General features: G+C 43.3%; 2 protein-coding genes, 1 long non-coding RNA gene and 2 other non-coding genes across 9 annotated transcripts; 2 read left to right on the top strand and 3 right to left on the bottom strand.

Moving 5' to 3' along the window:
• Positions 1–17,957: 17,957 nt before the first annotated feature.
• On the top strand, positions 17,958–18,148 carry LOC120369566. Its single transcript, XR_005583242.1, has one exon. It is a non-coding gene; the product is annotated as a U2 spliceosomal RNA (small nuclear RNA).
• A 2,878-nt stretch (positions 18,149–21,026) lies between these two features.
• On the bottom strand, positions 21,027–21,217 carry LOC120369565. Its single transcript, XR_005583241.1, has one exon. It is a non-coding gene; the product is annotated as a U2 spliceosomal RNA (small nuclear RNA).
• Positions 21,218–97,478: 76,261 nt separating this feature from the next.
• FAM120A (family with sequence similarity 120A) lies at positions 97,479–278,950 on the top strand. Of its 4 annotated transcripts, none has more exons than XM_039547166.1 (18): positions 97,479–97,617; positions 160,254–160,500; positions 172,607–172,689; positions 191,144–191,272; positions 191,819–191,915; positions 193,730–193,827; positions 194,117–194,400; positions 197,543–197,630; positions 205,031–205,255; positions 220,720–220,894; positions 236,356–236,605; positions 250,862–250,976; positions 260,803–261,012; positions 262,073–262,256; positions 263,343–263,480; positions 265,002–265,143; positions 272,542–272,638; positions 277,441–278,950. In XM_039547166.1, the coding sequence occupies exons 2-18, from the start codon at positions 160,434–160,436 to the stop codon at positions 277,750–277,752; spliced, it is 2,694 nt and encodes an 897-aa protein (XP_039403100.1). In that variant the 5' UTR covers positions 97,479–97,617; positions 160,254–160,433; the 3' UTR covers positions 277,753–278,950. The 4 variants fall into 4 exon arrangements, with proteins under 4 accessions (XP_039403100.1, XP_039403098.1, XP_039403099.1 ...); XM_039547163.1 differs by lacking the exon at positions 97,479–97,617 and adding an exon at positions 151,255–152,261; XM_039547164.1 differs by lacking the exons at positions 97,479–97,617; positions 263,343–263,480 and adding an exon at positions 151,253–152,261.
• Positions 170,875–171,232, bottom strand: LOC120409316 (small nuclear ribonucleoprotein G-like). The gene has a single exon (XM_039547167.1). The coding sequence runs from the start codon at positions 171,207–171,209 to the stop codon at positions 170,979–170,981; it is 231 nt and encodes a 76-aa protein (XP_039403101.1). The 5' UTR covers positions 171,210–171,232; the 3' UTR covers positions 170,875–170,978.
• On the bottom strand, positions 208,578–263,654 carry LOC120409317. 2 transcript variants are annotated; one of them, XR_005601249.1, is made up of 6 exons: positions 263,396–263,654; positions 258,535–258,665; positions 256,963–257,139; positions 218,426–218,513; positions 212,995–213,190; positions 208,578–208,650 (listed from the first exon to the last, which is right to left on the bottom strand). It is a non-coding gene; the product is annotated as an uncharacterized LOC120409317 (long non-coding RNA). The 2 variants fall into 2 exon arrangements; XR_005601250.1 differs by having other exon boundaries at positions 212,995–213,119.
• Positions 278,951–285,866: the final 6,916 nt, after the last annotated feature.

The raw sequence follows: 285,866 nt of genomic DNA, 5'->3' as shown, positions 1-285,866 counted from the left end.
ACCATCTATTGGTGAACTAGAGGAAGAGAGAGTGAGTAGAGACCTCATTTGCATAGGTGATTCCCAGCTGGCCAATGTGATAATTTTTGGCCATTTTGGATTAAAATGAATGCAAATCGTGGCTGTAGGGGTGATGAAATGTTATTTGCCTAATTGCATGACTAAAGGGAAGAAGAATTGTAGTGAATATGCCCTAAATAAGGGGTTGCCCTTTCCTATACCCCAGTCTCCAATCACTGGGTAGTGAACTGCAAGCCCAATGAAAAAAAATCTGGGTTTTGTTAGGGGGGTTATAGGAGTTGCTTGAGTCTTTCTCTGCCAAGGCTGGATAGTATAATAATATAGCTGAGTGTACTCCATAGTGAGTCATCTTCTACCTGACAGCTACTGGACCTGGAATCACTGAGAGCTGGGTTATGTAATAGAGCCTCAGAACTCAACCTTTATATTGTGACTGAAAACAGTAGTGGCTGTGAGAGATGCGTCCTGGAAACAGTACCAACTTCTGACTGTAAACCATGAGTGGAGGACAGCAGGAGGGAAAGGAGGGAAGTGCTGTGCAAAAGGAATATCATTGGACTGCCAGATCTGCAGGTGGGGAAACCGAGGCAAAGGACATTGCCAACGTACTGTGGAAGCCGGGGTTTTGCTTAGTATTCATTCACCATGCAGCTGATTTATTGTTTCCCATATTAATGCTGTTCCTTTTTCTCTTATAAGTTTTCTTTGTTTCATACACAGTTACTGAGGTCTTCTGAGAGAAAATTTGCCTGTTAAGGGTGCCTAAGGAGGAGGATTTAGTTTTCCCCAGGCTTCTTGGTGGGAACTTGAGCCAGTGTGTTTGTTAATTTCAAGAGGAACCTCTAGATATTTCAACCAGGTCCTTGCTGCTACTGACAACACCTGGCAGAAGGGGTCCCTTAGTAATTGGTCTCTATGGAGCAATCACAGTGAAGGACTTCAAGGAAGTATGTATGATTGTTTTCTATCGTTTAATTAAAACTAGAGCTTTCATTTGGGCCTAATTCTGTTAAATAGATTGAATAATTATATAGTTAACTTTCTGTCTGCCACCAACACTCTCATTAAAGCCCTGGGGAGTCTGAAGTGCAAAAGTATCATGGGCCTGAATGCCCCATGACTTCAAAGGTAGTTTTATGCTGAGGGGTTCTCGCAGGCGAAAACGCAAAATTGCTGTCAAGTAGAATTATTTGTCTGGTTTTGTGTTTCTAAACAGAACTGTAAAAAATGGTGACTATTTACAGGACCAAATTAATTTGATTTATTTTTAAATTGCTACTTTGGCTTTTTTACAGAAATAGGAGCAAACTGCTCTTCTACTAACTCTTGTGAAAGGTTCTAGTTTTGCTTGATCAGGTTAGTTCAGTTCAGTGGTGACTGTGCGGTTTTGTCCTGGTGTAACTCCAGTGTCCAATGTAATGAATTTGTCCAGTTGATTCTTTCCTGGAGTGTACATTGTCCCAGACTCTTAAACAAGAAGTTAAATACTGAAATGCAGCCTGGAAATAATGTCCAGATACACCTTGAATGGAGTCGCTTGTAAAACCGGCTGGCTTGGAACCTTCGAGCTTGCAGTCACTTGATGATACCAACTGAAGTGATGAACAGTGTGGAAGGAGAGAGCTCAGGAAATGTGCCTGTCTCCCCAAACGTCAGTGCCACTATCTTATTACTTCACCAAATCAGCACCTATTCTTGAAAGACATACTGGTATGTTTTAGTTTGGAAGTCTCAGTCTACATAGAATAGGTCAATCTGAAAAGATTGGTTCAAGTGGGGAATTAAGGACAAAAAGCAAGTGTCAATGTGTGTATTGGAGATTTGTGCCTGATGAGGTATCTGGTTTCAGCTCTTTTTTATTTAAAGAATATCAGCGATGTTGTAATGTCTGAGGCCTTTTTTTGCAGCCATAGTAGGAGAGCAGCAGCCATGAGCCAAGAAGCAGAAAGTCACATCCTCACATACCATCTAAATTATATCAAAACATGTAATATCAGGCTGTTAAAGTTCCCTTCCCAATAGTATTCACCATCACTAGATAAGCAAGGAATCTCTTAAGATGTTTAAAGAAAACTTTCTTTGATGGCATTCTGTCTGGCAAGGAATCACTTAACCGTTGTGGGTGTGAAATCAATTTTATTATTTTACCTTTATGGTCCCTAACTTCTCTATTGTTTATTTGTATGGTTCCTTTTTGGTTCTTTGATTAATTATGCAACAGACAGAAACAATTTTACAAGATTTAAATCAATTAAGGTGGGGGGTATGATTAAACAATTGTTTCATAATGGGCTAAGATTGGTGAAGAATACAGGTTTGAGTACTTTAATTTAAAATGATTGGTTAAGGTACAGCTAAGCAGGATTCAAGTTTCACTATGTAAATAAACTGGGGTCCAAAAGGAAGTTCTTTGGAACCAACTCCAGGACACAGCCCCAAGATCAGAACTGCCAGACCTCAACACGTGCCAATCATTCCATGCAGAAGCTGAAGTCCCCAGATGATCAGATCCTGACAGACCATCAGGAAAAATGCATCTACTTTATTGGGAGTGGTGAGCATTGTATGCTTAGAGTGTTGATTTGGTTTTGGTAACTGTTAATAAATAGAGGTTAAGGATATTACTATGTAAGGCTTTTTCACTGATAAAAGATCCTGAAAACTGCAGAAGAGGATGTCTTGAGCCTAAGATGGGTAAGGATGGATACTTAAATTGACCAGGTTTTGCCCTGAGCCCACAAAAGGGTAAAGGTGGGGTGTCCTACAGTGTGCAGATAACAAAGTCACAGGACTCTCTGCTTTTGGGAATGGTTCCTTTGGCTCTCAAAACAAAACATTAATTTGTAAACAGTATATCAATATATAGGATCTCATTATGGTGGGTTTTAAAAGCAGTGATGCAGAAAAAGTGCCACTAAAAAAATATCATGAATCAGGTGTGACGGGTTTGGTCACAGGGACTCCCTTGGGACTGTCACCTGATGTGCTAAGATTACCTCTAAGCCCATTTTCCCTGCCAGCTTGGGACTCCAGAGCCCTGCCTTGGTGAGCCAGATACACTAGCCTGCTGCAACACAGACCCAGGTCTGGTCCACGCCCCCAAAGCTGCAGACTTTAACTAAAAACTGCTCAGCAGGTTTCCTATCTCCAGCACTCAGACACCCAGCTCCCAGTGGGATCCAAACCCCAAATAAATCCATTTTACTCTGTATAAAGTTTATACAGGGTAAACTCATAAATTATCCTCCCTCTATAACACTGATAGAGAGATATGCACAGTTGTTTGCTCCCCCAGGTATTAATCACTTACTCTGGGTTCATTAATAAAAGTGATTTTATTAAGTATAAAAAGTAGGATGTAAGTTGTTTCAAGTAATAACAGACAGAACAAAGTAAGTCACCAAGCAAAATAAAGCAAAAACACATAAGTCTAAGCTAGGGCCAAGACTAGGAAGGAGTCTAGTCTGTGAAAGAAGCTTATTGGAACATTTCTGAGGCTGAGATTTTACCTGTAAACAGTTTCTTAATGTACACCTCTACCCCGATATAACGTGACCTGATATAACATGAATTCAGATATAATGCGGTAAAGCAGCACTCCGGGAGGTGGGGGTGGGCTGTGCACTCCGGCGGATCAAAGCAAGTTCGAAATAATGCAGTTTCACCTATGATGCAGTAAGATTTTTTGGCTCCTGAGGACAGCGTTATATTGAGGTAGAGGCACATTGGCGCCTACGGAAACGGAGTGGAAAGGAGGGACATAAGGCCTAAAAGGGGCGTGGACACCTGTCAAAAATGCATGGTGATGAATACTATCGAGAGGTATACTACTCATGGCACATGCAGCATAAAACATACTCCAGTTATGTTTCCCAAAAAGCATTATCGGATACATCGTCACAGTCACATCCTCACATTCCATCAAATTATATCAAAACAATGTAATATTGGGCTGTTAAGGTTCCCCCCCAATAGTATTCACCATCACTAGATAAGCAAGGAATCTCTTAAGATGTTTAAAGAAAACTTTCTTTGATGGCATTCTGTCTGGCAAGGAATCACTTAACGATTGTGGGTGTGAAATCTATTTTATTGTTTTACCTTTATGGTCCCTAACTTCTCTATTGTTTATTTGTATGGTTCCTTTTTGGTTCTTTGATTAATTATGCAACACACAGAAACAATTTTACAAGATTTAAATCAATTAAGGTGGGGGTATGATTAAAGAATTGTTTCATAATGGGCTAAGATTGGTGAAGAATACAGGTTTGAGTACTTTAATTTAAAATGATTGGTTAAGGTACAGCTAAGCAGGACTCAAGTTTCACTATGTAAATAAACTGGGGTCCAAAAGGAAGTTCTTTGGAACCAAATCTAGGGCACAGCCCCAGGATCAGAACTGCCAGACCTCAACACCTTGCCAATCATTCCATGCAGAAGTTCAAGTCCTCAGATGACCAGATCCTGACAGACCATCAGGAAAAGTTAATCTGCCTTATTGGGAGTGGTGAGCACTGTATGCTTAGAGTGTGCATTCTGTTTTGATAACTGCTAATAAATAGAGATTAAGGATATTACTATGTAAGGCTCTTTCACTGGTAAAAGATCCTGCAAACTGCAGAAGAGTATGCCCTGAGTCCAGGATGGGTAAGGATGGATACTTAAATTGACCAGGTTTTGCCCTGAGCCCAAGATGAGTAAAGGTGGGTGCCTTTTTCCCAGAGCCCATGGTAGGGAAAGGATGGAGGAGCCTAAATCAACCAGGTTATGCCTTGAGCCCACAAAAGGGTAAAGGTGGGGTGTCCTACAGTGTGTGAATAACAAAAATCACAGGGACTCTCTGCTTTGGGGAATGGATCCTTTGGCTCTCAAAACAAAACATTAATTTTTAAACAGTATCTCAATATATAGGATCTCAGTATGGTGGGTTTTAAAAGCAGTGATGCAGAAAAGTGCCACTAAAAAAATAGCATGAATCAGGTGTGACGGGTTCGGTCACAGAGATCCCCTTGGGACTGTCACCTGATGTGGTAAGATTACCTCTAAGCCCGTTTTCCCTGCCATCTTGGGACTCCAGAACTCTGCCGTGTTGAGCCAGATACACTAGCCTGCTGCAACACAGACCCAGGTCTGGTCCATGCCCCCAAAGCTGCAGACTTTAACTAAAAACTGCTCAGCAGGTTTCCCATCTCCAGCACTCAGACACCCAGCTCCTAGTGGGATCCAAACTCCAAATAAACCCATTTCACTCCGTATAAAGTTTATAGAGGGTAAACTCATAAATTGTCCTCCCTCTATAACACCAATAGAGAGATACACACAGATGTTTGCTCCCCCAGGTATTAATAACTTACTCTGGGTTCATTAATAAACAAAAGTGATTTTATTAAATATAAAAAGTAGAATTAAAGTTGTTTCAAGTAATAACAGACAGAACAAAGTAAATCACCAAGCAAAATAAAGCAAAACCACGCAAGTCTATGCTTAATACATTAAGAAACTGTTTACAGGTAAAATCTCAGCCTCAGAGATGTTCCAATAAGTTTCTTTCATAGACTAGACTCCTTCCTAGTCTGGGCCCAATCCTTTCTCCTGGTATAGTCCTTGTTAGCAGACATCTTCGGTGGAAACTAGGGGTTTTCTCATGACTGTCAGCCCCCTCTGTCCTGCTCCACCACTTTTTATAGCTTTGGCACAAGGCGGGAAACTTTTGTCTCTCTGGGTCCTCACTCCTCCTTCTAAATGGAAAAGTACCAGATTTAAGATGGATTCCAGTAGTAGGTGACATGATCACATGTCCTGTGAGACCCCAGCCTCCATTCTTCCTGGGCTGGCCCACACCTACACAGGAAGGTTTGCAAATAAACAGAGCCATTTACAATCAATTGTCCTAGTCAATAGGAGCCATCAAGATGCTAAACCACCATTAATGGCCTGCACTTTGCATAATTACAATAGGACCTCAGACTTATACTTCATATTTCTAGCTTCTGATACAAGAATGATACATGCATACAAATAGGATGAACACACTCGGTAGATTATAATCTTTGTACTGATACCTTACAAGAGACCTTTTGCATAAAGCATATTCCAGTTACATCATATTTTTGATGGGTTGGATCACAGAAACCCGCTTGGGGCTGCCAACTGATGTTCCAAGACTACTTCTGCCCCTGCTTTCCCTGCCAGCTGGGGACTCCAGCACCCTGTCTTGTTGAGCCAGACATGCCAGTCTGCTCCAACACAGACTGAGGGTCTGAACCATGTGCCCCAAAGCTGCAGACTTAACTGAAAGCAACTTAAGAAGTGTTCCTGTCTTTAATGCTCAGATGCCCAACTTCCAATGGGGTCCAAACCCCAAATAAATCCGTTTTGCCCTTATAAAGCTTATACAGGGTAAACTCATAAATTGTTCACCCTCTATAACATTGACAGAGAGATATGCATAGCTGTTTGCCCCCCAGGTATTAATACATACTCCGGGTTAATTAATAAGTAAAAAGTGATTTTATTAAATACAGAAAGTAGGATTTAAGTGGTTCCAAGTAGTGACAAACAGAACAAAGTGAATTACCAAGTAAAATAAAATAAAACACGCAAGGCTGAGACTAATACAATAAGAAAACTGAATACAGACAAAATCTCACCCTCAGTGGTGTTCCAGTAAGCTTCCTTTTACAGACTAGTCTTCTGCTAGTCTGGGTCCAGTAATCACTCACACCTCCATTAGTTACTGTCCTTGGTTCCAGTTTCTTTCAGGTATCCTTGGGGCTGGAGAGGCTATCTCTTGAGCCAGCTGAAGACAAAAGGGAGGGTCTCCCAAGGGTTTAAATAGACTTTCTCTTGTGGGTGGAGACCCCCTCCTCTCTCCTATGCAAGCTCCAAGAGGGAGTTTTGGAGTCACCTGGGCAAGTCATATATCCATGCATGACTCCGTTTTTACAGGCAGCAGCCATTGTTTACATGCTACCCTGAACGTCCTGAGGTAGATTTCTTATGTGGATTGGAGCCTTTCAAGATTCATTGTCCTTTAAGTGCTTCTTGATTGAGCACTTAATTTGTGCATTCCTTTCTCAAGAAGCTGACCAAATGCTTTACTAAGGCTACTTAGAAATCAAGCAAGTACACAAACAACATTCATAACTTCAAATACAACAATGAAACATGCATACAAATAGGATGAATAGATTCAGTAGATCATAACCTTTACAGAGATATGTCACATGGCATATGTAGCATGAAACATATTCCAATTATGTCATATACACTTTCATAAGCATATTTCCATAAAGCCTTATGGGGTGCACTGCCACAATATTACAATAGGACCTCAGAGTTATACTTCATATTTCTAGCTTCAGATGCAAGAACGATACATGCATACAAATAGGATGAACACACTCCATAGATTATAAGCTTTGTATTGTACCTTACAAGAGACCTTTTGCAAAAAGCATATTCCAGTTACATCATATTCAGAAGCATATTTCCATACAGCATATGGAATGCAACATCATACTAGGATTCTTTCAACTTTTTTTACACAGATATTTTTGCCCAAATGATTAATGTCTTTTATAGCAAAGAGACTAATGTAAACTGAAAAGCAAAAACAACAAACAATAATAATAATCACATGAACAAAGGACATGTGTCTAAAACAGGATAAATTTTCAAAACTGTTATTTAAGCTCATATTTTAAGATTCTCAAAGTGGTGTTTTCAAGGAAATTACTCTCTTCTAAGTAACTGACAACTGATGTACTGTTTACATACTTCACTCCAATCTACAGTTTATGGTACTGCCACAACAAGCAATAGACTACATAACACTACTGGAAGTCACTAGATGACACTATTGCAAAGTCTTTCTAGCTCTTATCTGAACATAGATGAATTAGAATCTGGAGAAATGCTTATTGTCAGCTGTGACCCAGCTATTTAGATGCTGAGAAAATCACTGGTGAAGTCAGATTCTACCTTGGTGTGTCTCTCTATTAAATCACTTTTAGGCATAGCTGTTTCTTACCGGTTATACCCATGCAGCTGGACATATTATCTGGTGCCCCAAAAATACACACACATACAGCCTCTATCTTATAAAAGTCACAACAGATCCATGTTAACATTTTGGGATTTCTCTACCGTCTTTGTTGTGCAGCCTAAAACAAAATGACAAAATTAATATGCTACGAAGTATGGCTGCCTTCCAGCTACTGCATCTTTTTCTTTGAAGAGAAGGTTAACTGTAAACTACTTTTCAATTACCTTTGTGTGACTTTCCAACCATACTGAATGAAGATTAAAGATATTTACTAAAATCATGTCTTTTAAAGACAATCTCAGAAGTTTTCAGCAGATTATTAGAACTGCTGCCTCATCATCCGAGTGTGGTATCACAGCCTGGGCCTTCAAAACAGTACAAGTGACGCTGGATTTACTAATTTCAGTAAAACTGAATTTTAAGTCTCTCCACCCACTTAGTTCATAAAATTCAGCCTGATCTGAAATTCTTGTCCAAACAAAGATCAGTTGGAATAGCTATATTGGGATCAACGTTAGGGCTGTAATCAAGATCAGCTGGCTATTTCATTCAGCCTGAGGATCAGATGGGTATTTAACTAGGTCTTTCTGATGTTCAGGTAGGTATTTCAATTGAAGCACACTTGAAGAATTGTGCCAGACTCAAGACATAGCAAAGCACTGCTGGAATTTTATCAGATAAGCCCCGCCCTTCTTTCTCTGCCTCCCCCCTCCCCTTCCCAGTAAACTGTAAAAATACACCAAATAGTTCCAAATAAGAATTGAAGCATCCTGTAATTTACAGTCCAGCTGTTGATTTCAGGAATAAATTCACAGCTGAGGCTGAATTATGTCACTATTTCACTTTCACCTCAATTCCCTGCTGACAGAATGAGTTGTTTTTGATCATTAGACGCTTGCTAGACCAGATGTCCTAGTCTGTTGGTTAACTTCTTGTCAGCTTTTCTGACAGCCATGTCCATTAGGGAAAATTCCTCATTTGGAATGAAGTTCTGGCACAGGCTCACTTTACCATATCCCAATAACTTCTGGATATGGAGCACTCACCAATTATGAGTGTGATACACAGTTCCTTTTGTTTTAGCAATAATGGGGACTCTGTTTCAACTCCAATAGCTTTTCCTGATATCAGAATATGCAACACACATCTTTAAAGTATTCTCCACATACATGTCAAGGGTGGCCCTGACATCCACTCCCACCAGCTGGGGAACAGGAAAGACCCACAAAGTCCTCACCGGGACCCATTGTTCAGGTGAGGCGCCCCTTCCCCAACACCTACACAGGCATCCAGGCAGCCCCGCCCCCAAACCATACAAACACATGCACACACCCCTCCGTAGGCATGCAGCTCTACTGGAGGAATCAGGCTGTCGTACTGCTGGTCTTGAAGGCCAAATGGTACAACACCAGAACCCTGACTCTATCTGTTAATGTTTGTGTGTAGAAACCACAACAGTCTTTATTGAACAATGTGGAGACATGCCTTCCAGCCCCTTAATAATGCTTCTGAAAAAGCTATGTTCTCTGGGAGGATAAAGGAGGAAGCAGAACTGTCTTTACTTGCCAGTTGATCTTATACACTGTAACAACACTACAAGTGATGAGTGGTATGGAATCACATGGCTTATCCAATTCTGAATTACTTTACATGATTCAAAGTGTTTGCATATTAGCTTCCTTTTATGTTTCTGCTATTTCTTCTAAACATTTTATTTATGAAGGTAGCCAGGGCATACATATTCTGGATAAACACACAGGCCTCACAATGAATGGTTGTGTTGCACAATGGCACCTAAAGTCACATGGTGTACAAAGAACTTGCCTGTTAGAGAACTTTCATGAAGTTTTAGACATGCTAAAACTATTTTATGAATAAAATATTGAGAGGGAAGGAGGTGCTCAAGTTATTGTCCTTCCTTCCTTCTCTTCCCATTAATAATCATTCCTCATCACACACACTATACTTCTCATTTTAAGCACATTCCTAACCACACAAACAACACATAATTACATATTAGGAGAGGCCTTTTAGTGGAGTCAACATCAATTACATTTATATACAGTATATAAAGCTACCTCATCTACAGGAGCTGAAGTAAATGTGGAACAAACCTTATTGCCATGACCAATGCAACCAAATTACAGAGAACAGAGTTGGCTGTGGGGGGCCCTACATTAAGGCTCACCTTCAAATTTAACCCATTCTGCCAGAACATTTCCTGCTATGGTGCTCTCTTATATGGAGTAATGGAAGCTCCTCCTCTCCTGCTTCCCCGCCGCTCAATTGTAATCCATTCAAAATGCTACAGCTAAACTGATCTTCCTTCCCCAGTATGCTGACAACACCATCACCCCCTACTCTAATTGCTTAAATCACTTCCTGTCTAGCTACACCTCAAGGCTATGTACAGCTCCACCCCTGCCCACATCTCAACCCTTCTTTGCACACACCCTCCCTTTGTGACCTGTGCTTTGCAAATTCCTTTTACCTTAGTAAACCGCTGGTCTCTCCCATGGCTCTTCACACTACCCCTTACACCGGGAACAACCTTCACCCTCCTGCACACCAGATCATCTCCCTCCCCTTCAGATCCTTCCTTATAACTGCTGGTTTGGCTAGCTTTTTACTGCCAACCTCTTCCTTCTCCACTGCCTTCTCCTCTGCCTGGGATACTCTTACATGTTAACTGAACACATAAATTCATACAAATAAAACAAGCAAAATGGGGACGAGCTACTGTAAGTATGAAGCACCAGGTGTCTGTTCGGTAGAATCCTCTCTCCACCTCATTTGCCTTTTCTTTCAGTGCTAGCTCTAAAGTACCAGTCACACCTACGGTTCTGTAGAAATATGTAGATACTGCCTCTGAAAGATGGATGGCTAGAAACAATTTAAATCTCTTTTGTGTTAGCATTAATTGATATTGTCGGTTCAAACATTTTAGGCTCTCGATCATTTTTTCTTCAATCAAATCTTGGAGGCGCAAGGGTCATCTTTGTCTAGTATAACCACCATCAAAACCCCCCATCTCCTGAATAACACAATATGGTTGGTGCTGGCTGCTAACTGAGTAGAACTAGGACATTACTTCACACAATCATGCATTACCTCTTTCCTCCTGCTGTTGGACAAGCGGTGTCTCCTAACACTGCGTGGTGTTATATGACCAAGAGCCTGCATCATATGGTCCCACCAATGCCCACCTACTTAGCATCTATACAAGCCAGTTGTAGGGAAAACAAGACTGACAGGCAGACCAGGGAAGATAATGAATAGTGGATTCTCTTGATGCACAAATCTCTTCACAGTTTCATTATTCCTTCAAGCCAATGGACACAGACGCCACTTCTAACAGCACTTTGGAGAGCTCCCATCCAAGGACTGACCAAGAACAAGTTTGCCCAGCTTGTGATAACTGACAGGATCAACAGGCAGATATGGTATTATATTGTGAAAAAATGTCTTCACCTATTATGTATTTGTACAACAGAACTGCACCCATTGGTCACATGAGTGCTATACAGAGGGATTATTATACCCTCTGTATATGTTAGACTATGAGCACTGAATTGAAAATAATCATTTAGCTGCTTAACAGTATTGTAGGTATCTTTTCCCTATTAAGTCAGCTTTCATGCTGTAGTGTTACACATTTTCATGTAAGGAAGTCAGCAGGTTCTGTACATCTTTGTTCACTGCCTAGCTCCGTGGCTCTGAACTTGTTTGGCTTCTAGATACTACTGCAATGCATTTTTTTTTAAACAAGGTGTTTTAAAAGGGGCAATGTTATCCCACCATGGTCTAGTTATTTCTGTTAAACGGTACAGTTTCCACAGTTTTTTTCCTCTTTCATCTTCCTTGCTCTCTAGTTTCTTTCTCCTAGACTCAATTTTTAATTTTTTAAAAAGCGACCAAGGGGAACTAGCAAACAGGAGCGTTTGAGAGGGAGAGACGGAGGTCCCCCTGCTGAACGAACAAGGTGTGAGTACTAATCTTGGGGTGAGTGAATTTGTTTGGCTGTTTGTGCTTTTCTTTCCCCTTCAGGTTTTTTAAAGTTACAGGGTGTCATAGAGAAATGAGTAGCATAAAATCCCTCCTTGGCAGCTGTACTGAATCGTTTTATCTGTAAGGGGTTAAGAAGCTCAAATAACCTAGTTGGCACCTGACCAGAAGGACCAATGAAGAAAGAATATACTTTCAAATCTGCGGGGGAGCGGAGGAGAGGAGGTTTTGTTTGTGCTCTCTCTTTGTTGTTCTCTCTCCGGAGGGAGGGAGAGACCAAGCAGGTAAAACATCTCCTGAAAATATCCCTGGAATTATCCAGCTAAAATTACCAAAAAATGTAAGTAGGGCAAGGAAATGCATTAGGTTATCTTTGGGTTTTGCTTGTGAATTTTCCTATGCTACAAAGGTAGTTTTATTCCTGTTTTTGTAACTGTGAAGCTGAGCCCAGGGGTGGAATCCTCTGTGTTTTAAATATTTTTATTACCCTGTAAAGTTACCCTCCATCCTGATTTTGCAGGTGTGATTCTTTTACTTTTTTTCTTTATAATAAAGTTCTTCTTTTAAGAATCTGATAGATTTTCAGTGTCCTGAGACAAAGGGTCTGGTCTGTGCTCACATTGCTAACCAATTGGGTATATTATTCTCAAGCTTCCCCAGGAAAGGGGGTGAAGGAGCTTGGGGGGATATTTTGGGGACAGGGAGTCCAAGTGACCTTTCCCTGAATTTTTGTGTAAATCACTTGGTGGTGGTAGCAATACTGTCCAAGGAGAAGGAAAGGAATTTGTGCCTTGGGGAAGTTTTAACCTAAGCTGGTAGAATATAAGTTTAGCGGGTCTTTCATGTGGGTCCCCACATCTGTACCCCAGAGTTCAGAGTAGGGAGGGAACCTGGACACAGGGTCAGTTGGATTTGTGTGTTTGGGGACTGTTTGAGCCTTTGTTTCCTGGATCATCCTTGATCATCTTTGATCTGCCTCAATCGATCAGGCTTGTTATCACCCTCTCCCTGTGCGATCAATGAGGGGGTAGTTTTCACCTATGTAGCGTCAAATTTAAGCGTCAGCCTCAATTGACTTAGAGGTGAGGCATTCTGGCATAAAGGACTGGCAATTTATGTATGGACTTACCAGGATCCCATGAGGCTGATGGGTAATACCTGGTAACGCTAGCACGTGTGCACTGTTTATTGTTTTATGGAATGTTTTCTCTGTAATGTTTTTGTCCTAAATGCTCTGTGTTTTCTGAAAGATGGCTGTGTGATGGATTCGGTCACAGAGATCCCCTTGGGACTTTCACCCGGTGGTCTGAAATTACCTCTGAGCCCATTTTCCCTGCCAGCTTGGGACTCCAGAACCCTGCCTTGTTGAGCCAGACACGCTAGCCTGCTGCAACACAGACTCAGGGTCTGGTCCACGTCCCAAAGCTGCAGACTTAACTGAAAACAGCTCAGCAGGTTACCTGGCTCCAGCACCCAATGGGATCCAATTGGATCCAATCAGTTCCCAAAGGGATCCAAACACCAAATAAATCGGTTTTACTCCATATAAAGCTTATACAGGGTAAATCCATAAACCGTCTGCCCTCTATAACACTGATAGAGATATGCACAGCTGTTTGCTCCCCCGGGTATTAATCACTTACTCTGAGTTTATTAATAAACAAAAGTGATTTTATTAAGTACAAAAAGTAGGATTTAAGTGGTTTCAAGTAATAACAGCCAGAACAAAGTAAGTCACAAAGCAAAATAAAACTATAAGTCTAAGCCTAATACATTAAGAAACTGATTACAGGTAATATCTCACCCTCAGAGATGTTCCGATAAACTTCTTTCACAGACTAGACGCCTTCCTAGTCTGGGCCCAATCCTTTCCCCTGGTACAGTCCTTGTTAGTTCCAGCAGACATTTCAGGTGGTAAGCAGGGGTTTTCTCATGACTGGCAGTCCCCTTTGTCCTGCTCCACCCCTTTCTGTAGCTTTGGCACAAGGCGGGAATCTTTTGTCTCTCTGGGTTCCCACCCTTCCTTCTAAATGGAAAAGTACCAGATTTAAGATGGATTCTATTATCAGGTGACATGGTCACATGTCACTGTAAGACACTCCCCCCACCCTCAGTCTCCATTCCCCATGGGCTGGCCCACACCTACACAGGAAGACTTTCAAGTAACTAAGGCCATTTACAACTGATTGTTTCTGGAGCACCCTTAATGGCCTCCACTTAATATGTTTACATCAGTGATACAAGTTTATATCTTATTCTCCTATCTCCAGATATAGAAATAATGCATGCAAACGAATAGGATGAACAGACTTAGTAGATTACAAGCTTTCTAATGACACCATACAAGGGGTATTTAGCATAAGCATATTCCAGTTATGTCATATTCATAAGCATACTTCCATAAAGCATATGGAGTGCAACGTCACAGGCTGGTCCTGGGTAAACCCTGTCATAGCCCCTGGGAGACAGCAGAACTGCAGGTGCTGGACTGCGGGTGCACAGTTGTGCCCAACAGAAGAAGAGCAACCCGGTAGAGATGGAGCAGCTCTTGGTGCAGCATGGCTGAGTATCTAGTGATGATCTTAATGCTCTTGACCTTACCTTTTGCAGAGAGAGGCTCCAGTTTTATGTGGAAGGAGCTAGGTCTTGGAAAGAAGGCTCCAGCTCATGGTTCGGGGTGGGGAAGCCCTCAAATTAGGATGCTAGCAGAGCTGGGGAGGAAGACAGTGTTCCCAGGCAGAGGAACTGACTGCATGGAGGGATGTTCCATTTCTGAGCTTTCTTTCCAACTGCCTCTTCAAGCATTAGTGAGACAAGGTGCGGGAGGTAATATCTTTTACTGGACCAACCTCGGTCGGTGAGAGAGACAAGCTTTTGAGCGTGCGTACACAGGCCCCTCCCAGAGCCCAAACACACACTCCCTCTCCCTAGCAGAGCCTGGTTGCAGGCTCCCCTCCCGCAGCCCAAACACCCTCCCCAGCAGAGCCCAGCTGCAGGCCCGCCCCAGCCAAGAGACCCGCACCCCCGTCCCCACCGGAGCCCAGCCACGCCCCCAGCCCAGACACTCACACCCCCTTGTCACGGAATCCCCGGGAGATGCTCTGGAACTGCTCCCTACGAAGCCGGTCAGGACTCTGGTGAAGTCTCCTCTCTGTGAGCAGACTGCCTCCAGGGCAAGAAGTTCACATAGCTTTCACCTTCCTGCGTCTGACCTTGGAGCATTCAGCATCCTCTGCCCCTCCGTGCGCTTCCCACGGCGAATCCGCCCCGGCGGGGTCCTGAGGAAGCCAGAGGGTCCTGCACCCTCACTTTGCAGTCAGATGTGACTCTTCGCCAGCCAGTAAAACAGAAGGTTTATTTAGACGACAGGAACACAGTCCAAGACAGGTCTTGACAACAAGACCCCCTCAGTTAGGTCCATCTGGGGTGGGAGAGGTGGCAGGGAGGCCAGAGCCCCGTCTGGGCTCCCCTCCATTTTCCCAACCTGCTGCAAGTTGGGGTCTGCACCATTTCTTGGGGGAGGAAAGGGAAAGAAATTCTGCACGTAATATTAATTTCTGAGCAAATTCTGCGTCGCACCGTGGTGCAGAATTCCCCTAGGAGTAAAAGTTAACAGACCAAAATGCAGTCTGGGAAGGACACCGAGGATGTGTTCAAGCTTTGTGGGTCATCCAAAAATGAAGGTATTCAAAAATAAGTGGACACTTGGCAGAAGGGCCCAGCTGCCCTGAAATATTATTGGCGAACAGTTGAACTCAAATTGCAGGGTCAAGGCCAATTAGAATTTAACTCCTCATCCTTTGAATTCAACGGTTGGCAATTCTGCCAAGAGTCCACTTATTTTTGGGTGCCTTCATTTTTTTGGATCCCCAACTTCTGAGAATTTTGTCGAGATTTCCCTTTTTTTGAGGTTTTGCTTTTATATATAAAGTGCCTGGATTGAAGTTCAACAGCTGTAGACATTACCTGAAGGCATTTTTAAAAACAAAATCTGATGACTGATTGTCAGTGCTCTGCTCCAGGCACGATCTCAATCAAGATTTGCGGTCCTATAATTCTATGAACCTTATAATTCTATGAATGTTTCCCATCTTCCAAGCAATATTCTGTTAAAAACAAACAAAAAAACCAAAACAAACAACAAAACAAACAAACCAACCAACCCAGGGCATATTTTTGGTGGTTCACTTTTCTAATGTTGGTGTTTAAATATCCCTTTTTCTTGTAGATACTTAGGCATGTGAGTAAATTTAAAACTCAATGGCCTAGATACTCATGTGTCTAAGTTGTTTATTGTGCTGTCGCCCTAAAGCTGACATGGTCCACAAGCTTGCGTCTTTGTTTAAGGTGTTAAAAAAAAAACAACAACTGGTGCATCTGTGCATGTGCAGTAATCAGCTGCTGACTTTATTTTTTTCCCCACACAATAAAACAAAAGTTCTCTTTAGTGTACACATCAGCTGACATCAGCTAATTTGACACAGTGTCAAGCACTACTGTTTTTGCAAAGTGCTGGAGCAAGTTAATATAATGACAACCTGATTAGAGTACCACTGAGACGTTTCCAACGAGGGCTGTGCAGTTGGGAAAGGGTGGGGTAAAACATGTCAGGGGGGTTTGAGAGCCAAAGGGAGAAAGTCAGGCTACATCTACACGACAGACCTTACAGCGGCAGAGCCGTGCCGCAGCGTAGCTTTCTCCCGTTGGCATAATTAAACCGCCCCCAATGAGTGGCGGGAGCTATGACGGCGGGAGAGCGTCTCCCACCAACACAGCGCTGTCCACACGGTGTTTCCGTCAGTGAAACAAACGTATGTCCGTCGGGGTGGGGGGATGTTATTTTTTTCACACTCCTGACCAACAAAAGTTTTACTCACCAAAGTGCTAGCGTAGACATATCCTCATTAAAATGCAACCCAAACTCTGTTTCAACACAGAACAAAAAGACAGTCCCTGCTAGGGTGACCAGATGTCCTGATTTTCTACGGACGGTCCTGATATTTGGGGTTTTGTCTTATATAAGTGCCTATTACCCCCCACCTCCGTCCTGATTTTCACACTTGCTGTCTGGCCACCCTAGTCCCTGCACAGAGGGCTTACATACAAATCAGGTTTGACAACTCCTCAGTAATATCCTGCTAATTATCTGCAGAATGAACATCATCCCTCAGGTGTGTGTAGAGCGAAGCAAAATAATCGTTCAGAGACTCCCATCCTCCCTTGTGCCGCTTACACCAAAACACAAACATTTCTTCCGCTTTCCTCTTTCTCTAACTTGTCTGTCTTCTGTGTTCAGCCTACAGACTTGTTTGGGTGAGGTGTACAAGTTCAGGCACTTGAGTAGGGTAAATATCAGTGCTTAATTTGTGCCAGGGCTTGCCAGGGCTTGGCAGTTCATAGTTCTGGCACTTCTGGGATTGCTGCATCAGTTATGAGAGTAAAAAAAATTGCTTGAGCCCCGGCACCTCGTTCGTTACAAATTAAGTACTGTTTAAGATCTTCCTTCCTTGATAAAGGGAAGACAATCATGTGTGCCGTAGGGGGAGCGAGCAGGGCACCAAGTCTAAAGTTGCAAGGATAGGGTTAGCAACCCTATGTCGTCAGCACGTTGCAGCGAAGGGGCTGGCTTCATGCAAATAGAAAGTATCTTTCAGGCAGAGAAACGAGCGATGAGGCGACAGCTAACAAGCTTGAGGAATTTATTAGTTTTGAAGCTGAATTTTCAGGCAGGAGGCAGTTTGTTTTGAATGGTGGTGAAGGAAGTATGATTAGATTAGCAGTTGTCAAAGAATTGCTATGGCGGTAGTGGCACTCACTGGCATGTGTCACTGTCACATAGAGAGCTGTAGGAATGGGAGGGCTGCATACTATTTCAACGTACAGCATCGCTTCTCGGCCTTTTGGCTAAGATCAAGTGTAGTATCTGTTCTTATCAGTTTAATATCTGATATGTTCTCTATCTGAGAACTATATATTAAATGGATTTTTGGAACAGGGAGATGGAATAGGAGCTTGCTCTATCCACTTCATGCATCAACCTGGTATTGCAGTACTTCCAGGAATGGTGCCCCTCCTCTCGGGGAGACTATTGTGGTTCAAAAATAGAATCAGTTGAACTCTTTTTCTTTTTAAAGTGATCCTTATTACAGTTTTATTCTCAAATATTCAGTATTTTGGTTTTATTTATTAAGAAGTATTGCTTTAAATTTCTGTTGTAATCGGGTGAGTCTATAGATGGGAGCTTTTTGTGTTACTAGAGAATTATTTAAAAAAGCTGGGATTCTACTTTCTGCAGTGAGTATTTTTAACAGGAGGAGGTCTATCAGGGATACTTATTTTTTATATACTATTGACGCTCATGTGTATATAAATAACTGCATTAATTTTATAGACAGGTTGTATTCTTCTCCCCACCCAACAGATGGTCTATGTATTTTGGTTTGCAAGCTCAGGCGAAGCCACTAAGTGTCGTACTGCATCCAGCACGAAAGGGGCCCCCATCCTCTGTAATACAAGTTCAAAACACTAATATTTAACCTCTGGTTCTTACAATGTGGCTTGGGACAGGAGGCTTCAGGTCGCTGCCCATTTCAAATTGCTCTGCAGAGTGAAGATTAAGCTATTTACCTCCTCTCCAAGGAGCTTTGTGAGGAGTGTACATTATGCAGCGAGTTGCTTCCCCCTCCCTTGCAGTTATTTGTTTTTCCACCAAGCTTTGAAATCACAACCAGCAGGTGGCGCCAGAGCTCCACAGCCCCAACGGTAGAGAGCAGAAGCTGCCAAAATAAAGTGAGCTCTAGAGACTGAGCGGCTCAGAGCTGGCTGCTGGGACCCACAAAACCTGCAGTCTAAGGGCTTGTCTACATGGGGGAATTGACTGGCCTCCTATAAGCAGCGTAACCGCTGAGCTTAGCTATTTCAGTATAACCACCCCCACCCCCCACATGGACACTCTATTCCAAATAAAAGCAACTTTATGCCCAAAAATTACTACTCTGCTTCCAAAGCCATGCCACTATAGCCATGGCAGGAGCTATTCCCATGTAGACAAGCACCTAAATCTGCAGGGATCCCACTTGACATAGCCCTTTAAATCCCCAGTTTGATATTTTAAGTATTGAAAAGGTGCAGAGGTGAAAGTAAGTCTTGAGGGGGGCGTGGCCACAACAGGAAGAGGCGTGGCCTCGAGCTTTAAAGGCCGTGGGGCACCCGCTGTGGCAAGTAAGCCGCAGCCGGTGCCCCACAGCCTCAGGACTTTAAATCCCCAGTTTGATATTTTAAGTATTGAAAAGGTGCAGAGGTGAAAGTAAGTCCTGAGGGGGGCGTGGCCACAACAGGAAGAGGCGTGGCCTCGAGCTTTATGTAAGAAGCGCGCCAGTGCCCCACAGCCTCAGGACTTTAAATCCCCAGTTTGATATTTTAAGTATTGAAAAGGTGCAGAGGTGAAAGTAAGTCCTGAGGGGGGCGTGGCCACAACAGGAAGAGGCGTGGCCTCGAGCTTTAAATATTTATATTTATATTGTGCCCCCCTCAGGACTTACTTACCTTACCTTAAAAGGTGCAGAGGTGTAAGTAAGTCCTGAGGGGGGCACAATATAAATATAAATATTTAAAGCTCGAGGCCACGCCTCTTCCTGTTGTGGCCACGCCCCCCTCAGGACTTACTTTCACCTCTGCACCTTTTCAATACTTAAAATATCAAACTGGGGATTTAAAGTCCTGAGGCTGCACCTCTGCACCTTTTCAATACTTAAAATATCAAACTGGGGATTTAAAGTCCTGAGGCTGTGGGGCACCGGCTGCGGCTTACTTGCCACAGCGGGTGCCCCACGGCCTTTAAAGCTCGAGGCCACGCCTCTTCCTGTTGTGGCCACGCCCCCCTCAGGACTTACTTTCACCTCTGCACCTTTTCAATACTTAAAATATCAAACTGGGGATTTAAAGGGCTATGTCAAGTGGGATCCCTGCAGATTTAGGTGCTTGTCTACATGGGAATAGCTCCTGCCATGGCTATAGTGGCATGGCTTTGGAAGCAGAGTAGTAATTTTTGGGCATAAAGTTGCTTTTATTTGGAATAGAGTGTCCATGTGGGGGGTGGGGGAGGTTATACTGAAATAGCTAAGCTCAGCGGTTACGCTGCTTATAGGAGGCCAGTCAATTCCCCCATGTAGACAAGCCCTTAGACTGCAGGTTTTGTGGGTCCCAGCAGCCAGCTCTGAGCCGCTCAGTCTCTAGAGCTCACTTTATTTTGGCAGCTTCTGCTCTCTACCGTTGGGGCTGTGGAGCTCTGGCGCCATCTGCTGGTTGTGATTTCAAAGCTTGGTGGAAAAACAAATAACTGCAAGGGAGGGGGAAGCAACTCGCTGCATAATGTACACTCCTCACAAAGCTCCTTGGAGAGGAGGTAAATAGCTTAATCTTCACTCTGCAGAGCAATTTGAAATGGGCAGCGACCTGAAGCCTCCTGTCCCAAGCCACATTGTAAGAACCAGAGGTTAAATATTAGTGTTTTGAACTTGTATTACAGAGGATGGGGGCCCCTTTCGTGCTGGATGCAGTACGACACTTAGTGGCTTCGCCTGAGCTTGCAAACCAAAATACATAGACCATCTGTTGGGTGGGGAGAAGAATACAACCTGTCTATAAAATTAATGCAGTTATTTATATACACATGAGCGTCAATAGTATATAAAAAATAAGTATCCCTGATAGACCTCCTGTTAAAAATACTCACTGCAGAAAGTAGAATCGCAGCTTTTTTAAATAATTCTCTAGTAACACAAAAAGCTCCCATCTATAGACTCACCTGATTACAACAGAAATTTAAAGCAATACTTCTTAATAAATAAAACTAAAATACTGAATATTTGAGAATAAAACTGTTATAAGGATCACTTTAAAAAGAAAAAGAGTTCCACTGATTCTATTTTTGAACCACAATAGTCTCCCCAAGGGGAAGGGCACCATTCCTGGAAGTACTGCAATACCAGGTTGATGCATGGAGTGGATAGAGCAAGCTCCTATTCCATCTCCCTGTTCCAAAAATCCATTTAATATATAGTTCTCAGATAGAGAACATATCAGATATTAAACTGATAAGAACAGATACTACACTTGATCTTAGCCAAAAGGCCGAGAAGCGATGCTGTACGTTGAAATAGTATGCAGCCCTCCCATTCCTACAGCTCTCTATGTGACAGTGACACATGCCAGTGAGTGCCACTACCGCCATAGCAATTCTTTGACAACTGCTAATCTAATCATACTTCCTTCACCACCATTCAAAACAAACTGCCTCCTGCCTGAAAATTCAGCTTCAAAACTAATAAATTCCTCAAGCTTGTTAGCTGTCGCCTCGTCGCTCGTTTCTCTGCCTGAAAGATACTTTCTATTTGCATGAAGCCAGCCCCTTCGCTGCAACGTGCTGACGACATCGGGTTGCTAACCCTATCCTTGCAACTTTAGACTTGGTGCCCTGCTCGCTCCCCCTACGGCACACATGATTGTCTTCCCTTTATCAAGGAAGGAAGATCTTAAACAGTACTTAATTTGTAACGAACGAGGTGCCGGGGCTCAAGCAATTTTTTTTACTCTCATAACTGATGCAGCAATCCCAGAAGTGCCAGAACTATGAACTGCCAAGCCCTGGCAAGCCCTGGCACAAATTAAGCACTGATATTTACCCTACTCAAGTGCCTGAACTTGTACACCTCACCCAAACAAGTCTGTAGGCTGAACACAGAAGACAGACAAGTTAGAGAAAGAGGAAAGCGGAAGAAATGTTTGTGTTTTGGTGTAAGCGGCACAAGGGAGGATGGGAGTCTCTGAACGATTATTTTGCTTCGCTCTACACACACCTGAGGGATGATGTTCATTCTGCAGATAATTAGCAGGATATTACTGAGGAGTTGTCAAACCTGATTTGTATGTAAGCCCTCTGTGCAGGGACTAGGGTGGCCAGACAGCAAGTGTGAAAAATCAGGACGGAGGTGGGGGGTAATAGGCACTTATATAAGACAAAACCCCAAATATCAGGACCGTCCGTAGAAAATCAGGACATCTGGTCACCCTAGCAGGGACTGTCTTTTTGTTCTGTGTTGAAACAGAGTTTGGGTTGCATTTTAATGAGGATATGTCTACGCTAGCACTTTGGTGAGTAAAACTTTTGTTGGTCAGGAGTGTGAAAAAAATAACATCCCCCCACCCCGACGGACATACGTTTGTTTCACTGACGGAAACACCGGTGTGGACAGCGCTGTGTTGGTGGGAGACGCTCTCCCGCCGTCATAGCTCCCGCCACTCATTGGGGGCGGTTTAATTATGCCAACGGGAGAAAGCTACGCTGCGGCACGGCTCTGCCGCTGTAAGGTCTGTCGTGTAGATGTAGCCTGACTTTCTCCCTTTGGCTCTCAAACCCCCCTGACATGCTTTACCCCACCCTTTCCCAACTGCACAGCCCTCGTTGGAAACGTCTCAGTGGTACTCTAATCAGGTTGTCATTATATTAACTTGCTCCAGCACTTTGCAAAAACAGTAGTGCTTGACACTGTGTCAAATTAGCTGATGTCAGCTGATGTGTACACTAAAGAGAACTTTTGTTTTATTGTGTGGGGAAAAAAATAAAGTCAGCAGCTGATTACTGCACATGCACAGATGCACCAGTTGTTGTTTTTTTTTTAACACCTTAAACAAAGACGCAAGCTTGTGGACCATGTCAGCTTTAGGGCGACAGCACAATAAACAACTTAGACACATGAGTATCTAGGCCATTGAGTTTTAAATTTACTCACATGCCTAAGTATCTACAAGAAAAAGGGATATTTAAACACCAACATTAGAAAAGTGAACCACCAAAAATATGCCCTGGGTTGGTTGGTTTGTTTGTTTTGTTGTTTGTTTTGGTTTTTTTGTTTGTTTTTAACAGAATATTGCTTGGAAGATGGGAAACATTCATAGAATTATAAGGTTCATAGAATTATAGGACCGCAAATCTTGATTGAGATCGTGCCTGGAGCAGAGCACTGACAATCAGTCATCAGATTTTGTTTTTAAAAATGCCTTCAGGTAATGTCTACAGCTGTTGAACTTCAATCCAGGCACTTTATATATAAAAGCAAAACCTCAAAAAAAGGGAAATCTGGACAAAATTCTCAGAAGTTGGGGATCCAAAAAAATGAAGGCACCCAAAAATAAGTGGACTCTTGGCAGAATTGCCAACCGTTGAATTCAAAGGATGAGGAGTTAAATTCTAATTGGCCTTGACCCTGCAATTTGAGTTCAACTGTTCGCCAATAATATTTCAGGGCAGCTGGGCCCTTCTGCCAAGTGTCCACTTATTTTTGAATACCTTCATTTTTGGATGACCCACAAAGCTTGAACACATCCTCGGTGTCCTTCCCAGACTGCATTTTGGTCTGTTAACTTTTACTCCTAGGGGAATTCTGCACCACGGTGCGACGCAGAATTTGCTCAGAAATTAATATTACGTGCAGAATTTCTTTCCCTTTCCTCCCCCAAGAAATGGTGCAGACCCCAACTTGCAGCAGGTTGGGAAAATGGAGGGGAGCCCAGACGGGGCTCTGGCCTCCCTGCCACCTCTCCCACCCCAGATGGACCTAACTGAGGGGGGTCTTGTTGTCAAGACCTGTCTTGGACTGTGTTCCTGTCGTCTAAATAAACCTTCTGTTTTACTGGCTGGCGAAGAGTCACATCTGACTGCAAAGTGAGGGTGCAGGACCCTCTGGCTTCCTCAGGACCCCGCCGGGGCGGATTCGCCGTGGGAAGCGCACGGAGGGGCAGAGGATGCTGAATGCTCCAAGGTCAGACGCAGGAAGGTGAAAGCTATGTGAACTTCTTGCCCTGGAGGCAGTCTGCTCACAGAGAGGAGACTTCACCAGAGTCCTGACCGGCTTCGTAGGGAGCAGTTCCAGAGCATCTCCCGGGGACTCCGTGACAAGGGGGTGTGAGTGTCTGGGCTGGGGGCGCGGCTGGGCTCCGGTGGGGAGGGGGGTGCGGGTCTCTTGGCTGGGGCGGGCCTGCAGCTGGGCTCTGCTGGGGAGGGTGTTTGGGCTGCGGGAGGGGAGCCTGCAACCAGGCTCTGCTAGGGAGGGAGTGTGTTTGGGCTCTGGGAGGGGCCTGTGTACGCACGCTCAAAAGCTTGTCTCTCTCACCGACCGAGGTTGGTCCAGTAAAAGATATTACCTCCCGCACCTTGTCTCACTAATGCTTGAAGAGGCAGTTGGAAAGAAAGCTCAGAAATGGAACATCCCTCCATGCAGTCAGTTCCTCTGCCTGGGAACACTGTCTTCCTCCCCAGCTCTGCTAGCATCCTAATTTGAGGGCTTCCCCACCCCGAACCATGAGCTGGAGCCTTCTTTCCAAGACCTAGCTCCTTCCACATAAAACTGGAGCCTCTCTCTGCAAAAGGTAAGGTCAAGAGCATTAAGATCATCACTAGATACTCAGCCATGCTGCACCAAGAGCTGCTCCATCTCTACCGGGTTGCTCTTCTTCTGTTGGGCACAACTGTGCACCCGCAGTCCAGCACCTGCAGTTCTGCTGTCTCCCAGGGGCTATGACAGGGTTTACCCAGGACCAGCCTGTGACGTTGCACTCCATATGCTTTATGGAAGTATGGTTATGAATATGACATAACTGGAATATGCTTATGCTAAATACCCCTTGTATGGTGTCATTAGAAAGCTTGTAATCTACTAAGTCTGTTCATCCTATTCGTTTGCATGCATTATTTCTATATCTGGAGATAGGAGAATAAGATATAAACTTGTATCACTGATGTAAACATATTAAGTGGAGGCCATTAAGGGTGCTCCAGAAACAATCAGTTGTAAATGGCCTTAGTTACTTGAAAGTCTTCCTGTGTAGGTGTGGGCCAGCCTATGGGGAATGGAGACTGAGGGTGGGGGGAGTGTCTTACAGTGACATGTGACCATGTCACCTGATAATAGAATCCATCTTAAATCTGGTACTTTTCCATTTAGAAGGAAGGGTGGGAACCCAGAGAGACAAAAGATTCCCGCCTTGTGCCAAAGCTACAGAAAGGGGTGGAGCAGGACAAAGGGGACTGCCAGTCATGAGAAAACCCCTGCTTACCACCTGAAATGTCTGCTGGAACTAACAAGGACTGTACCAGGGGAAAGGATTGGGCCCAGACTAGGAAGGCGTCTAGTCTGTGAAAGAAGTTTATCGGAACATCTCTGAGGGTGAGATATTACCTGTAATCAGTTTCTTAATGTATTAGGCTTAGACTTGCGAGTTTTATTTTGCTTTGTGACTTACTTTGTTCTGGCTGTTATTACTTGAAACCACTTAAATCCTACTTTTTGTACTTAATAAAATCACTTTTGTTTATTAATAAACTCAGAGTAAGTGATTAATACCCGGGGGAGCAAACAGCTGTGCATATCTCTCTATCAGTGTTATAGAGGGCAGACGGTTTATGGATTTACCCTGTATAAGCTTTATATGGAGTAAAACCGATTTATTTGGTGTTTGGATCCCTTTGGGAACTGATTGGATCCAATTGGATCCCATTGGGTGCTGGAGCCAGGTAACCTGCTGAGCTGTTTTCAGTTAAGTCTGCAGCTTTGGGACGTGGACCAGACCCTGAGTCTGTGTTGCAGCAGGCTAGCGTGTCTGGCTCAACAAGGCAGGGTTCTGGAGTCCCAAGCTGGCAGGGAAAATGGGCTCAGAGGTAATTTCAGACCACCGGGTGAAAGTCCCAAGGGGATCTCTGTGACCGAATCCATCACACAGCCATCTTTCAGAAAACACAGAGCATTTAGGACAAAAACATTACAGAGAAAACATTCCATAAAACAATAAACAGTGCACACGTGCTAGCGTTACCAGGTATTACCCATCAGCCTCATGGGATCCTGGTAAGTCCATACATAAATTGCCAGTCCTTTATGCCAGAATGCCTCACCTCTAAGTCAATTGAGGCTGACGCTTAAATTTGACGCTACATAGGTGAAAACTACCCCCTCATTGATCGCACAGGGAGAGGGTGATAACAAGCCTGATCGATTGAGGCAGATCAAAGATGATCAAGGATGATCCAGGAAACAAAGGCTCAAACAGTCCCCAAACACACAAATCCAACTGACCCTGAGTCCAGGTTCCCTCCCTACTCTGAACTCTGGGGTACAGATGTGGGGACCCACATGAAAGACCCGCTAAGCTTATATTCTACCAGCTTAGGTTAAAACTTCCCCAAGGCACAAATTCCTTTCCTTCTCCTTGGACAGTATTGCTACCACCACCAAGTGATTTACACAAAAATTCAGGGAAAGGTCACTTGGAATCCCTGTCCCCCCCCAAAAAATATCCCCCCAAGCTCCTTCACCCCCTTTCCTGGGGAAGCTTGAGAATAATATACCCAATTGGTTAGCAATGTGAGCACAGACCAGACCCTTTGTCTCAGGACACTGAAAATCTATCAGATTCTTAAAAGAAGAACTTTATTATAAAGAAAAAAAGTAAAAGAATCACACCTGCAAAATCAGGATGGAGGGTAACTTTACAGGGTAATAAAAAGATTTAAAACACAGAGGATTCCACCCCTGGGCTCAGCTTCACAGTTACAAAAACAGGAATAAAACTACCTTTGTAGCATAGGAAAATTCACAAGCAAAACCCAAAGATAACCTAATGCATTTCCTTGCCCTACTTACATTTTTTGGTAATTTTAGCTGGATAATTCCAGGGATATTTTCAGGAGATGTTTTACCTGCTTGGTCTCTGCCTCCCTCCGGAGAGAGAACAACAAAGAGAGAGCACAAACAAAACCTCCTCTCCTCCCCTCCCCCGCAGATTTGAAAGTATATTCTTTCTTCATTGGTCCTTCTGGTCAGGTGCCAACTAGGTTATTTGAGCTTCTTAACCCCTTACAGATAAAACGATTCAGTACAGCTGCCAAGGAGGGATTTTATGCTACTCATTTCTCTATGACACCCTGTAACTTTAAAAAACCTGAAGGGGAAAGAAAAGCACAAACAGCCAAACAAATTCACTCACCCCAAGATTAGTACTCACACCGTGTTCGTTCAGCAGGGGGACCTCCGTCTCTCCCTCTCAAACGCCCCTGTTTGCTAGTTCCCCTTGGTCGCTTTTTAAAAAATTAAAAATTGAGTCTAGGAGAAAGAAACTAGAGAGCAAGGAAGATGAAAGAGGAAAAAAAAACTGTGGAAACTGTACCGTTTAACAGAAATAACTAGACCATGGTGGGATAACATTGCCCCTTTTAAAACAAAACACCTTGTTTAAAAAAATGCATTGCAGTAGTATCTAGAAGCCAAACAAGTTCAGAGCCACGGAGCTAGGCAGTGAACAAAGATGTACAGAACCTGCTGACTTCCTTACATGAAAATGTGTAACACTACAGCATGAAAGCTGACTTAATAGGGAAAAGATACCTACAATACTGTTAAGCAGCTAAATGATTATTTTCAATTCAGTGCTCATAGTCTAACATATACAGAGGGTATAATAATCCCTCTGTATAGCACTCATGTGACCAATGGGTGCAGTTCTGTTGTACAAATACATAATAGGTGAAGACATTTTTTCACAATATAATACCATATCTGCCTGTTGATCCTGTCAGTTATCACAAGCTGGGCAAACTTGTTCTTGGTCAGTCCTTGGATGGGAGCTCTCCAAAGTGCTGTTAGAAGTGGCGTCTGTGTCCATTGGCTTGAAGGAATAATGAAACTGTGAAGAGATTTGTGCATCAAGAGAATCCACTATTCATTATCTTCCCCGGTCTGCCTGTCAGTCTTGTTTTCCCTACAACTGGCTTGTATAGATGCTAAGTAGGTGGGCATTGGTGGGACCATATGATGCAGGCTCTTGGTCATATAACACCACGCAATGTTAGGAGACACCGCTTGTCCAACAGCAGGAGGAAAGAGGTAATGCATGATTGTGTGAAGTAATGTCCTAGTTCTACTCAGTTAGCAGCCAGCACCAACCATATTGTGTTATTCAGGAGATGGGGGGTTTTGATGGTGGTTATACTAGACAAAGATGACCCTTGCGCCTCCAAGATTTGATTGAAGAAAAAATGATCGAGAGCCTAAAATGTTTGAACCGACAATATCAATTAATGCTAACACAAAAGAGACTTAAATTGTTTCTAGCCATCCATCTTTCAGAGGCAGTATCTACATATTTCTACAGAACCGTAGGTGTGACTGGTACTTTAGAGCTAGCACTGAAAGAAAAGGCAAATGAGGTGGAGAGAGGATTCTACCGAACAGACACCTGGTGCTTCATACTTACAGTAGCTCGTCCCCATTTTGCTTGTTTTATTTGTATGAATTTATGTGTTCAGTTAACATGTAAGAGTATCCCAGGCAGAGGAGAAGGCAGTGGAGAAGGAAGAGGTTGGCAGTAAAAAGCTAGCCAAACCAGCAGTTATAAGGAAGGATCTGAAGGGGAGGGAGATGATCTGGTGTGCAGGAGGGTGAAGGTTGTTCCCGGTGTAAGGGGTAGTGTGAAGAGCCATGGGAGAGACCAGAGGTTTACTAAGGTAAAAGGAATTTGCAAAGCACAGGTCACAAAGGGAGGGTGTGTGCAAAGAAGGGTTGAGATGTGGGCAGGGGTGGAGCTGTACATAGCCTTGAGGTGTAGCTAGACAGGAAGTGATTTAAGCAATTAGAGTAGGGGGTGATGGTGTTGTCAGCATACTGGGGAAGGAAGATCAGTTTAGCTGTAGCATTTTGAATGGATTACAATTGAGCGGCGGGGAAGCAGGAGAGGAGGAGCTTCCATTACTCCATATAAGAGAGCACCATAGCAGGAAATGTTCTGGCAGAATGGGTTAAATTTGAAGGTGAGCCTTAATGTAGGGCCCCCCACAGCCAACTCTGTTCTCTGTAATTTGGTTGCATTGGTCATGGCAATAAGGTTTGTTCCACATTTACTTCAGCTCCTGTAGATGAGGTAGCTTTATATACTGTATATAAATGTAATTGATGTTGACTCCACTAAAAGGCCTCTCCTAATATGTAATTATGTGTTGTTTGTGTGGTTAGGAATGTGCTTAAAATGAGAAGTATAGTGTGTGTGATGAGGAATGATTATTAATGGGGAAGAGAAGGAAGGAAGGACAATAACTTGAGCACCTCCTTCCCTCTCAATATTTTATTCATAAAATAGTTTTAGCATGTCTAAAACTTCATGAAAGTTCTCTAACAGGCAAGTTCTTTGTACACCATGTGACTTTAGGTGCCATTGTGCAACACAACCATTCATTGTGAGGCCTGTGTGTTTATCCAGAATATGTATGCCCTGGCTACCTTCATAAATAAAATGTTTAGAAGAAATAGCCGAAACATAAAAGGAAGCTAATATGCAAACACTTTGAATCATGTAAAGTAATTCAGAATTGGATAAGCCATGTGATTCCATACCACTCATCACTTGTAGTGTTGTTACAGTGTATAAGATCAACTGGCAAGTAAAGACAGTTCTGCTTCCTCCTTTATCCTCCCAGAGAACATAGCTTTTTCAGAAGCATTATTAAGGGGCTGGAAGGCATGTCTCCACATTGTTCAATAAAGACTGTTGTGGTTTCTACACACAAACATTAACAGATAGAGTCAGGGTTCTGGTGTTGTACCATTTGGCCTTCAAGACCAGCAGTACGACAGCCTGATTCCTCCAGTAGAGCTGCATGCCTACGGAGGGGTGTGTGCATGTGTTTGTATGGTTTGGGGGCGGGGCTGCCTGGATGCCTGTGTAGGTGTTGGGGGGAAGGGGCGCCTCACCTGAACAATGGGTCCCGGTGAGGACTTTGTGGGTCTTTCCTGTTCCCCAGCTGGTGGGAGTGGATGTCAGGGCCACCCTTGACATGTATGTGGAGAATACTTTAAAGATGTGTGTTGCATATTCTGATATCAGGAAAAGCTATTGGAGTTGAAACAGAGTCCCCATTATTGCTAAAACAAAAGGAACTGTGTATCACACTCATAATTGGTGAGTGCTCCATATCCAGAAGTTATTGGGATATGGTAAAGTGAGCCTGTGCCAGAACTTCATTCCAAATGAGGAATTTTCCCTAATGGACATGGCTGTCAGCAAAGCTGACAAGAAGTTAGCCAACAGACTAGGACATCTGGTCTAGCAAGCGTCTAATGATCAAAAACAACTCATTCTGTCAGCAGGGAATTGAGGTGAAAGTGAAATAGTGACATAATTCAGCCTCAGCTGTGAATTTATTCCTGAAATCAACAGCTGGACTGTAAATTACAGGATGCTTCAATTCTTATTTGGAACTATTTGGTGTATTTTTACAGTTTACTGGGAAGGGGAGGGGAGGGAAGAGAAAGAAGGGCGGGGCTTATCTGATAAAATTCCAGCAGTGCTTTGCTATGTCTTGAGTCTGGCACAATTCTTCAAGTGTGCTTCAATTGAAATACCTACCTGAACATCAGAAAGACCTAGTTAAATACCCATCTGATCCTCAGGCTGAATGAAATAGCCAGCTGATCTTGATTACAGCCCTAACTTTGATCCCAATATAGCTATTCCAACTGATCTTTGTTTGGACAAGAATTTCAGATCAGGCTGAATTTTATGAACTAAGTGGGTGGAGAGACTTAAAATTCAGTTTTACTGAAATTAGTAAATCCAGCGTCACTTGTACTGTTTTGAAGGCCCAGGCTGTGATACCACACTCGGATGATGAGGCAGCAGTTCTAATAATCTGCTGAAAACTTCTGAGATTGTCTTTAAAAGACATGATTTTAGTAAATATCTTTAATCTTCATTCAGTATGGTTGGAAAGTCACACAAAGGTAATTGAAAAGTAGTTTACAGTTAACCTTCTCTTCAAAGAAAAAGATGCAGTAGCTGGAAGGCAGCCATACTTCGTAGCATATTAATTTTGTCATTTTGTTTTAGGCTGCACAACAAAGACGGTAGAGAAATCCCAAAATGTTAACATGGATCTGTTGTGACTTTTATAAGATAGAGGCTGTATGTGTGTGTATCTTTGGGGCACCAGATAATATGTCCAGCTGCATGGGTATAACCGGTAAGAAACAGCTATGCCTAAAAGTGATTTAATAGAGAGACACACCAAGGTAGAATCTGACTTCACCAGTGATTTTCTCAGCATCTAAATAGCTGGGTCACAGCTGACAATAAGCATTTCTCCAGATTCTAATTCATCTATGTTCAGATAAGAGCTAGAAAGACTTTGCAATAGTGTCATCTAGTGACTTCCAGTAGTGTTATGTAGTCTATTGCTTGTTGTGGCAGTACCATAAACTGTAGATTGGAGTGAAGTATGTAAACAGTACATCAGTTGTCAGTTACTTAGAAGTTTGTAATTTATTTGAAAACACCACTTTGAGAATCTTAAAATATGAGCTTAAATAACAGTTTTGAAAATTTATCCTGTTTTAGACACATGTCCTTTGTTCATGTGATTATTATTATTGTTTGTTGTTTTTGCTTTTCAGTTTACATTAGTCTCTTTGCTATAAAAGACATTAATCATTTGGGCAAAAATATCTGTGTAAAAAAAGTTGAAAGAATCCTAGTATGATGTTGCATTCCATATGCTGTATGGAAATATGCTTATGAATATGATGTAACTGGAATATGCTTTTTGCAAAAGGTCTCTTGTAAGGTACAATACAAAGCTTATAATCTATGGAGTGTGTTCATCCTATTTGTATGCATGTATCGTTCTTGCATCTGAAGCTAGAAATATGAAGTATAACTCTGAGGTCCTATTGTAATATTGTGGCAGTGCACCCCATAAGGCTTTATGGAAATATGCTTATGAAAGTGTATATGACATAATTGGAATATGTTTCATGCTACATATGCCATGTGACATATCTCTGTAAAGGTTATGATCTACTGAATCTATTCATCCTATTTGTGTGCATGTTTCATTGTTGTATTTGAAGTTATGAATGTTGTTTGTGTACTTGCTTGATTTCTAAGTAGCCTTAGTAAAGCATTTGGTCAGCTTCTTGAGAAAGGAATGCACAAATTAAGTGCTCAATCAAGAAGCACTTAAAGGACAATGAATCTTGAAAGGCTCCAATCCACATAAGAAATCTACCTCAGGACGTTCAGGGTAGCATGTAAACAATGGCTGCTGCCTGTAAAAACGGAGTCATGCATGGATATATGACTTGCCCAGGTGACTCCAAAACTCCCTCTTGGAGCTTGCATAGGAGAGAGGAGGGGGTCTCCACCCACAAGAGAAAGTCTATTTAAACCCTTGGGAGACCCTCCCTTTTGTCTTCAGCTGGCTCAAGAGATAGCCTCTCCAGCCCCAAGGATACCTGAAAGAAACTGGAACCAAAGACAGTAACTAATGGAGGTGTGAGTGATTACTGGACCCAGACTAGCAGGAGACTAGTCTGTAAAAGGAAGCTTACTGGAACACCACTGAGGGTGAGATTTTGTCTGTATTCAGTTTTCTTATTGTATTAGTCTCAGACTTGCGTGTTTTATTTTGTTTTACTTGGTAATTCACTTTGTTCTGTCTGTCACTACTTGGAACCACTTAAATCCTACTTTCTGTATTTAATAAAATCACTTTTTACTTATTAATTAACCCGGAGTATGTATTAATACCTGGGGGGCAAACAGCTATGCATATCTCTCTGTCAATGCTATAGAGGGTGAACAATTTATGAGTTTACCCTGTATAAGCTTTATAAGGGCAAAACGGATTTATTTGGGGTTTGGACCCCATTGGAAGTTGGGCATCTGAGCATTAAAGACAGGAACACTTCTTAAGTTGCTTTCAGTTAAGTCTGCAGCTTTGGGGCACAGACCCTCAGTCTGTGTTGGAGCAGACTGGCATGTCTGGCTCAACAAGACAGGGTGCTGGAGTCCCAAGCTGGCAGGGAAAGCAGGGGCAGAAGTAGTCTTGGAACATCAGTTGGCAGCCCCAAGGGGGTTTCTGTGATCCAACCCATCAAAAATATGATGTAACTGGAATATGCTTTATGCAAAAGGTCTCTTGTAAGGTATCAGTACAAAGATTATAATCTACCGAGTGTGTTCATCCTATTTGTATGCATGTATCATTCTTGTATCAGAAGCTAGAAATATGAAGTATAAGTCTGAGGTCCTATTGTAATTATGCAAAGTGCAGGACATTAATGGTGGTTTAGCATCTTGATGGCTCCTATTGACTCGGACAATTGGTTGTAAATGGCTCTGTTTATTTGCAAACCTTCCTGTGTAGGTGTGGGCCAGCCCGGGAAGAATGGAGGCTGGGATCTCACAGGACATGTGATCATGTCACCTACTACTGGAATCCATCTTAAATCTGGTACTTTTCCATTTAGAAGGAGGAGTGAGGACCCAGAGAGACAAAAGATTCCCGCCTTGTGCCAAAGCTATAAAAAGTGGTGGAGCAGGACAGAGGGGGCTGACAGTCATGAGAAAACCCCTAGTTTCCACCTAAGATGTCTGCTAACAAGGACTATACCAGGAGAAAGGATTGGGCCCAGACTAGGAAGGAGTCTAGTCTGTGAAAGAAACTTACTGGAATATCTCTGAGGCTGAGATTTTACCTGTAAACAGTTTCTTAATGTATTAAGCATAGACTTGCGTGGTTTTGCTTTATTTTGCTTGGTGATTTACTTTGTTCTGTCTGTTATTACTTGAAACAACTTTAATTCTACTTTTTATATTTAATAAAATCACTTTTGTTTATTAATGAACCCAGAGTAAGTTATTAATACCTGGGGGAGCAAACATCTGTGTGTATCTCTCTATTGGTGTTATAGAGGGAGGACAATTTATGAGTTTACCCTCTATAAACTTTATACGGAGTGAAACGGATTTATTTGGAGTTTGGATCCCACTAGGAGCTGGGTGTCTGAGTGCTGGAGATGGGAAACCTGCTGAGCAGTTTTTAGTTAAAGTCTGCAGCTTTGGGGGCGTGGACCAGACCTGGGTCTGTGTTGCAGCAGGCTAGTGTATCTGGCTCAACACGGCAGGGTTCTGGAGTCCCAAGCTGGCAGGGAAAACGGGCTTAGAGGTAAGTACATCAGGTGACAGTCCAAAGGGGATCTCTGTGATCGAACCCGTCACACCTGATTCATGCTATTTTTTTAGTGGCACTTTTCTGCATCACTGCTTTTAAAACCCACCATACTGAGATCCTATATATTGAGATACTGTTTAAAAATTAATGTTTTGTTTTGAGAGCCAAAGGATCCATTCCCCAAAGCAGAGAGTCCCTGTGATTTTTGTTATTCACACACTGTAGGACACCCCACCTTTACCCTTTTGTGGGCTCAAGGCATAACCTGGTTGATTTAGGCTCCTCCATCCTTTCCCTACCATGGGCTCTGGGAAAAAGGCACCCACCTTTACTCATCTTGGGCTCAGGGCAAAACCTGGTCAATTTAAGTATCCATCCTTACCCATCCTGGACTCAGGGCATACTCTTCTGCAGTTTGCAGGATCTTTTACCAGTGAAAGAGCCTTACATAGTAATATCCTTAATCTCTATTTATTAACAGTTATCAAAACAGAATGCACACTCTAAGCATACAGTGCTCACCACTCCCAATAAGGCAGATTAACTTTTCCTGATGGTCTGTCAGGATCTGGTCATCTGAGGACTTCAACTTCTGCATGGAATGATTGGCAAGGTGTTGAGGTCTGGCAGTTCTGATCCTGGGGCTGTGCCCTAGATTTGCTTCCAAAGAACTTCCTTTTGGACCCCAGTTTATTTACATAGTGAAACTTGAGTCCTGCTTAGCTGTACCTTAACCAATCATTTTAAATTAAAGTACTCAAACCTGTATTCTTTGCCAATCTTAGCCCATTATGAAACAATTCTTTAATCATACCCCCACCTTAATTGATTTAAATCTTGTAAAATTGTTTCTGTCTGTTGCATAATTAATCAAAGAACCAAAAAGGAACCATACAAATAAACAATAGAGAAGTTAGGGACCATAAAGGTAAAACAATAAAATAGATTTCACACCCACAACCGTTAAGTGATTCCTTGCCAGACAGAATGCTATCAAAGAAAGTTTTCTTTAAACATCTTAAGAGATTCCTTGCTTATCTAGTGATGGTGAATACTATTGGGGGGGAACCTTAACAGCCCAATATTACATTGTTTTGATATAATTTGATGGAATGTGAGGATGTGACTGTGACGATGTATCCGATAATGCTTTTTGGGAAACATAACTGGAGTATGTTTTATGCTGCATGTGCCATGAGTAGTATACCTCTCGATAGTATTCATCACCATGCATTTTTTGACAGGTGTCCACGCCCCTTTTAGGGCTTATGTCCCACCTTCCCACCCCGTTTCCATAGGCGCCAAAGTGCCTCTACCTCAATATAACGCTGTCCTCAGGAGCCAAAAAATCTTACTGCATCATAGGTGAAACTGCATTATTTCGAACTTGCTTTGATCCGCCGGAGTGCACAGCCCACCCCCACCTCCCGGAGTGCCGCTTTACCGCGTTATATCTGAATTCATGTTATATCAGGTCACGTTATATCGGGGTAGAGGTGTACATTAAGAAACTGTTTACAGGTAAAATCTCAGCCTCAGAAATGTTCCAATAAGCTTCTTTCACAGACTAGACTCCTTCCTAGTCTTGGCCCTAGCTTAGACTTATGTGTTTTTGCTTTATTTTGCTTGGTGACTTACTTTGTTCTGTCTGTTATTACTTGAAACAACTTACATCCTACTTTTTATACTTAATAAAATCACTTTTATTAATGAACCCAGAGTAAGTGATTAATACCTGGGGGAGCAAACAGCTGTGCATATCTCTCTATCAGTGTTATAGAGGGAGGATAATTTATGAGTTTACCCTGTATAAACTTTATACAGAGTAAAATGGATTTATTTGGGGTTTGGATCCCACTGGGAGCTGGGTGTCTGAGTGCTGGAGATAGGAAACCTGCTGAGCAGTTTTTAGTTAAAGTCTGCAGCTTTGGGGGCGTGGACCAGACCAGGGTCTGTGTTGCAGCAGGCTAGTGTATCTGGCTCACCAAGGCAGGGCTCTGGAGTCCCAAGCTGGCAGGGAAAATGGGCTTAGAGGTAATCTTAGCACATCAGGTGACAGTCCCAAGGGAGTCCCTGTGACCAAACCCGACACACCTGATTCATGATATTTTTTTAGTGGCACTTTTTCTGCATCACTGCTTTTAAAACCCACCATAATGAGATCCTATATATTGATATACTGTTTAAAAATTAATGTTTTGTTTTGAGAGCCAAAGAAACCATTCCCAAAAGCAGAGAGTCCTGTGACTTTGTTATCTGCACACTGTAGGACACCCCACCTTTACCCTTTTGTGGGCTCAGGGCAAAACCTGGTCAATTTAAGTATCCATCCTTACCCATCCTGGGCTCAAGGCAGCCTCTTCTGCAGTTTTCAGGATCTTTTATCAGTGAAAAAGCCTTACATAGTAATATCCTTAACCTCTATTTATTAACAGTTACCAAAACCGAATCAACACTCTAAGCATACAATGGTCACCACTCCCAATAAAGTAGATGAATTTTTCCTGATGGTCTGTCAGGATCTGATCATCTGGGGACTTCAGCTTCTGCATGGAATGATTGGCACGTGTTGAGGTCTGGCAGTTCTGATCTTGGGGCTGTGTCCTAGAGTTGGTTCCAAAGAACTTCCTTTTGGACCCCAGTTTATTTACATAGTGAAACTTGAGTCCTGCTTAGCTGTACCTTAACCAATCATTTTAAATTAAAGTACTCAAACCTGTGTTATTCACCAATCTTAGCCCATTATGAAACAATTCCTTAATCATACCCCCACCTTAATTGATTTAAATCTTGTAAAATTGTTTCTGTCTGTTGCATAATTAATCAAAGAACCAAAAAGGAACCATACAAATAAACAATAGAGAAGTTAGGGACCATAAAGATAAAACAATAAAATTGATTTCACACCCACAACGGTTAAGTGATTCCTTGCCAGACAGAATGCCATCAAAGAAAGTTTTCTTTAAACATCTTAAGAGATTCCTTGCTTATCTAGTGATGGTGAATACTATTGGGAAGGGAACTTTAACAGCCCGATATTACATGTTTTGATATAATTTAGATGGAATGTGAGGATGTGACTTTCTGCTTCTTGGCTCATGGCTGCTGCTCTCCTACTATGGCTGCAAAAAAAGGCCTCAGACATTACAACATCGCTGATATTCTTTAAATAAAAAAGAGCTGAAATCAGATACCTCATCAGGCACAAATCTCCAATACACACATTGACACTTGCTTTTTGTCTTTAATTCCCCACTTGAACCAATCTTTTCAGATTGACCTATTCTATGTAGACTGAGACTTCCAAACTAAAACATACCAGTATGTCTTTCAAGAATAGGTGCTGATTTGGTGAAGTAATAAGATAGTGGCACTGATGTTTGGGGAGACAGGCACATTTCCTGAGCTCTCTCCTTCCACACTGTTCATCACTTCAGTTGGTATCATCAAGTGACTGCAAGCTCGAAGGTTCCAAGCCAGCAGGTATTACAAGCGACTCCATTCAAGGTGTATCTGGACATTATTTCCAGGCTGCATTTCAGTATTTAACTTCTTGTTTAAGCGTCTGGGACAATGTACACTCCAGGAAAGAATCAACTGGACAAATTCATTACATTGGACACTGGAGTTACACCAGGACAAAACCGCACAGTCACCACTGAACTGAACTAACCTGATCAAGCAAAACTAGAACCTTTCACAAGAGTTAGTAGAAGAGCAGTTTGCTCCTATTTCTGTAAAAAAGCCAAAGTAGCAATTTAAAAATAAATCAAATCAATTTGGTCCTGTAAATAGTCACCATTTTTTACAGTTCTGGTTAGAAACACAAAACCAGACAAATAATTCTACTTGACAGCAATTTTGCGTTTTCGCCTGCGAGAACCCCTCAGCATAAAACTACCTTTGAAGTCATGGGGCATTCAGGCCCATGATACTTTTGCACTTCAGACTCCCCAGGGCTTTAATGAGAGCGTTGGTGGCAGACAGAAAGTTAACTATATAATTATTCAATCTATTTAACAGAATTAGGCCCAAATGAAAGCTCTAGTTTTAATTAAACGATAGAAAACAATCATACATACTTCCTTGAAGTCCTTCACTGTGATTGCTCCATAGAGACCAATTACTAAGGGACCCCTTCTGCCAGGTGTTGTCAGTAGCAGCAAGGACCTGGTTGAAATATCTAGAGGTTCCTCTTGAAATTAACAAACACACTGGCTCAAGTTCCCACCAAGAAGCCTGGGGAAAACTAAATCCTCCTCCTTAGGCACCCTTAACAGGCAAATTTTCTCTCAGAAGACCTCAGTAACTGTGTATGAAACAAAGAAAACTTATAAGAGAAAAAGGAACAGCATTAATATGGGAAACAATAAATCAGCTGCATGGTGAATGAATACTAAGCAAAACCCCGGCTTCCACAGTACGTTGGCAATGTCCTTTGCCTCGGTTTCCCCACCTGCAGATCTAGCAGTCCAATGATATTCCTTTTGCACAGCACTTCCCTCCTTTCCCTCCTGCTGTCCTCCACTCATGGTTTACAGTCAGAAGTTGGTACTGTTTCCAGGACGCATCTCTCACAGCCACTACTGTTTTCAGTCACAATATAAAGGTTGAGTTCTGAGGCTCTATTACATAACCCAACTCTCAGTGATTCCAGGTCCAGTAGCTGTCAGGTAGAAGATGACTCACTATGGAGTACACTCAGCTATATTATTATACTGTCCAGCCTTGGCAGAGAAAGACTCAAGCAACTCCTATAACCCCCCTAACAAAACCCAGATTTTTTTTCATTGGGCTTGCAGTTCACTACCCAGGGATTGGAGACTGGGGTATAGGAAAGGGCAACCCCTTATTTAGGGCATATTCACTACAATTCTTCTTCCCTTTAGTCATGCAATTAGGCAAATAACATTTCATCACCCCTACAGCCACGATTTGCATTCATTTTAATCCAAAATGGCCAAAAATTATCACATTGGCCAGCTGGGAATCACCTATGCAAATGAGGTCTCTACTCACTCTCTCTTCCTCTAGTTCACCAATAGATGGTGAAGAGGGCTCCTTTTCTCTAAAGCCCTATCCAGATTTACATATGTCCATGGAGAGCCTAGAACTGGGCTAGCAGAGAGGCTGAGGGTCACGATTGAGGAGCATCGGCAGAGGCGTTTGGGGGTGGTGAGGAGCCCAGGGCTAGGGTAGCGGGGGGGGGAGGGGCGCTGTGGGTTGAGATAGAGGGGCATTGGCAGAGTTGTCGGGGGGGAGCCCAGGGCTGGGCTAGTGAAGGGGGTGTGGGTCGCTATTGAGGGCCATAAGCTAAGTTGTGTCTTGGGGGAGCCCAGGGCTGGGATAGCCAGGGAAAATGCAGATCAGTATTGAGGGGCATCAGCAGAGGTCGCTCTATGTGGCAAGCAGCTGAGTCCAGGGCTGGGTGAGCAAGTAAAAGACGGTTACTCACCTGTAGTAACTGTTGTTCTTCGAGATGTGTTGCTCCTATCCATTCCAGTTAGGTGTGCGCGCCGCGCGTGCACGGCATCTCGGAACTTTTTTACCCTAGCAACACCGGCGGGCCGGCTGGCGCCCCCTGGAGTGGCGCCGCCATGGCGCGAGTTATATACCCCAGCCGGCCCGTCCGCTCCTCAGTTCCTTCTTGCCGGCTACTCCGACAGTGGGGAAGGAGGGCGGGTCTGGAATGGATAGGAGCAACACATCTCGAAGAACAACAGTTACTACAGGTGAGTAACCGTCTTTTCTTCTTCGAGTGATTGCTCCTATGCATTCCAGTTAGGTGATTCCCAAGCCTTACCTAGGCGGTGGGGTCGGAGTGAGACGTGGCGGAGTATAATACCGCGGAGCCGAAGGCTGCGTCGTCTCGAGACTGCTGCACCAACGTGTAGTGGGAGGCGAAGGTGTGGACCGAAGACCAGGTGGCCGCTTGACAGATGTCCTGGATCGGAACGTTGGCCAGGAAGGCAACAGATGAGGCGTGTGCCCTCGTCGAATGTGCAGTGACGCGGCCTGGAGGTACGCGAGCCAGCTCGTAGGAGGTCCGGATACATGCAGTGACCCAGGAGGAAATCCACTGGGAGGATATCGGCTCTCCCTTCATGCGGTCAGCAACCGCTACGAACAGCTGGGGCGAACGCCGGAAGGGCTTAGTCCGCTCGATGTAGAAAGCGAGCGCTCTGCGGACGTCAAGGGTATGCAGCTGCTGTTCCCGAGGCGAGGCATGCGGCTTTGGGAAGAACACCGGGAGGAAGATCTCCTGGTTGAGATGGAAAGCTGACACTACCTTCGGGAGGAAGGCCGGATGAGGGCGAAGCTGCACCTTGTCCCCATGGAAGACCGTGTATGGCGGATTAACCGTTAGAGCGCGAAGCTCAGAAACTCGCCTCGCTGATGTAATGGCAACGAGGAAGGCCGTCTTCCAAGAGAGGTAGAGCAGGGAGCACGTGGCTAAGGGCTCGAACGGAGGACCCATCAGCTTGGCCAACACGAGGTTCAAATCCCAGGACGGGGCAGGGCGCCGCACCGGCGGGTACAAGCGGTCCAGGCCCTTGAGGAAGCGGGAAACCATCTGGTTCGAGAAGATGGACCGACCTTCCACGGAGGGACGAAAGGCGGATACCGCTGCCAGGTGAACTCTCAAGGAGGAGACCGCCAGACCTTGCTCCTTAAGGTGCCAGAGGTAGTCCAGGATGGTAGGGACCGGGACCAGGAATGGATTAAGACCTCGATGATCACACCAGAGTGCAAACCTCTTCCACTTCGCTAGGTAAGTGGAGCGAGTGGAAGGCTTTCTGCTCTCGAGCAGGACTTGTTGAACCGCTGCAGAACAGCCCCTCTCCGCGTGGGTCAGCCACTCAGGTACCAAGCTGTAAGATGGAGGGACTGCAGGTTCGGATGGCGGAGTCTGCCGAAGTTCTGAGTGATGAGGTCCGGCCACAACGGAAGGGGGATGGGTTCCCGAACGGAGAGCTCGAGCAGCAGGGTGTACCAGTGCTGCCTCGGCCAGGCCGGCGCTACGAGTATGACGTGGGCTCTGTCCCCCCGAAGCTTCAGGAGCACTCGGTGCATGAGCGGGAATGGAGGGAAGGCGTAGAGGAGGCGATCTGTCCAGGGGTAAAGGAAAGCGTCCGACAGGGAGCCTGGCGAGCGACCCTGGTATGAACAAAACAGGTGGCACTTCCTGTTCTCTCTGGAGGCGAATAGGTCTACTTGGGGAAACCCCCACCTCCGGAAGATTGTGAGGATGACATCTGGACGGAGGGACCACTCGTGGGAGAGGAACGACCTGCTGAGATGGTCGGCCAGCGTGTTCTGCACTCCCGGAAGAAAGGATGCTTCCAGGTGAATTGAGTGGGTCACGCAGAAGTCCCACAGGAGTATCGCTTCCTCGCAGAGGGGGGAGGAGCGGGCTCCGCCCTGCTTGTTCACGTAGAACATCGCGGTGGTGTTGTCCATGAATACTGTCACACAACGGCGTTGCAGGTGGGCGCAGAAGGTGCGACAGGCCAGGCGGATGGCGCGCAGCTCACGGACATTGATGTGCAGGGCGAGCTCCTGGGGCGACCACAGGCCCTGCGTGTGGAGATCGCCCAGGTGGGCCCCCCAACCGAGTGCTGAGGCATCCGTGGTCAGAGTGACGGACGGGCGAGGAGGGTGGAACGGGACTCCGGCACACACGACCTCCGGGTTGAGCCACCAGTTGAGGGACTTGAGGGTCGTCCTGGCGACCGTGACCACCATGTCGATGGGGTCTCGATGTGGCCGGTACACCGACGCGAACCACGACTGGAACGGACGAAGGTGAAGCCGCGCGTACGCGGTGACATACGTGCACGACGCCATGTGGCCCAGGAAGCGGAGGCAGGAGCGCACCGTTGTGGTGGGGAAGGCGACGAGGTCCCGGATGATGGAGACCATCGTCTGGTGCCGAGCGCGAGGGAGACAGGCTCTGGCCACCGTGGAGTCGAGGACCGCTCCGATGAACTCCACCCGCTGTGTCGGAATCAAAGTGGACTTCTCGGTGTTGATGAGAAGACCGAGCCGCTGAAAGAGAGACAGGATTTCTGCCATCCGGTCCATCACAAGTTGCCGGGACTGACCTCGAACCAGCCAGTCGTCGAGATACGGGTAAACGTGCATCTGACGACGTCGGAGGGCTGCGGCGACTACCGCCATGCATTTGGTAAACACCCTCGGGGCGGTGGAAAGACCGAACGGCAACACGGAGAACTGGTAGTGGGTGTCGCTGACCACAAACCGAAGGTAACGACGATGGGGAGGATAGATTGCGACATGGAAGTACGCGTCCTTCATGTCGAGGGCGGCAAACCAGTCTCCCAGATCCAGAGAGGGAATGATGGTCCCCAGGGTGACCATGCGAAACTTGGGCTTGAGCAGGTACTTGTTCAGCTCGCGAAGGTCCAGGATAGGACGCAGCCCCCCTTTCGCTTTGGGGATGAGAAAATAACGGGAGTAGAATCCCCTGCCCCGCCTGTCTTGAGGCACTGCTTCTATGGCACCCACGCTCAACAGAGTCTGGACCTCTTGTAAGAGGACTTGCTCGTGAGAGGGGTCCCTGAAGAGGGACAGGGAGGGTGGGTGGGAAGGAGGGGGCGAAACAAATTGCAGGCGGTATCCCGACTGGACTGTTTGAAGTACCCAGTTGTCTGTTGTTAATTGGGACCACGCCGAAAAGAAATGGGAAAGGCGGTTGTAAAATAACGGGGAAGGATCCGGTAGGGAGAGTGATGGGCCGTCCTCGAGTGTCCCATCAAAAGGCCTGCTTGGCCCCCTGAGGGGCCTTGGAAGCGGCCTGGCCCTGGTTGCGGCGGTTGCCGGACGGACGACGGCGATTTTGGGCCGGTCGTCGGCTATTGTAAGGTCGATACCGAAACTGATAGGCTGGTCGGGAGGGCTGTGGACGGAAGGGCCTGCGCTGCGTCGCCGGCGTATGCATGCCTAGAGTACGTATCGCAATACAGCCGTCCTTCAAAGTCTGGATTCGAGAATCCGTCTTTTCCGAGAAAAGCCCCTTTGTGTCGAAGGGCAGGTCCTGTCGTGTATATTGGACCTCCGGCGGCAGGGTGGAAGACTGCAGCCAGGCGATACGCCGCATCGTTACACCGGAGGCCAAGGTCCTAGCACCTGAGTCCGCAGCGTCGAGGGCGGCTGTGATGGAGGATCTAGACGACCGCCTCCCCTCCTCCAACATCGCCGCGAACTCCTGGCGGGAGGCTGTCGGCAGGAGCTCAGTAAATTTCGCCAGGGACGTCAAGATATCAAAGACGTACCTGGCGAGGAGGACCATCTGATTGGCTATCCTCATTTGTAGGCCTCCAGCGGAATAGACCTTTCGGCCTAGCAGGTCCATACGCCGTGCGTCCTTTGATTTGGGCGCAGGGGCCGGTTGTCCGTGCCGTTCCCTATCATCAACCGACTGGACTACCAGGGAGTCTGGGGTCGGATGCGTGTACAAATATGCATAGCCCGTGGGAGGGACAGAGTACTTTCGTTCAACGCCACGGGCTGTAGGAGGCACGGACGCAGGCGTCTGCCAGATAGTGGTGGCATTCTTTTGCACTGTACGTACAAAAGGCAGCGCAACTCGCACCAGCATGTCTGCCCCAACAACATTTGTAATGGGGTCCTCGTCTTCCTGTACCGCCTCTATCGGCAGGGCCATAGCCGTCGCCACGCGGCAAAGGAGGTCTTGGTGAGCCTTTACATCGATGGGTGGAGGCTCCTTTGTCGCCGCGCCGGCCACCGCTTCATCAGGCGAGGACGAGGAGGACAAGCCCTGGATGACCACCTCCGAAGAGGGGTCCGCTGCGTGCTCGTCGTGGGGGGGCGGGCTGCGCGTGGCCCTGGGACTCCGACGGTATAGCATCTGCAGCCGGTGGCGAAGGGGCCGGTCGGGTTATTGTCGCCTCTGGAACCCTGCGCTCGGACGCGGGAGGCCTTGGTGGAAAGGGCACCCCCTGAGCCTCATACTGGGCCCATGGAACCCAGAAGCCCCACGGCTGTGCCCCTTGAGGATGGCCTTGTGGGGTAGGTGGCAGGAGTCCGTATCCTTCCGTGCCAGAAGCGACCGACGCGGGCCGAGATGGCCATGGAGGAGCCGAGGCGCTCACAGAGTGCGCTGCAGAATGAGGCAGTCCGTCCCTGGATGGCAGGGAAGAGGATGTTGTTCTGTTCGGTACCGGGAAGGCGACCGGGAGTGACGTCCGTCACGGTGCCGGGAGCTCGACCGGTGCCGGGAGCTCGACCGGTGCCGGGAGCTCGACTGGGACTGAGACCTCCGGTGCCGTGAACGCTCGCGCGAGTCGCGGTGCCGGGAGCGGTGCCGGGACGGCGATCTCTGACGGTGCCGACGCGATGGCGACCTGGACCTCGTGCGGTGTCGGGAGTACGACCAGTACCGCGATGACGAGCGGTACCGGGACTGCGACCGACGTTTCGACGGCGATCGGTACCGCGATGGCGAGCGGTGCCGAGATCGTGAGCGACGGGACGGAGACCTGCCGTAGGACCGGGAACGAGACCGGGACCGGGTGCGTCGTCCATGTCGCCTGTCCAGGGACGGTGGCCGGGTCATTCTGGCCGGCTTTCCCGCCGACACGACAGCCCGCACCGGCGGTGCTGGGGGCCGGAGGCCTGGTGCCTCTATGAGCTGAATCAGCTCTCGCGCGGAGGCGAATGTCTCCGGTGTTGATGGCAGCCGGGGCTCAACCACGGACGGCACCGGGGAGTGTGGCGGCGCCGGACTCGACGGGCCTTGCGGCGCCGGAGTCAAAGGTCCGGTGCACGGCTTGTGCACGGGCACCGTGGGGGCCGCAGGCTGCGCAACCGCTTTCGCAGAGTCCTCAGTGCGAACCTGAGCCAGTGCCTTCGCCAGCCTCTGCTTCTTCGAGGGTGAAAGCGAGCGGTGCCGAGACTTCGTAACCGCTTTCTGAATCGGCGGTGCCGCGGAGCTGGAGCGACTCGGTGCCGCCGGTGCGCTCTGCACCGAGGCAGTTCGCGGTGCCGGCGCGGACGGTGCCGGTGGCTGAAGCGACGCCTCCATCAAGACCTGCTTCAAGCGGATATCCCGCTCTTTCCGGGTCCGCGGTTTAAAAGTAGAACAGATCGAACACTTGTCTGTTCTGTGCCCTTCGCCCAGGCAACGGAGACAGGCGTCGTGCGGGTCTCCGATGGGCATAGGCCTCTGGCACGCCGCGCAGGGCTTAAAGCCCGGTGCTTTGGGCATGAGCCCGCACCGGGTGAGGCAAAAGGGGACCCCCCCCGCCTTTTACCTTATCTATTTACACTAACTATCTAACTAAGTAACTGTTAAACTAACCACTAAACTAACTATATACAAATAAGAAGCGAGAGCTAGGGTCGTGGAGAACGAAGAGCACTCCACAGTTCCAACTGGCCGTCACGGGCGGTAAGAAGGAACTGAGGAGCGGACGGGCCGGCTGGGGTATATAACTCGCGCCATGGCGGCGCCACTCCAGGGGGCGCCAGCCGGCCCGCCGGTGTTGCTAGGGTAAAAAAGTTCCGAGATGCCGTGCACGCGCGGCGCGCACACCTAACTGGAATGCATAGGAGCAATCACTCGAAGAAGAACAGTGGGTCAGGATTCAGGGGCATCGGTAAATCTGTGTGGTTGATGAGCCCAGGCTTGGTGAAGAGGGTTCCTTTTCTCTAAAGCCCTATCCAGATTTACATATGTCCATGGAGAGCCTAGAACTGGGCTAGCAGAGAGGCTGAGGGTCAGGATTGAGGAGCATCGGCAGAGGCGTTTGGGGGTGGTGAGGAGCCCAGGGCTAGGGGAGCAGGGGGGGCGCTGTGGGTTGAGATAGAGAGGCATTGGCAGAGTTGTCGGGGGGGAGCCCAGGGCTGGGCTAGTGAAGGGGGTGCGGGTCGCTATTGAGGGCCATAAGCTAAGTTGTGTCTTGGGGGAGCCCAGGGCTGGGATAGCCAGGGAAAATGCAGATCAGTGTTGAGGGGCATCAGCAGAGGTCGCTCTATGTGGCAAGCAGCTGAGTCCAGGGCTGGGTGAGCAAGTAACAGTGGGTCAGGATTCAGGGGCATCGGTAAATCTGTGTGGTTGATGAGCCCAGGCTTGGGATGTCTGGGGGATTGTAGGACATGACTGAGATGCATTGAGGTTGGAACAGGGGGTGCTGGTTGGTCTCTTCAGGTTTAAATTGGGAGGCCGATAATCTGTCCTATCAAGAATTGAGAGGGGGAGGGTCTCTCTAGGATGTAATTAGGGGAGATGAACCTCATAAATTAGGAATGTGCACCCCACCACCTAAAAAAACCCCATGTGTAGTTCCTTCCCTGTGCCTTCATTAGGGGCTTTAGCCCATGTTCTCCCCTCAGCAGATAGGGGAGGGATTCACTGGGATTTTCACCCTCCCCTTGTACTCCCTATCCAGAGAATTTGCTTTGGGTCTCCTGCCACCTGACCCTTCCAGTGTCTGATGTGGATTTGCTGGAGGATTTGCCCATCCTTGGTTGGGAGCAGTCACTGGGTGTTGTTATCCTCTCCTCCCTGTGTAGGAGGAGTGATTCCAGTTGTGTCCAGGAGGCTGAGGACCAGAAGGGAAGGGAGCATGGCATCAGGCCCTGTTCCACTTGTGTCTGCAGGATGGGACAGCTATAGTGGCTGTGTCTGGCAGAGGGGTAAAGGGGCTATAGGAGCAAAAGGGGGCAAAAGCAGGGGAGCCAGGTGCATCAGCTAGAGCACCTGTGTCTAAAGGAGGTGAGGCAGAGGAGGGAAAGGAGTCCAGTTAGGGTCAGTTCCAGCTGCATCCAGGGGATGGGAACAGAGAGCTGGGCATTGGGAAGCTTTTGCACCTGTCCTGGGGGGATAGGGGAGAGGCACAGCTGGAGCATTTTAACCCCCACCCCCTACAACAGCAAAGTGACAGAGGAGCAAGGTTAATAAACAGTTTATTTGCATTTTACAAGATCAATCTTCTTACATTCTCAATTCATTTGCCATTAAAGTGCTGAAAGATTTTTTTTAAATCAAGATACATTTGGGGAATTCCTTGCTTATCTAGTGATGGTGAATACTATTGGGGGGGAACCTTAACAGCCCAATATTACATTGTTTTGATATAATTTGATGGAATGTGAGGATGTGACTGTGACGATGTATCCGATAATGCTTTTTGGGAAACATAACTGGAGTATGTTTTATGCTGCATGTGCCATGAGTAGTATACCTCTCGATAGTATTCATCACCATAGGCGCCAAAGTGTGCGCCATCAGCCATTTTGAAAAAATGCATGTGTGTATATGTTTGACTAGGGGAAGTGTTGTGTATGTTTGTGCTTGGGTACATGGAGAGAAAAAGGTTAAAAGAAGAGAGTGAGAGAGTGTAAAGATGAAAAAAGAGAGTTTGAGTAAGGTTTAGAGAAAAAAGGAAATTTGAAAGAAGAGAGGTAAGTTATTGAAGAAAAGAGGATGGTAAAGCAGGCTATGAAAGAATAGAAAGATAGAACTTAAAGAAAAAAGGAAATATTTGTTTTTAAAGGGCTAGTTTAAGAAAAAAAAGAGTTAAATAAACTATTCAATACCAGTGTAGGTTAAAAAAAATGTTAAAAGAAGGAACAGGGCAAGAAAAGGGAAAAGAGAGCCCCTTTGCAAAGGGCAAAGATAGACAGCACATGGTGGAATCAGAATGAGAGAGAGAAGCAGGCAGAGTCTGTTTAGTAAGCATGTGGTGAAAAAGTGAATAGAAAAGCATTCAGTATCAGGGTAGGTTCAGAAAAAAAGAGAGGCTAAAAGAAAGAACAGGGCAAGAAAAGGGAAAAGAGAGCCCCTTTGCAAAGGGCAAAGATAGACAGCACATGGTGGAATCAAAAAGAGACAGAGAGAGAGAAAATGACGTTGGCACCAAAGTTTGGTGCCATTGGCCATTTTGAAAATTTGTGTGTGTGTGTGTTTGAATAGGGGATGTGTTGTGTGTGCTTGTGCTTGCTTACATGAAGAGAAAAAGGTTGAAAGAAGAGAGTGAGACAGTTTAAAGATGAAAAAGAAATTTTGAGTAAGGTTTAGAGAAAAAAGGAAATAAAGGTTATTGGATGTGATTGAGCAAGGAGAGAGGCTGGTAAAGGCAGGTTATTCAAGAATAGAAAGATAGAACTTAAAGAAAAAAGGAAATATTTGTTTTTAAAGGGCTAGTTTAAGAAAAGAGTTAAATAATATTGAAAACTAGGTTTAAAGAGGGAAAGGCAAAACCTGATTGGTAAGCACATGGTAAAAAAGTGAATAAAAAAGCATTTAAAAACTAGGTTTAAAAAGGGAATATACAAAAGCAGAGCCTGTTTGGTAGCATGGGGTAATAAGGTGAATAAAAAAGCATTCAAACTATTCAATATCAATGTAGGTTAAAAAAAAAGAGGTTAAAAGAAAGAACAGGACAAGAAAAAATAAAAGAGAGCCCCTTTTGCAAAGAGCAAAGATAGACAGCACATGGTGGAATCAGAATGAGAGAGAGAAGCAGGCAGTCTGTTTAGTAAGCATGTGGTAAAAAAGTGAATAGAAAAGCATTCAGTATCAGGGTAGGTTCAGAAAAAAAGAGAGGCTAACAGAAAGAACAGGGCAAGAAAAGGGAAAAGAGAGCCCCTTTGCAAAGGGCAAAGATAGACAGCACATGGTTGAGTCAGAGAGAGAGAATTCTCATCTTTTAAGTCTTTCTGTCTCTGGTTCAGACCCTCTCAGACTTGTTATCACCGCCTTTGGATCGACCCAATTAGAGATTGTTTTACAGCAGCATCATAGAATTCATTTTCCTGAACCAATCCTAGAGTCCCAAGATTTTAAACAAGAGACAACTCCCTCCTTTCCCCCTCCCCTCCGCTCCCCTCCTCTCTCCCCCTCCCCTTTAACTGTTTTATTCTTATCTAAAGAAACCAACCTCCAACATTTTTTTCTGACATGTAGCCCTTTTACAGAGGGGTTTTTACAAAAGTTAAAACCAGAAGCTTGTAGTAACACACCATTTTTAAAAGTTTTCCTCTAGGTTTTAGACTAACAGGTGTTATTTTTTAGTAAGCACAATGTAAAACAGGCTTTTGCAGCAAAGGTTCTGTTAGCAAAGCAGCCTCTGTGAGTCAGTGGATCATAGAGGAGTTGTTTGGTTCTTTACCTGCTTTTTAACAAACACATGTTAAAGTTACATTAAGTTTTGCAAAGGGATAATGACTTAAAAAGACAAACCTAAGACACATCCCTTTTGTATGTGTTGTAATAAAAAAAAGGAGCAGGCAGAAGCACCCCAGGTTTTTAGTAACAGACAGTTTATAAACCCCTTATTTTGTAAACCATTGAATTGGAAAGAAGAAGAAGTTTGCTTCTTCCCTCACTTTTTAACAAATAGATGTGAAAGTTATATTAAGGCTTTTAAGGGAATAAACACTTGAAAAGACATGCCTAGATGAAGACACATTTCTTTATTTAACCCCCTTGGCATAAGTGATTCAATGAAAAAGAACAGGCAGAGGGATTTTTATAAAAGTTAAAACCATAAGCTATTAGTAACAAACAATTTTAAAAGTTTTCCCCTAGGTTTTAAACTAACAGGGGTTATTTTTTTTAGTAAAAACAATGTGAAGCTGCAGCAAAGCGCCTGTTAGCAAAGCAGCCTCTGTGAGTCAGTGGATCAGAGATAAGAAGACTGCTTCTTTCCCAAACTTTTTAACAAACACAAGTTAAAGTTACATTAAGTTTTGCAAAGGAATAAAGCTTTGCTTTATAATGACTTGAAAAGACAAACCTAAGACACATCCCTTTTGTATGTGTTGTAATAAAAAATTATGCAGAAGCACCCTAGGTTTAAAACCACAGGTTTTTAGTGACAGTTTATATTTCCCTTATTTTGTAAACCAGTGGATTAGAGAGAAGAAGATTGCTTCTTCTCCCACTTTTTAACAAATAGAAGTGAAAGTTATATTAAGGCTTTTAAGGGAATAAACATTTGAAAAGACATGCCTAAATGAAGACACAGTCCTTTATTTACAGGAATGTTTCAATAAAAAAGAGCAGGCAGAAACACCCCAGGGTTACTGTTTGCATAAAAGTGTTTTATAAAAACAAAACAAAATATATTCTCTAGGGGCTTAGACAAGGTAATAATAAACAATATTGTAACTATAGCATTGCAGTCCTTGCTACAATGTATCTTTTAGCTTGTTTTTGTTAATATTTCTGATAGGCCGTAAGATGGGGGGAGATTATACCTCATAAAGTGGAAAAGTGCTTTCAAATAATAAACGCTTGCCCATGCTAAAGCATAACAACTTACACAGACAGGCTGCCTACAAAACCGTTTCACTAAAAGAGTTATGAACATGCCCCCTAAAACTCAGGACAGCTTTCTTACCCCCATGGCCTGATCTCTGTGGCTCTGGCTTTTTAAAAAAAAATGTTTGTCCTTGGTTTAGATTTAAAAAAAACATTAAAAAAAGAAGGAAAAAAAAGGGGAAGGGTGAGGGGAGAAAAGTGTGTGTGTGTAGAGCAGGGGTGAAGAAGGCTCCATATCTCTGGTAAAAAACAGCTAATTTTTTTTCCATAAGCTATTTTTTCTTGTGTTTTTTTTTGTATAAATCCAAACTTTAAAAAGCAATCTTGTTTTTTTGTATTAAAACACATATGTAAACTCCCCTCAATTACCAGTTTTCATATTCTTACCCAGTTGTTGTTTTGGTACTTTAAAAACACTATTTTTAAAAGAACAGGCTAGTATCTTAAGCCTTTTTACTTCACTAAACTTCTACAAAATATCCCTAAGAGGGGACTTGTTTTGTTACAGCTCAGGCAATACTGCTTTTTCATAATAAACATTAAAATAACATAATGCTTCAATTATATGGGGAGGAAAATAAACTTCTCTCTAATCCACTGGATTACAAAATAAGAGGGATATAAACTAGCTGTTACTAAGATTCTGTGGTTTTCACTCTGGCGTGTTTTCTGCATGCTCTCTTTTTTAAATTAAAACATGCATGTAAAAATGTTAAATAAAGGGCTCTGTCTTCATATAGGCTTGTCTTTTAAAGTGTTTATTCCTCTACAAAACTTAATATAACTTTCACTTGTGTGTGTTAAAAAGCAGGCAAAGAAGCAGCCTTCTCCGATCTACTGGCTTACAGAGACTGTTTTTGCTGACAGCTGCTTTGCTGCAAAAGCCTGCTGTCTTTACTAAAAAAATGACCAGTGCTAGCCTAAACCTAGGGAAAAACTTATAAACAGGCTTTCTGTGTTTTTAAGCCTGGGTTGTTTCTGCGGACTTGCATGTTATTGAAACACCTATGCCTAAGGGGCTAAATGAAGGTTATGGGTCTTCAGGTAGGCTTGTCTTTTCAAGTGTTTATTCCTTTCCAAGCCTTTCACCTCTCTTTGTTAAAAAGTGGGAAAAGAAACAAACTTCTTCTCTCTAATCCAATGGTTAACAAAATAAGGGGAATATAAACCATCTGTTACTAAAAACCTGGGGTGCTTCTGCCTGCTCTTTTACATTTGAATGAAACACTTATGCCAAGGGGGCTAAATAAAAAAAAGTGTCTTCAGGTAGCCTGTTTTTCAAAGGGGTCTTCTTTTCTAATCCACTACCTTCAAAAGGCTGTTTCAAGTGGTTCTCACTAAAAACCTTGGGGGAAAACTTTTTCTTAGGCTACGTCTACACTACCCGCCGATACGGCGGGTAGCGATCGATTTTTCAGGGATCGATATATCGCGTCTCATCTAGACGCGATATATCGATCCCCGAACGCGCTTCTATCGATTCCGGAACTCCACCGCCGCGAACGGCGGTGGCGACATGGAGAGCCCCGGACATCGATCCCGCGCCGTGAGGACGGGTAAGTTATCGATATAAGATACTTCGACTTCAGCTACGTTATTCACGTAGCTGAAGTTGCGTATCTTATATCGATTTTTCCACTTAGTGTAGACCAGCCCTTAGTAAGGGTTTTGTGTGTTTAGGTCTGGGGTGCTTCTGCATGCTCTTTTTTTTTATTGAAACACCCCTACAAATAAAGGAATGCGTCTTCAGGTAGGTTTGTTATTTCATGTGTTTATTTAATATGTTAAAAAGAGGGGGGTTTAGACATTACTTCAAAAAACACATTTTAAAATGGTTTATAGTATGTGTTGTTCAGCTTTTGTTACAGGGTCCTGGTTGTTTAGATAAGAGCAGAACAGGCCTTTGCTGCAGCTTCACAGTTTTTACTAAAAAATAACCAGTGCTAGTCTAAAACCTAGGGGGAAAAACTTTTTTTGTCACTGTACATTACGTTTATAACCCTAGACTGTTTCTGCATGCTCTTTTTTTTATTAAAACACCTATACCAAAGGACTGTGTCTTCATTTAGGCATGTCTTTTCAAGAGTTTATTTCTTTTCAAGACTTTTACCTCTCTTTGTTAAAAAGCGAGGGAAGAAGCAATCTTCTTCTTCTTTCCAATTCAATGGTTTACAAAATAAGGGGTTTATAAACTGTCTGTTACTAAAAACCTGGGGTTTTAAACCTGGGGTGCTTCTGCCTGCTCCTTTTTGTATTACAACACATACAAAAGGGATATGTCTTAGGTTTGTCTTTTCAAGTCATTATAAAGCAAAGCTTTATTCCTTTGCAAAACTTAATGTAACTTTAACTTGTGTTTGTTAAAAAGTTTGGGAAAGAAGCAGCCTTCTTATCTCTGATCCACTGACTCACAGAGGCTGCTTTGCTAACAAGCGCTTTGCTGCAGCTTCACATTGTTTTGTCTTAGGTTTGTCTTTTTAAGTCATTATACCTTTGCAAAACTTAATGTAACTTTAACATGTGTTTGTTAAAAAGCAGGTAAAGAAGCAAACAACTCCTCTATGATCCACTGACTCACAGAGGCTGCTTTGCTAACAGAACCTTTGCTGCAAAAGCCTGTTTTACATTGTGCTTACTAAAAAATAACACCTGTTAGTCTAAAACCTAGAGGAAAACTTTTAAAAATGGTGTGTTACTACAAGCTTATTCTGATTCCACCATGTGCTGTCTATCTTTGCCCTTTGCAAAAGGGCTCTCTTTTCCCTTTTCTTGCCCTGTTCCTTCTTTTAACATCTTTTTTTTAACCTACACTGGTATTGAATAGTTTATTTAACTCTCTTTTTTCTTAAATTAGCCCTTTAAAAACAAATATTTCCTTTTTCTTTAAGCTCTATCTTTCTATTCTTTCATAACCTGCCTTTACCATCCTCTTTTCTTCAATAACTTATCTCTCTTCTTTCAAATTTCCTTTTTTCTCTAAACCTTACTCAAACTCTCTTTTTTCATCTTTACACTCTCTCACTCTCTTCTTTTAACCTTTTTCTCTCCATGTACCCAAGCACAAACATACTCAACACTTCCCCTAGTCAAACAAATACACACACGCATTTTTTCAAAATGTTTGACAGCGCCACATTTTGGCGCCTACGGAAATGGGGTGCGAAGGCGGGACATAAGCCCTAAAAGGAGCGTGGAAACCTGTCAAAAATGCATGGTGATGAATACTATCGAGAGGTATACTACTGCCATGTAATGTATCTCTGTAAAGGTTATGGTTTACTGAATCTATTCATCCTATTTGTACACATATATCATTTTTGTACTTGAAGTTATGAATATTGGCTATATACGTGCTTGATTTCTAAGTAAGCTTTGTGAGGCATTTGGTCAGCTTCTTTAGAAAGGAATCTGCAAAGTTAAGTGCCCAATCAAGAAGCACTTAAGGAACAATGCATCTTGGAATGCTCCAATCCACATAAGAAGTCTTCCTGGAGACATAAAAGATACCATGTGGGCAATGGCTTCTGCCTGTAAAAACTGTGGGTCATGCATGGACATGTGACTTGCCCAGGTGACTCCAGAACTCCATCTTGGAGTTGGACTTTGCATAGGAGAGAGGAGGGGGTCTCCACCCACAAGAGAAAGTCTATTTAAGCCTGTGGGAGACCCCTCCATTTTGTCTTCATCTGGCTAAAAAGAGAGCCTCTTCATCCCCAAAGATACCTGAAAGAAACTGGAACAAAGGACAGTACCTACAGGGCGTGTGAGTGATTGCTGGACCCAGACTAGCAGGAGACTAGTCTGTAAAAGGAAGCTTACTGGAACTGGTGAGGTGTTATTTGCATTAAGTTTCTTACACGTAGACTTGCGTGTTCTATTTTATTTTACTTGGTAATTCACTTTGTTCTGTCTGTTACTACTTGAAACCACTTAAATCCTACTTTCTGTATTTAATAAAATCACTTTTTACTTATTAATTAATTCAGAGTATGTGTTAATACCTGGAGGGGGCAAACAGCTGTGCATATCTCTCTATCAGTGTTAGAGAGAGTGAACTATTTATGATTTATTTGGGTTTAGACCCACTCGGAGTTGGGCATCTGAGTGTTAAAGATAAGAACACTTCTGTGAGCTCCTTTCAATCAAGCCTACAGGTGTGTTAGGGGACATGCTCCAGACCTGGGTCTGGGTTTGCCGCAGGCTAGCGATTCTGGCTCAAACCAGGCAGGGCACTGAAGTCCTAAGCTGACAGGGCAGGAAAGTAGGGTCAGAAGTAGTCTTGGCACATCAGTGGGCAACTCCCAAGAGGGTTTCTGTGATCCAACCCATCACAGAAACTTTCTGCTTCTTGGCTCATGGCTGCTTCTCTTCTACTATGGCTGCAAAAAAAGGCCTCAGACATTACAGCATCACTAATATTCTTTAAATAAAAAAGAGCTGAAACCAGATATCCCACCAGACACAAATCTCCAATACACACATTCACACTTGCTTTTGTCCTTAATTCCACACTTGAACCAATCTCTTCAGATTGACCTATTCCAGTGGCTCTCAAACTTTTTTATTGTTTTATTATTTTATTTTCACATAGCAAGCCTCTGAGTCTGACTCCCCTTATAAATTAAAAACATTTTTTTTATATATTTAACACTATTATAAATGCTGGAGCAAAGTGGGGCTTGGGGTGGAGGTTGACAGCTCATGATCCCCTCCGTAATAACCTCGTGACCCCCTGAGGGGTCCCAACCCCCAGTTTGAGAACCCCTGACCTGTTCTATATAGACTGAGACTTCCAAATTAAAACACACCAGTATCTGTCTTTCAGGAATAGGTGATGATCTACTGAAATCACATCAGGAAGTTGTAAATTTTGTGTGTGTGTGGAAATAAAAATCCTTCCTACCCAGGAGTGATGGGTGTATCAGGCCCTTTGAGGTCCCCTGCTAGAGGCCTTGTGGCCCTTCCATATTCTGCCCTAGAAGATTATCAGTAAAGGTGGGTCCTCCAGGCCTTCCTAGAAAGGTTGCAGTGACGCAGCCACTCAGAGTTCAGCAGGCTCAGTTAAAAGGAGCTGCAGTGTCCCTGAGCAATACAGTTGCTGTCTGGGACCAGAAGAGTAATTAAGAGTGGAAGGCTGTGAAACTCTCCAGGCAAGGAGGCCTGAAGAGACCCTGCTCAAACAGGGAACAGACAGAGAACCCAAGAATAGGAATGGGCTATGTGTGAAATGGCCCAGAGAAGAAGAACAGTAGCAACTGTTGTAGGAAGCAGCATGTGACCGCTATTTATAGGGTCCCTGGGTTGGGACCTGCAGTAGTGGCCAGGCCCAGGCCCCCCACCAGTCACTGGCAGTGTGGCCTAAGCCCTGAGAAACGGATAAAGCTTGTTTAGAAGCCCAAGTAAAAGGCAGGACTTAGAGTCTCCAGGGAGGAAGCCCTGGGGGCACTGCTCTTAGGGTTACCAACCCTCCAGGAAAATAACGAGGGTTCTGGTGGCACCTTAAAGACTAACAGATTTATTTGGGCATAAGCTTTCGTGGGTAAAAAAACCCACTTCTTCAGATGCATGGAGTCCCTCCAGGATTGTCCTGGAGTCTCCAGGAATTAAAGATGGATCTTTAATTAAAGATTGTCATTTGATGAAACCTACAGGAATACGTCCAACTAAAACTGGCAACCTTAACTGCTCTATACCAGGGCAGACATGGACTTAAAGCTAGCCCAGAAGGGGCTGAGGGCTGAGCCCAGAGACAAGGCTAAAGACATTACTGAGGGCCCAGGGACAAGCCCTGTTGGATCTTTTTAGGTTTGTTTGTTCATTTGTGCATTTAACTGTGATACGTAGCTGGATGGCTGAGTCACTGAAGGCCTGTCAATTTTAATTGCTGAAACCGGACCCCGCCCCTGCTCTGCCTCTTCCCTTGAGGCCCTGCCCCCCCTCGCTTCTCTCCCTCCCTCCCCATTGCTTACTGCTTTCCCTTCTCCCCCTTCCTTGTTGCTCGATCCTCTCCATCCTTCTTCCCCCACCTCCTAGCTGGACTCTCTCTGCTTTGGGGCTGGGATAGGAGCTGCAGCTTGACATGGATGTGCAGGTAGGAGGTGGCCCCAACTGAGCAGGAGCTGATGCAGGTTGATGATCTGGCACCTCTTTCCCCCTTTCCCCACCCAGATAACCAGACTTCTGATGTCTGATCAGAACATCTAACTGGACACTGCCAGGTCTGCTTTTTGACCGGATTTTCGGGTCAAAAACTGGACACCTGGCAACCCTATACGTGATGAGGGCAACAGCCAACAGGGGGCAACATGAACAGAGGAAGTGGAGGTTCACACCCAACTGACAGGAGGCACTCACAGGAGGTGAATGGGCCCTGTCATACCAGTCCACAGGGAAACTAGACAGTGTCTTGTACTATAATTGTTCTGTGGTATTTGTGCTACTATTGAGCTCACAATTCTCAGGAAGCCAGCTGTCTTGTGTTTAGAAAAGCAAGACTTTTCTCTCACCCCACTGTGCAAACTCCAGATATTGTCAGTGAGCAACCAGGTTGAACTACTTTGTGCAAACCCTTTTTTTTTTTTAAAGTTGTGCTGAAACTTTAAAAAAACTTCTTTTGGAGGAGTGAAGGAAGTTTAAAACGGGATTGGGAGAAAGTTTTGTTTGTGTTAGTCAGGCACAAGTGCCAGCAGAAGTAGGGGATCTTGCAGATCACTTTTTACAAGAAACTGCTTTGGTGGCATTAATGTGTTAATTTCTTTCATCTGTTCAGTGATATATCCTGGACTGCCTGGCCCTTTACAGTAGGTAGAAAACTAACTATTATGTGTGGCATCCACATTTCTATGTCAAAATGTTTTCAATTTCCCAAACTTATCCTGACCTTAGGGAAAAAAAAAGTCTGAGGGTGAATTAGTATGTACCCCATTCTGGCATGTCCAGTGAGAGTAATTTTAAATGGTTTGGAGTCTACCAGAAGGTTCCAGTATTAGCTATTTAATAGTGGAGAGGCCAAGGACTTTGGTGTGAGTTTATTCTTTACACTCATTTCCCATCTATGCCTCACCTAGAAGGGTTTAGACTAGTCAGTGCCGAAAGGATGAGGTGGTGTTCACCCTGTCATTCAAAGCCTTAGCCACTGGAGGGAGTGAGACTAACATAAGAGCTGAATCATTTGCCACTATTGGATTGAAAATGACCAGTTCTGCAATGCATTCATAGGTTAACAAAATAAATACACTCACTGATCAGTTAGGAGAACGTAATTTTGAAAGCTATTGCTTTTTTCCCTCTTTTTTGTAGGTTAACTCACCAAGACCAGAAGTTGATAAAGTACATTGTTCCCGTGTCTTGTTCTATGTCCACTGCATTTAACTCCTGGAGTTTCACCATCCATGCCAGGTACTTCTCTTTCTGGCATAGCAACACCTTGTGTGATGCCTCTTGGTCAGTACAGAGGAGTTTCCCCTCCACCACTTTTTGGAATACAGTGGGATTGGTGTGGGTGTCAAAGCAACACACACTTCCCAGCTCTTGGCAATCCGGTTTCACGAGGGCAACCTGCTGCCAATCCACCTGACCTGAACATAAGAATAACACATAACACATCTCTGTTGCCTTTGGATGGATTTGCTTACATTTCATTGCTAATGACACTTCATTCTGTTTTATACTTGCAGTCTTTAAAGTTAATGTACTTGAACTGATGACTAGAAAATCTTATTAACCCTGGCAGGAGTACAGTGCCTTGAATTTAAGCTTTACAATTCCAGCTGGAAAGAGATGTAAAAATATTTTGATAGGTGTATTTTATTTTCAATCTGCTTGTGAGTTTAAATTTTTAGTTTGAAAAATACCCAAAGCTTACAATTGAAACACTTGGTCAGTTTTGTTCCATTTTCTTCTGCAAATGCTTTTATTTTAATTGGTTAGTTGTACTTAAATTTTTAAAAAGCACCTTAGTACTCCTGTTCTTTTTGCGAATACAGACTAACACGGCTGCTACGCTGAAATCTTAAATTTGTAAGACTTTTGTTTGAGACACTGATCTAAATAGTGAAATATATATGTTTATAATTTTAAAAACAGGAGCAATGAAAGTAAGTGGTGTATACATACAGGTAATAGTTTCAGGAAGTGCAATTCATTCTGTTCTGCAATTTCTGGTAAAGTTGTTGTCAATGACAACTTATTTTTGTAACAGGGAGCTGGCAGGCAAATACTGCTTTCTTTTAGTTCAGATTGATTAGACTTGCTTTTAGTGGGCTTGTGTAATTCAGTTAAATTACACATGAATGCATGTTTCGTTAAGTGACAAATCTAACTGAAATCTTGACTATAGGAGAACCCTCCTCTGGGTTTCTATAAGAACTATGTAAGTACAATACTTGCATGTACTCTGCCTCCAGTTCTGTAGCAATATTGGTTAAGACTGGTATCTTATCTCTGAAGTGCTAATGGAATTTACACTGCAAGGGAATTAAATGTAAAGCTCTTATGTGACCAATGAGTCATTCAGTTTTACTATTTGTCCACATCTTGTTTGTGGGTTTTTTCCTTAAATTTGTACTGTAAGTGGCATGATCGCCTCTTATCCTGTTTTGAAAGTTGATTTTTGTCCATTTTACTATATATAGCTACATTGTCAGCTCTCAGTCTAAATGCACAAGGTAACCACTCAAACTGACTTGCTGATGATAAGATTAACTTAAAAAGACAGTAGTAAAGGAAATCATTATGGCACAAGTAACAAAACATTACATGGTCAAACTTGAAAACACATTGCTTAATATCTCTTTACTGCAACGAACGGTGGAGATGTCTTGGGCTGCCAAGCTGTGAATTGGAGTATAGTTCTATTGTATTTTCACTATTATAACTGTCTAAAATATTGTTTGAACCCTTTAAATATATTCCATCAGTTCAGCTAGAATTTAATTTTATTGCAATTATTCAGAGTCTTCTGGCTGGGCAAAATACTTAGTGTAGTAAGAGATTTCTGTTCTGAAACATGTACCTTTTCATTTGTTTGGGGTTTTTTAGATTAATGCCTGTAAGCTTCATAAGCAAACACAGAAAAACGAATCAGTGAATCTCACAGTTTCTCTATTGCCTATTGTATAAACCATCTCTTGTACACTGACAAAGTCAGTGGCACTAAACCCTCAGAGATTGTGTATATTAAAAAAGGAACAATACATGCTTGAAAACTGTGGAAAAACCTGCTATTTTCCTGATTCTTTGAAATGTGTTGGTCTCTAATTGCACTAGACAACTCTCCTCCGCCCTCCCAGTCCTCCGTTCCTTTTGTTGCTTTTTAAGGAGCAGATGCTGCCTTCCCTAGTTCTCAGCTACTTTCTGTAGCTGCCACTGTCCCAGGGTATGTAGTAGTGGAAGAGAGACTGGGTGCAAGGAGTCTGCACAGTGCCCATCTCTTCAGTCATACTTGTCTCAGTGTTTCTCATGCTATATTACACATAGACTGTGAAACAGACTCCACTGGAACTTCCAGTTGGTTGTCTTAAGTGAATTGTACCATTAGCAACACTACTGAGACCTGATAGGCTAACAAAACTAGTTAGGTGGTGGGAAGACACTTGCATTTGAGTGACTCTCCTGTGATGAAGTATCAAAGCTCCCCTTGTAACTCAACGTTGCAATTATTTAAATGTGACAAATGTACAGATGAAACTCAGCCCTGATGTTAGGATAGTAACTGTGTGCACCATGGACGCTCTTGAAAGACACTCTGACTCTCACAGATGGTATTGTAGAGATGGAAGGACAGTAATTGTAGGGCTGACATTAAGTGTTTTTCTTTAAAAATTTCAACTTCCCTAAGTATCCAAGGATGGAGCCTTTAGGGCCTACATGCTCCTGAATTAAATTATTTTTAAAGTTTTAAAATACAAATCACAATTCTCTAGCTAGCCTCAGTCTCTTGTTTCCAGAAACCACAACACACTTGAAAGAATGAGCAGTTGCTGCATTACTGTTGTCTATTGTGCATCCAAGAAGAGTCAGTAATACTGTATTTATAAATAGTATTTGACTCAAATAAATGAATGTGGATAATACATGAAATAATTGAGCTGTAGGCTGTTTCACTTTGAGATTTTTTTGGAATGATAGTCACTGATTCTTTTAAAATTGAGAGTTTAAAGTCCTGGTGTCATCAAGCTAAAGATTCTCCAGTGCAGTATTCTGAATTTGAAAAACAATCATATGTATTAAACCTACAAAACAAGTCCCATGGACTTACAATGAACCCCCCAAATACAGCTTTAATACCGTTAGTGACCATCCTTCCAAATTCTTTGAAAGTGGCCCATGGAACTCTTTAATCAGATGTCTTCACTTTGAAGCTTTTTGAGTCCAGTGTGACATTTTCTTTTCAAAATAAGCAGAGATTCAGGTCTTGTCAAGCAGGGTTCAGAAGCCATTTGCATACTAAGAAATATGGCAAAAATCTGCTCAGTGCCAGGGTCATTGGTAGCTGGTCACCACCTGAGGTCAGTTAGATACTACTTATTCAAATGATTAGCTTTGAGAGAGGGGTTACAAACTAAGTAGTTCAATGCAGGGTCCCAAATAATAACTTGTAAGGTTTCTTGCATCCTCAGTTTGACTCCTTTTCTTCCCTCTTGAGTCCTAGATTTATTGATATATTTGCTGAAGATGATGCTAGGTGCTGGAACAGTGTATTCCCTGACTGGAGATGGATTGTGTATAGGATGACCAGACAGCAAATGTGAAAAATTGGGACAGGGAGTGGGGAGTAATAGGAGCCTATATAAGGAAAAGACCCCAAAATCAGGACTGTCCCTATAAAATCGGGACATCTGGTCACCCTAATTGTGTAGTAATGAATGTAAACACAGCGACAAATGAGGACAAACACAGGGAGGGGGTTTAAGTGGCAGGCCACAACTTTATTAAACTTAACACAGGGGAGGGGTCTGCCCAACTTGTCACCCATACTCTCACCAATCAGGTAAGTGGCTCCAGTGCAGGGGTTACAAGGGTCCTACCATATAACCCTTAATTTGGGGTAGCCTCTCGTCAGCCTACCACTAGGACTCAGCTCTCTTTTCTGAGTCCTACCATCCACCCTACCCCTGTGAGGGAGCAATGGATACTAAAAGTGGGGACGTTGGTCTGCAAAGGTCACAAGGTCTTTCCCTGTCCCTTGGGCACAAGGCCCATCAGGAAAATCCCAGGAACTGTTCCTTTTAATTGCACTGGAAACTGGCTGTGAGTTGCAATGAATTAACATTCTTACAAAGTGCTATTGCTCATTATTAAATCCTATTCCTGTTTAACTTAACTGTGCCTCCAGGATGCTCTGAGGAAGGTGAAGAACTCCCTAGGTCTCTGCCAATTTGGGAATGGGAAGAAAAATTCCTTTCCAACCCCAAAACAAGCGACCAGTCAGACCTCCAGCAACTGCAAATAACTCTCTGAGGCTACCACTACAGGATGGGGAGGGTGGGGTTGCTGGAACTACTGAGCAAAAAGAAGCTACACATGGCCTGGGCTATGGTTTAAATTAGTGAAAGGGAAGGGTGAGGGACCAATCAGCTCCCTGCCTCCCCAAGATAGCCAATAGGTGGCTAGAAACTTTGAAGGGGAGGGGCACCTTTGCATCCCCTCAGCATGTGTTCTATACAGTTCAACTGTGGCTGTCCCAATCACAGTTGGGCCCATCAAGTTTCCCATCCATTGAGGTGGGTGGGTGTCAGTGTCTCTGCACAGGAGGGAACAGTATACAGACAAAAATGTTTTCATTGTCATCAGTGGATGTGTACCTGGCTATGTGATTGGTGAGATAATTAAAAGGCAAAGGGGTTTGTTTGATACTAGTATTTGTATTCAATATTTTTTTCAATCTTAGATTTTTTTAAATATATTTTTAACCCAGACTCTGGCCTGCAGCTGTGAAGCCAGGGCAGCATGCATCTCCCTAGACTGGGCTCTGTCGGAGCACTGGTCCTTGGCAGTTCTGGGTCTTGTGGCATTGCTCCTGAATGGATCTGAGGTAGCTAACATGACTTTCCAACCTAGACTCCTGATTACCTCAGATGTAAAATTTTGGGGGGGATTTCTAGATGAGCAGTTACGTCTGGCCTACTTCTTAATTACTTCTTTGTGTCAACCTCTTCATGTGCAGAGACCAATAAAAATCTCTTCTGTTCAAGGAGATCAGGTTCTAAGCCTGGATCTTGTTCTTTCTCTTACTGCAAATAAGTTAAAGATTAAAGTAAAAGGTTGGCGTCAAGGTTTACGAATTTACTTGTAATCAAAGAACTTGATGCTTGAAGGGATTTGGAGGTGCTCCAAAACTGCTTCAGATGCTGTTGGTAATAAATCTAGGGCTTAATCTTAGATAGTCCCAACAGATCTGGCATGTACAACATTAGAGACCTGGCTGGATAATAACTTGGTTTCATTTTATGAATTAACTGGTCCCTCTTGGTTTTTTTCAAAGTGCCAGTTGTAACGTAAGAGAGGTTCAGTGGCTATTTATTTCTAGAACCAGTGCTGAGTGTAGAACTTCCCGCCTGGAATGATTTCCAGACTCGGAGTCTGGAGGCCTGAGTATTTTAAGCGTTTGGGTCTTCTACACGCAAAGCATCAGTATGTTTTAGGCTTTTTCTTGATGAATATGCAAACACTGTGCATGCCAGGGAAACTTCTAGCAGAATTTGGTTAATCTCTGCTGTAACAATGGAATTTCTGAGAGTCCTTCTTGATGACTTCAATGCCTAGAAAGTGAGGGGAACTTGGATTCATTTATTCTGATCAGGGCCGGCTCCAGGCACCAGCAAAACAAGCAGGTGCTTGGGGTGGCACATTTCTAGGGGCAGCATTCTGGTGTGGGCCATCTTAGGTGCCAACTCTGGGGCATGGGGAAAAAGTGCCCCCGCCGCCCCAGCTCATCGCCCCAGCTCGCCTCCGCTCTGCCTCTGCCTGCTCCCCTGAGCGCACTGCCGCCGCTCCGCTTCTCCCCCCTCCCTCCTAGGTTTGCCATACGCGAAACAGCTGTTTTGCGCAGCAAGGCTGGGAGGGAGGGAGGGAGGAGAAGCCGAGTGGCAGGCTCTCGGGGGAGGCGGTGGTGAGCTGGAGCGGGGAGCTGTTCCTCTACCCCCCGTTACTTCCTGTGTCCCACCACCCTAGCTCACCTCCGCTCCACCTGCTCCCCTGAATGCGCCGCTGCTCTGCTTCTCCGCCCTCCCTCACCTGAAAGGGAGGGGGAAGAAGCGGAGCGGCGGCGGCGCACACAGGGGAGGAGGCGGAGCAGAGCTGAGCTAGGGCGGGAGGTTGCGGAGGGCCCCCAGGAAGCAATGGGGGGGGGGAATGCGGCACGCTTGGGGGAGGAGGTGGGGCTGGAGATTTGGGGAAGGGGTTTGGAAGGGGTGGAGTTGGGGCGGGGCTGGCAGCAGGAGGGCACAAAAAAAGGGGGGGGTGGGCAAAAATTTTTTTGATTGGGGCAGCAAAAATCCTAGAGCTGGCCCTGATTCTGATACACTGACCGCTGACGGCTTTTCTGCATGTTAGTGAAGTCGCAGATTAGAACGGGCCATATGCTGGATTGATCTCATGGGATTTAATCTCCAGGGTAGATTCTCGCCCTGTGAGAAGAGCGAATCATCATGGTCTGCTCTCCAGCAGCATTAGGGTCTTACTTCCAGCCCCAGGATCAGACCTGTAATATTGACTGTTAGCAAAACAGCTCCTTCAGCCTATGAATGTAGGGTCATACTGAGGACTTTTGACTACTGCACATCATCCACTGGGGTTGTTGATAGACATAAAGAAACGTACAACACAGGCATCGTGCCTTTAGCACATCAGCGCTGGGCCTTTGTGGTTCTGTCTTGTTACTCAGAGCACTGAGGCTGGGATCAGCTATTGGTGACTTTTGAACCTTAATGGCTCAACAAATTTAACTGCTGAATGGCATTTTTTGCTAGAGAATGATTTGCAACTCTCCCTGCAAATACAAAAATGGTAAAGCAGTCTGTATTTGGTGAGTAACTTGCATAGTATTTTCTGCTACAGAACTAAATGAGTCTGATAAACTTTATGGTGTCAAGTATCAGAGGTGTAGCCATGTTAGTCTGTATCCACAAAAACAATGAGGAGTCCGGTGGCACCTTAAAGACTAACATCTATTTGGGCATTAGCTTTCGTGGGTAAAAAACCCACTTCTTCAGCTGCATGGAATGAAAATCACAGATGAAAGCATTATTATACTGACACATGAAGAGAAGGGAGTTACCTTACAAGTGGAGAACCAGCACTGACAAGGCCAATTCAATCAGGGTGGATGTGGTCCACTCCCAATAATTGATGAGGTGGTCACGCCAATACCAAGAGAGGGAAAACTGCTTTTGTAGTGAGCCAGCCACTCCCAGTCCCTATTCAAGCCCAAATTGATGGTGTTAAATCTGTAAATTAATTGTAGCTCTGCAATTTCTCTTTGTAGTCTGTTTTTGAAGTTTTTTTTTGTTGAAGGATGGCTACTTTTAAATCTGTTATAGAATGTCCAGGGAGATTGAAGTGTTCTCCTACTGGCTTTTGTATGTTACCATTCCTGATGTCTGATTTGTGTCCATTTATTCTTTTACATAGAGACTGTCCTGTTTGGCCAATGTACATGGCAGAGGGCATTGCTGGCACATGATGGCATATATCACATTAGTAGATGTGCAGGTGAATGAGCCCCTGATGGTGTGGCTCATGTGGTTGGGTCCTGTGATGGTGTTGCTAGAGTAGATATGGGGACAGAGTAGGTAATGGGGTTTGTTATAGGGATTGGTTCCTGGGTTAGTGTTTCTGTGATGTGGTGTGTAGTTGCTGGTAAGTATTTGCTTCAGGTTGGGGAGCTGTCTGTAAGCAAGGACTGGCCTGCCTCCCAAGGCCTGTGAGAGTAAGGGATCATTTTCCAGGATAGGTTGTAGATCGTTGATGATATGCTGGAGAGGTTTTAGCTGGGAGCTGTACGTGATGGTCTGTGGTGTTCTGTTATTGTGTGTGAGTATATTTATGCCTGCATGTGTAATTTTCACTCCATGCATCTGAAAAAGTAGGTTTTTTACCCACGAAAGCTTATGCCCAAATCTGTTAGTCTTTAAGGTGCCACTGGACTCCGTGTTGTTTTTGATAAACTTTAGTAAGTATTGCAGTTTACTTTATCTTATATGTATTCCCAGGAGGCCTGTTTGTCTCACATGTTGGCCATTCATGCTGTGGGAAATTGGCTGTTGATTTATAATGTACCCAACTGCAACACATCTAACCCCAGGTCTGCACTACGGGGACTAGGCCAGCATAGCTATGGCGCCATAGCTATACCAGCATAACTCCCTAGCATAGACACAGCCTACACCAGGGGTCCCCAATGCGGTGCCCGTGGACGCCATCTAAATGCGCTCACGTCCTGGCCGGCAGTCAAGCATCCGCCGAAATGCCGCCAAAATTTGGCGGCATTTCGGTGGCAACGCCTCTCGATGACACCACTTGCTGCTGACAAGCGACGTCATTGAGAGGCATCGCCGCCGAAATGCCGCTGACATTCAGCGGCATTTCGGCGGATGCTTGACCGCCGCCATGGTCCTTCATCTGGCGCCCGCCAGACAAAAAGGTTGGGGACCACTGGCCTACACCAATGGAAGGGGTTTTTCCATTGCTGTAGGAGCACTACCTCCTTGAACAACAGTAACTAGGTCAACTGAAGCATTCTTCCATCAAACAACTAGCGTCTACACTGGGGGTTAGGTTGGCATAGCTATGCCTCTGACAGGTGTGGATTTTCACACCCCCAAGTGACATAGCTCTATCCACCTATATTTTAAGTGCAGACCAGACCTTAGTGCAGTTCATAAGGGCTGTAACAGAATACTGGCATAATCCAGGTTGCCAACCAACTAAACACATGGGAAATGTGGAAAAGGCCACTCTGCAATAAGATATCCAGACAGGAAGTTAAGATGTTAGTAAAGATGAATATATGTTGAGCAGGACAAATATGTTGTAAAAATCATTTAGCTTGCTATTGGCATTTCTTTTATTTTTCAGGTCTGACAGCTTTTTAAAGAAACTGTCTAATATCCCTTTTCACTCTCTTTTTCATCCAGACTGTCAGTGGCAACTGGCTATTGTGTGAAATAAAATCAGTTTCTTTTGATTTTCCCCCCTCTCTGCACTAAGGACAAGGTTTTGTGTTTAATGATTTTTCCTGTATTCCTTTATGCAGTTAACAGGGACATAGTCAGATGCTGAGGTCTCAGTCTCTGTACTGTAGAGATTTCAGGCTGGCTTCAGAATTTTAGAGGTATTCTTGGGGATGTGGAATAGTTAGTACAGGAATCTGTAGACATGCATTCTATATTTGATTTTTGTTGCTGACCCATTGGAAGAGGAAGATGTGAAATGACATCTTGTATGAGAAATTCTGATCCACGCTACACAATTTTGTAATTTCTTTCGAAGCATTTTTATTTATAGTTGAAAACTCAAAAATGTTATGCAAAATTAAAGACAAAATATTTTTTTTGGGGGGAGGAGAGATTTTGTTAAAAAAAAACATGATTCCCTTCTGCTATGGACTTAAGACCTGAGCTCCTATGAGCAGCTTGCAGAGGAGAGGGGATGGGAGACTGTCTTGTGTTTACCTTAACCAGTGAAGTATTTTGTAAATAAAATCCCTGTCATTTTACAGCAGTCAAATGGCTGCTCAACTCAAGGTGGCCACCCAGGCTTTCTGTTCCATGCTGTAAACAAAAACAGCCTTTTGCTGACTCACTCAAAAGGTGCAGCCTGGATTAGGCCTCTACTGAGGCCAGGCTTTTAAGTTTTAAGACAGGGACATCCTTCCTCTGCGTCCCAGTTTTACCCAGAACTGCCCTGTTGGAAGAAACAACAAGCCTTTTTTTTACTATGTCTGTTGGTCCCTGTTTAGCTTCTGTCCACTCCCAGCCCTGCTAGCTACTGGAGGACTAATTCTTGTTGTTCTGCCTGCAGCTGAGGGTGGCCTCCCTAGGCAGCTCCTGAATGTCTAAACTTGCTGCTCTTTTCCCCCCAAAAGAACACCTTTGGGTGGGGTGCACCAAAGTGGTGGTGCCTCCTGCAGGGGGCAGCAAATGCCTGGTACATCCTGTCACAGATGTAGCTTGACCTAACTTCAAGTTCTTTCATACAATCATCATTTAAGTAGCTTTCAAAAAAGCAAAACTAGGGCTATATAGTCAAATGTTAGTAGAATGACAAAAAGTTCCAATTCCATTAAATTATCTCCCAGTCAAAGAAAATCATTAAGGGTAATATTCCTTTAAAAATCTGCTTAAATCCAGGAAACCTACAGAGAGCTTCACAGGATAGTAAGCTTGTTGCTTGGCATTTGCTTTTATAGACTAGCCACCACGTTTTCTTGCCAGAGTTAAATACTGTTGTCAGGTCTTTTCCACTTTTAAATCTAAAAATATTCTGTGGGAGAGTTAGTAATTGGAGCAATTCTTTTAAAACATTTTAAAAGTGTCTTCAATAGTGGACAAGTTAAAATTACGTGGTGGGTGATTTTTCTTGATTCACTGAAGACTACTTTTGACTGTCTCCTGGATTGAGATGATGTAGAAATGAGTTTGTAGCAGTAATCTTGTGAGTGATCATTCACTGCAGGTAACCATTTGAGTGCTTGGGAGTGGGCAGCTTTTTTAGTGCTGTCATTGATGAAGGGGGAAAGAGTGGCCACTATTCCTGTGTCTCAAACTCTTCCAGTCTCCAGCTATTGTGCAGCCAAAGATTCAGTTGCATTCCTTCTATCCAGGTTCTAACTAGAGACCCAGGACCTTTCACCTCTGCTTCTATGGCTACATCTACACTGCACACCACTTGCAGCAGCGTGTAGGCTATGTGTAGCTACCCGCCTCAGTAAAAACAGGCTGCATCCACACTGTGGTGTGGAGCTACATGTGTCAGTGAAAGGCTTTGCCAGTGGGGAGCCTGCCAGAGCCTGTCCCTGCTGCTGGAGTCAGTGACTGTGGCAGGGAAAACAACAGTGTAGATTGGAAAGGCACAGCTTCGGCTGCAGAGAGTTGTGTAGGGTCTATACTCAGGTACATACCTCCAGGGTTCAGGTGTGGGGTCTATACTCAGGTACATACCTCCAGGGTTCAGGTGTGGGGTCTATACTCAGGTACATACCTCCAGGGTTCAGGTGTGGGGTCTATACTCAGGTACATACCTCCAGGGTTCAGGTGTGTCTTTACTCACCTGAGCAGTGCCTCATCATCTACACTGTAATTTATATTCATGCTATGGAGGCATGCAGTGTAGGTATGCTACTTGTTACCAACAGGTGTCTGCAGTGTAGAGGTACCTTATGATACCATGGCAGTAGGAAGTCCTGATTCCCCACAAACCTCGCACTCTCATTATCTCGTCCTCCCAAGGCTGGAACATGGCATCATGTTTTGTGAAGCATTGTTTGCCTGCCATGTCTGTCTCTTCCAAACCTCTGTTCTAAACAATAACATCTTGTGTAGATGCAATTGTTCACCAAGTCATTACTTCCCTACACTCAAAGCTATAATAAATTAGACTCTTTTGCCTCCTGCACACGTGTATATGGAATAGGGATAGTGTAGGGATACAGAAAACATAAGCCAGACATTTTAATCAACCTGCACTGAATACCCTGACTCAATAAATCATGGCAGCCAAACGCCATGCCGTACAAGCAGTAAAAGTCTACACAGAAGGAGGGTCACAAATAACCACTTTGTAGACTAAGCTGGAATTGAAAAATAGATACACGATGGACTGTGTGCTCCTAATATTTGCTATTGTGCCACCCATTCTACCCAGGTGTAAAGGAATTGAAGCTGGTCTAACACACATCAAGGAGCTGTGAGAGGCTGGGGGCTACTTCTGCATCAGTGGTTCTCAACCTTTCCAGATTACTGTACCCCTTACAGGAGTCTGATTTCTCTTGTTTACCCCAAGTTTCACCTCACTTAACTACTTGCTTACAAAAATCAAACATAAAAATATCACAGCACTATTACTGAAAAATTGCTACTTTCTCATTTTTACCATATAACAAAATTAATCACGTGGAATATAAATATTGTACTTACATTTCAGTGTATGGTGTATAGAGCAGTTTAAATAAGTCATTGTATTAAATTTTAGTTTGTACTGACTCAGCTAGTGCTTTTTATGTAGCTTGTTGTAAAACTAGGCAAATATCTAGATGAGTGATGTACCCCCTTGAAGACCTCTGTGCACCCTCAGGGGTACACGTACCTCTGGCTCAGAACCACTGTTCTAAATGACACATATTTTATTTGCTTCTGGCTTGTCTGCATGTAAGGTATACAAGCTTTGATTCCCTTACATATGGATGGCAGATGTAAATAAGTGTCTCACTGAAGAGTAAAGGGGGTCTAACTTATACATTCTATACCTCACTTCTGATTTTGGCCCCTTGCTTCTTTCTCTTCGCTTCCATCAAGCACAGTGAATAAGAAATTCCCTGCACTGCGGTTCTGTCAAGTATCTGTGGGAGTAACCAGCACCCTCCACACCAAGGATGAGTGTATGTCATATCACTGACACACTCTTCCAGCGGTGACTCAGCTTGCCAGTGAGAGTGGCAACAAATCACTGCACAGCAGCCTGGCTGGGTATGTTTACTCTGTTGTAGTTTTAATAGGCCTTCTCCCTAATGGCTTCACCACCAGGAATGGGGCTTCCCCACAGTAGGACAGACCTTGTTGTTCTTCCACCTGTGCTTCTACTGCAGCACATTCCCTGAAGTATGACCCTCTTTCGTCCCTCACTAGCCTCTTTAGGCACACTTTCGTGGCCCCACTGAGCTAAGCAGGGCTTCTCTGTAACAAGGTAGGGGGAGCCCCTGGGCCACTACAGCCTAGCTGGGAGAGTAGAAGCATTCCTAGAGATAGGTCATTAATATGCCTATAGCTTTTCAGTGTAGATCACAAACATGCTGTTTTTATTAGGGTATGAAATGAGATGTTTTAAAAAGTGCCAAATGGAGACGAATAGCTGAGTTCATGCCATCTGATTTATTGCATGGGATTCACTGAGATGGAAGAACTTTTTTTTTTCCTGTGTGATCCCTTCCTATAGGACCCAGTGTCCTAGGTTTCTCTGTCCTGTGCAGACCATCTGACTGTTCTCCCATAGGTTAGATGTGGAAAGGACATATTTGGTTTAGAGTTTCATCTGAAATATTTCCTGTTGCCCACAGTGGACTCCAGTAAACTTTGGCTACTCAGCTCCTGGGCTGCTAAGGACCCAACTCCAGCAGTTAAAATGCTCTGCATCAATAACTGGATTCAGAAGCAGGGCCCTTTGAGCAGCCCTGTCACATTCCACCAGCTTCATGAGGTGTATTAACAAATAGGTGTTTGATGTAGCAACCCATTCCCAGGCTTTTCTGGTGAGGTCCAAATGGAATGTGTGGGGTTTGTTTTGTTTTGTTTCGCTGACACCAGTACTGGTGTTAATTTCCCAGAGCTCGATGTCTTTTCCTGTATGTAGCCGTGTATTAGGATGAATGTGCTTTTCCATACGTTTCTCCTGAGCAGAGCTCACTGAGTTACACAAATATAAGCAAAACTTATGTACCTGAGTATAGACATTACAGGGTTTAACATAACAAGCAGATGCATGAAAGAGAAACAGTCAGAGGCACTGAATACAAAATCAGCACTAAAATGCACAGTTTAGTCCCTGCCCGGGTAAAGTCAGTCAAAGAGTGTTTTCTTCCAGATTACACAGAAGTGAGGTTGAAATGAGTATCCTCCTGTTCATGCAAATCACAGGGGCAGTATGGAGTAGTGATTAGTGCATTGGGCTGGAAGTGCAATGGGTTCTAGTCCCAACTATACCTTTGACTTGTGGTATGACACTGAGCAAGTCAATTAGGATATGTCTGCAATGGAGCTAGCTGCTGTAATTCCCAGTTTGAGGAGACATACTATGCTAACTCTGATGCTAATGCACTGAAAATAGAAAGATGGTGCAAATGGTGGGAGGGGCTAGTCACCCCGAGTATGAACCTAGCGTATTGGATGGGCTTATACTCAGGGCTGCTAGCCACTTGTGCCCAGAAGCGGCACCAGAGTTTCTGGCACCCTAGGCAGAATTTGGGGGGGCGGCATTTTGTGCACTCCCCACGGAGCGCATGGGAGCTTCCGGTTCCACTCCCATCGCGCTGCCGAAGAAGGACCCTCCGCCGAAATGCTGCAGGCGACAGCGGCAGTCATTGAGCTGCTCAATTGCCTGACGCTTTTTCCACGGCACGTTGGCAGAAGGTGCTCCTTTGGCAGCGTGATGGGAGCAGAACCGGAAGCTCCCGTGCACCCTGAGGGGAGCGCACAAAATGCCACCCCCCGAATCCTGACGCCCTAGGCGACTGCCTAGGGTCGCCTAATGGAAGCGGTGGCCCTGCTTGTGCCACTGTGGCTATACTTCTATGTTTAGCAGGCTAGTCTGATCACGGCTAGTGCATGTATGTCTCCTAGAGCTGGAAATTCTACCTTCCAGCTCCTGTGTAGACATACTCTTGACATGCCTCCTTTCATAACATGGGGCTAATGACTACTTAGCTTAGTTAAGTACTTAGATCATTGCATAAATAGCTCTATGCTTGTGTCACGGAGTGTGGGGGAGTCAGAGCCCTGCACCCCCCACTTCCTGCGATTCAGTGTGACTCTCAGCCAGCCAGCCAGTAAAACAGGTGGTTTATTAGATGACAGGAACACAGTCTAAAACAGAGCTTGTAGGTACAGAGAACAGGACCTCTCAGTCAGGTACATCTTGGGGGGTAGGGAGCCCAGACCCCAGTTCTGGGCCTTCCTCCATTTCCTCAGCCAGCTCCAAACTGAAAACCCCATCCAGCTGTCTCACCCAGCCACACACCCCGGCCCCTCTTCCAGCCTTTGTCCAGTTTCCTGTGCAGAAGGTGTAACCTGGCCCCAACCCCCTCCTGGGCTCAGGTTATGTGCTCAAGTATCATCCCTCAAGTGAAGTCACTTCCTTAAATCCCACCACCATCTAGTACTGATGCAGACAGTAAGCTAGTGAAACGTCCATGCAGCATTACCAGGTTAATACTCCCTACTCCATCACAGCTTGTGTCAAGTATTAATAAACACTTGCAAAGAACACATGCCTAGTGTGCTTTGTTATGACCCTGTTCCCCTGAGGGGCAAATGTTTTCAACTTGACTTGGAAGAGGCAGGAGAGGGAGAACCACATCTGGCAGTCATCGACAAAACCTGCTAATTTCCTTACTGTAGACATCTTAGAAATTAACCTTCTTCTACCAGCTCACTGTCTGCTAGAGTCTTCAGATACAAGTCCATTACTCAACGAATGGACACTTAAAGGAGGTCTCTTCCAGGGTCTGTTGCACCAGGGGGACTCTTTAGAAATTAGGTTATCTCGCCAGCTCCACTCTGGAGTCTGCTCTGAGCTGCAGGCAGGCTCACCAACCTCCTGTGGCTGAAGAACTACCTCTTCATTCCTGAACATGCCCCCATTCTAGAATTCATAGACCTAAATTGAAGCTATCATGGTGTATTATGTTGCTTTGGAGTCCATTGTTTTTAATAATCCGCATAATCGATTCAGAAATGCTCAGTCTGGGTGCACTCATTTCACAACTGACAGCTGCTTATCAGACAAAGGCACCTCCTTTACTTGTAAGCAGCAAAAACAATCTGTCTGGAGGGCTAAGGCTTGTGAGGGCATATTTGGAATATTACATACAGGTGGGCTCAACAAAGGAAGACACAAGGGCAATGGGACTTACCTGAGGGGATTAGTCTGGACTGTCTGAGGAGGAGACTGACAAAACACAGCCATGTTCCACCTTGAGAGGGAGGGGCAAGGGACCAAGAGGAAACTACTCACAGTATATACAGTAAGTACCTAAATACTTGTGAGAGGTACCATGGGAGAGAGCTGCTTGGACTTCTGAGACAGACTCCACTGTGTCTCCATCCTGATAGGTTTATACCAAATGTAACAGTAGAACTAGGTAATATTAGTGACTTTAAGGCAAGAATTAATGTCTATTTGGAGCCTGGAAAGATGCCTATTGGCTTCAATGGGCACTGAAACAGGCCTTTAATGTGTTGCCCTGAAAAGCACGTAAGAAGCCGAGGGATGGAATGGACCTATGGTTAAATCTTTGCCCCCAGCTGCTTCGGCAACTCATCATATGACCAAAAACTTTAAGGGTTTGGCTTTCATAACTGCATGTCTAATTTGCAAACACAAATTCTGTGGACATGCAAGCTGGTATAGGAAGCTCAAACATGCTGTCTCATTGCTTGTGTGCTTATGAAAATCAGGCCCTAAAGGCTCCATAGCTATGGGTAATTGTGTGGTGGAGGGGGCTGCTTGATATATAAAAGGGCCAAATGGCCTGTTACTGATGCCTGATCTACTGCTTCTCAGGAGCACCCAGTCTCTTTTGGCCTTGGTTTATTGTGCCCATTGGTTTAAGAATATTGCAGCTGTTCTTGGTTGAGGAGCAAAGATATGTTTGCTGATGAAAGATATGTTTTCCCTATGTTTTCATGGGGAGCTCTCAAATGGAAGGATGAACGTTGGATTTCAATGGGGGTTACAGGTTAAAAATGGGAATGCACAAAGCTCTATTGGGCAAAGACTATTACCAAAAGAACCATAGTTACCATTTTGAAAATGATGCATTGTTATTTAAGAGGAGTTTCTTGCCTGTCTTTTTAGAATGATGTGGTTCTTTTCATTGCTGAAACAGCGACTGAGAGCATTGTAATTTCAGAGCAGCAAAGGAGCACTGTATGGGGAAGACCCACCACATGAATTTGAGAGCAAACTTATTTTTGTGACAGTTAAGAGGCTAAATTATTTTAAGATCTTAATAAACACAGGCTCTCTTCCTGCTGCAAGGCCCTGATTCAGCAAAACACTTAAGCACATGATTAAATCCCATTGATATAAGAAAATAATTACTCAAAACCAGGAAAATAAAGGCTTCAAACCTCCTTTGGATTTAAATGGTACCTGTGAGATTTAGCTGTGTGTTTAAGTGTTTTGCTGAATCAGGGCTGTCCTGCCAAAATGGAACATCCATATGCTGTTTATCAGCTCTGTTCTTTCCAGGTCTGTTTACACGTACTCCAGCACGTTCAGCAGAAGACATTTCCTAGGAAAGGGGGTAAATTTGCTGTGGCATGAGTTGGAATCTGGGGAAGAATATGAAGATACAGCCATGGAAAGGTAGATGTTTAACAATTACTGCACAGGTTGTTGGCGCGCGCATGTGCACACAAACACACACACACAAAATTAAATTGGACTGTCAAAATAATCCTCATGTTTGTACCAATTGTCTGTAAGTGTCTATAACGAAGAGTCCTTGTGGCATCTTAGAGACTAACAAATTTATTTGGGCACAAGTTTTTGTGGCTAAAACCCACTTCATCAGATGCATGGAGTGAAAAATAAAGTAAGAAAAATATATATTATAGCACATGAAAAGATGGGAGTTGCCTTACCAAGTGTGGCGGGGTCAGTGCTAACGAGCTAATTCATTTAAGGTGGAAGTGGCCTATTCTCAACAGTTGACAAGGGGTGAATACCAAGAGAGGGAAAATTATAATAAAAATAATAAAAAGTAATTTTCCCTCTCTTGGTATTCACCCCTTCTTGTCAACTGTTGAGAATAGGCCACTTCCACTCCTTGTTATTTTTGCTGATACAGACTAACACGGCTACCACTCTGAAACCTGTAAGTGTGTAGACTACCAAGATAATTTTATATTTGCAGTGTTGTAGTTGTCTTGGTCCCTGGATATTAAAGAGACAAGGTAGGGAAGGTAATATCTTTTATTGGACCAACTTCTGTTGGTGAAAGAGACGAGCTTTTGAGCTAACACAGAGCTTTTCTTCACATTACCTAAATGCAGTATGGGAGATGTAGTCCAGCCAGGAAGCCTGGCTCATAGCAGGAAATGGGGCATCATGGTATAGAACTACAACTCCCATAAGGCAATGTGCTGCTTTGGTAAAATTCAATTTAATTTTGAAGTGATTTGAAACTAAGAATTTTGGATTAGTTTGATAAACTGAAACTAAACCTTGTAGTTTTAGTAAAGTTGAATGTTTCATTTTGATGAAAAATATTGAAACAAAATAGTTGGGCATTTCTGAAAAGAATTTTTTGGGATTTCTGTGCCACATTTTTTTTGAAATTTCCACTTTTTGTCCCAATTTGAGACAAAACAAATGTTGAAATGTCAGAAATTCTCACTTTTGTTTGTCTGAAGTGCTAAGCAAATGAACTTGTGTAGGTGCAGGGACAGGCTGGGGAAGAGACTGAGGGGAGACTGGGCCACAGACACATGACTGTGGAGGAGTGGGGTATATAAAGATCACTCTTGATCTGCCTCTTTGTATGGAGTCCCTTCCCATTCCGGACCAACCTGCACCTACAGGTTCTGCAGCCTGTCAAACCCAGCCCTGCTGATAGTTAAAATCAGCTCTAGCATCCTTATATAACTTTAACCCACCTGAACATTAGGCCTGAAAGGTCAATTGACATCCATGTTGTGAAAGAGGGAGCTGAGATGCAATGGAAAGGAAATTCCAAGCATAAATACTGTCTGTGCCACCAAATATTTGTGCTAGCTTTGCTTGTTGGGCTGGGACTTCCTCCTTGGTGTGGTAGACACCAGGTATACTCATGGTATTCCATGGTATCTCAGTATTCACTGTAGCTAGGAAATAGTTTTAAAACATTTAATTGTACTAGGAAGAAACATGAGTGTTCGAGTTCACACTTGTAGTGGCAGGGAGATAGACTGCCTAACCTCATAGGTCTGTTTTATTTCTAAGCAAGGTGGATAAAATCAATGATTTTTTTCAAATGGATTTTTTTAATTTAAACTGGATTTTTTTGATAAAATGCTATTTGAAGAAAAAAACCTGTCTAAAGATAGTTTTAATTAAGATACATTATAGCTCAGAGATATCTCATCATGGAATAGGGATTGTAAATTCTAATTCTATAGTATGAGACAATATATTCATGTAATGTTTAAGAAAAGTTTTGTAAATGAGTTCCAATAGTTCATGGATTAGGGACCCAATTATATGGGGATCCAGGGGCTTCTGTATAGATTATTTAGGTTAATCTTTCTATCTACTCAATGGGACTCAGTGCTTAGTCTAGACGATACCATCAGAGATGCTTAGTTTTGCAGTTCTCAAACTGTGGATTTGTGTCTCCAGAGATAACATGCTTAACACAAAAATGTTTTTAAATAAATAAATAAATAATATATAGAGGTGAGAAATAACAGACCTCAACTCTATTGTCACTCTGCAAATTTGTGTACACAGAGTCAATCCCTTACCTCTCTCTAAAAGTGCAAAGTCTCAAAAAGTTCAATGAATAGAAGATTGTTGTGGGTGGAATAGATCTGGACAAGGAGAAGAAGTCTGGAGATAAATGTGAGAAAGGAGGGACAGGCAGTAGAAACAAAAGTGAAACTGTTTGAGCAGCATATTCCAGAAGTCTTGAGGTCTTTCTGAGTGTAGCCTTCATTGATTTGAGATCTACCATACCATTCCCTCACTAGAAAGGAAAACCTATAATGGCAGCAGGCCGTAAAAGAGACCCAGTTTGGGAATATTTTAATGAAGTTCCTCTACCTGTGGGTAAGACAGGCATGCGTGCAAAATGCAAACAGTGCAACAAAGAAATGCAAGGCCTGGTTGCCCAAATGAAACAACATCATGAGAAGTGTTCCTTTTCAGGAGGAAGCTGCATTGAAGACGATGAAAGGAACATGGCTGAACATGCAGGATCTTCAGGTTGGTAAAGTTTTTTTTTCAAACTTCTTTTTTAAGAACTGCCTGTCTTCCTTCTGGACTATTCTTGAATTCTCATGTTTGGGCAAAAAATATAGTTGTTACTTTATGGCAGGGTCTCAAACACACGGCCCGCGGGCCGCATGCGGCCCATGCTCACCCCCCCCGGCCTACCTCCAGGCAAGGGGTGGGAAAACGATAGCTGTAGGATTGCCCTCCTCGAGCCCCGCGCCACTCCCTGAAGCGGCTGGCATCACATCCCTGCAGCTGCGGGCGGGAGGGAAGAAGCAGAGGGTTCCGTCTATGTGTTGCCCTGGCTTCCAGGCACCGCCCCCCTGCAGATCCTATTGGCTGGGAACCGTGCCCAATGGGAGCTTCAGGGGAGGTACCTGGAGGCATGGCAAGCAGCGTGTGGAGCCCTGTGTCCCCCTCCCCCAGGGGCCACAGGGACATGGTTCCAGCTACTTCCTGCAGCGGAGCGGGGCTGGGGCCTGGGCCAGCAGCCTGCCACCCTGGAGCCCGAAGCCCTCCTGCACCCCGCCCCCCAACACGCTGCCCTGAGCCCCCTGCCTGCACCTCAACCTCCTGCCCTGAGCCCCTTGCTGCACCCCACACCCCTTCTGCACACCAACCCCCTGCCCTGAGCCCCCTGCCTGCACCCCAACCCCCTGCTGCACCCCAACCCCCTGCCCTGAGCCCCCTGCTTGAACCTCAACCCCCTGCCCTGAGCCCCCTGCCACATCCCACACCCCTCCTTCACCCCAACTCCCTGCCCTGAGCCCCTGCCACACCCCTCATGCACCCTCTGGGGGGCAGGGAGGGGGTTAGAATGGGGGCAGAGAAGGAGTGGGAAGAGGCAGGGCCTCATGGAAGGGGTGGAGTGGGGTCAGGGCTGGGGACAGCGAGGGGTGTGTGTCAGTGATGCAGCCCTCAGGCCAATGAACTAGCCCTCATGTGGCCCTCATGGTCATTTGCATTTGAGACCCCTGCTCTATGGTACTATCATTTTAGATGCAGTTGTGATAAAAAATAAATAGCTGAAATAGGCAGATCTTCCTTTTACAATTTCACCTTTAAAGTAGTACTGAGTGTCAGTGAATGCAATGAATAGTACTAAATGAGCAGTCTGGTAATAATAATTAAATAACTGCATTGACTTATTTTGTTTAGGAGAATCCATCCTCAACATACAGGATTCTGAAGGCTATCTACCTTCAAGATCACCATCATTTTCTACAGTTTCAGAGTTATCTGCCAATGATAGTGTTTCAGTCACATCATGTATATCACATATCCACAGTATATCACCTGTAGCAAAAAGAAAAAAAAACCCTCCATCATGCAGAAACAACCATAGATAAGTTTGTGATAAGAACCAGCAGATTACAAAAAGAGGTAATGGATGAAAAAATTGGCTGATTTGTTTATGCAACAAACTCTCCTTTCCGTATGATTGAGAACCCACACTTCATTAACATGGTTCAGTCATCAAGACCAGGATACAGCCTACCCAACAGAGCAGATGTTTTGGGCAAATTGCTGAATAAAGTGTATGAAAGAGAAATTGAGCAGTGTGAAATTGTTAACCTGAGTCTTGATGGATGGAGCAATCTCCACAATGATCCTGTTGTATATGCTTCCGTGACAACAGAAGAAGGGAATGTCTTCCTTACAGAAACAATTGATACATCAGGAAATGCACACAGAGTAAAATACTTACAAGAAGTATCAGTAAAAACTATAACAAACTATGAAAAAAAATTCAAATGTCTAGTATGCAGCTTGGTCACAGACAATGCTGCAAAGATGAGAAGAAATTATTTAGAAGAGAGTGAAGAGTCCTGAGCTAATAACATACGGTTGCAGTTGCTCATTTGATGCACCTCCTAGCCAAAGACTTCAGTGTTCCAGAAATAAAGGCTAATGTTGTTGAAATTGCAAAATACTTCTGTAACAACCACTGTGCAGCAGCTGCTCTGAAAAAAGTGGGAGGAACCAGCTAACTCTCCCACAAGACGTGCGATGGAACTCAGTAGTGGACTGTTTTGAGCACTATATCAAGAACTGGCCTAATCTGATGACAGTTTGTGAACAAAATCGTGAAAAAATAGATGACATTGTCACAGCGAAAGTTCTCAACATTGGGCTTAAGAGAAATGTTGAACACATGCTGAGTACCCTGAAGCCTATTTCTGTAGCCTTGAACAAAATGCAGGGAAATAGCTGTTTTGTTGCTGATGCTGTTGAAATTTGGAAGGAACTGAGTGAGATCTTAAAAAGAGAAATAGGCAATGGCAGAGTTAAATTACAAGTATTAAAAAAATGAATGGGACAAGCACTGTCTCCAGCTCATTTTCTTGAAAATATTCTCAGTACTCGGTACCAGGGTCAAACCTTAACTGCTGAAGAAGAGGAGTTGGCTATGACATGGACATCCAGCAATCATCCCTCCATAATGCCAACTATAATAAATTTCAGAGCTAAGGGTGAACCATTCAAGAAATATATGTTTGCTGCTGATGTTTTAAAGAAAGTCACACCAGTGAAGCACTTGGATTCAGAGACTGTTGAAGTGACAATCTCACTTTTAACAGCAGTAGCTTCTTCTGCCGGTGTAGAAAGAATATTTTCTTCCTTTGGACTAATTCATTCCAAACTGAGAAATCATTTGGGACCTGAAAAAGCAGGAAAGCTTGTTTTTCTTTTCCATATTTTGAACAAACAGGAAAATGAAGGTGAAGATGACTGAATTAGCTGCAGAAGCTAATATTTTAAGTTTCTCATGTTGACCTGGCTGACATAGTCGATTTAATTTTTTAAAAAATATTTCATTTAACTATTTTAGTTAAAAACAATTTTAATAAAAACAAACCTGGTTTTAAAAAACTTGAATGTTTGGCTGAATTCAAAAATTCATATGCTTGTTTTGTTAAAATATTATATGTTTGCTGTTGAAGAAAAAAAAATCCAGAATACATAACATTGTTTTAGTTAAATAAAACAATTTAAATGTCTGTCTGGTGATGTTCTCCTCCTAATACAGCATGGCAAGAAAATCCTCCAAATATTAATGATTAACCTGTTGAATCCACCTCCCAATTACTTCATAAATTGCTGCTTCAATTACCTTTGGTAAATGAAATAACCAAACAATAATTAATTTTCTGATATAGCTGTAATACTAATCTGAAAAGTTTTCAAAATAAATCACTTTAAAAATGTAGTGTGTACCTTCTAAAAATGAAACCTACATCTATCTCTGAGTTGTGAAGAATATGTATTAAGGTTATAACAACCAACAAGAATGCCCTTTTATGTAGAAATATATGATTAAAATTGAGTCTTCCTGACCAGTGATTTAAATCATGATTTAAATCAATTTCATTTAAATCAAATCCAACTTGTTTCTAAGTTCTTTGGTTCAGGGATTTGTGAACTCCAAATAACTCTGTGAATCCAAATAATACCTTGGAACATTTACACGTCCCTAGCGATGTTGATGTCTTTGTAAAATATCTTATTGTACCAATTGGAACTGGTCCACTTTCTAGCAATCTAAGGACAGTGTTCCCTGAAACTTTAAGGTCAAAGTAACATAAAACAGCTTATTCATAGAAATACACAGTATTTTTTAAAAGGTCTCTTGTCCAATCAACTATTAAAGATCAGATGAACCCACTCTGGAAAAAAAGATGTCATTCAAATATTTCCTATGTATTGTCCAACTCAACCAGGAACAATTCACAGGAAGTAATCCTTGATTTCTAATGCATTTGGAAACATGGGAAGAGAGTTGGGATGGGGGAAATGTAGAACAACTGCAGTGCTTGACTGCAGTGTCCCACGGGACCGTCCAAATTCGTTTCTGTCGCATCACTTCATAATAGTACTGTAATTTGTCATGTATTTACCCAGGAAAATTGTTCACAGCATCTGTTTTTCAGTGAGGCTCTGTTTTTAGTCTATTATTTTGAACTAAGATAAGTAAAGCATGTGGAAGTTAACTGCCCAAGGTCACAAACATGTCAGATTCTCACCAAAAAACTGAGGAACATCCTGGCTCTCAGTTCATTACTTACTCACTCAGGCATTCTGCCTTCCTAAAAACGGCTTTCTGTTTCCACAAAGTAAAACCCTAGTCTAGCTATTCACACCTAAGCACCAGAGAACCTTGCAACATGCTTTGGCAATTAGTCAAGCTTCATAATCCTCCAGTTTAGACCTTTACAGACATTGTCAGAGAGTGGGAGCAAGGGAAGGCGTGCATGTGTGTGTGTGTGTGTGTGTGTGGGTCGGTGGGGGGGGACAGTTTACACTCCAGTGAATTACAGATAGTACAATAATCTTTGCTGCTTTTTTTCCAAGACAAGACCATCTCAGATCCAAGGACTTCATTTTCCATAGTTTCTTTAAAACAGTGTCACTTCTGGGAGATCACTATAGTGTTACCCCTTTTGGCCCAGTGGTTAGCCAATATTCAGGGTCTTGTGGGTTGTTCCTGTTAGGAGGAGAAATTGATGGTAGACAGATATTTATTTGATACAATCCTGTTTCTTTACAAAGAATTTACCCAAAGTCCTTTTTTCCTGAACACAGTAGGAAGCAAGCAATTGGAGACAGTTTCCTTGTTTAGTATTCCAAGCCTCTTTCCAGCCAGCACTCTGCCCAAACAGCTCCCTGCAATATCTTTGGAAGACTATGTTATGTGAAGTATATGAATGGTTTGTGTCATTGTAAAACAGGAATTATATGCACTCCATGGAGGGAGGGTTACCACAGCTGCTCCAAGAACTAAAAACAGTAGGGGATAATTATAGCAAATAACTCAGGTTATAACACCTCCAGAGAGGTAGCATCTCTTGGGGAGGTTCGCGTATTCTGGATTCTGTGGAGACTAACAAATTTAAAAGGGACTTTGGGATAAATAGCTGGGACTTAAACTGATTCGGGGCTTTCTTCCTTATCCAGCAAACAGATAGGACCTCCTTGTGGAAGGGTTGGAAAGGTTTTGGCCCACTGGCGCCCCATAAGACTGATGGTGACCTCTGGTAAGATGTGAGCATGCGTATAGGTACTTTTATTGTTTTTGATATATTTTCTCTATAATACTTGTACCTGAAGAATACATGTGCTTGCTTAGAAAGATCTGTGTGGTAACTTGTAACTGTTGGCAAGTGCAGTGGTCATAGCCCTCAGAGAGAAAGCAAAGCACAGGGGCTGGCCTTCTTATGCAGACTGGTTTGTTGGGAATATTGCAGTATAACCCAGGGAACTGTGTAGCCTTAAAACCATTGGTCAAGAGGGAGCCAGATGAGGGTCTCTGCCCAAGAGAGGTGTCAGCTGGGAGTTGAAACCCTTTAAGTGGGTGCCTTCGATGGACCATGGAGTGGGAAATACAGGTTACCCTGAAACTGTTACAGCCCTCTCTCAGCTTTTTCTCCTTACAAGTGCGCCTCTGACTGTTCGTAGCTTTCTGCTGCCTTCTCCATCTGCTTTTGTAGTGTTTCTGGCTGCTTCTGCTCTCGCAGAGACAGACACCCACACCCCACCATCAAAATACTACCAAGCCTTCTGTGTTTGCATTCAACCTGCAGTGATGCTCCTCCGTCCACATAGCTCAACCAGTCTTGCACGTAGCCCATGTGTTGGGTGATGATACCTATTGTTTCAGCTATTTTATTCCAAAAGGTGCTGAAATGCTTCTTACATTTATCCTGAATGAAGGGTAGTTATTACTCCCACCAGCTTTTCTGAGGTTTCACCCAACTCCCAGCATAACAATATACATGTCATATAACACACGACAGCTGACTTGTTATGACTGTTTCCTTGCTGATGTGGAGAGACAACAACAATTATTTGTGAGTAAACTTCTCCTTTGCTTTCTGAAGATAAATATCAGAGGCGCTCGCCATAAAAGAACGAGTGAAATACCAACAGGATGGAGAGACCCTTATGACTGGAAAAAGAACAAGCTTGTTTTCTGTTTAAAATAGTACTCATAATGCACCCTGAGAACATGTCTGACTAAGGTACACAGTATACTGTGATGCTGATGATCTCAGTCTCGGGCATATCCATGTCATTTATGTTGTTTTCTTTGTATTAATGCACTGTGGTCAGGCCCATGGAGGCCTAGATGTTGTGAGAATATGAAAGTGCTGTAACAGATTGAAATCCTATACTAGTGTCTATGCTATACCAGGTCTGGCATGAACTCTTACTGTAGTTAGATTTAGTCAAAGTGAAAATCCGAGGGCTGAATCTTCAGCTAAGCCCACTATACACTGGGTGCAGCTTGGGAAGGGGTCTTTTGTGGCACTCTAGTCCTGGAGCTGGTAGTACTGGCTGGGACCATGATATACTAACTGTGAATTGCTGGAGCACTGCAGCACTCTGGCCATACCCTGGCGGCATTAGGAGGGATGGGTGGTACCAAGATGCTATGCCAGCTCTGCACCGCTAAGGGTGTAATCCTTGGCTGGCTCCCATTTGGATTTACTGGTAACTGCAGTTTGATGTTATGGAGAGAAATGGCATCAGAAGAATGAGCTGTGGAGTGCAGAGCCCTAACAGGTGAATCACCCAAGTGACACCAAAATTCTTATCTGTTAACATGAAAACTTTCTTTCTGTGCAGATGTCCTGAAGCTAGGATTGAAAAGTATTGCTGTTATACAGGCCACAAATCGCTGTCTGTCATTATTACACAGTAACGAAGCCTCCTGCAGATTCTGTGCTAGTCACACCAGGAGTTGCCTTCATTGCTCTGTCCATTTTCAGGTTCCTTTCTTTCTTTCTTTCTTTCTTTCTTTCTTTGAGATAAATGGTCATGTAATTATCCTGTCATTACAAGATTTTGTTCTTGTCATGCAATTATGGTTAATAGCGATCAAAGAAAAATGACACGGTCATGAGAGCTCTGCACAACAATGCAATACAAAAATATTTAATGCCCAATTTTTAGTGTTGCATAAAAATAAAGTAAAACAACAATTGTAGTGGTCCCCTCGATCCCCATTTGTGCACAATTTTTGATTGGCTTAAGCTGGCTTTTATGTAGCAGCAGCAATTGTCTCTGGTTCCTTGTCATGGTGATTCAGTAATACTTTACTGTTGTCATGGTTGCAGGCTTACAACTAAAGCCATCGCAGTTGCAGCGCTGTTTTTATTCATAGTTTGTGTGTATAAACTAATTAAGTAAACTAACAGCAGCAGTCTATTTTCTGGGCCTTGTTTTTGTAACACTCAATTTCAGAATCACACTATTTTTTACCATCATCCTAAAAATCAAAATCCTGCAATGCCTGCGCCTCCTTGGGTAATTCTAGTGTCGTAAGACTGCACAAAGTTCACTGATTATTTGATTTCCTGAGAAATGTCCTCTTGGAATCGCAAAGGCTTCTGGAGAATCTTTTGAAGAGCTAAAATAAAGCTGTTAGTCCATGCATTTCAACTGAGTTGCATTCCTTATTGCTGCTCTGCTCATGGCAGGCACCCAATCAAAATGTTTGGTTTCTGAGTTCATGCTTTTTTTGTAAAAATAGTGGCAAAGTGCTATAGAGAGAGCCTTATCCCAGGCATGCCACTCCCCCAGCAAGCAAAAAGGTCTGGGAGAAAGAAGTGATCAGGATTGTAATAAACAGCCAAAAATACCAGCTTGAAAGTAGTGCACAAAATGTTTTCCTAAATCTGGACAGGGTCAACTGATTCCACGCTATGATGTGCAAATTTATTTTCTATTTAAAAATTAGCATTAAAATAAACCACACCAAATGGAGACCCTGATAACATTGGGAGGGACCAGCAGTTGGGGTGTGTGATTAGAGTGATATTTATGGCATGCAACAGAATTTTGATGCAAGCATGAATTTTGTCTTTGCAAATACTGAACGCTACAGCTTTATACAGGTCAGTAAGGGGCAATATTGAAACAGTACTTTTTGCTTAACTGAATGGTCAGGAAATGTATGCCTTTGGTGTGGAGTTCAGTCAGCAACAATGATTTAAAAAAAAACAGTCAATTCATAAGTATCTTACGGGCTGACCCCCCTTTCCAAATGCATATGGCTGTTAGCATTATTGGCAATACGTAAAGTAAAGAGAGGACAAAGACAGATAAATGCATATTTCCTGCTGAAATAAGATTAACATCTTAATGTGTTTCTACTAATATCACCCTAAGGCCTGGTCTACACTATGAGTTTAGGTTGAATTTAGCAGCGTTAAATCGAATTAACCCTGCACCTGTCCACACAACAAAGCCATTTACTTCGAAATAAAGGGCTCTTAAAATCAATTTCTGTACTCCTCCCCAATGAGGGGAGAAGTGCTGAAATCGACATTGTTGGTTCGAATTAGGGTTAGTATGGATGCAATTCGACGGTATTGGCCTCCAGGAGCTATCCCACAGTGCACCATTGCGACTGCTCTGGACAGCAATCTGAACTCGGATGCACTGGCCAGATATACAGGAAAAGCCACGCAAACTTTTGAATTTCATTTCCTGTTTGCCCAGCGTGGAGAGCTGATCAGCACAGGTAACCATGCAGTCCGAGAATCGAAAAAGAGATCCAGCATGGACTGTACGGGAGGTACTGGATCTGATCGCTGTATGGGGAGACGATTCCGTGCTAGCAGAACTACGTTCCAAAAGACGAAATGCCAAAACATTTGAAAAAATCTCCAAGGGCATGATGGGGAGAGGCCACAATAGGGACTCACTACAGTGCCACGTGAAAGTTAAGGAGCTCAGACAAGTGTACCAGAAAGCCAAAGAAGCAAACGGATGCTCTGGGGCAGAGTCACAGACATGCCACTTCTATTCTGAGCTGCAGCAATTCTGGGGGGGCGGGGCACCACCACTACCCCACCCCTGACTGTGGATTCCGAGGAGGGGGTACTCTCAGCCATGCCTGAGGAATTTGCGGACGGGGACGATGAGGAGGACGAGCTTGCAGAGAGCACACAGCACACCGTTCTCCCCAACAGCCAGGATCTTTTCTTCAGCCTGACTGAAATAGCCTCCCAACCTTTCCAAGGCGGTATCCTGGACCATGAAGTCAGAGAAGAGACCTTCTAGTGATTGTACCTTTTGTAAATATAAAACATGGTTTAAAAGCAAGCATTTTTTAATGATTAATTTGCCCTGAGGACTTGGGATGCATTCGCGGCCAGTACAGCTACTGGAAAAGTCTGTTAACATGTCTGGGGATGGAGTGGAAATCCTCCAGGGACATCTCCATGAAGTTCTCCTGGAGGTACTCTAAAAGCCTTTGCAGAAGGTTTCTGGGCAGTGCAGCCTTATTCCGTCCTCCATGGTAGGACACTTTACCACGCCATGCTAGTAGCAAGTAATCTGGTATCATTGCATGACAAAGCCTGGCAGTGTATGGTCCCGGTGTTTGCTGGCATTCAAGCAACATCTGTTCTTTATCTCCCTGTGTTATCCTCAGGAGAGTGATATAATTCATCGTAACCTGGTTGAAATGCGGTAATTTAATTAAGGGGACATTCAGAGGTGGCTGTTCCTACTGGGCTGTTTGCCTGTAGCTGAAAAGAAATCCTCCCTGCAGTTAACCAAGCGGTGGGGGGTGAGGGGGGGAGGCATTGGAGCTGAGCTGTTCATGTTTGGCTAGCAGGGATCTTTCCTGATACCAGCCACGAGGTGGGGGAAGGGGTAAAGTGATCATCCCAAAGAATTGGATGCGGGGGGGGGGGGGGTTAGCTTAGTTTCTGCTGCTGCACATTAACACGAAAACCACAGCACTCAACGGGCTTTGCTTGGTATGGGAAAGGAGGGTGCTGCTTTTATGAAGGTTGCAGAAGCCGAAAGACAATGGCTTACCATGACCGCATGCAAGCCGAATTCTGTTGCCCGGCCCTGTGTCTGTGATCTCTAACACCAAAGCCGCAGGCACTCAATATTAAGATGCAAAATGCAACCTTGTACCAAAATCACATGTACTATGTAATGTGAATAGTGTTGTAAGATAGAACCCAGCAGTGATTGGGTGGTGTTCAAATTATTCCTCCAATGTTTGCTACCTTGCATTTGTCAGCGTTTAATTTAAGTTTTGACAGGTCTTTCTGGAGTCCCTTGCCCAATCTTGACTAACCTAAATATTTCTGCATTCTTGGCAAATTTTGCCACCTCACTGTTCTGTCCGTTGTCCAGGTCACTGATAAATCTATTAAGCGCAGGACCTAGCATAGGTTCTTGGAATACCTCAGTGTTACCTTTTTGTTATATTGAGAACTGACTATTCATTTGTACTTTTGTTTTTATCCGGTTTCTAACCCGTGACAGCACTTTGTCACACCCTAGGACTGCTCAGCAGATTTTACTCAATTATCTCTTGTGAGTGACTTTGTCAAAAGTTTCATGAAAGTTTAACTACTTTTGTCTACTGGGGTTCCTTTATCCCCTACCCTGTTGACATGCTCAGAATTCTAGTAGATTAGAGAAGTATCTTTTTCCTTTGAAGAAGCTGTGCTTTTATCCTCCCAAATTGATCTAGGTGTTTTAGAACTCTATTAAATTGTCTGAATTGCTAATTAATCTAGTAATGAAATAATAAAAATAATCCTATTTCTTATATAGCACTTTTCATCAGTAGAGCTCAAAGCATTTTACAAAGGAGGTCATTATCATTATCTCTATTGCACAGGTGGGGAAACAGAGGGACAGAGCAGGGAAGTGACTTGGTTACTTAGCAAGCCAGTGGCCAAGCTAGGGATGGAATACAGGTCTCCCCAGTCCCAGTTGAGTGCTCTACCCATTTGGCTGTACTCCCTAAAGTTTACCAGTCTATAATTCCTAAGATCACTTCTACATAGTCTGCTTTGGAAATTGGTGACCTGTTGCATTTGTTACTTAGGGCAGGTCTACACTAAGGGCGGGGGTCGAACTAGGGTACGCAAGTTCAGCTACGTGAATAGCGTAGCTGAATTCGAAGTACCCTAGTTCGAACTACTCACCCGTCTAGACGCCGCGGAATCGAAGTCCGCGGCTCCAAGGTCGACTCCGCCACCGCCGTTTGCAGTGGCGGAGTACCGGAGTCGACCGCGGCGCTTCCGGAGTTCGAACTATCGCGTCCAGATTAGACGCGATAATTCGAACTCCGAGAAGTCGAACTCACCGCGTCGACCCGGCTGGTAAGTGTAGACTAGCCCTTAGAGTGAATTTCTTGGTTTTCCTTTTGTGGTGTCCTTCACAATGATGTGCATCTACGGTTGTGGTTTCCAAGAGTTGCTGGAGTCCTTAACTATGGTGACTGAGGCTTGATATTTGCCATGGTGAGTTTTCTTTAGTTCAGCCACCTTCTGGAAAGATATAAAGAGGAAGCATGCCTAGGAGCTCTGATCCTGTATAAAGCACACCGATCTGGAATTGTGGAGAGGAGAGATGAGAAAAGATCAGAGTCTGGACAGTTGAAGAAGGATTTTGACTTTAGCCTGGTCTACACTAGAAAATCAGGTCGGTCTAACTAGGTTGGTCAGGGGTGTGAAAAATCCATACCTCTGAGTGGTGTAGTTAAGTCAATCTAAGTCCCCGGGTAGACAGCGCTAGGTTGACCCAAATAATTCTTCTGTTGACCATGCTACCACCTCTTGGGGAGCTGGATTACTTACACCAAGAGAATCCTTTCTGTCATTCTTAGGGAGTGTCTACACTTAAAACGCCACAGTACCACAGCTGTCACTGTAGCATTTTAAGTGTAGACATGCCCCTTTTAAACTTACTCTGAGAAATGGCATACATCTGCACTTTGTCCCACTGCGAGAGAGAGGGGGAACTGTACTCTTTTCAAGTGGAAGTGTGATTAGCATAGCTGCTGCTGCTGCTGGCATTCGCTGGGTTGTAACTGTGGCAAACCCTTAGCTTTCTGCTGTTCTGCTGATGCCTCCTTTAACTGGCTTTCAATATTCTGCATCCTTACCTGGTTTGACTAATATAGAGATTTTACCTTTTTATCACTGTCCAGCATGTAAAGGGAATTTGGGTTATATATATATATATAATATAAAATTGCCCTGCAGTTGTAGAAATTTAGTGGGGTTCTAGGTTGAATTTCCAATGGGACTTCTGTGCTCCTAAAAATCAATTAGCTGCCCTTGAAAATCAAGCCCCTAATGTCACTGCTGAACAGCCCATGTTTGGGGCACTCTTAGGTGATGATTTTGGAAGCTGAGGTGCCCCCCTTCACACACTTAGGCCCTGGGTCATTTTAATTCATCTGGCTTTGAAGAGACTGTGATATATTATTATCTGCCAAATAAATAATGTTGTGAGCTGGGTTAAACCTTGTTATAGGTTGAGTTAAAACCCCGTTAAAACTGACATGTGAACATGTTCTTCAGTTCAGATAGTTGTGAGACAATTAAGAGGCCACACCTAAAACAAGGCCTACTAATCTGCCCAGAAACTAGAACCATGAAAGCAGAGGATTTGGCTGGGGAGTCCTTTGCCTAGGTGGGCTTGTGTGCTGTGTGTGAAAAAAGTCAAGCTGGGATGAAAGACACAGAAGGTCAGAGAGTCAGAGGCAAAAAATTTAAAAGCCGAGCAATAGCCTATGAGCACAGAGTATGGGCTTGTCTACACATACAGCACTGCAGTGACACCACTGCAATAGTGAAGATGCTACTACGCCAATGGGAGAGCTTCTCCCGTCTGTATAGTGTCTGAATTAGCTGGGGGTTCGTTCAAGCTTGGTATTGAGTGAGGAAAAGACAGGCAGGACCAGGTAACACTGAAAAGCCAAGTGGCTGCGTTTATTTAGGGGATAATTACAACTTGGGCTGGGGGAGTAGGCAACTTAGGCTGGGATGGTATCAAAAGTACAAACACACCGCAAAACACTTTATACTGCTCACCACACCACACCAAATAGGCAGACACACCAATCACACAAGGTGGGAATCGGGTTCGTCAGAGCGATGCCCGGTGCAACACAGAGAAAGAGACCCACAGGCCACTGCCTCAGCCACCCTTGCTTTCACACAGAGGGTAAACCCAGAGTGTGGTGCAGCTGCAGCTGGGCAGATTCCACTCACTCAGACTGCAGGGACAGGGACCCCTTGGTCAGCTAATCTCCAGGTGGAGACAGCTCCCAGATTCATTCACTCCGGACGAAGACAGAGCAGTGATTCAAACACATAAAACAGTTTGCAATTAACAATTCAATAACAAGTAGAACAATTATACAAGCTAGCTAAGCAATTGTGCAATTCTGAGTTCACTAATACAATCCTGATATCCTGAGTAGATATTTGGTACCAAGTTAGGGAGGGGAACAAATAAGAGGCTAGATAAGCTAACTGTCATATATCAAAAAGCAAATACCGCACTCCAGGCGCAGCTGACCAGCAGAACAGACACCAGAAGCATGACGAGCTGACAGGGATCGGGTCCAAACGGCAACGAATCCAAACGATACGACACGAGTGCACTTTACCGGGAGGAGACCCTGGCCGAACGAGTGATCAGGTCCTTCAGCTAACACGCGGATGCTCCACACAAATTTTGGGGGGGAACCTAGTTTTATAGACAGGTCTCACTCCCTCGTGTCAGTATCTGATTGGCTCCCTGGTCCCTCCTCCCTTCAGGTTTCGAGCTGTTGCCACCCCACGTCGGAAGGCTTTGCACACGGCACACTGGAGTTGACGAGTAAACAAACCTGACCCTTAGATGACTGGGTCCAAAAAGAGCGGGAAAGTGAGTCGCTGGGCAGAATTAAGTCTCTGTATACAGTACTCTGGAGTTGCTGGGCAGAACTAGCCTGACCTCCAGACGACCGACCCAAAAAAAACAGGTTGCCGGGCAGAATCAGGCCTTCATACACAGAACTAGCCTGACCTTTAGATGGCCCAGCAACAGAAAAAGAAAAAAACAAAAACACAGGAGAGCACATCTGCCTTGGTTGTGGATTCCACCTACTACAGCAGTTTTTACCAGAGTTTTTTGCCCTCTCATATACAACAAGAACCTGGTCCAAAATGGAGGCTGCCTTGTCCTTTTAGCAGGACAAGATGGCCGTGGACCGACAATTGGCCATACAGAGCCATAACTATGAATCAGATTGCGACATATAGTTAGTCCACCTCCGTGGGAGGTGGTAGCATTGTCAACAAGGGAAGCTCTCCCACTGACGTAGTGCTCTCTACACCAGGGTTTTAGTCGGTATAGTTATGTCACTCAGGGTGTGGATTTTTCACACCCCTGAGCAATGTAGTTCTACCAATGTAAGTTTGTAGGGTAGACCTGGCCTATGGCTCTCTGGAAAAAGTTTGTGAGAGCGAGCGAGCGAGTGAGCTTTTGGGTCTTATATTGGCTAAAAAAGCTTGGGGCTGTAAGCTAAGCAACTATACCTTTGTTTCTGGTTCCTCCTGCATTCAGAGAAGCAAGACCTTATATATTCCCTGCAAATAAACAAGACTGCATTGAAGAAAATACCAGACTCTATCATCAATTTCTGCTCTCAATGGTACCTCTCTGGGGCCCTAAACTTTGACTAGCCACTGGGGGTGACAGTAAGGGAGCTGAGAGTCCTGACAACTGAGTGGCCTTGTAAACAGATTAAGTCATTAAATATCATAGGCCTTGGACGCTAATGGGAAGAGTCTTTGCTTATTAATACTGGGTTGTCACTTTTGAGGGGGAATGAATTGATAGTTGCCTACTTCTCTTTTTAATCTCCCTAGCAACATTTGAATGCAATGAAGTGATCTGTGAAGCCCTATTAAATGCTTGCTGTGACTGCTCTCCAGGGATTCTTGGTGCCATGAATTAAAAAATAAACTACTTCTGCTTCTTTCCTTCCCCCCTCATAGGTGAAGGTAAGAGTGTTTGGCAGGTTCTTCTGCAGTGCTGGAGTGAGAACCAGGTCACTGAGGAGACTGCCAAAACTTTGATGCAACTACTAAGAATAACACTGTAAATATGGGCCTTTCTCTCTCCTGCGCCATGGTACTGCAGCAGGACACGAGGCTGAGAATGGAAATCTGGGACTGCCCCACTGGGAACGAGACATTAAATGTCTTTGTTGTGCTGATGGTGGTGATCTGAATGCATGATGTGGCAGGGCCTGAATGCCTGTGTGATGCCAAATTCTAATCAATGCTGACATCAGATGCTTGAGCAACAGGATGTCCAAGAAAGATGCTGTGCCCTGCTTTTTAAAATTCTGTCTCATTCAGTAATGTACAGCAAACCAGCTCCATTTAGATGTTCTGCAGCAAGTAATAAACACCAGAGTATCTCAGCCAAATAGTAGGCCCTACTTCTAGAATTGGAACAGTTTTCATAAATCGCACTATCTGTTACTAAATCAATACTAATAGGCCAACAACAAAGAACCACCTGGATTAAAAGGAGTAGCCAGATATATTTTTCTAAGTCTGGATGATTTGCCAAGTCATATTACCATAGCATTTCTTGTTCAGCCATGGTATATGGCATTAACCAAAAATCAAGACAAAACTGACACCTTCCATTGCCCTGGCCCATGAAGTTGCTGGATCAGAGGCAGGTTTCCCATCTGAAGAGAATCTACTTTTTTAAAGAAATGATGGCTATTCTAGAAGAAGGTAGTTATACGGAGTCAAAAGTTCCTGGTAAATTGTTGTAATTTTGAGGAATGGCATTCTTAAACTAAGAAAAATCCAATCTAAGCTTAATTAGATTTAATTGAGTAAAAAAAGCAATCAGTGTTTTCCACCTTAATGCTGTTTTTTTTTACACCCAAATTTGGCAGAAAGCTATTTCAGTCTCTTAATTATATTTATTTGTGTAGCTCTGCATGTATGCTGGGAGCATCAACTTATTCTGCACAATGGAACAGTTTCTCTTTGACAATCAGTGTGATCAATTTCCTCTACTTGGACAGGAATTGGGCTGCCAACACCAGCTGCAGATCTGACTACAACAGAGGGTGTGGGGTCGCTTACCTTTAGAGGTAGATGCTGTTGCATATTTGCTACTAAGGCATACTTGAAATGACATTTCATATCCTGTTATCACCAACTGAGTTTGTTTTGCAAGCAAACACAACATATTAGAAATGTCTCTCTAGGTTGTAGTGATATTTTCAGTGCCGTCATCTAACTGAGTTAATTTTCAAAGCTAGAACAGCATAACTTACTATAACCTCACGTATTTAAAGCAGATTTCCAGATAGCATTTAGCACCAAGTGTTTGAAAAGTGCTGAATACCCCCAATTTAAATACTGTAATTATATGGAGACATACTTGTAGAAAGCTTTCTCTTCCCACCCCCCAATTAGGGTTACATACAGTTTTTGTTACCTCTACTTGACAGCAGGCTGGTCTCAGAAAAGATTCCATAAACTCTAAAAGCAATTATCTTTTGCAGAAATGTTCTAAATTATAGAAATACTTAGACTTACCTCACTCCCTGACACAATGTTCAATAGTTGGTTTTTTTTAGGAGGAGTCTATTTACATTCTACTTTATAACTGCACGTTTGCAAGAAAAATTACTCAATGAAATATAGGGCCTAACTTGAGAAATGCAGCCTCCAGTTTTTCAGACAGTTTTACGCCTGCAATTAATTGTGAATGTAAAAATGCCAGCTTAGAACCATTTTAAAAATCAGGCTTATTATCTTGTGTCACTAGACAGGGAAAGAAGAGATTCAGAAGAATAACCTCAGTATCAAAGGGGCATTACAGTCTCAGGGTATGTGAGTTTTTGTACTGGTATAAAATAGTTAAATATTAGTGCTTTACATGGTAACAGTGTAGCAATGCTTATCTGAGAACTGTAAAACACATTACAAATATTAATTTCCTCCAAGTATCTCTGGGGTGGTAGGTAAATAGAGGAGGGTGAAAAATTCACAACAAATGTCACCTCTGTCTGTTCAAGAATAGACAGCAATGTTCTCTAATTGTGTTTATTTGAAATAATTTTTGGAGATGTCCAGTTGCAAGTATTCATAACCGAAAAAGGAGGGACACACAGGGCCGTTGCTAAGTTTCTGTTCCCTAAGTTGAGCATTGTAACTCCTAGAATCCTAGAATCAGATTCCTGGAGCAAATATTTGCAATTACATTTCTGAAATTTGCTTTCCATAAATATTCTGGAATGTTGCTTTGTTCGCTTTTTCAGCAAGTGTTCTTGCCACTAAGCTCATTTTGCTCGAATTTGTTTGAAAAATAAACACAAAAAGGGACACATATGGGCATTGGGATTACATTTATGTTACGCATCCCTGGTATACAATTGGGGATCAATTACAGCTGCCAATTACAGCACTTAATCCTTTAGCTCAAGCTGCAGAGCTCTTGAGGGCTTGGTTCAGTCCCTGTTACCTCCAGGAGATGGGGTTCATCTCATGAAAGGGAGGTTCGTGTGGGATTCAAACTGCTGTGCCCTCGGACACTCAGACAGTCTTCTTCTGTTTAGACGTTTGTAAGATGTGGGCTAGCCACTTAGGAATCTATTACCCCCACGTACACAGTGTGTTTTGCTAAGTATGCACTTAAGGAATTTTTTGATCAGAAATTTCCCACTGCTATAGTGACCTGTTGGTATGAAATGTCCATTTGCAAAAATGTAAGTTGTGGTCTAACTCTGACTTAATTTTTATTTTTTTGTCCACAGTACAAGCATGGTTTTATGTTTGAATATTTGTATGGAGAGGATTGTGTGTACTGAAAAAAGAACCCTCTTTGGAAACAGCACTAATAGAAGCAGCATTGTTGTTCTATGCTTCTCTATACAGTTTGTAGGGACTCATGCTGCAAGAGCCTCTCAGATAAAGCACAGCGAAGGCCTATGCACAGCAATAACCACAATGAGAGACTGTGTCCTGCTAACGTAACTCATTTGTCAGGGCGAAATATCTGGGAATACAAAGTGATCATTAAAAACGAGTGCATAGGAAAACTGTTTCCTTGCTTGTGGTGTTTATGAATACTTTGGCTATGCAGTGGATAACTAATGTTTAATATTCTTGTACTGTCAGCATAACGAGACAAACTAAGAGCCTTGTAGTTATATGTGAAATAACTTCATTATTTAAACTTTGACCACAAATCAATTTGCCAACTAATTTACATTCTTATTTCAATGACCCACCACCCGCTCCAGGGCAGCCATACAAATTAACTGTATAGGTCCCCAGTTGTCAAATGAAAGTGCCACAAGTTAGGTGAAAACAAAAATGAACAAAAAAACCTGCAAAGATCTTGACCATTTGTGGTTTTCTTTGACTTCTGTGGGAGTTATGGGTGCACAGCATTTATGAAAACAAGGTAATTTCATTTTAGACACCTACATCTGAAAACTTTAGCCATCTTTTCCAAATGCAACCACATCTGGGTTTAATAGTGCAATCCCTTAACAGCACAGAACACTGTTACATCAGTTTAGGGAGGGAAAAATGGGTGGATAGAAAGCTGGCTAGATCATCGGGCTCAGCGGGGTAGTGATCAATGGCACCATGTCTAGTTGGCAGCCGGTATCAAGCGTAGTGCCCCAAGGGTCGGTCCTGGGGCTGGTTTTGTTGAATATCTTCATTAGTGATCTGGAGGATGGTGTGGATTGCACCCTCAGCAAGTTTGCAGATGACACTAAACTGGGAGGAATGGTAGATATGCTGGAAGATAGGGATGGGATACAGAGGGACCTAGACAAATTAGAGGATTGGGTCAAAAGAAATCTGATGAGGTTCAACAAGGACAAGTGCAGAGTCCTGCACTTAGGAAGGAAGAATCCCATGCACTGCTACAGATTAGAGACCGAGCGGCTAGGCAGCAGTTCTGCAGAAAAGGACCTAGGGGTTACAGTGGACAAGAAGCTGCATATGAGTCAACAGTGTGCCCTTGTTGCCAAGAAGGCTAATGGCATTTTGGGCTGTATAAGTAGGAGCATTGCCAGCAGATCGAAGGATGTGATCATTCCCCTCTATTCGGCATTGGTGAGGCCTCATCTGGAGTACTGTGTTCAGTTTTGGGTCCCACACTACAAGAAGGATGTGGAAAAATTGGAAAGAGTCCAGCGAAGGCAACAAAAATTATTAGGGAGCTGGAGCACATGATTTATGAGGAGAGGCTGAGGGAACTGGGATTATTTAGTCTGCAAAAGAGAAGAACGAGGGGGGATTTGATAGCTGCTTTCAACTACCTGAACGGGGGTTCCAAAGAGGATGGATCTAGACTGTTCTCAGTGGTACCAGATGACAGAACGAGGAGTAATGGTCTCAAGTTGCAGTGGGGGAGGTTTAGGTTGGATATTAGGAAAAACTTTTTCACTAGGAGGGTAGTGAAGCACTGGAATGGGTTAACTAGGGAGGTGGTGGAATCTCCTTCCTTAGAGGTTTTTAAGGTCAGGCTTGACAAAGCCCTGGCTGGGATGATTTAGTTGGGGATTGGTCCTGCTTTGAGCAGTGGGTTCGACTAGATGACCTCCTGAGGTCCCTCCCAACCCTGATATTCTATGATTCTACCTATCTGAAAATTCAGGGGGAACTCTTGTAGGCAGAATGTAGTTACATTGGTATTTGGAGAGAAGCCTGGGGCCAATAGGCCTGCCTTTAGCTCTTGTATTTTTCATTTGAAAGACAACCTCCAAAAACAGGGTACCCCCTAACGCTATGCAGTGGAGTCAGCACTGACTCTGAGGGGAAGAGTGCCACCTACTGAATCACTCAAACTACTTTTTAAAGAACACTGGGTTTTAGCCATCCAAGTACAGATAAACCCTGCTTTTGAGAGCCGCCAAGCTCACTCACAGCCTAAGGTGGTATTATATCTAATTATAACTTTACATGGATGTTCCCTCCTATAATCAAGGAGATCATCCTCTTAGACAGTGAGGCTGTTCCATTTTCTAATAGATGCCTCTGCATAGAGCCACAGTGTTTTAGGTACTTCCTTATCTCTGTTGTGTATATAGTAGAACCCACTACTGGTGACCTTGATTATAATATGTTGAAAAGGAGTGAAAGTCCAGAATTTCTTCAGTTCACGGCTGTGGACTTTGAATTCTCTAATAGTGAAAATCCATTTCACTTGCAGTGAAGTTTAACACCTCTCTTCCCTTGCAATGAAGTATACAGTGCTGCATTCCATCTACCAGATATGCATTAAGTGATTTTCTTCTTCTGTGCTGTTAACAGAGGTGAGATGGGAAGAGGAGAAAAATTGCCATAGCTCAGTGGGAATGAGGAATCCCTGCTTTTGATTTGCTGCAGCTGCTCCAATCAGGAATAGGGACAGAAGAAGGGTCCGTCTTGCTCCAGCTGCTCCCTATTATGAGTAAGAATACAACTTTATTATTATTATTTAATCATGTTTATTATGGCAGTGCCTGAGGGCAAACCAAAAGTGGGGCCCCACTGTGGTAGGCACCGTGCAAACATGGACTAACAGTCCCTGCCCTGAAGATCTTACAATCTAAATAGACAGGTCAGACACAGCGCAGGGAGCAGGGGTAAAACACATACTGAGTGAACAATGGGGTGCCAGGAAATGCCATGTATGTTAGTTCCATGATTTTTAAGGTGGGTTTAGTGAGGAAGGGATAAGCAAATTGTGTGTGTGGTGGGGGCGGGGCAGGGGGGAAGTGAAGGGAGAGGAGACATTGAAGGGATGGTTCATGAGGGGGACAAGGTAGAGGGTAAGAGGGGAAGGTGTGGAGTGATGCTGAGATGGAGACTGGGTATGTGAGATGTGATTGCTCCTGGTGTAGGTGTATCAGAGGCAGCTCTGATCTAGCTCAAATAACAATAGCAGTGTAGTCACAGCAGCAGGAGTGGTGGCACAGGCTACCTCCCTGCCCAGAACCCCATGTGAATACTGGAGTGGCTAGCCAGAGCCACTGTCCAGGCTACTGTGGCTTCACTGCTGTTGTTACTTTCAAGTAGCTTTGATTTAGCTAGATAAAAACTAGCTGGTGTATGTCTCCATGTGCTATAATTACACCTCCTGAGGGCAATGTAGACACACCTGGGAGAGAGGGAGAGGGCTGGAGCAAACAGCCGATCAGCACAGGGCAGAGAAAGTCCAGATAAAACTGTAGAAAGTCCTCTGAATGTCCAGCAGTCCCTGTTTTGGATGCTTTGGTGCTGGTCCTACTGGCTGGTTTCTCTCTGCAGTTTTCCCCCAAGGCCATATGGCAGGGCAAAGGCCCCATGCCCTGGTTTCAGAGTGTACTACAACTGTAGGAGGTGAAGCAAGACCATGCCATCACTCCCAGGTTAAAAAAGATGGAGATACATTGCTCCCTTGTTTGTCATCGAATTCTGCCAAAAGGAACTTTTTTGTGCTAGGGGGAATTGATTATGAAAGGTCCACTCTACTATTCAAATGTCACCTTTCAGACTGTGTTCTTTCTAGGGCATTAAATAAGTGTCCACAGTGTCAGTGGCATTTTGTATGACATTGTGCATGTGTAGCGAAGAATCAAAGGCAGTTTTATGTTTTGAGACACGTATGCAATGACCTTTGCAAAGCTGTAATGGTTTTTAGTGGGGAAAAAGTTTGGAGAGACTAGAGATTGTGGGAGAAGAGTTCAGATGACTTGTAAGAAATATTTCCAGTACTCGTTTTGGTCAAGGATTATTCAAGAAGAAATAATCTACCAGGTGGATCATCTATTGGTCAGTATTTATTCTAAAGCAGCAGCAGTAACAAGCCTGTAGAATGTCACCACATTAGAGCATGACATCTCCTCCATCATCCTAATTAATCACATTGTGCAGATCGTTATTGTGGTCCTCAGGCTCAGCAGGCCCGGAGAGCCTAGCAATTAAAAGAATTATAGCAACTTACAAGGCAGGCCCACTGTTATTGCCTTGTAACTGCATTTAAAGGTAATTGAATGGATTTTTTTTGGCTTCCTAGGCCCCACAAAAATAGTCTGCAGGAAGGAATGCTGCATAATGCCTGGAAAAGCTAGACTCTAATTGATAAGTAACTGCACAATAAACAATGTAGTCTTGTTTAAATAAATATAATTTGTCAGTTGCAGGTGAGCGTTGCTTTCTTTGCTTACAGCTAAAACTTTCAAGCCATTATCTGCAATATTGTATTTCCATTAAAATATGAGTCCGCAGGATAAGGAGCATATTTAGCTATCAATGTGCATGGAACATCCGTGCCTCCCATTAATAATAAATATGAGCTTATGAGCTTCACATGCATGTATACTCCCATTGCATTACATCACCAGCCCTCAAGGATCTGTGGACCCTGGCCCAGCTTGTCAGAGGTATTTAGGTGCTTATCTCCCTGTGATGGAGTGTCCACCCCACTCTGGACTGAGCGGGGTTAAGGTGGCTGCGTAGGCTGAGTAACTGCCTATGGTGCACCTGAAGGAGGAGCCAGGGAGCAGAGAACTGAGTGACTGCAAGCAGGCCCACCTGTGCATCAACAGACAGGGCCTATAAAGCCAAGTGGCTGGCTACAGGGAAGTAGGCTACAGTCACTCCCTGAATGGAGGAAGTTGGTAGGCTGGCAAACCCAGAGATGGGGAGGAAGCCAGATGGGTAGGAAGAAGCCCAGGGAAACAGCAGCAAGAGGTAGGATGACAGAGACCATGGCTGCTTGTTATAGGGTACCTGGGCTGGAATCCCCTACCAACCACTGGGAAGGGGCAAGGATGTTCAAGATGCCAGCCAGCCAGTGGGTCTGGAAAGACTGAATTCCCTGGAAGGGGAGGACTTTAGTGACCTGGCCAGATGGCCAAGCCACGAAGAGGAGACTGCAGTTGCTGGAGTGAGAGGGGCTGCACAGTAAGACAAGATGGGGGAAGACACCACTGAAGGGGGAGTACAAGCCTGACAGAGCTAATTCCCAGGATGGCCAGCAGGAGGTGCCACTGCAGTGAGAGGACCGTGTGATACTCCCATTGAAGTCAATGGGAGTTAGGTGCTTAAATACCTTTAATGATCTTGGTACCTGTGACAGGTGACCCCAACTTTCAGCGATCCCTCAATGGAACGTTGGTTCATAGTAGGTATGCTTTCTAATAACTTGGGGGCAGAGGTGCAAGGAAACCCGGTCTTAATGTTCACTGGGGCCTCATGTGTCCTCGTGTCTGATCTATAAGTATAGCTTAGTATCCTGGTCACTGGCTTGATGAGCTTTGCTGCAGATTTGTATGGGGATGCCAGAGCACACACTGTGTTAATGAATAAATTGAAACCTTCCAAGGGTAGGTTGTACACGGGCATGTGGAAAATATTTGGAGGAGCCAAATAAATTTTAAAAATTCAAATGAAGGTTTGGACAAATTTTTCTTTTTGCCATGTGGATGTCTGAACCCCACAGCTCATTGTTGTCACTCACTTAGATGTGTATATTTCCCCAGAAAAGAAAAGTCCCATGTGACAACTAGCTGAGACATCATAAACCTTCCAGCTTCATCTCATTGATGAACCAAGTTCTCTAGCATTCCTTAGGCACTGGTTAAAATCTTTCCTGTCATGATGATGTAATGGATAGAGTCTTTGGTGGACTCTCTCAGGTAGCCATTTTGTCTTTTCAAACTGTGTTGCTTCCTTGGTATGTTATGACTTCTCCCACAGCATATTTACTGCATTACTTCAAATGATCCTAGACAGTATCATTTGCAGGCTAGAAAGTTGTCAAGGAGGTCAACTTTATCCTCATGCCCCCTGCCCCCCACCAAAAAGAGCAGTAAGATATGGGCCAGATCCTCAATTTTGTAAATTGGTGTCATTCCATTGTCTTCAATGGAGCTATGCCAGTTTACACTAGCTGAGGATCTGGCCCACTTTGAACTGGAGAGGAATGTGGTAGAGAATCTTGTTCATAGTACTGAGTATGAGGTTGTCTAATAAATTTAAAGACTCCTGGGGAGGCTGAGATTGGTGGTGCTCTCAGAATATCCAAGTTAATACTGTTAATTATTGAAACAGAAGATGCAGTTTTTCTTAGAGCACTTAACACCATTCTGTGAGTTAGTGATGAGAAATGATAGTTAACTTCAAGGGTCAAATGGCAGGAGATAAACATACATGATGTGGATGGTAAGCTGTTCGGGCCAGGGACGGTCTAGTACTCTGTTTGTACAATGCATGGGGCCCCGCTCTTCAGTTAAGAAGAAGTATCATAGAAGGGGATTGAAGGATGAAATTTCCCTATAGTTGAGTAATTGCTACCTTAGCCCCAGATAACTCAACATGACACTCATGAACAGTAAATCTCTTATTTGGCTTGATGATCAGGGTATTTTGATTCCTGTTCTGGAAAAGAATTTAGATTTGTAGTGAATTCTATTTAGTAATAGGCTCAGGGGACAGTAGCCATTTAAACTAAATCAAATATCCTACAAACTGACTATGCTACAAACACTGGCATCTGACAGTTAGGTTCCTAAATCCATATTTGGACACCTGCCTGATTTTGAGCTTAGCAGTGGAGGGAATCCTGTTGGGTGTCTGGAGGCTGATGGTTATTAGTAGTGGGGAACTTATAGTAAATGTGCTTATAATAATACCACAGAGATGGACAGTACAGACACGCACAACAATAACTTCAGCTTAAATTTTCAAAAGTGAGTAGTGATTTTGGGGGGAGCCACAACTTTAAGGTATTCAACTGAGACACCTAGGAGTCAGATTTTCAGAACTGCTGGGTACCTGCCCTTAGAAAATCAGTCTTCTTTAAAGTGTCTGAAGTTGGGCACTCAAAATCATTAGTCACTTGTGAGACCTACATTCTTGATCGTAGAACATAAATTTAATTAATCACTTTGTTAAACAGCATAGATCAAAAAAATTCTTGCTGCTCAGACATGGGGAAGATATAACATCTTGGTAAAAGCTAAAGGAATTTAAGGGAAGTCACAAAGACTATCTAATTTCATCCTCCAACAGCAAGGACATAGCTGTTTAGTTTGGAGGAAATCTCTGTTTTGAGGGTGTTTCTATGTTGGCTGAGACAATCATATCCTAGGAAGATCATGTGTTTAAAAGCCAGTGGCAAACTACACTGTTTCCCCTTACAATCCTTCCTATGCAAACATTTTTGTGTAATGCTAAATTCCTTTGTTGGAGTATTTTTCATGAGGACAAAGGTTCTCTGAAAGGCAGGAGCCTGCTGCAGTTAGGATGTTTCGGAAATTACATACCCATTTTCAATTTGCAAACTCATAAATGGCATCAGATATTCGAAAAGCGTGAGGAAGTGAGAAACCTTGTTAATGGCTAGATTTCTTTTTCTACATTTTGTGGTAATTAATACTCTACACAGCTCATTAGAATTTCACAATTTTGCACACGATCTGTTTTCTAAATTCTGTTTTGCTTTCCTTTTTATCTTGGATCAATTTGTCCAGCAAAAACAAATTTTTCATATCTATGGAAATGCTTTTTGCCCTAACAAATGCTCCACTTTCAGTTTTCACCCTCTCCTTCTGTTGGATTTGCCAACTCTTTATAAATTCACCCTACTTTAAGAGCAGCACTTTGACCCTTCTGTAAAGTCCTGTAATTTGCCTTTCTAGCTCTTCTTTTCAGGGGTGATTAAAAACCCACTGATGGAACTTCCATCCCATTTAAATATTGTGGGTTTGAGTTTTAAGTGAAAGAACATTCCCTTTCAGGCTGATTGGTGTGGAGAAGTATTCGGCTGTTTGCTGAGTGTCTCATCAGCCACATAATCAGATTATGGTGTTTGGCTCAGCAGCCGTGAAGGAAAGGAAGTAACAGACAGACTGTAGTAGCAATATCTGTCTTGTTCAGCATGCTGTGGTTTAACAATATAGGGAAAAATCAAGGAGCAGGATGTCTAAATGGAGGGGAGAGATGAAACAATTGCAGCAGTGGAAATGAGGGCCTGGCAGATGGAAGGCTACAATTATTTGGATCCCAGCAACTGAGTATCCCTGGAACCCAAGAAGAATGATTTTATTTTACTGCTTGTCCCCAATGTGTTAGGTGCTGTACAAGCACAAAGGAAAGAACAGTCTGCCCTGAATTGCTCACCCTCTAGTAAGACTATCCGACTTCTTTGCAGAAAGGGGTACAACATACAAATAAAGTGGGTCTGCTGATGGTTGGCCATGTTGTAATGCATAGTTTTTAGAAAGGTATATAGGCTACCCACAGCTGTCCCACAACTTCAGAGAAAGTGTCAGAAGAGAGGTTTAAAAGGGTGAATAAGGGAGACAGAGTGTGGTTGAGGGATGAGTAGGTAGGAAGGGATGAGGTTACAGGAACAGGTGGATGGGTTAGCAAATTGCAGGCAAGAAACCTCAGCATTAGTTACCAAACTGAGATTATAATGATGAGAGTAAGAGGGAAGGCCTGGGTCAAAATCCAAGAACAAGGTGGATAGGGGAGTAGATAACAGCTGCATGGAGCGCTGTCTTGAAGGAGGAAGGGGATGGAAGCAGCAGGGATCCAAACATGCTAGTCTTTTGGTGATGACTGGGGAAATGGAGTAAGAGGAAAGGAGGCTGCTAGCAGAAAAAGTACCTGCAGAGGTAGTGTTACGAGGGATAATTCTGCTAGTGGGATGTGCAAGGAGATGAAGAGAGTGAATGGACCTTAGGAAGTAAAGTAGGGCACAGAGAGAGTAACAAGGCCAAGACTTTCTACTCCTGGGAGACCTAGATGGCTCAGGGAGGTGTGATCTTTTCTGGGGCGGAGATTCATTTTCTATGTCTAAAAAAAACAAGCTCTAACAGGTCTAACAATGATTTGAACAAGAACAGAATCAAGCCTTAGAGGCAAAAGAATAATCTTTTGGATTTCTGGTAATTTGGAAGGTTCTTCCAGTAAAGAAAAACAGGAACTGATTAGTGCTTGTCAGATTAAAGTACTGTGCAAACACTGATCATCATAATGTCACTCTGATACAGGTATCGCCAGTTTTACAGCATGAGATTAGTGACCTGAGTCACTGAGGGAATCAATAGTAGAGAGCATATTAGAAGCTGGGCGTCTCTGGTTCTCAGTTCTGTGCTTAAACCCACAGATAAGGAAGCAAAGTTAGAAGTGATCTGAGAGAGTCTGCAAAACTGAGGAAAGATTGGATACAGCAAACACGCTGGCCGGAATAATAGAGAAAGTGCAGGCAGCTGAGAAACACATGTTGAGACAAACTGAACTGAACTTGGTACATTTAATTATGAAGTTATTTCACGTTTTTGGCAGCAAAGCATCACTTAGAAAATCATATAAATTAGATTATTCTGGCCTGATGCTGATCTCACATTCATTTTTACATCAGTAACTACATTGACATCAGTGGAGTTACTCCTCTTTCACACTGGTGTGAGACTCATACCAGCAACACCCAAACTACATGTGAAAGGCATGTCTAGCACAGAGCAGATTTTTAGAATTCCCATGAGAAAGGGCATCCGAGAGTGAGAAACTGAAGACGCTGTTCTGAGTTCTGTATTATACTCTTAAGATGGGGTCTGTGTGCTGAGAGCAACCCACTCCTTGGAAAATATTGACTATTAGGGATAGAATACTACTTTTGCTTTCATCAGTGATGCAAGGTATAAGGAAATGGCCCTTCTACAGAACATTTTTGGGCATAGTTCCCCCAAAGAGTGAGCTCAATGAGACTACTTGTGTGTCAAGCTAAATACACAAAAGTTTAAGCAGGATCGGGGCCTGTGTTACCTTTTGTCCATTTTTTTTACGTCCCACATAATGGATCAAGCTTTGTTCCTGGATTAGACAATCCTTGCATGTATCTACACTAGATTAAAAAGTAAAACATAAATGAGGCAGAACAAGGAATCTGATATTAATTTGTGAGCTAAGAGTGTCTATGGCTAAAGCTGGCCTTGCTATGCTAAAGGTGCCCCAGCAACTACTGGCCTACCACTTTCACAGCAGATAAGTGACTGAAGGAAAAGCATGGGAGCCTTTTGAAAACAACTCTTGGCAGGTGATGAACTGGTAGTGTGTGTCCCACGCATATGTAGCTGACAGTGTTTTGAAAGCAGCAGAAATTAACTACCTCAGAATTTATATCTGAGTAGGCACTCCAGTAATGTACCCATTACTGCAGTTTCCAAGAAAAGACTGTGTCGAGGTGATTCTTGCATGACACCAATGAAATTAAGTCTTTTCTGAAAATGACAAGCTGTTTCTTTCTCTGTTGATGACTAGGACATGTTAGGAAGTGGTCTCTGTTTATACTTTCTAAAGAAAGATGGCACTGGAGGTTAGAGCTGCTTGGAAAAATTAGATGAAAAGAAAAATTCAACACTAAATGGAAACACATTTTAAAAAAAAGCATTTTGTCTTTTGTATTCCCTTTCAGCCAGCTCTACTGGAGAAATATATAGAACAGGGAGTCTTTTCAGAGGGTATCTTTCTAATTGCAGCTGGCCTTTGATCCATTTACAGTTTGTAAATAGAGTTGTCAACAGCAAGAAGTGAACTATGTTGGGAGGGATCTGTGCCAGAACCAGCACAGCCCAAAGCTTAGGTCCTGGGCCTTGACATAGCCCCTTTGTGCTGCTCCAGAGGTGCAAATGGTCTGGGAAGGGCAGCTGAGGACTGTGTGGACATATCTCAGGTTGCAGAGGTCCAGTGTATCCAGCTCTATGCAACCCCTGACAGCTGCTGGTGCTAGGGTGACCACATAGCAAGTGTGAAAAATCAGGACTGGGGGTAATAGGTGCCAATATAAGAAAAAGCCCCCAAAATTGGGACTGTTCCTATAAAATCAGGACATCTGGTCACCCTAGCTGGTGTAGGTGTTTTGGGGACATGGCTGGAGAAACAGTACGGCTAGAGAGTTTCTGTGCTTACCAGATGGTGTATTGGCCCCTGGGCAGGGGCCACTACCAGCTGGCACAAGTCAGGAGCAGTGGAGCTATCCCAAAAGTGTGGGGGGGGCAAGGGCCCCTCCTCTTCTCTGGCCCCATCCATGCCCCTCCTCTTTGCCCTTAGGCCTGGCCAAGCCAGAGCAGGGCTGGGGAGCCCAGGCCCCTCCACTTGCTTGGAGTGCAAGGAGCACGAGAGCAGTCTCTGGCCCACATCCCTACTCCCTCCCCCCCCCCAACCTCATGTCCAGGGCAGGTGAAGGGTCTGCAGCTCCCCACAGCTGCTCGCGTGGCTCTTACCCCAACCTGACTCCGTCTGGGAGGGGTGAGGCCTCAGATCCACAACCCAGCCATGGTAAGAGTTGCCCAGGCAGCTGTGGGGAGCCACAAACCCTCCACCTGCCCAGGGCAGAGGTCTGAGGGGTGGGGACATAGGCCGGTGGCTGCTTTCGGGGGGCCCTCCCACCTTGGGCAGGTGGAGGGGCCTGAGCTATCCACAGCTTCCAGCCTGGCTGGGTGGGCGAGGAGGAGCGGCAGGGACAGGGCCCATGGTGACAAGTGGAGGGGCCAGGCCTGTCCACTTTCAAATAGTGGGAGGGCCCGGCCCCCCCGTTTTGGCACCCATTCCCGTTCTGAGGTTGCTTGAAATTGCACCAGGAGGTGAACCAGTGCCTGGCTAGCCCCAGGGATGGGTGTTGTGGGGTGATTCAGCAGTGTCAGTATAACCCACACACCTTCTGGGTGTGGTGTTCTGTCCCATCTAGTGCCACCAAGAGGTAAAATGAGTCTGCTCTACAGCCTCAGGGCTTGTCTACACTGTCAATTAACAGCGCTGCAACTTTCTTGCTCAGGGGGTTGAAAAAACACCCCCCTGAGCATAGCAAATTGCAGACTGTAAAGTGCCAGTGTAAACAGTGCTCCAGTGCTGGGAGCCGCGCCCCTCGTTGAGGTGGTTTTTTAGAGTGCACTGTGCCATGACCACACAAGCTATGTTAAAGCGCTGCCAGTGTAGACTAGCCCTTAGCTAAGAGCCAGTTGGCTTTTAGCTCATGCACTAAGCTCCAGAGGCCCCAGGTTCGATCCCACCTGTCACCGACTGGGATCTGTCAGCTTTACATCAGCACTACTCAGCTGGACCCAGCTCATGGCCCTGTAACCTCCAAGGACCTGTTAAATGGCCTGTGAGGGTGATGAGAAGGGATGATGTTAATTGGAAATTGTATGTTATCAGCTGTTGTTATAAGTGTCAGGTGGAATTGTCATCTGGGGTATATTATGGGATGAAGACCAAGATACAGAGGCTTTGATTCCACTCAGCCTGCTCCTTTGAAACTGCAGGGGGTTAATTTAAATAGCTGTTGGCTGGCCCCTGAGGTGAGAGAGAGAGAGAAGGATCACAGAGGGTGTGGGGTGCTCCAGTGTGGTCAGAAAGGGAACCTCTGCTGGGCTCTTATCAGTTTAGGCTTTCGCTCTGGGAGTGAAAAGTAGAAGGGTTACTGAATGCCTTTGTTATGTTTAATCTGGCTAAATACCTTTTTAGTGGCTTTTCAAACCCTGAGGTAAGGTATTGTAGAGATCTGCAGAGCCCTCCTAATACATTTAGGAAAGCAGCCAGGATCACCTGATCTGTACGGGCAAGTGTCCCCCTAAGACAAAGCTTACAGCACAGGAAAGAGCTGTACTAGTGACCCAGAGACACTGGTGGTGAACAAGGTTTGTGCCCAAAAAGGGGCAGATCCTGACTTCTGGCCAGTGTTTCTCAAAAGCAGCCAACAGAGGCTTTTCTTGTGGCCAAGGCCTCCTGGGCAGTGATTTGTGCGGGGGAGCAGTGGCCCCTATCCCGGAGCTGCCAGCAGGGGTTGGACTCTGCCCACATCTGCAGCCACACATGCCAGAGGAGCAGGCAGCTGGTGTGAGTTCCCCACCTTCCCAGGGTGGTGGGATTGGGCTTCCGGCTTCAGCCCTGGGGTGACAGGTGCCAGGCTCTGGCTGCAGGGCTTCATGCTCCATCCCCCAGCCTGGGGGCTTTGGGCTCCAGCCTGGGCTTACCTTCCCCTATCCCCATCGACCCTGCCCCCACTGCCTCCCTATCCACCTCTCCATCCACGGCTTAATTTGTCTCCTGGCTTGCCAGGGCTGCGTAAGTCTGCTGTGAAAAGCGATATTTGTATAAGCAGCAAAGAATCCTGTGGCACCTTATAGACTAACAGACGTTTTGCAGCATGAGCTTTCATGGGTGAATACCCACTTCTTTGGATGCAAGTGGTGGAAATTTCCTGGGGCAGGTATATATAAGCAAGCAAGAAGCAAGCTAGAGATAACGAGGTTAGATCAATCAGGGAGGATGAGGCCCTGTTCTAGCAGTTGAAGTGTGAAAACCAAGGGAGGAGAAACTGGTTCTGTAATTGGCAAGCCATTCACAGTCTTTGTTTAATCCTGAGCTGATGGTGTCAAATTTGCAGATGAACTGGAGCTCAGCAGTTTCTCTTTGAAGTCTGGTCCTAACGTTTTTTTGCTGTAGGATGGCCACCTTAAGATCTGTTATTGTGTGGCCAGGGAGGTTGAAGTGTTCTCCTACAGGTTTTTGTATATTGCCATTCCTAATGTCTGATTTGTGTCCATTTATCCTTTTCCTTAGAGACTGTCCAGTTTGGCCGATGTACATAGCAGAGGGGCATTGCTGGCATATGATGGCATATATTACATTGGTGGAAGTGCAGGTGAATGAACCGGTGATGTTGTGGCTGATCTGGTTTGGTCCTGTGATGGTGTTGCTGGTGTAGATATGTGGGCAGAGTTGGCATCGAGGTTTGTTGCATGGATTGGTTCCTGAGCTAGAGTTACTATGGTGCGGTGTGCAGTTGCTGGTGAGAATATGCTTCAGGTTGGCAGGTTGTCTGTGGGCGAGGACTGGTCTGCCACCCAAGGCCTGTGAAAGTGTGGGATCATTGTCCAGGATGGGTTGTAGATCCCTGATGATACGTTGTAGGGGTTTTAGCTGGGGACTGTATGTGATGGCCAGTGGAGTCCTGTTGGTTTCTTTCTTGGGTTTGTCTTCCAGTAGGAGGCTTCTGGGTACACGTCTGGCTCTGTTGATCTGTTTCCTTATTTCCTCGTGTGGGTACTGTAGTCTTGAGAATGCTTGGTGGAGATTTTCTAGGTGTTGGTCTCTGTCTGTCTCTATTTGTATGTTTGTTACTACCACTCTTCACTGCCTCCCAGCTAGCTGGTAAGTCCGCTGTGAAAAGTGATACATACAAATATGCATATATCAGTTTTCACAGCAGCAGCCTTACTAGCTAGCATGTCATAAAAAAAAAGGCAGACAAAAAATGCAAAAGAAACAACAATAAAATAGAGAAGACTGTGCAAAGCACCTTATTTTGTTTCTATTCTGTTTAGGTCCAGTAAAGAATAGAGACAACTATACATTATTTTTATTATTGAGTCTGCAAAAGAACCTACATAAATTACAGTGATTTGGACATGTATCTGTGCATTTATTTTTTTCCCCTTAAAGTTAATTAAGTATTTTAGGAAAAATTGTCAGAGGCCCGAGCAAGAGTTGGTGGCTGCACTCTCAGGCCACCAAAAATTTTCTTGTGGGAATCCCTGCTTTAGGCAACTATCTTCTCTTGCCAAAAGTTTTCTTCTTCATTTTCAAGGTCAGAAGTGTCTTTCCTTTCTTGACATGATTACCTAAAATAGTCTCATGATAGAGATCTAGGCATCTCTCCTCTTCCCTTTCGGAGTCCAGGGAAAAATATTGGCCACAGTAATGCTATACTAACATGGTAATCACTAATTCATTTGTATTCACTGTTGTAGTGTTAGTCATAATGAACTCATTTGAAGCAATATCAAGCCAAGAAGGGATAAAAGATTTGTGGCAATCAGCATTAATGGGGATTCACACATCTTTCATTTCAAATGGTTATATTTCTTAGTTAGCATCAGAGCAATTTATAGAGTCTCTCTTGTTTTAATATGAATAAAAGATTTAACAGGGTTGGACATAACTTGTCCTAGTGATTTCTGGGGGTGCTTATTTACATCATTAGGATTGTAAGTCACTTGAGCTGTACAGTGGTAGCACTGAAAGGGGAGTTTACATCTGGCCAATCAGGCTTTGGCCGTTATTAAGTCTTGCTCTGGGCTGGTGGAGGGATGACAGGCTCAGGACATCTCTGTTCATTCTTCATAATAACCCAAGCATTGCATTAATAACAGACGTATCTGAAGCAAGTTAAGAAATTTGAGTAACACCTTTGTCATAATGGAGTATCCTCCTTGAGAACTGGGCACAGAGGGGACCATCCACAGGTGGAGCTCTCCATTTTGAGTAGAAGGGGATGTGGTACCAGCCCGTGTGCCTCCCCCACAGACAAGGAGAAGGCCATTTCTTGGGGTCTGGGCAGTAGGAAGAGGGTGGAGACTGGACAGGCCTAGGAAGTGGCATGGGGTGGCCAAGCCAGGGTGTGTTTTGTCTACCTCCCAGCTCCATACAGAATCCTGGAGGAGAGACTCTCCACGCAGAGGTCCAGAAAGCAGGTTTGGCTAGGGGGAGTCCTTTTGTTTATCATTTTTACAGTGAAAATATTTATAATAAATATACACTTTGATTTCAGTTACAATGCAGAATATATGAAAATGTATAAAAACAGCCAATATATTTTATAAATTTCAATTGGTGTTCTATTGTTTAACAGTGTAATCACAGTTTTAATTGATCACGATTAATTTTTTTATTGCAATTAATTTTCATGTGAGTTAACTGTGATTAATCAACAGCCCTACTAAACACTAAATACACTGTTATAACTCTAATATCTAGTTTGCTAATGTTAACACACACACAAGCCAGACTGGTTTCCAGCTATGCATTTGTAAGTGTTCAGTTATACCTAGGGACCTGGCATGAGCTGGCACCTGGCCTGCCAGTGTCACAGTAACTCTTCGAAGTCTGCTTTGGATTTAACTAACTTGAGTAATTTTGTATCATTTGCAAATTTTGCCACCTCACTGTTTATCCCTTTTTCCAGATCATTTATGATTATGTTGAACAGCACTGGTCAGTGCAGATCCTTGGGGGACACTGCTATTTACCTCTCTCCACTGTGAAAACTGACCATTTATTCTTACTCTTTGTTTTAACCAGTTACTGATCCATTAGAGGCAGGGGCGGCTCTAGAAATCGGGCTGCCCCAAGCAGCGCGGAGCGCTGCGCCGCCCTTCCCCGGTCCCGCGGCGGGTCCCCTCTTCCCGCAGCTCCGGTTGAGCTCCTGCCGGCATGCCTGCGGCAGGTCCACCGGAGCCCGGGACGAGCGGACCTGCCGCAGTCATGCCTGCGGGAGCTCAACCGGAGCCGCGGGAAGACGGGACCCGCCGCAGTCATGCCTGCGGCAGGTCCGGTCGTCCCGGGCTCCGGTGGACCTGCCGCAGGCATGCTGGCGAGAGCTCAACCGGAGCCAAATGCCGCCCCCCGGGAAACGGCCGCCCCAAGCGCCTGCTTGGCGCGCTGGTGTCTAGAGCCGCCCCTGATTAGAGGACCTTCACTCTTATCCCATGACTGCTTAGTTTGCTTCAGAGCCTTTGGTGTGGGACCTTGTCATTGCAATCTCATTCAGTCTTCCTTACTGGGTCAAAGCAAGAAGGCAGCGTTTAAATTAGATGTTGAATTAGAGTGCAGTATTGCAATATAGGGTACTGAGTCAATCATTTTTTGTGCAGTTCCCTCCTACTCTACAGGCTTCCACTACCACAAAAATTGGTTGTTGCCAGCAGAGCTGAGTGAATAATGTGCAGTTTCATATTTGTTTGAGATATTTCCCTTCTTCCTCTGTTCATTATTTGTCCATGAACAGATTGATTTTCTTGAATTTATGTTTGAAAATATGTGCAGAATAATTTCAGCAAGTTATTCTGTCTGTAGCTCATGTGGAGTAATTTGTTGTCAGAATTCAGTATTTGAAATTTGTGCTGCATGTGTTAGTTTGGACTGGACTTTTGTCTTGTGGTATGTTCCTGCTTCCTAGTTGTGTGAGCAGAACTCTATAGAATTCAGAACTCACTTAAGCAGATGTTTCTGAGAACACTTCCACACGTAAACTCATTTTGCTAAAATATTTATGGAAAGCTAATACAAAAAGGGTTTGAACACATTTTAAGTTGCTTAAAAACCTCAAATAATCACTGAAACTTTTGCAGTCTTCACCCAGCTATAGTTACCAGCCCCCCCCATATATATACACACACACTGTGTATATGTATATGTGTGTGTGTGTGTGTGTGTGTGTGTATATATACACACACACCTCTTCCCACCTCTAAAGAGATTATCTAGATAATTCACATCTTGAATCTATTTGCAATCATAGCTTCTTCTGTCTCATCCCAATTAACTATAATTTCAGAGTCTCACGAGTTGATGTGACTTGCAGGAAATATGAGAGACAAGGTGGTCAGGTTCCAAATGATGACCAAAGCTATGTACACTTTCAGCAAAGGGGGATATTTAGTCTCCAGAAATATTTCCAGGACCGCACTGACTATTGCTAAATCTTAATGAAAAGTTTCGTAGTTTTAATTTGATGTAATTTCTTGGGGGCTAGATCCAGTTCCCATTGAAGTCAATGGAAAGATTCCCCATTGTATTCAGCAGCAGCTCAGTCAGGCTCTAACTGCAGAAATGGATTATCCTGAAGTTCTTTCCCTCTAAAGATAAAGTATTTACCTCTTTGAGAGCAGTTTAAAACAGTGATTGTAACATCTACAGGGGTTTGCATGCTTCACCATGAGACCTCTTTGAAAGAGGGTATTGGAATGGGTATACAATGTGGAAATGTAATTAAGAAGCCATCCCAAATGCACAATGCAACCATAACCAATATTCAGATCGTGGAGAGGATTTCAGATATAAGGATTTGCCTTTATTAAACCATCTAAGGCACAAATTCCCAAACTGAGGTCCATGGATAACTGTTGTTGTGCAGAGAACTGACTGATCATATGGAGCTGGTTCCCCGTTCTTGTTTCTGGCTGCTAATCTGCATTTGAAAATTAAAAATTCATTACACATCTTACTTTTCAATATAAGAAATTGCTGTAGCTGCCACAGAGATCTTCTGTAATTCTGAAGGGTTGAGGCAGTGGTTCAAATGCTCATACATTGGTGAGGAGATGTTTTTTGTGATCGTGAGTGGGAGGGAAAGTGTGAAAGACCATCTCTCTATTTACATGGTGTCCACTCTATAAAACCCCTGATCTCAGGGAACCTGGGCAAATCTCAGCAATGAATCAGATATTTGTGAAACAGACACATTTCATAATATAGGTATTTGTGCAAACATCTCATGTATGTTCAGTCTCTTTGGGTTTTGCAAATTGATTTTCACTTTGAGATATTGGGGTCAAATATCTAAATCTAAACAGTTAAAATTACTGAGTTTAGAACTGGTCAAAATTTTCCAAACCTTGGTTTGACACCCTCCCCCCCAAAAAAATGTTTTTTGTTTTTTACATACAGCTTCAGGGCTGATATAAAAATCCAAGATTTTGACAAAACAGAGATAAGATTTTTGAAAGAAATTCAAGAAAAGTTCTGGTGATCAATCAGCTGTAACTGAGAGTTGCCTGGTTTTGCATCTTTGCATCATAACCATGCAAAACCTCTAATTTCAACAAGGTATCTATGCAAAACTAGAAGTTACTTCAACTTCAATCAAAAGATTTGTGAAACTTTTAGCAAGACAATTTAATTAATCTGTTCTGAATGTTACATGAATCAGTGCAGGAGAACAGACTTAATGCACTTCACTCATGTGCCCCAGGCTGTCACCTTTCTAGTAACTTCTGCTACTACTCCAGTAAACTCTTCTGAGATGAACTGAAAAGTGAAATCTATCTCTCTCTCTCTCGCTCATACGCACACAGAGCAAGTCTATTATATAAAGGAAATATTGGTGCTAATGATCACTAGACATTACCAGTTATTTTTGATGGTAGCTCCTATTTCTTAAAGGCACATAAACAGCCAGGAGTTCAGAACAGTATCTTCTATTGCGCTCCTGTTCTGGGAAAGGGAGCACACTTTAAGGGAACTCAAATTTTAAGAGAGATGGAATTTGTCTTGTTCTACAATAATTTTTTTTCCAGCAAATGTGACCATTGTCAATGCTATACAAGGTATGCCAGAGGCTAAAGAAAAGCTTCACGTATGAGGAATTACTATTTTATATACATGTGATTTTACACCCTTCACCCCAAACTGAAAATTCCTCCATAGCCTGCAAAGGTGAGTGCTTGTTTGAATGATCTGTCACAATAGACATTTGCTCAGGGGCAATTTAATTTCTTCTTTCAGACCTTTCCTAAGTTTTTATTAATGTATTTTCTCGTTTTGTTTAGGTCACCAGCCATTGTTTACTCCACTTGGTTCTCAACTGTTCACTGAAGCCAATTTCCAAATACCCATTTTAGGCATCTGTATGCCAATTTGAGCACCTACATTTAGTGCTCGAATTTTAAAAAACAGTCTCAGTGTGCACTGGATGTGTGTGCCACTGCACAGCCAGAAAGTCTGAATATTAATTTAACTTAAATTGGTGAGCCACATTTTTCTACTTTCCCAGCTAAGATATGTTTCTAAGTGATCTCCAGCCAGAACAGGCTCTCAACCTATAAGAAAAAGTTATAAAACAGGCAACCCCAAATGAGTTATCAGGTAGCAACACTGAGCCATAACAGACAGTTTACAAACACCATCCATTTCATGGCTTAGATTGTAAGTTCACCATTTAACAGTAATAATTTCATATTCAGTGACTGCGTGGAAGCAGAATTGCTGGGGGCTCAAAATTTGAGTCTCATCAATTAGCATAAGGCCAGCAGGTGAAGCCAAATGATCTGATTGGCTCATAAGAATTCTCTGTGTTGGCTGGGATACAGCACAGTTAGGCCTGAAAATCCCTGAGTAATTTGTAATATGTGTAAAATCACAATAAGGCATTGTAATGTGAGAACTATATTGTATTTGCATCTAATTTTGGTGGGGTAGCACTTGGCCAACACGTTAAGTAGGAATTAATACAATATAATTCATACCCTATCATGTCATATTGCTGGTCTTTCTGAGTGAGCTTGTTTATTACTTTGCTCATAAATCTAGTCCCTCTAGACAGGAAAATTATTATGAAGTGGAATAATAATAGCTAACATTTCAGAGGGCTGCCCACCTTTTCCTCCACATTAAGCAGATCAAGCTGCCCTAGGACTATTCTCCTCTATTCTGGTATTAAAATGTATGTTTGGCAGTGGCAAATGAAATCAACACTTCAATTATTTAGTTTCCCAAAGCAATGTTGTATCCATCTTCTAAGAACCATTAGTACTACGCATAAAGGGCTGAACTCCAACAGTAAGGACAAATATTTATACCTACATTGAGCAGGTTTCATTTACAAATACCTAAACGTCAAATTTAGTCATTCCACATAGCTAAAAGAAAGTGTTGTCTATGGGCCTGATCCAAAGCCCGCTGAAAGCAGTGTGGGGTCTTTCCATTAACTTCATTGGGCTTTGGTTCCTGCCCTGTCCACTTTAAGATGTCTTTAGGAGTATCTCCTCTCTATGCTCCAGATCAACAGGTTTGAAATTGGTGGGAGCTAGGCACCTAAATACTCTTGAGAATCTGGGTCTACATACTTACCATATTTAGTATGTGTTCCCCATGTTACTTTTTATCCACATTTTCACTGGTGCTGATAATGCATACTTTAAGATATTAGAGAATGCTATAGCCCATACCGAATATACACACACCAAAGTAAAGGTACCAGATAGCATATTCCTACTTAGGATGAGGGTGGGGTTAGTTTTATAAACCAAGTCCCTATTTAAATAAAAAATAAAGAAAGAACTTTAAAGTATGAATAACCAATTATTTTTTTAAATAATAGTATACATGGGTTTCAGGGTCAAGATTTCAAAAGCGGCATCTCTGAATTTATACCCTCAATGCTGCAATGTCCAGGTTTTGTAATCTTTTTGGCATGGGTAATTCTGCCTGCACAAAGTAAAAGGCTGAGAAATGGCCACTTTTGAAAATTGGCCCAGAAGCTAATTTAGAAAAAAAAATCCGTCTTTCCACTAGAAGTGGACTTCAAACATAATAGCATGTTATAGTTGGGCTTTCCTCATAGTTTTAACACCTAATTAAATAAAAGGGCAATTAATTCACAGAAGCAAAGCAATAGATTTCTCTAGTACTTCCCATGTTTAGCTGGATATTCCACCCCCTCCCCAAATTATTAAATTACACATCTTATTTGACTTTCTGATACTTATGAACTTACAGATGGCAGACATTGTGATATGGTGGTATGTACAGTATTTTAAGAATTGGCTAGAGAATTGCTTCTCTCCTCCCCCCCACGCCACCCGCTTGCCTCTGTTATATAAATATATAAATATATATATATATATATATATATATATTTTAAGTGTTTAATCTAACTGTTAAAGAATAGCATATGTGAAGAGTAGTAATATAGCAATGCAAAACATACCATGAGTCCAGGGGAATAAAATATAAGTAGCCTATTTTCTTTCACAGACAAGAGAGGAAAAGCACTTGGATTGAAAAAAGAAATTAAATCTACTGTACATGAATCTGTCTTAGTGTTCATACTTAGAAACTGCATATCTGATTGCATTTATACTTCTCTGAGGGCTGCAATCCAAAATAGAAACAGCATAGGCTCAAAAAGCAGTGTTTCCAGCTTGATTAGCCAGAATCCATGGATATAATTTAAATAACAGCATTGTCTGTAGATTCATATGCAGTTTCCTACATGTGGCTCACATCTACCTATCGCAAAAAGGAGCTCTTTGTTAAATTGCATTGCACTATGCTGTGCTTCACTGGATCAAGTGATGTGACGTAGTACAAAATGAAGTACACTGTACACCATGTACCCTTATTCTATGGGGCAGATATAATCTCTGTAATTATACTATAACCACATGGCAAATAACACGTAAATACATAGTAACTGCATGTTTCTGCAGCTTACTCGTTAATTATACATTGTTACCAGTAGTTCAAAGATAAATTACCATGGAACTTGCAGCTTTTAGCTGTTTGAGGGGTCCTAACTTTAGAAACCTGTATAATAAAGTAGTTCATACAGCTACAATGTTTTTTATCCATTATCCATTGGAATGGGGAAGGGACATAGTCCCCTTATTTCCCTCCAAAATACCAGAGATTCAGTGCAGCTACCTTATTGGGTATCTCTAGTCATGTCTCTGTAGTATGCTTGAGATGCAAAGCTACTTGGAGGTCTGGAGAAGTTCAGCAAACTCCTTCTAACAAATGTACCTCTCAGTTTGAAAACTCTATTAGTCATCTTACAAAAATATCTTATTGGAAATCATTCACCCCTATGCAGTGAAACTAGCTATGTTTTTCTGACACAAGATTAAATTATGCAGGCTAACAGGAAGAAATCATGGTCCCGTTGACTTCAGCGATGCTAGCATTTCACCCATGGAGTTGACTATCAAGCAGTTCTTTAAACAGCCTATATTCAGTTACACAGAAATAGATAAAGAGGCACAAGAACATTACATAGCCCACCTCAGCTCTACTCTGTGGCCAGAGTTATGTTTATTCCTCCATTTGTAGACTATGCTTTACAATTGAGTGTTTTAATGATATTTGTCTAACATAGAGAAATTTGCTCTCCCCAAGGTGAATCTTCCTTCTGAGCTATGGTTTTGTAATGGTTTGGTAGGCTGGCTTCTCCTCTGTTATCGGGCTAATGCTTGATCTCCATGACTGTTTCTCTTTTCCTATTTCATTACATTCATGTGTCCACATTGAACCTGCAAAGGGCTGCTGATGGGTAAAACTGCTGCTTTAAATTTGAGAGATTATTCAGAATTAATCTCCTCCTTGGCAACAGATCCTGAAGTTTTGGGTTATTTATGCTGCAGAATTTAAGCTTTAAACCATCCACCAGCTGACTTAACAGTAACACACATTTTAAAGACCTATTTTATATTAACCTATTGCAAGGAAGAAATTTCCTTTTCACTGAAAATTTTAGTGTCTCAATATATAAAATTTAATATGGATAGGAATGGTGGGCTGCTTACAGTTTGAGGTTTTAAATAATGCATTTCTTCTTATTTATTATTTGTTTTATCATAGTGCCTAGGAGCTATAGTCATGGTTGAGGACTCCATTATGCTACATGCTGTACAAACACAGAGCAAAGAGATGGTGCGTGCCCCAAAGAGCTTGCAATCTAAGTATAAGACCAATGGGAGCATACCAGGAAACAATGAGACATTCTGGGTCAGCATGATAGGCTGCGGTATCAGTGCCCCAGCGGGTGAACAATAGTCTAGTTTTTTGTAGGCATCATGGAAAAGGAGAGATTTGAAGAAGGATATTGAGGTATCTTTGCAGATGTTTGGGGGAGCACTCACAAGTGCAAGAGGCAGCATGGGAGAAAGAGTGAAGGCATGTGTTTGAAAACTTAACAAGTGAATGATGGAGGCTGGCATCATGGGCTGATTGGAGACAGGTGTTGACAACTTCATAGTGAATGACAGATGATGGAATGGGGAGAGGGTCTTCAAAGTGAGGACGAGTAGGTTATGTTTGATGTGATAACAAAGAGGAAGCCAGTGAAGCGATGGAAAGAGAGGGGTGGCTTAGCAAAGTGACAGGTTAGGAAAATGTATTCTGAATGGGTATGAGCAGGGCAAGATGGCATTTGTCAAGGGCAGAGAGAAGAAGGTTGCAGTAATTGAGATGTGAGATGGTAAGAGCCTGGATGAGAGTTTTAGCAGTGTGGTTGGATAGGAAAGGCCACATCTTAGATGTTATGCAGAAAGAATCAGCAAGTTTTGGACCTAGCCTGGATGTGAGGTCCTAAAGAGAGGTCTGAGTTGAAGATGAACAGCCAGATTACAGGCCTGAGTGACAGGCAGGAGGTGGTGTTGTCCACAGTCATTAAGAAAGGTGTTAACGGGGACGGTTTTGGAGGGAGGATTAAGAGTTCTGTTTTAGTCATGTTGAGCTTGAGCTGATGGCTAGACATCCACAAGGAGATATCAGAGACACAGGCTGAGATTTTAGTTCAGACAGAAGGAGACAGGTCTGGAGTAAAGAGACTTGTGAGCCATCAGCATAGAGATTTAAACTTGTTGATGAGATTACCCAGAGATAAGATTTAGAAGGAGAAGAGAAGCAGACCAAGGACAGAACCCCATGGAACCCCCACAGGAAGTTGGAGGGGGGATGAGGGCACACTGAAGGAGTGATCGAGAATGATGAAGATGGAATACTGGTTCTAAGATTTGGTTAGGAAGAGGTCATTAGAGGTTTTGGCAAGAGCAGTTTCAGTGGAGTGCAAGGGGCAGAATCCAGACAGAAGAGGTCTTGGGATAGAATTGGAGGAGAACTCCAGACAGTGATTGTAAATAGTGTTCAGTGATCTTAGAGATGAAAGGGAGAAGGGTGATGGGATGGTAATTGGACAGGCAAGTGGGCTAAAGAGGATTCTTTTAAGATAGGAGAATCTAAAGAATGGTTGTATTATGAGGGGAAGGAACCAGAGGATAGTGAGCAGTTAAGAAGAATAGTAAGGGAGTAGATGAGAGGGCTGTAGAGGTGATTAGGAAATGGGATGGGAAGATCACTGGGGTATGTTGGAGGGGCTAAAGCAGGGATAGGCAACCTATGGCACGGGTGCCGAAGGCGGCACATGAGCTGATTTTCCGTGGCACTCACGCTGCCCGGATCCTGGCCACCAGTCTGGGGGGCTCTGCATTTTAATTTAATTTTAAATGAAGCTTCTTAAACATTTTAAAAACCTTATTTACTTTACATACAACAATAGTTTAGTTATATATTATAGACTTATAGAAAGAGACCTTCTAAAACGTTAAAATGTATTACTGGCACGCGAAACCTTAAATTAGAGTGAATAAATGAAGACTCAACACACCACTTCTGAAAGGTTGCCGACCCCTGGGCTAGAGGAAGAGAGCAGATGAGAAACTTCGGCATCTGTGACACATGAGAAAGAGGAGAAAATTGTAGGAGTGGAAAGGGGGAGAGGGAAGTTCACATTGTTCATTGACAATTTTCTCTTGGAAGTAGAGCTGGGGGACATTTTCTCAGTGAATAGTTTATTTGTCACAAAATTCAGTTTTAGGCTGACCAAAACTGTTTGTGAATTCAGGTCAAATTCTGTGAATAGTTTTGACCCCCAAAAAAAGTGATGGGGGGATTGCAAAAAGTACAAATATTTTGACTTTTGGTTTTAAAATATTTTGTTTAGAAATTTAGATAGATTTAACCAAAACACCCCCCAAAAGAGTAACCCTCCTTTGACAACTAAACAAAATTTTGAATTTCAGGTTGATCTGAAATTAATTTTGGTTTGGGTTTTTATTTTAGCAAGAAAAAAATTAATTTTTTTTGTTTCATGTCAACCCAAATAATTTTTTTTTGTTTTGGCCACTGAACTGAAAAAATCAATGAGATGCTGTGCAGAGAGAAAAGTGGAAGTTGGAAGAGGGAAAGGGTTTGAGGAGTGAGTCAAAAGTGCTAACCCTGGAACCAATCCCTGTAACAAACCCCATTACCTACTCTGTCCCCATATCTACTCTAGTGACACCATCACAGGACCCAACCATATCAGCCACACCATCAGGGGCTCATTTACCTGCACATCTACTAATGTGATATATGTCATCATGTGCCAGCAATGCCCTCTGCCATGTACATTGGCCAAACAGGACAGTCTCTACATATAAGAATAAATGGACACAAATCAGACATCAGGAATGGTAACATACAAAAGCCAGTAGGAGAACACTTCAATCTCCCTGGACATTCTATAACCGATTTAAAAGTAGCCATCCTTCAACAAAAAAACTTCAAAAACAGACTTCAAAGAGAAACTGCAGAGCTACAATTCATTTGCAAACTTAACACCATCAATTTGGGCTTGAGTAGGGACTGGGAGTGGCTGGCTCACTACAAAAGCAATTTTCCCTCTCTTAGTATTGACACCTCCTCATCAATTATTGGGAGTGGATCACATCCTCCCTGATTGAATTGGCCTTGTCAACACTGGTTCTCCACTTGTAAGGTAATTCCCTTCTCTTCATGTACCAGTATATTTATGCCTGTGTCTGTAATTCTCACTCCATGCATCTGAAGAAGTGGGGGTTTTAACCCACAAAAGCTTATGCCCAACTAAATCTGTTAGTCTTTAAGGTGCCACCGGACTTCTCGTTGTTTTTATGAATACAGGCTAACACGGCTACTCCTTTAAAGAGAAGGTGAATGGGATTCAATTAAATTGAAGTAGATTTGTTTAACTAGGAAGGAAGAGAGAACAAATTTGTAGTGGAGAAAGTAAAGTTAATGTTAAGTTCTTCATGCCATATAATCTTCTAATACACCTCTACCCCAATAGAAAGCGACCCAATATAACATGAATTCAGATATAACGCATTAAAGCAGTGCTCCGGGGGGCTGCTCACTCCAGCAGATCAAAGCAAGTGCGATATAACGCAGTTTCACCTATAACACGGTAAGATTTTTTGGCTCCCGAGGACAGCGTTATATCGGGGTAGAGGTGTATTTATGACCCAATGTGTATTAGCTGTCCTTGAACAGTGAACACATTAGAGGTGATAATTGCTGAGATCCATGTGTTTTTTCCCCCCAGAGGCTACTCAGCTCTTCAGTGAGAAAACTTCATAATACACAGAATCTAACAATATGCTTGTCATTTTTAATAGCAAAATTGTTTTTCAAGTAACCATTATATGGGTTTAGAATGAAGAGAGGCTATACATTTTCAACTCCTCACTTGGTGGGATGAATAATGCAAATTGAGGCAGATTAATCCAGTATTTAGGGTTGCTACTGATTTGTCTTCGGAGATATCCAGGTTTGGATGGGGATACACTGTTCCCGATTTACCCAGTTTTTAAAGTGTTTTTATTTCCTCATTAATCCCAGTAAAGCACCAGAGAAATACAGGAAACTGACAGAAATTCTTAGAACTTTTATAATTGCACAGAGAAAAATCGTCTTAGTAATACAAAGTGAAATGCAAATTCTTTCTTCACACTTGGGAACCTGATCTTGCTTCTATAGAAGTCCATGGCAAGATTCCCACTGACTTCAATAGTAGAAGAATCTGGCTCTAATAACAGTGATGCAAGCTTATAATTCCTGTAATGCAAATGCAGGCTAAACCTAGTGAATGGAGAACATACACATTAATAACTGTTTTAGAGGGACATGGTTCCTCTGAAACTCATGTTGTTTTGAGAGTTGCCTTTGCCAAAAAAAAATAAAAATAAAGTAAGAGATGGGAGAATTAATTAAAATAAAATGAGGACTCTCTCATAGAAATAGACAGCAGAACACTGCATTCAAGATCAGGACAGCTGCCAATTAAAAGAAATGTCAACAACTCAGTGGCAGCGATTTCAAAGGGGAACCTTTATTCCTCACTCTCACATGCATTGTTCATGAGCAACATCAAGAAGTGTAACATGCTAATAGCTAATAACACAGAGAATATGATTCACTAATTTACTGACTGAATAATTCAATGCATATCAAAGGAATAATTTTCTCACTTCTTTCTTTTTTTAGATCTAATACTAAGCTGGGTAGTATCAAGAGGTTGGAAGTGCACAGACTACGAGTCATCTTTGAATTTGTCCTTCCTGGAACATAGTTTTGTTGTTCATATGGGATGCTTGTTCATGGTTTAATGAACCAAGTATGCTCCACCTTCATTATAATGCTTGCAGTAACTGCTCTCTGATAAGATTACTGTACTCTGGCTATAATCTCCATTAAGCTGTATTCCAGTTACCCTCACTGTAATATTATTACCACTTTAGAACACTCAGATTTTTGACTCTCCTAGAATCTCTTGCTGTCTATTTCTTTAGAGATACTACTGTCTCTGGTTAACATTCTATAGTGTCTTGGTGCAGCTGTCTGCTATTTTCATTCCAAATATGGAGTTCAGACCTCTAGAGTTGCCTGATCATGTCCATTCTGATCCCGTCTTCAGGTGCTCAGACTTTCTGAAACATTAATCTTTTCAGGCAGAGTGCTTTTTTTTTTAAAGTGCTCCCCCTCTGAAGATTTGTATTTGTGTAACAGCTGCCCCAACCAGTGCGGCCCCATTTGTGCTAGGAGCTGTACACACAGGCCTGGTCTACACTACGCGTTTAAACCGAATTTAGCAGCGTTAAACCGATTTAACCCTGCACCCATCCACACAACGAAGCCCTTTATATCGATATAAAGGGCTCTTTAAACCAATTTCTGTACTCCTCCCTGACGAGGCGAGTAGCGCTGAAATCGGTATTGCCATGTCGGATTAGGGTTAGTGTGGCCGCAAATCGACGGTATTGGCCCCCGGGCGGTATCCCACAGTGCACCATTGTGACCACTCTGGAAAGCAATCTGAAGTCAGATGCACTGGCCAGGTAGACAGGAAAAGCCCCACGAACTTTTGAATTTCATTTCCTGTTTGCCCAGCGTGGAGCTCTGATCAGCATGGGTGGCAATGCAGTCCCAAATCCAAAAAGAGCTCCAGCATGGACCGTACAGGAGATACTGGATCTGACTGCTGTATGGGGAGACAAATCTGTTCTATCAGAGCTCTGTTACAGAAGACGAAATGCCAAAGCATTTGAAAAAATCTCCAGGCTATGATAGACAGAGGCCACAGCACAGTGCTGTGTGACAAGCGTAACGGAAAGCCAAAGAATGAAATGGATGCCCATGGAGGGAGGGAGGGATGGGGTACTGAGGACTCCAGCTATCTCACAGTTCCCGCAGTCTCCAAAAAGCAGTTGCATTCTTGGCTGAGCTCCCAATGCCTGAAGGGTCAAAACCATTTTCCCGGGTGTTTCAGGGTATATGTCGTCAATTTACACCCTTCCCCCCCCGAAAGAAAAGGGAAAAAATAGTTTCTCACCTTTTTTCAATGTCACCCTATGTCTACTGCATGCTGCTGGTAGATGGGGTGCTGCAGTGCTGAACACCAGCATCCCCTTCCTGGTGGCAGATGGTGCAATATGACTGATATCCGTCTTCATTATCAGCCCGTGAGTGCTCCTGGCTGGCCTCGGTAAAAATGGGAATGACTCCCGGTCATTCCCTGCAGATGGTACAAAACGGCTAGTAACCGTCCTCATCATAGCAACTGGAGGCTGAGCTCCATCAGCCCCCCCCTTTCATGTCTAAAGAAAAGATTCTGTACTGCCTGGACTATCATAGCAGCGAGAAGCTGCGCTCCTCTCCCCCCCCCCCCTTTAATGTCCTGCCTGGACTATCATAGCAGATGGAGGCTTCCTCCCTCTCATTTTATCTCACTAAAAAGTCAGTGTTTCTTATTCCTGCATTCTTTATTACTTCATCACACAAATGGGGGGACACTGCCACGGTAGCCCAGGAGGGTTGGGGGAGGAGGGAAGCAACGGGTGGAGTTGTTGCAGGGGCACCCCCTACAATGGCATGCAGCTCATCATTTCTGCGGGATCTCTGGGGCTCTGACACGGAGCGGCTGTGCTCTCTGGTTCTCTAGTACACTTGCCCCATATTCAGGACTGACTCTATTTTTAGACAAAACATAAAGAAGGGAATGACCCGGGAAGTCATTCCCATTTCTGTCCATGCGCCCCCGGCCGACGTCAGCGAGGCCAGCCAGGAGCACCCATGACAGCAGCAGACGGTACAAAATGACTGATAACCGTCATCTCATCGCCAATTTACAATGGCAGACGGTGCAATAGGGATGGTAACCGTCTCTGCTACCTTGCAAAGGCAAATGAATGCTGCTGTGTAGCACTGCAGTACCGCGTCTGTCAGCAGCATCCAGTACACATATGGTGACAGTGACAAGGCAAAATGGGCTCCATGGTTGCCATGCTATGGTGTCTGCCAGGGCAATCCAGGGAAAAAGGGCGCAAAATGATTGTCTGCCGTTGCTTTCACGGAGGAAGGATTGAGTGATGACATTTACCCAGAATCACCCGTGACACTGTTTTTGCATTGGGATCTCAACCCAGAATTCCAATGGGCGGGGGAGACTGCGGGAACTATGGGATAGCTATGGGATAGCTACCCACAGTGCAACGCTCTGGAAATCGACGCTAGCCTCGGTACATGAACGCACACCGCCGAATTAATGTGCTTAGTGTGGCCATGTGCACTCGACTTTATACAATCTGTTTTACAAAACTGGTTTATGTAAAATTGGAATAATCCCGTAGTGTAGACATACCCACAATGTACTAAGAGACAGTAACCACCCAAAAGAATTTACAGTCTAACTAGACAAGGCTGGGGAACTGAGGCACAGGCAGATTGAGTGATCTGTCCAATTTGAAACATGAATTCTGTGAACGAGCTGGGCAGTGAATCCAGATAATCTGAGACCCAATCCTGCACTTTAAGAACAAAACCAGCCTTCCTTTCAGATAACTTTAAGCCATGTATTTTCAGCCTTTTGGGGGAGTGAGAGAACTTGGAAAAATACTTTCCTTATTCATGTACATGTGTGCTGAGTATAAGTATTTAGAAAGCTGCTAGATCTGCTAACAACAAAGTGACTAGATGTAGAAAGTTGGACTATTTGAGAAATACCTTTGAAGGCTCTAGTGAAAACTGGATTTGAGTTGACTGAATCATGACCCACTGAAAATAATGTTTTATGTATGCTCCGTAAATGTTGAATGGCAATGCCCAGCTCTTGAAGTGCCCAACGTGGTGCATGGCTAACTTTGCTGTGTATTGAATGATATACTAAAGGTATGCACTGAGAAACCCTTCTCACTGTGCATTTTAAGGAATGATTTTGAGTGGTGCACATTTGAGGAGCTCTTCTGATTTCAAAGAATGCTCTACTTCACCTACAGCCTATTAATATCTCAAATACAATGTGCAACCAGCTAAAACTATCTCAAGAACAATCAACTATCAATAGGGCTTTTTGCTTCAATTTTTCACATTGTGTGTCAATATCAATGAAGCCTCATCTCAAGGACTCAGATTAGAGCCAATGACAGTATCAAAGATTAGCCTAAAATATGTCAAACACAATTAAATTAAAACTTCCGTCATTATCTGGAGGGAGAGGGAAATTTCCTCAGTTTTCTGTGGGTTCTTCTGGATAACAAATCAAATCTTAAACAGGGCATGCTACTGTAATGGGCTACACGTTGACTGATATTGCTTTCCTCTACTGATATTCAAACAGCAAGCATAATGTTTTGGGTGATGTCCCTTTAACAGGAGCTAGGACAGAATGTTGGAACCCAAGGTTCTGTGGCAGATGGAGCGACATTTGCAACTGGGAAGAAACAAGGATAGGCTGCCAAAATGTTAAGCAGAGGCTTCCTCAGAAATGTTCTGCCTCAGTCAAAGATACATGTGAATTCCTCAAGTAAAATACGGTACTATTCCCTCCAAAAGAAATGCCATCATTCCAATACTCTTTCCCTCCACATACATAAATAAATCCATTAATTCTACAGTCTCCTCCCCATCTAACACCCACTCCAATTAATAAATTAATTCTCCCTTTCACTCAGCATGTCTCCAACACCACAGTACCTCCTGGAGGCTCCTCTGGCAGGTGTTTCTCACAGCAGTGGAGGTGGTGATAAGGGGCCGGCTATCTGGCAATCTTTGGCTCTGGGGTGGTTGGTCAGGTGGCAGACTTCTGGCTGTGGACTTAAGTCAAATGGGGAATGGACTCCCTTTGGTTCTTGAAGCAGGTAGGTCTCCCTTGACTGTTGCTGAGAATGCCCCCTTGTCCTTGTATTGCAAGAAGTGTCTAGAAATTCCTGATCTACCTTCTATATCCCATTTATTTTGTATGCTTTTGTCTGGTCCCCTCTTGTATGTTTCCGCTCTAAGGTAAACAGACCCCATCTTTTCAAACTTAGAACATTGCTTTAGAGCACTTCAGTGAACTTTCATCCCTACATGTGTAGGATGTGCCAGATTTTGGGCACACAATTCCCTACTAGTAATGTTCTGCTAGTGGTTAAGATGCCTGATCCCTGTCTTTTTGCTACAGCTTTCACTGATACAGCTTGAGACCACTAGTGGAGCTGCATCCATGGTGAGTTATCTGTTTTTCCTACTGAGGACAGGGTCTTGGATATCAGAAGAACCTTCTGCTAGCATTTCCACTGTGGTGATAGGACAAAGGCAGGTTGGTCCTGCGTACACCTCAGAGGTAAAGATAAAAGTTCTTTCTGGTTATAACAAATCTCCACTTACTATGGAAAGGTTTTGGAGGATGGTGAGGGATGGGCAGCATAAGCAGTTTTATCTTTAATTTCAGTTCAAACTTTTCAAGGCAGTAGTGAAGGAGGCTGACTACTCTTCCATTTATTTAAGATAAGCTTATAATAGAGAAGGAGTCTCATGTACTTAGAATAGATTAGAGACTCTACCTCAACAACACAATCTGCTATGGAGTAAGGTTATCCTTATAACTAATGCCAGAGGACATGGACAACACTCTTCCTCTGGGGATGACCCTGATATTGACACTAGCTGCTGGCTCTCCAGCAAATAAATACTCAAGCACTGGTGTGCCAAACAGAGAACTAGATGGCATGAAGGATGCTTTGAACCATTAGATTAGCATCCTTATATCAGTTGTTGAATTAGGGCAGGGAGATATTAGGAAAGTCCACATCACAGCCAAGTGTGTTTATGGTAAACCTAGCTCTCAGGTGAGTGGTGCTTCTGATGCTTCTGTATTTTCATTTTCCATCTTCAAATCTATCTCTAGGCAGTGATTTTCTGGTAAGAAGTTTGGGTACTTGACACCTGCTCCACATTTTTTTTCCAGGTATCTTCCTAGGTAACTTGATTACCACTTTCATCCAAGTACCATATCATAATATCCTCCAACCTATTTTAGTATACTCCAGCACAGACAGAACAATGTAAATCTCACTTGATCCTGCTATATTTGAAACTCTGTCAGCCTTGCACAATTCTCTTTGGCTGCTTGAACAGACCAGGATATTTTAACTTGCTTTTCTTCAATGGGAGTAAAGTACCTTTATTTTTTTAATGACAAGCATCATTAAGGTTATGATAATCATCTCAGTTCCACAGATATCATTTGATCTAACAAGCAAAAGTCACTACATATGTAAAAAGTATTGTAAATGCAGGCAAAGGGAAGACTTCTTTTCTACATGGCTGTGTTGCTAGACTCATTTTTGCTCTAGATCAGCAGTCAGCAAAACTGCTTATTTGGTATTAAATGCTTCAGTAAAGAACAGTTGATGGTATTGTATCTTTGAGAGCTAACATATACTAGAGTCAATAGAGTGTGTTTCAACTAGCAACACTTCAAACAAGTCCTGTGCTTCTATCTGCATCATAAAATCCATCTCATTTAAAAGATGCTAAATAAATAAATAAATAAAAATTTGAGTAACAAAGTTTACACAGTCTTAATCCATAACAATTTTTATTGTAATAATCACTATTGGGTTAGTTGTGGACCTATCAGATTTGCTTGGATATTTTTATCTACCTTTTCTTTGTAATTTGAAAGTTTCTTTGGTATACCATCCAAACCAAAGTTAAATGAGAGGGGGGAAAAAGTTATAAAACAGTATCTAGTTATGACAATAGTACAACAGTCTCTTCCTTCTGATCTGCTGATGGAAGTAAAATCTTTCCATTGCTTTATTGAATTAAGGACTCTCAATGCTGTAAAATGGGTACTGGTTCTGTTTTCTCCTTTCTATAACTTAGGTTTCATGCCCATAAACCTGAATCATGAAATAGGATGATTAGAACCACTGAAATGATTTGCCTCTGAGAATTTAGGCTCAGCCCTCTAATTTTGATGTGTGTGTTTACAAACTTAGAACACTTAACACTATACAAGTGTGACATGTATTACATTTGAATTAAATATCCCTAAAATATCATATTACATGTCATAAAGCCATTGAAAATATGGAAAACAGTCAAAGACCAGGGGTGAAATCCAAGCCCCATTGACTTAAGTGGGGCTAGATTTCACTCCATATCTTTTCCATGATGAGAAATCCTTCTCGTATCCAAGTATTAGGCATTGTCTACACTAGCACTTTTGTCAGCAAAACTTTTGTCAGTCAGGGGTGTGATAAAAACCACACCCCTGACAAACATAAGTTTCACCGACAAAAGCACCCATGTGGCCAGTAATATGTTGGCAGGAGAGTGTCTCCTGCCAACATAGCTACCACTGCTCATTGGGGATGGTTTAATTATGCCAGTGAGTGAGCTTACAGCAGCGCAGCTGCAGAGGCACAGCAGTACCACTGTAAGGTCGGTAGTGTAGACATAGCTTTAGTCCTGGTCTACACGGGGGGGAGGGGAAATCGATCTAAGTTAAGTAACTTCAGCTACGTGAATAATGTAGCTGAAGTTGACGTACTTAGATCGACTTACCATGGTAAGTCGACTGCTGCCGCTCCCTTGTCGACTCTGCCTGCGCCTCTCATGGTGCTGGAGTACAGGAGTCGACAGGAGAGGGCTCGGCGGGGGGGGTGTGTCGATTTTATTGCGTCTAGAAAAGACGTGATAAATTGATCCCCGCTGAATCGATTGCTGCCCGCCGATCCGGCGGGTAGTGTAGACATACCCTGAGTCATTAGTGTTCATACAATATTCCTGAAGTGCAGTGTCCCAAGAAACTTGGCTTTTAATAAGGTTTCACAGTGACAATTCTTATTTCTGTTACTGTACAAACATAAATGAGCACTCCTTTCAAAGGATAGTCTTCCAGTTTTTAATAATAGGCTAATGTTAGTAATAATTGGAACACAGAGAGGAAATGGGATAGGCAACGAATTATTGAAAGTAGAGGTGATTCTTTAACTTGTGCTTATAAGGTATTTAAATGCTCTAATCAGTTGCTGCATTCCACCCCAGAATGAGCTGTAAAGCAGTGCCGGGTGAAATATGGATAATTTATAAAGCAGTTAAGGATCCTTCTGAATGATATGTTGAGTCCTAAATCACAGACAAATAAGACATTAAAGAAACAGATATTAAGAAATGTCAACATAATCTTAAGATCAATAGTACAAAATACACAGAACATAGGAAATCACATTTTCCATCATTAGCAAGACATTATGATTAAATGATCTGTACTTAGGCCATTTCTAGCTCTCATCCTCCCCATATACAATTTTTACAGCAGTTTCCTTCTTTAAGGATTTAGCCCTATACTTAGGTACAGTGTAGATCAGGGGTCAGCAACCTTTCAGAAGTGGTGTGCCGAGTCTTCATTTATTCACTCTAATTTAAGGTTTCGCATTCCAGTAATACATTTTAATGTTGTTAGGTCTCTTTCTATAAGTCTATAATATATAATTAAACTATTGTTGTATGTAAAGTAAATAAGGTTTTTAAAATGTCTAAGAAGCTTCATTTAAAATTAAATTAAAATGCAGAGCCCCCCCAGACCGGTGGCCAGGATCCGGGCAGTGTGAGTGCCACTGATAATCAGCTTGCATGCCGCCTTTGGCACATGTGCTGTAGGTTGCCTACCCCTGCTGTAGATGGTCTGCTCTGCCCTGCTGGCATAACTTGGTGTAAACCAGGCTTAGCAGGCCCTGTGAGGATCACCCTCGTAAGAGGATGATTGTGCAGTGGCGTAGAGCCCATATAGGAACTCGTATACCTCACACCCTCCTCACTGATCGCATAAGAGGAGCACATGGGTGTGGCTACAGAAAAGGCGGCATGGTCAATATGCCCCTCAGCCATTGCCAGTCTTGGGCTGTGATTTTAGTGTCCTTTAGTCATTAAACGCCAATGTAAGCTAGAGCAGTTGTAAGGCTGTTCCAACAAAATACAGGGACCGTGGTGTGTGCAAAGCAGCACCAGGATCAGAGCAATCCATGTGAGAGCATCAAGTCACTTTTGCATTCCACCTACTGACTGTCCAGTTTGATTATACCGGAGGATCTGGATCCTCATAATCAGGAAATATTGGCCAATGTTCAATGTTTGTCTTAGACTCTATTTTCATTACCCTCTTGTCCCTTGCACGTGCAACATAATGCCCCTGGATAGGGGCAGCAGTGGCAACTACTGAACCCAAGACTTCTAGATCTAAAAGCACCAGCCTCAAATATTGTAGCAGATTCAAACCTCTGAGGACTAGCCACTAAAGGGGGACAGACAGACACACTGTTAGCACAGATTACATGTGGCATAGTTAGATTGATTATGGAGATATTAGTAACTCTAAGTTAATACTTTTCCTAATTCATATCTTTACTCATGTTACCAATGATGTTTTGCATCTAAACATATAGACATCAGTTAGAAAATCTGGGTTCTATTGAAAACTCTGCCCTGACTCTCTATCCAACTTTGGGTAAGTCATTTAACTGCCCTGTACTTCAGTTTCGCAGTCTGTAAAATGGCTGTAATTCTTTTTCTCTTTGAAGTTATTTGAGATCTGTGGATGAAAAGTGCAATGTGAATCAAGTTAATTATGATTAGATTAGTCTTGACTACATTTGCCCAGTTTAAAAATAAAACGACGGGTCCCCTTCTAGTGCAAACCTGTACTGAAGCCACTTCAACATGCTTTGTCTATCCCAGGTTTTTCCCCCCTAATTTTAAATTCTTTGTCAGTGGAAAGTGAGATTGTGTAATCCTCTAAACCCTTCCATTTATCTGTTTTTTCCAGATAAGTTTTCTAGAGCTTTATTTTTTTTCATACATTGCTGCTTCTCTCTCCCTTTTGTAATTTTGGACCATTCATCCCTTTTGCCTCCTCCCCCCCCTTCCCTGATTTCCACAAGTTCCATTCTGCTGCACACTGTTGCCTAGCAACATGTTCTTCTCTTCTGAAATTTCTTCTCTACCAGAGAGGAGCAGATCAAAGACACCCACAGTTCTGACTTATTTTATAAATTAATTTAAAGAGACACTCTCCAATGTTGTATTACTTTTGGGGAGATCAAAAGTTGGCTTATCTGGTGGAAGTGTCAGGAAAATTAAGTTGTGCTCTTAAAAAAGTGCTTTGATTATTAAACGTAATATTTACATCTTTGAGTCTTTTTTCAGAAAGTCTCATTGATGTTATGCTAGTTACTTTCATGCTATGAAATTAAATGCAGGCCTATATGGGAAGCTAATGTACATTTATACTGCCTGTCAAAGGCAACCGCAGCGTTATTCCATCATCCAATAACAATTTTTTAAACGCCTTCCACCTGTTGCAAAAAACAAAACAAAACAAAAACCCACCACCACCATTTGGAAAGACTTTATTTCCTAAACTATAACTACCCTCTTATACGGACTAAGAGGAAAGCAAATAAATCACAAGGTAATCACCATGTGACACCGGGGAGGCTGGGGGTGCAGCAGTACATCTTGGCTTGAAGTAGTTTCCATCATAAACAGGGTTTACAGTTTGGTTCAATGGCTTTCAGCGCCCCCACTATAAAAATTGTTCCAACACCAGAGTGTGTGACATGTCGTCTTTCTCACCTTCATTTTATTAGTATAAAAAAGTCCATATTAATCTATATCTGATTTTAGCAGCCCTCAGTTGAAAAAGAGAAATTAATACCCCTGTGAAAGGACTGAAAAATGTAAAACTTAAAAAAGTCATAAGGGAATATTTGAGCTTAAAAAGAAGGGTTCTCTCACTTTTCAGTACAAATTGAGATTTTTCAAGAGTGTGCTGGCAGGAAAAGTCAGCACTTCATGAAAGGCGCGAATTATTTGCTTTCTCAAATTTACTCAGTTCGCAACACCATCAGTTAAAAAGAGACAATGATAGTAAAGAATCAGATTTTCACGGGTGGAAGATGTTGGAGATTATCATCTTTGCAAATCCCTGAAGAAAAAAAGAAGGGGACATGAAGCACATAGCTAAAGCAGTAGCCGGACAACAGAAAACAGGCCTTTTAAGTGGAACACAAATCTCACTGGCCAACTGGCTGCTGAACCTGCACCTGTGAAGTTGCATATGCAGATCTAACGGTTGTGTGATCAACTACTGAATTTTCTTGTGAGCAGATTCTGGTTTGGTTCGTGAGAACCAGTGCTTTTGCAATCCTACAGGCACAAATTCAAAGGTCTCTTTAGAAAAATTGGCCCCAAGTGTGAAGTTTACATTTTTGATCACATACCATGTTCTTTTTTTCAGTGCCCAGTGGTTGCTTTTAACATTCCTTTCAGTGAAGTGATTCTGCATTCAAAACGGAGGGCAGACTGCAAATTACAATACTATTTTTGAGATTAACTCCTAATATACTCTAAGATTTTAAAGGTTTTATTCCTACATACATAAATCTACACAAAATGCAACACGAACAAAAGGATGGTATTTAATAATGTTCATCCCTTCTTTCAGTGAGAAAGCAAGTGCACATCTTTAATTACACCTAACAGATCAGTAAACATACAACGAAAGCAACTCTTCAAAGTTTTATTATTTATGTTCTGCATTTGGGTTGAGCTATTGTCCTACAGTTAGTGTATTCTTGAACTGAAATAAAATACTGCAAGTATGTATTGAAAGAAGCAGCAGTTTAGGTATCTTTACCATCATTTACTAAGTATACGCTATATTGCTGTATGGTGTATGAATGCAGCTGAATAGTGTATTTCATACACTACGTGGACGCGTGGTGTGTGTTTATGTATATAATCTGGACTGCAACTGAGTTGTCAGTGGTTAAAAGCTCTGGTCTTTGGCTGAATTTGTGAGGGTGAAGATCTGTGACTTGTATTCCAAGTTTTTTTTTTTCCTGGAGAACAGATTCCACAATCGTCTATGGGCATCCCTTACCAAAAAAAAAAAAAAAAAAAAAAAAAAAAATACAAGGCAACCTTCTAAAAGGAAATTTAATGCTTCTGTAAAGTATTGACTTGCCAGTCCTGGAGACTGAAGTATTTTAGTGATCCACATAACTAGCACACCACAGGCTGTCCTGCAATTCTCTGCCTCCTTCCTACCTGCCACAACAATTGTCCCTTCAATAAGAATCCATGGACCAGTTAGAAAAAGAATGATCACTCACGCTTTCCCTCTTACCTGCTGGGGAAGCTGATCTTGAAGAGAGAGGCCAGTGTGTGATGTTGCACTCTATAGGTTCATGGACATATGCACTCTATATGTTTACGGAAATATGCTTATAAGTGTAAATATGAGCAAACTGGAATATGCTTTGTGCTAGATATGCCGTATAACATATCTTTGCAAAGGTTATGATCTACTGATTATATTCGTCGTATTCATATGTATATATCATTTTTATATCTGAAGTTATGAGCATTGGCTCTATGCTTGGATTTGAAGTGTTCGCTGTAGGAAATACAAAAGGGAGGTTTGGCCAATATATTGTGAAGGGGCCATTCAAGTAATTGGGAGTACTTAACTAACAATGAACTTTGGGAGACGCCAGTCCACATCTGAGCTTTCCTGGGAACGTTCAAACTAACATGCAAACAAGGGCATCAGCCTGTAAAAAGCTGAATCATTCATGGTCATGTGACTTGCCCAGGTGGCTACAAACTCCATCTTGTTGCTGTGATTTTGCACAGAAGAACAAAGGGGTTTCTGCCCACAAGAGAGAGAATATAAAAGGCCCTGGAAGCCTCTCCATTTTGTCTTCAGCTGGTTTAAGAGATGGCCTCTCCACCCCAAAGAGATGCATGAAAAAAACTGGAACAAAGGACAGTAACTACAGGGGTGTGAGTGATTGCTGGACCCAGACTAGGAAGGAGTCCAGTCTGTGAAAGACATTTATTGGAACATCTCTGGGGGTGAGATTTCATCCATAAACAGTTTCTTAATATATTAGGCTTAGACTTGCGCTGTTTTGTTTTATTTTGCTTGGTAACTTAACTTTGTTCTTTCTGTTATTACTTGGAGCCACTTAACTCCTACTTTTTATACTTAATAAAATCACTTTTTTCTTATTAATGAACCCAGAGTAAGTATCAATACCTGGGGGAGAAAACAGCTGTGCATATCTCTCTAATAGTGTTATAGAGGGTGGAGAATTTATGAGTTTACCCTGTATAAGCTTTATATAGAGTAAAACAGATTTATTTGGGGTTTGGATCCTACTGGGAATTGGGTGTCTGGGTACTGGAGACAGGAGTGCTTCTTAAGCCGTTTTCAGTTAAGTCTGCAGCTTCGGAGGCATGGTTCAGAGCCTGGGTCTGTGCTGGAGCAGACTGTCATGTCTAGCTCAACAAGGCAGCATTCTAGAGTCCCAAACTGGCAGAGAAAATGGGCTCAGAGGTAGTCTCAGCACATCAGGTGACAGTCTCAAGGGGATCTCTGTGACCGAACCCATCACCCAGTGTCCTCCTATTACTTCTGATATCTTCAGAAGTAGCCTGTGAGACTCGCTTCAAGTTCCTTTAGTGGGCAGCTTGCGTGTGTACTCTTGCCCAGGAGCAGCATGCAGTGGAAGAGTTTCTGGGTCCTGTTTCTATGGGGAGTGCCTGCCAGCTAGCCTTTATGGTGTGTGGGGTCAACAGGCCCAATTAGACTTTCCCTTAAAAAAAAAAAGATAGTGCAGGCCCAACCAGACTGTGTTCAGATGGCAAGATTATCTGGCCACTGGTAAAATAAGGGAAGTATAAAAAAGTGAAAACAAATGCATCCCATGTGTTGGGTGGAACGAGGGAAGGTCAGGAACTCTTAAGGATATGAGATTGTGAAGGGAAAGAATGCTGCTGGATCCTATGGCACTCCAATGCAGCTGATGTCAGACATTGGCAACTTCAGAAAAAATGAAAATATTGAGGCTTTTACTAAGTATTAGTTAAATTGAATCCAATCCACAAATGAAATATGTTTGTGTGCTGCAGAATTTCTTTTTTTTTTTTAAACTGTAACTTGGTAACTAGGTTGTAGAAATAGTTGGGGAAGCTGGAGGTTTTGACAACTAAGTAAAGGGGGCAATGCTGTTGACACCTGGGAAGGTGTACAAGGCAGTTTTGGATACAAGTATTAATAATATTGAGTATTTTTATAATGAAACATTCACAGCACTGTGCAGATTGTTAATTATTAACATTAGCTGTATGCCTGTTTGAAATGGTAGGCAGTAAGACAGCTAATGCTAACACTTAAATTGTCATTAAGATGCAAAGTTAGTAGCACATTGAGATGGTGTTGTTCCCACCTATCATAGAACTTGCCACAGCCATGAAATTATGGAGTATATGGGCCTTGCCTTGAGTTATTTATGACAGTTGGTAGGTCAAATACCTATACCTTGGGTGCTAGAACTGTCCATGTGTTTTGGTACAATAGGTGATACACTGCTACAAGTCTATGACCCAGCAATGTAGAGCTGGAAGGGACCTCACAAAGTCGTCAAACTCTGCTTCCTGCACAGAGATAGAGGTTCACCTGGTCCTATCTAGGACAGGTGTTTGTCCATCCTGTCTGATAAACCTCCAATAATGGGGATTCCACGACATTCCTTGGCAGCCTATTCCAGAGCTTAACTACTCTGAGGGTACGTCTACACTACGGGATTATTCCGATTTTACATAAACCGGTTTAGCAAAACAGATTGTATAAAACCGAGTGCATGCGGCCACACTAATCACATTAAATCGGTGGTGTGCGTCCACGGTCCGAGGCTAGCGTCGATTTCTGGAGCGTTGCACTGTGGGTAGCTATCCCGTAGCTATCCCATAGTTCCCACAGCCTCCCCCGCCCCTTGGAATTTCCGGGTTGAGATCCCAGTGCCTGATGGGGCAAAAATCATTGTCACGGGTGGTTCTGGGTACAGCCTCACCCCTCCCTCCCTGAAAGCAGCAGACAACCGTTTCGCGTTTTTGCTTGGTGAACTGTGCAGACGCCATAATACAGCAAGCATGGACCCTGCTCAGCTCAATACTGCAATCGTGGATGTTTTAAACACCTCACGCACTCTCGTGCAGTATATGGTGAACCAGGACCTTCAAACCGAGGCGAGGAGGAGGCGGATACGGCAGCGCGGCGATGACAGTGATGAGGACGTAGACACAGAATTCTCTCAAACCGCGGGCCCCTGCGCTTTGGAGATCCTAATGGTAATGGGGCAGATTCTATCCATTGAACGCCGATTTTGGGCCCGGGAAACAAGCACTGACTGGTGGGACCGCATTGTGTTGCAGCTGTGGGACGATTCCCAGTGGCTGCGAAACTTTCGCATGCATAAGGGCACTTTCATGGAACTTTGTGACTTGCTTTCCCCTGCCCTGAAACGCCATAATACCAAGATGAGAGCAGCCCTCACAGTAGAGAAGCGAGTGGCGATAGCCCTGTGGAAGCTTGCAACACCAGACAGTCGGGAATCAATTTGGAGTTGGAAAATCTACTGTGGGGGCTGCTGTGATGCAAGTAGCCAAAGCAATCACTAAGCTGCTGCTACGAAAGGTTGTGACTCTGGGAAACGTGCAGGCCATAGTGGATGGCTTTGCTGCACTGGGATTCCCTAACTGTGGGGGGGCGATAGATGGAACCCATATCCCTATCTTGGCACCGGAGCACCAGGGCACCCAGTACGTAAACCGGAAGGGGTACTTTTCCATGGTGCTGCAAGCACTGGTGGATCACAAGGGACGTTTCACCAGCATCCACGTGGGATGGCCAGGGAGGGTTCATGACGCTCGCGTATTCAGAAGCACTACTCTGTTTAAACGGCTGCAGCAAGGGAATTACTTCCCAGACCAGAAATTAACAGTTGGGGATGTTGAAATGCCTGTTGTGATCCTGGGGGACCCAGCCTACCCCTTGATGCCATGGCTCATGAAACCATACACAGGCAGTCTGGACAGTGGTCAGGATCTGTTCAATTACAGGCTGAGCAAGTGCAGAATGGTGGTGGAATGTGCATTTGGCCGTTTAAAGGCGCGCTGGCGCACATTACTGACTCGCTCAGACCTCAGCCAAAACAATGTCCCCTATGTTATTGCTGCTTGCTGTATTCTCCACAATCTCTGTGAGAGTAAGGGTGAGACCTTTATGGCAGGGTGGGAGGCTGAGGCAAATCACCTGGCCGCTGATTAAGCGCAGCCAGACACCAGGGAGATTAGAAGAGCACACCAGGAAGCGGTGCGCATCAGAGAAGCTTTGAAAACGAGCTTCAATCAATGGCCAGGGTACAGTGTGACTGCTGTGTTTGTTGATGAACACCCACCCCCCTTGATTGACTCATTCCCTGTAAGCAACTCACCCTCCCCCTTCGAGTACAGCTTACTTATGCAAATAAAGGCACTATATTTTAAAAATCATGATTTATTTATTAATTCATTATAAAAAGAGGGAGAGAAGTAAGGGTGTGGTTTGGGAGGAGGATAGGAGGGATGGAGAATGGCAGTAAAACATTTCACATTAATGACAGCCTTCTGGTTGGGCTGTCCACGGGGGTGGAGTGGGCGGTTGCACGGAGCCTCCCCCCACGTGCTCTTACACGTCTGGGTGAGGAGGATGTGGAACATGGTGAGGGTTGAGGGTGGTTATACAGGGGCTGCAGCGGCAATCTGTGATCCTGCTGCCGTTCCTGAAGCTCCACCAGACGCCGGAGCATGTCAGTTTGATCACGCAGCAGCCCCAGAGTTGCATCCCGCCACCGCTGATCTTCCTGCCGCCACCTCTGATTTTCCTGCCGGTCTTCCTGCCGCCACCTCTCATCTCGGGTGTCTCTCCTGTCCTCACGTTCACTGGCATCTTTCCTGTAATTTGATAATTTGTAAACTTGGAATAGTTTACAGTAGTACAAAATATGACACTAAATAAACATTGCAATTAATTGGGGATTTGACAGAGGAGAGAGGATTTCAGGTGATTGATAAAAGTGATTCAGCAGAGCTTGACCAACCGGACAATTAATGCCAGAGATGCAGAGCATAAAAAATAAAAACAGATGGTCAATAGAGTCTGCAATATAGTCAAAGGTACAGCCAAGGAAGAACAGAGTTTGATCAGGAACACCTAAAAGATAGTTAATGTAACTTTATGACAGCTCATTCAGACTCTTAAACAACTAATGAAGAGATTACAAATCAATCTAATCTCAGGCCAGAAACCAGTGAAAGGATTGAGGATTCCATCAGTATTCTGAACAAACTTGAACAATTTAGGCTTCAGCAGAACCAATTAGCAGGGGTGGTGGAAAGAGGAAGAGTCTTCAGAACAGATCTTTAGCTGGTGTAAATTTCGTAGCTCCATTGATTTCAGGGTACTTCGTGGCTGAGGATCTGCCACACTGTATCCTGCTCAATCGTGCCACAATTTAGAACTATTCCATATGTGGCTCCAACTCCAGCAGAGCAAGATTTCTATATCTTCTTTGTATGGAACAATATTGAGAGGTCAAAACATCCAAGAGACAAACTGGATGCAATCAGGAGTAATTCCATCTTAATATGTAACTAAGGATGACTGGTCCCGAATACCCTATTGCAGTAGTAATGGCTGCAACACTAAAACTCTGCCCAACATTTCATAATTATCTCAATGCCAATGTCGCATAGACCAGGAAGGACAATCATGATCATCTAGTTACTGTCCTCCTGTACATTGCAGGCCATAGAACTTCACCCACCCACTTCTGTAATAGGCTCACAACCTGTGGCTGAGTTACTGTAAGTCCTCAAATCTTGATTTAAAGACTTCAAGTTACACAGAATCCACTATTTACTCCAATTCAAACCAGCAAGTGACCCATACCCCACACTGCAGAAGGTGGGGAAAAAACTCCTAAAGTCACTCTGACCTAGGAGAAAATTCCTTCATGACCACAAATATGGTGATCAATTAGACCCTGAGCGTGTGGGTAAGACTCATCAGCCAGATACTTGGGAAAGAATTCTCTGTAGTAACTCAGAGCCCTCCCCCTCTAGTGTTGCATCTCCAGCCATTGGAGATATCTGCTAATAGCAGATGGGCCATATGCCATTGTAGGCAACTTCTCATACCATCCCCTCCATAAACTTATCAACCTCGGTCTTTAAACATGAGGGGTTTTGCCCCCACTACTCCCCTTGGGAGGCTCTTCCAGAACTTCACTCCTCTGATAGTTAGAAACCTTCACCTAATGTCAAGCCTAAACTTATTGATGGCCATTTTATAGACATTTATTCTTGTCCCAACATTGGCCCTGAAAAAACTCCTCTCCCCCTCCTCTCATAATTGCCTGAAACTCTGAACTCTACACATTCAGATGTTACATAAATTGAAATATCTTTGAAGATTTGGTGTCAAAAAGGGACAGACTGCCCTTGCTCAAAGCTTTTTGGCCCTCTAAGGTAAAGGTAGTTTCATTGAAAACTATACACTACTGATCTTATGCTGTCATTTGCTACTTCATGCATTGCTTGAGTTTCTAGAACTTTCCAGCCAGTTCCTGAAATGCACACAAAGCAAGAGCTCCCCATTCAAATCAGTTACAAAAATAAAGCATTATGGTTGTACCATTTAAAAAAATAAATACACAAAAACCATGAACCAAAATGAATTCACTATACACGTCAAGAAACAGAGAAACTATTTAAAAGCAGCTCCTCATAAAATGAGGCTAGGTAGACAGATGAGTGGGCGTAAGAATACTGTGAAACTAATAGCTGTAAAATAAAAAATATTACAGAAGATCTGGGTGCTGATTTGGAAATGATGGTCTTTAAATCTGCAGTAAAGCTAATGTAGAGCAAGGTGCTATCTGCACATTGCTGGAGCTTCAAGATATGTTTTCTCACAAGCTCCCCAATGGTTTCATGTAGATTTTGAATGAGAGAGAACAGGACTGAGCCCCAGGTGAGGGTATTATTCAGGCCAAACAGGTATTTTTGAAGAAATTGGAAATTTGGCCCAAGTGAAGCCAATAGAAAAGGAGCATAAATTATGGCAGGCACAAATAAGATGGAAATAAGACTGTTGAGAACAAATAGCCAATGACAAAAACAAATACAACATCCTTTAAGTATTTCAGAAACAGAAAGCCTGTGAGAGAATCAGTGGGAGACGTGGAGTGCAAGAGAGTTAAGGTAGCAATTAAGGAGGAGAAGTCATTGAACCTAAATGATTTATTTGCCCCCTTCTTCACCACTGAGGATAAAGTGGGGACACCTTCCCTGACCTACAATTTATGTAATTAGGATGAATCACTTAGAGACCAAAGTGTCAAAAAAGGAATGGCCATACAAGATCAGATCAGTGGGTCAAGATGCTTCAAAGGAAGGTGCAAGATATCTCATTATAGACAGATATGAAACAATTTGTTTGTACAAATTGGCAGTGTTACCCTGTTAACAGGTATCAGTCTGGCTGGAGAAAGGATAAAATTGACTCATTATGGTCAGTGACTCATTCAATCTGAATATAAGAGAATTGGGAGGGGCTTCCTGGAAGGAAGGAATTGAACTGTGATGAGAGAGGACTCTTTAGGAGCAGCTAAGCCCATGCTGAAGGTTTGAGATGAATGTTATTGATTTCTTTGTTAAAGACAAACTTGAAAAAGAGGGTGCACTATGAGTTTGTGCAGTGTCTGTAGGGTAGACTAGGAAGGAGGTATATCTGCATTGCCCATAGGGACACTTCATATAGGCTCACATACTTTACCTGGCTATCTTTAACTTTTCTTCCCCATCTCTCTCCAGTGTGTGGGGAGCAGTGCCTGCTGCTCACTGTACTTTCTTTGGATCTCTCCAACTGTCACTCCCAACTGTCCCAGACATTCTGTCCCTTCTCAAGGAAAACCATCCAACCCTTCCTGTTTATATGTCTGTACCTACACCAAATGGGATAAGAGCACTGCTCTGTGGATAGATTCTCTTTTAATTTTTCATTTATCTCACTGTTGAAAGTGAAGCCTTTCATTCTTCTATTATGTTGTTTCTTTCTACATTAATTTAAATACACAAACTCTCAAATAAAGATCTTAAAATTGTAGCCATAACCTCCAGCCCTTGGTCATAAGTTGAACAGTTCTCTAGCCATCGGATACCACAGTTTTTCTCTCTCTCTCTCTCTTCTCATTGCCCTCCCCTTTGTAATCTGAGGTATTTGCCTCTCAAACTGATAGAATCATAGAATATCAGGGTTGGAAAGGACCTCGGGAAGTCATCTAGTCCAACCCCCTGCTCAAAGCAGGACCAATTGATACAGAAGTATAACATGAAGAGGGAATCTTTAAGGATCTGTATGGCAGTCCCCTTCAGATTCCTAGTGATTCTTGCTTTTTGCTGTAGTTGACTTGGATGAGGACTTTATATATACCCGTTTGCCTATTCTTTAGAGTAGTCTGTCAAATAAAAAGTTTTCAGTGGGTTCCTGTGTTGTATTCCGTGTTCTTGTCCATCTCTGGTCTGCCCAAAACTGGAGTGTCTGAGTTTGACTCTTAACCGCTCTAGAACTCTTGCATCCTATTTATTGTTCTTGCTCACCATTGTTCTTGCCTAGTGCTAATACCAGGTCCACAGTCAGCAGTGAAATTAGGCTTTGATTTCCCATTAGATTGTTTGTTTGTTCCTTTTGCCTCTGTGGTGGTATATTTCCATGGTTCTGAATGATGATTTTTTCAATACCAACAGTGGTTTAGTTTGGTTTAGAAGACTTGGTATGGTTAAAATCAAAACCAAACATTGTACTTAGGCTCTTCTTCCAGTAGCTTATCCAGTTCTCAATAGGCATGTTATTTCAAGTCCTTTTCTTTCAGCTATAACAGGTACACACTCTTTGTTTGCTAAACTTCATTTATGTTCTTCCTAATTTTCTCTTGTTTTGTCTTTAGTCTTCCACTCAAGTTTTGTCAGTTCCTGTAGCCTTTGATGCTAACTGTGCCAGAGCTGTTGATATCTGATGAACAATACCTTCCTTGTAACTTAAATTATTTTCTTAATTTTATACAACTAAATTTATATATATATGCACACAGAAGAAAGTTACACAACTAAAGGACTTCTTAGGAAGAAATCTAAATACATTTCCAATTAAATTCTATTAGTATTATATATAAAATTCACAAATCTAATCTTTCATATCACCTTTTTAAAAAAGATCCACAGACACTACTTTAATATACAGCAACTTCTTCCAAATATCTCTAACTTATGATTGAATATTTTCCTCTTAAAAAGGAAAAGATTTTCATATGATGGGATATTCAACTAAGTCATCTTAATGCTTGTCAGTCTCTCCAGCAGCATTATCTCTCAGATAAGTTTCGTTGTTCTATTTTTGGAGCTGCTTGCTTTTTCCAGCTTGCTGCAAGTAGTAAGACTGCAACAACTGATAGATTACTAGTCAACTTAAATGGATTTATATGAGCTAAATGCTAAATATTTCCACAGTATAAAGAAGGAATACTTTTCCAACAATCTTATATGCTGCTAATTATGGTCTCTTTTATAACATTCACTTTTTCTTGTTGTGCATCTTGCTGAAGTTTCCATTTTCTACTTATCTACCCTTGCTAACCAACCATTCCTGGACTCCTGCATTCCAGCTCTCTTCTTTTTGATTTGCAACTGTGGAAGATCTGACTGCACTACTGTCCGATGAAACTAGCTGGTATTCTGGGGGTACAGAGTTGCATTTTCTTACTGGTCATGATTCACTCCTGCTCAACCGCTTGCAGTCTTTCTGATTCACTGCAAGAACTCTGAGTTTCTACTAGGAGACTGTTCTGCCTCTCTAGCATATTCTTTTGCAATTTCTCATTTACCCTAACAGTGTTATCCATTTGAACTTTGATCACTTTGCTTTGGAGTCTTGGCCATCACCTTGTTGGGCTAGCACTGCTGAATATGTGCCTTACTCAAGTTCTCCATCTTTTTTCAGTCTCAGGCATTTGTCTTGGCTGTAAGACTTATTAGTGAAGTCTGCAGAGAATCCACAATATATTCCTGACTCCTCTTAGGATAACCCTATCTTCTCATTCTCCTCTGACAACTCATAATAGGGCTTTTGTATTTCACAGGTCATGTTTCCTGGCAATAAGTCCTACCTCATCCATACCTATGACAAATTATGGTTCCATCTTGGCTATCAGAAGGTCTGCTTTCATTTCAATTATCTCTTACACTAGAGTTAAGAGAGACGGTCTCACAGAAGAAAGTTACTTCTTTGTTAATTTCTCCTGTTTGCATTCAATGTTTCTATTAATCTTAAAAGAAGGGAGCTGTATCCAAAGCTTAATCCCATGCCATGTTTTCCACTTTTTGTCAACAACCACCTTTCTAAAAAAACAAAACAAAACAGGTGATCAGTCATTTTTTGCTTCTTATTACCTCTGCCTTATTATCACAAAGCATAAATGAAGGTTGCTTCTTACCTAGTTTAAGGAATTATCTCAGATTTCTCTCCCTTAATCCTGCAATAAATTACTCACCTAATAATCTGTCAATCACTACCAAAGCTGCTAAATGCTCTTCAGTTCTTGTGGATTCAGAACATTTTCGATATGCTATCCTGTTTTATCTTCACATACGTAGCTAACCCAAATGGATGGAATCCCAGGCCTGGTCTACACTACGCGTTTATACCAAATTTAGCAGCGTTAAACCAATTTTACGCTGCACCTGTCCACACAATGAAGCCCTTTATATCGATATAAAGGGCTCTTAAATCCAATATCTGTACTCCTCCCCGACAAGGGGAGTAGCGCTCAACTCGGTATTGCCATGTCGGATTAGGGTTAGTGTGGCCGCAATTCGACGGTATTGACCTCCGGGAGCTATCCCACAGTGCACCATTGTGACTGCTCTGGAAAACCATCTGAACTCGGATGCACTGGCCAGGTAGACAGGAAAAGCCCCGCGAACTTTTGAATTTCATTTCCTGTTTGGCCAGCGTGGAGAGCTCACCAGCACAGGTGACCACGCAGAGCTCATCAGCACAGGTAACAATGCAGTCTCCTGAGAATCGAAAAAGAGCTCCAGCATGGACTGCACGGGAGGTACTGGATCTGATCACTGTATGGGGAGAGGATTCCGTGCTAACAGAACTCCATTCCAAAAGACTAAATGAAAAAACCATTTGAAAAAATTTCCAAGGCCATGATGCAGAGAGGCCACACCAGGGACTCAGTACAGTGCCGTGTGAAAGTTAAGGAGCTCAGACAAGCCTACCAGAAAACCAAAGAAGCAAACAAAGTCCGGGGCAGGGCCAAAAACATGCTGCTTCTATGCTGAGCTGCATGCAATTCTAGGGGGGTCCGCTACCACTACCCCACCCCTGTCCATGGATTCCGAGGTGGGGGTGGTAATTGCAGCCATGGCTGAGGATTCTGCGGACGGGGAAGATGAGGAGGAAGAGGAGGACGAGCTTGTAGAGAGCACACAGCACTCCGTTCTCCCCAACAGCCAGGAGCTTTTTCTCACCCTGATGGAATTACCCTCCCAAGCAACTATCCCAGACAATGAAGCCATGGAAGGGACCTCTGGTGAGTGTACCTTGTAAATATAAGACATGGTTTAAAAGCAAGTGTTTTTTAATGATTAATTTGCCCTGAGGACTTGGGATGCAGTCGCGGTCAGTACAGTTACTGGAAAAGTCTGTTAACATGTCTGGGGATGGAGCGGAAATCCTCCAGGGACATCTCCATGAAGCTCTCCTGCAGGTACTCCAAAAGCCTTTGCAGAAGGTTTCTGGGCAGCGCTGCTTTATTCCGTCCTCCATGGTAGGACACTTGACCACGCCATGCATGTAGCAAGTAATCTGGTATCTTTGCATGACAAAGCATAGCTGCGTATGGTCCCGGTGATTGCTGGCATTCAAGCAACATCCGTTCTTTATCTCGCTGGGTTATACTCAGGAGAGTGATATCATTCATGGTAACCTGGTTGAAATTCAGGAATTTCAGTAAGGGGACAGAGATGGCCATTCCTACTGGGCTGTTTGCCTGTTGCTTAAAAGAAATCCTTCCCTGCAGGTAGCCAAGCGGGGGGAAGGGGGATGCGTGATTGGCGCTGAGCTTTTCCGCGTTTGGCTAGCAGGGATCTTTCCTGCTACCAGCCACACGGTTCGGGGGGGGGGGGGGGGAGGAAAGGGGGTGTTTAGCAGTGATCTTCCATGATGCCAGCCACGGGGTGGTTTCTGCTGCTGCACGTTAACAGGAAAGAAGCAGCACTCAACGGTAACACCAAAGCTGCAGGCACTCAATATTAAGATGCAAAATGCGACCTTGTAGTGAAGACACGTGCTATGTAAGGTGAATAGTGTTGTTCACCGTGAAAGAGTATGACCATTGTTCTCTAAAATGTATCTTTTTAAATACTTCTCTCCCTTTTTTCCCTCCCTCACGCAGGTGCAAATTTTTCAAGCCTCCCTACTCCGTCCCGAAGGCTATCTCAGATAAGGCGGTGGAAAAAAAAGACGCGAGAAGAAATGTTTTCGGAAATCATGGAAGTGATCCACAATGAAAAAGCTCATCTGAATGAGTGGATGGACGTGGTAGCAAAGTACAGGAAAGATGCCAGTGACCGTGAGGACAGGAGGGATGAACGTGAGGACAGGAGGGACGCTTGAGATGAGAGGTGGCGGCAGGAAGATCAGCGGTGGTGGGATGCAACTCTGGAGCTGCTGCATGATCAAACTGACATGCTCCGGCATATGGTGGAGCTTCAGGAACGGCAGCAGGATCAGAGTGCCGCTGCAGCCCCTGTATAACCACCCTCCCCTGTCACCATGTTCCTTAGCCTCCTCACCCACCAGACGAGTAAGAACTCATGGGGGTAGGCTCCGTGCACCCGCCCACTCCACCCCAGTGGACAGCCCAACCAAAAGGCTCTCATTATTATGAAATTTTTTTAGTGGCCTTTTCCTTCCCTACTATTCTCCTCCCAAACCCCACCCGGGCTACCTTGTCAGTTCTCTCCCTCTTTTTATAATTAAGTAATAAAGAATACATGATTTTTAAACGAGAGTGACTTTATTTCCGTAGAAAGCAAGCTGTGATCGAAGGGGGGGGGGGTGGCTTACAGGGAATGAGTCAATCGGGGGTGGCGGGGTTCATCAAGGAGAAACAAACACAACAGTCACATTGTACCCTGGCCAGTGATTAAACTGGTTTTCAAAGCTTCTCTAATGCACACCACTTCCTGGTGTGCTCTTCTAATCACCCTGGTGTCTGGCTGTGTGTAATCAGCGGCCAGGTGATTTGCCTCAGCCTCCCACCCCGCCATAAAGGTCTCCCCTTTACTCTCACAGAGATTGTGGAGCACACAGCAAGCAGCAATAACAATGGGGACATTGATATGGCTGAGGTCTGAGCGAGTCAGTAATGTGCGCCAGCGCACCTTTAAACGGCGAAATGCACATTCTACCACCATTCTGCACTTGCTCAGCATGTAGTTGAACAGCTCCTGACTACTGTCCAGGCTGCCTGTGTATGGCTTCCTGAGCCATGGCATCGAGGGGTAGGCTGGGTCCCCCAGGATCACAACAAGCATTTCAACATCCCCAACTGTTATTTTCTGGTCTGGGAAGTAATTCCCTTGCTGCAGCCATTTAAACAGAGTAGTGTTCCTGAAGACGCGAATGTCACAAACCCTTCCCAGCCATCCCACGTGGATGTTGGTGAAATGTCCCTGGTGATCCACCAGTGCTTGCAGCACCATGGAAAAGTACCCCTTGCGGTTTATGTAATGGGTGCCCTGGTGCTCCGGTGCCAAGATAGACATATGGGTTCCATCTATCGCCCCACCACAGTTAGGGAATCCTATTGCAGCAAAGCCATCCACTATGACCTGCACATTTCCCAGAGTCACAACCTTTCGTAGCAGCAGCTTAGTGATTGCTTTGGCTACTTGCATCACAGCAGCCCCCACAGTAGATTTGCCCACTCCAAATTGATTCCCGACTGACCGGTAGCTGTCTGGCATTGCAAGCTTCCACAGGGCTATCACCACTCGCTTCTCAACTGTGAGGGCTACTCTCATCTTTGTATTCTGGCGCTTCAGGGCAGGGGAAAGCAAGTCACAAAGTTCCATGAAAGTGCCCTTACACATGCGAAAGTTTCACAGCCACTGGGAATCATCCCACACCTGCAACACTATGCGGTCCCACCAGTCTGTGCTTGTTTCCCGGGTCCAAAATCGGCGTTCAATGGCTAGAACCTGCCCCATTACCAGCAGGATCTCCAAAGCACAAGGGCCCGCAGTTTGACAGAATTCTGTGTCCATGTCCTCATCACTCTCGTTGCTGTGCTGCCGTAGCCGCCGCCTCCTCGCCTGGCTTTGTAGGTCCCGGTTCAGCATAGACTGCACGATAATGCACGAGGTGTTTAAAACATCCATGATTGCTGTCTTGAGCTCAGCAGGGTCCATGCTTGCCGTGGAATGGCGTCTGCACAGTTCACCCAGGAAAAAAGGCGTGAAACGGTTGGCTGCTGCTGCTTTCACGGAGGGAGGGGTGAGGCTGTACCCAGAAGCACCTGCGACAATGTTTTTTGCCCCATCAGGCACTGGATCTCAACCCAGCATTCCAATGGGCGGGGGAGACTGCGGGAACTATGGGATAGCTACCCATAGTGCAACGCTCAGGAAATCGATGCTAGCCTCGGTACATGGATGCACACCGCCGAATTAATGTGCTTAGTGTGGCCGCGTGCACTCGACTTTATACAATCTGTTTTAAAAAACCGGTTTCTGTAAAATCGGAATAATCCCGTAGTGTAGACGTACCCTCAGTAAAGATAGTGTTGTAATAGAATGAAGACCTTTGCCCAGCTTCTCCCTCAAGGTTACACGCAAGGAAAGAGCTCATCTGAATGAGTGGAAGGACGTGGTATCAAATTACTTGAAGGGAGAATCCATTTGAGCCTTGGGATGAAGGCTAAATTAAGAAAATGCTCTTACTAGATACTCATGAATACCTTTGGAGAAAGTTATCTGAAAAGGTCATCATATTTTGTCCACTGATTTAAAAAAACAAAAACAAAAAAACTCTTCAGGAGTTTTTTTATTAAGGACTTCCACAAAGCTTTCTGTATACTTTATCATCTTTATAGGCTACATCAGTCACTCTTGGATACAAATGTCCTCCAATCAGGCTTGAGTTAGCATTGCTCAGGAGGGAATCAACCAACTCCCTAGGAAACAGTCACCACCAAGTGAGTCACAAGAGAATATTTATTTTAGGTGCTAATCTGGCCAAACTCAAATCTCATTAAAAATGAAATGTATCTTTACCAATAAAATACTAAACTTGGTATAAGGCATCTGCAGTATTTGCCAGTTGCCCAGCATCGAGGAATACTGAGACACTATGTTGATATTTCAAAGATAATATGTATTGTCTGCCAGGAAATATCTAAGGCCAAATCTGGGCCTCTTTAAACAGTTTCATTATCTGAAACTGGAGTGAGCAAAACATCACCATAATACTGGAAGCAGTTTAGAAGAGGACAAGAGATCTTATTCTGGCAGTTTCTATAGCACTGACGGCATTTTGCCATGCTTTTAAATTCATGCCCAGATCAGTAACCAGTTGTGCTCGTCAGGCCTATGTGAATAGAGTTGGTTTTATATATAGTCTTGTTGAACAGGCCACCAAAGACATATTGGAAGGTTTTCTGGTAGTGTTAAATCTTTAGCTGTAGGTGAGTTGAGGTTTATTTCTTACTACTGTGTTTCTTTTAAAATAACTGTTATTATTGTATTTGTGTGGAGACAGCAAATTTTAAATCCGTCTAATCTGTGCCAATTTTAGAAAATCAAACAGAGTATGCCAGTTTTATATTGTCGGGTTTGGACATCACACAAGTCTGTTGGCACAGTGTGAAGCAAAGTATTGCTTGATAGTATTTCATACCTCAATGGACTTGTATTTTGTAGGCTGAAACCTCCTAAACCAGCAAAATCAAAGCAAGAGGGGAGGAGGGTCCATCTTCTCAGAGGCATTTGTTTTTAAAGATTTGTTTTTCTTTTATCTGAGCAATGATCAAAAACTAAGCAGTTTTTATTTTACTTTAAATAAAGGTAAAAAAATAGCACTTCTAAAAGTACAGAACCTGTTATGTCATGTCCCCTGTTCTTAATGCACAAGGTAAGTGGTCTTCAACCTGTGGTCCACAGACTGCTGGGAGTTCGCAAACTAGGTCTAAGATTTCCAAGCACCACTTGAAATGTAAGGTCCACAAATGAAAAAAGGTTGAAAACCACTGCTCTGGGTTAGCATTTATAGGGCTGTATGGTATAGTGTGTGCATAGCACAAAGTAAAACTAACTTTTTATTCAGTTAAATGCCAACCTTCTCCAAAGCAGGATTTGGTGGGAGATCCCTAGAGGAAGAGCATGACTTCCTCTCCCCTTGCGCCCCGCATCATTTTTGTCTTGCCTGAAATCGGATCACGGGGAGCCACGGGCCCAGCCAGCTCACTCATACGGGCAGTTAGTGACCACTCAGCCCGGGATGTTGACACTCTTCAGTTCGCTTCTCTCATTGGCTGATCTACGTGCAGCAAGCCCGTCTTTCCTGCCCAGCACTGGTACAGCATGACATGTACACTGCTGCGCAGAAACGGGAGCGGGAACAGGGCCGTGTAACTCCCACATGGAGCCCGCTCTTCTGGGCGTGTGTAAATGTGTAAGACTTCCTGCAGCGCAGGAGCCAAGCCCGAGGGGGAGGCCAGTGGGCTGGATGCCTCTCACCCAGCACCCCTCCCCCTAGCTCTGGGGCTGCAACAGCACCCATCGGGCTCCTCCCGTCCTGAACTCGCACGACCACACTTTGTGGCACGGCCCCCTGCCCAAGCACTGCCATCGTGCCCAGCGGGGCAGAGCTTCTGCCTGGAAGCGGCTTTGCAGCGCTCCCCGCCATCCCCCTTCTCTTGCCGCCGAGCGAGCCTCCTCCTCCGTCAAGTCCTCCACACCCCCTCCCCTTTCCAGCCTCCCTCCCTCCACCGAGCCCCCTCGCTGCTCCCTCTTCCAGCCCCCCGCTCACGTGACTCTGTTCGTCTGCCGCCCCCCCCCCCCCAACTTCCAAGCCCCTCCGCGTAGTAGCCCCCGCCCGCTCGTGCGTAGGGCGCATGCTTGGGTTATGCAACAGCCCTGCCTGGTCACCCAGGCCCCGCCGCCCGAGTGCCGCAGCCGCAGGCCAAGGGTGCCGTATAGGTGGAAGAGGCCGGGTCGGTGGGGCGCACTCGCGGCCCGGCCCCCCTGGTGCTGCCCCTGAGGCTACTGTGTGCGCGGCGCGCTGGGCCCGTGAGTGGCAGCAGGGGCCGCCGCCAAGTCCCGCCTGTTCCGCTCTCCCTGCTGCAGGCGGCGGCGGCGGCAGGGTGGCTTCCTGCGCGCTGTGCCGCTCCCCCTCCCCCCGGCAGTAGGAGCCGCAGCGGCAGCAGCCCGGGTCCCTGATCCATGGCTCTGTGAGAGCAGCACATGGCGGCCGCAGCTGCCATGAGCCCCCAACTAATCCACACAACTCCCCCCTGAAAGGCCACCTCCAGCAGCAGCGCCCCCACCGGCTCCACCGCTCCCACCCTGCCCGCAACTCCAGCCACAGCCCATCGCCCGGCCAGCACCCAGACCCCGCCGCCGGGCCTGCGCTCGCCCGCCGCCGCCGCCCGCCCGGTCCTCGCCATGGGAGTGCAGGGATTCCAGGACTACATCGAGAAGCACTGCCCCAGCGCCGTGGTGCCCGTGGAGCTGCAGAAGCTGGCTCGGGGCAGCCTCGTGGGAGGGGGCCGCCAGCGGCCCCCTCAGACCCCGCTGCGCCTCCTCATCGACGCCGACAACTGCCTGCACCGGCTCTACGGCGGCTTCTATACGGACTGGGTGAGCGGCGGGCAGTGGAACCACATGCTCGGCTACCTGGCGGCGCTGGCCAAGGCCTGCTTCAACGGCAACATCGAGCTCTTCGTCTTCTTCAACGGGGCCCTGGAGAAGGCCCGGCTCCACGAGTGGGTGAAGCGCCAGGGCAATGAGCGCCAGACCGCGCAGCAGATCGTCAGCCACGTCCAGAACAAGGGCACCCCGCCGCCCAAAGTCTGGTTCCTGCCGCCCGTCTGCATGGCGCACTGCATCCGCCTGGCCCTCATCCGCTTCCACATCAAGGTGAGCAGCGGGGCCCAGTGGCCTCCCCCCACCAGGGTGCCAGCGCCCCCGCCCGCCGCGCTCCTCGGCCTCCCCCACCATGGCACCAGCGCCCCCTCTCGCTGCGCCCCTTGGCCCCCCCCCCATCTCCACCATGGCACTAGCGCCCCCATCACATGGCACCAGCGCCCCTTGGCCCCCCATCTCCACCATGGCACTAGCGCCCCAGCACATGGCACCAGCGCCCCCTCTTGCTGCGCCCCTTGCCCCCCATCTTTACCATGGCACTAGCGCCCCCATCATTGCGCCCCTTGTCCCGCATCACCACCATGGCACCAGCGCTCCCTCTCGCTGTGCCCCTTGGCCTCCCCCACCATGGCACCAGCGCCCCCTCTCGCTGCGCCCCTTGCCCCCCATATTTACCATGGCACCAACGCCCCCTCTTGCTGCGCCCCTTGGTCCCCCCATCTCCACCATGGCACCAGCGCCCCCTCTTGCTGCGCCCCTTGGCCCCCCATCTTTACCATGGCGCTAGCGCCCCCATCACTGCGCCCCTTGTCCCCCATCACCACCATGGCACCAGTGCCCCCTCTGGCTGCGCCCCTTGGCCTCCCCCACCATGGCACCAGCGCCCCTCTTGCCGCTTTCTTCAGTCCCTGTGGCCAATTCCCGGCGCTACGGCCTGGGGAGGCTTCGGTGGCGCTGGGGAGGGGTAGAGCTCTAAGATGGCAGCGGGATTGCCCTCCCGGTAATGTCCGTACCGAGTTCAGCGAGGGGAGGGGGAATCGTGTTTTCCCATATCCGCAAAATGTCGTCAAAACCTGGCGGGGAGAGGAGGTTCGGCGAGCTCCCTGGGAGCGGCCTCCAGCGGCAGCTGCACAACTGAACGCGGCCAAAGTTTATGCTGCTGCCGCTGCCTTCTCCGCGACCCCCTCAGGCTGGAGCAAAACTAGCCTTGCTGCCGCCTGGGAGCTGCAGGGTGCCCTTAGCAGGCAGAAGGGAGGGTGTAGTGTGCACCCTGGTGTCCTTAATCTCCGCTGGGATTTTCTATTTATACATACCTGTCAGCCTGTGGAAGCAAAATGAGGGTGATTTACAGCATCCGGGGAGAGCCCTTCCCCAGACGAACTGCCCAAATGGGCCACAGAGAGGAAAATCACAGTTTCAGCATGCCTTCAAAATGGGGCATAGCAACAACTTAATGGTTTCAAAAACAGGACTAGCTGTGTTGCTTCCCCTGGCTTTCCTTTTACTTTTTCTTCACTTCTTTCAGTGCATTTTATATTGTTTGTCTTTTCCATCTTTATTTTATTTTCTTTTTACTGGGGGGGGGGGGGGTTATCCTTATTTTCCCTTTCTGTTGTAGTCTCTATCCCTTCATTTGTAGATTCCCTTCTTTCACTACTCCCCTTCATGTCCTCTTGGGGTAGCAACCAGAGAGTCCTACTCACCCATCAAATGTGGCTGATGATGGTGTTTTGTAGGGTGACGTGAATTTGCAGGTATCATCCTCCAAATGCTGATTAGCTGACAGTCTTATTTATATATAAAGTTGAGTATTTTCTTTTGCTTTAAAACTGGGTGCAGTATTCTGTGCTAGATCCTCTGCCTCCATGTTCTTTTGGGGGTCATTGTTCCATTCATTTATCTGACTTGTAAAATGTCCCTTGCTGCCCTGCGTTCCCTCTTCTTAGAAACACACTTAGCTAATTTGCTCCACAGATAACAAATATACTCTACATTTTTGCCCCTTCATGTGCAGTATTACATATTTGTTGCCAAGAGTTTAAATAGGCCTTATAGAACAACAGTTACTAAAAAGTCAGTAAAGTTGTATTGTACTTGATAGGCCAGCAACAAGTTCTGCCATGAGGCAAGATGTTAATTTGCATTTAAACTGAAGATGTTTTGCCTAAATGAAGTGCATTATCAGATGTAGATGTTCAGAATCCACGGTATAAAGCTAAAAATAACTTGTCAAATATAAAGAGGCCCAGAATACTTCCATAAAGGGGTTTCAAGTAGTTAATCCATTATACTAAAATAATTAACACAAAGTAGTGCCATAACCTATTTTTCTTGTAAACTAGTACTGCTTAACATATAGTTATGCAGCTGTAGTTTAAACGGTTTTTATTTCAGACAAGTATAAATTTGCTGATAGTTTTGACTGCAGGAGGGAATGTCTTTGAGGCTTTATTATAATCTTTTTACTCTAGCATTCAAGAGAGAGGTTGCAAAACATTTTATATACTTTTTATCCAGCTTTCCAAATTTGTAGTAATCTTGCAGTAATATTGTTTTTTTTTTTAAATTATGACACACATTTAATGGATATTATTTACCACAAAAAAATTTTGTAGCTAAAACCTGGAATGAAAATTCCAGGAATTATTTTTTTAATTGTCCATTAAGGAGAAAAGAGCAGAAGAAGTTGGAACACATACTAACTAGTAGTTGCCAACTTTGTCTATTACTTCTGTAGCATAATAAATATTATGTGACTTTCAGAGATGTGCCACTGATCAGTAATTGGAGCTTAACATTATTCGGCTTTTGTACTGTCCATTTTGGTAGATTACACCACAGCTGTAACTGGGCCAAAGGATAACTTTGAGCTCAGGACAAGTTTCTGTAAAGATTGCTGTCTTGAAAGGGTTTTGAAGAAGTGATTTTTTGGTTAAGTTTTTCAGTGTTCAGCAAAAGGGAGAAACAACAAAATAACTTACTTTCTGGAATTTTGGGAGGTTCAGTGAGACCTTAGATTCACAGAGGAAAATTTAGCATTTTATTTTCCATCTGGGACTTAAGGTTGAAAGGCCTAGCGTTAAAAATCATCCTGCATTTTAGAGGCAGTTACAGCTCAGCCTAAGCTGATGGTGGAAGTCCCACCCCTTGATCCCATTGTAACTGGTAAGAAATTTTATAACTCTGTGGGTTAACGTATCTCGTGTAGTGATAGGTTAACAGGAATGACAGACGTACAATGTGTTACTATTATTGACAGGTTAGTGTGAATGATTGTCCTGTTCCTGTATGTATGTAGATTTATTTTTTTTTCGTATGAGAGCTTGCGGCTAACAGGAGAAGTGAGATTTCGCCTTCCTGTGTTAATCAGATGTGGCATATACCTAGAATAAACTAGAAATCCCTCAGGGTAGAAACTCTCTCTCATATGTTATGTACTGCAAAACACTGAGGCCTGACATTTTATTTAAAGTCCTTATTTAGTCACTGGTTACCTTTGTCATGATGGCAGCTATTCTTTTTCCCAAGCTGTAGCTGGCCAGCATTAAATAGTTTGATTTGTTATGATTTCTCTTAAAACTTGAAGGATTAGTCCAAGTCTGGTTATGTAATGTGATATTAGTCTGTTTTTGTAGCTTGAAAAAATATTTTCTAAATAAAAGGGCATTAAAGATCACTTCGTGGAATATTAAGTCATGTGAAATTATTGTTATAGTATAATATGTCCTGTTGTCTTTCCATGAAATAGATATTAAGATTTTCTTTTTGTCTAACTCATTAATTTCTGGAACTCCTGCATGATACTTTGCTACTGTTTAAATGGATACTGTGATCTGATGTCAGGGTGTATAATGTGCAAATTCTGGGTTCTGAAGAATATTTTTTGCCTCTTAGCCCCAGAGACCTGAGGATTTCCGAGCAGTAAAATAAAGGTGTTTTCCTAACTTTTTTTAATAGATGAAATGGATTGTTTTGGCATTGATAGCTGATTAACATGCAGCAAATTAGTAAAAAGTTTTAACTAGCTGTTAGTGGCTGACTATATCTACACTAGCACTTTTGTTGGTCAGGGGTCTGAAAAAACACACCCCTGACTGACATAAGTTTCACAGACAAGCGCTGGTGTGGACAGCATTATGTTGGCAGGAGATGCTCTCCTGCCGACATAGCTACTGCTTGTTGGGGATGGTTTAATTATATTGATGGGAGAGCTCTCTTCTGTCAGCACAGAGCGGCTACACAGGAGACTTTACAGCGGTGCTGCTGTAAGATCTCTAATGTAGACATAGCCATAGTCACTTAAGCAATATGTAAACTGGATTTGTGTGTTGTTTCTATTCTTTTGAGTACATTTAATGTATTTAAAGTTGCTTAATTTGACAGCTTTGTGGCTGTCCACAAAAAAGAGGAGCTGCAGCATGAGTTTTTCTGTAGTCCCCTGCCAACATGCCTACAACTTGACCTGAAGGAACCAACTTTAGTGGGGAGCGGACAGTTCATACTTATTGAATCCTTGGCCTTTTTGCTGAGATTGTGAATAAAGGATCAGTTGTGGTGGGTTTTGTGGAAACACGTCTCTTGGGGAGCTGGATTTACCCCACCAAAGCACTTGAAAGTTATCAAAGAGTAATCCTTTTTTAGTCACTGCCAATGTTGGAGAGATTAAAATTGCTAACCTAGAGATAGAAGGCAGCTCCATATTGCTCCATTTCTTTGAACTGGCCAGCCCTCTGTGAAATGGGGAGAATTTGTTAGTAATCCAAATAGATAATCAGTTTATACAACCAACTAAGGTGCTGTGTAGATAGGGGTGTATATATAGATAATTTTAAGATTAGACCATAAACTTCCTGCTTTTTACTAATAACTTATTTTCAAGTGTGTATACATGTGTGTGTGTGTGTGTGTGTGTGTGTGTGTGTGTGTGTGTGTGTGTGTATATATATATATATATATATATATATATTAAACTCAAAATTAGCTACTTTTTTGTTCTCATGCACTATTTTCTTTTATTGATCATAGTTCTGGTGTTCTATTTTATAGTTCTCAAATATACTTTTCTCTTTAACCCTTATCCCAAACCCCTTCACATTCTACTTACCCCACAGTTTCTGACAACGTTCTGGGTGGGCAAGAGTAAATCAAACTTGCATGTTCAATTTTTTTTGCATGTGCATAAGGCAATACAATCTCATTGCAGAATGAAATGTCTTATTTTATTTTGATGTTTCAAGAAAGCTTGTTTTGAGAACATTGGTAACAAGTTTTAAATATGAACTAATCTTCAGTAATCTTATTGAAAACAGTTGTGATTTCTGGCCTCTCTGCACTCTTACAAACTGTCCATTAGCTCAGTTTATTGTGCTAAGAAAAAAATAAATACTTCCCACCCAGAGCAGATTTAAAGAATTTGTAGATTACTTCAGCGCAACATAAGCTAACACAGATTTCTCTGAGATATTAAATGTTGTACAGATCCTTATTTTTGTCGTGAACTTTTGTTTGTTGTCCATTGAAAGAAATGTAATTCATGAAACAGAAACTTGTTTTTATGCCAAACACGTTTGTTAGAATTTAAATGATTAAGCAGTGCACGGGACCTAGCATTGTTAGTGCTTTGGCAGAACCTCATTTTCTTTTCCGTGTGTGTCAGCTAGTAAATCTTAAAACTATTTTCTCTTTTCCTGTTCTGTCCTCATTTACACATGACTTAGATTTAAACTTAATTTTTTGCCTTTTTAAGTGCTGAAAATTGTTTCAAGTTACATTGCTTTTTTTTTTCCCCCTTCAGATTTCTGATTTTCACCTTTGTGCTTTATTTTGGCGTAACATGCATGTTCCAACTAGTTTGATTTGTGCAACTTTTAAACCTCTTATCTCTAGCTTTTATACCCATTTTGTGGCCCTTGTGTCCGGTTTTGGTAAAGTTGAAAGTTCACTGTACCTTGACAGGCAGCCATTACAGCTCTTCATCATATAACAGCTTAATTATTTGTGTTACTTAAACACAGTTCAGTAATATAAGTCCAACATGTACACGATACATATAACTTGCTAATACTTATGAAAAATGTAATCGAGTTAACCATAAAAATTGTGCTAGTAACCTTCCCAGGTTAAAACATTTTATAGATCTGATTTTTGAACTCTTGCATTTTTCTTTTTGAGTGACTAGAGTCATCTTTGACAACTTGATCACCTGCCACAAGGAGTTTTTCAGTCTATCTTGGACATGAACAAAACAGCCACACATACCACACCAAATGGTGATGTAACTAATTAGATACTTATGAAACAACTCTTAAGTTGTTACCTTTACGATGGGTACTTTTGAGACGCAAGGGAATGCACTGAGAAGCTTTGTGCACCATTGACCTTAAATGCAGATTTTTGCAATCAGAATAACTTTGACATGGAGTTAAAAGATGAAGATAGAAAAAGTGAAACATAGAAGAGCGTAACTTTTTCCTCATCCCTTGATAATTAACAAATATACCAAACATAGTTTCCCTAAGAAACTAGGTAAAAGTTGAAGAAAATTGAACGTTTTAGCAAACTTTAAATTGGCTATATAAACAAAATACTGAGTAAGATGCTGATTGTCCAGTAACTCAAGTTTCTAAATATGAGTCAGTCATGAAGTTACATGTGTGAATCTGAACTTATACTGGGGTATCCTTACAAGAAGCTTGAATATCAATAGAAGATCAATACAGTGTGACTGTTTTACATGCAGATAATATGGAATAATATTCAGAGCACAAGGGCTGCTTTGTTCGAACAACTTTTTAAATTTGCTTTTAGAACTAAAGCTTCTTTTTTACTAAGTAATAAAAGTGTTAGCTTAAACTATTCTGATTTGACTGAAGAATGATAGAACTATTATGATTATTTATTTTATTATATGTGTTATCATACTGCATAGGAGACCTGGTCATGGACCAGGATCCTGTTGTGCTAGGTGCTGTAGAAACACAGAACAAAAAGACTATCCATGTCCCAAGCATCTTACAAACTAACACTTAAATTTGGTTAATTTATCACTAAGTCTAAGTTTATAACTATATAAACATATGTATTGTGGTGAAATGAACTATTGTTTTACCCTTGTTGTGTTTGCTATTTTTCTTGTGTTTGAATAGGTATCTCAAGGCATTTTACTTTTAAATTCAGATGCTTGTTGAGGGTAGGTTGTACCAGCATGAAAGCTTTCGGCATTTTTCCAAATCACTGACTAATAGTTTGGGATGTAGGTAACAGCAGAGGACAAAGGAGCAAGTTTTCATAAACACAGTGGTTTTTTTTTTTTTTAATTTGTTCGGGGCTTGATATTGCAGTTGTGGTTCCTGTAACTTGTTGGAGTCATTGGAAGTTCAGTGTATGGAAGGGCAAACTGTGGAGTGTTGGATACTTATCTGACTATTTAAAAAATTTTGTTACACAAGCCCCTTATTGTCTGATCAGGAAGTTTGCTTATTTCCAATGTCAGAAGTTGGTCTTTATTTGACTTACTTGAGTCTTCTGTAATTATGCCTCCATTGGGACTACTCTGTTCTAGTCCTTTCAGTGACTAGGAAAGTACATCCTTGAGAATCTTTTTTCCGTAAGTTGGCTGATATTGACTGGTGTAGTAGTGTATGTGTGTATTTTGAAAAACTGTTACATTTTAACATAATACAATAATGCTGAGCTATCTTTAAGTAGTATCACTTCTGTCTAAATACCTTTCAGATCTTAGTGTTTTCACAACATGCTACCTATAGCATTGTATGAAATCTCTGCTCAAAATGCATTCTTTGGGTCTTTGTTTTATTTTAATCCTACTCCAAATGTTCAGGTTCTCCTTAAGCCAGGGGTCCCCAACGCGGTGTCCGCGGGTGCTATGGTGCCCGCTGGGCCGTCTAAGTGCGCCTGTGTACTGGCCAGCGGACGAGCATCCTGCCGACAAGCATCATCATCGGCATTTCAGCGGCGACGCCTCTGGATGTCGACTGCTTGTCGGCGCCGCTGCTTGTCGGCGGCGACACCTATTGATGTTGCCACTTGTTGGTGGCATTTCGGCGGTGATGCCTGTTGATGTTGCCGCTTGTCAGCGGCATTTCAGCGGATGCTCGTCCGCCGCCACGGTCCTCTGTGGCTCATCGTCTGGCGGCTGCCAGACGAAAAAGGTTGGGGACCACTGCCTTACACTGAGATCCATATCTGTAACTTATCATACTAAATATGAGAAAAGACTTGATGCTTTTTTCTCTTCTTTTTTAGGTTGCACAGAGCATTGAGGATCACCATCAAGAAGTAATCGCTTTCTGCAGAGAAAAAGGTTTCCATGGTTTGGTTGCATATGACTCCGATTATGCATTGTGCAACATCCCTTACTATTTCAGTGCCCATGCCCTAAAACTGAGCCGTAATGGGAAAAGTCTCACAACAAGCCAATATCTGATGCATGAAGTTGCCAAGCAACTGGACCTGAATCCAAACCGCTTTCCTATTTTTGCTGCTCTGTTAGGTAGGTTAAATAATAAGATAATTTTACATATTGTGACTAGTGAAACTTACAACTTATATTTATATTAACAATAAATGATTTGTAAAATATGTATGTGTATAATATCTTTAACAAAGCTCTTTCCTTGTATGACCTGTTTCCCTTTCCATTGTTTTTGAGCTATTATATTCTGTCATTCCATACTCACTGCAGCTTTAGGTTCCTTGTGGCACTAACTTGCACATGTCTGTGAATGCAATCAACTTTTGAGTCTAGAGAGGTGCTCTGTGAATAGCTACAAAGGTTGTGAAAAGAGTAATGCAAATCTCTTATGGAAATAAAGTAGAGTTCTGCAAAAGCTCTCAGTAGCCAAAGCATTTTACTTCATGAATGGGATCAAAGTTTTCAGATGGCTTTAGTCATAGTAATACATTGTATTTAAGCTCTACTTTTAATAACCATGGTTTGTCTAAGTAAGTTTTCAGATAGACGGATGTACTTGTGAACTCTATTCATTCATGCTAAAAATGTTGAATTGTGTAGTTATCTTGCACTTCCAGAGTACTTTTTATCTCATATATGAGTGTTGTACAAGTATTAGTAGTGCCTCAGCTGCCTGGATCACTTCTCTGTCATTGAGGTGGGTCTGAGCAACTGTTTCACTACAGGATAGTTTATGTCCAGAACTGAAAAGTACTGTATTTAATTGAAACTGCAGGGAAGTACTGGTAGGCAGTATGTAACTATCTCCGCTGGAGTTTGGCTAGAACACTCTCCTGCCTCTGATGGTACATGCCATGAAATCTTTAATGAGCCCAACTAGTGAAGATCTCAGTTCCATGTCTCATCTGAAAGATGTCACTTTTAGCAGCACAGTACTGCCCACACCATTCTAGCACTTTGTTCTATTACTGACTTGCCATTTACTGTATCACTAGTATCATTGCAGCACTGAGGTTTTCTACGGGAGACCTCCAAAGAATAAAACTTACATAGACTGGTATTCTAAATTCTGTCTGGGCAAAAAGTAATGAATAAACGTTTTCCATCTGGATAGAGCACCAGACTAGGCCGAGAGACTTGGATTCTATTTCCACCTCTCCCATTGACTTGCTGAGTGACCTTGGGCAAATTGCATAACCTCTTTAGTTCTTTCTCATCTGTAAAATGAGTATAATACTTCAAGTGCTTTGAAATCTATAGCTGAAAAGGGCTATGTATTACTCCCTTGATGTGCCAGTGCTCTAGTAAACACTAAAATTCATATACACACATACTTTGTCAAAGCTAATATTTTCCCTACTAAAAGGTGAAATCCTTTACATAAGAGTAGAAAGAACCATACAGCAGTGAGTGATTCAAAAAACACTTGCAGTGGGACCATGCAGGAAATAGATAATATTTCTGGTCATGTCAGTTCTTGTTTTCTTTCTGTGTCAAGAATAGTTAACAACACTACTCCCCAAATTGATAAATTGTTGTTAATATGAAGTACTGGTAAAACAGCTAGTGATTCTAGGAGTTTTATGTAGGTGGTGGTTGGTATTGCTGTTGCTAGAATCTGTCTAAACTGACACTTTAAATAACAAAATAGTCCTTAAAATTTGTTTTTAGCAGAGAAAACCTTGCTTTTCTGTGATTTAATGTTTTGAATGGCTTGTAAGTTTTTTGAAGTAAATTCCACTGAAATTTACTTATAAAACAAGACACTAGCTCTTTGAAACAAAAAAAGTTACCAGGTATTTTTGTGGCTTGCTTCGTATTGGTTCAGACCGTGAATAACCATTGAGCTAACATCCTGATTGGTTTTACTGTTTTCTTATTTTTTGGAGTCTGAGTGATGTAGTTATAGAAAAGGTTCTGTATGAACTCTGGGCACTTGAACTCTAGGAGTCTGCAGATTTATCAGTATTATGCTGTTTGTATTTGAATATTGTAATGAATATTACTGAATTTAGGCACTGCAGTGCTATAAATAAACTTTTATAAAGGTTTATAGGAAGGGTTGTTTATTTGGGCGTAGTGTCACTAAGGTCATCTCAGTATTTTGAGATATTACTTGTTCTTGAAAGATAGTGTGTAATTCTAATCATATCTTAAATACAGTGAAAGTTGTATGTAATCTGGTAAATGTTTAAAAGCAGCACATCTTACGTAACCTGAATAAAACTATAGGTGGGCTGCATGTCTTGACAGATGTCTCAGACTTGGCTCATGTGGTCTCCACGTGTCCTCTAAACCTCATAGATGGGGTGAAGGAATCACTTAGCGGTAAGGATGCCTAAGGGCTTGTCTACACAGAGAAAATAACCGGCATTGCTGTAGTGGTATAATTATTCTACTATGGTTATGCTAGTATAGCTCCCCTGTGAGAACATTCTATTCTGGAATAATTACAATTAAGATAGTATCTTAAACAGCAATTACAATTATTCCAGAATAAATTACTGTTATATCCGAATAAAGTCACTTACTTCAGAGTAGTGCGTCAGCATGGAAGCATTATACCAGCATAGCCACGATGGAATAATTATTTCACCATATAGTTATGCTAGTCTGTTTCCATGTTTAGACAAGCCCTTAGTGTTTCTGTTTTTAATGTGTTGCTAGTTCCCTGTTGAAGTTCACCTTTTGGGCTGAAAGTTTCTATACCCGGTGCTACCCAAAGGTGAATTGTTCTTGAAACTTTGAGGGTGAGAGAGGCTCCACCATTATTGAGTATGAACAGAGTGAAGACAAATGGTGACCTTTCTTTAATAATAATAATAATAATAATAAAAATTAAAAAAACAAAATGGCTGGGGTTAAAAAGTTGTAACTTGGCAGGGAAGTGCTTTTGAGTATTGCAGCAAAGTATTTGGATCAATTTTGGGGGCTTAAAAATCACAGTTTGTGATGTGCGTATGGGTACGATTTTTTTCAATCTCCTCCTGAAGTTTTCTCTAACTAGAGAACACAGTTTGTATTGTTCAGGTTTAACTTAGCTGCTTATTGTAGGAAGGAGAGTGCCTCAGATACTGGGCAGTTAAGATGCTGCCAGAGACTCCCTGTTTTGGGTAGTGTGTGCACTTACAGGCGTCTGATCCAACTCAAAAACAGTGGGAGTTTGGATCCACTCGGTAAGTATTGACTTGTATACTTGAAAACCTTGTGTGAACCTTGGTCAGTGGAAAACTAAGCACAATGTGAGGTAGAGGGGTCTTATTTAGTGTATTCCTTATATGGGGCAACGTCTTTAATTGGTGTCTAACCTTTTTATTTAAAAAAACCCTAGTAAATGTAATAAAAATGAAAAAAAAATTGAGGTTACATAGTTAAGCACTCAGATCAGGAAATAGCGGAGCTAAGGTTGCTTGTGTAACCTTAATCTCTTCCCCATTGTGCGTATGCAGTATAAGAAGTCTAATTACTCATTCACATGCTATTTCTCAAACAACAGGATTGGTGTTGTTTTTTTTTGTTTGGTTTTTTTTTCTTTTTTTTTTTGGTAAAAGAACTTCAGATACATTTTGTAATTTGTAGTATCTTCTATGTATGATATATCAGACGTAGTACTTAAGTGCAGCTGCATCTTCTATTGCATATCTTAAATTTTATTTAAAAATTCTATACTTGAGAAATGATCATGTGCATAAATTTATTATAGCAGTTTGTCTCTGCACCTTGAAGTCTTTAAACCAGAATTTAGGACTTCAGTAGCTCAGACATAGGTTAGGGGTTTGATACAGGAGTGGGTGACTGAGATTCTGTGGCCTGTGTTGTGCAGGAGGTCAGACTAGACGATCATAATGGTCCCTTCTGACCTTAAAGTCTATGATTCTATGATCAGAATTAACCAGATTGACACAAGAGTATCAGGCCCAAGGGCTAGAAACATAATTGAAATCTTAGATCCTGCTGAAGTTGATGGGAATCACCCAGGAAAGCTTCCTACTTGTCCATGTTGAGTGGCTTTTTTCAGCCTTGAGTTGAGGTTTACTAATCCTTACTTAAATTGGGCTCAAGTGACCTAGAGGTCTGTAGTGATGAAGTAATTGCTCTATGAAAACTGTTTAATATTAGTCTTGTTCTTAATGGCCGCATGAGGACACACAATATCACTTCTCTCCTTGATGGCAGTCTCAGCAGGAAGTGAAGGATTTGAATGGGCATGTTGACTAAATATCTGTCCATTCAGGTAAGGAGTGAGATATTCCATTCGATTAGTTTGAAGAATTTTGAACTGCTTTTGTCTCTGCAGTTGTTGTTAAAGTTGGCAGTCCTCAAACTGTGATCCAGAGGGCATCCTCTAGTGGTGTGGAGAGGGTGACTAACAGCAAGGTACTGGTTTCCCTCAAGTCAGCTAAAATACATTACTTTCCTAATATTAATTTTCCTTGTAAACAGTTGCTGTGGTTGCCACAGCAATATGTGATTTGTGAATGGGAAGGAAAGGCTAAGGGCTGATTTACACTGAAAAATTAGTTTGACCTAGCTGCATTGCTCAGGGCTATGGGAAATTCTGCACCATAGTTAGTTAGGTTGACCTAACTCCCAATGTAGATACAGTTAGGTTGATAGAAGAATTCTTCCGTTGACCTAACTACAGCCACTCAGAGTGGTGGTAATGGAAAACCCCTTCTGTCAGTGTAAGAAGCGTCTACATTATGGCATTACAGAGGCATAGCTGTAGTGCTGTAGCGGTGCTTCTATGGAAATTGTAGCGTGGACATACCCTAAAACGTCGAAGCAGTGAAAAAGTTTGAAAAATCCTGCTTAAAATATAATGACAGCACTAGAGACTAAGCCTGTAGCTTTTTACAAATGTATTAAATATGAAAAAATACTTTGCTACATTTATGATAGTTAAATTTAATGGCGTCTGTTAGGATTTCTTCTCATGCTTTGTAAAATCCATTTTCAGATGCTGTCAACAGTGAATCATGTTCTTGCTTTATTCAAGATGTTTCCTCCCATTTCTTCAATCCTTTTTGTCTGATTGCAATGTACTATGCTTTGGAAGATCAAAATTATTTAAATAATTTTCCACTTTGCTAAAGTGGTTTAGGTGGTAAATGACCACGTAGCTTAGTCATTAACTTGCCAGCCTTTTTCATTCCCAGGCTAACCAATTGACTTGAGGTAGTATTTACTAAATAATTAGTAGAACTGCATTGCTTAATAAGCTATCTTAAAATTAGCCCATATTAAAATTAGCAAATATAATGAAAATATGGGGAGAGAATAGTTTCAAATGGTGGCTTAGTTACGTTTTTGAAAGTAGGATTTTATGTTAACCTCTTGTTCACTCAGCATTGCTAGACTAAGCCAATTTGCCTGATATTTCTCATGCGTATTGTTTGCTGAGGGTCAGACTTCTGTTGGAAAGGTTTTTCAAAGCTAATTGGGTAGGCCACTTGGAAAACACGAGAGCTTTTAAAAAGAACAGTCCTCAATATTACAAAAGTTTCCCAGTGGTTTTCAGCAACCTTGTCTCAAAATGGCTTTGCTCAGTTACTTCAGATTTGTTTTTTTCTACTGGCATCAGTGAATTGGTATTCAATTATTTTTGGAAAGTGTCTGTTTTAGCTTGAAGTCATTTGAGGAGTATTAACAAACTCTGCAGCCATCTCCCAGATTTAGTTAGATACCCAAGTGCATCACATGGAGTTCAGAAAGAAACAGCCAGGATGGGAGACAGGGTTAAGTGTCTTCAGTTGAAGCTTTAAGAAGATATCTTATTAACTTCTGTAGAGGCTGCATCTCCCACATGAACCCCAGCTCTTTCTGTGTTCTGAATTGTAGAGACTCCAGATATAAAACTTAAAGACAGATTTAGAATAGTATATACAGATTATTTATTTCAGAAAAAATTTAGAACACTTCAGCTATTAAAATTTAGATAATATAATTACATTAATCTGAAAATTCCAAGCTAAGGTTGGACTTGAAAAATATGGAAATGCAGAGTTAATAATTTGCTCTTAATATAGGACCTTCAGGTTTTGAAATAATTGTCCTTCTGTAACAATGTTTTCTTCTTCGAGTGCTTGTTCATGTCGATTCCATTCTAGGTGTGTGCATGCCCACGTGCATGGTTGTCGGAGATTTTTTCCTTAGCGGTATCAGTAGGGCCAGCTGTGGCATCCCTTTGAGTTCCGTGCTTAAGTGTTGGCATATCAGGCATTGCCGGGCCTACGCCCTCTCAGTTCCTTCTTACTACCTGTGATGGTTAGTCGGAGCACCTTTCCTTGCATAGGAAGGGCTAGAGGTTTCCTCTCTTCTGACTTTGAGCCTTAGGGCCTTGTAAATAGTTGTTTATAGTAGTTAGTGTTAAGTAGTTAAGTGTAGTTAGAAGTTAGAATCCCAGCGAGGACTTTGTCCCAGGCGGGCCATGCCTTGGTCTCCAGAGTTTAAGCCCTCCGAGGACTGTACCAGGCTTATGCCTGTAAGTGACCCCCCACAGCAGCTGCCTGACGCTTGCGGGAATCACATGGGAAGGACAAAAGTTGTATTTATAAAAAATTTTCGACTCAGGACTGAGAAAGAGCAGGATATTTGTTTGCGGGCTCTCCTTATGGGGGCTGCCCTTTGTCGGGCTTCCGAGGCGTCCCACCAAGACTCTCCTAGTACTTCAGCCTAGGTGCACAGCACACCCCCGGCACCGCTCCCCACCACCAGTGCCCAGAAAGAAAATGAAGAAGCATGGCTCCCCAGCACCAGGCAAGAAAGGCCCTGGGGCATCGGGCAAAGGATTCAGTTCGGTCACCCTTTGCCCCTTCAAGGATCCACCACTGACTCCCAGGAGCAGAAGGGGACCCAAACTTCTGATGGCATCGATGCCTTCCCAAGCTCCCCCAGCACTGAGAGAGCAGAAACTTCCGCTGGCACCACATGTGCTGCAGGAAGTAGCAAAGGCTCCCTATGAGGGCAAGCCAGCTGCTACGACCCCTTTGGGGGCAGTGGAGCCCCACCGATCCCCCAAGACAAGGCAGTGCTCTCAATCTCTGCACTGCAAATCTCTGGTGTCGCAGACCAGATCCTCTGGGGCTCGCCACAGTCCACCCGGCATTGGTCCCCTTGATACTGGCACCAATCCTCACTCCAAATACTGGTCTCCTGGTGGCGACGGACAGCAGGCAGACACAGGGGTCGATGGCTCCACCGTAGTCACCGGAAGGGGATTCCTCTAGCACAGAAGGGCAGTTCAGCCCTTCGCCAAGACCTCATCGGTGTGAATGGGCACCTGAGGCCGTGTCAACGTTTACAGTGCTGCCTTGGCAGCACGGCCAGTGGCCTTATTGGAGTGCGTGGGGCATGCTGGTAATGACGATGCCCCCTTTGCACCACTCATCTGCTTGGAGCAACAACTGGCAGCACTGACTGCACCGGGCTTGGTGCATGAGACCCGCTCGGAGGTCAGGGTAGTGGAGACAGCACCCACCCCAAAATCCCCCTTCCCCATTGGGGATGATGCACTTGAGCCTCCACCGGTGGTACAGTTGTCATCCTCATCCCCAGACGAGGCGGTCACGGGACCCTTGAAGATCAGCCTCCCGGATGAATTTAAGGAAAACCAGGCCCTACTTCGACGGGTGGCCGAGAATTTGGGCCTACAGGTGGAGGTGATGGCCGAGCTGGTGGACATTTTGTTCAGTGTCCCCATAGCCTTTACCTGGCATGTGTTGCACTACCAGTGCACGATGGGGTCCTGAAAATGGCCAAGGCCCTCTGGCAAACCCCATTGTCCATCCTTCCCACCTCCAAAAGGGCCGAAAAGAGGTACTTTGTCCCTGCCAAAGAGTTTGAGTACCTTTTATATCGCCTCACCTTTGGGCTCACTTGTTGTCTCGGTAGCCAATGAAAAGCAGGGGCACACTAAAAATAATGGAGATATCCTATCTCCTAGAACTGGAAGGGACCTTAAAAGGAGGTCAGACTAGATGATCATAATGGTCCCTTCTGACCTTAAAGGCTATGAGTCTGTGAGTCATCGAGTCCAGCCCCCTGCCTTCACTAGCAGGCCCAAGTACTGATTTTTGCCCCAGATCCCTAAGTGACCCCCTCAACGATTGAACTCACAACGCTGGGTTTAGCAGGCCCATGCTCAAACCACTGAGCTATCCCTCCCTCGTTCAGCTCCCAAAAATAGAGGCCAAAGGACTGGACCTTTTTGTGACAAAAAGTTATTCAACAGCCAGCCTGCAATTCTGGGTGGCAAACCATCGGGTCCTCTTGGGCAGATACAATTTTAACTTATGGGGCTCCTTCCGTAAGTTCAAGGAGTCTCTCCCTCTGGGTCTGGCCCAGGAATTTGGCAACCTGGTGGAGGAGGGCACTGCGGCAGCTAGATGCTGTCTCCAGATGGCATGGGACATGGTGGACTTGGCAGCTAGGATGGTTGTGGTGGTCATGAGGCACAGCTCCTGGCTTCAGACCGCCGGCCTGTCCCAAGAGATGAAGACCTCTATCCAGGACCTCCCATTAGATGGGAACGGTCTCTTTTCAGAGCAGACTGATGGGAGGCTGCATGGGTTAAAGGACACTCAGGCCACCCTTTGCTCGCTGAGCATGCATATGCCATAGTCTGCACGGAAGCAATTCTTTCACCCCATCGCCAAGGCCGTGGCAGCCTCGTCAGGGGTCTGCAAAGAGAAGGGGTAAAGACACGAGCTTTAGTTGTCACTGCCTTTCCTCCTCCCACTCACCCGCACAGCTCAGTCTTGTGAAGCATCCCGGGGACCAGAAGCGCTCGTTTTGAAGGTGCATTCAAGAGCGATGCCCCAGTCAGTTCCCTGGATCCACCTCGTTCTTTCCTCAGTTGTCTTCATCCCTACCATTCGGCCTGGTCGCAGGTCACCTCTGACTGCTGGGTGCTGGACATAGTATCTTGGGGCTATACCCTGCAATTTTCGACCGCCTATCTCTCTCCCAACCCCCTTTTTCTCCGTCCCTCTTCAAGGACCCTTCTCACAAGCAACTCCTTGTCCAAGAGATCAAGAACCTCCTGCATCTGCGGGCGGTGGAAGAGGTCCCTCAGGACATGAAGGGAAAGGGTTCTATTCTCTTTACTTCCTAATCCTGAGAGCAAAAGGGGGCCTCAGGGTTACAGAGAAGCCTCAATCTGGTCCATTCCACCTGCTGCAATTTGGGCCTGTTAAGGAGGATATTTTTTCGCTTATTAACGCGTGTCCAGTGAATAGAGTGCATTGGGGCAGTTCTTGACTCCACGCGAGCCAGAGCCTTCCTTCCGGAAGTGCGTCTTCAGGCCATGTCGGACCTGATCTACCATGGGAGTTCCCTTTGCGACCCCATCCCCGTCGCTGACCCTGGTCTCTGATGCTTCGGACCTGGGTTGGGGAGCCCACCTGGGCGAGCTGAGCACGCAGGGCTGCTGGTTGCGGGACAACCTGTCCCTCCACATCAACATCAGGAAGCTCATAGCGGTTCATCTGGCCTGCCAGGCTTTCTTGCTCCACCTCAAGGGCAAGGTGGTGCAGGTCCTGACGGACAACACTACTGCGATGTATTATATCAAATGGCAGGATGATGCCAGTCTTTGGCCCTTTGTTAAGAATCTCTCTGCCTTTTGGATTTTTATGTGCAGCATTCAATTAATCTGATAGCTGCACAGTTTCCTGGAACCAGGAATGTCCTGGCGGATCACCTCAGCAGGACTTTCTCATCTTGCCACGAGTGGTCCCTCCATCCAGAGGTGGTCAGCATAATCTTCCAGAGACGGGGGATTCCCAAGGTGGACCTGTTTGTGTCCAGGCAAAACAGAAAATGCCACATGTTCTGTTCTATCTGGGGGATAGACCAGGGCTCCCTGTCAGATGCCTTTCTCGTTCCTTGGTCGGGGGTGCTGATGTATGCCTTCCTGACAGTGCCATTGATTCACAGGGTCCTTGTGAAGATCAAGAAAGACAGGGTGAGAATTATCCTAATAGCCCCTGTGTGTCCTTGCAAGCACTGGTTCGGCACGTTGCTGAGCCTTTCAGTAGCTGCTATGCTGCAGCTGCCCCTCTGTCCAGATCTGCTGTCCCAGAACCACGGCAGCCTTTTGCATTCGAACCAGGTGGCGCTGCAGTTGATGACTTGGCAAGTGCATGGCTAAGTGAAGATGGATGGGCTTGCTCGGCACGTGTCCAGCAGGTCTTGCTGGGTAGCAGGAAGCCCTCCACCAGAGTGACTTACCCGGCCGAATGGAAACGGTTCATGTGCTGGGCCTTGAAATGGTGTGTTCAGGCCAAGCAGGCCCCACTGCAGGAGATCCTTGATTATCTGCTGCACCTCAAACACCAAGGTTTGTCCTGGTCATCGATCAAGGTCCACATGGCTGCTATCTCAGCTTTCCTTCCTCTGTTTTTTTTTTTTTTGTTAACCATTACAAAATTTATTTAACAAAAATAAGTTTACATGAGGAATGTGCAGTTCCTGAAGAATCCTCATTAGTTAACAAGACAGCTGGAGTTAAGGGGAGGTTTATCACAGCTCTAGGCAGGAGTTCACTGGTTAATCTATACTCGTTCCAAGGCTTCTAACATGATGATGCTGTTTCCTCGTATTATCACCATCCCTATAGTGTTCTGTTGTCCACCTTGTGCCATCTCCACACACTCGTCTATCACTAGATTCATGAATGGGTCAAACCCTCGCAATATCCTTTGGACATGTCGGCCACCATTTAACTTCAGTGAAAGCTTCTTGTCTATGAATTTCTTCAGCTCAGGTGGGTGCGCTTTGCTCATGGCGCCGCCTCAGTCAGCCCCACCACAACCGCCTGGTGCTCCTCCGCATGGCTCCAGTTCTGGCAGGTTGATCTTCGCTCATGACAGCAACCTGATTACAAAGGTTTTTGAAAGGTCTGGGGCGTCTCTACCCACGCATCCAGGATCCTGTCCCCTCTGGGGACCTGAATGTCATGCTGTCAAGGCTCATTGGGCCTCTCTTGAGTTTGCTCTCTCCTGCTTTTCTCTTGGAAGGTTTTATTTCTGGTCATGATGATGTTGGCCCACAGGGTGTCCGAGATTAGGGCACTTACTTCGGAGCTGCCCTATACGGTCTTCTACAAAGATAAGGTCCAGTTGCGACTGCACCCAGTGTTTCTGCCCAAGGTCATTTCCCAATTTCATACAGGCCAGGACATATACTTACCCATCTTCTTTCCAAAGCCTCACGCGTCAGATGAGGAGCGCAGGCCACACCCTGGACATCAGGAGAGTGCTGGCCTCCTACGCAGATAGAACAAAGCCATTCCGCAAGTCAACGCTGTTCATTGCAGTGGCAGACAGAATGAAAGGTCGCCCAGTGTCTGCTCAGAGGATTTCGTCCTGGATCACAGCCTGCATCTGCTACTGCTGTAAGCCGGTGAGAGCGTCTCTGCAGGCGATCATGACAGCAAACTTGAGTAGGGTACAAGCGTCGTCAGCAGCCTTCCTGGCACAGGTACCAATCCAAGAGATCTGGTCATCTGTCCATGTGTTCTCGTCTGAGTTTTGTGCTTACCCAACGGGTTCGAGATGATGCTGGCTTTAGCAGAGCAGTGCTGTAAGCTGCAAGACGGTGAACTCTGAGCCCACCTCCATTGCTGCTGCTTATGAGTCACCTAGAATGGAATCGATATGAGCAAGCACTCGAAGGAGTTACCTACCTTTTGTGACTGTTGTTCTTCAAGATGTGTTGCTCATGTCTATTCCATTACCTGCCCTCCTACCCCTCTGTTGCTGGTAAGAAGGAACTGAGTGAGAGGGCGTAGGGCCAGCGGCGCCTGATATACCGCTGCATGAGCATGGCACTCAAGGGGGCGCCATAACTGGCCTTAGGGATTCTGCTAAGGCAAAAATCTCTGACCGTGCACATGCGTGCGTGCCCACCTAGAATGAAATCGACATAAGCAACACATCTCAAAGAACAACAGTTACGAAAGGTAGGTAACCGTTTTTTAATTAGGCTTTATGAAATAATAGGTTTGTTTACAAACTTAATTCCTCCCCTGCTCCCTAGGATAAACCTATATGTATTTGGGTTTAACTGCAAATCTGCTTTGCTGCATCAAATCAGTTTTGCTGCAGAATCAGTTTATACAAAGTGTTTGATTTTTAAAGGTGTACTTTTTTTTAAAAGTTCTGCATGTTGTATATTCTAGGTAATCACATTCTTCCTGATGAAGATTTGGCTTCCTTTCATTGGAGTTTACTTGGTCCAGAACATCCACTAGCCTCACTTAAGGTACAAACCTAATCTGATTTTTAGCAGTTAAACATTATAGTCCATTATAGCAACAAACCACAGCAGTATGTGCTTCATAGGCAGCTGATTCACAACTTAGGTGCTTTTTGAGGTACAATAATGAAGACTAGGTACCTTCAACTCCTCAGAAATACACCAATAGCTTTCTAATGACAGTTGGGTGCAAGGTATGGTACTTCAGTCTGCACAACTTTTAATGACCTACTTCCACTGTCATTTACCTCAATGCTAAAATTGGCCCCTTATCTGTAATAAAATATATTTACAATTTTGTATGTCATTTTAAAACCCTTTTAAAATTACTTTGGACATCTAATTCCTCTGATTTCCCATGAGTTTGGCTGTCCTGTCTGTAGCAATTCATGGCTCAGTGACCGGTTTAATTCTTACTTTCTGTTAAATACTAACTTAAGAACCTTTTTCTGCTGAGAGTTAAAAGTAGTAATAAGCCAAAAACTGCTGCTGATAGGGCAGCTGGGTTCACTGGGAGATGGAATGATGGCAGTAGTTCAGAACTGTCACTCTTTTCTCCTCTTTACTCCAATTTACTTAACTTTCCCCCTGTCCTGAACTGTACAGCTTAAGCACTCAACTTTCTGACCTACATTTTAAGTTAAAAATTGCCTTGCTTTTTTTGTGTCAAGTATAGCCTGAAAAAAATGTCAGGCAACTTTTAATGAAAAGCAATTAAAAAAAATCACACAAAAAAAAGTTGCTTTACTGTCTTTTGAAAACTTGGGCTGGGTGACCAAAGTAATACTTTGACATGCCACTGCAAGAGAGGTAGCAGTGGCATTTGTAATGGAAACAGTAATTTTCTCTGCCATCCCAGCTAAATGTGGAAATGGTGAAGCACTTTTCAAGCTAAAGCTTAATTTAGAAATTTAAATTTGGAGACAGATTTAAGGCTCCCAATTCAGTTATTAAGCTGAAAAATTAGGGGAGGAAGAGAGGGACTCCTGTCTCTTCAGAATAATCTTTTAGTTCACTCGTTCTTAAACCATTGTTGGGAAACCATCAGAGACCCGCAAAGCTTTTCTCCATCTCTTTTGTTGGGGAGGGTTATTGATCCATGAAAGGATCATTCTGTGATGAAGTCACAGAATGGAAAAAAGTGGAATCAGTAGTTAGTTTAGTGGAAGAGAAATCCTTAGAGTTGTATAAATCCATCTTTGTTTTGTTATTTAAAAAGGCATAGGGATTTTCCTTTTTGTTTGAGAGCCCAGATATCTACCCGTGGGAGCTGATTTACAGGTGTAACATTACTCACAGTCAAAATAGCCAATTCAGAATATGGCTTTGAACAATATGACCACGGTCATGTTCCATAAGATACTTGCCAAATATATGCTAAATTTTACTTGGTTATTATGAAAACAAAATCATTTTAATTAAGATGTATTCTGCCTTGTTTGCTTTTAAATTCACTTTACTCTTTATTTAAGACTCCAGTCAGATACTTCCAAAAAAGTTTTTTTTTTTTTACTCTTTGTTTTCTCTCAACTGCTTTTTTGCTTTTCCGTTTGACAGATATTGACTTCTTGAGTTTCCAAGAGAACTAACTTAACACGGCGTAACATCTTTAGTTCCATTTGACATAGTAGCATCAGTGATGTCACTGCAACTCTGGGAGTAGTGGGTTTTTGGTTAACTGCAGATGTGGCAAAAACAAAACACAACATTTATATTTTTTCCAGACACTACAAAAACAAACCAACCAACCCTGCCACGCACATTTACAAGCCATAGACTTAATAAGATGAGTGGGAAGAGGGGTTAGGCACTGTCTAGGTCTTGGAGCAATGACCTTGGTGAAAAGCCTGGTCTCTCATTCAGATGCTGGAAGTGGGATGGTGCTGTGATTCCAAACCAGGTCACTAGACCTGGATTCAGCTTGGGAGCTCAGCGTGGGGTTTTTTGTTGTGTTTTTTGCATCAGTTTATGGCCATTATGAATTTTTATTGGGCACCCCTAATAGCTGCAAGAAGCAGGGACCTTTCATTCCCTCTCATGAAAATTTGGGATTTAGAAAATTTCCTGTCATTTTAACAGTGTAAAGACAGTGTGGGTTTTTTTGTTTTTGTTTTTAAGGTGCTGGTTACCTTTACTTCCTTTGACTTAAGTTGGAGTTCCTCAGCACTTCAGAAAACTAGGACCGGTTTTTTTATCAAGAAAAACAGAAACTTGATAAATTAGGGTCCCTTGAGTTGTTTTCTTTGTGACATTCTCTGCCCTTTTTATTATGCAGTAGCAAAGTAATAGTGCTATAAAGAATGAAGCTTTACTTATCAGCCCGCTCGGAAGCATGGAATGGAGGCAAAACAACCACCAGTGCTGTTGGATAACATTTAATAATGGTACTTTCTTCAGTGTGCTCAAGAATTAGCAGGGTGAGGTGGGGAAAAGCAAAAGTAGAATAACCTTTTTGCCCTTTTTCAAAGGGGTAACTGGCCGAACCAACTCAGTTAGAAGCGTCTTGAGCAATAATTTGTGGAGGTGAGGGAGAAGAATCAAAACTCCAAGTAGTAAAATTCTCAGAAAAGAGAGCCCCCAACGTCTGTTGGCTCTATTGCTAGCTGTTCACTTCTAGAAGGTTTGAACCTTGCTGTTCTGACTTTGCCCTGATTTAGTCAGCTAGAGACAAGTGGACAAAAAGCCTTGCCCTGCAGAGGGCCACAGCAAGAACCACCTTCCCTTTGGAAAAGGTGTGGAGTGTTGTGGTTAGGTTAAAGGGAAGAGATCTGAACTGCTATTGCTGCCACAAAGGAACTGTTTAGAGCGTAAGCCCTTCGGGGCAAGGCCTTTGGCTGTTTGTGTTTTGTAAAGTGCCTGGCACACTTTCAGTGCTACAGATAAATAATCATGTTTGGAATGAATGAGATTAAACATCCTTCTAATCATTAAAGAGTAATGACTTCCTGAATGGCACTTGGAGCAGGAAACTGATGTTAGCTTGAGAAGGGGCAGGAACCACTAGACCAGGGGTAGGCAACCTATGGCATGTGTGCTGAAGGCGGCACGCGAGCTGAATTTCAGCGGCACTCACGCTGCCCAGGTCCTGGCCACCGGTCAGGGAGGCTCTGCATTTTAATTTAATTTTAAAAGAAGCTTCTTAAACATTTTAAAAAAATTATTTACTTTACATATAACAATAGTTTAGTTATATATTATAGACTTAGAGAAAGAGACGGTCTAAAAATGTTAAAATGTATTACTGGCATGCGAAACCTTAAATTAGAATGAATAAATGAAGACTCGGCACACCACTTCTGAAAGGTTGCCGACCCCTGCACTAGACGCAGTGAGAGTGAGAGAGTTCAGCCACAGTGCCTGCCTAAGAAGGATGGAATCATACTACTACATTTTTTTAAAATCGAGTAATCTATCATATACTGGGTACAGTCTTCTTTTTGAATGGACCTTTCAGGGGAAATAGAGAAGAAAAGAGCTCTTATCTATGCAAAGACTACTGAGTACCTGAGAAATATTTGTAGCACCCAGTGATCAGTCATAATAAGGGCCCTTCTTGTGCAAAAGCCTGGAATGATCACCTGATTAGAGGATAGAGCATATAGTTCACAGCTCTTCATGTAGAGTTGGGGCTAGGGGAATTGGCACCTTTTCCTCTACTGGACTGATCTTTTTGCCCTGGAATGAGCTGGACTGGGCAATCCAGGAGAATTTGGCACCAGTGAATGGCAGTTTCCTTGTAGGTCTGTAAGGAATGTAGTCCTAGAACCTAGCCCCATTGTTACTTTGCTTCTGAAGGGATTGGCCCCAGGGGGAGGATCTGGCAAAGCCACACTAGATCTGCCATCCTAATCGGACGTATATTGTCCTCCAGCTAAGGCAATTCTAGAGATCAGCTCACCAGAGTGTGTGCAGCCACAGGGCTCGGTAGGCAGAGAGACTGATTACCAAGGTTATATCCTAACCTAAAAGAAATCTAAATGAAAAGTATTCCCTGATGACAGTTTCCATATCTACCTTAATAGAGCCATAGTCATTTAGGCTGAATAAACAGCTGAGCATAATCCCTGCTTTACAGTCCATTTGAGTCTTTATGGATCATTGGAAATCTATTTTGAGAGTGGTCTCATCTACCTGGAGATGTTGGACTCTCTTTTGGAATAACGACGATTTAAAAAAAGAGTCCTACACCAAGGCATTGAGCTGCTAAGGCTCCTGTGGTTTAGCATGTCCAGGATGTTTAGCCATGTCCTTAAAAGCTCCTTTTCGTTCTCCAAGATCTCCATATTTAAGGGTCCAGGTCAGCTGTTCAATTAGAGTAAAAAGAACCTCTCTTAAACAGCCTGATCTCCATGGAATCCTAACTCCTTTTCCTTGGTTGATGTATTCCATATCATCCTGTAAATTGGTCATCATCTCTTCAGAAAGCTGATCCCATGGGTGTTGTGCACTTCCAGCCTCCAAGATTGGTAGATTCAATTTCAGACAGGTTCCAACGAGCTAGGATTAAGGCCTCTCAGAGGTTATTTGTGGTCTAAAAATCTAAATGACAAAGAGCTGACAAAGTAGACTATTTCTGACTGCACCCTTTGATGACAGGAAAGGTTGAAGATGCATGAAAACTAAGGACCATGTGTCTTGCATCTTAATTCCGTTACCCCTAATCTAAGCAAAGGTCCATCTAGCCCAGTATCCAGTCTTCCGACAGTGGCCAATGCCAGGTGCCCCAGAGGGAATGAACAGAACAGGTAATCATCAAGTGATCCATCCCCTGTTGCTCATTCCCATCTTCTGGCAAACAGAGGCTAGTGACACCATTCCTGCCCATCCTGGCTAATAGCCATTGATGGACCTATCCTGTTTGATTGGGAACATGGATATTGCCACGTCTGATCAGAACAGTGTTCTTATCCTATTTCTGACAGTGGCAAGTAGCACATGCATATGGAATAACCAAGCACAGGAGAAATTTATTTTATAAACTGTAAGTTTGAGTTTGGCTTAGGCACTGAAACATGTGGGTTTATTTCCCTTAAGGGAAAAAATCAAATATAACTAGACATTCTACTGATTTGTATCAGTGTCTAATTTTTTTTTAAACCTTCTAAGTTTTTTGTCTTGGTATCTTGTGTCAGTGAGTTCCATAGGTAAATTATATATCATATGTTTGGGGGAAAATATTTTCTTTGTATCATATTTAAATACCTTTTAAATTCCATATGAATACCTCACTGTTTTTGTACTTTGGGTGCTTTTGTTTGCCTTCTCATTTTACCTTGGAGCAATGACAAGATTGCTGCTGAGGGATGTAAAGCACTCTTACCCCCTCACCCCCCCCAGTGAAACACTTTACTTTAAAGGCTTTTTAAAAGGACACAGTCATCTTAATCTGCCTTTCTGCTTCCATCTCATAGTTCTTTTTTTATCAACATGACGAGATCTTTCTCATGCATTGCTTTCCATACAACTTCTTAGAGTTCTCTCTGGTAGAAATGTTTTTTCCCCCTCTCTTCTTTCTCCGTCTTCCTCCCGCCCCATAGATTCTTGCAGGGGTTTTCTTTCTGCTACTGGAGGGAGATCTTCATTTCTTTACTTTCCCCATCTCATTTTCTACTGCTGGAAAAGATGTTCTTCTCACTCCTTTTCCTTCTCTTCAGGAAAAGGACACTTATTCTCACCTCTGAAATCAGGCTGAGTAAACTTCCTGTCAGTTAGGCCTGGTCTACACTTAAATTTTAGGCTGATATAGGGCTTGTCTACACAACCCACTGGATTGGCGGGTAATGATCGATCCAGCCGGGGTCGATTTATCGCGTCTAGTATAGATGCGATAAATCGACTGCTGAGTGCTCTCCCGTCGACTCCGGTACTCCACCAGAACAAGGAGCGCAACTGGAGTCAATGGGAGAGCATCAGCTGTCGACTTACTGCAGTGAAGACACTGTGGTAAGCAGATCTAAGTATGTCGACTTCAGCTATGCTATTCAAGTAGCTGAAGTTGCGTATCTTAGATTGACCCCGCACGGTAGTGTAGACAAGCCCATAGTTACATCAGTGATGGGTGTGAAAACTCCACGCCCTTGAGCAATGTAGCTATGCTGACCTAAACCCCAGTGTAACTGCAGCTAGGACCACAGGAGAATAATTCTGTCAACATAGCTACTGTCACTTTGGGTGGTGGAGCTCTTACGTGGATGGACAAAACCCTTTAATTGGTGTGGGCTGTATCTGCGCTACGAGGTTATGCTGTCCTAGCTGTATAGTCCCTGCAGTGTAGGTGTACCGTTAGAGAGTGGTGCTGAAGACATGAGGTGCTGAAGACATGCTGAGCACCCATGTGCTTCATGGGTGCTCAGCATGTACCTAGAACATGTTCTGGGACCCATTTGGTTGTAAACGCAAGCAAAGAATTTTTATTTTTAGGCTTAAAAAGTAAAGTGCATATACATTGCTCACCTGCCATTCAAATGGATTGCTGTAGTGCAGGGGTAGGCAACCTATGGCATGTGAGCCGAAGGTGGCACTCAAGCTGATTTTCAGTGGCACTCACACTGGCTGGGTCCTGGCCACCAGTCCAGGAGACTCTGCATTTTAATTTAATTTTAAATGAAGCTTCTTAAACATTTTTAAAACCTTATTTACTTTACATACAACAATAGTTTAGTTATATATTAGACTTATTTTTAGAAGGTCTCTTTCTATGTTAAAATGTATTACTGGCACGCAAAACCTTAAATTACAGTGAATAAATGAAGACTTGTCACACCACTTCTGAAAGGTTGCTGACCCCTGCTGTAGTGAAACATAACACATGAACACTGAACAGTAGTTCAGGAGGTGAAGACTTCTGAATCCAGTTGAAACGATATGAGGACTTAAATAGGTAGAATATGAATTCAGGCCTAGGCACAGATTAACATCCCTAGCCTTACAAAAGTTCAATGGAATCATTAATTACTACAAGTAATTAGGATTTTGGTTTTTCAGCCCCTCCAAAAGATGGCTTATTAGCTTACTCTTTATCACAGAATCTTGTACCTGGGCCTTGTGTTTTGTGGAGTATTATTTGCTCTGCACTTACTTCTCATGACACTAAATTTTTGCTGTAGTTCCATCACTTATATATGATGTGATATTAGCTACTCTGACCATTTATTTGGTTTCATACCATTATTTACCACAAATAATTCCCATTAACATTAAATTCAGGTTTAGCTCGTGGTTTTATTGTTTTCTGGTACCATTGTCCTGGGTAGTGTTTGAATTCCTTTCATCCAATAGTTTTAGAATAAAATTAAGTTAAATACCTGTCTTCTGCAGCAGCAACAGAGTAAATGCTGAAACTTTCCTTTGTGGACTTTTATGGATTTCAGATAGAGGATGAAAATTAAACCTGTTCCAGGATTAGAGTTCTGCTTCTGAACTACAAGTCTCCAGATGTGAAGTCACTACCTTCCACAATATTATCAGAGTACTGTAGTTACATTGGAAATATTGTGGTACTATTTTTGGATAAAGTGTATCTTATGCTGATGTAATGCATTTTTATCTTATGGCTGCAGGACTTGTGGTGATGAATTCTGGCTCAATTTCTGACAAAATGTGTATGTAGGATTAGTTTCCTTGCCCTTCTTAATCTTTCCAAAATGTACCAATAGAGCACTTTCCTTTTCTCTTCAAATCTGGAATGTGAAGAGGAGATGAGGAGAGATTAATAAAACCGGGAGTTTTCTCTTTGGAAAAGAGTTAAGGGGTAATATGAAATCATGACTGGTGTGGAGAAAGTAAATAAGGAAATGTTATTTACTCCTTCTCATAACATAAGAACTAGGGATCACCAAATGAAATTAATAGGCAAAAGGTTTAAAACAAACAAAAGGAAATATTTTTTCATAGGATGCACAGTCAACCTGTGAAACTCTTTGCCAGAGGATGTTAAATCATAGATTATTAGAGTTAGAATCATAGAATCATAGAATTCAAGATCAGAAGGGACCATTATGATCATCTAGTCTGACCTCCTGCTAGATGCAGGCCACATAAGCCGATCCACCCACTCCTTTAGCAAGCGACCCCTGCCCCATGCTTCGGAGGAAGGCGAAAAACCTCCAGGGCCACTGCCAATCTTCCCTGGAGGAAAATTCCTTCCCGACCCCAAATATGGCGGTCAGCTGAACCCCGAGCATGCGGGCAAGACTCTCCAGCCATACCCTCTTGAAAAAGGTTATATCATATCATTGACCCATTGGACTATTTACTTCAGTGCGGCACTTAATTGACCTATTGACTAAGCCCGTTATCCTATCATACCATCTCCTCCATAAACTTATCTAGCTTAATCTTAAAGTCATGGAGGTCCTTCACCCCCACTGTTTCCCTCGGTAGGCTGTTCCAGTATTGCACTCCCCTGATGGTTAGAAACCTTCGTCTAATTTCAAGCCTGAATTTCCTGACTGACAATTTATATCCGTTTGTCCTCGTGTCCACATTAGCACTGAGCTGAAATAATTCCTCTCCTTCCCTGGTATTTATCCCTCTGATATATTTAAAGAGTGCAATCATATCTCCTCTTATCCTTCTTTTGGTTAAGGAAAACAAACCGAGCTCCTCAAGTCTCCTTTCATACGACAGGCCTTCCATTCCTCGGATCATTCTAGTGGCCCTTCTTTGTACCCGTTCCAGTTTGAGTTCATCCTTCTTAAACATGGGAGACCAAAACTGCACACAATACTCCAAATGAGGTCTCACCAACGCCTTATATAATGGGACTAGCACCTCCTTATCCCTACTAGAAATACCTCGCCTAATGCATCCCAAGACCGCATTAGCTTTTTTAACGGCCACATCACATTGCCTACTCATAGTCATCCTAGGATCAACCAGGACTCCTAGGTCCTTCTCCTCCTCCGTTACTTCCAACTGGTGCGTCCCCAGCTTATAACTAAAATTCTTGTTAGTCATCCCTAAATGCATAACCTTACACTTCTCACTATTGAATTTCATCCTGTTACTAATACTCCAGTTTACAAGGTCATCCAAATCTCCCTGGAGGATATCCCGATCCTTTTCCGAATTGGCAATACCTCCCAACTTGGTATCAGGAGATCATCTAGTCCAACTCCCTGCTCAAAGCAGGACCAAGACCCAACTAAATCCCCAAATGGCCCCCTTAAGGATTGAACTCACAACCCTGGGTTTAGCAGGCCAATGCTCAAACCACTGAGCTATCCCTCCCCTCCATGTTGTGAAGGCCAAGACTATAACAGGGTTCAAAAAATAACTCCATCATAAACCGGTTCGTTTATAAGCCAACACCGCCCCCCCCAGATGGATAAGTAAAAATGGAAAATTTTTATGACACACTCATAAGCTGACCCTGTAATTCAGAGGTTGGTTGGCAAACTTTGGCTCCCGGGCCATCAGGATAAGCTGCTGGCGGGCCAAGACGGTTTGTTTAACTCAAGCATCCACAGGCACGGAGGTAAATCTAAGTAAACAAAGTGTCCCAGCCCGCAAGCTGCCTTACCCTGATGGGCCAGGACAGCAACTGGTGGTGAAATTTTTTTTTGAGGGGAGAGAGAAGCTGGGGGTCTAGGGAGTAACCCCTGTGACCACCCCCCACCCCTAGCCCGGGATCCCCACACTCTCCCCATCCCATCCCTTCCCACCTTACCTGGGGCAGGCCAGGGCAGAGATGTCTTTGGCCTGGCTGCAGCCTGCTCCAGACCAGGCGGCGCGGCCACAACCTGCCAGCCCCGGAGCTGCAGCTGCTTCGGGCGGAGAGACTCTGGCCCCGCCTCTTCCCTTCTGGCTCTGCTGGCTGTGCTGCCTCTCCTTGCTCCCTCTGTTGGGGGGAGGGGCTGTCTCACCTCTCCCTCTCTAAACTCGTTCATAAGCCAACCCCCTTCTCTGATGCTTCCCTTTTTTACTAAAAAAATTCAGCTTGTGAATGAGTATATGCAGTAGTTAAATTCATGGAGAGTAGGTCCATGGATGGCCAGGGATTTTGCCAGGAATTGGGAATGGGCGACGGGATGGATCACTTGATGATTAACTGTTCTGTTCATTCCTGCTATGGCACCTGGCATTGGCCACTGCTGGAAGACAGGACACAAGGCTAGATGGACCTTTGGTTCTGAGCCAGTATGGCCGTTCTTGTGTGAACTTTTATGTTTTCAATTGGAAAAGAAACCAGGACCTTTCCCAAATATTTTCCATTTAAAACCTCTTTCCCTTATATCTCCTGTTTAGGAGACCTTATCTGGGTGAGAAGAAACCACTTGATGAATATTCAGTAAATTATGATTTCAAGGCTTATGACTTTGTTTTGAAACACGCTGAGAGTATCATAAAAAATAAGTTTGTATTAAACCACTTACAATTTTTAATTTTTTTGCTGCTAAGACCATTCCCTAATTTTTCTTTGCTTCTACTGTTTACTAACTTCTCAACTAGTCTATTCTTTAAATGTACTTATTAATAAACTTTGTATTTAGAAGTCTTACAGTTTATCTTAAAATGGAAAATTTCAGAGTTTACATTCTAATGAAAATGACATTGATGGTTTAAAAGGTTCTTGGTGTACATAACAAAGCAACTTGATCTTTTTTGCTAAGATCAGGAAACAGCTTTTATTTATATTTAATTTTGAGAGAGATCTGAATTTTTGTTCTCAAATTGCTTTCTTAAAAGCTGTTGAAATATTAGATTCACTCTGTATGAGTAACTGTTTCCTGTCCCCGTACATAGACTGGATGGTTGTTAAAATAAAATCCAGATATCTGCAGGCGTCTCTAAATTTGCAGTATGTATTTATAAAGGGCTCTCATTTTGACAGTTAAAATGGTCATGTGAGCTGTTTGTGAGGTACAGTAACTGTCCTGCAGTTCTCAGTACTTGTTAACAAATTACTCATCAGAATGACTACACAGTTGAGGTTCTTGTGTTAAGCTTCTGAGCATGCCCACTGTTGTGAACTAGATATTTCCGGAGTCTGAACGGGATGCTTGTATACTTACATTCTGTGCCCTCTCTCCTCACAAACCTGGCTACTTGAAGTTTATTAAATATTACTGTGTTCTGGAAGTTATATAGAATTAAAGATGGATCACTTGCTTTCACTCAGCCTAATGGATTTGTAAGGCAACATTGCAGAAAAATGGATGTCAGTTTAAGCAATAATTTAAATAATTTAAAACATGCTCCTCCGTATCCCTCATTTCTCATGAGAATGAGGACAACAGATGTGCTGAACTCAAGTAGTTAGCATAAAATAAAAAGTGTCCAATTTAGCGATTAGTACAGTTGGTGCCATAAAGGACTACAATAACTTTGGTTGGTTCACAGCTTTTTGTGTTCTGCTTTTGGGTCTGGAGTGGATTATGTTGGGAAAGCTCTTGGGAGCTTGTGTAGCTTTTTCCAATCACAGCAACCCGCCTCTACTGGGCTCAGCTGGAGAACATGGTTAATCTTTTCTCAGGTTTTTGTTGTGGGTGTTGGAGAAGGGTTACATATTTTCATTTTGATTGGTTCTATTACCAAATCTGTTTTTCAGGTGTCAGTTTTTAGTTCTTGGGTTCAGAACTGCTTTTCCTCTGGTATCCAGTAGATGGCATCAATGTATTACAAATGCTTCTGAATCCCTGTTTTGTCGGCAGAGGTGCCATTCTGATTCCAGCATCAGACTCCCATGAACAGTTTGTGTTCCAAGTTTATCCTCGTGTATATCAAATATTTAACCACTCTTCACCATGTTTGCACTTACACTAGAATGAAATACAGAGAATAGAGGGGAATTCAAGTTATAGATACATCCAACCTTTTGTTTGCGTATACAGGTTGGTGAATGTGCATTAGTTTTGCTGTAATGGTACTTAAAAAAAAAAAAAAGGCGGGGGAGCGGAGTTCAAAATTCTGGGGCAAATCCTTTCAAGATTAGTAGTATTTACTGTTCAGTGACTCTTAATACTACAGATGTTGACATGGGTGTGTTAGTAATTGTTACCTTGTCGTTTAATCTGAAATGGAGACAACATCTATGTAGGGATGTTTGGAGTGAAACTCGCTTCCATTTTTTTTTAATTAGAAAGCATTAATATGATTTGACTAGCTGGTTGTAACTGCCTCCTAATTTCATTTGTTTAGTCCAGGAGGGTTATTCAGAAGCCATGAGAGCGACAACCATGAGTTTATTATTTAAGGATTTTAATCCTCAAGACTTGGCTGAATTGAAGATGGAGCTGCGAGGAGTGGGAGGTGGGCAGGGATTCTCTTTGACTCCAAGGGTAGAACTGAGACTAGAACCAAGCAGAGTAATTTTGCCAGAGAAGATGATCTTCCACTCTACATTAGGGGTGATTACCCAGCCCTAACCAGAGATGAAAGTTCATTCTGTGCTACACAGAGTTTCTGCAAGGTGCAGTGAAGGGGGGGACGACCAATAGAGAGTTGATCATAACTCCCTGATTTCCTGACCCAGGGTCTTGGCAGATTTTAGAGTAGACTAATGGCTGCTCTAAACTCTACCAGCTTGCACTGGTCCCCAAAGGTTGGTTGTCCTAAAGTTCTCCCACATACATGTGTGTGTGTGTGTGTGTGTGTGAACAGAGGTCCCCAAGGGCTTGCCCCTGGGAATTTCCAGAGTGCAATCTACTTAACCCATGCCCTTATGCCTGTGAAGGTTGATGTAGTAGCCAACTATCCAATTTCTACACCTGTTTGTGGCTCCTCTACGTCAGGGAACTCACCAGCTGGGAAGCTTTGCTAGTTTTCTCACTTTGTGACACCTGAATGATGCAAAGGAGATGAGCAGACCAATACAGCCCAGAAACTTTTCCCTTGGTATGACAGAGGAACAGAAGCTTTCTGCCCTGTTTCCACTGAACTCTTGACATTATTGCTACCCTTAGATACAGGCAAGTCTTATCTTACGCGGGGGTTCCGTTCTGCGGTTAGCGCGTAAAGTGAAAACCCGTGTATACTCAAAATTACATCCCCAAGCCCTTTAAAATTCCGGTGGCTGGGCCAGGGCGGCATTTGAAGGGCTCCTCCGGGCTCCCTGTGCAGCCCAGAGGAGCCCTTTAAATGCTGCCCCAGCCCGGCCGCCGGAGCTGCGGGAGGGATTTAAAGGGCTCCACCGGGCTTTCCGCCGTGGCAGGGAGCCCGGAGGAGCCCTTTATATGCCGCCCTGGTCCGGCCACCGGGGTTGTGGGCGGGATTTAAAAGGCTCCACCGGGCTTCCTGCCATGGCAGGGAGCCCGGAGGAGCCCTTTAAATGCCGCCCTGGCCCGGCCGCCGGAGCTGTGGGCGGGATTTAAAAGGCTCCACCGGGCTTCCCGCTGCGGCGGGGAGCCCGGAGGAGCCCTTTAAATCCCGCCCGCAGCTTTGGCAGCCGGGCGGGGGCTGGCATTTAAAGGGCCCGGAGCTCCATGGTGGCTGGAGCCTCGGGCCCTTTAGTTCGCCCCAGGGGCTACCAGCCACCTCTGCAGCTGGGAGCCCCCTGGGTGATTTAAAGGCCCTGGGACTCCCAGCCACAGCTGGTGCCCCAGGACCTTTAAATCTTGAGGCCACGCCTCTTCCGCTTGAGGCCACCCCTGACTCCGGCCCTACAGCGTAAAGCTGAAATTGCACATGTTAAATGCACGTAAGTTGCGACTGACCTGTATTGTGGAAGAGGAGCTACATGGGGTGGTGATATTACCATCTCTTCTTTGGTTTTTTCATTCAGAGAGAGGATCTTTTGCTGCACAATCTGAAGCTACTCTTGGCTTCTCAGACCTCTTGGAACCAAAGTTCTCATGGAACTGGATTTCAGTATGCCCTGAGGGCCTGATCCAGTACCTGTTGAAGTCAGTGGGGAGTCTTTTTTTTCGATGAGAAGGCTTGGAGCAGTCTCCTACTCTATTTTGCAAGTTCCATGAAGAGCTTCCATCAGCATGGGCCAGAGACAAATCTATGGTCCTTATGACCCAAGTAGCAAACTTCAAAGAGAGGGACCATCTGTTGAGCAAATGTCCCTTACCTAATCAAAAAGCTAGAGAATATGGGAGTCGTGCACATTTTTTTCAAAGGAATGGTTGAAAATAACATTCCCAGGCATTAGGATCACAGACATAGGGAGGCATTCAAACAGTTACAAAACAGATCACAAATTCTCCAGTTCTGAATTGTTTGGTCAAGTGCCCAACCATGTTTTTCAGAATACATTAGGACAACTAAATGTGCAGGAAGAGCAGCCAGTTGTGTTTGCATTGAGCTGTCTAAATGGAGTAGAAAGAAACCACACCAGTTTGCAAATGAGATAGTGGCAATTGGTAATTCAAAGCACCTTCCTCTCTATCCAGTTTTTAACTTTAAGCATCTAAATTCTGTGGTTCTATAAATCCTTGCAAAATTGGAGCGAAAGTGATTTATTAGTCTAGCGTGGTTCAGCAATGTGGGTTTTGCCCAAATGCTCAGGGTCTAAATGATTGCCATATTTGGGATAAGGAGGGAATTTTGCCAGAGACCCTGAGAGATTTTTGCCTTCCTCTGCAGCATAGGGCACGGGTCACTTGCAGGTTGCAACTAGTGTAAATGGTGAATTCTCTGTAACTTGAAGTCTTTAAACCGTGATTTGAGGACTTTCAGTAACTCAGCCAGCAGTTAGGGTTCTCTTACAGGAGTGGATGGGTGAGGATCTGTGGCCTACAGTGTGCAGGAGGTCAGACTAGATGAACATGATGATTCCTTCTGGCCTTAAAGTCTATTAATCTATGAACAATGTCAGCTTCCCACATGTATGTGTGAAAGTATATTATAAGAACATAAGACTAGCCATATTGGGTCAGAGGAATGGTCCATCTAGCCCAGTATCCTGTCTTGCAACAATTGCCAGTGCCAGATGCATTAGAGAGAATGAACAGGGCAATTGCAGAGTGATCCATCCCCTGTCATTCAGTCCGAGCTTCTGACAGCCAGAGGTTTAGAGGTGTCGAGAACATGGGGTCATGTTCCTGACCATCTTGGCTAATATCCATTGATGGAACTATGCTCCGTGAACTTACCCAGTTCTCTTTTAAACCCTATTATACTTTGGGCCTTCACAACATCCCTGGCAATGAGTTAACACTGTGCATTGTGTGAAGTACTTCCTTCTGTTTGTTTTAAACTTGCAGCCTATTCATTTAATTGGGTGACCCCTGGTTCGTGTGTTGTGTGAAGGGGGTAAATAACACTTCCATATTTGCTTTCTCCAAACCATTAATGATTTTAGAGACCTCTATCATATCCTCCCCCCCCACCATAATCTTCTCTTTTCTAAGATGAACAGTCCCAGTCTTTTTATTCTCTCCTCATATGGAAGCTGTTCCATATTCCTGATTATTTTTGTTGCCATTCTTTGTTCTAATTCTAATACAGACGCCCCCTCTCCCGACTTACGCAATTGTTCCGTTCCAGAAAGCCTTGCATAACTCGAATTTTGCATAAGTCGGAAACGTATATCCGTATGTTACGCAAACATTTCGGCAACTCGAAAATCCTATTTCTGGCTTATGGAACTTTTTCCATAAGTGCGAATTTGCGTAAATTGGGTCTTGCATAACCAGGAGAGTGTCTGTATCTTTTTTGAGATAGAGCAATCATAACTGCACACAGTATTCAAGGTGTGGGCATACTGTGGATTTATATAGTGGCACGATGATATTTTCTGTGTTATTGTCTATACCTTACCTAATGGTTCCTAATATTCTGTTAGCTTTTTTGACTGCTGCTGCATAGTGAGCAGATGTTTTCAGAGAACTCTCCACAATGCTCCAAGATCTTCCTTGAGTGGCAACAGCTAATTTAGACCCATCATTTTGTGTGCGTAGTTGGGATTATGCTTTCCAATGTGCAGTATTTTGCACTTATCAACATTGAATTTCATCTGCCATTTTGTTGCTCAGTCACTCAGTTTTCTGCAATCCCTTTGTAACTCTTTGCAGTCAGCTTTGGGCTTAACTATCTTGTATAATTTAATCTCGTCTGCTAACTTTATCACCTCACTGTAAACTGCCTTTTCCAGACAATTTATGAACAAGTTGAACAGCATTGGGCCCTATACAGATGCTTGGTGGACCCTGCTGTTTATCACTTTGCATTGTGATAAACAACAGTTTATTCCTACCCTTTGTTTCCTATCTTTTAACTAGTTGCTGATCCATGAGAGGGCCTTCCCTTTTATCGCATAACTCCTTACTTTGCTTAAGAGCCTTTGATAAGGGACCCTGTTGAAGGCTTTCTGAAAGTTCTAGTACATATATCCATTGGATCACCCATGTCCATATATTTGTTGGCAACCTCAAAGAATAGTAATAATTTGAGAGGCATGATTTCTCTTTACAAATGCCGTGTTGACTCTTCCCCAATATATGTTCATCTGTGTGTGTGACAATTCTGTTCTTTACTCTAGTTTCAACCAATTTTTCTGGTACCAAAGTTATTCTTACAGTCCTATAATTGCCAGGATCACCTCTAGAGCCCTTTAAAAAATTGGTTATCTTCCTGTGGGTTTTTTTGTTTGGGGTATACACCCCTATTGTGGTGTTTTTAAATAGTTTCCTGGCAGCTTGCAGGCATGTCACTCTTTTGACTGTTCCTTTTAATTTCTGTTTAACTAGCTTCATTTTTGTGTCCCCCTTTTTGAAGTTAAATGCTACTATGGTGGGTTTCTTTGGTATTTCCACTGTACAAAGATGTTACACTGAAGTACATTATGATTGCTATTGCCGAGTGGTTCAGCTATACTCGCCTCTTGGACTAGATCCTGTGCTCCCCTTCAGACTGCATGTGCGCGCACCTGAGAGAGAGAACTTTAGACAGCCAAACACATCTCTTTACTCACTTTTATGTACAACATAATTTGATTAAAAATCCTTTGTCTTTACCTTCACCTGGAATCCAGTTTGTGATACCAAGCTGCATGTGAAGATTATAGTACAGGTATATTGCAATACAGGACTCTTGATATTAAGGATTATGAGAGTCTGGCTGCTTTTAAAATTTTCTCTCTGTCTACTGTCAGAAATAGAGGGTTTTTTTTTAAAGGTTTTTTTTTAAGGTAAATGTGTAGTTTCTAGGAGGGAAACTGACTGCTGAAATATACTGGGCTAATAAATCACTTAGCCTCCCCCCACACACACTTGCAGAACCTCACATACATTCCTGAAGTCAAGCACATGAACAAAGTCTTTACAGGATCAAGGCCTTAGCATTGCCTGACGAATTCTTCAGAACAATCTTAGGCGCATCAACCAGTTGGTAAATGGGTGGCTCACAATTTATTATTTAGTGTTTCAACTTGTTTTTTGAATTCTGAATTAGTCGTCATACTAATAGCTATATCTTGCTTCACACCTGTATTTTTAAGAACTGGTAACATGAATTTTCATTCCTTGTAATTAAGAAATAAAATTCCCTTTGCCTTTAGGAATATTGAATGTCCTTTATCCCATCCAGTCATTTGTGTACTAAGTCTAAACTTTTGGTGATTGCGTTTTTTGGGATTATTTGTATTATAGTAGCACTTACAGGATCCCAGCCACCATTGGAGGCTCACTGTGATATACACAGCAGGAACAAAAATATTAAAAGAATCTATTCAGTCTTCAGAAATTAAAAGTGAATGGTCATATTTCTGTTTTCCATATATTTTAGGCAGTCAGCAAGACCACTTGAAATCAGTGGGGAGTTTTATCAAATTCTGTGGACTTTTCTTCTCTCCAGATTTGATTAAATGTTCCGAAGATTTCAGGGAAAACTCTCTGCAAACTTATTTTAAAAACCCTGCAAAATATTAAATTTTTTTAGAGTGGATTGAAATAAAATACGGATTTATTTCAGTCTTGTCTTAACAAGAAATACACACCCCTGAGATCTTTTTTTTCTCTTTTTGTGTTTCAGTTCCTGTACCCAAGGAGATCTTCCTACCCCTCCAGGCTTTTTCTTGCTTGTCCCTCTTAGACTCCTAAATTGAGTACCAAACCTTGTCAAAATTAAATGAGCATTTTTAAAGACTTGAAACCACGTTCCTTTGAGAGATCTTTCAAATGAATGTAACTATAATGCGTAAAGTGCACTAGCTGGGCATTTGTTCTAAAATGTTAAGCAGTAAAATAGTTAGCAATTGTTGACATTTTACGTTTGTCATTGTTTTAGAGCTAATATTTAATGGAATTGTATGGGACAATTAATACCCCCCCCCCCAGAGTATTGTTGTATCACTACAAATTTGGAAGGTTATCCTTACAACACAAAGGTGAAAAAAAGTCTGCAGAAAAGTCGAAATCCACACACTCTTAATCTGCCCTGTAGCTTGGAATTTGTGTTTTATATATTTATAGTGGACCGTCAGACTAGTCCCCAACTACAAAGCTGAAATGTCTTGGAGCTTTTTCGGAGTTACTTAAGCCTATTGGATGTTAACAAGTATGTGTTTTCATAGGTACGTGCACACCAGTTAGTTTTACCACCTTGTGATGTAGTGATCAAGGCTGTAGCTGACTACGTCCGCAATATTCAGGACACCACTGATTTGGATGCCATAGCAAAAGATGTTTTTCAACACTCACAGGTAAAGTAGGGCTGACACAAAAATACATGGGTTTGGTTCAGCTAAAATTGTGTTGTGGATCTTTGCTGAGAACAAATAAAGTTTATATTTCTTGTGTGTGTGTATATATATAATGTCTTGATTGTCAAAACTTAGTATTCAGCAGTTTTGAAAAGAAATACACTTTCCTTGTCTCCACTTAACAGTTGGGTACATGATTACTGAAATGACACACATTTTTTCCACCTTGCCTTTTAGCTTTATTTATGTTCATTGTCATTATGAGCCCACTCTTATAAAGTTTGCTTTTCTAAGCTTGAAATATGCTTTGTTCCTATGGTGATTGTTAATAAAAGTGGATTTTATATCCACTCAATCACCATGATGATTATTAAAAATAATTCTCTGTACCAGTGTGCCATAGTAAGATGTTAGTCTGTTGATCCATAGATATTAAATTTATTTTTATATGATGTAGCACAGATAAGCATGTTAAAATATTATACCATGATGTATAGGTCACATGGGTATATTTGTTTACAAAGCCTGTTTTACTTTTTATTTTAGTCTAGAACAGAAGACAAAGTTACTCGATTTAAGAGAGCAGTTGCATATTATTCAGCAACTAATAAACCTATGCCATTTCATCCACCACATTACCTAGGTAAGTAACAAAAGTCTGTTTATAAGAAAACTGACAGAGATAATCCTAAATAAAATATAGTGATGTTGAGGAGGTTGTCTTTATATTCATTACCTCTATTTTTTTTTATCAAATTACCTTTAAAAACCCAGTATTCACTGCAGTGGTTTCATTTCTTTTAAAATAGGGTAAACAGATAGGTTGAGCTCATTTCCCCAAATTGAGTTTCCATTATATCAACAACATCAATTGTCTTTCATCCTAAACAGTGCCTAATTAATTTCTGTGTTGGGAATCTGGATACTTAAACAATTAACAAGTGAAAACTGGTCAGCAACTTCAGCAGGAAAATAGGTGTACTATACTTTTTTCACAAAACAGAGTTCTTGCTTCTCCCAAGTTTTTTCTGAGAGCGATTCCTCCATTGTATACATGAGGAAATAAAAACATTGAAATTACATGTTTCACAGACATGGTAGTTCATATTTTAAGTTAACTGTTACCACCAGAGCTTGAATATGCAAATGCTAAATGTGACCAAACTATTGTAGTAACTTGGAAAACAGTTTCCTCCCAGCTTACTGTATATCCTTTGTTATAAATGAAGGGCTAGATTAAAAGTATGTTAAGGTTGCAGAGTCAGGTACTCAGAAGTTTACTTGAGCTCAGATATGTTGTACATTTTTTTATCTCTTGGTGCTGCAGGCTGAATGGCATTGGCAGTCACATGCTACTACAACTCTTCCTTGCAACCCTGACTTGGCTCTGTCCCCATTTATCTACCTTCATTCCTTCTTCCTTGTGCAGTTAACACCCTGGCACTGTGGTCTCCATCCTGCCCTCTGGGTTGCCACTACTTTTGGACTTCTCGCCACTCTTGGGCTCCTGAACAGTAACTCATCTGAGACAGAGCCTGTTTTAAGTCCCCCAAGACCTGCATTAGGGTTAAAATAGCTGAGTGTTTTTCAGTCTGTCAGTTGGTGCCATCTCAACTCGCAATTACAGTTATTGTCACTGATTTTCCTGTTCTGCTAACCCTAATTAACCAATCCACGTTGGGTTGGTTGCAAGCCCAGGTTGGTATGGAGAGAAGGTAGTGAGTGCAAGGGAAGCTCTAAGGAGAGGAAGCAGGTGATCTCCAGATAGTTTTCATATTACAGTATACTAACTACCTTGCATCTTTCTGAGGAAGATGTAAATAAGATTGTTCCTTCTTAACAAAGACAGCATGCTGCTACTGGCTGACAGTGTTTTTTTCTCTTTTGAATGCTTGTTGGACAGCAAATATTCTTATAGTTAGTGTCTAGAAACTTAAAACTTCAAGTTCCACTACTTTTACTGTATTCTAGTGAAAATGCAGTATGTTGAGAATGTCAAGCCACTTTCACTGAAGGGTTGTGTGGATTGAGTTCTGGATGTGATGGGATTTGGAGAATAAAAGTAGGCAGAATGATGAGAGAGAGAAATGGAATCAAAATAGAGAGAAACCAAAACAAGTTAAAATTGACTTGACAAACTACAGAGTTGGAGAATTATATAATAAAAAAGCAGAAATGAGCTTAGAATGGTAAAAATAGACACACGGGAATAAAACAAGAACAAATAAACTAAGGGCAAAATATATAAATAAACAAAATAACACGGTCAAGCGTAAAACTCAGGGGTTTTTTTTTGTTTGTTTTTTTTAAACATATAGATTCGTTACTTAAAACACACATTGGACAACTGCGCTTTGACCAGACTGCATGTGTGGGGATGCGTATATAAAATGAGTACTATTGTGTGTTTTCCCATTTTTATTTCCACTCCTTTTTCCCCATTTGCTAATTAAACAGCCAGACCAAATCAGTTTGGGATGCCTGGGATAGTGCCACCGTATGTTCCTTCTCAGATGCTCAACATTCCACAGACCTCTCTACAAGCAAAACCTGTGGCAAGTATTTTCTTGACTTAATAACTATTAGAAATGTGGTCTGCTAGATTCATGAAAATCTAGATAAGGAGATAAAAACCTAGCCTGCTTTTCACAATCAGAGTTGATTGATAAATCTCATCTTGTAACTGCAGTGACTTGGTAGACTCCAATGAAAGCATTTCTCGTGAGCAGTCTGGAAGGCTGAACTCAAGACGTTTAAAAAAAAAAAGTATTTAAATAACAGAATTCATATTATAACATCAATCTTTTTGTTATTACCTTTGTTTAAAAAAAAAAATTGTATTAGGCCCCACAGATGTCCAGTCAGGGTGGAGCCCAAGGTCCGGGTCCATACCCATATAATCTCGCGGAGCCAGCCATCACCTTGGAAGGAGGTGGGAAAAGTCTTTCTGAGCAGAACAACTACAGTAACATTCCTCATGAAGGAAAACATACTCCATTGTATGAACGATCCTCTCCAATAAACCCAGCTCAGAGTGGGAGCCCCAATCATGTGGATTCAACCTATTTTCCTGCCTCTTCTACATCATCTTCCTCTGACAATGATGAAGGCAATGGAGGTGCTGTGAAGTAAGTAATGGATAAGATCATTTCAGTAACACTTTACATATTTTGAAATACTTACTCATGAGCAGAACCTTTTTCAGTATCCTGTGAGTACAGGGAAGGCTTGAAGGTTACTGACAGAAAAGTTGTACTTTGTTGAGTCACTGTGGCTGACAATATATCTGTGTACTCTAGCCATTTTTCTAAAAAACAAAAAAACCCCACTACTGGCAGGTTTTTTTACCCCACACTTCTTCATTGTTCCCTAAAAAGAAAAATGATGCATTGTGAGATCCTGATACATGAGAATCTCCTCTCTTCAACTCCACAGTGGAAAAACACCCCAAAGCATTATATATTAGAGTTCTAATAGATAAAATATAAAACCCTACTCAACTTACAGTTTTTGCAATTTTATAACTTTAGGGAAATGTAGTCATGCAGTGAAGTTTAGAGTTTATGCAAGGATTAACAATTCTAGAAAGTGACTGATGGCCCTCATCTACAGAACAGATACAGCACAGAGAGTAGCGCTGAAAACTTCGTTGTTCTGCCCTAGCATTGTGCCTTGCCCCTTGCTTGGAGTGAAAAGGTAATTCAGACTAATTCATATGTTCAGGTTTATACTAGATCATTGGTTCTCAACAGGGGGCCACGAGCAGGTTTCAGGGGGTCCGTCAAGCAGGGCCAGCATCAGACTCACTGGGGCCAAGGCAGAAAGTTGAAGCCCCACTGCATAGGGCTGAAGCCCAAGGCCCTGAGCCCTGGCTGAAGCCTGAGCAGTTTAGTTTCATGGGGGCCCAAACAATTGCCCTGTTTGCTACCTCCTAACGCTGGCCCTGGCTTTTATATGCAGAACATCAGTTGTGACACAGGTGGGCTGTGGAGGTTTTATAGCATGCTGGGGGGGCCTCAGAAAGAAAAAGGTTGAGAACCCCTATACTAGGTCATATGTCCATTTTGGTAAGACAGTTGTGGAGTCTTTGTTGTTACTGATTTCCAACAAAAGATTTCATAGAATATCAGGGTTGGAAGGGACCTCAGGAGGTCATCTAGTCCAACCCCCTGCTCAAAGCAGGACCAATCCCCAGACAGATTTTTGCCTGAGATCCCTAAATGGTTCCCTCAAGTATTGAACTCACAACTCTGGGTTTAGCAGGCCAGTGCTCAAACCACTGAGCTATCCCTCTCCCCCTCTTGCCCTGTGCTATCTTGGTGTACTATGGGTACTATCTGCATGTAACCTTAAATAGATGAAGACCTGGTGCATGCACCATGGCACATAACACTACTTAGTCTAAAGATGCCTTTAGACGTTCAAATCTGTGGTGCTTAGTACGCAGTTGTGAATGCATCTCTTCATGGCCGTAAATTCTGAGCATGTCTGCAATTAATGGTAATAACCCTAAATTTTATTTTTTGTGATGTAGTTGGTACACACTGGGGATCTGTGGACCACATTATGCTTGCTTTGCTTAATGAACTATGTACAATTACTTATCCACAATTAAAATTTTCAACTTATAAAATTGGTACATCTATGTTAATAAGATATGTACACTAGAAATTATTTTTAGTTTTTCACAATAATGTAATTTGTTTTATGCAGTACATTCTGAATGAATTTAGAAATTGGCATCCAGACAATATCACTTGTATCACTATGTTTAGAGACAGTCTCTTAAGTGGGAAACTAGTTGGTAAATTGACAGACATTGGAACTTCATTCAAGATGTTTTTCTACACTAATAAAAGAGAAGGTGATAAGTAACAGCATGGATTTGTCAAGAAAAAAGTATGTCAAATCAACCTATAGCTTTCTTTGACAGTGTAACAAGCCTTGCGGAGAGGGGGGAAGCAGTAGATGTGGTATATTTTTAGTAAGGCTTTTGATACTGTTTTGCATGACTCTCTCATAAACCAGCTAGAGAAATACAGCCTAGGTCCTAGATGGAGCTACTATAAGGTGGTGCATAACTGGTTGGAAACCGTTCCCTGAGAGTAGTTCTCAGCAGTTCACAGTCAAGCTGGGAGGGCATAACGAGTGGGGTCCTGCAGGGATCGGTCCTGGGTCCAGTTCTGTTCAATATCTTTATCAGTGATGTAGCTAATGGCATAGAGAATACACGTTTATAAAGTTTGTGGACTATACCAACCTGGGAGGGGTTGCAAGTGCTTTGGAAGGTAGGATTAAAATTCAAAATTATCTGGACAAACTGGAGAAATGGTCTGAAGTGAGTAGGATGACATTCAATAAGGACAAATGCAAAGTACTCCACTTAAAAAGGAACAATCAGTTGCACACGTACAAAATGGGAAATGACTGCCTAGGAAGGAGTACTGCGGAAAGGGATCTGAGGTCATAGTGGATCACAGGATAAATATGATTCAACAGTATAATACCATTGGGGTGGGTGGGGGGGGGAGGCAAATATTCTGGGATGTAATAGCTGGAGTGTTGTAAGCAAAACATGCTGATATGGCCTCAACTGGAGTATTGTGTCCAGTTCTGGGCACCACATTTCCGAAAGGATGTGGACAAACTGGAGAAAGTCTAGAGGAGAGCAACAGAAATGATTAAAGGTTTAAAAAAATGTGACCTATGAGGGAAGATTGAAAAAATTGGATGTTTAGTCTGAAGAAAAGACTAAGGGGAGGAACATAAGTTTTCAAGTGCATAAAAGGTTGTTACAAGGAGATGGGTAAAAAATTGTTCTTATTAACTTCAGAGGCTAGGACAAGAAGAAATGGGTTTAAATTGCATCAAGGGCAGTTTAGGTTGGACATTAAGAAAAACTTCCTACCTGTCAGGGTGGTTGGTTAAGCACTGGAATAAATTGCATAGGAAAGTTGTGGGATCTCTGTCATTGGAGGTTTTTTAAGAGCAGGTAAAGGATGGTGGAGATAATACTTAGTCCTTATAAAGGAAACTTTATAGTTTTTTAAAATTACAATCCAAATATTAGCAGCATTTAATTGACAATTATGGTGATATTACACTGCTTTCTAGACACTCCTGTATATTGGCATTTCTAATTTATATGGTGTCTTTTAAAATTAGAGCACTCACTGATAAAAATTCTCATTGACTATTAATAAAGCTATTAAGATGCATCTTCCATTTTGCACTAAATACTGTAGTTTTTCTTTTTGTGTGTTTATTCAGCCATGTCAGTGGGAACAAAATGAGTTGGGAAAAAACAAGAACACAGTCAGAAAACCAAGCACATGGAGACCCAGGAGACCAAACAAAGGTAATATCTTAAGTTCCAAACCTCCACATTTATTGCTACAGCCTTACAAGCATATGGGTAAAACTTTCAAAAGCACCCGTGAGGACTTTAAAAAAAATAAAAAAAAAGACAAACTGTAATATACAGTGAGAAATGGCTTAAAATATGTCATGATATGCGTACAAAATTGTAAACTCAGTAAACTAGCTCACCCTGTCATTCTTGGATATTTCTGCACATTTCATATACACGATGATAATATACTTTGTTGATTTCAATATGAATGCCTTTAGTAGTCTTAATGTAGCATCTACAGGATGTTTGCTATATCCCTCAAGCTCTGCATGGTCTATCTGTTGTGAGCAGTTCCATTACGGATGTTTGAAGGTAGGGCATAAATGCACAACTCAGAACTGTGTAGTCATTATTATCAATTAATGTACGAGAATTCAAAGATGGAAAAAATAGTATTAATTATCAGTTAGAGATTTTACTTTTACAAATGGTTGGGATTAATTTCACAATGAATAGTAAAGTAATTCTATGAGTTTAATGTAAGGATGGTACAATTAATACCTTAAGAATTCAACATTGATTTAAAATTGCTCTAGTAAAAAGCAAGTGTCAAAACCATTGTCTATTTGAAGGACATCATGCCAGACATGCCAAGTTTCAACTACATTTCATTGAAAATTCACACGTTTTATACCTCCAATATAAACTAAGTTTATAATAGAGATGAAGGCTAGCAATTAATTTATTCTTAGGCAAAAAAAAATAAAAAATAAAATAAAGCCAAACCAAAGTCTGGAGTTATGGTGAAAAGACCTTATTTTCTTAGCTATAAACCCTTTTGAGAATGTGTTAGTTCTCTTCTCCCCCCCCCCCCCCCCCAATAAAATAAAATAAAATACAAGTTTTTAATCTGGAAATTCCAGTCAGATAACACCTTGGATCTGTCCCTATAGTGCTAACCTGATAACAGTCAGAAACAGACCTCACCCATCCATACCTAGTCCTGCAAGCCACTCCCTGTGTGATAGCTATCTGCATGTGGACCATTCACAATTCCATAGGGCCATACAATTTGCAAAGTATGCAGAAAACTGGTGTGTAGATAATCAAATGGACACATGTATATACTAGTATCTATGTACATTTTAAAGTGTATACTTCGTGTTTCTGTGATAACAGTTTTAAATGTGTAATTGCTTCCTTACCCTCCCCTAAACCAGTTAAAAGCAATTGTATTTGTTAAGCACTATAGGAAAAGCCAAGTCTAGAGTTTGTAGTTATATTTATTTCACAGAGAGGTAGCCAAAATATTGGAAAAATCTTTGAAAGGTGAAAATACATTTTTAAAATCTAGTTCCTCTGAAACTTTGTGTGTTTTCAAACTTTCCAGAAGAATTTCACATTGGAATCAGATGTGGCATGTGAAGTTTTAAGGTAGATCATTTAGGGAGTTGAAAAGCTGGCCTATAACAAAAAGCTAGCGCCAACCCTGATGATAATGCTTCCTTTCTCTTATCCTTTGTTTCATTTAGTTAAATTGCAAGCTCTTGGGGTGAGGACTGTCTCGCTATGCATTTATACAGTGCCTGGGACAATGGGCTTCCCATCTCGGTTAGGCCTTTTAGGTATTACAGTAATACAAATAAATACTAACAAAAATAATACTCCTAACTGTGGAGGTACTAGTGGTCTCTTGGATACCATTGTGTTGTTTGCAGTGTTGGGTGAATTATGTAGGGTGGATTGATTTAAATTACTGATTTTAATTGTGTATTGCAATTGTACTTTTTAGTTATTTTCTTGAGAGAGGTTGGTAACCATTAAAACATGTTGGTTTGCAACTAAATATAGCCTGTGTGCTGCTTTTTGCTAACCAGGAGGATATATTATGTCTATACACATTTATTTAAGCAATTCTGCAGCTTAATTTACATTTATTCAGATTCTTAATTTTTACATTTCTTACTATGTTAGAAAATGGAGACTGATGCATTTCTTCTTTATTAGATTAATTTTTTACTTGTGATGTGTGTCAAGCTCTGCCTGGATGGACATTAATATTCAGTTAAAAATGGACAAAACCGCATTTTAATTTTTTTATTAAATAAAACTACCTTAACTGCTGGACACAGAGGGGAAAACATGTCTTGCATTTATCAAAACATGTCTTGCATTTAAAACTGATTTGTTAAAAGAGGAAGTATTATCTGTAGTTAGTGAATTGAACTGATTATTTCTGGTAATGATGTCATCAAGACTTTAGAACTAGTAGATTTAATAGTTTTTATTCATAGATGGGGAAAGGAAAATTAACTTTCCTTCTTTTTCTACTTCCAATTGGTTTCTAAACTTTAAACGAACTGGTCATTGAACGGAACTAGCTGAATAAACTGAAATGAAGATGATGGTCTCTGTACCTGCAGAAGAGGCTACAGCTATCAAAAGCTGGTTTAATACTTCAGCAAACTCTGGTTCCAGGTGTAAGCCATTGACTTCCACCAGTTTAGTGGTATTACTTTGGAACTTATCAGCAAATATGTACTCAATATTTTTGTATGTAATGTTTTTAATAGATTATAAGTTTAGGCGTTAACATAGGTTGTCAATGTCAAATTTATTAAAAGAATAAAAATCTGTATTTAACTTTAAAAAAATCAAATTTTTAGAATTTTCTAAACCAATTTTTATTCAGCCTGGTAATAACCTAGATAGTGCAAATACATGAGTCTTGTGGTAGTACACTTTTTTTTAACTAGATTTCCTCCCTCCCCCTCAATAGCAGCACAGTGTTTCTGTAAATTCTTATTTATAGTGCCATTTCAGCATCTTCTAAATTCATTCTTAGGGTATGGCTACACTGGCGATTTGCAGCGCTGGAAAGCCTCCACCAGCGCTGCAATTAGTAAGTGGCCACACCTGCAGGGCACTTCCAGCGCTGCAACTCCCTGGCTGCAGCGCTGGCCGTACACCTCACTCAGCATGGGGAATAAGGATTCCAGCGCTGGTGCTGCAGCGCTGGTCATCAAGTGTGGCCACACACCAGCGCTGTGTTTGGCCTCCAGGGAATAAGGTGTATCCCAGAATGCTTTTATAAATTACTCTCTTTGTTTTGTTATGCAGCCTCTCTTTGTTTTGTTGTGAACGAGCTCCGATCGGAGCTCCGTTCTGTACTTGGCTGTTAACAATCAAATGAGAGGCAGGCAGGCAGAGTGAATGAAACAGAACGGAGCCGATGGAGCTCCGTTTGAACTGCTTATCTATAAAAACAAACACTGATCACAGCAAACAGGAGCTATCTGTACCTGGCTGTGAACGATCAAATGAGAGGCAGGGGAAACAGTGTTGGATGCAGGCTGTTAGGGTTTGCAAACATTTTGTGATTTTTCCAATCTCTCTCTTCCCCGCTCCCTGTCACAGTACACCACAGGGAGTGAGTGAATCAGGGGGCAGTCTGTGTTGAAGGCAGGCTGTTTGCAATTAGAATTAAGACTAAGGGCTCATGAACATTTTGTGATTTTTCCAATCCAGGAAGCTAACACACAGCGTTGGCTCCAAAAATCCCCTCTCTCTTTCCCCCCGCTCCCTGTCACAGTACACCACCCTCCACCCCCCTCTTTTGAAAAGCACGTTGGTGCACTTGAATGCTGGGATTGCTGCCCATAATGCAGCACTCCCAACAGCGCTGCAAATGCTCCAAATGTGGCCACACACCAGCGCTGGTAGCTGTGAGTGTGGCCACACACCAGCGCTGCTCCTACACAGCTGGATGACCAGCGCTGCAAACCGTAAGTGTAGCCATACCCTTAGAGCCACTAGAATTGGGGATAGGAATCTATTTACAATAATTAAATCTAAATAAAAATATACCATAAATATGACACTTTGGTGCTAACTAAGTGTACTTAGAAAAACATTTTATATCTGACCGCTATTGCTTGAAAAAAGTACTATCACAGATTGTTTTGTTCTAACCATTCCTTTTCTATCTAACTTTTTTTTTTTTTTTAAATCTAAATCTGGATTACAGGTGGCCTAAAGTAATCTGAAAGGGGCAGTGCCCACTTGAATTGTTTTGAAATTCTGTGTTCTGAGGGAACACCCTTTTGAATAGTGTGCCTTGACTTCTTTAAAATAAAAAATCCTTAACTTTTTTAATAAGGATTTGTCTGCTTCCCTTTTGGTATTTAGAAAGATTTGATGGGGGTACCTGGAATTACCTAAAAAAAAGCTGGGGACCCTGCACGCCTTTCTGCATTTGAAGGGATATTCACATCTGCAAAACCATGAAACTGATTAATCATAAAGTGCTGTCACATGCACAAAGTTAACAAACCTTAGTCTTTCAGTTATAGCAATTTAGGAATTACTTGTTATAGTAGTAGATATCAAATTCAGATGAAAATATGATTTATGATGTCCTCCTAAATTGAGAGATTATCAGATTGTTGTTGGTGAGATTTTTTATGGGTTTCTCTGCTTTTACTTTTAAGCATCTCTGAAAGTTATCCAAGTACTTTTTCATTGTTGGATAAGTCCAACAGTATGTCACTTTTGGCTGTAAATCTTAGGGCTGGTCTACACTAGGGAGGGGTATCGATCTAAGATACGCAACTTCAGCTACGTGAATAGCGTAGCTGAAGTCAAAGTATCTTAGATCGATTTACCTCGGGTCCTCACGGCGCGGGATCGACGTCCACGGCTCCCCGTGTTGGCTCCGCTACCGCCGCTCGCGCCGATGGAGTTTCGGAGTCGACGGGAGTGCGTTCGGGGATCGATCTGGATGTACCCTTAATATTGAATTGAATTTCTAGCAACAGAATTGAATGCTATACTAGCAACTCTTAACCAGAAGAGGCAGCAAAAATCTTGTGCAGCCCTCTTAACACAGGGAACATAATTTCATTCATAATGGGGAAAAAACCATCGGCCCCTCAGTTCAAATCACCTTACGTGGTCAGTGCTTGTATGTTTTCCCATTTTGCTCAAGAAATGAGCAGGGGAAGGTTTTGTCCCCCCGTCCTTCTCTCCTCCTCTCTCCCTTCCCCTCCCCGGCCAGGCTGGAGTTGAAGGCCCTTTGTTTTGCCTTTGCCCAACTAGTCAATGACTCCCCAGAAATGTTTATCAGAGGTTGTTATTGCTATACTGGGAATTTTTCTTTACATTAATATTTTATTCTTTTGAATATGAAAAGTTAAAATTTAAACTGCACAATGACATGAATATATCTTGTTTTTAATAATGGTTATTTGCAGGCAAACAACGACTAGAGTAACCACAGAATAGGAAGATTTTATTTTCAGCATTCTGTTAGGGTTATAATTTTGATTCACTTATGAATATAAAATCATAGAAAAGTAGGGCTGGAAGGGAACTCAAGAGGTCAACTAGTGTAGCCCCCTGCACGGAGACAGGACCAAGTATAGACCATCCCTGGCAGGTGTTTACCTAACCTGTTCTTAAAAACCTCCAACGATGGGATTCCATAATCTCCCGTGGCAGCCTATTCCAGAATTTAACTATTTTTATAGTTAGGAAGTCTTTCCTAATATCCAAACTAAATCTCTCTAGCTGCAGATTAAGTCCATTACTTCATGTCCTGCCTTAAGTGGACATTGATTTCATCCCTCTTTGTAACAGCTCTTAACATATTTTGAAGACTGTTATCAGGTTCCCCTTCAGTCCTATTTTCTCAGGACTAAATATGCCCAGTTTTTTCACCTTTCTTCTTTGGTCAGGTTTTCTAAACCTTTATCACTTTTGTTGCTTTCCTCTGGACTGTCAGATTTGTCCACATCTTTCTTAAATGTGTGGTGCTCAGAATTGGATACAGTACTCCAGCTGAGGCCTCACCTGTGCCAAGGAGAGCAGGGCAATTACCTTACATATGACACTTCTGTTAATACACCCTAGAATGATATTAGCCTTTTTTGAAACTGCATCATGTTGTGGTTCACAAATTGAATATGAGTCAACTATAACTCCCAGATCCTTTTCAGCAGTACTACTGTCTAGACAATTATTCCTCATTTTGTAGTTGTGTGTTTATTTCTTCCTAAGGCTGTGTCTACACTTGTGGCAGCCTTTAGAGTACATGCACTACACACGTAGCTAGGTGCCGCTGTGAAAGGCTCAGGCAGCAAGGTAAAGCTCTGGTAACTCCCTGCTGCAGGAGCCTTTTACTGTGACAGGGAAAGGCTCTGGCAGAAGAGAGGCAGTGGGACACTATACTGCTAAAAATAGTGTCCTGGGGATTCAGGCATGTAGGACTCTACTCTACCTGCCTAAGCAATGCCTCACTGTCTACACTGCTGTTTGTACCCAGGCTAGCTGGGTGTGTGGTGTCTGTACTCTACATCTACACTTACAGCCGTATGTACCTTAAGAGTAGTACGTTACACTGTTCATGTTTGCAGCTTCTGTAGCTGCCTTTGGGTAATCCATTCTACATGTTTGCACTTTTGTATAGCCAAAAAAAAGATGAATGTTTTCATTTGTTGGACAAGGTGGGTGAGATAATATCTTCTATTGGACTGACTTCTGTTGGTGAAAGAGACAGCTATAGCATTTCAGATGTAGACAAGCCAAAGTTTTCAGGCTATACAGAACTCTTCGTCAGGTGCGGGAAAGGTACTCAGGGCTTGTCTACACTTAAAATGCTACAGTGGCACAGCTGCACTGCTGCTGCGCTTCAGTGTAGACACCACCTTCCTGTTGGCATAGGTAATCCACCTCCCCACCAGGCGCTAACTAGGTTTCTTCTGTCAACCTAGCTCCGTCGACACAGGGACTTAGGTCACCTTACCTATGTCGCTCAGGTATGGATGTTTCACACACTTGACCAATGTCGTTAAACCGATTTAATTTTCTAGTGTAGACCAGGCCCCAGAGAGTATGTCTACACAGCAAAGAAAAACCCGAGGCTGGCCCATGTCAGCTGACTTGGGCTTGCGGGGCTATTTCATTGCTTTGTAGACTTCTGGGCTGGGGTCTGGACTCTAGGACTCTGGAGCCTGGAAGTTTACACAGCAATGAAATATCCCCTTGAGCCTGAGTGACATTGCTATGTTGACATACCCAGAGTGTCACAGCTAAATACAAGGTGAAACAGATGGTTTAGAATGAATAGTTAATGTATTCTGAGACACCATTCAAGGTGAAGTTGCCTGTAACACCTCTGCAGTCATAGGCCAAAAAAGGGGGTCGGGGTTTTCAGCTTGTTGTAATAAGCCATTAATCTGGTGCCTTTATTAAAGCCATTATTTTTAGTGTCTAGCAAAGTTATGAATTTAAACTCCCATTGTGGGTGCAGGGAGAGACATGCAAAGTGCCTTTTTTCTGTTAATGTACGAGTTTATTTTTCTATGTAACCAATAAAAGCATGTTTTCTTTTGTATGATGTATTACAGGCAGAAGGTTCCTCGACTGCCTCTTCAGGAAGCCAGGCAGCTGAAGTCAAAGGGAATCAAGCCAGTAGTCCACAAATCCCATGTCTGTTGTCAATGCCCACCAGGAACCATATGGATATTACCACCCCTCCATTGCCTCCTGTAGCACCTGAAGTATTAAGAGTGGCAGAACACAGGCACAAGAAGGGGTTAATGTATCCCTACATCTTTCATGTCCTAACCAAGGTATGACTTTCAAACTCAGGTATTGTGAAACAGTGATTCTGTAAAGGTAAACACCTGACCAGACACTATCATGAGGGGTGATGCACACTTGCTCCTGCTTAGAGCTCTGGCCTATTAGCACTTCTAACAATTGGTGAAAAAGAAGCTCCAGACAGTAGCTCTGGGAGTGAATTGCACAACAGGTGTCTGACCCTCATTGTTAAAACTGCTTACTCACAAAATAGCTGACTTTTTTCCCTGAATTTTCTCTATTTTTCCCTTTTCTATTTTAAAAAAGTGTGGTGTGTGTGGTGCTTCTTGAGGTTTTGGCACCTCTGCCAGTCTCTGACATTACCTGTTTCAGAATCGTTTAGATGTTTATTTTGATGTGATTGTTGTCTGGCTCTCTTGTTCCCTTCACTGTTTCTTTTTCTCTTGGTATACCTGAAGAGAAACAGCCCAGCAGCTTAAGAAATTCCTCCAGGTGTGGCCATAAAATGTTCATTATGGATAAACATGATTGCTATCTTCAGCGCCTGGCAAATACATGGCAAGTGGGCAGGTCTTAGGGAGATCACTTGAACATCACTGCTCTGCACTCTAAGTCCAACAGAAATCTCTCTGGATGGCCTTGGAGAGCAAATCTTCCACGGCAATGGAGGAGAGTTCCTCATCTTACTACGAAGAGGCTGTGTCAATGCCAGTTGATTCAGTGTAGTTTTAATGGGATTTTCCAAAGCTGTGCGTTTTGGAACTATCAGAGGTCAGCACTGTCTCAGTCATTAGAGCCAGTGGGATGCAATGATGCCCTTGGCACAACTCTTTGGTTTTGCTTAGTATAGATTCAGAGTACAAGATTCAATCCAAACCTCCCTCTAAGTGCAGGCTGAAAAGATCCTACAACTTGACCCTTCTGATCCTGTTTCATCTTCTCACACTCCTGTTCAAAGCAACTTAATGCCTATAGTAGTTCCATCCACAACAGTTGTAGCAGCAATAAGTCCAGTCACTGGATCGTTAAACATTATTATATTATTCTCATTGATATCCTTAAAGCCAGAATGTCATTTAATTTGCAGATGGACATGCCATGCTCTCTTTGAGGCATGAACTGTCACTTTGCTATGTTTATACAGTGCCTCGCCCAATAGGGATGGGACTCCTCTGTGCAGTAGCAATATAGATAATACTACTCCTTGGGGGCATTCTGCGCACAATATTTTAAAATTCCGCAAATTTTATTTGTCAAAATAACACTACATAATCACACCAGTTTCAATTATTTTGGTAATTAATTTCAAAATACCTGTCAGCAAGTATGTCTGTAACAATACAGACACACACAAATTCCCTCAGGGAGTAGAGAGTTAAAGCAACCCCTATGACAACCCAGTTCCTGTTTCTCTGCCTCTTATCCTCCCCCCCTCCCCCCAGCCCAGCTGCAGGGCCAAACACCTCCCCCCCGCCTCCCTAGCCCAGATACCCGTGTCCCCCAGAGCCCATGGATCCAGAGGGAGAAACAGCTTGATGCTCAGTCCAAGGCTTGCATGGAGTTTCCTGTGTGCTGCCCTCTCCTTCCCTCAGGGCATGCTGGGAACTGTAGCTGCCAGGAACCCTCTAGCTTCCTCTCCCTACCCCCAGCAGTGTTTTCTATAGGCGAGCTGGGCTCTGCTGGGTCCAGCGGCCCCTGGTGGTGGCTAGCAGCACTGCAGCCCATTTCTGTGGAGGAAAGGAAATTCTACGCACAGTGTTAATTTCTGCAAAATTCTGCATTGTGTGGCGGCACAGAATTCCCCCAGGAATAATAATATATTGACTGATGACATTATTTTTCCTACAGTGACTTCATTTGTGGCTTTTGATGTCTGTGATTTTGTACTTTTGGTGCACTTTGTGTTAGTTTTTGGCCTGACACAATTGCAGCAACTCTTGTTGTCTGGATGAGTGATTTGCAGGACTCCCCTGATACATTCTAAATCTCCATATGGGGAGAGGAAAAAGTAGCTACCTGCTTCCTGCCCAGATCTCCCACAATGATACTTCTTGTTAATCAGGATGTCTGAGACCATCTGCTTAAAGAATTTGCAAGAAGTTATTTATTCCTCAGGTGCTTGCATATGTCCATTCCAACGTAGGTGTGTGCGTGCCCCAAGCACAGTTGCTGGAATTTTTCTCCCCAACGGTATCCATTGGATCGGCTCCAGTGGCTTCTGGTGCCATGCTCTCATAGCGCCGTTATAAATGGCCCTGCTGACCCCACTACCCCTTCAGTTCCTTCTTACCACCCGTGATGGTTGCTGGAACCCTTCATTGCTCAGACAGTTCCATGGCAACAGACGTTTCCTAAGATTTGTAGTGAACCAAGTTCACTACCAATTTGTGATGATTCCATTCGGCCTGTTAGCCGCTCCGCAAGTCTTCACCAAATGCATGGCAATAGTAGCAGCCTTTCTCAGAAGAAAGGAAGTCCATGTATTTTCATACCTCGATGACTGGCTAGTCAAGGGCCGATCCAGAGCTCAAGTTGAAGCAAACATCTGTCTCATTCAATTGACCTTCAGAATGTTAGGTCTTTTGTCGAACATCCAGAAGTCCACCCTTATCCCGATCCAAAGGATGGAGTTCATCAGTGTGGTACTTGACTCTGTGCAAGCAAGAGCTCTACTTCCAGACAATCGGTTTCCTCAATTACATCCCTAATAGGTCTCTCCAGGCTCATCTGATCACAACCGTATGAAAATGTCTGAGCCTCCTGGGCTATGTGGCATCATGCACGTACGTAGTGCAACATGCGAGGCTATGTCTCAGACCTTTCCCAGTCTGGCTGGCCATGGTATACTTCTCCTTTTGTCATCACCTGGACTCAGTGCTTATGGTATCTACCCAGTCCTCAGCTCACTGTCATGATGGCAAAACAGCCACACGGTATGTGCAGGGTACCCTTCTCAAGACTTTAACTGTTGTTCCTAGTGTCTGATGCATCAGCCCTTGGCTGGGGAGTCCACCTAAGGTTCCTCAGGACTGAGGGCCTTTGGTCCCAAGATGAGCTTTCCCTCCACATCAATGTCAGGGAGCTCAGGGTGGTATGTCTAGCCTGCCAGGTATTTTTACCTCACAAGACGGGCAAGACTGTTTCGGTTCTCACGGCAATACGACGGCTGTGTTCTACATAAACAGGCAGGGCGGTGCGCGTTGTTCCCTCCTCCTCCCCATGTCAGGAAGCAATCCACCTGTGGCAATTCTGCATTGCTCAGTCCATCAGCCTGGAGGCATCCTACCTCCCAGGAGCACACAACCAGCTGGGAGATCACCTCAGCAGGTTTTTCTCCACTCACCATGAGTGGTCTCCCCAGCCAGACGTTGTGAGGGACATCTTCCAACGGGGGGGGCACTCCCCTTAGAGACTTGTTTGCCACCTGCAACAACAGGAAATGCCACCAGGTTTGCTTCCTGCAAGGTCACAGCCTGGGGTCTCTCATGGATGTGTTACTGTGGACAAGACACCTGTATTACCCATTTTCCCCATCCCACTGATCCACAAGGTTCTGATGAAGATCAAGCAGGGCCGAGTGCAAATCATTCTCATAGCTCTGGCATGGCCCAGACAGCATTGGTTCACCAACCTGTGAGCCCTGTGAGTGGAGGCATCACTAAGGCTTCCACTACACCCAGACCTGATCTCCCGGGACCATCATTGGCTACTCCACCTGAACATCAGCTCTCTTTATCTGACGGCTTGGAAGCTCCATGGCTGAATCCGGAGGAGCGGGCTTGCTCGGGGCAGGTCTGCGAGGTCCTACTGGGCATTAAAAAGACCTCCACCAGGGCTACTTACCTTGCAAAAATTGAAACGGTCTCCATCTTGTGCTCCCAACAAATTCCTCCTTTGAGTCATCTCTACAGCTCATCTTAGGGCAGGGGTTCTCAAACTGGGGGTTGGGACGCCTCAGGGGATCGCAAGGTTATTACATGGGGGGGGGGTCATGAGCTGTCAGCCTTAACCCCAAGCCCCGCTTTGCATCCAGCATTTATAATGGTGTTAAATATATTAAAAAGGTGTTTTTAATTTATAAGGGGGGGGGGTCACACTCAGAGTCCTGCTGTGTGAAAGGGGTCACCAGTACAAATGTTTGAGAACCACTGTCTTAGGGCTTGTCTACACTTACATTTTATAGTGCTCTAACTTGCTGGCTCAGGGGGCCTGAGCGCAGCAAGTGTGAGTGCTTTAAAGCACTAGTGTAAACAGTCTCTGAGCACTGGGAGCCAATCCCCTCCTGGAGGTGGATTACCAGGAGTGCTGGGAGAGCTCTCTCCCAGTGTTCGCGTGCGACCACACTCACACTTCAAAGCACTGCCGTGGGAGTGTTCCCCTGACAGCGCTTTGAAGTTTCCAGTGTAGCCAATGCCCTTAGAATACCTTTTACAGCTGAAACAACAAGGTCTAGCTCTCTTGCCAGTCAAGCAGCAAAGAATCCTGTGGCACCTTATAGACTAACAGACGTTTTGCAGCATGAGCTTTCGTGGGTGAATACCCACTTCTTCGGATGCAAGCCATCCGAAGAAGTGGGTATTCACCCACGAAAGCTCATGCTGCAAAACGTCTGTTAGTCTATAAGGTGCCACAGGATTCTTTGCTGCTTCTACAGAACCAGACTAACACGGCTACCCCTCCGATACTTGCCAGTCAAGGTTCACCTAGTGGCTATCTCTGCCTTCCATCTCAAAGTGGACAACCAACCTGTCTTTTCATACAAGATGAGCCGTTTTCTCAAAGGCCTGGAGAGGGTGTTTTCCCCCAGGTTAGAGATCCCATCCTTCCCTGGGACCTGAAACTTGTCCTCTCAAATCTTATTGGGTCCCCGTTTGAGCCACTAGCAATGTGTTTGTTGTTACACCTTTCCTGGAAAGTGGCCTTCCTGGTGGATATCACTTCGGCCAGAAGAGTTTCAGCGATCCAGGTCCTCACATTGGAGCCCCAGTATATGGTCTTCAAGGACAGAGTCTAGTTGTGACCATACCCATTGTTTCCTCCTAAGGTGATCTCACAATTCCATTGCAGTCAAGCAGTCTTCCTACCGGTTTTCTACCCTAACCCACATGTGAATAGAGAAGAACAGCACCCCACTTGCTGGATATTAGGCGGGCCCTGGCTTTCTGTATACAAAGGACCAAATCATTCAACAGATCTACTCAGCTGTTCTTAGCGATAGTGGAAAGAATGAAGGGTCTCCGAATTTCTGCACAAAGAATCTTATAGTGGATTTATGTTCTGTTCTAACACATTGAAATGGATCCAAGTATCTGCCCATGGCATCAGCAAGAAGCTAGTGATGTGACTATTTTTCATTTTTAACTACCTAAAGTCCAGTTTGTTCCCCAGGGGTAATGGGTGTCTAACTACATGTCTCATGTCAAAGACTTCATTTCACTGCACAAGATCCAGGACATTGTGGACCAGATTTTCAAAGTTAGGCATAGAAGATTGTTTGCCTATATTTGCACCTCCATAATGTGTTTAAATACCCTGTCAATGATAGCAAATTGAGTGGTGGTAATATTATTTTTATTTATTATACCAGATTTTCATGCACGTAAGATATTTGCATGCATGTGTTAAGTGTGCACAAATGCATGTGCACAGTTGCACTCCCTGAACTTTCTAGTCCACAGCGTCTGGCAGAAAGGATGTACCAGAATCAGCAGGTTTCAATGAGGATCATTAATACTTGTTGTTAACACAATGAAGGAGTCCTGAGGAGTGCAACAGGTATATCTCCCCTTAAATCCGTGAACCTGAGGTCTCAGTGGTCTTAAACTAAATGGAGAGTTGGGCTGAGATTTTCAAAATGTTTAGACACCTAAATAAGCATTCTGATTTTCCAAAGTGCTGAGTACCCTGCTGTTCCCAGTGATTTTAAAGGGAGCTGCTGGCTGCACAGCACTTCTGAAAATCAGCCCACTTATTTAAATTATAAATAAGGATTTATGCTCTTAACTTTAGGCACCTTTTTTTAAATCTTGGTCTTCTGCATTGCATCTGAGTGACAACCCTCTGATATGTCCTAGATCAGTGTCATTCCAGGGTACTGGCCCATCTGTGGTGAAACTGAGTGCAAATAATTTAAGCATGCTTATAGCTTTTTAGATCCAAGCAAAGGGGCTGATGTAATACGTACTTTTAGAAAAGAAAATGTCTTGCATCTATTTCTTGGTTAAGAATTAATATAGTCACAGGAAATCCCCACTTGCTTGCCATTCTTACAGAATTAGGAAATATATATTTTTCACCTCATTGACTTTTCAGTATTAGCAACTCTTAGTATCCATGACTCCAGCAGATACATGCACACAGTCTTGCTGTTTGCTGGCCGTCAGGAATTTTGCAATAAGACTTCTCTCAGTCACACATAAGGCACTCGCTATGAAGTGTGGATCTGTTGTGACTACAAATCTAAGAACTAGAATTGTAGGTGAGTAGTTTTCCTTTTTGGTTTTATGGATTATTATAGGTGGTTGCGGAATTTCATTTGCATATATTCATTATAGTAGTTTGTCTCTGCACCTGGAAATCGTTAAACCAGGATTTGAGGACTTCAGTAGCTCAGACATAGGTTAGGGGTTTGATACAGGAGTGGGTGGGTGAGATTCTGTGGCCTGCATTGTGCAGGAGGTCAGACTAGACGATCATAATGATCCCTTCTGACCTTAAAGTCTATGATTCTATGATTCTAATTGATTCCCCCCATCCCTCCCCCCACCACACAGTGCCTGTAAGCATATAGGTGGGTGTGGCTCTCCCTCACTGTCATCTCTGAGGGAGGCCACGCCCCTTTGCTACACACATAAATGGGGAAATTAGCGGTTTCCGGCCCCAAACCATAGGCAGGGTAGGGCCTCAAATAGTTCAGGGGCCAGGCCCTCAGCCAGGGTGGGAGCCCCAGCAAACAGTCTAGAGTGCTGGTAGGGGGTAAGTGCCCAGCAAACCGCCTAGGGTGCTCTGGCAAAGGGTGTCTGTGGAGTGCAGGCCTCCTGACCTCAGGAGGGGGAGTACTGTCACCCCAGGATTGGAGTGGCAGGGGGGATGTAAGCCCGCCCAACTCCACTGCATCCCAGCCCAGGGCTCTAACAGTGGCAGAGTGGTCTGCCACTAGGTCAGTGGGGAATCTACCCACAACACACTGACTATGTCTCCGGCAGCACCACAGCCAGAGAGTAATTTGGTTCCCCATGGCTACTTCCTATACTCCCCTTCGGTGTACCTGCAACCAAAGGTCTTCCGTAGGGTTGCCAACTTTTTATTTGAAAAAAACCTAACACCCTTGCCCTGCCTCTGCTCCACCCCTTCTCCAAGGCCACACCTCTGCTCACTCCATCCCCCCTCCCTCTGTCGCTCACTCTCCCCCACCCTCGCTCATTTTCACTGGGCTGGGCCAGTGGGTTGGGGTGTGAGAAGGGGTGAGGGCTCCAGCTGCAGGTGAGGGCTCGGGGGTGGGGCCAGAGATGAGAGGTTTAGGGTGCAGGAGAGGGCTCTGGGCTGGAGCAAGGGCTTGGGGTGTGGGAGTGGGTGGGACCAGGGATGAGGGGCTTGGGATACAGGAGGAGGCTCCAGGCTGGGGCAGGGGGTTGGAGTGCGGGAAAGGGAGAGGGGGCCAGGGTGGGGCCAGAATGAGGGGTTCGGGGTGCAGGATGGGGATCTGGGCTTGGGCAGGGGGTTGGGGCATGGAAGAAGGTGCGGGGTGTGAGCTCCGGGTGGCGCTTACCTCAGGCAGTTCCCGGGAAGCAGTGACATCTCCTTCCGGTTCCTAAGTGGAGGCGCGACCACGTGGCTCTGGGTGTTGCCCACACCTGCAGGTGCTGCTCCCTCAGCTCCCATTTGCTGTAGTTCCTGGCAAATAGGAACTGCTGAGCTGTCATTGGGGACGGAGGCAGCACAGACCCCTGTGGCCCTTCCTTGACCTAGGAGCCAAAGGAAGATGCCGGAAGCTTTCCAGGAGTTGCGCAGAGCCAGATAGGGAGCCTGTTTGCGCCGCCAACCAGACTTTTAACGTCCTGGTCAGCAGTGCTGACTGGAGCCACCAGGGTCCCTTTACTACTGGGCGTTCTGGTCGAAAACCAGAGACCTGGCAACGCTAGTTGTCCGGCGTCTCCCCGGGGTACACTGTGAGCGGCAATCCCAGCAATTTCTCAGTGTCGGGCATGTTACGCAGTCCTGGTACCTGGCAGTCTCCCCGGGACAGCCAAAGTCTTCCGTGGGTTCTGGCTCCAGCAGCGGTCTGGAAGCATCTGCCTCCCTCGGCAGCTCCTGCTCAGCTGAGCTGCAGGGCCCAGCTCTTATATTTCCTGTTCCTGTCCTGCCCTTCTGCTTCTGGTGTGGCAGCCTAGGCGTTCCAGGTTCCCCACACCAGGGGACATCTGGCTCTCCCTCGCTGTCAGTCTCTGAGGGAGACCATGCCCCTTTGCTACACTGCCCCATTCCTAAAGGCTTGGTTACCCAACAAAATAGATGCTCAAAATCAGTTTTACAAAAATGTGCATCATGCTCTAATGTTTGAATGGGGGTTGGAGAAAATTATATAAACTTGCTCTTCCCTCACACATTAAATATAAGCGAACAAGTAAAACCTAATACAGTAAAAGCCACGTTATCCGGCACTTTACCAACCAGAAAGCTCTATAAACCAGCATTTCTGATCTTCATTGAAAGTCTGGTTTATAGTCTGTTTGGTGTGGGGCCAGCAGCTTCTCTGCGTGGCTCCACTGAAGCGGCAACATGTCCCTGCTGCTCCTAGGTGGAGGAACGGCCACGAGGGGTTCAGAGTGTGGGAGGGGGTATGGAGCTGGGGTTTGGGGCGTGGGAGGGCACTGCAGGGCCTGGGCTCTGGAAGGGAGTTTGGGTGCGGGAGGGGGCTCGAGGCAGGAGGTTGAGGTGTGGGAGAGGTTTCAGGGTGCTGGATACAGGCAGTACTCACCTCAAGCAGCTCCCCGCAAGCAGTGACCTGTCCCTGCTGCTCCTAGGCAAAGGCGTGGCTAGGCGGCTCTGTGCACTGCCCCACCCCAAGTGCTGACTCCACAGCTCCCATTGGCTGGGAACTGCAGCCAGTGGGAACTGCGGGGGTGGCGCATGTGGGCAGAAGCAGTACGCAGAGACGCCTAGCTGCACCTTCCCCTAGGAGCAGCAGGGACAGGTGGCCACTTCCGGGGAGCTGCCCAAGGTGAGCGCTGCCCGGATCCGGCACCCCGACCCCTTACCGCAAGCCCCCTCCCACACCCTAACTCCCTCCCAGAGCCCATGCCCTGCACCCAAACTCCCTCCCTCTTAGTTAACCGGAATTTTTCACTTACTGGCTCCCCCCCAGTCCTCCAACATGCCGGATAAAAAAGCTTTTACTGTACTTGACTTACACAGAAAAATGCTTAGGAATGATTTTTGTTGTTGTTGTTGTTGTTTTTTTTTTAATTCATGGAGGACTTGTGGCTAACCACATTGCGTATCAAAAACTAAAATTTTGTGCATTTCTCTTACCTTGTGAGCACGGATCCTAGAAATCCGTTTGCCCTGGGAAATGTGGAATATGCGTTTTTACAGAGAACTTTTAGGTTTTATATTTTGTGAAAAAAAATATACTAAGTGTTAATTAAATTTTACTGAAAGTACCAGTGTCACTTATTCAGTGCGCATAACCTCTTCCTCTTGCGGTTAATTTTTTTTTAAGGCGCTTTAAATTTCTAGTGGAACCCTGTTTATCTGATTGACCAGAGCCAAATCGGATAATCAAAAATTGGGATAATCAGGAGGACTGGCAAAGAACTTCCCATCTCTTATTTTAAGATGGGGTCGGGGGGTTGGGCGATCAGCCCTGGGCAGCTGATGATTTGGTTAATACAGAGAGCTGGATAATGGAGGCTTGGATAAACAGGGTTTTACTATATATCAATAAAATGTTGTGTTCAAGTGATACTTCTATATTTTGTGACTAGGGAAACTGAAGTTCAACGTTTCATTTTAATTGCGGAAAACTGGATTTTTATTTATTTATTTATTGGGGGAGAATTTTGGAGGGTTTATCATGGAAAACTAGGATTCCTGCTTGTGAGTTTGCCTCCATTTCTAAATAATATAAACAATGCACAATGAAGTTTAACACAAATGTCTGTGCTGACTTCAGGTATCTGTCTAATCTATCTAAATGTTAATTTAGATTTTAAATACTTGGTAGTAAAATATCTCCCATCTAAAGCTTTGAGCACATTTGATAATCTTTTAAAAATACACTAAACAAACCTATCAATTACCCTGGCAACAACATAGATATAACAATTTGCATAAGTCTACCAAAATTGGCAAACCAGGCACTTAATTTTGAGCATACAAATCTTCTGTTAATCTTCACATAGCTTATTTTTTGTCATGGAGTTCTGTTTTGCCAAATATATGTTTAGCAATGTATTTCAGTACAAAAATGGACATTAATGCAGTGTAGTGATTGAGAATTGAAAGGCGTAAGTGTACCTGCATCAGAGTTTAGTTTTGTATTTCGTTGTGTTTTAATTCTCAACCATAACATGGCATTGATACACTTTTTCTCCATTTACTTTCCGTATCCGTAAAATGAAAACACAGAAGCGAATGTCTGATTGATTAATTTCTTTGTGAATAGTCAAATGCTATATTTGATGTTGTTTAAACGTACTATCTGAATATGTGATCATAGAATGCAGAAAGTATCCAAGCAATTAAACATCAAAAGAAGAATTATTCTAAATTGTGAGGAATCTGTTCCAGCAATAAATAAATAAATGTAGGGACCTCTGCATTGAATACACTAGGGCAATCAATATTTAAAGACTGATCTGTTTTCTTAGTTAATAGAAAATGGTATTTAACATGTGCAGGCGGGGTCCAACGTGTTATATGATTACATTGCCACGTAAATTGTTGCGTAATTGTGGATTATTTTTAAATGGCCTCATAATTGTTTTCCAGAATCTAAAGCTTTCATTTTTCTATAACCCTCATGTTTATGGGGAAACCTTAAAAACATAAACTGAGTGAGTGTAACTGATGCAGTATTTTCTGAGTTTGCCAAGAGCCTAAAACAAAGGTCTGGGAGGTATGAACTTCATTGTTCATCTCTTGGATGTGAACACTGAAGTCTGTTGATGGTTTAAATTACCATTTTATCAGAAACAGTTAACTAATATGCTTATTTGTCATTGCTGGATGTAGTGGCAAATATTGGGAAAGGATGCAGTGGAGCAGCTAGTTGCTACCAAGGATTACTACTCTCCCACTTCCAAAATTAAAAACACCTCTGCCCTTCCCTTAAATGGAGAGGAGGGTACACAGTTCATCCCCTTCCAAGTACCAAAAGCCCTGACTACTTCCTGGGTACCAAATACAAATTTCATACCTTCCTGGGTACCAAAAGCCTCAATGACTCCCTCCCCAGTTTCCAAAACACTCCTGCATTTCCCTGCCAATTACTACAGTACAGTTATTTTGTCTGTACAACAATCTGCAGCATACTGAAAACCTAAAAGCTGAGAGGAAGGGGATTGAGGTAACAGTATTGTGCCAGGGTTGGCTATCTTGCCATGTGACTTCAGGGATGTTGCTGCTGCTTGGAATATAGCTTGTAAAGAATTTAATTCAAAAGAAAAAGACAAAATAAAGTTTTAATTGTGGGTAAAGTAAATGAGTGTATATACAAACAAAATATTGGATACTTGTATTGATGTTTGTATAATATGTAATACTATAGAGAAAATTGGGATTCTAACATCTTAAATTGAGACTCTGTGAGTGGAAAGGTAAGTTAGTAGTGAATGCTTTTAATTTTCCTAAGAGTCCTATTTAAAGTTTAAAAAAAAAAAAAAAAGAGGGTGGGAGGGTTCAGGTTGAATCTTACTAGGGACATATACTACTCTTGATCCACTTGTGCAGTTGACATTGGTATTGGTGGCATTTCTGCGTGTACTTGACAGACAGTAGTCTGTGACCCTACAGAAATTATTGGTGCAGACTTTGTCAGAATAGAATGGGAAAAAGGAATAGTTAAGATTTAAAATTCTTAACAGGTAGAAAGTGGCATTAGTTGTTTGCCTGGTATCTCTTAGTTGCCTATTTAATTTTAAGTGGTCTCTTACTGCATGTGTGGACCCCTTATGCTTAACAATTTGTCCCAACTTGTATTTCGCTTAGACACTCTGGTTACATTCCCCAGACCTGAAGAAGAGCTCTATGAAGCTTGAAAGCTTGTACCTTCCACCAGCAGAAGTTGATCCAGTAAAAGATATTACCTCATCTACCATGTCTCTTTCAGTAAAAATAAACACAATCAGCCTTTAAAGCCATGGGGGTGGTATAATTTGTGGTAAGCAGAGAGAAGTTTGCAGTTGAGCCTCTGTGAAAACATACATTAAAATCTACTTTGCTAAATTTAACTTATGTTTGTCCTTTTAGAAGGGAGGAGTAACTTTTGTGGTTGAAATGGTTTATAGATGCTTATATGATAGGTTAAGTCCTTATTATTTTCCCCATAAACCTAACACCGTCTAGTGATCTTCGTCCTTCTATGTGTAGCAGATTTCAGTTTCAGCACAGTTCCCCTAATTTCAAAATCTGAAGACAAGGTAACATATGTGAGCTAATTTAAGATTCTGCCTTGTGTAAATTACCCCTCTCCCCCATAATAAAAAAAAAAATCACATGATGATCTGTGGAATGGAAGACTGTGATTTTCTAATTCCAAGTGTTCAAATGCTTATTGATATGGTATTTTTATTAGTAGGGATGTATGAATCTTTGATTTTAAATACAAATCCAGACATCTTAAAACATGAATGAATCAAACATTGATCTATAGAACAGAGTAAGTCTGAATCGCCACAGTCTAAGGACATGGCAGCTGATGTGTGGACCTAGAATATTATAACTCGGATGTTCCTCAGCCTAACTTCTACTTGTATTGCTAGTAAATTTACAGATGAGCCTTTATGTGACTTTGGAATGTTTTGACAGCAGGCACACAGGCACTACTATTTCTGATAACTTTAAAAATCTGCTAGAGGCATTGTAGATGGCAAAAACCGGCAGCCTTGTTCATTATGGAAACACTGTTAACATTAAAACAAAAACAAAAAGAGCTTTCAGCAATTGTAATATTTGTAGGATGAGCTGTTTGTACATACCCTGCAGCTGTGCATTCATGATGATGATTTATTGAAAACTGATCAGTACAAGTTGGTGGTTGCATTACTCCATTACACGCTCCAAAATCTGAGACAAACAGAGGGATATAGGATTGTGTATAGATTATTTGTTCAGGAGATGGTCAGAAAATAGAAACCTGCCTTGATTGGAAAAGTACTTACCTTGTAATTCTCTGAAGATCTCAGCAGCATTTGTCAGGTAGAAAACTCCCCAAGTTCTTATGATTTTTAGCCTAAAAAATCATGTATAGTCTGGCATGTGTGCTCTGCCCTACTTAGCATGGTCTAACAATAAGTATTTCAGGGGTTCCAGAACATTCTCCTCATATCTTTTAAGAGCAGAAAGCAAGAGCTCTGCCCTAACTTTCTAGTTACACAAAGATTGCAAAAAATATTTCTTCAGAGTGACCAACATCAAAGCTCAGAAATGGGCAAATGAGTAAGCACTTATACAGAGGGTAAACATATTTCTTTCTATTCAAAAACCACCAAACTCTTGGTGGTGGGAGGCATATGGGTGTGTGTCCAGTGAGATACTATCCTCAAAAAATCAGAATTACAAACAGGTAGAGAAAAGAGCAGGGGAGAAAAAAGCATATCCTAGAAAACATCAGATATGACCACTTAATGGCTTGTCGGATGTGTCCCAAGAAATGAATGTACTTTCTGATTCTCTAGCTTCACATGAATCAGGTCATTCTAATATGTAGTCAGACACCCACACAGATATGATCCTTGTGGGGAAAACTTTGATTAGGACACTGATGTCAAATGAAACTAGAAAGTTGAATGGTCTTCTTACACTTGCTCATTGAGCCAAAATGACTTTACACAAGAGAAAGTATTGAGAGGTCTGGAATACAGTGGATCAAAATGGGCATTTTTTAATTTGCTCATTACTCCATGAAGACTCCAAGCAATGTGGGGGCTTTAATAAGGAGCTGAAGTGTCAAACCCTGTAAAGAGCCTGACCTCAAAAGGTTGGGGAGACATTGATCTACTTTTGTGTTCTCCAAGAGCCCCCAAATGTATCTATGGTAGGAAGAGAGGTTAGTGATAGTCTGAGACAATTAGAGTAAAGAAAATAGTCCATGTCTAGGTTAATAAGTGATAGATCTGGGCCCATTTGTACCGCATTAGAAATTTGCTATAAAAATTCTTCCAGGTTAGGGCTTATAGAAAGCAGTCAGGTTTGACTACTTGCATAAAGACACTATGCTTGCAGAGTTCTGCCCTGTCAAGAGCCACATTGAAATAGGGGGAGAACAGATACTAACATTATGACATCCTTGTGAGGATTTATACCATAAATAGATGGTATTTATCTCCCACATTACAATGAGCAGATTGAGACAGAGGGTTAAGCAACCTGCCCCAAGCCAGTACAACCAGGGAGTAGAGTTGGGATTATAAATCAGACAGGCCTGGCCCTCAGCCCTGTACTCAATGCTGCCCTTTCCCAACAGGTTTTATCTACAAGAAGTTCTATATTTATGTAATTGTATTAATCCTTTTTCATAGTGAACACAAAAGTAAGCTATGCACTTTATTTTTATTTTAAAATTCGTGTATATACACCTTATGTATCTTTTCAGTTTATACAGCATTTTAAATTAAATTGTTCACTTAGTGCTTAGTATTCAAAACTTAGTGAAAGCCACACAAGACATTAAATGGATAGCTAAATAGCGTTACTTAAAGCATATTTTAATTACAAATATACTTCTAACTTTTATAAAGAAATTTTTACTGATTTTTCAAACTATTGGCTTATCTGACTTTTCCTATTAAGTCTTTGAATACAATTGGCTAGTATTTGGGATCCATTAAAAAAAAAAAGGCAGATTCATCGTATCCCTAATTGTTTCTTTACTGGTAAAATGCTCAATTTTTAATATTTTTGCTATATTAATATATTTCTTGGCTATTTAAAATGCTTTGCATCACCTGCATAATTGTGTGTGTCAGTGACTGAGAAGCAAAAACTTATTTCAGACTGGGGGGAACTACGGGGGAAGATTTTCAAAGTCTCTAAGGTATTTAGGAGCATATGTTCAGTGAGACTTGTGCTGCTAAGTCACCTGCAATTTTGAAAGTAGTCCCTAAATTCTAGCTTAACTCTTGGCATCTGTTCTTCAAATATATCTTTTGTATTGATTAAATATATGACTGAAATGGTTTTAAAGCAGGATTGTGTTAGCATACTTTTTATGTTGAATGGAAAATTTATATATACATATGTGCAATATTATTCTGCTTTCTTCCACGCAAAGGGTGAAATCAAAATTGCTGTTTCTATTGAAGACGAAGCCAACAAAGACCTGCCTCCTGCTGCTCTGCTTTATAGGCCAGTTCGTCAGTATGTTTACGGAGTCCTGTTTAGTTTGGCAGAAAGCAGAAAGAAAACTGAAAGACTTGCTTTTAGAAAGAACAGACTTCCACCAGAATGTATGTACACTAGCCATCGTTTTTCTCTTCAAAACTCCATAATCTTGTGCACGTTTTCAGCATGATCAAAAATTAGAGTAATTACTAGGCTTTCATGAATGTCACTGAGATAAAATTTTAATGTTCTGTCAAAAATGGGTCCTTATAAATCAATTACTTTATAATCTTTTTTCTTACTATATTTATTTCCTTTAATTGTTTAATGAATATAAATGATAGGAGTCAGTAAGCAAAATTGGAGGTTTATAGTTGGAAAACTAACATGAAAAAAATGTACAGTCCGGCTACTGCCTAACTTTTCCTGAATAGTCTGTCATTTTTGGTCCTGGTATGCTCTTTAGATTCAAAGTATTATGTTAGGACTTGAATGTAAGAAATTTCTCTTCCTCTTTTCACACAAATATTAAAATAGTTTTCACAGAAATGTTAAATGCATATGTCAAATGAATATGTCAGCTTTCCCTGTTTTTCCCCTCTGTGTTTCCAGTATACTGTGTCTAGTATATTTCCGTTGAATTTAGTTTTCTCTCTCTTTTTAGCTTGCAAATGTTGACACATGAAAATTTAATTTTTATTACACAGTAGTTTGCTTAGGCTTTAGGTATAACAACTTGGTCATAAACCAACTAACAATTTAAAAGCTACACTTTTTTGTGAGCAGATTTGTTACAGGGTCTGTTTGCTAATGCAGTCAAAAGCATGAGTACTAGTGCTGATGTTAATCAGATATACACATTTTCAAATCTGTAGTCGACAGTGATTCATTTCTTTTGGGAAAATCCCAGTTTATATGTGGAAAGGTTTTCTTAATGTCAAACACAAACCAAAAAATGGATGAACCTCTGTAACAAGATCTTGGGAAGGTTAGGGAAAAGCAAAGTATTAAATAGATGATTGTCAGCAGGAGAAAAAGTAACAACATATTTATTTGTAGGATTCTGCTGTCAGTAGACCAAATTTAAAAAGCAAATATTGTTTGTTGTGAATGTGTCCTTCGCAATTTTCGTGTCTAAGGCTACATACAGTAATCATTTGTATGCCTTATTTTCATTTACACCCCCCACCACCAATTTTAATTGGAACAAGCTATTGTGAAATATTTTGTGACTCTTATAGGCAGGAGGAAAATGTTTCACTGAGATTCAAAAGTCCTAAAGTAAGAAATAGTTTGAAATAAGTAGTCAGATTACCCCTTTTCTAGTCTTTTTTTTCTTTATCCGACTCTCTTTCTCAAACAGAATAATTTCCAAACCCATGAGTTCACACATGTAGATTCTAAACACACTTGTGTTTAACAGAGTTTTAGGAGATTGGCTTTGAAATAATAAAGTTCTTTGCAATGTTCATTGTTGCTGACTTGGATTACTGTCCTTGAAGCTGCTGTATAGATTGATTTACAGTTTTATGCACCTAAATAGCTTAAGTGCTTAAAGCTGTAAGTGCTGAAGCCCTTAACTATCTTAGCTTTATGCAGGTTTCCTTTTTTCTCTTGAAAAACCTCACAGAGTTCCCTAGAGTTTCTGAGCTACCTCGCTGGGCCCCCTTCTTCCCTCCCTTAGTTTACACTGCCCTTCAGAGTTTCCTTAGTCTGTGGAGGCAGAAGTTGCTGCTGACTTAGCTCTCGCTATCCTTTGGTGTTTCTAATGAGGGTGGTGCCGGTAACAAGGAAATAGGGGTACCAACTCTCCCTTTCCGTCTCCTTAAACTTTCATGTTTCTAGAAGTAAAATGTCTTCTATTTCAGCCAGTTAAACATTTATTGACTTGCTTTAAATTTCTGAATCACTTCTATTGGCTACAGTCATTGGCTTCTATGAGTAGAAAACGCCTAGCAGAGGCTCTTTTTCTTTTAATGTAGGAAAGTCTCATGTGATGTTGTGTGTTTATTGGAGTAGTATCCCAGCGCCCCAATTGTGGTTGTGGTTCTTATTGTGCTAGGTGCAGTACCTGTAATTAAGACATAGAACTTGAGCTCAAGAGAAGTTCAGTTTTCAGCTCTGCCCAAGCATGTTGGTGCAAATAAGGATTATTTTTTTACTAATATAAGTAAGAAATACAGTGGGTTCCACTTAATAGCAATCCTGATATTAACGACTTCTGGTTAATAGCATTTTGCCAGGAATCAATCCTCTCCTATTTACTTTAATAATATTTGGATAATGGCAACAGGTTGTAGCGTATGACAACTTTTTGACATCCTTTCTTGCCTCAACACTGCAAACCTGCCTGCAGCTGGGAGGGGAGGCTGCAGACAGGGCAGCAGCAGGAAGGGGAGGGCTGCAGCCTGGATACTGGTGGCTCTCCTTGGGGAATAGGCATGCTGGGGGCCTTCAGGACTGCATGGTACCTCTGTGCTTTCCAAGCAGTGCCCTATTGTGATCTCAGCATGTCCCAGTGCTTCTTTCCCTGGCTGCAGCCCCATAAACCTGTTTGTGGGGATCCAGCTAGGGAAGGAAGTGCTGAGCACCAACTACAAACAGGCTTGTGGGGCTGAAGGGAGAGGTACTGGGCACGTCCCAGCGTTCTCTTCCCTGGCTAAAGTCCTGCAAACCTGCCGTCTGCTTATTTGCAGCCTTTAGATAATAGCTTCTTTTTGCTGGGAACCAAGAGTTAGCTAATAAGTAGAATTTACTGTAATGTTAATAAGAACCTGCAGTTTCTGAAGAGCTTAGAATCTAAAAAGACAAAAATTAAAGGGTAGAGGCAAGAGGTAAAACGTACAAGCAAAGTGCTCAGGGTTGTGACGGTTACATGCTAATTTCTTGTAGGTTTTTTCAATTTAAAGTATTATTTCTTTATTTTTTATTATGGTGGCCAGGGGTATGGCAAAATGGGATGAGTAAAGAAGATCAAGCCATTTTATCAGAAAGTGGAAGGTGAGGAGAAGAGGGAGGGAAGGGACAGAGATCAAGGAGACCACAGAGAGTTAGTTAAATTATATTTATATCTATACATTTAAAACATGCAGCATTAAAAAATGAACTGTTAAGAAGTATGGAAACAAACAGCTAAGACAGTGTGCATAAATTATTCATTACAATTACAGTTTATATATTAATTTAGTGGCTGTACTGATGTCTAAAAAATTGCCATCTTTGTTATACAAACCTTAACTCTGATCTACAATACTCCATTGTTGAAATCTGTCGACACGAGCTTCACTCGTTATATATATTGCATAGTCTAATATGTATAGTAAGTAAGGTGTGTTTTTAAGAGTATGTAGCTGTCATGAGTTGGAGTTAGGTTTGTGAAATACACATGGTAAACTGTGTCAGTGTTGTCGTTGAATATGCAAACTGTAGGGTAATGAATATTTATATAAACTAACTGACCACTGCCATACTTTTATATTGTGATGTTCTTTGTAGGTAATTATCAAAGTCAGAAAAAAAAATCTGTTAGAAGATGCAATTAGTGAACTTATTTTTTTTTCAGAAGGCCAAACAAAACCAAGTGCTGTTCTTCAAGAATGGGTCTGTGTGCATGCATCCAAGGTTGGAATCTTTTGAATAGCAGCAGCTACTATGCTGTGCCTGTATCATGCATGTCCTTGTTCTCCCACTCACCCATGTGAGGGCATAAAGAGCAGAACAAGAACACCTGCACCAGTCCCTTATGACTTCTTGGAGTGATTGTTGCTGTGTGTAAGGATCTGGGGTCTAGAACCTGGGTCTGCAGAGCTAGGAACAGCTGATGTTCTCACAGTGCCACAGGGAGGTCATGCAGAGGCACAGCTGGGGAGCACTGTGGAGAATAGACACTGCAGGAAGTACCGCCCAAGAGGCCTAGAATGACATACCTTGCAGCCCTCTGATTGGCCAAGCACCCTATTTAACCCCAGGAGTTGCCCCAGAAAGTTGCCTGGGCAATGGCACAGATTTCAGCCTGCTGCAGTGCCAGACTTTGCTTGATCTCCGGTCTCCGATCCCAGCCTGACTGTGACCCTCATTCCTGCTTCCTGATTCTAGCCTGGTACTGCCTCTGATCTCCTGTCTCCGACTCCAGCCTGACACTGATCCTGATTCCAGCTTGGAACTGCCTCTGATCTCTGGTCTCCGACTCCAGCCTGACTCTGCCCCTGATTCGAGCCTGGTACGGCCTTTGATCTCCAGTCTCCAACTCCAGCCTGACTCTGACTCTTGCTTATGGGACCCCGCTCTTGCAATTCGTCCAACTCGTGCTCGGTGACTACCATCCCTAATGTGCAGACCTCAGCCCAGCTGTGACTGCTAGGCTAGACCGCCTATGCCCTGGTCCCTTACAGTATGGGTGCTCCACTTCAGGGCGCACGTGCCTTTTCAGATTTTTGCCAGCAGTGTCTGATTGGTCCACACATGCAGCCTGATTATCCTTGTACCCCTTTCTGAGGGTATATAGGGGCAGTGCCTCACCACCTAGGCTTGAAACAGGGCTTTAGTGTCCTGCAGTGTTCACTTTAGGTAGCTCGTTTATTTACATGGTAAATACTTAGATGAATAGGTAGTGTTAGTTTAGTGCTTAGTGTAGTGATTAGTTTTGTTTGTATAGTTAGTGTAAATAGCTTTAGAGAAAATTTATTGGAACATAGGGTTTATTTCCCCCATGTCTTCTCAATTCTCTAGTCAGAATGGGGAGTTCAATTTTCTAGGTTTACTGTTTTCTTGATGGGAATGCCTAAATCTCCTTGCTGTGTCATGTGATGTCTGCAGGGATGCTATTCCCTTGAATGACAGTCACATACGTTTTCTCTATTGTTTAGTAGAAGTTCATATTCTTCTAAGTTTAATATTTGTAGATCATTTAGCAGGATAACTAAAAAGATCAGAGAAACCAAATTAGAAATGTTTCTCATAGATTCATCTGTGTGGGTCTCTTCAGGTCCAGAGCCTTGACCCCATTTGTATAAGGGAATGCAGAAATTCAGAGTACCGTGTTGAGTTTCTGTGACTCCCAGGACCCATGCAACCGGTAGGACGGTGTAAGGACATCTTATTGAAGTGGTGTTATAATACCTTCTAAACATAGGAGCTGACCTTGATCACCTAAAAAAGAAGTGGACAATAAGAGGCTGAAATTGCCCGAGGGAGTCACTGCTATGGAGACTTCATGCCCCGATAAAGACATTGCTGAGGCTCTAGGTGATTTCAGTACTGGTGCTTCGTTACTGATCAGGAAAATCACTACTTTAGCACCTAGTGTTAAAAATCCGTCGGTGCACAGACTGAGATGGTACTGACATTGAAGCCTGGCTCTATTAGCTTAGTACTGAGTAAACTTTTAACAAAGAGTAGAGTCACTGCCTTTACTAAGCCTATGGTACTGAGTGTATTTGCAAGGTGGTACTGGCTGTGATCTCTCTAAATAAGTGTGCAGTGCTGATGAGGCTGTGGAGGGCCATTTCGTGCCATGTAAGTCTATGGCTCCTCTGGTACCGACAGTGGCTCGTAGGGGAGTAGCTTCCAAGTTGCCTGTACTGAGTAGATTTATGTTATCTAAAGACTTAGTAATTTCAGAAGAACCAGAGTCCTCTCTACTAGCAGAGGATATAGATGTTTTGGTGCTGGACACAAGATTGTCTCCAGTGCCATCTTACTCTGCATTACTCTCCAGGTCTAGAGTTCTGTCTCCAGTCACTCTACCATCTTTGGTTCTCTCATTTGAATCTGATGTTTATTGTTCATCAGATTCTTACCTGTGGGTGAAGAACTCACCAGATTACTCTTCCAGGGCTTCCTCCCCAAAGTTCCACTTAGATAGGGATCTACAAGATCTAGACAGGACAGATCCATAATACCACCCTCAAATTACCTGGTAACAGTCACCTTGGGGTCCTCAGCCATATCCATATGGGGCACATCAGGCTGTTGTGGAACTCGTGAGATGATAAGGAGTATTATCTTAGAATAATCAGGGATTCTGAGAAAGTGAATCTGTGGAGGCAGCCAACTCTACCATAAGATCCTCTGCATCAGTCTCAACAGCCATTTGAGGAGGAACAACATACTGAAGAGGAAACTTTAGTACCAGTGAATATATCTTCCTTGTCTGATGAGGCTGTAATGCCTTCACCACCATTCTATGCTGGCAGTTCTAAGCAGTTTCAGAACTTGATGAAACAGGTAACTGAATCACTACAGATCCCCTTGGAAGAAATCCAAGAAGTGCCACACAATTTCATGGAACTTCCACACTTCAGCCACATGGCGAGTAGGCCTGCCAATTAATGATGCCCTGCCGGAGCCAGCTCAGACAGTCTGGTAAACTCTAACTTTAGCTCCAACATGTAAAAGAGCTCTCATGAAATATTATATACTGTCACAAGGATCTGAGTACCTTTTTTTCCCCATCCGGTACCTAATTGGTTAGTGATGATGTAGCAAATGAACGTAACCAACAGCTTTCTAAAACAACAACAGGCGAGGAAAAATCAAAATCATTTGGATCTCTTTCGTCGTAAGATCTAATTATCCACCAGTTTGCAATTCAGAGTAGCAAACTACCCTATCAAGCCCTTATGGCAAAATACAATGACATCAGTTATAATAAGCTTGCTTACTTTATTGAGCAACTACCATAAGAGCATGAAACAATTTCAGTTCATCATCTCTGAGGGTCATCTTACAGCCAAGCCATCTCAACAGGTTGTTTTAGATGCAGCAGATATGTGTCCTGATTCATGGCTATTGCAGTAGTCATGCTTCATGCATCCTGGTTCCATCCAAAAGAAGTCCAAACACTCTCATTTGGGCCACCAAAACTATCAGTGAGAGGACAGCTGAGTCACTTAGTTCACTTAACATTCCAGAGCGATCCTCTGTTCTCTTGGCTAACAGAAGAAAATATAACAGGCCTCAGTCATTTCAGAGTTTTGTTCTGCATAGATACTGTTTCAGCAAAGACCATCTAAGCCAAGATTCCAGAACAGGAGACCTTGACCTCTGTAAACAAGACTACGTAGTAGACTTCATCTGGCAAGTATTCATTTTGATATGCAGGTTGAGAGCTGCAAACCATGCTGTCATTCAGATTCGAAGTTCCACTCTCCTCCTCTTCTCCCGTTTTATTTAGAAATGGTCTGACCAATCTGGGTGTTCTGGGAAAAGATAACATCCAACAGGTGGATGTGGGACATTAAAACATCTGGTTACACCATCCACTTCCATTCTGTGCTGGCTCCTCACCCACCTTCCTTGCTGGTCTCTGTGACCCATGAACAGACTAAGCAGATTACAAGCACCCCAAAAGATACAGATCTAAAAAATTACTTATTTGGAATAAAGGACAATTCATCAGCATCACTGCAGCTATGAATTGTCAGTTACGAGGCCTTATTTGCAAGATACAGTTTGGGGTAGTGTGGAAGTTTAGCTGTGAAGGTGAATATAAGACTCCAGAGCAGAATTTGAAAAGCATTATTGTGGAAGGTCAACTAACAGCTAAAATGTTGCTAACAGGCAGCCATGGATGCATAGTACACTCTAGCTTGATCTGTGGCCACTTCTGTGACTATTTGCAGAGCTTTGTGTCCGCAAGCCTCTGGTGTTCCAAAAGAAGCGCAAAGCACAACTGAGGATTTGCCCTTCAAGGGCACAGAATTATTTAGTACTTGTACAGATGACAGTCCCTCAAAGATTCCAGGACCACATTCCACTCCGTGAGCATGTACCACAAACTGTAAGCCGGTAAGGTGCTGGGGCAAACTAGGCAGAAGACTTCTAACACCAATACAGATGATCTGAATATCCGCCCAGGAAGAAACAGGGGTTTTCTCAGAGGAGGCATTTTCCTCAACTGTTGTCACACTGCACTGGCTTCCAGGGAGCAGGTTTTCACAAGAGTCATAGCCACACTTGAACCACTCAGGAACCATCTCTAAACTCTAACTTTTGTACGCCACCTTGCTTTCTTCCATCAAGCATGGTCTATGAGGACAGAGAGGTGAGTCCTGAAAGTATCATCCATGGCTATCTCATCCAATTTTGGTCCTCAACCCCTGCTGACCCCATTCCCTGCTCCACTTCAGGACCTTTCTCATGAAAATCAGCTCAGATAAGTGGCTTACCTACGTTGCCTAGGAACCATAGAAGAAATCTCCTCTGGAATATAGAGGAAGAGGCTTCTAATCCTGATATTTTCTTATTCCAAAGGAAAAAAGGGGATTTTGTCCTATTCTAGGTATGAGAAGACTGAACAAATATATATATGCCATCTCAGATTCAGGATGGTAACTCTAGCCTCCATCATCCTTGACCTTCAGGCTCAAGATTGTTTCATGGCTGTCTACAAGATGCATACTTCCATATCACTATCCAGTCTACCTGCAGAAAGTACCTGCAATTCACAATGGGGTCCAGTCACTACCAATACAAAGTGATACCATTCAGTCTCTCCACAGAACCAAGAGTCTTTACAAAATGTCTGTCTGTGGTGGTGACATATCTGAGGTGACATATTCACTTTTATCCCAATTTAGATGATTGATCAAAAGCAGATCTCATCAGGAAGTTGCCACAACCCTGACGTATGTTTCTCACCTATGCAAACAGCTGAGATTCATGGTGAATTATGGGAAATAATCTCCGAGCCCATCACAGATAATAGAATTTATAGGAAAACATACGAACATAAAAATGGCCAATGGTCCATCTAACCCAGTATTCTGTCTTTGACGATGGCTGTTGCCAGATGCTTCAGAGGGAGCGAACAGAACAGGTATCAGAGGGGTAGCCGTGTTAGTCTGGTTCTGTAGAAGCAGCAAAGAATCCTGTGGCACCTTATAGACTAACAGACGTTTTGCAGCATGAGCTTTCGTGGGTGAATACCCACTTCTTCGGATGCAAGTCATCCGAAGAAGTGGGTATTCACCCACGAAAGCTCATGCTGCAAAACGTCTGTTAGTCTATAAGATGGAACAGAACAGGGCAATTTATCAAGTGATCTATCCCCCATTGTCTAGTCCCAGCTTCTGGCAGAGATTTAGGTACATCCAGAACATGGGGTAGTGTCCCTGACCATCGTGGCTAATAGCCATTGATGGACCTATCCTCCATAAACTTACCTAATTCCTTTTTGAATTGAGTTATACTTTTGACCTTCACAACATCCTCTGGCAATAAGTTCCACAGGTTGGCTGTGCATTGTGTGAAGAAGTACTTCCTTACGTTTGGTTTTCAAACCTACTGCCATTGGGTGACTGCTGGTTCTGGTGTTGTGAAGGGATAAATAACACTTCCTTATTCACATTCTCCACCCTTCATGATTTTATAGACCTATTTTCCCCCCCTCCCCCTGATCATCTCTTTTTTTTTAAATGAACAGTCCCAGTCTTTTTAAACTCTCCTCATATGAAAGCTGTTCCATGCCTCTAACCATTTTTGTTGCCCTTCTCTGAACTTTTTCCAATTCTAATTTATCTTTTTGAGATGGGGGTGACCAGAACTGTATGCACTATTCAAGGTGTGGGCATGCCATGGATTTATATAACAGCCCTAATCAACTCCAAATTAGCAAAAGCATATCTTTCGTAAGAAGGATTTTTCTCTTCATACAGCAATCACTGGTATCAAATCTAATCCAGCAACTACAGTAAGAAATTGCCTCAAGCTTCTAGGCCACATGTTTGCTTGCACACATGATACTCCTAGCCAGACTTCACCCTGTGTCCATTACAAGGCTGGTTAAGGTCAAGGCATTGTGACAGTCAGGCTGGAAGGCTGCAAGAGGATGCTAGAAGGCAGATACATTAGTCCCAGAATGTTAAAGGCCCTCTTTCCTAGTTGCTGAGAAGCGGTTACCTCAGGTCAATGAGGGACACCTGATTCCAATTAAGGCCGGCCTGAGGCCTTTAAAAACCCCTCCTCTGGTGAGAGAAAAGGGGGAAGAGAGAGACACGCTGCTGCCAGGCTAATGGCAGTTGGGAAATAAGCTTCTTCAGGGTGGGAGGGTGGACTCCTTCCCGTAGGGGAAGCTGCCAAACCTGAGGCCTGCTGGGGGAAGGACTGACACCCCAGGGCGACACCCTGCACCCGGGAGGAGGCAGAGAAAGGAACCCCACTGGGTTTTCTTTGTTTATGAGACTATTTTCCTTTTTGTTTGGTGGAAGATCAATCCTCTAGGCCAACCTTCAGGCCTACCCTGCAGCGAGTGGGGCTGATTACCCCAGGCCTGCCATCGCTAGAGGGGGAAGCACTAAATCTGGTGAGATGAAGGAGGTGCATTGCCACAGCATATAGTGAGCATACAAATGGTGGTCCCAGTGTGTATCCTGTCAGCTCTAAACTGGTGGGTAGACCACAAGAATGTTCAGAGCCCTCTTCTCCATATCTCCCCTTGAAATATGTTGGTCACAGATGCATCAAGTAGAGGTTGGGGCGCACATCTGGACTGTGTCCATAAACAAGGGACTTGGTCTCAAAAGGACTGTTCTACTGAACTCAAATTCTTGCCCACAACATATCTGCAGTGTACTGTATGAACAATCAAGGAGGTCCCTTCTTATCACCCCATATCAAGAGTCAATGAAGTTATAGATACAGTGTTTATGAACATGGGATATCCTGTCACTTTTCATCTTCCAGGAGCCAGCAGCAACCTAAAATACTTCCTAAACAAGCAATCCATCTCCAACCACAAATGGTCTCTGAACAGCTCCATCCTTAAACCAGTATAATGGGAAATTCTATTATAGACTTGTTTGCCACTAAAGACCATATGAAATGCCCAACCTTTTGTTCTAGGGAGGCACGAGCCCTCAATCATTGCAAGACACCTTCTTCATAGAGTGGGATGAAGGTCTCATATATGCAATTGTGCTGATTTTCTTGATTCCAAGAGTGATGTGCAAAATCAAACAGGCTGCAGTCATACTGTTACAGCTATCTTCAGGACAGTTCTAGCTAACATAGCTCCTTAAAATGTCTGTCTAGGCTTCTGTACCACTGCAAGATAGTCCATTCATAATATCACAGAAACAAGGTGAGGTACTTCATCCATGCCCAAAGTCACAATATTTGATCGAATGGATGTCGGTCACCTGAGTGCAACCAATAGAAGCTGTGCACTACAAGTACAAGAGATTCTGCTGCAAAGTAGAAGGCTCTTCACAAGGAAGACTTACTCCTTTAAATGAAAAGATTTGCAATTTGGGCAGCCAAGCACAATCTCAACCCACTGAAGGCTTCTGTACCAAAAATCCTCAACTATATTTTATATTTGAAACACCTTGGACACTCTTCTATCAAAGTCCAGCTGGATGCAGTCTCGCCACACTACCCTCCAGTACAGTCATGCTCAGTTTTTTTCTCACCCTCTAGGATCCAGATTTCTAAAGATGTTACTGCATAATTACCAACCAGTCAACAGAATGCCCTCCAAGGTGGGATCTTAATGTTATTCTTACAAATCACATGGAGCCCCCCTTTGAACCTCTTTCTGAATGCTCTTTATATCACCTTACTCTGAAGACAGCCTTTTTAGTCACCATTACATCAGCGAGAAGAGTCAGCAAATCCCAAGCTCTCATGGCTGACCCTCCTTACACCACATTCCACGGAGATAAGGTTTGGTTGGCAAAAAATAACTTACATGGACACTGTCTATTCAGTTTAAAAAGGATAAGTATATATGCCTCTGAATCTTCTTTAAAGTTTTTATTGTTTTTCACCCATGCTTTCCTTTAAAGTTTTTTCTCTCCTCTTTCGCTGTGTGAAAGACACACACAAAGAGGGAAATCTTGATTATGGTTAAACAATATACAGAAAGTGAACAAACTGGGAAAAAAATAGATTTTTTTTCCCCAATAGCTTTCATTTGGGAAGTTTGGCATGGGGAAGTAGAGGGTATTTTTGTGTTTTGTTTTGTTTTTGACACAAGTATTTTTTAGTTGACTGTGTCCTTTTAAAAAACTGAGAAATGTATTATTCCTTTGCAGTAAATAGTAACATTTATTGTTGAGCTGATGCAGAGAAAAGCATGCATTTTTTTTCAGGAAGAAGCAACCTGTTGAACAAACAAAATCTTCTTGGAAATTAGGATGAAAAATTATATGTAGCTATTTTCCTCCTGGCAACTAACTTAAATTTGTTCGTATGGAATTTCCAATTATAGTGACTAATTCGTCCAACATTAAATTTACCAAGATGATAGTATTGCCTGTTTATCCCTTGAGTAAGGGTAGAGTTACACTGCAATCATTTAGTCTTCTGCCAAGATGTTTCTTCATTGTTCAGACCTAAACAAAGCTTTGTACTTTACAGATTTGATTTCAGAATGCCCTTGGGCTTCTCTGTAGGGCAAGGTCTTAAGTCCCACCAGTTCTTCCCATTGGATACCAGCTTACGTCTAATTATACATAAGAACTTAAGCTGTCTTTCTTGCATATATGAAGTGGAATGAGACCACAGCTTATCTTCTGTTGGTGAAAAAAATTAGATGGAGGAAGCTAGAATTTGAATTTCAGCCATTATTTTCTTCCTTTTGTGCAAAGGAGTCAAGTTTCCTAATTGCAATGTCCACTACAGCACTGAGATCATACAGTTAGAAAGTACACAAAAATACTCAGTCCTGGCCTTGTGCATATACTGAACGAGAATGGTAGCAAGATGAAACCCTGCACAGGAACGTCCTTAGGATTGATGATACAAATACAGTCTTCTGGGGCTTCAGCCCACAAGAAACAAAGCTGCTCAAGGAGCCCCATCCCACTCTCACATGGAAATAACTTCAGGCAAGTCAACAGTACTTCATGTTCACTGGAACTGAAGGCAGCTGATAATTCTAATATCAGCATAGACGCCTGATCACTGCCCATTGCTGGGATGAGATTGTTGTCCAATGTGACAAGGGTGGTTTCTATGCAGTATCCAGATCTGTAACCAGAGTGACGGGGGCTAGGGAGATCTAAGGCTTCTAGTTATTGTGACTCTTTTTTTTACCAGTCTTCTCAATTGCTAATTGTGGCAACTTGAGCAGCTGTGCAGTCATGTTATATAGTATTCTCTGAGAGAGAGATTTTATATATAACATATATTGCACACACATATGCGTGGATATATAATGCTTCAAAGTATGTGTCAGTGTCTATCACTGTAGGTGTGTATGGCAGGGAGTAAAGCTGGCTTCTGTTCCCACTCAAAGGGGACATAGACTCACACGAGAAGACTGATCTTATAGATAGCGCTTAAACTGAGGGAGCTCATGAAACATTGCTCTTCCAAAGACAAAGGCCCTAAGCAGTCAAAGATCCAGTACTAATATGTCACTGATACTCCTGACAGAGTTGAGTAAGGGCCCAAGGTAAGCCCTGGAGACATGTTCCTAGTACTGAAGAAGTGACTAGAACTGGAACCAGCTCCATATTTCCCCATGGCACCACCTTCTGAAGAAGAGAAATACTTCTTCTCACCATCACCGACACTCCTTGACAACGTCAAGCAGAGATCCATCTCCTATGCCATTGGAGAATGACCCCCAAGGAGAGCATAAGGGCTTCAGATCACTGCCCAAAAAGGTCTGAAAGTGGGACTGGGTTGTGCAGTCTGAACCACATCAGCATCTGTATGGTATTTCAGCTTGGCCATATTGGCATTACTGAGGTCCTTCATCCTGTGTGTCAAATAAATTACCCTCTTGTGCTTCTAGCAGGAGGAGGAGATCCCACTCTCTGGCACTATCATTGGTTAGGTCACCCACACTGGAAACACATGTGGGGCTGCAGGAGATGACACGGGGGCTACCACAATGATCCCTGTCTCCAAGGAAACATTCTTATCTCTGGATGAAGCAGTGACCCCAACCTAGCCCCCACTATCGTGATCAGTGACTTTAAAGCCTTCCAGGACTTCTAGTCCAGAATTGTGGAGACCCTTGATATTGAGACCAAATTCATACAAGAAAAGTCTTAAGTTTTTTGATATTTTCAGTGTGACAGCACTGGCTAGGTTCACCCTCCTACTCATTAGCGAGTGGATAGAGGAACTGGAAGGACTATGGTAGATCCTGGCCATTTCTCCGCTCACTTGGAAGTGGAAAGAAAAGAAGTATTACGTGCCCTAGAAGGGCTTAGTGTTTCTACGCCCACCCAAACACAAGTACAAGAAAAACTAAAGTTCACTAAACATATTCATATGGACAAGGATCCTAAGAAATTAGACCTTTTTGGATGCAAGGCATATTCATCAGCCTCACACAGCTTTGAGTAGGGAACTACCAGGCATTATTCACTAAATACAGTTGCTTCACATGTGAGAGGGTCACTTCTTTCAAAAATCCTACAGGAGTACAGTGATGAAATGAAGGAGATCATTAAGGAGGTCCAGATGGACACAAGGACATTGCTGCAGGTAGCCATGGTCACATCTGATACATCTGCAAGGTCATTGGCCGTGGCTGTCACAATCAGATGAGCCTTGTGGCTCCCGACATTGAGCATACCAAGTACAGTTCATGATAGAGGACCTATCCTTTCAGAAGATGGAGCTCTTCAATCAAAGGACAGACAAAGTACTCCACTTCCTCAAGGACTCAAGGGTCACACTATGGTATGTTGGAATTTACACACTGTCTCCCTACAAAAAGCCATACAAGTACCCACCAGCAAAGGCAGAAGATGTTTTCCTTCCCCCAGGGCAGACAGCCCACAAAGTAAAACCCAGGTATTGTAGGGGACACCAGTCTTCTGCCTCCTTAACCAACCCAGTGTCTTTGCAGAGAACAGATTTGACAGGAGAGTGAAGAAGTTACATCAGTTTGTCATATCACAGCTGATTTGAAACCTGCCCCCATGTCCAAGGCCCCCTTTCCACCAGGCCTGTGTGGTTATCACAGCTGTCAAATGAACATTAGACATCACTGCCCAAGGCTTCCTTTTACATTTCCACTCCCTATGCACCCCTCCTTTCCAGTCCTCCTTTTTTGTTTTGTAAAGCTCTGCCACCTGTTCATCATCATTAGCTGCACAAAAATAAAGTTGTAGGGATGAAACTAGCTGATGCTTAGGAAGTATTTTGTATTTATGTGCTGTTTTGGGAAATATTCTTCACTTTACATCCCTCCAACTCTTTAATCAAACATGTAAAACCTAATTAGGAGAATATCTGTGTAAAAAGAGAAATTAAGTAGCTTATCTTCCATTATGCCATTATGATGGAGAAAAATAATTTAGATAATAAACTAATTAGGTTAAAAACAAGTTGATAGTAATATTCCTACAATATATTTGTGTTTTTTATGAAAACTTTTGCATATTAGAGAATGTGTGTGTTGAAGTGAGTGCATGTGAAAGAAATAATCCTTCAGGACCTTGCTGGTTGGCTACTAGTCATGCAAATTAGCATACACGATACAGAATCAGTACAGCCAATATAACATCTAAACACCACCTGGGTTAAAATGACCAATTGATTTAAATGGGGAAGCTATCTGTATATGAAGTTTAAAATATACAAGTCTTTAAATTTTTTTCCAATTGTTTTTGTTCTGTAGTTTCACCAGTGATAATTAAAGAATGGGCTGCTTACAAAGGAAAATCTCCCCAGACCCCTGAGCTGGTGGAAGCGCTTGCATTCAGGGAATGGACCTGTCCCAATCTGAAGAAGCTGTGGCTGGGAAAAGCAGTAGAGGACAAGAACCGAAGAATGAGGGCATTTTTGGCCTGTATGAGATCAGATACACCAGCAATGCTCAATCCAGCTAATGTGCCCACTCATCTTATGGTGCTCTGTTGCGTATTAAGGTGAGGGTTTATCACAAGTTAAAATAGCATAAAAGAAATGTTACTACATTGTATAATATATTGCTCTAGCAAGTCTTTCTCTAACCCTGCATTAAACTGTGACTTTGAAAATTAATAATTCATATTGCAAGTATTTTTGGAAGAAATGACTTCCTCACTTCTATGATTCTTAAAAGTGTGCTAGCTACTTGTCAGTTTTTCAGCTAATTCCATAGAGAGTTGAAAGAAGAAAAATTGGCTGTTATCTCATAGTTTCTTGTTATATTTAAGGCCTCTAAGTAGCCAGATACAAACATTGCCTTTTGGGTCACAGAAACTGGCACTGTACATTCTCAAAGAAAAACCAAAAGGTGCTGCAGAAAATAATTGCTTAGTGGCTTTATGGGTTTGGAAAGCTCATGTAAATGACTTCCCATTTACCAGGTACTAGGATTCGCTGTATTAGGCTTGCTGGTTCCCTTCCTTGATTTGACTGGCCCACATGAGATGTGCAGAATTAAGAAGGAAGAGACTAGCCTTCAATTTCGGAGCTGAATTAGGAATGAGCACTCCTATACTTTGGCGGGGAGGGGGCGGGAATCCCTAGTCACCTAGTAAGACCCAGCTCTTGCTTCTTAATCTGGCAGGACCCAAGATCTCAAGCTGAAAGGTGAGATTTATACGAATGGAAGAGAGATTTTAGGTATATTTTTGAGATGATAAATGTAAGTTTGCTTCCAATTTAATATTAATTTCTCTTGCCTTTTGAGTCGTGTATAGTTTTTCTTTGAGCGATGGTTATTGTATTCCACTGAGGGTTGTGAGCATGGACCCGGAGCCGGAACTTTTAAAAGTAGTACACCGCTACCTCAATATAACACAAATTTGGATATAACGCAGTAAAGCAGCGCTCCGAGGGGGCGGGGCTGCGCACTCCAGTGGATCAAAGCAAGTTCAATATAATATGGTTTCACCTATAATGCGGTAAGATTTTTTGGCTCCCAAGGACAGCGTTATATCGAGGTATAGGTGTAGTGTCAATTGGTCTGTGCATGTGCCCTTGGTACTGCCTCATGGTTTCTACCAAGGCGATAAAGGGTGGGGTGGAATTATAAATAAGGCACTTGGCTTTGTAGGAGTAGAATACAATAGTTCCAATCATATTTTATTAAAACCCTTAACACATTTTAAAATAGTTTTTCTGTGATGTAACATAAATAGTTTGTGAGGTATAAAAGTTTTATTGGCACTTGTTTGGAATGACCCGCATACAACTTTCTCTGACTTCACTTCTGAGTAATGTGTTCATCTCTGACTCATGTTGATGAAGCCTTTATGCTACACCATTATGTCTTATTTTTATACGTATCATCATGCATTTCTGCTTTAGGTAGTATTTTTATGGCCTATCGTACCCTTTGTTATTGAAAGCAGTGTGGGGTTCTGATGATCATGTGTGTTGTGGGGTGAGTTCACAGGCAGCGTCTCATCAGTATATTTTGCTTGGACATTTACATCACATAATGGATATTTTCCTAATTCATCTACTCTAAGGAGCCAGCTCAAGGGGTATAATGTAAAAATATTGTCAAACAACATTACTATTTTTCCTTGAGTAACTTTTGACCAAATACACATTTTTATAGTATGCAAAAGTATTTGGATCAGCACAAACTGCAACAATTAATTATTGGACAAACTTCTGTTGTCGAAAGAGACAAGCTATCGAACTACACAGAACTCACCTACTGTGTCTCTCTCATGAGATCAGTAGGGCTGCAACAGTACTGCAAACAATAATTAATTTGTCATTTTTATTAGCAGTATTAACAAAATATTGTCTGGCATTAAACCCTAAGAAATCACTTCAGTCTTTTTAGCTATGTCTTATTTTTTAATTTGAAGCCTGAACAAAAAGTTTTTGGCTTCATTCTGATGGCTTTTCTGTTCACACAGTACTACTGTTTACTTTAGCTGTTAAAGTGAGGACTCTGAGTAAGTTGTCTTTGAGTGATTGCACATGTCCATTCCACTGTAGGTATTTGTGCTCTCCAGTGCACAGTTGTTGAAGAGTTTTTTCCCTTGATAGTACCTGTTGGGGCAGCCTGAGTACCCTCTGCCGTCTCATATGCATTGGGCAGGCATAAAGGGCTGAGACCCCCACACCTACCTCAGTGCCTTCCTGCCACCTGTTACGGTTATTGAAGCTCCCTATCCTTGCTTCTGCAAGTCTTTCTTGATACCTATATATTTTACCTGTGTGTAGTTAGTGTAGTCTAGTAGTTACTCAGTATGTTAGTTTAAAAAAATTGTTTTTATTGTTTGAGCATGTACCAGCCCCGGTACCGGAGGTATCCCCCACACTCTCTGGATTTCAAGCCCTGCCACTGTTGCAGTAAGGATATGCCAAATAGAGAACCTCACCCCACCTGCCTTAAGTGCCTGGAGGAAGCTCATGTAAGGGACGAGTGCAGCATTTGTAAGGGCTTTAACCCTATTCAGAAAAAAGATAGGGCAGTCAGGTTAAAATATCTGGTTATCGAATTGGCTCTGTGTCCTCCATCTGAGCCCTCTACATTGCTCTGGATACAGAGCACCTTGGCGTTGGTCAGTAGTGCACCTGCCACGCTACTGGTACTGAGAGGCAGATTGGGATCCCCAGTACCGAAGAAGAGGCATAAGAATCGGACTCAGCACGAGGATCATCAAAGAGGATGATCTCTAATAAAAACTCAGATGGGTGATCAAAAAGGAAGCACTCCCCAGAGCACACCTCTAGACAGAGGAGTTTGTTGACTCCAGAGGCCAATGTGGGCCTGTCGAGCCTGGTTCCCTAAGCATCTTCATTGCCATTTCCTTGCCTCAGTATACCACACAGTATCTTTCTGGTACCCAGTCTACTCCTGAGGTGTTTGAGGCTGCCAAAGGATTGTTGAACCTCAGTGTTGCCATCACCAGTGGTCTCACCTGGCACCAGTGAATATGGTACCACTTCCAGTGCCTTTCCCTTCACGGTATCAAGGTACCAATGAGACTGGTACCATCTAAGGGAAAGGCACAGATGATATCCCTGTCTCCGCTGCAGAGTTGGCCTTCCTCTGCAGTCCCAATGGGTACAGTACCACCTTGCTCTCAAGGAAAAGCTTCATCCTTATCAGACTCTGAAGTGGGTTCCTATGTTTCCCAACCTTGTTGGTCCCATTGGGGGAGAGATGCCACCTGCCCGCCTGGGTTTCTGCCACAATACCTGCAGGGAGTTTACAGAAGGGATCCTTGGGTTGTGTATAGCTGGGGTCCAGGGACATACTAGTGGCCCTTTTGGGACCTGTAGGTTCCCCACCCCAGTCAAGAGCATCCCTGAAGCCATCTCAGCTGGCTCCATCTACTGGCACCAGGAGCATCATCGCCACAAGCATCTTGGTACTGAACAGACTTGGGATCTCTTACATGAGCAACTGTAGGAACTGAACCATTAGTATTCTCTTCCTCCTCTCCTGATGAGACAGTCATGGTGGAGCCTATTTCTTCACTTCTGGGTGATTTATTTTAAGACTCATCAGGAGCTGTGAGGAGGATGGCTATGGCGCATGATATCCACCTCGAGGAGTGGGAAAAATTCCACAAGCTAGTGCACGTTCTAATCTAGCTTCAGCTAGAATAGCTCTGCCAACAAATGTGGCTTAGAGCCCACCAAGATTCTCTGGCAGACTCCAGCTTCCCTGCCTCTGACTGCTGAAAGAGTAGAGAGAAGGTACTATCTCCCCGGGGGTTTGAGCACTGTATAACCATCCTCCTCCAATGTCCCTTGAAGTTGCAGCAGCCAATGAAAAGGAATGATAGGGACACCAGACTTCAGCACCAAAGAATAAAGAGGACAAGAAGTTGGACTTATTTGGGAGGAAGCTTTATTCCACAGGTGGATTACAGCTTCACATTGTGAACCAGCAAGCTGTGCTGGGGTGCTTTGATTTCACTCTGTGGGGGATGGGTTTGAAATGGAAAGACAAGCTCCCATGTGAGGCAAAACAAGAGTTCCTCACTTGGATAGAGGAGGGCAAGTTGGTCGCCAGAAAAGCTCTACAGGCATGTCTCGATGCAGCAGATTCTGCTGCACGCAGCATGGCCTCTGCCTTCACTTGAGGCGCTCATCCTGGTTGCACTCTTCTGGCCTCCTTCCAGAGATGCAACAGACCATTCAGGGCTTACCCTGTGAGCAGCCATTCTTCTCAGAAGAGACAGATGAGACTCTGCATAGTCTCAAAGATTCTAGAGCAACTCTGTAGACCTTGGGCATTTACACTCCAGCAGTGAAGCAGAAGGTGTTCTGTCCTCATCATTCTCAGCGTTTTTAGTGATTTACTCCTTGAGTCCAAGACCTGTCATAGAGAAGGAGCAGAGATTACAAATGGTAACCCCCATCACTTCCCTTTGTATCTGCAGCCACTGGTACCAGGCAGGCAGCATCTTCCGAGAACTAATTTTTCACTGGTAGGTTGAGAGCAGTCTACCAGTTCCAAGAGTGCCATCCTTTATTGTTCCAGTTCTTCCAAAACACCTGTCCCACTTCAGTAGTGCTTGGGCCCACGTTGCAACAGATTGGTGGGTTGTAAGCATGGCGGAAGTGGGATATTTGCTCTGTTTTATTTTTGCCTTTCCTTTTCCTTTCCCCATCCCTCTTCAGGGACAACTCTCACAAGAAAGCAAGTCTGCAAGATATATATTTGCTTTTCCTGTGTAGAGAGTCCCTCCCTTGTTCAGGGGAAAGAGGTTTCACTCCTGATACGTCCTGATCCCGAAAGCAACACAGACAAGTCAGTCCTGTCTCCAGTACAGAAAATAGAATTTATTGGAGCGATTCTGGAGTTGACAACAGCTAGGGCCTTGCTATACAGACAAGGTTTCTTCCAATTCAAAGCCTCATTCTGAACTTGAAGCTTATCCTCTCACCATCACTATTTAAGACTGCTGAGGCACATGCCACATGCACTTACATGGTCGGGTACACCAGACAGTGCCTGAGACCCCTTCAGGGCTGGGTGACAGAGATGTATTTTCCAAGAAGGCACCACATAGGCATGTTAGTGCGTGTCCCAAGTTGCATCTTATACTCCCTAGACTGGTGGGTAGTCCCAACCAATGTATGCAGGGGAGTTCCTTTCACTCAGCTTCAGCATTCACTTACCTTAGTCAGGGATGCCTGGATCTGAGGTGGGAGAACTCACCTGGGATACCTGCAAACACAAGGTCTTGGTCTCCCAAGATCTTAGTCTGTACATAACCTGCAGCTCCCTGATGTTTATCCTTTTAGCTTGCATAGCATTCCTTCTTCACATCAGGGAGTGCACATATTTGTGCCAACCAGCACTGTGATCACTAGGTTTTATGTAACCCCGTCTTCACTAGCTAGGAAGCAGTCCTATTCTGGGACTTCTGTTTAAGCAACTCTCTATTCTTCTTCGAGTGATTGCTCATATGCATTCCAGTTAGGTGTGTGCGCGCCACGTGCACGTTCGTCGGAAGATTTTTACCCTAGCAACACTCGGTGGGTCGGCTGGGCGCCCCCTGGAGTGGCGCCGCTATAGCGCCGGATATATACCCCTGCCGACCCATCCGCTCTTCAGTTCCTTCTTACCGCCCGTGTCAGTCGTTGGAACAGTGGAGCGCGGCTTAGCTGACCTCCACTTCCCTAGCTACTCGTAGTTTCTCTCGTTAATTCTTGTATATATAGTTCAGATTCTATAGTTAACTTTATTCGTTTGTAGTATAGTTTGTGTATATAGTCACAGGGGTTTGGGGCTTATTCCCTTCCCCGCACCCGGTGCCGGGTACTATGCCCGGTTCACAGGGTTTCAAACTGTGCTCGGCCGGCCATAAGCCGATGCCGACAAGAGATCCTCTCCTAAGTGCCTCGAGGAATCTCACCTGACAGATAAGTTTCGCATTTGTAAGGCCTTTAAGCCGGGAACAATAGGGGAGCGAGACTTTGCTCTCAAGTAGCTCCTGAGGGAGGCAGCTCTTACGCCTCCGCTCTCGGCACCGAGCGCTGGTAAGTCTTCAAGAAGCGCTCCCTCGGCACCGGATCGCCGATACCGCCAAGGCCTTCCGACACCGGCTGTCGCCGGCACCGTTGTCCACTCGGCACGGATCCCTCTCCTGGAGGATCAAGAGGCACAGGACTCCTGCTGCGTCCGAGCCGCCTGCTCCGCAGCCCGAGCGCTATACTAAGTCGGACCACCCGGCACGGATATCCTGCCATGGCACCGACAATATCGGCACCGTCGCCTCCGGCCACGCAAGAGCCGTCGAGTCCGGTGCCGGAAAGCTCCCTGGTACGAGTTGTGGTTGAGCTCACTATTAAGCTGCGTCAGAGCCGCCTGCTCCGCAGCCCAAGCGCTATACTAAGTCGGACCGCCTGGCACCGATACCTGCCGTGGCACCGACAGTATTGGCACCGTCGCCTCTGGCCACGCAAGAGCCGTTGAGTCCGGTGCCGGAAAGCTCCCCGGTACGAGCCGTGGTTGAGCTCATTATTAAGCTGCGTCAGAGCCGCCGGCTCCGCAGCCCGAGCGCTGTACTGAGTCTGACCGCCCGGCTCCGATACCTGTCGCGGCACCGACAATATCAGCACCGTCGACTCCGGCCATGCAAGAGCCATCGAGTCTGGTACCTGAATGCTCCCTGGTGCGAGCCGTGGTTGAGCTCACTATTCCCTCTACGCCGGAGACATTTCCACGTCGAGGAAGTTGATTGCAATGACAGCGCATGCGCTGCCTCAACCCCCGGCACCACCGGTGCGGGTTATATGGTCGATCAGCAAGCCTGCCTTGATCAGACTACCCTGTGTTGGCACCGCGTAGCGGCACCGTTCACGATCGCGGTCCCGCAGATGTTCTCGGTCCCGTCGCCAATCCAGGTGCTGACGCCGCTCACAGTCCCGGCACCGTTCTCCATTTCGGTACCATTCGTACTCGCGGCACCGATCAGCGTCCCGTTCGCCGGCCCGGTTCATTTGTTGCCGATCCAGCTCCCGGTACCGCTCCAGGCACCGGACTCCCGTCGCCACTCCCGACGTCGAGCCTCGAGATCTCGGTCGACCTCCCGGCACCGCTCCGGTGGCAGGTCCCATTCTCGCTCCCGGTACCAGTATGCCTCCCGGTACCGATCCCCTGCGCGTCGAGCGACATCAGCTAGAGAGGGAGACTCTGCTCAGGGCTTTTTAGCTCCTCCATGGCCATCCAAATATGCATCACTGTTGTCCTGCGCAGGCAATTTATTTGCTCAGGACTGTGATTCAGATGTGCACACCAGAGTCTTCCAGGTGCCCCAGGCCCAGGACCCTGACCCCATCTGTGGTCACCCTGTACATTTTGGGCGTGCCATTAGGCCAAAGGCCTACCTGTGATCCCATCTCACTCTGTTCCGTCAGAGCACTGGGTGCCAGGAGACAGTTAGCCGCCCCCCTCCAACTGGTCCCTCCGGATCAGGAGGTTGTCCAGGAGTGCGAGCCCACACAGGACCCGCTTATCCCCGGTCTTTCTTCTTCCTCCTCACCAGATGAGGCTGTGGCAGGGGCGTACTCCTCGGGCCCTCCTCTAATTGACTTGGGGGGCCATCAGGACCTCCTGAGACGGGGGGGCACTCAATCTGAATCCCCAAGTGGGGGGAAGTCTTGGAGATACCGTATCCAGTCGTAGATATTCTGTCGGGTGACGCCCCGCAGAGTGGCCCTACCGTTCATTCCGATGATCAAGGCCACACTGGATACCATCTGACAGTCTCAAGCTACTATCCCGCCGGCGGGCATCGGAGTTGAACGCATGTACATGGTATCCTCCAGGGGCTACGGGTACCTATATGTCCACCCCACGCCCCCCCCCGCTCCCTTGTCGTCCAGTCCGTCACTGAGACGGAACGCCATGGCCCGCTGGCACCAGCCCCTAAATCCAAGGAGGCTAGGCGAATGGACTTAGTGGGCCGTCAGATGTACTCGGCAGGGGCCCTGCAACTTCGCGTAGCAAACCAGCAAGCCCTGCTTAGCCGCTACTATGGGCGGTGGTGGGCAAATTTATGGAGTCGGTTCCTCAGGACTCCTGTTAAGAGTTTGCTGCCCTCCTGGAAAAAGGGAAGGAGGTGGCGAGAGCTTCCCTCCAGGCCTCATTGGATGTAGCTGACTCCGCAGCCACAACCCGGGCCTCGGGTGTTGCCACGAGGCGTATTTCATGGCTCCAGTTATCGAGCCTTCCCTCGCAGCTGCTGCACACTATACAGGACTGACCCTTCAAGGGCAAGGGCCTGTTCTCAAAAAAAAAAAAAAAAAAAAAAAAAAGCCTGACCCTAGGCTGCAAAGCCTAAAGGACAGCAAGGTCGCTGTGCGCTCCCTCTCGGCACGCACATGCTGGTGACTCAGCGCCGACATTTCCGCCCCAGCCTCACCGTCCTTACCCCGCACCTAGACAAAGACAGGGCTTTGCCAGCAGGTGTCGCTGAGGCAGTCGTAGGCGTCAGTCAGGACCCCAAAGCAATTCCTCTTGCAAGAGGGGCGGACGCTCCTCACCATTGGAGCTATAGAGGAGGTACCAAAGGACGAAAGGAACAACGGGTTCTACTCCCATTAATTCCTAATCCCCAAGGCGAAGGGAGGTCTTAGACCTATCCTAGGCCTGCAGGAACTCAACGAGTTCATGATTCGCCTGAAGTTCCGCATGGTATCCATGGGGACCGTCATCCCATCCTTGGATCCCGGAGACTGATATGCCGCCCTTGATATGAAGGGCGCGTATTTTCACTTCGCCATTTATCGTCCATACAGAAGGTACCTCCGGTTTGTGGCCAACCGTCATCCTCTCCAGTTACGGTCCTCCCGGTTGGCCTCTATACAGCCCCAAGTGTACTCAAAATGCATGGCTGTAGTAGCTGCCTCTCTCCGCCACCGTCGGGTACACGTTTTCTGTATCTATACAATTGGCTCATTCGAGGGACCAATGGAGCCCAAGTTACCAGTCATGTGGGCGTTGACAAGGATCTATTCCTGCGTCTAGGCCTGATGATCCATATACAGAAATCCGCTCTGATTCCCACACAGGGAATAGAATTCATTGGGGCCATCCTGGACTCCAGTCTCGCCAGAGCCTGCTTACCTCAGCCTCGGTTTCACGCGATAGTAACAATTATGCAAGGTCTACGGACCTTCCCAACAACTTTGGCTCACACTTGCCTAGGTTTCCTGGGTCTCATGGCTGCCTGCACGTTCGTAACCAATCGTGCCAGGCTTCGCCTCTGTCCATCTCAATCGTGGCTCACCTCGGGGTGCCACCCGGGCGGAGACAGCATAGTCAGGGTCGCCTTAATCCCCCCGAGCGGCCCAGGCTCCCCCGACTGGGGGTCGATGCCCTCCCTGGTGGGTGCAGGGATGCTGTTCCATCCACCTCACCCCTCGGTGTCCCTCACGACGGATGCCCCATCTCTCGACTGGGGGGCTCACCTGGGTCAGTTTCGCACTCAAGGCCTTCGGTCGGCTCAAGAGCTGGCCTTGCACATCGATGTCCGGAAGCTGAGAGCAGTCTGTCTTGTGTATCAGGCGTTTCAGCAGCACCTGCAAGGGCGTTGTGTCTCGGTGTTCACACTCAGCACAATGGCCATATGTTACATAAACACACACGGAGGAGCACAGTCCTCCCCTCTTTGCAGGGAGCTATCCGACTCTGGGACTTCGGCACAGCCCAATCGATAGACATGGTAACGTCCTTTCTCCCAGGGGTCAGGATCACTCTGGCGGATCGCCACAGCAGATCCTTCCGGTTTCTCAAGTGGTCAAGTCCTCCGGACGTTATACATTCCGTTTTTCCAGAAGTGGGGCTTTCCCCGCATAGTCCTCTTCGCTCTCGCGAGGACGGAAAGAGAGAGGCAAGTTCTGCTCATTCCAAGACCTCTCCCTGGGCTCGATCTTGGAGGCTTTCTAATGCCGTGGACGAGCCGACTGCTGTATGCTTTCCACCGTTCCCGCTAGTTCACAGGGTCCTGCTAAAACTCCGCAGGGACAGAGCGCTCCTCATCATGATCGCTTCAGCGTGACCCAGGCAGCACTGGTACACCATGTTGTAGGCCTGTCGGTGGCCAACACGATTCCCCTGCTTCTTTGCCCAAACCTCATAATGCAGGATCTCGGCAAACTTCACCACCCTGACCTACAATCCCTGCACCTCACAGCATGGCTGCAGTGTGGCTAAACTGATCCGAGTTACGTTGTTCTGCCTCGGTTCTACAGGATTCTCCTGGGTGGTAGGAAACCTTCCACTCCGTTAGCGTATCTGGCCCTCCTAAACCTGGGTCTTCAGCCTGGTTCTAACCAGTCTTATGGCTGCCCCGTTCGAGCCACTGACAACATGCTCGCTGTCCTGAAAGACAGTTTTTCCTTGTAGCCTTTGCATCGTCCAGACGAGTCTCCGAGCTTCAGGCTCTCATGGTGAACCCATGGTATACTGTGTTTCTCAAGGGCACGGTGCAGTTGTGACCACGTTAACGCCCCAACTCTTCGTCGTACTGGCAGACAGGACGAAGGGCCTACCTGTCTTCTCCCAGAGGATTTCATCTTGGGAGAGGTCGTGCATCCGCACCTCCTCTGATTGGCCCATGTTCCATCGAGCCATCTTACTGCACATTCCGCCAGGGCTCAGGCTTCTTCTGCTGCCTTCCTGGCTCACTTCCCCTTCCAGGGGATAGGTCGTGCAACTACCTGGTCCTCGGTCGACACCTTTGCCTCATTGGTTCGACAGTCTAGAGATGATGCGACCTTTGGCTCAGCAGTTTTGCATTCTGCAACATCTCACTCTGACCCCACCGCCTACGTAAGGCTTGGGAATCACCTAACTGGAATGCATATGAGCAATCACTCAAAGAAGAAAAGACGGTTACTCACCGTTGTAACTGTTCTTCGAGATGTGTTGCTCATATCCATTCCAGACCCGCCCTCCTTCCCCACTGTCGGAGTAGCCGGCAAGAAGGAACTGAGGAGCGGATGGGTCGGCAGGGGTATATATCCGGCACTATAGCGGCACCACTCCAGGGGGCGCCCAGCCGACCCACCGAGTGTTGCTAGGGTAAAAATCTTCCGACGAACGTGCACGCGGCGCGCACACACCTAACTGGAATGGATATGAGCAACACATCTCGAAGAACAACAGTTACAACGGTGAGTAACCGTCTTTTTCTGAAGGAGGCCCACCTCCAAGAGGCTCGGAACACACTGGCAGGCTGCCTAAGCAGGTTGTTCATCAATCACCAGGAGCGGTCCCTTCGCCCAGACATAGGAAGGTCCATTTTCCAGCTCTGGGGAACCCCCTTAGTGGATCTGTTTGCAACAAAGGACAACGCAAAATGTCACCAGAGCAGGTCACAACCCATGTTCACTGACTGATGCTTTTCTGCTGCTCTGGTCAGAGGGTCTGCTATATGCTTTTGCCCCATCCCTCTTCTGTCCGGAGTTCTGTGCAAGGCGAAACAGGACAAGGCCAGTCTTACACTGATCGTGCCGGTGTGTCAGGACTGGCTTTCACAGCTCTTGTACCTCTGTCAGCCCCCCTCTATTACTCCTGCTTCACACTGTCCTAGCTTTGCAGAATTGTGGCCACCTCCTTCACACCAACTTCCAGGCCCTTCACATGATGGCCTGGAGACTTCTCTACCGATGTCAGCCAAGGAGTTCTGCTCCAGAGAGGTGCAGGAGGTACTGCTGAATAGTAGAAAATCATCAAGGATGACAACTGGCTAAGTGGAAGAGGTTTTCTGTCTGATTGAGGCTGAAAGGGGTCTCCCCAGTTCTTGCTTCTATTCAGTAAGTGCTGGACTATCTTTTGTATCTGAAACATCAAAGATTAGCTCAGTTAGGGTACACGTAGCAGCTCTATCAGTGTTTCATTCTTCTGTGGGTAACCATTATCTTTTTTCCAGACTGATGGTTGTAAGATTTTTAAAGGGCTTGGACAGGATGTTTCCACACGTACAGAGCCCTATTCCGCCATGAAGCCTGAATTTAGTCTTCAAGTTGATGAGTCCCCACTTTCAGCCTTTAGTGACTTAATAGTCTGTTACACCTTTCAGTGAAAGTAGCATTTTTAGTAGCCATTACATTGGCCAGGAGAGTAGGGGAGTTGAGGGTGTTAGTATCACATCTTCTATATATGATTTCTTATGCAAACAAAGTCTGCCTTCATCCCCATCCAAGATTTGTTATGCAAGTGGTCTCCTCTTTTCACATCAAGTAGGCAGATTTACTTACCATCCTTCTTCCCAAAGCCTCACAGTAACAGGAGAGAGAAGTCACTGCTCACTCCAGAAGGCAGAAGAGATTTGTGCTTTATCTGGAGTGAACTAAGCCATTTAGATTTTCATCTCAGTTGTTCGTTGCATTTGCGGACAGAGTTTCTACACAGAGGATTTCAGCATGGCTATCCAGTTGTATTCACTTATGTTAGCAGTTGGTTAATGCCGAGCTGCTGGATAGAGTATTGGGTCATTTGACTAGGTCACAAGCAGCCTTTGAGGCATTTCTTCTGGCTCATGTGTCAATATTGGACATTTGCAAGGCAGCAACCTGGTCATAGTGTCACATGTTTGCCTCTCGCTATGCAATCTTAGCAATCTAGAGATGAAGCTAAATTTGGATGAGTGCTCCTCCAGTCTTTCTGTTCAAATGGATTCTGATCCCGCCTCCAAATAGAACTGCTTATGAACCACCTACAGTGGAGTGGACATGTGCAGTCTCTCAAAGAAGGAAAAATGGTTACTAACCTTTCTGTTGTTCTTTGAGATGTGTTGCATGTGTTCATTCCACGACCTGCCTGTGACGGGTTGGATCACAAAACCCCCCTTGGGAACTGCCAACTGATGTGCCAAGACTACTTCTGCCCCTGCTTTCCCTGCCAGCCTGTGAGTCCAGCACCCTGTCTTGCTGAGCCAGACACGCCAGTCTGCTCCAACACAGACCCAGGGTCTGAACCATGTGCCCCAAAGCTGCAGACTTCATTGAAAGCAACTTACAGAAATGTTCCTGTCTTTAACACTCAGATGCCCAACTCCCGATAGGGTCTAAACCCCAAATAAACCCGTTTTTACCCTGTATAAAGCTTATACAGGGTAAACTCATAAATTGTTCACCCTCTATAACACTGACAGAGAGATATGTACATGTTATTCCCCCTCACCCCCCAGGTATTAATACATACTCTGGGTTAATTAATAAGTAAAAAGTGATTTTATTAAATACATAAAGTAGGATTTAAGTGGTTCCAAGTAGTAACAGACAGAACAAAGTGAATTACCAAGTAAAATAAAACAAAACATGCAAATCTAAGCCTAATACAGTAATAAAACTGAATACAGATAAATCTCACCCTCAAAGATGTTTCAATAAGTTTCTTTCACAGACTGGATGCCTTCCTAGTCTGGGCATAATCCTTTCCCCTGGTACAGTCCTTGTTCCAGCTCAGGTGGTAGCTAGGGGATTTTTCATGATGGCTGCCCCCTTTGTTCTGTTCCATCCACTTATATATCTTTTGCATAAGGCGGGAATCCTTTGTCCCTCTGGGTTCCCACCCCTCTTTCTCAATGGAAAAACAGCAGGTTAAAGATGGATTCCAGGTCAGGTGACATGATCACATGTCACTGTAAGACCCCAAGCTTTCATTCCTCCCAGCCTGACTCACAGGAAGGCCTACCTGCAAACAGAGCTGTCCACAGTCAATTGTCCTGGTTAATGGGAGCCATCACGATTCCAAACCACCATTAATGGCCCACACTTTGCATAATTACAATAGGCCCTCAGAGTTATTTTGTATTTCTAGTTTCAGATACAAGAGTGATACATTTATACAAATAGGATGACTGCACTCAGTAGATTATAAGCGTTGTAATTATACCTTACAAGAAATCTTTTGAATGAAGCATATTCCAGTTACATTATATTCATACTCACTAGCATATTTTCATAAAATCATATAGAGTGCAACATCACACTGCCCTCCTTCCCATTTCTATCAGTGTCATTCTGGTAGGAAGGAGCTGAGGGGATCCTGGGATGGCTTAGTCCTTTATGCCTGCGTAATGTGCGCAAGACAGCAGAGGGCACTCAGGCTGTCCTGACAGTAACTGCTAAGGATCAAAACTCTCCAGCTGTGCATTGGAGTCCACAGACACCTACATGGAATGGACATACGCAACATATTGTGAAGAACAGCAGTTACAGAAAGGTTAGTAACTGTTCTTTGTTTGCTGTTGCTGTAGGTATATGGTGCAGTGGCCAGGGATCCGTATACTTCGTCGCCAGGAACTTGATGCTTTCCTTTCTCAGGCGTTGTCTCCAAAACTCTATGAACCTGACCAGCTACAGGAACTTAAGGTAATTCTTAATCCAACTTCCTTCATTAGAGAAATCTACCCCCAACTGATCCATAATATTAACATTGAGCAAGTGATGTTTTTCTCTAAAAACATTAAGCATTAAGGCCCATTTTTTTAAAGGTGATTTAGGTATCCACTGTGCCTTGTTTGTGCTGGGAAGCTTTTCCAGGATCATTTAATCTCCTATGTTCTGAATATTGTACAGCTCTTTAAAGTATTCTTTCCATCGCTTATTCAATTCTTAGAAGTAGTAAACATATTGATAGAAAGATTAAGAAGAAAAAGGCACTAGGAAGTGACAGTCTAACCGATTTAGGAGCCTGTTTCTCATTTTCAAAAAGGATTTAAGTATCAGAGGGGTAGCCGTGTTAGTCTGGATTTAGGCACTTTAAAGTCAATGGGATTTCAGGCTCCTAAATCAGGTGTTGCAACACTGAGCACCATAATGCCTAAATATCTTTTAAAAATCTGGTGTGTCCCTTCAATGTATATAGGTCACTTAGTATGTGGGCTGGTCTACACTGGGGGGGGGCGGTATCGATCTAAGATACGCAACTTCAGCTACGTGAATAGTGTAGCTGAAGTCGAAGTATCTTAGATCGATTTACCTCGTGTCCTCATGGCGCGGGATCGACGTCCGCAGCTCCCCGTGTCAACTCCGCTACCGCTAATCTAGATTAGACGCGATATATCGATCCCTGAAAAATCGATTGCTACCCGCCGATACGGCGAGTAGTCTGGACGTACCATGTGAAATGCAAACTTTTTAAGTGCAGCAAAGATTGGTACTCACTCAGTTATAGTGTATTGTTTATATTATGAAAAGAATAAAGTTTTTTTTTTTTGGGTGAGATTTTATTCTTACTATTTTATGATAGCCCTTTGAAAGCTTAAACCAGAAATCTGTTTCTGAAGAGAGCTCTATTTTTCTTCTTGTGAGGTTTCTCTTGAATCATCATCTTGCTGATTTAAATAAATAGATTTCTTTGTTTAGGGTCAAAAGATCATTGTAGCATTTATTTTGGGTGGAGAAACACAGAGAAGTTTATGTAGACTTAAAAGCATAAATAAAGAGGTGAGGGAAGCAGTCTTCCAGCACTGATTGTGTTCCATAAATATTAACTTGCATACTTTTAAAAGACTTTAGCAGAGATGCTTATCTTTCTAGATACAATTATATATTATGAAGTAAACATAACTAGCTAACCCGGGGCGGGGAACCTTTTTTCTGTTGGGGCCATTGACCCACAGAAAAAATGAATCGCATGCCACACACAGCCCTGGGGGGGGGGGGGGGGCATGGAGGCATGGGGCTTTACCCCACAGCAAAGCAAGCTGGCGCTCACGTCTCCAGCCTTGCAGAGGGCATGGATGCTTGTGGCTTCCGTAGGCTCCGGGGTGCGGCCAGAAATGAGGGGTTCAGGGTGCGGAAGGGGGCTCCGGACTGGGGCCGGGTATTGGGGTGTGGGAGGGGGTGCGGGCTCCAGCTGGGGTGCAAGCTCTGGGGTGGGACTGGGGAGTTTGGGATGTAGGAGGGGGCTCCAGGGGTTTGGAGTACAGGAAGAGGTTTGGGGTGTGGGCTCCGGGAGGGAGATTGGTTGTGGGAGGGGGCTCAAGGCTGGGGCAGGGTGTTGGGATGCGGGTGGTTGTGTGGGGTCTGGGAGGGAGTTAGGGTGTGGAAGCGGGTTCTGACCTGGGGCAGGAAGTTGGGGTACAGGTGTAGGTGTGGGGAGGGAGTTAGGGCATAGGAGGGACCTTTGTATGTCTCTGTCTGTCTTCACAGTGGCACCCTCTTAGAACCCCTGTCCAGAATTCTGTGCCCCAGAATGGAGAAAATGGCAAGGTTTATTCCTGTATTTATAACTGACAGATGGATCTTGAGCCCATCCAACACTCTCTGCTAAATGAAAATGAAAGAAAGCTTTAGCATGGGGCAGGGAGTTGGTGACCTGAAGCAACCCACTCAGTCTTCTTTATGTTGTTGGAAGATGGCCAATGGGGTAAAGGAATAGGAAGTGTTCCACTTCTGTGGCCTCACACTAAAGGAATAGTTGTATATAGTCTTCCAGAGTCCCCAGTATAAGAAGTAGAGCCCAACCAAGCCAGAGAGGACTGTGTCTTCCTACAGTAACTTGAAGATGATTGCTCCAAGCTAGTGCATGAGCGTGTGCTGTACTGAACTGAATGGGCAGACAGCAAAAACATCTTTTTTTCCCCAAGTTGAGATCCACAGTTAGAAGACGACACTGCAGGGAGAAGCAGCAGCCTGTGGCATTGCTCTCCCTAGTAGCTGGAGCAGATGCAGTTCACCTAGATTTCAACTATCTAGGCTCAGACAGGTATATGCATTGTGTTTCCTCCTGCCACCAGGATCCAGCCAGTGGGATGCTGCAGAGATCATGCATTGTTTGTATGTTTTCCTATGGTGTCAAGCAGGCTATATCTTGTCAGAGCCTTACCTGCCTGTGTTTACTGCTAGCCCCCATGTCCTATTTCTCCCACTCGTTTCAGGAAGGATCCTCTGGCTATCATCCAGCCATAAAAAGAAGTTGCATAAGGAAATGCATACAAGAAAACCAAATCAATTGACCCCAGTGAATCCCACATTTTAAGTATTAAAGAGCTAATAAATCCCATGAATGATAATGCGAAAGAAAATAATCTTGAGTCTAGATCAGAATCTTATTTGGATTGTTATTCAGCAGATAGAGAGAATAAATCACTTTCCAGGATCCTCGCAGCCCAAGGATGCCTGAAAAGCCCAGACTAAATATATATATAACCAAAAGGAAATGAGGGAAGAGAGATTCTTCATTGTCATCTTTCTCTTTAAGCTTTGAATTACAAGAAGAAAGGAGATAATGAGACCTAGGACAGAATGCAGTCAGCCAAAATGAACACATGCTGGGTTCTTACAGGTCTGCTCATCTGTCGCTCTCAAAGCAAAAGCCCTCAAGAAACCTGTTTCAGCCATTGCGAATGGGATAATTTGCAGAAGTTCTTCTCTGATTTGCTAAAAAGCAACATATCAGATTCCTGAAAGCAGCATCACTAAGTCCTCTCATCATTCACAGTTGCCCATGTGGAGCCTGAACTGAGTCATTCAGGACCGTTGCTGACATCAGTGTCTCCATACTTTCTCACACTCAGTTTCTCACACTCAGTTACGGAAAGTCTTAAAATAAATGCTTTAACCATTCAGCTACAGTATGTCACCTTCCTTCAGGATAAGGTGGTTAACGGTGCTGACTCAGTAGTCAGACCAAAGGATAACTATATTTTGCACCATCAGAGAGGCAGCGTACCTCTCTCCAGGAAAACACATACGCAGCTTTTGTCCAAATCATGAACATCTCTTGAGTGAGACACCCTAAATGTTTAGAAGTATGATCAGAATATATTTGCACATGTCTGAGGCCTACAGAAGTCAATACAAGTACTTTATCCTGCAGCAGGCGGGGGGAGCCATACAAAGTCTCAATGGCAGGATGGATCAAGACATGTATCTCAGGGTCTCACAAAGCTAACTGGGCAACCTTACTTGTAGGTATTGATGAAAACTCAAATGGCAACTTCATGGCCAAAAGGTGGGATGTGGCATATGAGGAAATCTGCAAGGCATTAACTTGGTCTTTATTCCTCATATTCTCATAACCCAACACTGTAGACATAAAGTCCTCTGCAGATTTTGTTTTGTGTGTGTTAACAAAGTATACAGTCTTGCCCCTGTCTCCAATTTCAGTGGGTAGAGGCGGAAACCCCACTGTGAAGACTGCTGGACACAAAGGTTCCAGCAAAAGAATTCCCAGAGGAGAATAAATGTTTTTTGTTTCTGAGAAAAATAAGTGGCAGAGACAAGGCCACTGATAAACAGGATATTTTACCTTAAAACATTGTGTTTGTTGATAGAGAATTTTTTTCTCCATCAACAAGTTTTTATTTTTAGGTTGTGTGTAGGATTAGTATGGAATATTTCCATAATACTTGTTGGTAACTGCAAATGAAATACTTAATGCTCCATTGTTACTGTCTTCACACACAACTGCTGCTTTTTTCTGTTGAAGTCAGGCTCAGAAGGAGCATGTGGGTTTGAACACAGCTGCATATCTGCAAAGTGATTTGGATTCTCTTTTTGTGATCTTGGAGATCTCTGATTTATGTGCATGAAAGATAAGCAATTTAATTACTATTGAAAATTAATGGCAAATGTTCCCAAGGAAGGATTGACATCTTCACATGTCAACTGAACAGGAAGAGTTTACTCCTGAGGGCATTCTGTGCCAAAAAATTAAAAATTCTGCGCACAATATTATTAAATTCTGCAAGCTTTATTTGTCAATAAATGCAGAGGCTCCAGCATGGCACAAGCCACTGGATGCACAAAGATGGAAGATCACCCTGCAGCCTCCCCACCCCCAAGACACGGATTCAGTGGTGAGGCTGCACCCAACCCTGACACAGCACAAGGCCTGGGCGTACCACAGAAACGCCATGGGGCCCTGTCCCTCTGGGCCAGGTGCCCCAGGTGTGGGGCAGACAGGCTCAACCAGGCAGGGTTCAAGTGTGGAGGGGCTCAGTGTGGGGGGGAAAGGATTCTGTGTGGGACAATCTGGGTGCAGGCAGCTCAGTGGGGGGTCTAGGCGTGGGGGAATCTGGATGCACCAAGGCTTGTTTGGAGTGCGGGGGATTCCAGGTGCAGGGCCAATGGGACTCTGCAGGGGCTTCCAGGTGAAGGTGGTTGGGGCTCAGTGGAAGGGTCTGGGTGTGTGGGTCTCAGCAGAGGGGGCTGGGTGCTGAGGGAGTTGGGCTTGGTGGGGTGTGGGTCTGGGTGCAGCTAGTTGGGGGTCAGTGGCATGGGGCTTGAGGGAGTGGGGCTTGTCAGGGTGGGGGTTTGAGTGTAGAGAGCTCAGTGGGGGGTGGCCTGCATGCCGGGGTTGGGGTCCGGAGGCAGAGGGTCTGAGTGCAGGGAGGCTCCAGATGCAGGGATTGAGGCCCCGTGGGGTGGGGTTCGAGTATGGAGGGCTAGGGTGGTTCTGGGTGTACAAGGTGAGGCTTGGCAGGGGTCTCAGGGTATGGGAGGTCCAGATCCATATGGGTTTGGCGGATGGGGGAGCAGCTCCCTGTACAGAGACCCCTCCCCGCGCAGCTGAGGTGCGATGGGGGCAGGAAGCAAGGGAGGACGCTGAGCTTCCTGCAGCTGGAGGAGGTTTCTGGGGGTGGGTCTGACACAGCCTCAGCCACTCCTTGAGGGGAAGAGGAAGTCCATGCTCTCCTGCCCAGCCGGGACTAGCAGCTGATCCCAGCTCAGGATAAGAACCATTGGCTGGGGTGTACCCAGCCCTGCGGTGATTTACCTCTCTGCTGGTTGCTCTGGGTTCCTGAAACAGTGTACCTGCGCAGCTAGGGAGTGGTGCAAAACTGCTCTTGCTCTTCCCTTTGCTTCCCTGTCAAAAAGTCATTTTTTCTGTGGGGAAGCAAAGAAATCTGCAGGGGACATGAATTCCGTGCATGCGCAGTGACACAATTCTCCCAGGACTAAGAGTTCTCTTGTTTACACACCGAAAATAAATGCTCCTTATTTTCTTTCCATTATCTCCTCTTATCCCTCAACCAGTCTATTATTTTACTGTCACATAGTCATTCTGCACTCTTTCAGCTCCAACTCTTCATTAATAACATTTGTTTTTCTAATGATACAAGACTGCCTTTCCCAATTTCTACAGATGCTGACACAATTTTTCAAAGATGGCAACCTAGAGCTAATAGAAATTCCTTTGCAAAGGAAGTGGGCCAGAGGGGAAAACCACAATGTTTCAGAACCGAAACATTAAAAAGTGAAATCTTAAAGTTGAGCACTCCTGAGAGTTTCCAGCAGTAAACTGCAGAATCTATACTGAAAACATCAAAATATTTTTTTATCTACAGTTTAAACAATATTAAATGCAAACATTATCACAGCAGAGAATTTCATCGAAATCTCTTACCCTTTATTTGCTGTAACACGTTCCAAGACTGTTTGAAAAATTTATGTAATCAGCTGCATAATACATGTTGTTGTGGGTGATTTTAAAGCAGCACTAAACTGTAGTGTGCACCTTGTAAGATTTGTATACTTAAGCCTCAATCTTTGGAGTTCAGCTGAGATGCTCTTAGCACAGGATCTGGGGAGTGAGGAAGACAAGGATGGTTTTATTCCTCTTTCCTAAATCCAGTGGCTAGTTCAGATCCAGTGCAATTTATAGGAGTCTGAGTATTTTCAGGTTTCAGAGTAGCAGCTGTGTTAGTCTGTATCCGCAAAAAGAACAGGAGTACTTGTGGCACCTTAAAGACTAACAAATTTATTTTAGCATGAGCTTTCGTGAGCTACAGCTCACTTCTTCAGATGCATAGAATAGAACACACAGACAGGAGATATTTATACATACAGAGAACATGAAAAGGTGGAAGTATGCATACCAACAGGAAGAGTCTAATCAATTGAGATGAGCTATCATCAGCAGGAGGAAAAAAAAATCTGACATCAGGAATCATAACATTCAAAAACCAGTGGGAGAACACTTCAACCTCTCTAACCACTCAGTGACAGACTTGAAGGTGGCAATTTTGCAACAAAAAAACTTCAAAAACAGACTCCAAAGAGAAACTGCTGAACTCGAATTAATATGCAAACTAGATACAATTAACTGTGGCCTAAACAGAGACTGGGAATGGTTGCGTCATTACACTAATTGAATCTATTTCCCTATGTTAAGTTCCCCTCACACCTTCTATGGGCCATCTTAATTATCACTTCAAAAAGTATTTTTTGTTTGTTTTTTTTCCTCCTGCTGATGATAGCTCATCTCAATTGATTAGACTCTTCCTGTTGGTATGCATACTTCCACCTTTTCATGTTCTCTGTATGTATAAATATCTCCTGTCTGTGTGTTCCATTCTATGCATCCGAAGAAGTGAGCTGTAGCTCACGAAAGCTCATGCTAAAATAAATTTGTTAGTCTTTAAGGTGCCACAAGTACTCCTGTTCTTTTTGAGTATTTTCAGAGTTTCATTAGAAACCACTGTAATCTAATTCAAACTACTGTAACTTCTATCAAAATGGGTTTAGAATTACACTAAAGGTGAGTGGTATGGGGCTTGTTCATGGATAATCATAATCACAATCACCAAATGACATACTCTGTTAAACAGGAAATTATGGTAGAGTTCAGCACATTGCTTTTGTTGTAGACTTGACTGTCAACTTCTTTTAACATCAGATCACGAAGAGTAGGTAAATGGAAGCTGTATTCTGATCTGTGTGCTAACTTCAAAGTTCTATTCTTTAAACAAAAAAGTTTCTTTAGTGTGTATGTGGGGTTGCGGGGGAGAGGGGGGTGAGGTCTCCTACTTGACTGTCCAAATAATTACAACCAACAGAAAATTAAAAAAAATTAATTTCTTCTCATTTTGGGCGAAGATAGGAGAAGAATAGCATTGATAGTTTTTAACCTGCGCCTGACTTCTAGCTCCTTTTAATACTTCTAGTTAAACAAGCCCAACGCTATTTGAAGATGTACCTTTTCTCCCAGGGATGTGGTGAAGTCAGAGAGCAGCTTCTCAACTGTCAGTTGCATGGAAACATTACTTTAAATCTCACAATGGAGATCCTTGCTTGAGAACATAAGCAAACAGTACTGTCTTTGTCCCACTGTGAAAAGAATTAAAAAATTATATGTTGCTACCAATCATTAAATCAGCACAGGGCATATTTAAGGCAGCCTTCCTCTTATTCCAGTCACATGACCCCTTCCCTCTCCCACCAACATTTGGGTTTTACTTTGGCATGAATTTTATTAGACACATAAGGTAGGTGAGGTAATATCTTTCATTGGTTAAACATCATCTGCCTTGTGTGTCTCGTATCCTGGGACCCACATGGCTATAACACTACAACAAACATGAGTTTTTATTCTTCCCTTTGTTAAATCCCATTTCTTTAGCTAATCTACTTGTCATGACTCATGAATGAATATTAAAATATGAAATGTAAACTTGCATTATTTGAAATCAAATGTTTTCTTTTGGGGTGCTGGTCTGGGAACAATCCTTACAATACGTACTTGTTCTGAAAGCATTTGTAGTGGTCTGCCAAAGGATTTATAGCTTTGGAACTGGTAGGTCACGGCACATTGGACATGAAAACTTCTTCTTGATAGTCTTGTTTTTCTTCCTAGCTGTTTCCAATGTTGTTTTAGTGAGAAATATCTCAGTAATCACTAGAGCTGAAGATTTTGTGCTTTATGCTAGTGATTTTTGACCTGGGGCCCACGGACCCTTGGTGTCCACAGATTATGTCTAGGATTTCCAAAGGGGTCCGCACTTGCATTCAAAAATTTGTAGGGGGCCGCAAATGAAAAAGGTTGAAAACCACTGCTTTATGCCATTTGGAAGCCAAATGCCAATCTTACAACTAAATGGTTTTGCATGGATTTTAAAGCAGTTCTCTAGCAGTGCTTAACGCAGTGGCCACAAAAAATCATGTCATATTTTACGTTTGTGTGATAGGAAAGCAAGCTCTTAATCAGAATGATGTGAATTTAAGGTTTAGTAGCTCATGAACTCCTAGATCAGGGGTGGGCAAACTTTTTGGCCTGAGGTCCGCATAGGGTTTCAGAAATTGTATGGAGGGCCGGGGAGGGGGTCATGGCCCGGCCTCCACCCTCATCCACCTCCCACCTGGGACTCCTTCCCCATCCAAGCACCCCCTTCCCCATCCGCCCCCAGAACCCCTGTCTCTGACTGCCCCCTGCTGGCCCATCCAACCCCCTCATCATTCCTGACTGCCCCCCCCCCCGGGACCCCTGCCCCATCCAACCACCCCATCTCCCTGTCCCGACTGCCTCTGGAACCCTTCCCCTGACTGCTCCCTGCTGCCCCATCCCACCCCTCCTCTCATTCCTGACTGCCTCTCCAGGACCCCTGCCCTCATTCAACCCATTCCCCACCCTGTGACTGCCCCGCCCCCTATCCACACCCTCGCCCCCTTCCAACCCACCCGAACTCCCCTGCCCTCTGTCCAATACCCCCCCGGCTCCCTGCCCCCTTACCTTGCTCCCTGGAGCGCCGGTGGCTGGTGACGCTACAGCCGTGCCCCCTGGCTGGAGCCAGCCACACCATCGCCACCGTGCAGCACAGAGCACTGGGTCAAGCTGGGCTCTGCCGCTGCGCTGCCCCAGAAGCTCGCAGCCCCACCACCCAGAGCATTGCACTGGTGGTGGAGCTGAGGCTGTGGGGGAGGGGAACAGCAGGGGAGGGGCCAGGGGGTAGCCTCCTGGGCTAGGAGCTCAGGGACCAGGCAGGACGGTCCGTGGGCCGTAGTTTGCCCACCTGTGTCCTAGATCTAGAGACAGTTGCTATATATAGTTAGAAAAGGTAAAAGAATCCCAGCAGTACACAACGTTAATTTCTAGGTGATTCATAGGATTTCCTTTAAATTTTCACTGGCTCCCTGACTTTGTAGTGAGATTTGTCACTGATCCATAACTGAAAAATCTAGTCTTTTTAATTCCTTTCTTTGCTTGTGTTTGTATGGCATCAAAGGTTTTATTTTTATAGGGGATGACAATCCAGCCTCCTTGAGCATTGTAATTTTGGATGCACAGGTAGCAGACTCCAGTACCTGCACACACAGATGGTTTTATGTACAAAGTTGCTCACAAATAAAAGTCCACTTATTGAAAATCAGACTCTTAACAATTCTGTTTTCAAAATTGGCATAAATTAATAACTTGGAATGCTGTCTGGTACTTTCCCTATGTTAAACTGAAATTTCATTTTCCTTAAAGATTGAGAATCTGGATCCCCGAGGAATTCAGTTGTCTGCTTTGTTTATGAGTGGTGTGGATATGGCACTCTTTGCAAATGATGCTTGTGGACAGCCAATCCCATGGGAGCACTGCTGTCCATGGATGTATTTTGATGGGAAACTGTTCCAGACCAAGCTCATCAAAGCAAGCCGGGAGAAAGTTCCTCTCATTGACCTCTGTGATGGTCAGGTAGGTAGTTTCTGAAATGCAGTGTTTTCCTGTGTTCTGAATTTTCTTTAGTGTCTAATGCAGTTTATCTGGCAGTTATTGTTGATTTAAGAGAGTGTGGTCTTCCTATCTGGAATATAGATATGTTTGGGGATGGGAAATGGACCTTAATTGTTAGGGCTCCTCTTGGGGAGAAATGGCATTTTAATTTTAATAGACTTTGAAGGAAGTAGAATGACTTCATTTTTCCTCTGTCCTGTAATCTCAGTAAACAGACTCAAGGATTTACTAGTTACTTTGAGGATGTACATGAATTCAAATGATCAAAAGACTATTATGCATACATATGTAAGATACATATCTGGAAATTGAAATCTTGTACATTCTCAAGGTAATCGGCAAATCAAGCAGAGCTGGTAGTTATCTCTGTTCCTTCTCAGCAGTAGCATCTTGTTTTGCATCAAGATGGCAATGCTGTCAAAAAAGGCTATGCCAACATTGCTTTTACAAACAAACAAAATCCAGTACCTGATATATTTGACAGAGAATTGAAAAGAGTGAAGTCAGGCTTACAATACCTACTATCAAAAACTCTTAATTTCTTACAGAAAACAGATTTTAAAAAAATAAACAATGTACAAGTATCACAAAATATCACCAAGTGACTGCTCATGGTAGTTAATTTTACTTCAGTATTTCCTTTTCTAAGAAGAGGAAATACTGCAGTAGTATAATAAATGCTTATCCCCTTTTTTGACTTCCTGGGTGATCTAGAGAGAGAAGAGTTGGTAAGACTACCATTTGGCTGTATTTGTTTCTGACGCTTGGAAAATTGATTGTAGACTACTATATTAACTTGAATATGGGGATTTCTTGTGAATCAGTGAAATGTGAATAGTAGATTTTTACCCACTATAGCAAATTGTAATTTATTCATTGAAAGCTAGCTTTAGTAAGAAATATGAGTGTGTCCCAACACCAGTCTACATTTAGTATTCCTTCAGTCAGGTTGATAAACACAATTTTCATAGCACAAATACAAGATTTTAACATTTATTTGTGCACTTTTGTTTACTTGTAGGCTGAGCAGGCTGCCAAGGTTGAAAAGATGCGTCAGAGCATCCTAGAAGGATTAAATTTCTCCAGGCAGAATCACCCACTCCCTTTCCCACCTCCACCTGCCATGCCTTTCTATCCAGCTTCTATGTATCCTCGGCACTTTGGGCCAGTCCCACCACCTCAGGGCAGGGGGAGAGGCTTTGCTGGTAAGTGAGTGGTTGACAGTACATGTACATGGATTCAAATCGGTATGAAATAAATACTGTCATGTCATTCACATTCCAAGATTGTGTTCTGATTCATCAGCCCAACTTCATAACAGTAGTGCAGTAAAATAAATGGTCAGAATATGGTCCAGCATGTCTGTTGCTGGAAGTATAATTTTTAGTGGCTGTGCCCTAGTAACTGTGGAGCCTGTAGTAATACCATTTGTCTCCTTCAAGATTGTAAGTAGCTGTGCCAGTGCAAAATGCCTTGGAGGCTATTGTTTGTATGTAGAGGAGAAAAGAGGAGTAAATCCACATAAGAGGATAGGAAAAGTACAAATGATAAAACTGCCTTACTTTAAAGTGTTCACATTTGTAAGTGTTAGAGTATGAATGAATGCTTAATTTATGAAAGGAACAGGATAGCTGTTGGGGCTGAAGACAATGCCCCCACCCACTTTTTACATTTAATTTTAGTACTTTCATTTAAACAGAGGCATGTCCTAGAGTAAGCACAGGAGATGACTGAATGAAAACACCATTCTCAATTTGTTTCCCTTCCTCGTAGCAGTAGCCCACCCATAGAGGGCTACATACAAATTTATATTTAAGTCAGGAAGTTTAATAGGTTGTTTTTTTGGGTGTGGTTTTTTTTTTTTTTTTTGGTGTGGCAAGTGCTATCATGGAGGCTTGCTGCCTCAAAACTTGTAAGCACGTTAACTTATGCACTGGAGGTTCAGATCTACAGATTCACAAGTATATTTCTTACCCAAATAAAGGGTTATACTTGGTGGCTAGGAGACACATAGGCCAAGGTTGAAGTTACTCTGGATAGGACCCTCTAACTGGTGGTGAGTTGGTCCTGCATTTCATCAGCCTCTGATCTGGCTGGGCAGTGGGGCTCCCATGTGGCTGTAATCCCTCTGGCTGCTAAACCAGCAGCCTTTCTCCTGCCTTATGTGTTGAATGGCAGTAGTCACTGTGGCTGTAAAAGGAACATGGCAGCAGCTTATCTTTCAGGGAATTCCCATATACCCAGCCCCCTCACAGCTTTTCCCCTGTCTTTCTTTACCCTGGGTCTAACAGGAGTCTGTGGCTTTGGAGGCCCTTATGGGGAAACAGTAGCAACAGGCGCTTACCGGGCCTTCCGGGTGGCAGCAGCAGCAGGACACTCCGGAGCCTTCTCTGGCAATGACAACAACAGGACTAGCAAGTTTCAGGGCGGTAATTATACCAAACCCCTTTTCTTAGAGCTTCTGGCAACAGCTTCTTTCACTTCACAGTCTGGTCTCAGGCTTTCCACTGGCTGCCAGTTTTCCTGTCTCCCAAACTGTCTCCAGCTGTCACTCTTCTAGAACCTTCTTGGGTTGCTGTGAACTCACTCACTGACTGCTGTCCTCTACTGGAATCTCTTCCCTAAGTCCCTGTGGCACAGTGGTCTCGGTGCCAGTCTGCCTGTTACATTCTTGTTCCAATATAAAAATGCTTTAACATTTAAGTAGAAATTCTGTCTTTTGTGCTTCGTAATGTTAGACAATGTTAAAACAAGCTCAGCTTTGCTTCAATACGTTAAAGATTTTCTAAAATTGGAGAGCAAAAAGGAATCTTGAAAAAGTGACACAGTAGAAGTTCTTATATTTGTGTTACTGTTAATCCATCCTTCATTGGTGCCTCATATCAAAGTTTGGATTTCTGGCCTAAGTTAATGTAAGTGTTTAGATTTCTTTGTCCATTGTTTTTCTCTTCTGTAAAAGGGGACACTAGAAATCCATGAATTCCAGTTACTTACTTGGGCTGCAGGTTTCCCATATACCTAGCTGTATTCTCTAGCTTCTGCGCTTCTATTTAAAAAAAACAAGCAAATATTTCTAACACTCTATTGCAAAAATAACCTTGCCAGTGTAAACAGCACACAATTAAAGCTGAAAGAATTGTATAGAGAAGTATGAACCATCTGCATTTAACCAGGGCTGTCGTTTTAAAGCGTATTAACCTGTTAAAAACTAACTACATCTGCATAAATACCATCATTTTTAACCCTTTCATTGCTGATGGTCTTACCAATAACATCTAGCTCCAGTGTGCTTACTTGGATTTCTGGAAATATGTTATGCCCTGATCTAGCATTAACTTTTAAGGACATTAGACAGGTATAAAAATGCAAATTTTGAATGTCAGTGATACTGATATTCTCTGTTTTTTGGATACTAAGGTTTTTGCTTCTGTCATTAAAAAAGGAGGGTAAAAGTAGTGTTTACAATTAAGTCAACTCAAATGCTATTTCTATAACATAGTCCAACGTTAGTAATTTTTTAATGACGTTTCTTGTGTATCATGCTGATGAAAGTACAATAGTAAATCTAGGACAAGAGAATCTAAAAATAATTCGTTCTCAGTTACCTTCATGCTATCACCTTGTTTAAAAAAAAATCCTTACATATTTTTCAAAATTTCCCTTCAGACTCTCAGTATCTATCTAAACATTATTTCAAATGACTGAAACTGAAGTAGTCACATAAGAGTATTTATTTTTTAATTCATAATTCATTTATTTTAATAAAGGACTTCTAGACTCCAATTTTAGCTATAATTTCTTTAAACAACTACATCATGAAAATTAGTTTCACAGTATCAGAAAGGAAGCTCTTTGTGTAATGAAGATTGACAGAGCATATTTTTCCATTCACTAATAACTTTGATTTTATGATTGTAAAGAACAATTTTTGGTTTTGCGTTTATGTGCAGGAGTCCAACCTATTCCTTCTCAAGGAGGGAAACTTGAAATAGCTGGCACTGTCGTCGGCCATTGGGCTGGAAGCAGACGTGGACGTGGCGGTAGAGGGCCATTTCCTCTACAGGTGGTTTCTGTTGGAGGACCAGCAAGAGGGTAAGTGCAAAACCACAGAAACTGTTCTTAACATAATTCAGTGATTTGATACACTAGAGAATCCAGAATGGGGGAATGAGGTGACAGCAGAGGTTGCATAAAGTATTATGATTACATTTCTTTCTGTCTTGCATGTGGAGTGGACTAGGTAACAGTAATGCCATTACACAGGAGTTCAAGAGCACTTGTATGTTAATTTTAACATGTTTTTTCTCAGTAGGTCAGATAATGGTCCTGTACCAGGATATGACTCAATAGTATTTCAGTTACAAGGTTCCCAGAGATTTATGATCATTATTTGTGTTATAGTTGCATTTAGCAAACTTAATTGGGATTTCAGCTCCATTGTGCTAGGCACTACACAAATAATTTAAACCTCAAAAGTTAACAGGAAATTAATATATTTTGTGTCTATAATGATTTGCAGTCAGGTGTAGCTTCAAAGGAGCAGAGTAAAATAGGTGTATTAATATCTCTTATATAATAACGTCTTCCTCACTCTTCCCCACCATTTACAAAACAGTATCAAACACCTAGCATATAGGCCACATCTGGCCTCAGCTGATGTGTTTGTGGCCTGCATGACATTATTAGATCATGCAAAATCTAAGCTTTTATTTAAAAAAAAAAAAAAAGTTTATAGCCCCTCAGGCTTTGAAGGTAGCCCCTCAAATGTGAAGTGGATGTAAATGCAGCCATGTCTTCCTGGGTCTGCGGGTAGCCAGAAACAATGAGTCTGGGAGGCATGATTTCCCCTCCCCCGTTTAATTTAGTTGAGATATAAACTATAAAGCTCAATTCTAACTCTGTAATGTCATCATTGACTATTTCATTGCTGATCATTTTATTGGCGAGTATAGGGAAGTGGGTGGAATAGGTAGAGAAAGAACTGGAAGTTGCTGCAGGGAGGGAAATGCAGAGGGGAAGACCAGAAGAAATACAGTGACAGACAAAAGGGAGGCAAACAGAAAAGAGGATGGGGAAGGAAGGAAGAAAAATAAAGGGCAGAAATAATAGTACTAAAGGGAGCAGATTTAGATATACATAAAGATGTATTCTGCGCTGCTTCTTTGTACAAACAATCCCCTGGGCTTCAGTGGGAGTTGAGCTTTGAAATGAGGACATTATGTAGATATACATTTATTTCACAGTAATTGGGACTCCCTCCGACACCTCTTTCCACATGGCTTCCCAAGAACTCAGTTCAGTGCCAGGTATTGACACTTCAGGTATTTTTATGTGGCACGTAGCAAAGTGATGCTGAGTTGACCAGACTCCAGCATAGAGGGTACCACACATCCAGAAAACCTCTTCCTTTATATACATTTACACATTACATTTACTATACACTGCATCAAGTTTAGAGATTGGCTGGGTTACTTTGTAGGAACTAATGCCTGTACACCATGCTCTGTCCACACACTACTTACTTTTTACCTCATCTTCCATTCCAGGTTTATCTTGTCCATTGTAAATGATTCCTTGGGGGGTTCCCCCTTTTGTTGGCTAGTGGAGGTTTCTGTCTCTTAGTTTATTGACCCATTTACCTCTCTTAGTTATACTCCTGAGGGCATTCTGTGCCAAAAATTATACATTTTTGTGCCAAAAAATTAAAAATTCTGCATACAATATTCTAAATTTTGCAAATTTTATTTGTCAAATAAATGTGGAGGCTCCTGCATGGCACTGGGTAGCACAGGCCACTGGCTGCACAGAAGTAGGAGATGTCTCCCTCCCCTCCTCCCCCGGACACGGATTCAATGGTGAGGCTGCACCCCCAACCCTTGCATGGCGCAAGGACTGGGCCTGCTCCAGAAACACCCCTCCGTGCCAGGTGCAGGCAGTCAGGCTCAGCAAGGCAGGATCCCAGTGTGGAGGGACTTAATGTGGGGGGATTCAGGTGTGGGTTGAGAAGGTTCTGTTTGGGGCAGTCTGGGTGCGAGCGGCTCAGTAGGGGTTCTGGATGTGGGGGGGGATCTGGATGCACAGGGGCTAGTGGAGGGGATCTGGATGCACAGTAATGGGACTCTGCATGAGGGTCCAAGTCAAGGTGGTTGGGGCTCAGTGGTGGGGTGGGGGAAGGGATAGAGCTTGGCAGGGGGGTCTTGGGTGTGGGGGATCCAGATGCTAGGGGAGTGGGGCTCAGTGAGGGGTGGATCTTGGTGCGGGTGGCCCATCAGGGTGGTCCAGGTGCATGGGGAGTGGGGCTTATTTGGAGAGTGAGGCTCGGCGGGAGGGTCTGGGTATGAGGGGGTCTGGATGCACAGGGGTCGGGTGGATGGAGGAGCAGCTCCCCGTACAGGGATCCCTCCCCCTGCAGCTGAGAAGTGATGGATGCAGGAAGTGGTGGGGGGCGGAGTTTGCAGAGATTCCTGCAGCTGGGGGAGAAATCTGGGAGTGGGTCTGACCCGGACATAAATTCTGCGCATCGCACTGGTGCAGAATTCCCCCAGGAGTATAGTTAGTACAGACATTCTGTTTCCAGCCTGCTGATCCATTTGCTTCCCTAATCCTGTCTCATGTCAAGCCAGGCCTATAGTCCACTGCTTTTGCTTTTCTTCTTTATATTAGTATTTGTTTTATTTGCATTATATTCCTGTTTTTTGTAAGTTTATTACTCAGCAACATATTAAGACAAGAGTAGTTGTAATTATTTAGACTATTATTAATACTAAAGTATGAACCAGGGAGTGCAAGCTTCCCTTTTATAGTATAGCTTATCAGGGTGTAATTTTACATTATAAGATTGCTCTGCCTTTAAAACATCCTTTTGTAATTTTAATTTTGCTTTTATTTTAATTACATCATAAAAACGAGTACAAAATATGATTTTTTTCATGTATTACCATAGTAATTTTAGATGTGGAACAGAACATAGTCCAATTAAAATAACATTCCCTGTGTCCATACCAGAAGTGGTCCATTTCAGCTGTTGCACAATACTTGTTATTACCAGCATAGGCAGTTTTTACTTTACCAAAGTCTCAGCATTTCAATTGTACTGTGCAATTTGGAGCCTGTTCCCCCAGGGTGAACCCAGATGCTGGCAACTTTGTCTGTAAGATCTTACACCTGCCCATGTAAGTGTCCCCCAGTGCAAACAGCCCTGCACATTTGGGGCTTTTTAGAGCTTGCATTGCCTTGCAGCAGTATTTGAGGAGGAAAAATATTGTGTGGATTGAAATGCTTTTACATTTACCTTTATGGTATTGGACTCTTGTTAATTTTTTACCCTGCACCTTCTGGCGTTACCTTTTCTGCATTAAATATATAACTTTGGTGGTGATAAGAAAGCAAGTTTTCTTGCTCCATATCACAAAAGGCTGCTTTTACTTTGTATATCATGTATTTTTTATGTTACACACATTTTTAGAACACATTGACTTAATTTCATACTTAATATTTAAATCCTTTTAGTGCCATTTCCCTTACTGTTAGGTAGTGACCCTTACAGTAAGGGATATCTTCTTAATTTACTCCAGATATATGGATTTGTGGGTTTATTTCAGTCTTGTCGCTGAGGTTACTTTACCTGTTCCAGACAAGAGTCATCCAAGTCACGGCACCACTAGATGTTGGGATTTCATCTGAGACTTCTTTCCACTTGGCTTCCCAAGAATGCCATTTGATTCCAGATTTTGTCACTTAGATATTTTTATTTGTCATGCAGCAAGGCAATACTGAGTTGAAGAGACTCAGGCATATGGAGTAGGTATACGGCATACTACACATTCAAAGTTACACAGAAAACATCTTCCTTTATATATATTTTTACTTTATATTGCATTTACTGTACACTGCATCACATGTCTTGGGATTGGCTTCATTACTTCGTAGGAACCAATCCCTATACACCATTCTCTGATCACGCACTGTCCATGTACAATTTACTTTTCCCCTCATCTTACGTTCCAGGCTTATCTTGTCTATGGTAAATGGTTCCCTGTGTGTTTCCCCTTTTCTTGGCTAGTGCAGGCATTAATGGGCATTAATTAAAAGGGGAATCCGGCCCTATCTGTAGAATGAGTTCAGTATCCCGATGTAAGCTAAATGTGGTACTTCTGACTGCAACACGGTTTGTGGAAGAGTTCTGGTGATGTATATTGCCATAGTCAAGGGGGAGGAGGTCCAAAAACAGAATATCCATGCATATGATATGTAGCGGCTAGGGCATTACCATTAGTTCTTTGAAGGCACCCTCGCATAGACGAGCAGATGCACAGTGGGTAAGTGATTCACTTCACTCATTTGCATTGGAGAGGAGCCCTTCTATTTTTTGGGTACTAGAAGAAGCAAATGCACAATCACTAGCACCCAGACACCTATAATCAGGATGCTAAACCAGTGGTTCTCAAACTTTTGTACTGGTGACCTCTTTCACATAGCAAGCCTCTGAGTGCGACCCCCCCCCCTTTGTAAATTTAAAAACACTTTTTTATATATTTAACACAGTTATAAATGCTGGAGGCAAAGCGGGGTTTAGGGTGGAGGCTGACAGCTCGTGACCCCCCATATAATAATCTCACGACCCCCTGAAGGGTCCTGACCCCCAGTTTGAGAACCCCTGTGCTAAACTGACATCCTTAATAGGGATCTCACTGTGTCTGGGGGAGCAGTCACATTGCTGCGAGGATCTAATCATTTCCAGCAATACCTAGATGGAAAAGAGATGTGGAGACACTCTCTGGTGGTAGCTTGCTAGGGGGAAGATGAACTAAAGATGCTATGTTTGGGTAGGGAGTTTATTTTGAGAGACTTGTTACCACCTCCAAAAGCTGAAATTCTTTGCAATGTCAAACCTGCTCTCCTGCAGCCAAATCATAATGGAAGCTCACCTCTCTGTATCTGGAGCTACTAAAAATGGATCATTTAGAGGGGGGGGGGAAATGCCATTGACCGGAAAGTGGCAGTCCCCATAAAGGGCTGACAGGAAATACACCCTTGTGTCAGAGTTCTCTCAAAACAGGTGTTTGAATGATTGAGGACTTCATCTGTGGACTTGATTTGCTACCAAAGAGCAAAATTTACTCTGCACTGAAAACTGAAGACGGGGACACCATTGTCCATGCTTTGTCACTTAATCCAGCTCACTTTCTCATCTCTGTTCTCTTAACAGAGGGCAGATCACATCCAGGCTTACCTTCATTGTTCTCTCTTGTCTCCATGCAACTTAATTCTCAAATGGCTTCTCTATGCAATCCACTGATTTTCAGTCTTCTCCATACCGTTAAGTGTGACCAGTGCACTTCCTTTAACTTTGATCCATCATTATCCAATGAGATGTGAAATCTGAATTGCAAAAACCTATTTTTCAACTATCTAGAGGGCATTGTCACTTCATCCTAAATATAATTAGGAAATGGGATGGGTCTGTCTTGTTTTCTTTGTAAATTGATTGAAAAATGCATACCAGTTTAAAATAAGAGTGGTCAGATGTGTAAAGTATTCATTTCCTCTTTTGGTTTCCTTCTAATTCCATTATTTATTACTTATTATTGCATTGTGGGTGTGCATACAGAGACTGGGGTTGGCACTTGAGATGATCTAATCTAAATTAGACAAAATACAGCAAAGATGACAACAAATTGTAGGAGTAGAATAAGTGGAAACATTGGACTGGAACTTGGCTCCTCCTTTGACTGCTTTGTCCCACTCTGGCAGCACAAAGCAGCCTTAAAGCTAGCAAAATCAGCTACTTGGAGACTCTCCTGGCATAGGGGCATCCTCAGGTTGTGTAGAGCCAGCTATGCAGAAAAGGAGGCATGGATGGCAAGCTACAGAAATCGCCAGTTGCTGGAATGACTCAGTGGGGGCTGGTGCAGCCAGCTGAGCATAGAACAGCCCTGACTGAGGCCTGGTCTACACTACGGAGGGGGGTGGGGGGTGTCGAACTAAGGTACGCGACTTCAGCTACGCGAATAGCGTAGCTGAAGTTGAACTACCTTAGTTCGAATTTCCTACCTGTCCAGACGCCGTGGGATCGAACTCCGCGGCTCCCCCGTCGACTCTGCCACCGCCGTTCGCGGTGGTGGAGTTCCGGAGTCGACGGGAGCGCGTTCGGAGTTCGAACTATCACGTCTAGATTAGACGCAATAGTTCGAACTCTGAGAAGTCGAACTCTCCGCGTCGACCCGGCGGGTAAGTATGGACCTACCCTGAGACTGCTCTAACCTCCTAGGGAGGTTGTGGAAGCTCCTTCGCTGGGGGGGTTTCTAAAGGAGGCTTGGATAGCCACCTGTCTTAAATGGGTTAAACCCAACAAATGCTGCATCTTGGCAGGGGGTTAGACAAGATGACCCTTGTGGTCCCTTCTAACCCTGTAGTACTTTGATTCTAAGTTGCTCCTGATCATCCCCTGACTGTCTTATTTCTCATTCCTCTTCTGGACTAGGCCTAAGGCTCTGGCCCATTGGTTTTGATATACATACTTGGAGTAAAGTCAGGAGCAGCCGGTTGCTGTTAGATTCCAATACTGACAATGAAAGCTAATTTATAAGTGGAAGAAAAAAAGCTCCTGACATTGTGGTAGAGTACATTAAGGTTTTTTTATGTAAGTGCTTACTGTAAAGCATACATTTGGGGTGTAGGTGGGTCTTCCACCCCTGGAACCTGGGTTCAAAATTTGTAATGAAGGGCAAATTAAAATCTGTGTGGATCTCATCTAATCCTCATTTAGATAACTTGAAACCCTGCTATATGATTTGGTGTGACTGGAGCTCTGCTCAAGTGTCCTAAAACTATAAATCATAATTAAGAGAGTGTAGCAGAACTGTGTTGATAAGCTTGTACAGTGTCTGCCTGGACTAGGCATGGTTCAAGCGGCTCCGTCCCTTTCATAAGCACTTAAATCACTGACCAACTTTCAACAATGAAAAGCTGCTGCAATATTAATTATATTTTTTTGTGAATTCTCCTGAGTTGCACATTGTGGGTGGAAAGTATTTTATTCAGTGGAAAGAATGGTCTTATGAATATAAATAAATAGTTCAGAATGGCTGTCTTTTGCCAGGCTTTTAGTATATATGCTAGCCACTGATGGAAAATTGGTATGTATTTTAAAGGAATTTTAAGGGTAACTTGATAGGAATTTCCATAGAGTTTGAAAGTACTTCTCCATTGCTTGTTTTGAAGTGAAATTGTGAAATAGCCATTTTATTGCTAGGAAAACAAGATTTTTAGATGCAGCAATCATAGACTTTACACTCTCACAAGTAATACAGTCTTAAAACGCCGAATGATTAATCAGGTCGTTTCTTGGGATGGGGAGGGAGTGAAACTTTTCTATAATAATTAGATGGCATTAGCAAAAAAAACCCAACCCTTTATTCTATTTAGTTTAAGGTATTTTTAAACAAAGTTTAAATGCATTTGTTGTTTGTTTTTCTTTAATACACATAGGCGTCCTAGAGGAGTTATTTCCACTCCAGTGATAAGAACATTTGGAAGAGGTGGAAGGTACTATGGGAGAGGTTATAAAAACCAGGGAGCAATTCAGGTAATAAAGTGGTGTGATTTACTTCCATAACTCTGGTTTACAGGCTAGTGTGGTCACAGGCTCCCTAGGCCAGCAGGAGTTGCTGATGACAGCTCTTGGGAGAAGGGCAGGATAGAGTGCTTCTTGTACAGTAACTCCTCATTAAAGTCGTCCTGGTTAACTTGCTGATCAATTAGGGAACATACTCATTTAAAGTTGTGGAATGCTCCCTGTCGTTTGGCAGCCACCTGCTTTGTCCACTGCTTGCAGGAAGAGCAGCCCCCGTTGCAGCTAGCTGGTGGGGGCTTGTAGCCAGGGTGGACCGGCAGCCCCTCTATCAGCTCCTCACTCCCCTAAGTTCCCTGTGCTGCAGCCGCCCAGCAGGCTATCAATCAGCAGTTCAGCTGTCCCTCCCCCAACGGCCATGTGCTGCTCCTGCCCTCTGTCTTGGAGCTGTTTGCAGTGCAGGGGAAGGGGGGGGGGGGCTAATGTCAGGCTGTCCCCCTCCCCCTTGCTCCTGCACCCCACTTACCCCTTCTCCATATAGAGCAGGGAGGGGATATGGATAGAGAGAGCTTGGGGCAGCAGCTGCTGTCTTAACTTCCTGATCCACTTAAAAAGACAATGCACTTAAGAGTGGGTCAGCTTAAAGGGGCAGTGTGCATCTCTCTCTCTCTCTCCCACACACAAGGTGTGTGTCTGTCTTTGTCTGCTATGCTTTCTCCCCTCTCCTCCAATCCGGCTGCCTTGTAGAGTGAGAGGCTACATTAACAACAATGTGTTAACCCTTGAGGACTCAGCCCGAGTGCTAGTTCATTCCCTGGGAAATATTCCACCCTCTAACTTCACCACCTCAACCAAGCTTCACAATCATCATAGCTGTGAACAGTATTAAATTGTTTGTTTAAAACTTATACTGTCTGTATATCTATATAATATTTAGTTTTTTTGTCTGGTGAAAAAAAATTTCCCTGGAACCTAACCCCTCCCCCACCCCCTTTACATTAATTCTTATGGGGAAATTGGATTCACTTAACATCGTTTCGCTTAAAGTCACATTTTTCAGGAACATAACTACAACTTTAAGCGAGGAGTTACTGTAGTTACCATGGTGTATATACTGGTTACTGAAACAATAAGCCATATGGACAGTGATGACAGTTCTCCCAGTGTTGTTCCATCTCATTCAGAAGCAAGCTTTGGTTATCTGATTAGAGGAGAAAAATGCACCCTGCTATGAAGAATATGCCTAGGCCCCATGTGGACAATCCTGATCAGCTGAAGGGGAGGGATATGGGACCTTAACTGAAATCGGTGAGCAAACACTGAGGAGAACTATGAAGTTGAAACAAATTGGCATTTTATATTCCCCACGGCCAACTCCCCCAGTTTTTGTTCACTTTCATTCTGGTCCCCCAATTCCTTTAAAAAAAAATAAAATAAAAAAATACACCAAACCAAAAGGTAATGCTAGAATTCTACCTCTAGAGTACTCACTGTAAATACTAATAGGAAATTGTGGAACAGCCTCTGTCCCATGTGAGCACACAGTCCCATCTTTTGGTAGTGGTACAAAGAGTCCATAAATCATAGCTTCTACCTTTTCCATGGTTCTTTGAAACCATGAAACTGAAGCAAATTGGTGTTACACATATAATGCCAGTTTGTTTCAGCTTCACATTTCCCCCCCGTTTTGCTCAGTCTTTCATTCCAGCTGCTCAGCACTTTTGCAAGTTAAAAGAGTCCCAGGGAAGATGGATTAGTGGGCAGCTAGTAGACGAGGTGGACAAAAGTACAATAAATGTATCATGTGGCTCTGCATTGTGTCACATGGATAGTAGCAGATAGGAGTTGGAGTGGGGTGCTAACAGTTAGAGGAGTGCTCTCTTGTGAGAGATGAGGGAAATCTTAATTTCAAGTAAAACTCTTTTCAAGTTTTCTAGATACAAAAATTCAAGCCTGTTCTATTTACTTCTTTGTAGTTATTGCAACCTATTTTCCTTGTCAGTGTTTGTGGAAATTGATCTAAATTTCAGTGTGTGTGAGACATCTGGTGTTAATTTCTGTATTTTTAAAGCTTTAAGTCTCATTCCCAGCACCCCAATGTAAAGTATTTTGCTGGGATTCTGTACTGAATTTACAGGCCTGGAAACAGAGAGCCTCTGTTTACCCATAGAACCAATATAGTATGTGCACAGCAGTCCAAGTTTGCTAGTGTCATAAGTCTCTTTCCCAGGGAATACCTTTGAGATTGAGAGAGTAGACCAGTCTTCATGGTATGTCAGTCTTTGGGTATCAGACAGCACTTAAAAGCAAGGAAAAGGCTATTGTAAGGAAATTAATATTGTAAATCTTCCACTGCCGATATAGGGCCAGATTTTGATACCCTTCCTTATAATTAATCCTGTTTATTATGGTAGTGTGTAAGGGCCAACCAAGAATGGGGCCACATTGTGCTAGACACCACACAAATACTGTAGTAGGTGGTCCCCACCCCAAAGACTTCACAGTCTAAGTATACAAGACAGACACAAGGTGGGGAAAGAGGTAGAACACACAAGCAGAATGAACAATGTGATGGCTGCAAATGTCATGTTAGTTCCAGTTATTTTTTTGAAGGGTAAGTATAGTTAGGAGGGGTTCAGATAAATGAAAAGAAAAAGATAGGAACAGGGCTGGGGAGCGGAGGGTACGAGGGGCAGGTGTGCAGTGAAGCTGAGATGTGAAGGCTGAGAAAGGAGGGGGAAGGTTGGAGCAAACAGCCAGTCAGCACAAAGCACAACAAGTACCCACAATACGTAGCATCTTACCCCTCAAAGAGTTCCAATGACTTCATTGAGACAACTTGTAAAGTAAGGTGCTACTCAGCAGGAGTGGACGGGACAAGTTGCTGGTCTTTAATTAATACATTCTTAAGAAGTATAAAGAAATATACATTTTGTCCCAGGATTACACCCTTAACTCTGACTTGAAATAAATGCTGTGTTTTCTTAGTGGTTTCAAAATAGCAACACAGCAAAAAACAACCTGAATAGGACATCTAAAAAGAATGTGACCACTGGTGACACAATATTGATTAGCCTCAAATGCAAGGCTACATAACATACATAATTTCACTTCGTATTGATATTATACACTTTCCTAGCAAGCCACCTATGCAACACTAATATTAAGGGACAGCAATTTGACTATTTTACCAAAACCAAAAAAAACCCCAGCAATTCAGAAATACCTTAACTAATATTTCCCATAGTTACAGTTAAGATTGTTGTTGTAAAATTGGGGGCTGTGTAAGATTTACACCATGTCCTTAATGTATTCATTTATTTGCTTTTTTGCTTTAATCTACTTCTGTATCTGAGGACACTGGGGAGAACAGCTAGTGTGCTTTAGCAGGGTCCACATGGACACCTAGTGCCTGGCAAGCTAGTGCGGGGTAGATTTACACTCCATTTTGCCACAAACTGGAGCATGTTCATGTAGAAAAGCCCTATATGTTTTGTGTTGTCATTTAGCAACTAAATTAAAAAAAAAAACCTGAAGTTTTATTGTCGTGTGTTTTGGAATTGTATGGTTTATTATTGCCGCTAATGAAAAGTTAAATGTAGTTTTAATTCTCAAGCCCTATAAGTCTACATTTTCAATATTAGCTTTATGGCTTTATTTCATCTGTAGTACGTTTTCTGAGTATTTATTGTGCATTTTGTATATAAGTCACTTTCATGGGCTCTCTTACATATGCACAGTATATGGTATTACATGACACTACTCATACCTTTTGTTAAAAAATGTTTTATATTGTATTTGAGAAGTAGTATGTGATCATATCATTAGACTACATTGCATGCAAATGAGGACACAGTTAATGTTGTGTGCTGAATCTTAATTTTGGCATTTCCTGACTCTTGTTTACTTAATTATACAGTTTAAACTAGGGGTAGGCAACTTATGGCATGCGTGCCGAAGGCGGCACGTGAGCTGATTTTTCAGTGGCACTCACACTGCCTGGGTCCTGGCCACGTCCAGGGGGTGGGGAGCTCTGCATTTTAATTTAATTTTAAATGAAGCTTCTTAAACATTTTAAAAACCTTTTTTACTTTATATACAACAATAGTTTAGTTATATATTATAGACTTATAGAAAGAGGCCTTCTAAAAACATTAAAATGTATTACTGGCACTCGAAACCTTAAATTAGAATGAATAAATGAAGACTCGGCACACCACTTCTGAAAGGTTGCCGACCCCTGGTCTAAACAGTGTAATTATTTCACCTGGTACAAAGTGCAGCTTCCCACGGGCATGTCAGAAAACTGGGCTGAGCTAAAAGGTGTTCACATTAATTTTCCTTTAAGGACTGAAATTCTTTGAATTGTGGTAATCATAATTATGGTAGCCAGCTCTGTCATTTTTGGCTCTTGGTCATAAAAAGCCAATTCTGTAACTAGTTAATTAAAAAAAAAAAAAGTTGGTTTCTTTACTGCATAAACCAGGGGAAGCCCAGATATGTTGTCTCTGTTATTCCCCAAAGGTGAAATTGGCATTAGATGCTTTGTTTGACCTTGTGCACCCCTTCCACAGTAAGGTAAATTTTCCATGTCTGTAGATTGAAATATTTAGTCTTTAAATCCATGCTAATCTGGGAATTTAGTATGGTATGCCAACTCTTGTTACAACAGTAGATTGTGTTCGGAATATTTCAAGTTAACCTGTAATACTTCTGTCTGTGTCCTACAGCACACTATCGGAAATGGTGTCAAGATAATCAGTTACAAATGTACAATGGTAGCTTCTTTAATAATGTATTTTCTTTTTTTAAAATAGGGCAAACCTCCTTATGCTGCTTCAGCAGAAGAAGTGGCCAAAGAACTTAAGTCAAAATCAGAGGAATCTAAATCCTCAATTGTGTCTTCAGATGGATCCCTGGCTGAAAATGGAGTAGTGAATGAGGAGAAGCCAGCTTCCCAGATGAATGGGAATACGGGAGACGTCAGGGGTTCCAACCAGTCTGAAAGTGCCTTGAGTAATGACTCTAAAATGTGCAATACAAATCCTCACTTAAATGCACTAAATGCAGACAGTGTTTGCCATAAAGATGATACTCTTGAGGCTGCTGTCTTAAAAAAAGAAGAGTAAACTTATTTTTTATAGAGGGTGAAGGATGTTGGGAAGGGTCAGGATTAGGAATATCTGGAAAGAAAGAGAGCCTACAGTTACGTACATTTTTTCCTTTCCGTAAGAGAAAAATGAGGACTTTGGAAATTCGGATCCCTCTTTGATGTCAGAGATTTAAACAACACATTTTTAGTTTTAACCAGTTGTAGTCAAAATGCTACAATAAAACAAAAAAGAAAGAGAATGAAGAGCATTTGACTCCCGCACTTAAAATGAAGTATACATAAAGTTTAAACTGGTTATGACAAAAGCTTGTAGTTTTGTTTCTTGAAATATAAGGAAAACAAATTTTGGCAGTCTTTAAGTATATATAGCTTAAAATATAATTTTTAGTACTTGGCACCATATGTATGCCATTATATTTGATTTTGCATTACTGTGTCACAATAAAGCTTTCTTTAAGGCTTTGATTTCATGATTATGGGGGTAAAAAGGCACAACCACAGTTTTTCTTTCTTAAATTTCATCACCGTTGATGTGGTTCTTTTGTGTTAAAATGTGCAAACTATTGAAACTAAAAATTATAGAATAATATTGCAGTTCTGCTGATTTTAAATATACATCATACATACTTTACAAGGAAGTTAAATGGAGATAAACTTGAAATCATAGAAGATACAAATGACCTTTCAAAATAAACACAATGTGTTCTGAAACTTTTTGTGACTAATACCATGCATCCGTGATCAATGAACTATGTGGTTTTGAATCAGACGTAGACCATTAGTACTACTATTTGAGCTAAACTTCTGCATGGTTCATGATTTTTAAAGTGTGTAGTTAATATTATGCATGTTATTGTCCTCTTTCTTCCATTCTTACAAGTACTGTGCCCATTTGCAAAACAAAAAGCTAATAATCAGTAATAGTCCTATAAAAGATGTTAACTATGTTTAGTCATTGACTGATCTTGCTCTAACCTTAAAATTTTGTGATTATTGACCTCTGTTGCATTTATTCTAAAACTTAAAAAAAAAAAATTATCTAGCCGTTTTTTGAATATCAACGTTACCCTGGTGTACTCATTGCTGTATGCATTATTGTTCTCTGTTGCTGTTTTATGCCTTCATATTAGCAAATATGAAATTCTGTGAAAAACAAAAAAAACAAAAAAAGCTTTGATCTTCAAAAAATACCCCCTTCTGTAGCAGGAAACAAATGGCTTGTTCTTGAGAACTTTCCCATCAAGAATTTAGTATAAGCAAATATACCTGTATCATTTTGATGTTTTTGTTAGTGTTTCCAAACTTAATGTACTTCAAAATCAGAATCATTTCTTTATATTCGTTTTCATATAATTCTCCTGATGCTCTTCATCACACATTAGTGATCAGAAATGAGGTGTAATTCCCCATTCCCTGCCCGCAAGAGCTAAGTAGGTATCTTAATGTAAGTTGAAGGGAGTTCTGCCCCAACTCATGGATTGTGCAAGAATGAACTACTGTTGGGTTTGATTGGTTGTAGATGGATTGTGGTGTGGTGTATTTGAAGGCTATTGAATGCAACTTACAATGCTTAATAAAAATCTTTATTCTTTTAGTATAAAATAATGTATGCCTTTTTTATTGTCATATAGACCTTTAATTAAACATATTGTGAATAAGTTGACATGATCTCCTACTAGCAGGTAGAGACAGGAAGCAAAGCATTTTGTCATCATCCTTATGTAGGGGGATGTCGCCCTTGATGAGAAAAATGCTCAGTCCTAATTGTTTTGTTGAACAATGCAGATTTTATGACTTGGTTAGTAAGTTGCAAGTGTTCAACTTAACTGTTGAAGGCAGCTACAAAAATATAATTGGTCTGAAATTTGAGGGGGGGAGGTATATTTTCTCTGAAATATGACATAAGTTAGTCAGCAAGGCCTCCAATTCAAGGCCCTGCAGACAGAGAGAATTAAAAAATGCAGTAAATAACAAATTGAGAAGCAAAATTATTATTGTTGTGGTTACTTTAGAAAGTGCTGTATTTTTTATTAGCAAAAATGGATGAAATATTGAAAAGCAGAATTTCAGAAGCTAAGGTGCTAGAATCTTCCCAAGGAGAAGCTTTTTATTCCCAAAAGAAATGGTGCCCTGTGACTTGTTCTGGTTCTCTGCAAATTGAACAAAAAACAAAGAAAAATCAAATTCTATGTGACTTCTCTGGCAAACATAATCCCTTCTCTCAGCCCCCAGAACTGACTTGGGTTCTTTGATCTTCAGGGTGCCTCACTAGCTGTGGTTTTTGCCTTATGGAGAGGCTTATGATGAGTGGCAACAATGTTAGGGTGAAAGCAGTACCCTGGATATTCACCAAGTTCTTGTTAGGGCTTGCCTACACAGGCTCCTGTTGGTTTAGCTTAAACCCCTGGCCAAAGCAACATAAGCTAACCCAAAAAAGGCACCCTAATTCTGGAATAAGAACATCTGCATGGGGTTACACCAGTATAACCATAAATTGACCCCTTAGCTTATACTACTATAACTTTCCAGCACAGACAAACCCTTAGTGGCTGCTGCTTCTCTCCAAAACATATCTATTGTTTTATTTTCTTATATGAGCACCTAGAGGCCCTGATAGAGCATGATACACAGGTGACAGGCCCTGCCTTGAGGATTTCACAGTCTGAATAGACAACACTTATGCAGGGTGAGAGAAGGGAAGTATTCTCTCAGTTTTAGAGTTGACCATGCCCAGCTTACACACACACAGGTGTTAAATCCTGTCTTAAAACTAAGGCTGTGTCTACACTATGGACCTTGTAGCGGCACAGGTGTACTGCTGCAGCTGCACCGCTGTAAGGGCTTCCGTATAGCTGCTCTATACCTGCGGGAGAGCTCTCTTCTGCCCAGCATAATTAAACCATCCCCAATGAGCGGCGGAGAGTGTCTCCTGCCAACATAGCGCTGTCAGTGAAACTTGCATCAGTCTGAGGTGTGTTGGTTTTTTTCATACCCCTGACTGACAAGAATGTTGCCAGCAGAAGTGCTAGTGTAGACAAAGCCTTAGTGATGTTTTTAAAATGTGTTAATTAAAGCATTTAGCCAACAGTTTTAAAAGTCAGCCATTTTCCTAGTCTAGACAGGGTATATATAAGACGGGGATTGGCAACCTTTGGCACACAGCCCACCAGAGTAAGCCCCCTGGTGGGCCAGGCTGGTTTGTTTACCTGCTGCATCCGCAGGTTCGGATGATCGTGGCTCCCATGCTGCTCCAGGCCAATGGGGGCTGCAGGAAGTGGCGGCCAGCACATCCCTCGGCCCATGCCGCTTCCTACAGCCCCCATTGGCCAGTGGGAGCCGCGAACGGCTAAACCTGCGGACGCGGCATGTAAACAAACCGGCCTGGCCCACCAAGGGGCTTATCCTGGCGGGCCAAATGCCAAAGGTTGCCAATCTCTGATATAAGACCTGGACCTGTATCATAGCCCTATTGTGCTGCATCTCTACCACAGCAAACAACTCTTCCCAGCAGCTCTGCTCTGAGCTCAAGTATTCAGGCTACTGACCATTGAATTTTATTGGCAATCCTCCCTTCGCTGTTGTCCTGTCCCGTATTTCTGCTGGCAGTCCGTATACCCATTGTCCTGTCCCTCCTTATTTCTCTCTGCTGGCAGTCCGTGTGCAGACTAGTTGATGTTGCAATCAGAATACTGCACCCTGGGTCAAAGTGTGGTATCTTAGCCAAAAATATAGGCCACCCTTTGTCTCAGAGTGAAGGGGCTGAAGCCAGTTTCTTGCCATGTGTGGCTGTCATTGGTGAGTACCCAGTCAAGTCCAACAGAGAGCAGAAAACCCCCCAGTGAGAATGTGTTCATGGACAGTGGTAGGACTTGTGGGGTGTGTGGTCAGGCTGGAGTTTTTCTTTCTTCTCCGTGGTGAGATTAGGAATACCAAGACTGTCCCTGTCCATAAGTAGGCATAGATGTTGTTCTGTAATGTGTGTGTGCTCTGTCTATGTAACCCATCTTGTTTTTATGGGCAACTAAGACATCATTACCCCCCTTCAGAATGGAAGCCAAAGTGAGAGAGTGTCTTCCCTGCACAACAGTGTGATTTATACACAGAGATTTATACATAGAGATAACTGTCTTGAGTTCTCTCCCAATGCACAATCCTAGTGGAGACAAGGCATAGGTAGATTCTACCTTGAAAGAGCTGGTCGAGGTGAGCCCTGTAATTCCTCCCTGGGGTTGACTTCAACAACAAAGTTGAGGAAGAAACTACAGATTATATGTTCGTGTAGCTAACTCAATTTTTAAAACACACCTTTTGATTTTATTTTTTGAGTAAAGTCAGAGCCCTAACGACTCTTAATTTTCAGGCAATTAACATGTAAAATGAGACAAGGTGGGTGAGGTAATACCTGTTATTAGAACAACTGTGGGTGAAAGAGACAAGCTTTGGAGCTACAGAGAGGTCTTCTTCAGTTCACTTTGTCTTTTTTCCTGACAGAGGTTGGTCCTAATATCCTGGGATCACCATAGCTACAACAAGGCTACTGCTAGCATGTAAAATGTTTCTCTTGGAAGTGTTAAGCTGTAGCAAGTGATGGAGCCTGCCTATAAGAAGCAATAAAGCAACAGGGGTCCTTGAATGATCTGCCTGGAGTGAACTTTGTTGCCTTAGCTGCCCCTCTGCCTTTTTGTTCTTTATTTGTAGAATTAGTTGCTAATCATTTTAACTGTGGTGTTAACTTTCTAATAATCTGTCTAGGTTCCAGTTAATGCATTGTTATATCCAATGTTTCATGAGCCAGGTGAATAATTACTGATAATAGGGCAGATTTAGGGCCTTCAGTAAACCTTGTTGTGTACTGAAGGGCTCAGGCTTAAATGGGTGAATTTGAAGGGGTCACACATTTGTGGAGAGCGCTGATTCTGGAAGGATAATACTGATACCTACCACTTGTATATTGTAGCAATTTTCATCCATAGAGCTCATACAGTACTGTACCTACAAAGGTAAGCTTTATTATTTCCATTTTACAGATGGCAAAACTCAGGGACAGAGACTAAGTGACTTGACATGTGATTCAGCAAGAGAGTGTTAGAGCTGTGAGTAGTCTCTCTCCCGCCTGACTCCCAGTCTAATGCACTAGGGTATTCAGGAAAATCCTGTCTTTTCTCCCACAGCTCACAGTTGTGTTTAAATTACATCATTTGATTAGATTTTGAAGATATTAGTTTGTCTCAACCTTAGCTATATTGTACTACTGCCCAGGCCCCCTTATAATAAAAGTGGATTTCTGTAATGCTTTGCAATGTATTATAGGGTCGTTGTAGCACTAACACAGACATCAGCTTGGGGGATGCTTCAGTCCTCAGATAACGCTCTGCAACTGTTCCTAGAATTCTGTCTGCAGAGAGCCCTTGGCTATAGTATAGAAGATACTTTCCCTGGTGGGCAGGGTTTGTTTGCTCTCCAGGGTTGTAGTAAAGAGGAGTCTCATGGGTGTATTTTAGTGTAATTTAATATGTATGTGTGATGTGGGTGATAGACTTTTGGGGGTGGGGGAGAAGCAGGGAAGTCTTGCTGCTCTAGTGATGGGCACTGTTTTACAAATACCTGTATGTATATCTATATGGCCTTCTTGATAAGTACAGTGAGAAAATTGTATGCAAGTTTTTCCACAGCTAGCGATCCTTACAGAGTGTGGTTACTAAGGCATGAGCTAAATCCCAGCCCCTGGGGTAAAAGGAGTTGATAGTACTTCATGATATGTTTGCTGAGACAGAACCCTTGAGCTCCACTGCTGATGCTTCACTGCTAGACTGGGAATCGGGAGACCAGCGGTGAAATCCTGGCCCTATTGAAGTCAATGAGTGTTTTGCTTTTGATTTCAGTGAGGCCCTGAATTGTGTTCCGGACTCTCACTGACCTGCTGTGTGACCTTGGACAAGCCTCTTCCCCTCTTGGTGCCTGTCTCTCCCTTCTGCCCCTTGTCTGTTTTGTGCATGTAGATTGTCAGTTTGTGACAGGGACTGCCTCATTCTGTGTTTTTCTACAGCCCCTAGTGTGATGGGACCCTAGTCATGGCTGAGGGCTCTAGGTGCTACTGTAATGTAAATTAATAATTAGAACAAGGAAGAGCTTCTTGCATTAAATGTGCACTATACATCCTTAAAAGACAGTTCCTCAAATAATAGATATTGGTTAAATCTGCATGGTGCCTTTTGATGTGCTCACTGGTAACTGTTTGCTTAATTCTTCTTCTCAGCTTTTTTATTGTGTGCATTGCTCTTCTCCCCTTTGGATGCAGCATTGCTCCCTAGAGGTTTCTGTGCCCCCCCCCCCTTTTTTTTTTGGTCCTCCTTATCTGATACATGATGCTGCTTAATCTGTCCTGAGGGCTAAATCCTTATTAAATCAGTGTAGCGATGTATAGTTGCAGAAGGTGTGACAGCTGGAAAGAAAGTTAAAGAAAAAAAGTTGAGCGTTTAATGAGGCAGAAGGGAAAGAGAGAGCTTTTCTACCAGAAGCAACCTTCTGTTCCCATCAGCAAGGGGACATTCTGCCCATGGAGTCCACAGAACCCACTTCCCTCTTTGCTGCCTTGTCGTCCTGAAATAGGAGCATCTTTGTTTTGATCTTAAGAACCTCATGGGAAGAAACATTCTTGTTTGATTACTGTGGAGATGTCACTTTCTTGCTGAGTTTAACTGAAACCTAGCAGCAAAGCAGTTTGCTTCACCAACCTGAAAATACGATGACAGTAAAACCTCTTTGGGTGGATAGATTGCCTTGCTCCCCATCCAAGTTGGACACAGGTGTGTCTAGCTAACTCTGAGACATTGGGGTAGTGAAAATGTGGCTTAAACAGGAAAGGAACAGAAGGATCAAGTTTTACTAACTGGTGCTTCATGGAAGACCTCTGACAGATTACAGTGAATCAGAAGCAGTGAGATTCTGCTAGAACAGGACTTGGACAGCTTACATTGACTGACCAGGAGCTAGAGGGATGATGGAATGAAGTTTGACACAAGAGGAGAGGGGATGTCTGAAGATACTGAGAGAGATGACTGGTGCAGAGGAACTGCTTCCCATGGTGACAGTAGTGTGACAGCCTAGCTTAGGTTGGGTGTTGGGAGCAGAAGGAATAAGTGCATGTTAGTAGGTTTCACTGGATAGTATATTTCAGTTGCCACTTTTCACTGAACAGAGGCACCCTTTATTGATTTTTAACTTTAAAACCCCGCTCTCTGCAAAGAAATAAATTATTTCTGACTACTTCACAGGAAGAGAATTTACAATGAAGTGGAGAGGGTGGAAGCAACCACTCTATGGCAAACTGAGAAGGCACATTGGATGGATACACAAGAGGTAAGCATTTTTGTTGTTGTTAACAGACATATGCAGATAAAGGAGACTTCAAAACAAAACTCTCTAATGCCAGTTCACTGGGGATTTCAATTCCCCTGATAAGGAAAAGCGTAAGGAATGAGCAAAGGTGCATAGTTCTGAAGATAAATACTACAGGATGTTAACCAGCAAGATCAGAAATTGTTTTGGGCTTGTTTCTAGAGACCCAGCTAAGTACTGTATAAAATGATAAAGCTGGTGAATGTGTAGGCCCACTTGTCATATGAAATGCTTACAGTGCATGTGGGATTTTGCAGCCCAATCCAGGAGTGGTGAAAGAATGTCACAACGGTTAAGCAAAGGTCAGTGAATATACTGTAGAAAAACAGGGACTTATTAAACTGGAAACACTTTAATTATGTCATTGTATAGCTATTTTATTATAAAAATCTGACTCCTTATGGCACTAAATAGATGCCATCAAAGTCTGCCTTGCAATCTGATAGATGGAGAGCGCTTACATGGGCGCCTGTGCAGAATTTCTGAATGGCCACGTGTCCTTTGCTCCTTCATTCACTGCCAGTGTGAAAAAGCTAAAGGGGGCAAAGGGATGGATCTGTGTCTCTGGGAAGCTGTAGGGTGGAATGTTAGAGTCCAGAGTCTCAGTGACACGGGGAAAGAATTCAGATGAGATAAGAGTGCAGGCTGAGGAGGGAAGGGGATTGAGACACTTCTGTGGTGAACTCAGCGCATGGAGTTCATTTCTTTTTTGCTTTTCCATAGATGAGCCTG

This window comes from Mauremys reevesii, linkage group 7 (genome assembly GCF_016161935.1).
Source record: "Mauremys reevesii isolate NIE-2019 linkage group 7, ASM1616193v1, whole genome shotgun sequence".
Classification (NCBI taxonomy): domain Eukaryota; kingdom Metazoa; phylum Chordata; order Testudines; family Geoemydidae; genus Mauremys; species Mauremys reevesii.
This window is presented reverse-complemented; position numbering and strand designations above follow the sequence as displayed.

Bases quoted from the DNA above. Each gene is read 5' to 3' on its own strand.
- LOC120409316 (XM_039547167.1), bottom strand. From the start codon at position 171,209: ATGAGCAAAGCGCACCCACCTGAGCTGAAGAAATTCATAGACAAGAAG.
- FAM120A (XM_039547163.1), top strand. From the start codon at position 151,788: ATGGGAGTGCAGGGATTCCAGGACTACATCGAGAAGCACTGCCCCAGC. The intron at 191,273-191,818 runs GTAAAGTAGGGC...TTTTTATTTTAG, and splicing joins ATGTTTTTCAACACTCACAG to TCTAGAACAGAAGACAAAGT. The intron at 191,916-193,729 runs GTAAGTAACAAA...CTAATTAAACAG, and splicing joins TCATCCACCACATTACCTAG to CCAGACCAAATCAGTTTGGG.